At 38.9% G+C, this 288358-nt stretch overlaps 6 protein-coding genes across 6 annotated transcripts in view; 3 read left to right on the top strand and 3 right to left on the bottom strand.

The window, feature by feature from the left end:
• LOC308327698 (G protein-activated inward rectifier potassium channel 2-like) overlaps positions 1-15637 on the top strand; it is a gene marked incomplete at its 3' end in the record, with an annotated part of 22021 nt that extends 6384 nt beyond the window's left edge. The window contains exons 2-3 of the mRNA XM_080781223.1: positions 4823-5752; positions 15219-15637. Of these exons, the coding sequence (XP_080637349.1) occupies positions 4846-5752; positions 15219-15637 (1326 nt within the window). The 5' untranslated portion in view covers positions 4823-4845. The remainder of the gene's footprint in view (positions 1-4822; positions 5753-15218) is intronic.
• Positions 15638-26293: 10656 nt separating this feature from the next.
• On the top strand, positions 26294-41851 carry tbl2 (transducin beta like 2). The gene is made up of 7 exons (XM_080780115.1): positions 26294-26624; positions 31111-31232; positions 33078-33262; positions 35157-35305; positions 36497-36623; positions 40648-40800; positions 41173-41851. The coding sequence occupies exons 1-7, from the start codon at positions 26462-26464 to the stop codon at positions 41663-41665; spliced, it is 1392 nt and encodes a 463-aa protein (XP_080636241.1). The 5' UTR covers positions 26294-26461; the 3' UTR covers positions 41666-41851.
• A 58630-nt stretch (positions 41852-100481) lies between these two features.
• Positions 100482-101900, bottom strand: LOC308327697 (ruvB-like 2; the record flags this gene model as incomplete). The annotated part of the gene is made up of 1 exon (XM_080781222.1): positions 100482-101900. One exon carries the CDS (start codon positions 101898-101900, stop codon positions 100482-100484), a length of 1419 nt encoding a protein of 472 aa, XP_080637348.1.
• Positions 101901-102382: 482 nt separating this feature from the next.
• On the top strand, positions 102383-105712 carry LOC308327696 (transport and Golgi organization protein 6 homolog; the record flags this gene model as incomplete). Its single annotated transcript, XM_080781221.1, has 1 exon — positions 102383-105712. The coding sequence occupies one exon, from the start codon at positions 102383-102385 to the stop codon at positions 105710-105712; it is 3330 nt and encodes a 1109-aa protein (XP_080637347.1).
• Positions 105713-112472: 6760 nt separating this feature from the next.
• LOC308327695 (uncharacterized protein) lies at positions 112473-239152 on the bottom strand (the record flags this gene model as incomplete). The annotated part of the gene is made up of 25 exons (XM_080781220.1): positions 112473-113105; positions 114752-114839; positions 115895-115989; positions 116932-117019; positions 117674-117759; positions 121221-121308; positions 121734-121828; positions 122886-122927; positions 123165-123246; positions 123386-123412; positions 123552-123578; positions 125202-125290; positions 125451-125538; positions 125627-125721; positions 126354-126441; positions 129541-129635; positions 131385-131499; positions 132982-133076; positions 135166-135253; positions 230262-230359; positions 231915-232005; positions 233546-233643; positions 235675-235789; positions 238069-238163; positions 239117-239152. 25 exons carry the CDS (start codon positions 239150-239152, stop codon positions 112473-112475), a joined length of 2637 nt encoding a protein of 878 aa, XP_080637346.1.
• A 24750-nt stretch (positions 239153-263902) lies between these two features.
• Positions 263903-288358, bottom strand: part of LOC308327694 (glutamate receptor 1-like) — a gene marked incomplete at its 3' end in the record, with an annotated part of 58792 nt that continues 34336 nt past the window's right edge. The window contains exons 9-18 of the mRNA XM_080781219.1: positions 287038-287253; positions 285902-285973; positions 285336-285541; positions 280116-280314; positions 279576-279686; positions 278063-278199; positions 270183-270297; positions 264855-264989; positions 264524-264623; positions 263903-264048 (exon numbers count right to left, since the gene is read on the bottom strand). Coding sequence (XP_080637345.1) covers positions 263903-264048; positions 264524-264623; positions 264855-264989; positions 270183-270297; positions 278063-278199; positions 279576-279686; positions 280116-280314; positions 285336-285541; positions 285902-285973; positions 287038-287253 — 1437 coding nt within the window. The remainder of the gene's footprint in view (positions 264049-264523; positions 264624-264854; positions 264990-270182; positions 270298-278062; positions 278200-279575; positions 279687-280115; positions 280315-285335; positions 285542-285901; positions 285974-287037; positions 287254-288358) is intronic.

The following is a 288358-nucleotide window of genomic DNA, read 5'->3' as shown; positions in this document are numbered from 1 at the left end:
TCTGTCTGTCTGTCTGTCTGTCTGTCTGTCTGTCTGTCTGTCTGTCTGTCTGTCTGTCTGTCTGTCCGTCCGTCTGTCCGTCCGTCCGTCATATTTTATTCATGACTATTCTATTTTAGGTTTACAAGGTCTACTCTACACTCCTCTCTCTGTCTCTCTGTCTCTCTCTCTCTCTCTCTCTCTGTCTCTCTATCGATCTCTCTCTCTGTCTCTCTGTCTCTCTCTCTCTCTCTCTGTCTCTCTCTCTGTCTCTCTGTCTCTCTCTCTCTCTGTCTCTCTCTCTCTGTCTCTCTGTCTCTGTCTCTCTATCTCTGTCTCTCTCTCTGTCTCTCTCTCTCTGTCTCTCTCTCTCTCTCTCTCTCTCTCTATCTCTGTCTCTCTCTCTCTGTCTGTCTCTCTCTCTCTCTCTCTCTGTCTGTCCCGACAGCAGAGAAGAGTTAGCAGAGCCATGGCATCCAAACCTGAACCTTGTGACTCACAGAGGAACGCCACTCACACCATTTCCTTTTCCTTTATAGCTGATGTAAAGAAGCCTCAGAGTGCTATTATTATCCTCGTAGTTTTTCTCTTGACCTAATTTACAATGTCAATCAAGCTTGGTTGTTAAATGTAGGCTGTTCTTGTACATAATGCGGTAGACTATACTTTGATTGAGCGTTTTAACCTATTTAGTCCTGACGTCGAAATAAATAAAAAAGTCTTCTGAAAGAATATATATTCAAAGATTTGTGCCACATTTTCACGGGTTTTTCAAAAATAGCAGACCTACAAGCTCATAGCGCGCCACTCGGTGGCGCTCTATGAGCTTGTAGGTCTGCTATTTTTCAATAGCTAAATAATGCTTATAGTTAAAAACACCAAAACGGGTTCCGGTCAGCCTGGTCATGTCATCATTAGTGTCATGATGTCATTATCATGGCAGTGACCTGACCTGCCCTGGAGGTCAGCATCGGACCACAAAGATCACTCTTATACTGCATCGATGGTCAGCAACTGACCTCTCTCTCTACCATCTATTCTATCAGCAACTGACCTCTCTCTCTACCATCTATTCTATCAGCAACTGACCTCTCTCTCTACCATCTATTCTATCAGCAACTGACCTCTCTCTCTACCATCTATTCTATCAGCAACTGACCTCTCTCTCTACCATCTATTCTATCAGCAACTGACCTCTCTCTCTACCATCTATTCTATCAGCAACTGACCTCTCTCTCTACCATCTATTCTATCAGCAACTGACCTCTCTCTCTACCATCTATTCTATCAGCAACTGACCTCTCTCTCTACCATCTATTCTATCAGCAACTGACCTCTCTCTCTACCATCTATTCTATCAGCAACTGACCTCTCTCTCTACCATCTATTCTATCAGCAACTGACCTCTCTCTCTACCATCTATTCTATCAGCAACTGACCTCTCTCTCTACCATCTATTCTATCAGCAACTGACCTCTCTCTCTACCATCTATTCTATCAGCAACTGACCTCTCTCTCTACCATCTATTCTATCAGCAACTGACCTCTCTCTCTACCATCTATTCTATCAGCAACTGACCTCTCTCTCTACCATCTATTCTATCAGCAACTGACCTCTCTCTGGTACCATCTATTCTATCAGCAACTGACCTCTCTCTGGTACCATCTATTCTATCAGCAACTGACCTCTCTCTGGTACCATCTATTCTATCAGCAACTGACCTCTCTCTCTACCATCTATTCTATCAGCAACTGACCTCTCTCTCTGGTACCATCTATTCTATCAGCAACTGACCTCTCTCTCTACCATCTATTCTATCAGCAACTGACCTCTCTCTCTACCATCTATTCTATCAGCAACTGACCTCTCTCTCTACCATCTATTCTATCAGCAACTGACCTCTCTCTCTACCATCTATTCTATCAGCAACTGACCTCTCTCTCTGGTACCATCTATTCTATCAGCAACTGACCTCTCTCTCTGGTACCATCTATTCTATCAGCAACTGACCTCTCTCTCTGGTACCATCTATTAGCACAGTATAAAAACAACACAGTGAACATATAAATATGAGAAGGGTAAGGTGCTAGGCTGAGGCAAAAAATCCCAAGGGGCTTATACGAGGCCTCTACCTATATAAATTAAAATGAAACATTGTACATGAGATATAGAATATCCAGAAAACATGATTGCAGTATATAAAACATAACCAAAACAACAAAACAAAAACACAACAAGAACATGATTAGAATTTTCGGTTATTTACATGATTAGTAGAGAAAAGAATAGATGATACAAAGAAATATAATTAGGTGATCTGGTCAATTAAGTGGGTCCTAAACTTATGTTTGAATTTTTTTAATGAAGTAGAATTTGATGATCAGCAACTGACCTCTCTCTGGTACCATCCATTCTAATACTACAGCATACGGAATCTTAATTAGCTCTGTGTGGAAGATGGACGGGTCGGTGTCATGTCATTAGTTTCACCTCCTGTCTCTAACGAGATTAGACGGTGAAGCATTCGTTCCTTCATTAAGTCTCTTCTCTGCCTGCATGTCTGTCTGCGTGCTGCATGCTGCTCTGACATGTACGGCTTGCTTCGTTCCCTTAACCCATTCTGACCTGAGATCAGATTCATACGAGGTTTCCACTGGACACACACTGGTCTGATTAACCCATTCTGACCTGAGATCAGATTCTAAAAATGTCAGTTGTTCTTCGATTCTTCAAAAATAGCAGACCTACAAGCTCGTAGCGCGCCACTCGGTGGCGCGCTATGAGCTTGTAGATCTGCTATTTTTCAATAGCTAAAGCATAACGTAATGCTATAACACCAAAATGGGTTCCCGTACAAAATGGGATAAGGAGAAAGGTTTCCTTTCCTTGAACGCTTCAGCGTCGCCGCTGCAGGGATCACATCAAAGGAAGGAAGGACAGACGACATTAACGTTCTTTGATAATAATATAGTTCTTTATTTCCATAAGGGAGAGAGGCTGCTTGCCCCGCCTTAACTGGGTTCATATTTAGCCCATTCTGGGCGGGAACCCCCTTTTGGTGTTTTAAGCTGTTATACTTTAAGCTTTTCAAAAATAGCAGATCTACAAATCTCATAGCGCTTGTAGTTGTAGGTCTGCTATTTTTGAAAAATCGTGAAAATGTGGTGCAAATCTTTTTTTTATTTTTTAACTCAAATCTTTGCTTCTGGGGGGGGTCCCTGGAACAACATATTTTCAGATGGGGCTCGGCGGCCAATTACAGATAATTCTGGGGGTCCTTGGCGTGAAAAAGGTTGAGCACCACTGACATAGAAACATGAGGTTTAACCCTGTGAGAACCACTGATATAGAAACATGAGGTTTTAACCCTGTGAGAACCACTGACATAGAAACATGAGGTTTTAACCCTGTGAGAACCACTGACATAGAAACATGAGGTTTTAACCCTGTGAGAACCACTGACATAGAAACATGAGGTTTTAACCCTGAGAGAACCACTGACACAGAAACATGAGGTTTTAACCCTGTGAGAACCACTGACATAGAAACATGAGGTTTTAACCCTGAGAGAACCACTGACACAGAAACATGAGGTTTTAACCCTGTGAGAACCACTGACATAGAAACATGAGGTTTTAACCCTGTGAGAACCACTGACGTAGAAACATGAGGTTTTAACCCTGTGAGAACCACTGACGTAGAAACATGAGGTTTTAACCCTGTGAGAACCACTGACATAGAAACAGAGATTTTTCAGAAAACTGTCATGGTTTAGAAGACATTTGTAGAATCAGGTCTAAATGGGTTAGTATCTATTTTAACAAGATAAAAAAAAAGCTTATAAAGCTGAACAGGCTGATATCCAGCCTGATACGTCCTGGCATTACACAGCGAATTGGCCCGAAAATAGCAGACTTACAAGCCCACAGTTTTTGCACACTAGAGCGGTGCCCGTTCACTGCGGCACGGGTCTACTTGGAACGATACAAGTTGGAAATGAATGCCCCGCCCAGTTATGACGTCTGTGTCCCATGCAATTCAATTCAATTCAAAGGGCTTTATTGGCATGAGAAAACATACGTTTACATTGCCAAAGCAGAAAGAACAATACAACAATACAGCAATACAATCAAAATTATGTACTTTGAAGGTCAGAATCTTCAATATATCAACTTCTGTGTACCAAGGTCACTCAATGCAGGTATAGTGCAGGAATATACACAATGATTAGTCTTTAAGGTGGTTGTGTTCCATTTGATATCCTTCTCCTATCACAGCAACTCACAAATCTTGCTGCTGTGTTTGCACATTGTTGTACTTCGCCCAGCAGATATGGGAGTTTTTTGTCATTGGTCATGTTTTCAAAGTCTCCGTGTGTGGTTTTAATCTGTGGGAAGTATGTGTCTCTGATGTCTTGGTACAATGGACAGATGGTTAGGAAGTGTAGCTCGGTTTCCACTTCGTTTAGTGTGCAGTGGGTGCATAGTCTGTCTTCTCTCGGGATACAGGTCTGCCTATGACGGCCTTTCTCCATCGCGAGACTGTGCTCACTGAGTCTGTACCTATTTAAGATTTTTCTTTGTTTTGGGTCGGTCACGGTGCTCAGGTATTCTGCCACTGTGTATTCTCTGTTTAGGGCCAGATAGCATTCTAGTTTACTCTGCTTTTGTGTTGCTTCTTTCCAATGTGTCAGATAGTTTCCCCTTTGCTGTTTGCTGTTGGTGTTCTCCCATGCACTACAACATGCACCCCATGCACTACAACATGCACCCCATACACTACAACATGCACACACTGAACTGAGTCACTTTAACAGACTATACTCTTCTTGTCTCCCGGCAGGCTTGCCTTCGTCCAGGAACCCCATGGATCGGGATGTGGAGAGCACAGCCATCTTCAGAACGGCCAAGCTGTCCAAACAGTTCGACCACCCGGACCCCAAGCATGAGCTGGCGGCGGCGGCGGAGAGGAAGCCGCGCAAGGTTCAGCGCTACGTCCGCAAGGACGGCAAGTGCAACGTCCACCACGGCAACGTGCAGGAGCTGTACCGCTACCTGACGGACATCTTCACCACGCTGGTGGACCTGAAGTGGCGCTTCAACCTGTTCATCTTCGTGCTGGTCTACACCATCACGTGGCTCCTGTTCGGCTTCGCCTGGTGGCTCATCGCCTACGCGCGCGGGGACTTCGACCACGCGGCGGACGACACGTGGACGCCGTGCGTCAACAACCTCAACGGCTTCGTCTCGGCCTTCCTCTTCTCCATCGAGACGGAGACCACCATCGGCTACGGCTACCGCGTGATCACGGACCAGTGCCCCGAGGGCATCCTGCTGCTGCTCATCCAGTCGGTGCTGGGCTCCATCGTCAACGCCTTCATGGTGGGCTGCATGTTCGTCAAGATCTCGCAGCCCAAGAAGCGCGCCGAGACGCTGGTGTTCTCCACCAACGCCGTCATCTCCATGCGCGACGGCCGCCTCTGCCTGATGTTCCGCGTGGGCGACCTGCGGAACTCGCACATCGTGGAGGCCAACATCCGCGCCAAGATGATCAAGTCGAAGCAGACCAAGGAGGGCGAGTTCATCCCGCTCAACCAGACGGACATCAACGTGGGATACGACACCGGGGACGACCGGCTGTTCCTGGTGTCGCCGCTCATCATCTGCCACGAGATCAACCACAAGAGCCCCTTCTGGGAGATCTCGCAGGCCCACCTGGGGAAGGAGGACATCGAGATCGTGGTCATCCTGGAGGGGATGGTGGAAGCTACAGGTACGTACATGTATACAGTTACAGTAGAGTACAGTTTCTAGGACACTGTATATTGGGGGCATTTGTGGACATTGTGTGAGATTGTTCCTGGTTTTAATAGATGTTCTTGGCTTTCTTGTCCAGTAGCTATAGCTAGTAGCTAGTATTTAGTTGGCCTAAATAATATATTAGAAGCTTTTTTATCAAGAATTGATCAATGTCACCATGGTCCATAAGTGTACACTACAAAAAAAAAGCAAAGATCTGAGTTAAAAACTTTCGCTCTGAAAGAATATATATTCAAAGCTTTGCACTACGTTTTCATGATTCTTTTTTTCAAAAATAGCAGATCTACAAGCTCATAGCGCGGCACTCGGTGCCGCGCTATGAGCTTGTAGGTCTGCTATTTTTCAATAGCTATAATGTATAACATAATGCTTAAAACACCAAAAGGGGTTCCCGCCCAGAATGGCATAATAAAAGAAAACAAAATGCTGAAATGTATTCGGTGAATGTGGACGGAGGCAGTGTTATACACTACACACCATGGGCGTTGTATTATTATTATAATATATTGTATTATTGTATTAGTATTATACACTACACACCATGGGCGTGGTTGCCACACAGCCGGCATTTTGTCCAAACCATCAGCTGCCCAATACAGGCATACTGTGTGTGAACGACATGCAAATACGATCACATTTTATTATCAATAGATGAGGGCAGGTGTGTTGCCTATATAACCTAACCACTGTTGTCCAAAAAAAAGACATCATTGAAATAAAAAACACTGTGGTGAATTTACAATTTAAGCGTTTAGCAGATGCTCTTATCCATGAACCCAACAAATATAAGTCATTCATTCATCAGCTCAGATGGTATTCAGTGTTAAAGGAGAATTCCATTCTAGAAGGCTTTCTTACCTATATTTGTAGTCCCCACCAAAGAGGTCCAGGTGTTATTTTGTGCAAAAGCTCCTTATTGGCTATTTCCCCTACCATAAGCCCTAAATGAATTGCATTGAATTGAATGGGAATTGAATGGGGGCTATGGGGTGTTGTGCTAATTCGCTTATTTCCATCGCTCAAAATTATATTTTCTTTCTATATATCCTCTCTTCATAATGTAAATAATATCCCAAGCGGCACACTTTACTACTTATTTAGATGGAAATAAGCGAATTAGCACAACACCCCATAGCCCCATTCAATTCCCATTCAATTCAATGCAATTCATTGAGCGCTTATGGTAGGGGAAATAGCCAATAAGGAGCTTTTGCACAAAACAACACCTGGACCTCTTTGGTGGGGACGTAACGACTACAAAGACAGGTAATAAAGGTAAGAAATCCTTCTAGCATGGAATTCTCCTTTAAGAAAACGAAGTAATTGCCAGTAAAGTAACTAGGATACCAGATATACATCAAACCTATATTATAGCATCTGTTCTAAAGCAAACAAAATGCTATAATATAATGTGGCACGAGCAAACAGCACAGTATCTGAATAATGTACACGGGGGGCCCGATAATCTGTTCCGGATCAACTTTATGGTTCGTGGAAAGCGTCCAGCGAAAGCTTTCACAATGAATGTAAACACTGGAGTCGACGTACATGCACACAGGGGCGGAGAGCTGAGACAACATTTAACCCGTTTTGGTGTTTTAAACATTATGTTATAATTTAGCTATTGAAAAATAGCAGATCTACAAGCTTATAGCGCGCTACGAGCTTGTATATGTCTGCTATTTTTTTAAATAATTGTAAAGCAGCAACTTGGACACTCAGGCATGAAGGAAGCATGAGTTCAAGTCCGTTGCTCTCCCCTTGTCCCCCATATATGGGGACTAGGTTGGTCTCCCCTTGTCCCCCATATATGGGGACTAGGTTGCTCTCCCCTTGTCCCCCATATATGGGGACTAGGTTGGTCTCCCCTTGTCCCCCATATATGGGGACTAGGTTGGTCTCCCCTTGTCCCCCATATATGGGGACTAGGTTGGTCTCCCCTTGTCCCCCATATATGGGGACTAGGTTGCTCTCCCCTTGTCCCCCATATATGGGGACTAGGTTGGTCTCCCCTTGTCCCCCATATATGGGGACTAGGTTGGTCTCCCCTTGTCCCCCATATATGGGGACTAGGTTGGTGGAGGGTGTATAGAGCCCAGGATCACATTAGATGATTGACACAGGGGTGAAAAATGGGTTACAAAATCGTGGGATAAAGAATATATTAAAAAAAATATTTACATCTGGGGGGGTCCCTGGCTGGAACGACATATTTTGAGATGGGGGTCCGTTGACCAATAGATATAATTCTGGGGGTCCTTGACTTGAAAAAGGTTGAGCACCGCTGACATAATAGAAACATGGGGTTTTTCAGAAAAGAATTCGGATTTAGAAGCCTTTTCTTTTTTTAATCTACCTCAGTCCAAAATGGGTTAAACACTGGAGTCAACGTGCGTGCACACACAAGGGGGTGGAGGGCTGAAACAACACTCACCTTGACTTCATAAAGTTACATTATACGGTCCGTCCGTCTTCAGCCGCTTATCCGGAGTCGGGTCGCGGGGGCAACAGTTCTGTGCAGAACTTCATGAAGTTGTTTGTTGCAAAAATGATGGATTAAGTTACGCTCATACCAAAGCCACATTCGGGGGGGGGGGGGGGGGGGGGGTCGTGGACGGGAAGGTGTTGAAAACCAGCACTCGTGCTGCTAATACGCTGTAAGCAATGCATCTGCAATGCAATGTGATTGAGACGTCCACTCCATGTCAAATAAATACACATGAACCCATTAGGGACTTAGTGATAGTGAGTGAGGGGTCCATATAGTGTTAGTTCCGACGTCACAATAATCCAACATAACTAATCCTGCCCCGCACCCCAACGGTGTCTGCCCATAGATCCCCAAGTCCCGCTAGTACGAACATGCGTTAAGGTTGGCGAACATGTGTTAAGGTTGGCGATGCACTGCTCCTGTGCTTGTGGTTATGTTTAGGTTAGGGTTAGAGACGGGGTTAGTAATTGATTTCGGAAACAATGGGAGGTCGGAACAATGGGAGGTCAGAACAATGAGAGGTCACTCAGGTCAGAATAATGACATGGAACCAACCGCAACCGCACACGGAAAGCCCCAGGCGAGTCTTAGCGGCCACGTATGTGGGACTAGCAGGACGTCAGGCTAACACGTGCATTGTGAGGGTTATTGGAAAAGACTTCCCTGAATAAATAAAGGTTAAAGAAAGAAAGAAAGACAGACAATAGCCAAACTACCAGGATTTTGACAGGTCATTTTCATTCAACATTAAACAAAAAAGAAATATCCACTTTTTTTACAATTATTTGACAACCTTAGTTGCTAGTTTGCTTTCCAGATATTATTACAAAACATATTCACCGACACCTATAGATACTTTGGCTATTTGAGTGACGCGTTGTGAGCTTGTAGATTTGCTATTTTCAAAAGTGCCGAACTTGTGGAAAATATTAGCAGGCAACAGTGCAGTACTACAGCGCCCCCTACTGGTACATACTGGTGCTCATTAACGTCACATGGGTGCATGACCAACACATAGTCACGGACATCGCTGTTCCTTGGAGTGGTTGCACCACTCAAACACATAAAGAAAAGATGAACCAGCAATGCATTATTGAACGCATCAAAGGAAGTCATTGACCTAAGAGACAAGGACATGCAGGTTGTTCCAGTCAGTCAGACTTAAAAGCACGCCTATCCATCTCTCTCTAGAGATCCTGAGCACAATGACAGAAAGATGTTGAGTATGTCTTGACTTGGAGAATAAGCCGATGTGAATTGGATCAAAAACTGTTTTGTAGGATAGTAGGATAATTAAAATTTGAACACAAAAAGTAACCAATGAAATTGTCTCCTGGCTTGGGGTGAAGACCGGTTCAAGGAATCATACATGGCACAATGACGCTGTCTGATAATGACACCTCAAAACAAACCTATACACATGTTATTAAAGACAACAGAGAATGAGAATGAAGGTGATGTGGTCCATGTTAGATTGGCTTTTTTAACTATTTAAAAATGATTTTATAAATAGTAAAAAAAGGCAAAGTAGTTTAGGGATAAGGCCATGGACGAAAATAGAGCCTTTAAGTTCTTAACCCATTCGACCTGAGGCCAATTCTACAAATGACTTCTAAAATCACTAGGACCCCCAAATTCATATACGTATCCAGGCGTGTCGACATCTTCTCCAAAGTGGGATTTATTGTCTCTTTTCTGCACTAATATAAGTACACTTAGTAACTATAATATTACACTCACTGACGGAGACGCTTTTTAGGTTGTGCGAACGGTGCGGCCGCAGTCGCGCCTGAGGCCTCGCACTAGCGGCATTTTTTAATTATTTGAGATGGAACGGCTTTACGTCTCTCTCTCTCTCTCTCTCTCTCTCTCTCTCTCTCTCTCTCTCTCTCTCTCTCTCTCTCTCTCTCTCTCTATCCTTTTAATTGAGATATTAACTACCGGTATTTACTTACATATTTCCATTTTGCACCAATATTATACTGCCATGTCTTAATACAGTGTTGCTTTCTACAAATAAAATAAGCAAATTAGGAAAGGTTGATCACAAAGTTAGTGTGGTATTATAGGCTACTTTATTTAATTATTAAAGCACAGAGAGCCACCGAGCCACCGAGTGGCGCGCTACGAGCTCGTAGGTCTGCTATTTTTTGAAAAATCGAAGGACGACTGACATAGAAACATAGCTTTTTCAGAAAACTGTATAGATTTTTTTAGAATCCGATCTCAGGTCAGAATGGGTTAAGAATTGTTGATTTGTTACTGCGTGATGTCGGATGTTTCACTGTTTTTATTAGAGGCTGCTTAATTCATTGTGCGTCACTGCTTTCATAAAGCCTGCTACTTAATTTTTAACCCTTTGTTAAACAATCCTGGAATGTGGTTATATACAAGTTTATGAAAGGGACAGGGGACCGGTTTACTGCATCTATAGACTACTGTACTACATATAAAGACCACTGTACTGTATCCAGCTCTGTACGAGACCACTGTACTACATATAAAGACCACCCCATGGGACATTATCTCAGCTTGATACCTGGCAGAATCTTAAAATATACACACTTTGTAATCGGAACGTTTTCAGCTAATCCTTTGGCAGTGTTTGTCCTGTAATAAGAGTCAAGATGTGCTTGAATCTTAATAATTAAGCATGTATATGTATTAATTAGGGATGCACCGAAAGGGAAACGCTTGGCCGAAACCGAATACCGAATATAGGAAAGAGTTGGCCGAAAACCAAAAACCCGAAACATGATTAATATTATATATCATGTTCCTACCATTGCTGTCATGGCCGTACCTTAAAGCTACCTGATTTATGGCAAAATAAATGGTTATGGCAAAACTTAACTTAAATAATAATCACTATTATGGGTCCATAAAACATTTATTCAGCTCATTTGAATGCATTAATTGCATACACTATTCGGTTATATATTTTCTGCCTATATCCGGGCCGAAACCGAATAGGCCGAAAATGCTTTTTTAGCCATTTTCTGCCGAATATTTTCTGCGGCCGAATATTCGGTGCGTCACTATTAATGGATCCTAATTGTATCGAAACATGTGTAAATTTGTCCCTGTAGGTTGTTTAATTCAATAGTTATGCTGTTTTCTCCATTTTCGGATTTGGGTATAGGATTGAGTAACAAAGGGTTAAAAATAAACACCATGGGACCATTTTTAGCCTGTTACCTGACAGAATCTAAAAATAGACGCTTCAAGGATTAAGAAAAAACAGCTGATGTCAAAAAGAATCCACTCCAAAAAGTGTAGATGTGATCTGAACGTTTTCAGCAATATTTCTGCAGTTTTTTGTCAAGATGTGCTTGAATCTTATAATAATAACCACTTTGCGGGTTTTGGGTATAGGATTGTGTAAGAAAAATGTTAAAAATGAACCCCATCATGGGACATTTTTCTTGCCCTTCAAGGATTCAGAAAATAACTGTTGGAACATAAATATCCACCTAAGAATTTAGTAAACAGAGAAATATTTTTGTGCAGTCTTTGCCCCGAAATAGAGTCAAGATGTGCTTGAATCTTCATAATATATATATTTTTAATTCCTTGGGTCCTAATTGTGTGGAAACATGTGTTAATTTGTCCCTGTAGGTTGTTTATGTCAATAGTTATGCTTCATTTGCATATTTAGGTAGGGTATGTGTAAGAAAGGGTTCAAAATGAACCCCTTGGGGCATCTTGTTAAAATTTAATTTAATGTGGTGTTAAAAAATCCACCCTATGCGTGTGAACCCTCCGTTCCATCTAGAGTACTATCTGAAAGCCTATTGGGCTTTTTAAGATTGATTGAACCGGCGACTGTGCCATTTCTGCCTAGCCGAAGCATGCCATGTCTATACCTGGGAACCGACTTTGGCAGGGACTCGGCTAAAATAGAACAAATACATAAATAAAACGCCAACTTTGGCGCGCAGGGGATGTGTGTAACCCAACTTTAACGCACTCCGAGGAGAAATACTCTGAAATCTCCCCATTGGCTATAATAGTCATGTGAGGATGGTTAGGCATATTTCATATTTATATGGTGCGGTTCACCTGTTTCACCAAAGTCACTCTCACCATACATATACCGGTGGCTTACGCATTTAAGATCCGAAGCAGATTAAAAAACAATCTTCATATCAAGGACCCCCAAAATGATATGAATTTGATTGTGGAACCCCATCTCAAAAGATGTTGTAGCAGGGACCCACAGAAGCAAAGGTTTGAGTAAAAAACAACAAATATACAGGTATTCAGAATCAAGATTTGCACACATTTTCCAACGTTAAATAACGGCTCCACACAGGGTCATTGAGCTTGTAGATCTGTTGTTATTTTTTTTACTAGCCAAAGAAATCTAAAATGACACAGAATATGATTTCACGGTTTTAATGGGTTAACTCTCGCATGCACCAAAATTACATAACCCACATCTTACAGTCATAAATATGGCATCTATCTTGACAAGCGCATTGTGTTGGCGGAGGTACTGCAGTCCTGCCCATTCTGGGCCAGAACCCCTTTTGGTGTTTTAAGCATTATGTTATACGCTTTAGCTATTGAAAAATAGCAGATTTACAATCTTGTAGCGCGGCACCGAGTGCCGCGCTACAAGCTTGTAGATCTGCTATTTTTGAAATAATGTGACGCAAATCTTTGAATATATATATATATATATATATATATATATATTCTTTCAGAGCGAACATTTTTTAACTCAAATCTTTCCTTCTGGGGGGTCCCCCTGGAACAGCATATTTTCAGATGGGGTTCGGCGGCCAATTACAGTATATTCTTGGGGGTCCTTGACGTGAAAATGTTTTGAGAATGACTGAAATAGAATGATCAGAAAACTGTCAGAATTGAGAAGACATTTTTGTAGAATGGAGCTCATGGTTCTAAACGGTTCTAACAACAGAGGCCAGTCCTTTCAGTGTCAGGTTGAGTTTTCATCTCGTGACGTTCCTGTGAGTGACTCAGCACCACGAACAGAGGATATGAGAGGCTGCTTGACGCCAGTTACGCTGTAGGTCGGCAGGTTGGCCATGAGGACACGCTGTTGTTATTATTATTATTGCATGTACGATTTCACAACAAATGGATTATGACGAGAAGAATGGAATGCAAAGAGAGCACTTTAAAACAATGAGCGAGAGTCAAGAGGATAATTGGGTTGGTGTGTGTGTGTGTGTGTGTGTGTGTGTGTGTGTGTGTGTGTGTGTGTGTGTGTGTGTGTGTGTGTGTGTGTGTGTGTGTGTGTGTGTGTGTGTGTGTGTGTGTGTGTGTGTGTGTGTGTGTGTGTGTGTGTGTGTGTGTGTGTGTGTGTGTGTGTGTGTGTGTGTGTGTGTGTGTGTGTGTGTGTGTGTGTGTGTGTGTGTGTGTGTGTACGCTGATTTTATGCTGAAATCGTTCAAATATTGCCCCGATTGACTTCAGAATGTTTTATCGACGTTCAATCAATTCGCTCTAATCACTCTGTGAGATTAAATGGACATTGCGGTCGGTTGCAGACGAGGCTGTCTGGTTCCTGCTGCTCACTTTCTGCTCATTGTGAGTCAACTCCAACCGCTTATTCGGCAGATTAAAATCACTTGTCTTTTTAACCCATTAAGGCCAATTCTACAAAATGTCTTTGTCTATTTTGGGGGTCAAAATGATACGTATTTGGCCACCGACCCCCACCTCAAAATATTTAGTTCCAGTTCCAGGGAACCCCCAGAAGCAAGCAGTGTTAAAAATGTATATACTTTTACAGTATAATACAGTTTACAGTACTTTTACAGTACTTGCGCGCTCTGCTTGCGCAAGTAATGGAAGCGCTCTCTAGTGCAGGTGTTCTCAACCCGTGGGTCGCGACCCCTCGGGGGAGGGGGTCGCCAAATTATTTTGGGGGGGTCCCCAAATTATTAAAAATAAATAAAACATTTTTTTCCCCCTTTTTTCTTAATGGCTATAGTACTCATAGTATATGCATACACCTTCCCCAATGATTATATCTGGTTTCAGTATTTATTCATGGTGTATTGTCTCTATTATTAAGGTTATTGTAGCAGTCAATTTATATTGGGGGTCGGGAGGAAGGGGGCGGGGCATCCAGAGACATTGCCAAAGCATTTACGGGGGTCCCCGGCCAAAAACGTTGAAAGAACCCCTGCTCTAGTATATAGTTTTGACTTTGTGTGTACCTTTTGTGTGATGTGTTGGTGTTGTGGTGTATGTCATTATGCAGGCATGACGTGCAGTGTTGTTTTTGTCAGAACTTTTCTATTTTAGTTTTAGTCATAGTCTCTTTTCACTTAGTTTTACGATTTTAGTCGACTAAATCAACTGTTGATTTAGTCGACTAAAATGTGTTTTGACAGGCCTTGATGATGACGTTGTCATGACATATTTTACACTTTGGTTGCATGCTGAAAATAGCACATATACAATCAGAGATTGTATATCTGCTATTTTCAGCATGCAACCCAGCATAAAACTGGATCTCTTGGCCACTAGAGTCCCTCCCTAACATTTTAGTCTAGTTTTTATTTGTTGACGAAATTGTCAGTATATTTAGTCTTAGTTTTAGTCATCATAGATTCGTTTTTATTTAGTTTTTTATTTCGTTTTAGTCAGTGAAAAAAGGTAGTCGACGAACATTTTTCGTCTTAGTTTTAGTCGACGAAAACGACACTGATGACGTGCCAGGCCAGGAGCTCCTACTGTACGTGTATAACTATACAGTATATAGTAACATTATGTAATAATGTCATTATGCAGGCATGACGTGCCAGGCCCGGAGCTCCTACGTGTATAACTATACAGTATATAGTAACATTATGTAATAATATCATTATGCAGGAATGACGTGCCAGGCCCGGAGCTCCTACGTGTATAACTGTATATAGTAACATTATGTAATAATGTCATTATGCAGGAATGACCTGCCAGGCCCGGAGCTCCTACGTGACCAGCGAGATCAAGTGGGGCCACCGCTTCACGCCGGTGCTCACGCTGGAGGACGGCTTCTACGAGGTGGACTACAACAGCTTCCACGACGTCTACCAGACCAACACGCCCAGCTGCAGCGCCCGCGAGCTCCACGACATGACCCACCGCGCCCGCCTGCCCCTCACCTGGTCGCTGGCCAGCCGGCTGAGCCAGCAGGGCCTCCCGCCGGAGAAGGAGAAGATGAAGAAGAAGGAGGAGGAGGAGCTAAAGGAGGAAACGAAGGTCCCGCCCCCCGCCGCCGCCGTCGAAGAGGTCGCCCCCCGCCCCCCCGTCGTGGTCATCGCTGAGGAGCAGAGCGAGAGGAACGGAGACATCGCCAACATAGAGAGCGAGTCCAAAGTGTAGGATCAGGAGCGGTGGTTCTCAAGCTTCTACATGTCAAGGACCCCCAACCCTCAAATGATACTTAATAATACTAGGTGTTTATATGCATAAAGTAGGTAGGTAGCAAATAGTTACACCTAATAATTATACATTTCAAACGTTCCTTCACAGAGATACTGAGATTTGACAGTTTACAGCGGTCGAAAGTACTTGCGCGCTCTGCTTGCGCACTAGTTGGCCATTTATGGCCTACTAGTGTGCAACAAGCAAGTATGCACTCGACAGAGTGCAGTTCTAGTTTTTAAATAAATTGATGACAGTGAAGTGACAATTTAAGGGCTTTTGAGACCAGGTCAACCATTGGCCAAGTTGTCAAATTGCATAAGAAATATGCACAACATCTTGAAAATACTGAATCTTACAAGCTCTTACAACGCCTCACACGGCGAGGCGTTGTGAGCTTGTCGATCTGCTATTCTCACATTTAAATTGAAACTAAATTGACTGCCTCAACTCCTTGTCAGGTGGTTCAAATATAATCATTTTCTTTTGGGGTCTGAAAAGGTTGAGAATGAGAACCACTGAGCGAAGGCAAGGTTTCGTGGAACATTGCGAGACACAGAAGTTTACGTCTCTTCTTCAGGGATGCTGAGCCCAGTTTTTCGGGTCCCACGGTCCGTGTGAGGACGCAGGTCCCACGGTCCGTGAGGACACAGGTCCCACGGTTCATGTGAGGACGCAGGTCCCACGGTCCGTGAGGACACGGGTACAGTACAGGTTCATTCTGAGACTCGGAGTACAGTCCAAGTCCAAGATGGCCTGCAACAACAACATAGAAAAACAAATAAAAATAATAAATAAATCACCACTTATAGATAGACATGTACAGTACGATGTACAACTGCACGTTCCAAAATAATCCTCTTGATGATTTCAAATCCATATCGTTGTTTTTTTAAATTCAAGATAAAAACTGTATACAGTGTCTGTATATTGTGTGCGATACATACAAACACGTCACACGCACGCACGCATGCATGCGCACACACACAGGCACGCACACACACACACACACACACACACACACACACACACACACACACACACACACACACACACACACACACACACACACACACACAGTACATAATGTATGTACTATCTATAATGACGACTGCCATTTGTATTTTTGTACATATCTAGAACCAAATGTGTTGCAGGAGTGTGAATGTTTGACAGCTATTTGATACTTAGATCTGCCGTATTGTACATAACGTTCTCATATTCTAATCTAGGCCTTATGTTTGGCAGCCGTCTTTGTTAGGACTTTTCACAAATGTGTAAGCTTTGTATATGAACACAATATATATATAGGCTGCGTTTTATTCGTTCAGTATTGTTGTATAGACAAAAAACAACCGTCGACACTATAGTTAGTTATAACTTAAGACAACAGTAACTGATATTATAACGGAAGTCAAACATGAACCAAATGGCGTTTTTTTTAGATTCTGCACTTGTATATAAAACCGTTTCCCTGGAAAGAGATGAGCTGCTGCTCTCCTGTTAGCCTTACGGTGTCATACGTACGTTGTTGGTCGCCAAGTCGTCGGTGAACATATCTTATATTCTCGTGTGATAAACACTATACTGCCACAACAACAAGTACAACAACAACAGGAGCTGTGTAAACAAAGTCGTTTAGGAGAATTTAATTTACACAACGAATACAATGACAATGATGTCATCATAGCCACTTTTCATTGCTATTGATTTCAGGGGAAGGAAGCCCTTTAACCCATTCTGAACGGGAACCCATTTTGGTGTCGGCATCATGTCATGCTTTAGCTATTGAAAAATAGCAGATCTACAAGCTCGTAGCGCGCCACCGAGTGGCGCGCTACGAGCTTGTAGGTCTGCTATTTTTTGAAAAAATCGAAGAACGACTTGACATTTTTTAGAATCTGATCTCAGGTCAGAATGGGTTCATCAGACCAGTGTGTGTCCAGTGGAAACCTCGTATGAATCTGATCTCAGGTCAGAATGGGTTACGTGTGCACGTGTTGGTTGCCTAATATGCAAGGAAACTGTATACTGTAGCTGCATGCTCTGCCATGTAGCTGTTCTTGTATTAACCCATTCTGACCTGAGATCAGATTCATACGAGGTTTCCACTGGACACACACTGGTCTGATTAACCCATTCTGACCTGAGATCAGATTCTAAAAATGTCAAGTCGTTCTTCGATTTTTCAAAAATAGCAGATCTACAAGCTCGTAGCGCGCCACTCGGTGGCGCGCTACGAGCTTGTAGGTCTGCTATTTTTCAATAGCTAAAGCATGACATGATGCCCACCAAAACGGGTTCTCGTACAGAATGGGTTAATTAGAGGTCAATTCAGCTCGATGTTGAAGACGCAACTTGCAATGTGAAGGAACTACAGATGTTGCATGAGCAGGATGTGGTCAGAGCAGGATGTGGGCAGACAGAAAAGGGCCCTTAAAAGGAAGTTTTCAGCGATAAAATCTTTTTTTTTTTTTTTATGGAAAAGAAAAGAAAACAAACATTTGGGGCCATTGTTTTCATCCACCAGGGCAAAGATACACATCATCACGGCACCATATCTGTGATCGTTAAACTTAGCATATTTATAGTATAATAATTTTAATTATGTAATCGGATTAACATGAGGAAAACATTGAGGCCATTTCTTTATGGTGTTATATTGATTTACACACTCTTGGCTCATGTTTCAGAGAGAGAGAGAGAGAGAGAGAGAGACATAGTTAGAGAGAGACATAGTTAGAGAGACATAGAGACATAGATAGAGAGGTTGACAACTGATTTACTAGTTACTGACCGAATGTTAAAAAGTGGATGTTTCCAGTGAGGTGTCCGTTGGCCAACTGCAAACCAATTCTTCTTATCATGATTCAAATCGAGAGGCAAAGTAAGCTTAACATTGTTTAATACAATCAGATAGGACTTTTCTGTGTGGATGTATATGGGCTGTCGAGGCCAGAAAGTAGTTATTTTTCTTTTTTGCCACTCAGAAGGCGTTCCTGCATTACTTCCGGTTATGATGATGATGATAATGATGATGTCACACGCGTACAGTAGCCTCTAGCGATCTCAGATGCTGAATATTGGTGCGCTAACAAACTGTAACTCCAACCCAAATGGAACACTGGCTCACACCTAACTTATTTAACTTCTTTATTTTCTTATATTTAACTTTGTTTTTGTTTTGTTTTTTAACTTATGGTTTTATGACTCTATTGATAGTGTTTAATTCCGTGTTTGCATATAGTATGTGTGCCTTTTGTAAATCTCTACTTTTGAGAATATATCGGTGAGTATAATTATAGAAAAAAGGGGAAAAAAAGTATGTGTAATGAAAATCCCAATCAACCCATTAATAATCAATGCGTTATTTGAGTACTTATAAGTGTTAAGAATGACCAAATGGAACTTTCAGGGAGTAGGAAAACAACTCAAGGTATCTTGCGTTATTAATATTATTAACCACTCTGGGCCCAAAGTCACAGCGTTCCATTACTGGATACACTCCCTGTTTCTCAACGCTCGTCCCGGGGTCCGCCAGAGGTACAAATGGACCCCTTGACGGGTCTGTGACCCAAATGGAACAATGTTCTTATCTGTGGGATCCCAACCTAATAAACGCCATAACTATTATCTGTGAGAATTGAACTCTGTAGACGGTATACAGACCTGTAAGGGTCCATTTGGGTTCTGTGTAGACGGTCTACAGACCCGTAAGGGTCCATTTGGGTTCTGTAGACGGTATACAGACCCGTAAGGGTCCATTTGGGTTCTGTAGACGGTCTACGGACCCGTAAGGGTCCATTTGGGTTCCCTGGCGGGCATGCGTTCAGTTGGAACAGATAGCTGTATCTCTGCCAGGAACTGTATATGACTGACAAACAAACAAACAAACAAACAGACACACACACACACACACACACACACACACAACAGGGATGAAAACATTATCTGGTCGGTTTGCCTTCAACCTGGCTGAGACAATGTCTTCACGGTGTTCATGTTTCTGTGCAGCTGTAGAAGTACATGCAAGGCCTGATGTTTTTTTTCTTTTTAACCTGCCTTTTGAAATGTGTCTCATATCGGCATCAGTAATGTTGTCCAGGGAGGGTCATCATCGCCATGTTGGCTCGTTGTGGTGGACATTTTTTGTCAACATTCTATTTTTGCCCTGCACGGACGTACAAAATGAGAGGACGATAATATTACCAGAAACACATGAAAAGAGAGCCCTGTATGACCACAACAGGTCTGTAACTCTGAGAGTGTTCAGATAAGGGTCCGTTTGGTTCCATTTGAACACTCTCAGAGTTAAGGGGGATCTCTTCAAATTAAACCTTTGATAACCACTAGTACTACTAGTTGGACTCCTAATCTGCCATACTGTATGTGTCATAATAAATAAGTGTCATGCTATATTCTGGAGAAGCCCTGGAGACTTTTGGCATTCAGTAAAGTGGGTGTAATGGAGTGTGAAACAGAAAATCTGAAAGATTTCCCACACGGACATGCCAGCTGGTCTTTGCCTCCGTGTTCGGACATGCTGCTGGTGTCAGCTGGTTAATTAATGTCTGCATAATATTATTACATAATCGGACATGTTGGTGTCAGCTGGTACTGTCTGTATAATATTATTACATAGCGTCGCTGTCGGTTATGGTGGAAACCTCGTATGTCCAAAAACTCTTGACCTTTCAGGCAATGGAGAAAAACTAAAGGGAAAACCCGCTGTGTTCCAAATTGATCTAATGCGGTGGTTCCCCCCAAAGTGGGCTCCACGGGGACTCCCATGGGGGTCCTTGAGGGAGTTCCAGGGGGTCCCCGGCTAGATGATGATTAGGAAACCAAATGGACCCTTATGGGTCTGTAACTCTGAGTGTATTTGTGCACTGCAAACGGAGAACTTAGAAGACATTTCTTTAGAATCGGCCTCAGGTCCAAATGGGTTAAGTTTGACATACTAACCCTTTGAACCCATTTAGACCTGAGGACGATTCTACAAATGTCTTCTAAATCCTGACAGTTTTCTGAAAAACGCTATGTCGTTCTCATATACATTTTCATGTCAAGGACCCCCAAAGAATATATGTAATTGGCCGCCGACCCCCACCTGAAAATATGTAGTTCCAGGGACCCTCCAGAAGCAAAGATTTGAGTTAAAAACGTTCGCTGTGAAATAATTCAGATTTTTCAGAAATAGCAGACCTACAAGCTCATAGCGCGCCACTCGGTGCCGCGCTATGAGCTTGTAGATCTGCTATTTTTCAATAGCTATGAAGTATAACATAATGCTTATATGCAATATAGTAAAAAAAAAAAGAAAGATAGTTACTGCATCAACAAACTATACTATAAAAACTGTCAAACATTGGCCAAATTGTAAAATAATATAAGAAAGGGGAAAAAATATGGCAAAATATGAAATGAAAATAGGCGATCCAATAGCTTGTATGCTTTGTGTGGGATTGGGATAGCTATTTTCACAATATTTATTTGTCGAACCAAAATGTAATTCATCAACTCCTACAATTCCAACTGCTTATCAGCAGTTGGCCGATATATCGATATCCGATATAATTAATTGCTGTTATGGCCGATAACCGATATTACCGATGTCGATATGATCTCATTCTGTATTAAAAAACTATAATGATTCTGTCCATTCTGAAACATGCATTCATGTAACAGCCAGAGTATCTGCACTGCAGGCTTATAGGCAAGTCAGATTTAACTTTAATACCTTTTTTATATTTAATATTGTGAGCTTGTAGATCTGTTCAAGCTGTTACTTTAGGCTTGTTTATCAGTAAAGACAGACCGATTAATTAATCGGAATCAAACCGATGCTGATTCATCTAAAAACAACTAGAATCGACTAGTCCGATACGGATGTGTTTGCCGATGAATCTCTCATCACGATAAAATGACACACATTGTTCCTTGCATTGCATCACACAATTCCACAAGGTTTACACATGTTTTTCTTTGTTCCTGCTTTTATAACACGCACCTGAGAGACATACTGCTATTACTCTGGGCTTTAATGATTCTTTGCACTCTCTGACCCCGCAAGCACACTGTCGCGTGCAGACACGTCAGAAGAACCTTCTTCTTCGTGGGGTTTTTAAGTCAGCCGTGGGGGTGGAGCTTCTTTTCCATCCACCAGCTGTCTAAAAACCCCACGAAGAAGAAGAAGGGCTTCAGGTTCTTCTTCTTCTGACGCGTCTGCGCGCGACAGTGTGCCTGTACTGTGAGAAAGCTTTGGTTTTGTTTTTAACATACAAACTAAAGCTGTTTAGTGTGTTTACATTCGGTTACTAAATACTAAAACAACAGTCCCTTCAACTATTATTATTATTATTATTATTATTATTATTATTATTATTGTTATCGTTATCGTTGTTATTATTGTTATTATTGTTATTATTATACCCCAACCCACAGTGTTTTATTTGGGGTGCTACAGTATCAGGATTAATAAAAAGGAAGGAAAAAAATCATAATCTGTTTTCTGATCATAATTTGATTTCTTATTTTTTATTATGATCAAGGAGAAAAGGCTGTGCAATTTACGCTCACATCCCTTGAGTGAGAGAGGGATTCATTCATCTGTACATTCCCACTAGCCTGCGGGTTCCAGCCTGAATCGCTGTGTTCCGTCAATCAGAATTGAAATGTTCAGATTCCCAGTTTCAGGGCGGACACTATAGATCTAACCACAAGGCCACTGTCTGGTCACAGAACGCAACCATTCATAGGATGGAACCCATGAGGCTATACGTTCCCACATGAATATATACAGAGTATACCCCTTTTGGTGTCAGCATTACGTTGTGCTTTAGCTATTGAAAAATAGCAGATCTACAAGCTCGTAGCGCGCCACCGAGTGGTGCGCTACGAGCTTGTAGATCTGCTGTTTTTTTTTTTAAATCGAAGAGCGACTGACATAGAAGACATTTTTAGAATCTGATCTCAGGTCAGAATGGAAAACTGTCCGGATGTATAGAAGACATTTTTAGAATCTGATCTCAGGTCAGAATGGGTTAAGCATTAAGCAACTATAGTCGACTAGTAAATCCACTAATCCACTTTTTTGTTGGTACTAGTTGATAAGAAAAAATAATAATTATATATATTATTTATTTCCCCCCGATTTTGTAGGCCTCAAGATCAGGTAGATTATAGTTATAGACTAGTACACAGTTTTTAAATGTACAAATGTTTATTTTTACTGAGAACGATCTGGCTTCCATTTTCGCATTGCAACTTTTCAGGACTAGAAAGCCTGCGGTTTATATTTGTTAACAGGCCGACGGTAGGCCTCAATGAAGTTGCATGGGATCAGGTCAAAAGGGGCGGGCGGCAGGACACCAGAGATAAAGGAAGGCGCGAAAATCAAGCGCTGGTTACAGAGCAGGGGCGGGTGAGTGTTCAGGACAGCTCACAGTTGAGGAAAGGGTCACCGCGCCGGCTAGTGGCACAGCCTTCCGGTTATGAGGAAAGCTTTCCCAGGTTGTTTACTGGGAGACCCCAGACTGATAAAAGCACACAACAACAGTGGGGTCACGGGGCTTACAATAAGTACACCAGGGCGGAGGAGTTATCTCCCACCTTTCATGTGCAGGAGGCACGTTCTTGCCAGGATGGCAGGGCCCGTAAATCTTCTCCTCCAGCTATGGATGGTTACAATGGAGAAGTCGGGGCAAGGGACCGGGATATGAGAACCGAGCAGAGAGGTCCGGGGCTGCCCCAGGGGAGAAGGGTCGACGGTGTCAGAGTTGAAGCAGGATTCAGGGCAGGACGTGTGAGGGGCCGAGGCGGAGCCAGTGTGAGACCTTACCGCAGGGCTGAGGATTTTTAATAGATCCACAAAGCAGGCCCACAAAGAAGGGATTGTTTTTAGTGATGAATAAACTAAAGTAAATGAGATCTTTAGTATATTTCAGTTAAATGATTGTTTGGTATGGAACCATATTTACTTTTAAGTGCGTATAAAGATGCCTTGGTTTTTTGTTTGAATTTGTTTTGGTTTTGCTGTATTTGAGTCTAGAGATAAGAGGGAAAGATGGAAAGATAACAGGTTGTGTGTGTGTGACAGATCTAGTTGTTAACTGTCCCCCTCTCTGCCCCCCCCCCCCCTTCCCTGACGGTCAGAGGATTAAGGGAAGGGTCCCCTCTCAAGGAAGAGAACAGGATAATTATGTGTTTTTATTTTCATTTATTGTGTCGCTTTTTAGGATATAGTTCGATTAATGGGATAGAAGTATGATGTTCCGTTAAACAAAGTTTTAGCGTAACATACCCACTAAGAGTCTTACTCATGGAACGGTTTATTATTTTGTTTTTGTATTTTAATGTTTTAAAAGTGTGATTACAAAAGAAAAGGGGAAGATTTTTCACCTCCCTGCCAAAAATAAAGAGAAAAGGATAGAGTAGTGAGTTTTTTAATATAGATTGTGCATGCCTTTGGTAGGATTAAGCTTCCAGATGTGCATGTTAAGAGTAGTGTTTAAATGTGTGTACTAAGGGTATCTGAGTCATAATTTTGAAGGAGGGATTAACATTTTGAAGTGTTTGTAATAACAAAGTCATGAAACAGGCCAGGGCCTGATGGTCAAAGAAGATAAGGATTTGGGAGGAGGGTATTTGAGGAAGGAGGCTAGAGGAGAGAGGGACCTTTTTTCCCCCATTGCTAGCAGTGTCCTCAGGAGAGAACAGTCCTCTGTTTTTTGTGCTCCCGGTGAACATTGAATTTTTTCCCTATAGTTTTAGATAAGTTTTTTTTCCAGTCATTTCCTTTTTACCTATTTGATATTCTCTTTTCAACGGATATTTTTCCTATATCCTATAGCTTTTTCTAACTTTTTTTGGTTGTATTTTTGACTATTTTGCCATTTAACCATTTTTCTTTGCTGTAAACCGTATATCTGCAAATTATCTGGAGAAATAAACACATTTTGGATTAACAAACAACTTCCGCTTGCCGTTCATCTATGCTGGTGAGTAATATTGATGTGTTTGTATGAGTGTATGTTTATATGATGTTATGAGGCGGATTTTAATCCCTGCCTCATTTTATGTACTATCTGCTGTTATCTTATCATAGTTGGTATATTTTGGACAGATGCAAAGTGAACAGGTAATCTGAAGAATTACACCGGAATTGTGCAGCAAGCAGTGTCCACGGGCGAGTCACTGGGAACTCTTGCTGTTTTTCCTGTCAAAGAGGTGCTATCCCGCTCTATATGAGAGCCGGTTTGTACCCTCTCAGGACACCTGAACAGTGGTATTTCCTGGGTCCTATTGCCAAGGGCGGTAGGGGCCTGGGATCTGACTGCATCAGAGCGTATACCTGGATTTATCACTATAACCGACAAGGGGTGTGATCGTCGGAAATCGAATCTACAACAGGGAAAGATTTGTTGCGGTGACACGCTCAACTGGTCGACAATATTACCTTGGATTCCCCATCGATGATGTCACTGGTGGACGGGTTTCTGAACTGCCCACTGCCCTCCTATGAGACACAGACTCAGGAGTAGAAAAAAACGTGTGGTATTTTATTATTATGAACGTTTAATAGTGAGGACCAATTATATGAAGATAGGTTGAAAAGTGGTGAAGTGGTCCTTTAATATAGCATAAAAATGTTTTCTGTTGTTCTGTTGTTTATCAACAGTCTGGGGCTCATTCTGTTGTTTATCAACGGTCTGGGGGCTCATTCTGTTGTTTATCAACGGTCTGGGGCTCATTCTGTTGTTTATCAACGGTCTGGGGCTCATTCTGTTGTTTATCAACGGTCTGGGGGCTCATTCTGTTGTTTATCAACGGTCTGGGGGCTCATTCTGTTGTTTATCAACGGTCTGGGGGCTCATTCTGTTGTTTATCAACGGTCTGGGGGCTCATTCTGTTGTTTATCAACGGTCTGGGGGCTCATTCTGTTGTTTATCAACGGTCTGGGGCTCATTCTGTTGTTTATCAACGGTCTGGGGGCTCATTCTGTTGTTTATCAACGGTCTGGGGGCTCATTCTGTTGTTTATCAACGGTCTGGGGGCTCATTCTGTTGTTTATCAACGGTCTGGGGCTCATTCTGTTGTTTATCAACGGTCTGGGGCTCAATCGTAGATAAATATTCTGTGACTGTGACTACCTAAACGTATGGAAAATCGCTGGCAGGGACTGCATTATGTATTAATTTACTCTGGCAGAAAATGAGCTAATTGTCCTTTCTTTTTTTTTGTAATGAAACTCTTCACCAATAGGCGGCAGTGTTCCCACAACAACTATTGCAAGGCAGCGTTGTCTTCTGGGTAGTGTAGTTTATTCTAGCCGCTACACGACGGGGCCAATCACAACACGGCTTCCTTTCCCCCACACACACCAGAGTAAATCTAGTAAGAGAGTGACGACACACTAGCGTTGTCGTAACAACGGAACGCGGAAGTGCTCGTTCTATCTCAATGGGGGATAGATAGTTCCAAACGTTTGGAACTATAGTAGCCCTTAGTAGCTCTACTAGATTCCTCTGCCACACACACACACGCGCACGCGCAACACCATGAGCATGCGCAGTCGTTCACTTTTCTACATTTTTACATTCCATGGGAGCTAAGGTAGTGCTGCTAGCCGGCTATAGCGGCTACAGAGAGGGGCTATAGAGTACTAGTAGTAGTTAGCAGGTGTTAGCATCGAGCCTTTCTCAAACAGCACCGACGTGGCACTAAAATACTCCCCCCGGTGCGTGTGTGAAGAAGTGAATAAGTGAACCGAACAGAACCAACATGGAGATAGTGGCCCTCATCACGCTGACGGTCATCATAGGAGCCCTGGTGGTGCTGGTGGCCAGCACGGTGGTCGCCAGCCGGACCATGAAGGAGACGGACCAGGAGACACAGACACAACACAGCGGCAACGTGACAGCAGCTGACAGTACGGCGACCAAGGGTGAGGATTCATTCAAGACCTGTTTTGGATGAATTGAACAAGGTGGACCCTCTTGTAAACAAAGTGTAATGCTTATATTGGGTCGTCCACTCCACTCACTCACAGTTAACTTAAGTCTTTGTATTGAGTTTGTGCTTGGGATGTACTGTAATTCTGCAGACTGTTGATACATATTTCAATCAATCACTCAATGGATGAATGAATGAATGAATGAATGAATGAATGAATGATGATACCTCCTCCATCATGGGTAGCCTATCATGTATGTATACAGTCCATAGGCTCCGTTCCAGGGGGTCCCCAGCTTAATGATGGTTCTAGGAACCAAATGAATGGACCCTGAGAGAGTAGGCTACACATTGAACCAAATGGAACTTGGACCCTGGTGTCAGAATGAATGATGATACCAGCTGCATCATGGGTATCATTTATTTATTTATTTATACACTCCATATATACTCCGTAGACTCTCTAGTCTAGGGGGTCCTTGAGGGAGTTCCAGGGGGTCCCCACCACCAGCCAAACGGACCCTTAGTTATGGGTCTGTAACTCTGAGGGTGTACAAATGGAACCAGACGGAAAGAACTGAATGAATGAATGAATGAATGATGATGCCATGCACCTCCATGGGTATAATTTATTTATATGTACTCCATAGTTACTACTATACACACTCTATGGCAGTCAGTGGGTTTACAAACTATTTCATGTCAAGACAAGGACCCCCTAATTGACACCAATTAGCCTGTGGACCCCCCCCCCCCCTCCCCCCCATTTGAAAAGATATGCCAGGGACCTTCCCCCATAAGAGAAGATTTTTTACGGCTCTAGCAGAAAGATTCTCAACCCGTTTGATTTCAAGGACCCCCCCAGTTTGACATGCATCAGTCTATAGGGCGGCTGTGGCTCAGGAGGTAGAGCAGGTCGTCCAATGATCCCTGGGTCGGCGGTTCGAATCCCGGCTCCTCCTCCTGTCCTACATGTCAAAGTGTCCTTGGGCAAGACACTGAACCCTATACATTGCCTCCAGTGAGTCGGTTGGTGTGAGATCGCCACCATCGGTGTGTGTGAATGTGGGAAGTGAGGACGCTGGCGTCGACTGTTCGCCGCTTCACCTCCCAATGTAATGACTGAACCGTTGTTAAGCGCTTTGAGCACTTGGAAAAGCAGCTATAAAAATGCAATTCATTATTATGGACCCCCCATTTAATGGCATTGCGGCTATCTCCGAGACCCTAATTTATATTGTAAAATCAATGCTAATAATTTAACTCTGAGAGCTTTAATATACACATGGAACCAAAATGGACCCATTAGAGGGTCCATTTGGTTCCATTTGTACACACGCTGAGTTACAGACCCATATTATGGATCCATTTGGTTCCAAACTATCATTTAGCTGGGGGGACCCCCCATGGAACTCTCTCAAGGACCCCTGGGGGTCCCCGGACCCCACTTTGGGAACCACTGTACACTATGGAGTGTTAACATGGTGTCATTCTGTGACCTGCTTCTTTATATTAACCCATTCTGAACGGGAACCCATTTTAGTGTTAGCATCATGTTATGCTTTAGCTATTGAAAAATAGCAGATCTACAAGCTCATAGCGCGCCACCGAGTGGCGCGCTACGAGCTTGTAGGTCTGCTATTTTTGAAAAATCGAAGAACGACTGACATTTTTAGAATCTGATCTCAGGTCAGAATGGGTTAATCAGAACCAGTGTGTGTGTCCAGTGGAAACCTCGTATGAATCTGATCTCAGGTCAGAATGGGTTAATCAGACCAGTGTGTGTCCAGTGGAAACCTCGTATGAATCTGATCTCAGGTCAGAATGGGTTAAGAACAAGTAATGTGAGGATGTGGTGATACTGCATATGACGGGCGGTGGTGTACTGTACTCCCTGGTATTTATTTTTACACTTCCTCTGACATTATACTTTACTGTATATAGCAGAGCCTCAGATATAGACAGAGTTACGCAAACTGCGTTCACTTCATTTGGGTTTCAGTCCAATGGCGGCTGGCTCTCCTTCATCATAGACTTCTATTGAGCGTTGGGACAACCAACTGGGACCAAGTCCTGGACCGGAAGTATAGGCAGAAATATGCACTGGACTCAGGCCAGGCAACAGCCCAGCTTTAATGATCTTAAATCCCTTTATTTTAGATTGTTTTGTAGTAATAGTACAACGTAAACATTGAAGAGACTTTAAGTTGTTACTGTACAATACTTTAAAACAGTTGTCATGTTGCACAACATGCTTAAAATAGCTCTTATTTGCGCCGCCCCTCGTTGAAAACAATGCATTTCCAACTCCAGTTTGGCTCAGTTCAGGCTGCATGAACAGCGCTCGGTTTCTGCCCCCTATGGTAACTCTTCTATTAGATGGCTCTGGGTTTCTGCCCCCTCAATGTCCTAACTCTTCTATTAGATGGTTTTGCTGTATACCAGTTTACGCTGGTGGTAACTGGTGTCCTGTTGCACTGGTTCTCAACCTCTGAGAATGTTCTAACTAACTAACTAACTATGCCCCCAAATAATCCCTCAAGAGTCCCTCTTGATCTGCACTATGATTATGTGAGTGTAGTTTGGATAACAAACGTGTGATTTCAAACGTGGCTGTGTGCATGCATGGGTCCATGTTAGGTTTCATTCCTGAGGCGTGAACTTGAATGTGTGCAAACTGCATATTCTTCAACTGTTGTCAGTTTCACGATGGGCATCGCTGCATAATTGATGGTGTGTGTGATGGGTGTCTTCATGTCATGGGTGTGTGTGATGGGTGTCATGTCATCATGGGTGCCAGCTGGGCTGCTGCTGGTCAGCTGACATGCGCTCCATTGTCTGAGGAGGAGCCGGTAAGTGTTGTGTGTCGTGAAATGTCACGTCCGGTCAAATGTTGTAAAACGGGGGTCTTCAACGGGCGGGGGGGGTCCTCAGCAGTGTTGTTTTCGTCGACTAAAACTAAGACGAAAAATGACAAACTAAATGGAAACTACATGAAAACTAAGCTATGATGACTACATTTAAGACTAAATATACTGACAATTTCGTCAACAAATACAAACTAGACTAAATGTTAGGAAGGGACTAGTGGACAAGAGATCCAGTATAAGTAATTTTACACTCGGTCGCATGCTGAAAATAGCCGATCTACAAGCTCACACCACGTCGCGCTGCGACACGTTGTGAGCTTGTAGATCTGCTTTTGTCATTTAGCTGACCGCTTTTGTCATTCAGCTGACCGTCAGTCGACAGCAGTGTTCCATGGCTCTGTATTGTGGATTACTTGCACTTGTATCCATCAGAGACATTCTAGGGCTAGCCTTGGCCTGAACAATGTTGAAGACCCCTGGTGTAAACAAAGGAAGTTAAGAACTAATACATTTGAAACTTTGGAGCATGTGCATTACATTCACACACATTCACACACACATTCACACACCGATGGTGGAGGAAACCATGCAAGGCACCAACCTGCACATCGGGAGCAATTAGGGGTTCAGAGCCTTGCTCAATGACCCTTCGACACTAAGGCCCAATCCCAATTGCCTCCCTCAAGCCCTGAGCCCTGGACCCTCATTGACTTTAATGACGTCAGCTGTAAGTGCTTGAGGGTGAGAGGCTGCAAAGGGCTCCACATTGTTGTGAAAGAAATGGGACAGCACTTTGAAGATGAGTCCGCCATGCATGAGTCCATGACACTTTGCATCACTTTATAAAACCTGTCCTTATTCACAGCCAGTGCCTACACCTACATGCTTGGCCTATTTATACATGTCTATCATTTCTATTTTAGTATTTAAGCTGATCGTTTTATTATTAGTTTCATAAATACACTTTCCTGTGTGATATGGGTTGTAATATTCATATATAATAATATTCATTATACATTTCATTTCCATATTCTTTTACTTTGCTCATTAGTCATTTCTTATTATTGTTATTAAATATATAGCCTATATCCATCCATTCCGTCTCCTTTTGAGAACAGTGAGAAAGCAATATTGTGTTTGTTGACATTCTAATCGCGATACATAACTAATTTGCATATTTAAATGATTGACGTTTGGAGGATCCCCCTCATTCCCCTGGTAACGCTATGAACTGTGGGTAATTTATTTGCTAAAGTCAGCATCGACGCTGACTTTGGCAAAGGGCACATAAAGGGGCGGGGCTGAGCCCTCACTGACTTACCCATTTCAAATGGGACGTCCCTCAAGCCCTCACAGACTTCACATGAACGCGCAGCTAAGTCAGTGAGGGCTCATTGAGTCAGCAGGGGAGTGGATTGGGATTGGGCCTAACTCTGGGGGAGCCCACAGGGATCGAACTGGGAACCCGTCCGGCCACTCTATCCCTGAGCCGACAGCCGCTCCGCTCCGTGTTTTCTCCCGTGTCACACTGACACAACCTACTGTACTTACTGCTGCCAGGCATCGTTTGTTTGTTTACCGGCATGTTGTTGTGTTTTCCCTTTACAGCTGAAGACGGCGTCACCAAGTCCCCCGCCTCCAAGAAAGGGAAACAGGAAAAGCAGAGGCCGCGTAAAGAAAGAGCCCAGCAACACACCTTCAGCCACCCGCTGCTGGCCGCAGCCTTGAAGGTAACACACCGTTAGCCTCCCGCTGATCGCCGCAGCCTTGAAGGTAACACACCGTTAGCCTCCCGCTGCTCGCCGCAGCCTTGAAGGTAACACACCGTTAGCCTCCCGCTGCTCGCCGCAGCCTTGAAGGTAACACACCTTTAGCCTCCCGCTGTTAGCCGCAGCCTTGAAGGTAACACACCGTTAGCCTCCCGCTGCTCGCCGCAGCCTTGAAGGTAACACACCGTTAGCCTCCCGCTGCTCGCCGCAGCCTTGAAGGTAACACACCGTTAGCCTCCCGCTGCTCGCCGCAGCCTTGAAGGTAACACACCGTTAGCCTCCCGCTGCTCGCCGCAGCCTTGAAGGTAACACACCTTTAGCCTCCCGCTGTACTGTTGGCTGCAGCCTTGAAGGTAGTCCTGAGGAATACAACATTGCACCTTGACTATGGATGCACCGAAAGGGAAATTATTGGCCGAAACCGAATATAAGAAACAAATAGCCGATTACCGAATATCCGAATGATTAATATTATATATCTTTTTTCCTACCATTGCCGTCATGGCCGTACCTTTAAAGCTACCTGATTTATGGCAAAATAAAGGTTTATGGCAAAAACACTATTATGGGTCCATAAAACATTTATTCAGCTCTTTTGAATGCATTCATTGCGTACACTATTCGGTGATATATTTTCGGCCTGTTCGGGCCGAAACCGAAAATAGGCCGAAAATGTATTTTTTTTTAGCCATTTTCTGCCGAATATTTTCTTCAGCCGAATATTCGGTGCATCACTATAGCCTTGACCTTTATTACAGAATAGAAGAAACCCTTATCGAACTATGCTGATGCTGTGTTCACACTGTCTATGATAAAAGCGCTGCGTGCATGCGTGCGTGCATGTGTGTGTGGCGTGCGACCGTGCATGTGTGTGTGTGTTACATTTCAATAGATGTGCTGTTTTCGGTTATTATTTTAAACATTTTGTACGGGTCAAACTCGCATTATATTTCATTCATACTTTTTTGTATAAATTAAGCAATGGTTAATGAAGCCTCATTCTGTGACCCCATAACAATTAACACAATATGTAAGAAACATTATGATTTAGTAATATTGTTCCTGCTGCTGTTCTTCTAACCGGGTGAAGAAGTCACATTTTGCCACATATTTGTGTTCATTATTGTTTAGGAATCCGCACTAGTGTGTCTGCCATTTTTGAGAAATCGTGACAATATTATGCCTCAAATATTATTACAGAGTGAACATTTTAACTCAAATCTTTGCTTCTGGAGGAGGGTCCCTGGAACAATATATTTTCAGATGGGGGGAGGGACGGAGGCATATTACATAATTATAATTTCTTGGGGTCCTTGACATGAAATATTGAGCACCACTGATACAGAAACATAAGGTTTTTCAGAAAACTGTCAGGCCTAAATGGGTTAATCCTGGGCTCCCCAATACATTTTCCTCAAGGGCCATATTTTGACTAAGGTACCAGGCTGGGGGCCGAGTCGGCACGCGCGAGGTCGAGGTCTTGCCCAGAAAATACATTTTCATTTACATTTCATTTGAAAAGGACCCCCAGTTTGACATGCAGAGGCTACTGACCCCTATTCCATTTTTATTTTTGTGGCTCCGCGGCCCACAGATGTCCCGCGGGCCGCTAATTGGGGAACCCTGGGTTAATGTGTGTGTGTGTGTGTGTGTGTGTGTGTGTGTGTGTGTGTGTGTGTGTGTGTGTGTGTGTGTGTGTGTGTGTGTGTGTGTGTGTGTGTGTGTGTGTGTGTGTGTGTGTGTGTGTGTGTGTGTGTGTGTGTGTGTGTGTGTGTGTGTGTGTGTGTGTGTGTGTTTGTTTCCTAGGGCCACAGTGGTAACGTGACGTGCCTGGACTTCAGCAGCAACGGGAAGTATCTGGCCACGTGTTCTGACGACCGCACGATACGGATCTGGAGCACCAAGGACTTCCTGGACCGAGAACACAAGTGTCTCCGGGCCAACGTGGAGCTGGACCACGCCACCATGGTCCGCTTCAGCCCCGACTCAAGGTTCTCCTCCTCCTCGTCCTCGCCAACACGCCTACAACCATTTTACGCACCTTTTATAGTTCTACTCGACGTGCCAATGACAACAAACACTAGCTAGCATGGTTTACAAAAGTATAGAGAGTCTGTTTGTGCGTGACATCATGATCATACCCGGAGGTTATGCGGGAACGCCTACTGAGTGGCATATTACAATGTAGGCATTTAGCAGACGCTCTTAGTCCATTCTGACCTGAGATCAGATTCTAAAAACGTCTTCTACATCCTGACAGTTTTCTGAAAAAGCCATGTTTACTATGTCAGTCGTTCTTTGATTTTTCAAAAATGGCAGACCTACAAGCTCGTAGCGCGCCACCGAGTGGCGCGCTACGAGCTTGTAGATCTGCTATTTTTCAATAGCTAAAGCATAACATAGTGCTAACACCAAAAGGGGTTCCCGCCCAGAATGGATTAATCCAGAGTGATTTACAATAAGAAACAAAACAAAAACATGGCAATACATCACATACATAAAAAGTAGTTATCATGAAACATGTGTAAGCTAAGGACGTAACAGTGGAATATCTATATAATGAAACTATACATATATACAGTACTCTAAAGTGCTATATGAGCAAGTCTGTATAAGTCTGTATAAAATGCTATCTAAGTCTATATAAAGTTCTATCTAAGGGCTAGGGTAAGTTATCTCTATTCAAGGTTAACCCAACTCCACACATAGTTATGTATAAAGTAAACTCGATTCACACATTGGAGATAATGTGTTTGGCCCATTATGTCACACTGAACTCACAACACACACACACACACACACACACAACCAAAGACAAGAGATAACGAGGCTTTTTTCCCCCTGTGGAGCCTTGAATGTTGGCTGTGCGTCGCATTGCTTCACAGAGTGAACAATCCAAAAGCAAAGTAGAGAATATTTGCATTGAGGAAAACGGGTCCCAAGATTAACGGCGACAAAACCGTATCATTAATGTGTTTATATATATATATACCGGCAGCAGCTTTCAGAGTTTAATGTTTTATCCAGTACACAAATCTTCATAATTATGTGACCAGATTTGACTGGTCGCACACATTCAAGGTTTTCACCAGAGGAGAAACACTTTTTTTTTAAATTTTTTTTTATGATTTAATGGCACAGGCAGACTCTTCACATACTAGAGCATGTCTGAAATAAGTGTCAGAGCTGAAATCGACATGTAAATATGAAATAAATGCTCAAACTAGGTGTAATGTTAGAGACCACAGAAGTTAACCTTTCAGGGCTGTTTTCTCAACTCGCTGTTTCTCTGCAAGACATTACTCTATAAGCCACATCTCCAAAACTGGGGTGGGTCAAACTGAACAACCAATATGTCAATTTGAAGCTATATGATTCCCTGCTTTCATATGACATGAAAAAAAAAAAATCAAAAAAATCCAATGGCAGTCCCTCAGTCAAATGTAGTCACATATAACTCTAGTAGACCCACACAGTGACACATCAGATTAACCCAATTTAGGCATTTGGTGTTAGCATTACGTTATGCTTTAGCTATTTAAAAATAGCAGATCTACAAGCTCATAGCGCGCCACCGAGTGGCGCGCTACGAGCTTGTAGGTCTGCTATTTTTGAAAAATCGGAAGAGCGACTTGACATAGAAGACATTTTTAGAATCTGATCTCGGGTCAGAATGGAAAACTGTCAGGATGTAGAATACATTTTTTTAATCTGACCCCAGGTCAGAATGGGTTAAAACAGATGCTACTCTAGTTACAGTTGGGTCACCACCAGTGACTGACTGACTGACCAACAGCAAAATGCGATAATTTTTCACCTAGTTTCGGTCACTCCTGGGTTTATCTTGCGGTTACTGATGATGGCTCTCCTTATCTCTGGACGCAGGGCCTTCATTACGTGGCTGGCCAACGCCGACACCATTCGAGTCTTCAAGATGGTGAAGAAGGACGATTCCTTCTCCTTCAGAGCTGCTCCCGACGACTTCCCCCTGAAGCACAAGGCGCCCATCCTCAACATCGGCATCGCTGAAACGGGTACGGAATAATCTACCGAAGGAGAGAGTCCAGTTTGAGTCTATAGGCCTAACGTCTGAAAGAAGGGGAAAGGAACTGGTTGGAATAACGTGTTCCTTCCACGCGCTATACGTCCAACCAGGGAAACTCCCCCCCTGTCAGGTTGTAAAGGAGCAACTTGGACACTCAGGCATGAAGGAAGCATGAGTTCAAGTCCGTTGCTCTCCCCTTGTCCCCCATATATGGGGACTAGGTTGGTCTCCCCTTGTCCCCCATATATGGGGACTAGGTTGGTCTCCCCTTGTCCCCCATATATGGGGACTAGGTTGGTCTCCCCTTGTCCCCCATATATGGGGACTAGGTTGGTGGAGGGTGTGTAGAGCCCAGGATCACATTAGATGATTGACACAGGGGTGAAAAATGGGTTACAAAATTGTGGGATAAAAAAATTTAAAAGTGAAAGAATATATATTCAAAGATTTGTTGCCGCATTTTTACGATTTTTTTCAAAAAATAGCAGACCTACAAGCTCGTAGCGCGCCACTCGGTGGCGCGCTACGAGCTTGTAGATCTGCTATTTTTCAATAGCTAAAGTATAACATGATGCTCCTTGTGAGTCCTTGTGAGATTATTTGACATTTGACAGTAACCCATTCAGGACGGGAACCCCTTTTGGTATTTTACGTGTTCTGTTATACTTTAGCTGTTGGAAAAATGGCAGATCTACAAGCTCATAGCGCGGCACTCAAGCTTGTAGATCTGCTATTCTTTAAAGGGAAAGTGTCGCAAATCTTCGAATATATATTCATTCAGAGGGAATGTTTTTAACTCAAATCTTTGCTTCTGGGGGGGGGGGGGGGGTTTCCTGGAACAACATATTTTCAGATGGGGGTCACAGATAATTCTGGGAGTCCTTGACATGAAAAGGTTGAGCGCCACTGACATAAAAACATTGTTTTTTTTCCCAGAAAACTGTCAGGATTTAGAAGCCTTTTTTTCTTTTTTACACAAATTTAGAATTCATGTTTTTTAACTCAAATCTTTGCCTCCGGTGAGGTCCCTGGAACAACATATTTTCAGATGGGGGGCCGCAGGCATATTACATATAATTGTTGGGGTCCATGACATAAAAAAATACATTTTAAAAAGACGTCAGGCGTAAATGGGTTAATAATTGAAATGGCTGTAAACCGTTTGTCTCCTGTCCCTCAGGCAAGTTCATCATGAGCGCCTCCACTGACACAACCATCTACATCTGGGACCTTAAAGGAGATGTTCTGGCCACCATCAACACCAACCAGATGAACAACTCCTACGCTGCCATCTCCCCATGTGGAAGGTCTGTTCGCTGTGTTTCAGCATATAATAATATATTACTGTAATACGCTGCTATGTCCCCATGTGGAAGGTCTGTTCGCTGTGCTGCAGCATGTAATATATTACCTTAATACGCTACTATCTCCCCATGTGGAAGGTCTGTTCGCTGTGCTGCAGCATGTAATATATTACCTTAATACGCTACTATCTCCCCATGTGGAAGGTCTGTTCGCTGTGCTGCAGCATGTAATAATATATTACTGTAATACGCTGCTATCTCCCCATGTGGAAGGTCTGTTCGCTGTGCTGCAGCATGTAATAATATATTACTGTAATACGCTGCTATGTCCCCATGTGGAAGGTCTGTTCGCTGTGCTTCAGCATATAATAATATATTACTGTAATACGCTGCCATCTCCCCATGTGGAAGGTCTGTTCGCTGTGCTGCAGCATGTAATATATTACTGTAATACGCTACTATCTCCCCATGTGGAAGGTCTGTTCGCTGTGCTGCAGCATGTAATATATTACTTTAATACGCTGCTATCTCCCCATGTGGAAGGTCTGTTCGCTGTGCTTCAGCATATAGAGCGTCGCAGTCCCGCCCCCTTTCATGACGACGCTAGGCCCAAGGAAGCTCTGAGAAGGAAGTGAAGTGGTCACGTGACTGGGTGCAATGAATACATGGCAGTGAATGGAGCCGGCTGGACCAGCTCATAACAAACATTATTCATGAACAATTGAGACCTAATCACTTCTGGAAAATAATAGAAGAGACATATCACAGGTTGTTTTCTAATCACTTACTTTTCGTTGTGCACAGAGTGCACAGTATATAATTTTATCCGAGGATCTAAACAGCAGCAGGTATCGTTTCTGGCTCCGAAGTATCGCGGTATTTGGCTGCCAGACAGGAAACGGTGGGAAGTCTCGCGATACTTGGTGCGTTCAGAAATGTACTTTGTACTTTATGGTATCTCTATTTTTATAGAGATACCATACCTCTATAAAAATTACAGTGTACACATCGAATAACAACACAGCAGACAATAATGTGTTACATGTCTTCTGTTATTTTCCAGAAGTGATTACTTTACAAAAGGTCTCAATTGTTCATGAATAATGTTTGTTCATGAGCTGGTCACTGAGCTCTCATTGACTCCAGTGTTCATGAGCTGGTCACTGAGCTCTCATTGACTCCAGTGTTCATGAGCTGGTCACTGAGCTCTCATTGACTCCAGTGTTCATGAGCTGGTCACTGAGCTCTCATTGACTCCAGTGTTCATGAGCTGGTCACTGAGCTCTCATTGACTCCAGTGTTCATGAGCTGGTCACTGAGCTCTCATTGACTCCAGTGTTCATGAGCTGGTCACTGAGCTCTCATTGACTCCAGTGTTCATGAGCTGGTCACTGAGCTCTCATTGACTCCAGTGCATTCTGCCAAACTTCCGGGTAGTTTGGCTCCCATGAAAGTGTCCATGAAAGTGTCATGGCGCAGCCCAGTCACGTGACCACTTCACTTCCTTCTCAGAGCTTCCTTGGCCAGTCCCCGGAAATGAATCCCAATGCATTTTTCCTCATAGACGTTTCAAAAAGTATTTTTTTAAAGACCTTTTTAAGCGTCGTACGAAGCCAACTCGAGTTGTGACAAATCATGACAATAACAAACACAATATTTTGGACGAAACGAATAATTACAAAGAAGAAAAACAACAAAAAAAGTGTTCTACTTTCTAATTCTGTGTTTGGCCCAAAACATTGTGCTTATTGCCATGATTATTCACGACAAGAGTTGGCTTTGTCCGCGACGTAAACGTCTTTAAATAAATACTTTTTGAAAAGTCTATGAGGAAAATTAACGTGGATTTTAACGTTACATTTTTTTGGGGGGGGGGGGTTATATACTGTTGTTGCTGAATCATGATACTAGTAAAAAGCACAAAATGGTGGTATGAATGCTCATCTAGACTGAGTGGCAAAACATTGAGCAGCATGTTGGAGTGTTGGAGTTTGGAAGCGCTCGTTGTAAATCACTCAACCGTCCTGCCGTACCACCTGTTTCTAAATGTCACATAATGCAGGAGGCAGCAAAATGTTGTGTTATTGAAAACAAGCACTTCCAAACTCTGACACTTAGACACATAATCAAATGCAGGGCATTTCTTGACAGAAAGTAGCTCATAACGTTTCTATGGTGGATTTTTATGAAACAAAAACTTTGCAGATAGAAAGAGGATAATTCAAGCTTTTCGTACAGCTGCAATGTTGGTGAGTTTAACATTGTTTAATGCAATCAGACAGGACTTTTCTGTTTGGATGAAAGTAGTTTTTTGCCACTCAGTGGGCGTTCCCGCATAACTTCCAGGTACGATGATGTCACGCGCATAGCCTCTATTGATAGGAATTTGAAGGTAGTAACTTTTGATATTATGCACAATATAGTACCATTGGGGACACTGTATAGTGACTGTACCCAACATAAGAACAGTAAACAGGAGCCCATCAGCTCTGTGTCAGTGATGGAAGCTATTGATATGATATAGCACTTTGTGTAGGGCCGGGACTTTAACGCGTTAATCGAGATTAATTAACTACAGATAAATTAATCGCACCTTTTTGTTTCCCCCATAATAAAGTTGTTTTTATTTGTTTTCTCATGCCCAGCCATGTAAAGCACATTTGAGTATTCATAGACACACTGAAGACACTTTATATAGGCACTTTATATATCACCTGCCTATATATCACTGTTGGGATAAAACGCATCTTTCTATGGAGTTGTGTGCACTGGAAATATTAAAAAGTCCCCCCATTCTGTGTTGCCTGGAGAACTGGAGGTCTGAAAAAAAACAGTAACATTATGAAGTACATTTTTGTGATGTCACTGAGATGTACTTCATAATGTTTTTTTCAGACCTCCAGTTCTAGGCAACACAGAATGGGGGGAGGGGGGGGGGACTTTCTTATTATATCCACACAAAAACTCTAAGGTATATTAATGACAGTAAAATGTTGACAATGAGTGGAATCCTGTATAGTCACTATTCACTGGGATACCAAAAACATTTGAAAAAAAAAGGTTTCTCACTGTTCTCGGGTTAAATATTGATATGCGATTAAAATGCGATTAATCGAGATTAATTAACTACAAAGCCTCTGATTAATTAGATTTCTTTTTTTAATCGAGTCCCAGCTCTAGTAGTTTATTGTCAGTTCACACTGAAAAAAGTCTTGCGACCCAGCAGCCAAGTAAACAGAACACATATACACACATTTGACATAACACAAAGAACAAGACAATTTACATACATAAAGACATGAAGACAAGAGCAATATCCACCGCTTAGATTACCCCATGGCTACTACAACTCCTGATTAAGCCTCAAGGTCGACTGGTGGACAAAGGACCTCTTTAGTCTGACCTTATTGTATGCTGGTACACCATATCTCCTTCCTGAAGGCAGCAACCTATATTCTCCATACAACACATGCTTAGTATTAGAGGTGATATTCCTTGCGTTTGACCAGATGAAGAGCCTTGGCTCGAAACGTTGTCAATAAAAGTTATTTTCTGGAGCATACGAGTGTGCAGGTTCCCTTCTCTTTTCAGATATTCCTTGCTAACCTTAGGATACTGTTATCATACGTGCATGTATAAAGTTTCTGAAGTGGTTTGAACAAATGTTCAAAGATTGCGTGGTCGCTGTTTGGTGCTTCATCAGCTCTGTGTCAGTGATTGAAGCTCCTGTCTGTGTCTCTGTTTGGTGCTTCATCAGCTCTGTGTCAGTGATTGAAGCTATCATCTGTGTCTCTGTTTGGGTCGTCCTCAGCTCTGTGTCAGTGATTGAAGCTCCTGTCTGTGTCTCTGTTTGGTGCTTCATCAGCTCTGTGTCAGTGATTGAAGCTATCATCTGTGTCTCTGTTTGGGTCGTCCTCAGCTCTGTGTCAGTGATTGAAGCTCTTGTCTGTGTCTCTGTTTGGTGCGTCCTCAGCTCTGTGTCAGTGATTGAAGCTATCATCTGTGTCTCTGTTTGGGTCGTCCTCAGGTTCGTGGCGTCCTGTGGCTTCACCCCCGACGTGAAGGTGTGGGAGGTGTGCTTCGGGAAGAGCGGCGAGTTCAAAGAGGTGACGAGAGCCTTCGACCTGAAGGGCCACCAGGCCGGAGTCCACAGCTTCGCCTTCTCCAACGACTCACACAGGTAGGGCCCGGTCCACTAGGTACGGTCCGGTCCACAGCTTCGCCTTGTGTGTGTGTGTGTGTGTGTGTGTGTGTGTGTGTGTGTGTGAGAGTCCGAGTATGTCTGAGTATACACAATAAGGCTACATTACGTTAGAATCAATTGAAGAGGGTTGCTTCAAGAGGCTGGCCCTCAATCTATGTTTAAAGTTACAGAGTGAAGATGAGGAGTTGGCAATAATAAGTACGTGTTAATTCCAGAGTAAAGAACCTCTGACTTTAATGGAGAACTGGCTAAGAGTGGTACGGCTGAAGGGAGGATGAAGATTGTCAGATTGTCTAGTATTATAATCATGAACTTGAGCTTTCCATTGCCCCTCCCTCCCCCTCCCAGAATGGCCACCATCTCCAAGGACGGGACGTGGAAGCTGTGGAACACGGACGTGGAGTACAAGAAGCAGCAGGACCCCTACGTGCTCACCACGGCGCCCTGCGCCTCCGCGGAGGGCAGCCGGGTGGCGCTGTCGCCCGACGGCCGCGTGGTGGCCGTGAGCCGCGGCCGCGGCGTCGACCTGTACGACGGCGCCACGGGCCGCCTGGAGGAGGCGCTAACGGGCGTGCACGCCGCCGAGGAGGTCGCCGACATGGCCTTCGACACCACGGGCCGCTTCCTGGCGGTCACGGGCGACCGCGCCGTGCGGCTGCTGCACAACGCGCCGGGCTACCGCGCGTGCATCCGGGACATGCAGGACATGCTGCGGAAGGCGGCGGCGCAGGGGAACGAGGGGCTGAAGGAGAGGCTGCGCAGGCAGGTGGAAGACGCGCAGAACGCACTGGACGCCGTGCTGACGGCGGCTGGAGCCGCCGGCGTGGACGACCAGTGTTAACCCGTTCTGACCTGAGATCAGATTCATTATACGAGGTTTCCACTGGACATACACTACTGGTCTGATGAACCCATTCTGACCTGAGATCAGATTCATTATACGAGGTTTCCACTGGGACACACACTGGGTCTGATTAACCCCTTCTGACCTGAGATCAGATTCATTATACGAGGTTTCCACTGGACAAACACTATTGGTCTGATGAACCCCTTCTGACCTGAGATCAGATTCATTATACGAGGTTTCCACTGGGACACACACTGGGTCTGATTAACCCCTTCTGACCTGAGATCAGATTCTAAAAAAAATTCAGTCGTTATCTTCGATTTTTTTCAAAAATAGCAGATCTACAAGCTTGTAGCGCGCCACTCGGTGGCGCGCTATGAGCTTGTAGATCTGCTATTTTTTCAATAGCTAAAGCATAACATGATGCTAACACCAAAATGGGTTAAACTATTCATAGTCTGGTTTTTCGGTGGTGAGGTGACCACCGCTCCGGTGGTGAGGTGACCACCGCTCCGGTGGTGAGGTGACCACCGCTCCGGTGGTGAGGTGACCGGTGACCACCGGAGCTGAAATAATGGTTGGTTTGCTCTTCACCGCGGCTCAGTGACGTCATCTTGTAGTTCGGTGGTCACCTCAGTGACGTCATGTTGTAGTTCGGTGGTCACCTCAGTGACGTCATGTTGTAGTTCGGTGGTCACCTCAGTGACGTCATGTTGTAGTTCGGTGGTCACCTCAGTGACGTCATCTTGTAGTTCGGTGGTCACCTCAGTGACGTCATGTTGTAGTTCGGTGGTCACCTCAGTGACGTCATGTTGTAGTTCGGTGGTCACCTCACCACCGATAAATCCAGACTATGTATGAGCCTTAAGAGTATATATTAATAGAGACACCAAGCTCGTAGCGCGCCACTCCGAGTGCCGCGCTACGAGCTTGTAGGTCTGCTGTTTTCTGGAGCCACAGTCGCTTTAACACGTTGGTTCTGGAACATTTGAATTAGGACTTTACGCCCCGGTCAGGGCTTAACGCTTCTCAGTCCTTTACGCCCCGGTCAGGGCTTAACGCTTCTCAGTCCTTTACGCCCAGGTCAGGGCTTAACGCTTCTCAGTCCTTTACGCCCCGGTCAGGGCTTAACGCTTCTCAGTCCTTTACGCCCCGGGTCAGGGCTTAACGCTTCTCAGTCCTGAGGATTTCATTTCGTATACGTATGGGTCATCTAATGAGATCAGTGACAGTTTTCTGAAAAAAGCTATGTTTCTATGTCGGTCGGTCGTTCTTCGATTTTTCAAAAAAACAGCAGACCCTACAAGCTCGTAGCGCGGCACGCTACGAGCTTGTAGATCTGCTATTTTTCAATAGCTAAAGCATAGCATAATTTTAACAACAAAAGGGGTTCCCTCCCAGAATGGGTTAAAAGCCCTGCAAGCCCCCCCCACAGCTCTGAGAGTGTACCAAATGGAACCAAATGCATGGATTAAAATTCTCGGTCGACCACGGCGAGTCATTTGATGTCCATAGAAGCCCAGCGTGTCTTCTGTGAAAGCATGTTGTTGCTTAGAGAAAACAGCCGATCTACAAGCTCTCATTGCGACGCATTGAGAGCTTTGAGATCTAGGCTATTTTCGGTTTAATTATTATTTTTAAGATTGTAGCATTTGAAGTGGTCAAACTAGTAATCTTCAGAAGCGTCTTCCATAAAATCTTAATTTTCTATTTCACATAAAAAGCAAATCAATTTGCCATTTCGTCACCTCGTTGGCAGTATGTATTGTAGAATAGCAGGAACAGTCATTTTACATGTTGTGTAAAAGATTTGACACAGCGGCTGGTCATAGTTGTCGGCCCCAACGGCATCGCCATCTAATAATAATACAACTGTATTTGTATAATAATAATAATAATCTTTATTTGTATAGCACCTTTCATGACAATTTAAAGTAAAATTAGAGAAAATACACAATAGAGAAAAAAGCAAATAAAACAACATTAAAATAATACAGTGAGGTTACATGAATAACAACAAGGATTTTAAACGCTCGACTAAAAGCAAGAGTGTAGTTGAGCCGTGCTTTAAAGATGTCTACAGAGGCTGCCTGTCGAAGGTACAGTGGGAGTTTGTTAAACTACAGAGGCTGCCTGTCGAAGGTACAGTGGGAGTTTGTTAAACTACAGAGGCTGCCTGTCGAAGGTACAGTGGGAGTTTGTTAAACTACAGAGGCTGCCTGTCGAAGGTACAGTGGGAGTTTGTTAAACTACAGAGGCTGCCTGTCGAAGGTACAGTGGGAGTTTGTTAAACTACAGAGGCTGCCTGTCGAAGGTACAGTGGGAGTTTGTTAAACTACAGAGGCTGCCTGTCGAAGGTACAGTGGGAGTTTGTTAAACTACAGAGGCTGCCTGTCGAAGGTACAGTGGGAGTTTGTTAAACTACAGAGGCTGCCTGTCAAAGGTATAGTGGGAGTTTGTTAAACTACAGAGGCTGCCTGTCGAAGGCATAGTGGGAGTTTGTTAAACTACAGAGGCTGCCTGTCGAAGTCATAGTGGGAGTTTGTTAAACTTTGTTCCATGCCGTCGGCCCCTAGAAGCAGAAAGCTGCTTCAACGTGTTTTTTTTTTTTAGTTGCCTTTTTTTTAGCCACATCGAGCAGGCCAGCAGTGGAGGACCCCAAGGGGAGGTTTGGGGACATATTTAGGCCGGTAGTCATGTAGGTCATGTAGGCCGATTCATACTGCTATTTTAGAGCCGAATAAAAGTCGGTTCGGCTCTGTAGAGCCTACAATGTGACGTCATTTGAGGTTCGGGGGGGGTACCGTCCTAAAGTCCTCTCTTCAGGAAAGGAAAGGTACTATGTTTACCCTGCAGAGTAACTGGACTATAAGCTCAAGAACTTGTTTACATGTGGCCCGCGGCCCCTCAGGGGGTCCCCAAATTATTTTTTTTATTTTTTTTTGTTGCAACTGAATGGGTGGAAAATGTAAATGAAGAGTTTACATATAGTACTCATAGTATATGCATACACCTTCCCTAATGATTTTAATATCTGGTTTCAGTATTTATTCATGGTGTATTGTCTCTATTATTAAGGTTATTGTAGCAGTCAATTTATATTGAGTGTCGGACGGGGGTCCCGAGACATTGCCAAAGCATTTTCCGGTTGAGAACCCCCATGGTTCTAAACCAGGGTTAAATAGGAGGAAAAGGCTGTGCAATGTATGACTCAATGGGCTGCTGGGACCGCCTCAGCCGGTCCAGCCTGTATGCTTCCAGGCATAGATATTAACCCATTTATAAGCCTGACGTCGACAATTTAAAAATGTCTTCTAAATAATGACACTTTTCTGAAAAACCTCCTGTTTCTGCTCAATATATCAAAGGCACCCCAAAAATGATATGTAATTGGCCACCGACCCCATGTTGTTCCTGGGACCCCACAGAAGCAAATATTTGAGCTAAAAGGTTCGCTCTGAAAGAATATATATATTCAAACATGTACGGCACATTTTCGCCGATTTTTCAAAAAATAGCAGACCTACAAGCTCATAGCGCGCCACTCGGTGGCGCGCTATGAGCTTGTAGATCTGCTATTTTTCAATAGCTAAAGTATAAAGTAACGCTTGAAACACCAAAGGGGTTTAAAAAGAAAATGGATGCTTCATCGGGTGTTGCCAGGTTGGAGCCATGTGTGTCCAAGAGGGGGCGGAAGTGCCCAGGAAGGCACGTTAACGTTTCACGCCTGTCACTCAAGTGATTACTGGCCCAATCACAGCGCATCTTTTCCGGGACTTATCAGCACGCGAACAACATGCGCTCCGTGAGTGACGCACGCTCATGCTGCCTTCCTTCCGCGCGGGGCGTCGAAAAAGGAATCTCGGGAATGTTTTTTTGCCCATCCCTTGAAGCACATACTGTACGCTCCAGAGACCACGGAAAAGGCGTCTATACCGTAACGTTTACATGTCTATGCTTCCGGGGTAGACTGCGCCTTGCTCTCTGAGTCTGTACTGTACTGTACTGTGATGACTGTAAGACCATCTCTTTCATCAGTGAAAAAATGTCTTCCATGTTGCATAACCTTTCCCTGACTTTTAAAAACCCATTTAGAGCTGAGGACGATTCTGCAAAATGTCTTTGTTGACATGTTTTTTTTTTTGTCGTTCTCAAACATTTTCATGTCAAGGACCCCCCCCCCCCCCAAAAAAAAATATATGTAATTGGCCGTCGACCTCCTCCATCTGAAAATATGTTGTTTCAGGGACCGTGTGTGTGTGTGTGTGTGTGTGTGTGTGTGTCCGCCCGCGCTAGTGTTTGAATCAAATTGCACATTAGGACTTTAGGCCGATTCATACTTCATATTTTTATCACTGTAGTGCCGAAATGATTTCGGCTCGTCAGACATTTTCAGATGCACCGAAGAGCCGACTTCAGGACGGTACACCCCCCCCCCCCCCCCCCCCCCCGAACTTAAATGACGTCACATTGTAGGAACCGACTTTTATTGGGCTCTAAAATAGGAGTATGAATCGGCCCTTTTTTAGGTCATGCAGTACAAACCTTTTCCGTGGTGAATGTTTGCCTTAATAATCCACGCAGATGGAACCCAACACGTATACATGTCACTTTGGTTCCATGTATATTTTGTACACACTCAGAGTTACAGACCTGACCAGAGTGACCTCTCTCCCTCTCCCTCTGAGAACCCACTGCTTTGACTGACCAGAGTGACCTCTCTCCTCCGTCTCCCTCTGAGAACCCACTGCTTTGACTGACCAGAGTGACCTCTCTCCTCCGTCTCCCTCCCTCTGAGAACCCACTGCTTTGACTGACCAGAGTGACCTCTCTCCTCCGTCTCCCTCCCTCTGAGAACCCACTGCTTTGACTGACCAGAGTGACCTCTCTCCTCCGTCTCCCTCCCTCTGAGAACCCACTGCTTTGACTGACCAGAGTGACCTCTCTCCCTCTCCCTCTGAGAACCCACTGCTTTGACTGACCAGAGTGACCTCTCTCCCTCTCCCTCTGAGAACCCACTGCTTTGACTGACCAGAGTGACCTCTCTCCTCCGTCTCCCTCCCTCTGAGAACCCACTGCTTTGACTGACCAGAGTGACCTCTCTCCTCCGTCTCCCTCCCTCTGAGAACCCACTGCTTTGACTGACCAGAGTGACCTCTCTCCTCCGTCTCCCTCCCTCTGAGAACGCACTGCTTTGACTGACCAGAGTGACCTCTCTCCTCCGTCTCCCTCCCTCTGAGAACCCACTGCTTTGACTGACCAGAGTGACCTCTCTCCCTCTCCCTCTGAGAACCCACTGCTTTGACTGACCAGAGTGACCTCTCTCCCTCTCCCTCTGAGAACCCACTGCTTTGACTGACCAGAGTGACCTCTCTCCTCCGTCTCCCTCTCCCTCTGAGAACCCACTGCTTTGACTGACCAGAGTGACCTCTCTCCTCCGTCTCCCTCTCCCTCTGAGAACCCACTGCTTTGACTGACCAGAGTGACCTCTCTCCTCCGTCTCCCTCCCTCTGAGAACCCACTGCTTTGACTGACCAGAGTGACCTCTCTCCTCCGTCTCCCTCCCTCTGAGAACCCACTGCTTTGACTGACCAGAGTGACCTCTCTCCTCCGTCTCCCTCCCTCTGAGAACGCACTGCTTTGACTGACCAGAGTGACCCCTCTCTCTCTCTCTCTCTCTCTCTCTCTCTCTCGAATACCGGATGACTCGCCCCGGTGCTTGCCCGTTTTTCCTCCCGGAATTGTCACCAGTGAGGGGGATAACTTTGTAATATGCTATTATTGGCTGTTTGTATTCTTTTTGGAAAAATATAAAAAAAGATACTCCTGTAGAAAGGCTATATTATTTTACTTATATTGACCCTATAAACAATTTAGTATTATTTAGTATATGTAAGGTTTTGGCCCCTCAAATGGTACCTCGTCAGATAATCCCCACATTATCCTACAACAACTTCTGTGAACAGACTTCACTGTAGTATCTTTTCATAAATTATATTTGTACTTAAGGCTGTTCTGCTGTCATGAAAGTTTATAGTTATAGAGAAATTCAAAGTCCAGCCGTCTGCTGTCCAGCCTCTCCCACCCCTCACTGGGGAAGATTCTGGGAGGAAAACAGAAACGGGGCGAGTGGTCTTGTTACCCTCTCCCTCTCTCTATCTCTCTCTCTCTCTCTCTCTCGACATCTGTGAATTTTTGCTTCCCACGATCCTCCTCATTGAGTGACCTGGTTTTGACTCTTTTTTTTGGGGGGTCAGAGATTCAAAACGGTTTCAATTAATAAAATTGTTTTTATGGAACAACACAGCTGGTTTATTTTCAATTGTTTGAAATTAATTAAGATACAGTTGAGTTGTATTGTATGCATCCACTTATATATTGCAGTACATGTCCACGTTAAACTACAATGATGACATTGACAAACACAAAAATTGCCATGAAAAGTGAAAGTGTGAAAGATTTTTTTTGGTGCCAATATCTGCCATTGAGCCCCATTATACATTTATCATATTAGGTTTCGGACGGTATGTTGTTTTTTGTGATTTTGGAGGATTTCAACAAAACAAAAAAGATGAAAATCACGAAACAGGCCTAAGACTGACAGGAACGCCCAAAAACGTCACATCCGGTTTTTTTTACCCTGGGCAGAATTTTCTTTGGCCGCCAATGCAACTTATTCCAATCCTTGATCACATACGGACAAACATCTATGCCAATAATATCTAACTTGCGGAGGTAACGTGCCTTGTCCACGGGGCAACAGATCTTTCAACGTATGGCATTGCAAATAAGTTTGGGCACGCCGTTTTTCATCATTTTTGAGGATTTAAAAAGAATGCCGCAATTTCCGCAATTTCCATTTCCGCAATTACCATTTCCGCAATTTCCGCAATTCCGCAATTTAACAAAAACGATGGGTTATAGCCCATGTTTTTTGAAATTTTGAAATATACGTACGATGGGATATAGCCCATATCGTACGGCATACTATAGTGCGCCGTTTTTATATGGGCTAAAAAGTTTTTGTCATTTCGTCATTTTTTTCAAATCTTCAAAAATGATGAAAAACGGCGCGCTATAGTATGCCGTACGATATGGGCTATAGCCCACGGTCCAAAATGATGAGAAACGAGGCTAACTTTTTTTTTCAAAATTTCAAAAAACATGGGCTATAACCCATCGTTTTTGTCATTTCGTCATTTTTTTCAAATCTTCAAAAATGATGAAAAACGGCGCGCTATAGTATGCCGTACGATATGGGCTATAGCCCACGGTCCAAAATGATGAGAAACGAGGCTAACTTTTTTTTTTCAAAATTTCAAAAAACATGGGCTATAACCCATCGTTTTTGTAATTTCGTCATTTTTTTCAAATCCTCAAAAATGATGAAAAACGGCGCGCTATAGTATGCCGTACGATATGGGCTATAGCCCATGGTCCAAAATGATGAGAAACGAGGCTAACTATTTTTTTCAAAATTTCAAAAAACATGGGCTATAACCCATCGTTTTTGTAATTTCGTCATTTTTTTCAAATCTTCAAAAATGATGAAAAACGGTGCGCTATAGTATGCCGTACGATATGGGCTATAGCCCAAGGTCCAAAATGATGAGAAACGAGGCTAACTTTTTTTTTCAAATTTTCAAAAAACATGGGCTATAACCCATCGTTTTTGTAATTTCGTCATTTTTTTCAAATCTTCAAAAATGATGAAAAACGGCGCGCTATAGTATGCCGTATGATATGGGCTATAGCCCACGGTCCAAAATGATGAGAAACGAGGCTAACTTTTTTTTTCAAAATTTCAAAAAACATGGGCTATAACCCATCGTTTTTGTCATTTCGTCATTTTTTTCAAATCCTCAAAAATGATGAAAAACGGCGCGCTATAGTATGCCGTACGATATGGGCTATAGCCCACGGTCCAAAATGATGAGAAACGAGGCTAACTTTTTTTTTCAAAATTTCAAAAAACATGGGCTATAACCCATCGTTTTTGTCATTTCGTCATTTTTTTCAAATCTTCAAAAATGATGAAAAACGGCGCGTTATAGTATGCCGTACGATATGGGCTATAGCCCACGGTCCAAAATGATGAGAAACGAGGCTAACTTTTTTTTTCATAATTTCAAAAAACATGGGCTATAACCCATCGTTTTTGTAATTTCGTCATTTTTTTCAAATCTTCAAAAATGATGAAAAACGGCGCGCTATAGTATGCCGTACGATATGGGCTATAGCCCACGGTCCAAAATGATGAGAAACGAGGCTAACTTTTTTTTTTCAAAATTTCAAAAAACATGGGCTATAACCCATCGTTTTTGTAATTTCGTCATTTTTTTCAAATCTTCAAAAATGATGAAAAACGGTGCGCTATAGTATGCCGTACGATATGGGCTATAGCCCAAGGTCCAAAATGATGAGAAACGAGGCTAACTTTTTTTTTCAAAATTTCAAAAAACATGGGCTATAACCCATCGTTTTTGTCATTTCGTCATTTTTTTCAAATCTTCAAAAATGATGAAAAATTGCGCGCTATAGTATGCCGTACGATATGGGCTATAGCCCACGGTCCAAAATGATGAGAAACGAGGCTAACTTTTTTTTTCAAAATTTCAAAAAACATGGGCTATAACCCATCGTTTTTGTAATTTCGTCAGTTTTTTCAAATCCTCAAAAATGATGAAAAACGGCGCGCTATAGTATGCCGTACGATATGGGCTGTAGCCCATGGTCCAAAATGATGAGAAACGAGGCTAACTATTTTTTTCAAAATTTCAAAAAACATGGGCTATAACCCATAGTTTTTGTCATTTCGTCATTTTTTTCAAATCTTCAAAAATTATGAAAAACGGCGCGCTATAGTATGCCTTACGATATGGGCTATAGCCCACGGTCCAAAATGATGAGAAACGAGGCTAACTTTTTTTTTCAAAATTTCAAAAAACATGGGCTATAACCCATCGTTTTTGTAATTTCGTCATTTTTTTCAAATCCTCAAAAATGATGAAAAACGGCGCGCTATAGTATGCCGTACGATATGGGCTATAGCCCACGGTCCAAAATGATGAGAAACGAGGCTAACTTTTTTTTTCAAAATTTCAAAAAACATGGGCTATAACCCATCGTTTTTGTAATTTCGTCATTTTTTTCAAATCCTCAAAAATGATGAAAAACGGCGCGCTATAGTATGCCGTACGATATGGGCCCACGGTCCAAAATGATGAGAAACGAGGCTAACTTTTTTTTTCAAAATTTCAAAAAACATGGGCTATAACCCATCGTTTTTGTAATTTCGTCATTTTTTTCAAATCCTCAAAAATGATGAAAAACGGCGCGCTATAGTATGCCGTACGATATGGGCTATAGCCCACGGTCCAAAATGATGAGAAACGAGGCTAACTTTTTTTTTCAAAATTTCAAAAAACATGGGCTATAACCCATCGTTTTTGTAATTTCGTCATTTTTTTCAAATCCTCAAAAATGATGAAAAACGGCGCGCTATAGTATGCCGTACGATATGGGCTATAGCCCACGGTCCAAAATGATGAGAAACTAGGCTAACTTTTTTTTTCAAAATTTCAAAAAACATGGGCTATAACCCATCGTTTTTGTAATTTCGTCATTTTTTTCAAATCCTCAAAAATGATGAAAACGGCGCGCTATAGTATGCCGTACGATATGGGCTATAGCCCACGGTCCAAAATGATGAGAAACGAGGCTAACTTTTTTTTTCAAAATTTCAAAAAACATGGGCTATAACCCATCGTTTTTGTCATTTCGTCATTTTTTTCAAATCTTCAAAAATGATGAAAAATTGCGCGCTATAGTATGCCGTACGATATGGGCTATAGCCCACGGTCCAAAATGATGAGAAACGAGGCTAACTTTTTTTTTCAAAATTTCAAAAAACATGGGCTATAACCCATCGTTTTTGTAATTTCGTCAGTTTTTTCAAATCCTCAAAAATGATGAAAAACGGCGCGCTATAGTATGCCGTACGATATGGGCTGTAGCCCATGGTCCAAAATGATGAGAAACGAGGCTAACTATTTTTTTCAAAATTTCAAAAAACATGGGCTATAACCCATAGTTTTTGTCATTTCGTCATTTTTTTCAAATCTTCAAAAATTATGAAAAACGGCGCGCTATAGTATGCCTTACGATATGGGCTATAGCCCACGGTCCAAAATGATGAGAAACGAGGCTAACTTTTTTTTTCAAAATTTCAAAAAACATGGGCTATAACCCATCGTTTTTGTAATTTCGTCATTTTTTTCAAATCCTCAAAAATGATGAAAAACGGCGCGCTATAGTATGCCGTACGATATGGGCTATAGCCCACGGTCCAAAATGATGAGAAACGAGGCTAACTTTTTTTTTCAAAATTTCAAAAAACATGGGCTATAACCCATCGTTTTTGTAATTTCGTCATTTTTTTCAAATCCTCAAAAATGATGAAAAACGGCGCGCTATAGTATGCCGTACGATATGGGCTATAGCCCACGGTCCAAAATGATGAGAAACGAGGCTAACTTTTTTTTTCAAAATTTCAAAAAACATGGGCTATAACCCATCGTTTTTGTAATTTCGTCATTTTTTTTAAATCCTCAAAAATGATGAAAAACGGCGCGCTATAGTATGCCGTACGATATGGGCTATAGCCCACGGTCCAAAATGATGAGAAACGAGGCTAACTTTTTTTTTCAAAATTTCAAAAAACATGGGCTATAACCCATCGTTTTTGTAATTTCGTCATTTTTTTCAAATCTTCAAAAATGATGAAAAACGGCGCGCTATAGTATGCCGTACGATATGGGCTATAGCCCACGGTCCAAAATGATGAGAAACGAGGCTAACTTTGTTTTTCAAAATTTCAAAAAACATGGGCTATAACCCATCGTTTTTGTCATTTCGTCATTTTTTTCAAATCTTCAAAAATGATGAAAAACGGCGCGCTATAGTATGCCGTACGATATGGGCTATAGCCCACGGTCCAAAATGATGAGAAACGAGGCTAACTTTTTTTTTTCAAAATTTCAAAAAACATGGGCTATAACCCATCGTTTTTGTAATTTCGTCATTTTTTTCAAATCCTCAAAAATGATGAAAAACGGCGCGCTATAGTATGCCGTACGATATGGGCTATAGCCCATGGTCCAAAATGATGAGAAACGAGGCTAACTATTTTTTTCAAAATTTCAAAAACATGGGCTATAACCCATCGTTTTTGTAATTTCGTCATTTTTTTCAAATCTTCAAAAATGATGAAAAACGGTGCGCTATAGTATGCCGTACGATATGGGCTATAGCCCAAGGTCCAAAATGATGAGAAACGAGGCTAACTTTTTTTTTCAAATTTTCAAAAAACATGGGCTATAACCCATCGTTTTTGTCATTTCGTCATTTTTTTCAAATCCTCAAAAATGATGAAAACGGCGCGCTATAGTATGCCGTACGATATGGGCTATAGCCCACGGTCCAAAATGATGAGAAACGAGGCTAACTTTTTTTTTCAAAATTTCAAAAAACATGGGCTATAACCCATCGTTTTTGTCATTTCGTCATTTTTTTTAAATCCTCAAAAATGATGAAAAACGGCGCGCTATAGTATGCCGTACGATATGGGCTATAGCCCACGGTCCAAAATGATGAGAAACGAGGCTAACTTTTTTTTTCAAAATTTCAAAAAACATGGGCTATAACCCATCGTTTTTGTAATTTCGTCATTTTTTTCAAATCCTCAAAAATGATGAAAAACGGCGCGCTATAGTATGCCGTACGATATGGGCTATAGCCCACGGTCCAAAATGATGAGAAACTAGGCTAACTTTTTTTTTCAAAATTTCAAAAAACATGGGCTATAACCCATCGTTTTTGTAATTTCGTCATTTTTTTCAAATCCTCAAAAATGATGAAAACGGCGCGCTATAGTATGCCGTACGATATGGGCTATAGCCCACGGTCCAAAATGATGAGAAACGAGGCTAACTTTTTTTTTCAAAATTTCAAAAAACATGGGCTATAACCCATCGTTTTTGTCATTTCGTCATTTTTTTCAAATCTTCAAAAATGATGAAAAATTGCGCGCTATAGTATGCCGTACGATATGGGCTATAGCCCACGGTCCAAAATGATGAGAAACGAGGCTAACTTTTTTTTTCAAAATTTCAAAAAACATGGGCTATAACCCATCGTTTTTGTAATTTCGTCAGTTTTTTCAAATCCTCAAAAATGATGAAAAACGGCGCGCTATAGTATGCCGTACGATATGGGCTGTAGCCCATGGTCCAAAATGATGAGAAACGAGGCTAACTATTTTTTTCAAAATTTCAAAAAACATGGGCTATAACCCATAGTTTTTGTCATTTCGTCATTTTTTTCAAATCTTCAAAAATTATGAAAAACGGCGCGCTATAGTATGCCTTACGATATGGGCTATAGCCCACGGTCCAAAATGATGAGAAACGAGGCTAACTTTTTTTTTCAAAATTTCAAAAAACATGGGCTATAACCCATCGTTTTTGTAATTTCGTCATTTTTTTCAAATCCTCAAAAATGATGAAAAACGGCGCGCTATAGTATGCCGTACGATATGGGCTATAGCCCACGGTCCAAAATGATGAGAAACGAGGCTAACTTTTTTTTTCAAAATTTCAAAAAACATGGGCTATAACCCATCGTTTTTGTAATTTCGTCATTTTTTTCAAATCCTCAAAAATGATGAAAAACGGCGCGCTATAGTATGCCGTACGATATGGGCTATAGCCCACGGTCCAAAATGATGAGAAACGAGGCTAACTTTTTTTTTCAAAATTTCAAAAAACATGGGCTATAACCCATCGTTTTTGTAATTTCGTCATTTTTTTCAAATCCTCAAAAATGATGAAAAACGGCGCGCTATAGTATGCCGTACGATATGGGCTATAGCCCACGGTCCAAAATGATGAGAAACGAGGCTAACTTTTTTTTTCAAAATTTCAAAAAACATGGGCTATAACCCATCGTTTTTGTAATTTCGTCATTTTTTTTAAATCCTCAAAAATGATGAAAAACGGCGCGCTATAGTATGCCGTACGATATGGGCTATAGCCCACGGTCCAAAATGATGAGAAACGAGGCTAACTTTTTTTTTCAAAATTTCAAAAAACATGGGCTATAACCCATCGTTTTTGTAATTTCGTCATTTTTTTCAAATCTTCAAAAATGATGAAAAACGGCGCGCTATAGTATGCCGTACGATATGGGCTATAGCCCACGGTCCAAAATGATGAGAAACGAGGCTAACTTTGTTTTTCAAAATTTCAAAAAACATGGGCTATAACCCATCGTTTTTGTCATTTCGTCATTTTTTTCAAATCTTCAAAAATGATGAAAAACGGCGCGCTATAGTATGCCGTACGATATGGGCGATAGCCCACGGTCCAAAATGATGAGAAACGAGGCTAACTTTTTTTTTTTCAAAATTTCAAAAAACATGGGCTATAACCCATCGTTTTTGTAATTTCGTCATTTTTTTCAAATCCTCAAAAATGATGAAAAACGGCGCGCGGTATGCCGTACGATATGGGCTATAGCCCATGGTCCAAAATGATGAGAAACGAGGCTAACTATTTTTTTCAAAATTTCAAAAACATGGGCTATAACCCATCGTTTTTGTAATTTCGTCATTTTTTTCAAATCTTCAAAAATGATGAAAAACGGTGCGCTATAGTATGCCGTACGATATGGGCTATAGCCCAAGGTCCAAAATGATGAGAAACGAGGCTAACTTTTTTTTTCAAATTTTCAAAAAACATGGGCTATAACCCATCGTTTTTGTCATTTCGTCATTTTTTTCAAATCCTCAAAAATGATGAAAACGGCGCGCTATAGTATGCCGTACGATATGGGCTATAGCCCACGGTCCAAAATGATGAGAAACGAGGCTAACTTTTTTTTTCAAAATTTCAAAAAACATGGGCTATAACCCATCGTTTTTGTCATTTCGTCATTTTTTTCAAATCTTCAAAAATGATGAAAAATTGCGCGCTATAGTATGCCGTACGATATGGGCTATAGCCCACGGTCCAAAATGATGAGAAACGAGGCTAACTTTTTTTTTCAAAATTTCAAAAAACATGGGCTATAACCCATCGTTTTTGTAATTTCGTCAGTTTTTTCAAATCCTCAAAAATGATGAAAAACGGCGCGCTATAGTATGCCGTACGATATGGGCTATAGCCCACGGTCCAAAATGATGAGAAACGAGGCTAACTTTTTTTTTCAAAATTTCAAAAAACATGGGCTATAACCCATCGTTTTTGTAATTTCGTCATTTTTTTCAAATCCTCAAAAATGATGAAAAACGGCGCGCTATAGTATGCCGTACGATATGGGCTATAGCCCACGGTCCAAAATGATGAGAAACGAGGCTAACTTTTTTTTTCAAAATTTCAAAAAACATGGGCTATAACCCATCGTTTTTGTAATTTCGTCATTTTTTTCAAATCCTCAAAAATGATGAAAAACGGCGCGCTATAGTATGCCGTACGATATGGGCTATAGCCCACGGTCCAAAATGATGAGAAACGAGGCTAACTTTTTTTTCAAAATTTCAAAAAACATGGGCTATAACCCATCGTTTTTGTAATTTCGTCATTTTTTTCAAATCCTCAAAAATGATGAAAAACGGCGCGCTATAGTATGCCGTACGATATGGGCTATAGCCCACGGTCCAAAATGATGAGAAACTAGGCTAACTTTTTTTTTCAAAATTTCAAAAAACATGGGCTATAACCCATCGTTTTTGTAATTTCGTCATTTTTTTCAAATCCTCAAAAATGATGAAAACGGCGCGCTATAGTATGCCGTACGATATGGGCTATAGCCCACGGTCCAAAATGATGAGAAACGAGGCTAACTTTTTTTTTCAAAATTTCAAAAAACATGGGCTATAACCCATCGTTTTTGTCATTTCGTCATTTTTTTCAAATCTTCAAAAATGATGAAAAATTGCGCGCTATAGTATGCCGTACGATATGGGCTATAGCCCACGGTCCAAAATGATGAGAAACGAGGCTAACTTTTTTTTTCAAAATTTCAAAAAACATGGGCTATAACCCATCGTTTTTGTAATTTCGTCAGTTTTTTCAAATCCTCAAAAATGATGAAAAACGGCGCGCTATAGTATGCCGTACGATATGGGCTGTAGCCCATGGTCCAAAATGATGAGAAACGAGGCTAACTATTTTTTTCAAAATTTCAAAAAACATGGGCTATAACCCATAGTTTTTGTCATTTCGTCATTTTTTTCAAATCTTCAAAAATTATGAAAAACGGCGCGCTATAGTATGCCTTACGATATGGGCTATAGCCCACGGTCCAAAATGATGAGAAACGAGGCTAACTTTTTTTTTCAAAATTTCAAAAAACATGGGCTATAACCCATCGTTTTTGTAATTTCGTCATTTTTTTCAAATCCTCAAAAATGATGAAAAACGGCGCGCTATAGTATGCCGTACGATATGGGCTATAGCCCACGGTCCAAAATGATGAGAAACGAGGCTAACTTTTTTTTTCAAAATTTCAAAAAACATGGGCTATAACCCATCGTTTTTGTAATTTCGTCATTTTTTTCAAATCCTCAAAAATGATGAAAAACGGCGCGCTATAGTATGCCGTACGATATGGGCTATAGCCCACGGTCCAAAATGATGAGAAACGAGGCTAACTTTTTTTTTCAAAATTTCAAAAAACATGGGCTATAACCCATCGTTTTTGTAATTTCGTCATTTTTTTCAAATCCTCAAAAATGATGAAAAACGGCGCGCTATAGTATGCCGTACGATATGGGCTATAGCCCACGGTCCAAAATGATGAGAAACGAGGCTAACTTTTTTTTTCAAAATTTCAAAAAACATGGGCTATAACCCATCGTTTTTGTAATTTCGTCATTTTTTTCAAATCCTCAAAAATGATGAAAAACGGCGCGCTATAGTATGCCGTACGATATGGGCTATAGCCCACGGTCCAAAATGATGAGAAACGAGGCTAACTGTTTTTTTCAAAATTTCAAAAAACATGGGCTATAACCCATCGTTTTTGTAATTTCGTCATTTTTTTCAAATCTTCAAAAATGATGAAAAACGGCGCGCTATAGTATGCCGTACGATATGGGCTATAGCCCACGGTCCAAAATGATGAGAAACGAGGCTAACTTTGTTTTTCAAAATTTCAAAAAACATGGGCTATAACCCATCGTTTTTGTCATTTCGTCATTTTTTTCAAATCTTCAAAAATGATGAAAAACGGCGCGCTATAGTATGCCGTACGATATGGGCTATAGCCCACGGTCCAAAATGATGAGAAACGAGGCTAACTTTTTTTTTTCAAAATTTCAAAAAACATGGGCTATAACCCATCGTTTTTGTAATTTCGTCATTTTTTTCAAATCCTCAAAAATGATGAAAAACGGCGCGCTATAGTATGCCGTACGATATGGGCTATAGCCCATGGTCCAAAATGATGAGAAACGAGGCTAACTATTTTTTTCAAAATTTCAAAAAACATGGGCTATAACCCATCGTTTTTGTAATTTCGTCATTTTTTTCAAATCTTCAAAAATGATGAAAAACGGTGCGCTATAGTATGCCGTACGATATGGGCTATAGCCCAAGGTCCAAAATGATGAGAAACGAGGCTAACTTTTTTTTTCAAAATTTCAAAAAACATGGGCTATAACCCATCGTTTTTGTCATTTCGTCATTTTTTTCAAATCTTCAAAAATGATGAAAAACGGCGCGCTATAGTATGCCGTACGATATGGGCTATAGCCCACGGTCCAAAATGATGAGAAACGAGGCTAACTTTTTTTTTCATAATTTCAAAAAACATGGGCTATAACCCATCGTTTTTGTAATTTCGTCATTTTTTTCAAATCCTCAAAAATGATGAAAAACGGCGCGCTATAGTATGCCGTACGATATGGGCTATAGCCCACGGTCCAAAATGATGAGAAACGAGGCTAACTTTTTTTTCCAAAATTTCAAAAAACATGGGCTATAACCCATCGTTTTTGTAATTTCGTCATTTTTTTCAAATCTTCAAAAATGATGAAAAACTTTGCGCTATAGTATGCCGTACGATATGGGCTATAGCCCACGGTACAAAATGATGAGAAACGAGGCTAACTTTTTTTTTCAAATTTTCAAAAAACATGGGCTATAACCCATCGTTTTTGTAATTTCGTCATTTTTTTCAAATCTTCAAAAATGATGAAAAACGGCGCGCTATAGTATGCCGTACGATATGGGCTATAGCCCACGGTCCAAAATGATGAGAAACGAGGCTAACTTTTTTTTTTTAAATTTCAAAAAACATGGGCTATAACCCATCGTTTTTGTAATTTCGTCATTTTTTAAAAATCCTCAAAAATGATGAAAAACGGCGCGCTATAGTATGCCGTACGATATGGGCTATAGCCCACGGTCCAAAATGATGAGAAACGAGGCTAACTTTTTTTTTCAAAATTTGAAAAAACATGGGCTATAACCCATCGTTTTTGTCATTTCGTCATTTTTTTCAAATCTTCAAAAATGATGAAAAACGGCGCGCTATAGTATGCCGTACGATATGGGCTGTAGCCCACGGTCCAAAATAATGAGAAACGAGGCTAACTTTTTTTTTCAAAATTTCAAAAAACATGGGCTATAACCCATCGTTTTTGTCATTTCGTCATTTTTTTCAAATCTTCAAAAATGATGAAAAACGGCACGCTATAGTATGCCGTACGATATGGGCTATAGCCCATGGTCCAAAATGATGAGAAACGAGGCTAACTATTTTTTTCAAAATTTCAAAAAACATGGGCTATAACCCATCGTTTTTGTAATTTCGTCATTTTTTTCAAATCTTCAAAAATGATGAAAAACGGTGCGCTATAGTATGCCGTACGATATGGGCTATAGCCCAAGGTCCAAAATGATGAGAAACGAGGCTAACTTTTTTTTTCAAATTTTCAAAAAACATGGGCTATAACCCATCGTTTTTGTAATTTCGTCATTTTTTCAAATCTTCAAAAATGATGAAAAACGGCGCGCTATAGTATGCCGTATGATATGGGCTATAGCCCACGGTCCAAAATGATGAGAAACGAGGCTAACTTTTTTTTTCAAAATTTCAAAAAACATGGGCTATAACCCATCGTTTTTGTCATTTCGTCATTTTTTTCAAATCTTCAAAAATGATGAAAAACGGCGCGCTATAGTATGCCGTACGATATGGGCTATAGCCCACGGTCCAAAATGATGAGAAACGAGGCTAACTTTTTTTTTCAAAATTTCAAAAAACATGGGATATAACCCATCGTTTTTGTCATTTCGTCATTTTTTTCAAATCTTCAAAAATGATGAAAAACGGCGCGCTATAGTATGCCGTACGATATGGGCTATAGCCCACGGTCCAAAATGATGAGAAACGAGGCTAACTTTTTTTTTCATAATTTCAAAAAACATGGGCTATAACCCATCGTTTTTGTAATTTCGTCATTTTTTTCAAATCTTCAAAAATGATGAAAAACGGCGCGCTATAGTATGCCGTACGATATGGTCTATAGCCCACGGTCCAAAATGATGAGAAACGAGGCTAACTTTTTTTTTTTCAAAATTTCAAAAAACATGGGCTATAACCCATCGTTTTTGTAATTTCGTCATTTTTTTCAAATCCTCAAAAATGATGAAAAACGGTGCGCTATAGTATGCCGTACGATATGGGCTATAGCCCAAGGTCCAAAATGATGAGAAACGAGGCTAACTTTTTTTTTCAAATTTTCAAAAAACATGGGCTATAACCCATCGTTTTTGTCATTTCGTCATTTTTTTCAAATCCTCAAAAATGATGAAAACGGCGCGCTATAGTATGCCGTACGATATGGGCTATAGCCCATGGTCCAAAATGATGAGAAACGAGGCTAACTATTTTTTTCAAAATTTCAAAAAACATGGGCTATAACCCATCGTTTTTGTAATTTCGTCATTTTTTTCAAATCTTCAAAAATGATGAAAAACGGTGCGCTATAGTATGCCGTACGATATGGGCTATAGCCCACGGTCCAAAATGATGAGAAACGAGGCTAACTTTTTTTTTCAAATTTTCAAAAAACATGGGATATAACCCATCGTTTTTGTCATTTCGTCATTTTTTTCAAATCTTCAAAAATGATGAAAAACGGCGCGCTATAGTATGCCGTACGATATGGGCTATAGCCCACGGTCCAAAATGATGAGAAACGAGGCTAACTTTTTTTTTCATAATTTCAAAAAACATGGGCTATAACCCATCGTTTTTGTAATTTCGTCATTTTTTTCAAATCTTCAAAAATGATGAAAAACGGCGCGCTATAGTATGCCGTACGATATGGTCTATAGCCCACGGTCCAAAATGATGAGAAACGAGGCTAACTTTTTTTTTTTCAAAATTTCAAAAAACATGGGCTATAACCCATCGTTTTTGTAATTTCGTCATTTTTTTCAAATCCTCAAAAATGATGAAAAACGGTGCGCTATAGTATGCCGTACGATATGGGCTATAGCCCAAGGTCCAAAATGATGAGAAACGAGGCTAACTTTTTTTTTCAAATTTTCAAAAAACATGGGCTATAACCCATCGTTTTTGTCATTTCGTCATTTTTTTCAAATCCTCAAAAATGATGAAAACGGCGCGCTATAGTATGCCGTACGATATGGGCTATAGCCCATGGTCCAAAATGATGAGAAACGAGGCTAACTATTTTTTTCAAAATTTCAAAAAACATGGGCTATAACCCATCGTTTTTGTAATTTCGTCATTTTTTTCAAATCTTCAAAAATGATGAAAAACGGTGCGCTATAGTATGCCGTACGATATGGGCTATAGCCCAAGGTCCAAAATGATGAGAAACGAGGCTAACTTTTTTTTTCAAATTTTCAAAAAACATGGGCTATAACCCATCGTTTTTGTAATTTCGTCATTTTTTCAAATCTTCAAAAATGATGAAAAACGGCGCGCTATAGTATGCCGTATGATATGGGCTATAGCCCACGGTCCAAAATGATGAGAAACGAGGCTAACTTTTTTTTTCAAAATTTCAAAAAACATGGGCTATAACCCATCGTTTTTGTCATTTCGTCATTTTTTTCAAATCTTCAAAAATGATGAAAAACGGCGCGCTATAGTATGCCGTACGATATGGGCTATAGCCCACGGTCCAAAATGATGAGAAACGAGGCTAACTTTTTTTTTCAAAATTTCAAAAAACATGGGATATAACCCATCGTTTTTGTCATTTCGTCATTTTTTTCAAATCTTCAAAAATGATGAAAAACGGCGCGCTATAGTATGCCGTACGATATGGGCTATAGCCCACGGTCCAAAATGATGAGAAACGAGGCTAACTTTTTTTTTCATAATTTCAAAAAACATGGGCTATAACCCATCGTTTTTGTAATTTCGTCATTTTTTTCAAATCTTCAAAAATGATGAAAAACGGCGCGCTATAGTATGCCGTACGATATGGTCTATAGCCCACGGTCCAAAATGATGAGAAACGAGGCTAACTTTTTTTTTTTCAAAATTTCAAAAAACATGGGCTATAACCCATCGTTTTTGTAATTTCGTCATTTTTTTCAAATCCTCAAAAATGATGAAAAACGGTGCGCTATAGTATGCCGTATGATATGGGCTATAGCCCAAGGTCCAAAATGATGAGAAACGAGGCTAACTTTTTTTTTCAAATTTTCAAAAAACATGGGCTATAACCCATCGTTTTTGTCATTTCGTCATTTTTTTCAAATCTTCAAAAATGATGAAAAATTGCGCGCTATAGTATGCCGTACGATATGGGCTATAGCCCACGGTCCAAAATGATGAGTAACGAGGCTAACTTTTTTTTTCAAAATTTCAAAAAACATGGGCTATAACCCATCGTTTTTGTAATTTCGTCAGTTTTTTCAAATCCTCAAAAATGATGAAAAACGGCGCGCTATAGTATGCCGTACGATATGGGCTATAGCCCATGGTCCAAAATGATGAGAAACGAGGCTAACTATTTTTTTCAAAATTTCAAAAAACATGGGCTATAACCCATAGTTTTTGTCATTTCGTCATTTTTTTCAAATCTTCAAAAATTATGAAAAACGGCGCGCTATAGTATGCCTTACGATATGGGCTATAGCCCACGGTCCAAAATGATGAGAAACGAGGCTAACTTTTTTTTTCAAAATTTCAAAAAACATGGGCTATAACCCATCGTTTTTGTCATTTCGTCATTTTTTTCAAATCTTCAAAAATGATGAAAAACGGCGCGCTATAGTATGCCGTACGATATGGGCTATAGCCCACGGTCCAAAATGATGAGAAACGAGGCTAACTTTTTTTTTTTCAAAATTTCAAAAAACATGGGCTATAACCCATCGTTTTTGTAATTTTGTCATTTTTTTCAAATCCTCAAAAATGATGAAAAACGGTGCGCTATAGTATGCCGTACGATATGGGCTATAGCCCAAGGTCCAAAATGATGAGAAACGAGGCTAACTTTTTTTTTCAAATTTTCAAAAAACATGGGCTATAACCCATCGTTTTTGTCATTTCGTCATTTTTTTCAAATCTTCAAAAATGATGAAAAATTGCGCGCTATAGTATGCCGTACGATATGGGCTATAGCCCACGGTCCAAAATGATGAGAAACGAGGCTAACTTTTTTTTTCAAAATTTCAAAAAACATGGGCTATAACCCATCGTTTTTGTAATTTCGTCAGTTTTTTCAAATCCTCAAAAATGATGAAAAACGGCGCGCTATAGTATGCCGTACGATATGGGCTATAGCCCATGGTCCAAAATGATGAGAAACGAGGCTAACTATTTTTTTCAAAATTTCAAAAAACATGGGCTATAACCCATAGTTTTTGTCATTTCGTCATTTTTTTCAAATCTTCAAAAATTATGAAAAACGGCGCGCTATAGTATGCCTTATGATATGGGCTATAGCCCACGGTCCAAAATGATGAGAAACGAGGCTAACTTTTTTTTTCAAAATTTCAAAAAACATGGGCTATAACCCATCGTTTTTGTCATTTCGTCATTTTTTTCAAATCTTCAAAAATGATGAAAAACGGCGCGCTATAGTATGCCGTACGATATGGGCTATAGCCCACGGTCCAAAATGATGAGAAACGAGGCTAACTTTTTTTTTCAAAATTTCAAAAAACATGGGCTATAACCCATCGTTTTTGTCATTTCGTCATTTTTTTCAAATCTTCAAAAATGATGAAAAACGGCGCGCTATAGTATGCCGTACGATATGGGCTATAGCCCACGGTCCAAAATGATGAGAAACGAGGCTAACTTTTTTTTTCATAATTTCAAAAAACATGGGCTATAACCCATCGTTTTTGTAATTTCGTCATTTTTTTCAAATCTTCAAAAATGATGAAAAACGGCGCGCTATAGTATGCCGTACGATATGGGCTATAGCCCACGGTCCAAAATGATGAGAAACGAGGCTAACTTTTTTTTTTTCAAAATTTCAAAAAACATGGGCTATAACCCATCGTTTTTGTAATTTCGTCATTTTTTTCAAATCCTCAAAAATGATGAAAAACGGTGCGCTATAGTATGCCGTACGATATGGGCTATAGCCCAAGGTCCAAAATGATGAGAAACGAGGCTAACTTTTTTTTTCAAATTTTCAAAAAACATGGGCTATAACCCATCGTTTTTGTCATTTCGTCATTTTTTTCAAATCCTCAAAAATGATGAAAACGGCGCGCTATAGTATGCTGTACGATATGGGCTATAGCCCACGGTCCAAAATGATGAGAAACGAGGCTAACTTTTTTTTTCATAATTTCAAAAAACATGGGCTATAACCCATCGTTTTTGTAATTTCGTCATTTTTTTCAAATCTTCAAAAATGATGAAAAACGGCGCGCTATAGTATGCCGTACGATATGGGCTATAGCCCACGGTCCAAAATGATGAGAAACGAGGCTAACTTTTTTTTTTTCAAAATTTCAAAAAACATGGGCTATAACCCATCGTTTTTGTAATTTCGTCATTTTTTTCAAATCCTCAAAAATGATGAAAAACGGTGCGCTATAGTATGCCGTACGATATGGGCTATAGCCCAAGGTCCAAAATGATGAGAAACGAGGCTAACTTTTTTTTTCAAATTTTCAAAAAACATGGGCTATAACCCATCGTTTTTGTCATTTCGTCATTTTTTTCAAATCCTCAAAAATGATGAAAACGGCGCGCTATAGTATGCTGTACGATATGGGCTATAGCCCACGGTCCAAAATGATGAGAAACGAGGCTAACTTTTTTTTTCAAAATTTCAAAAAACATGGGCTATAACCCATCGTTTTTGTCATTTCGTCATTTTTTTCAAATCTTCAAAAATGATGAAAAATTGCGCGCTATAGTATGCCGTACGATATGGGCTATAGCCCACGGTCCAAAATGATGAGAAACGAGGCTAACTTTTTTTTTCAAAATTTCAAAAAACATGGGCTATAACCCATCGTTTTTGTAATTTCGTCAGTTTTTTCAAATCCTCAAAAATGATGAAAAACGGCGCGCTATAGTATGCCGTACGATATGGGCTATAGCCCATGGTCCAAAATGATGAGAAACGAGGCTAACTATTTTTTTCAAATTTTCAAAAAACATGGGCTATAACCCATAGTTTTTGTCATTTCGTCATTTTTTTCAAATCTTCAAAAATGATGAAAAACGGCGCGCTATAGTATGCCGTACGATATGGGCTATAGCCCACGGTCCAAAATGATGAGAAACGAGGCTAACTTTTTTTTTCAAAATTTCAAAAAACATGGGCTATAACCCATCGTTTTTGTCATTTCGTCATTTTTTTCAAATCTTCAAAAATGATGAAAAACGGCGCGCTATAGTATGCCGTACGATATGGGCTATAGCCCACGGTCCAAAATGATGAGAAACGAGGCTAACTTTTTTTTTCATAATTTCAAAAAACATGGGCTATAACCCATCGTTTTTGTAATTTCGTCATTTTTTTCAAATCTTCAAAAATGATGAAAAACGGCGCGCTATAGTATGCCGTACGATATGGGCTATAGCCCACGGTCCAAAATGATGAGAAACGAGGCTAACTTTTTTTTTTTCAAAATTTCAAAAAACATGGGCTATAACCCATCGTTTTTGTAATTTCGTCATTTTTTTCAAATCCTCAAAAATGATGAAAAACGGTGCGCTATAGTATGCCGTACGATATGGGCTATAGCCCAAGGTCCAAAATGATGAGAAACGAGGCTAACTTTTTTTTTCAAATTTTCAAAAAACATGGGCTATAACCCATCGTTTTTGTCATTTCGTCATTTTTTTCAAATCCTCAAAAATGATGAAAACGGCGCGCTATAGTATGCCGTACGATATGGGCTATAGCCCACGGTCCAAAATGATGAGAAACGAGGCTAACTTTTTTTTTCAAAATTTCAAAAAACATGGGCTATAACCCATCGTTTTTGTCATTTCGTCATTTTTTTCAAATCTTCAAAAATGATGAAAAATTGCGCGCTATAGTATGCCGTACGATATGGGCTATAGCCCACGGTCCAAAATGATGAGAAACGAGGCTAACTTTTTTTTTCAAAATTTCAAAAAACATGGGCTATAACCCATCGTTTTTGTAATTTCGTCAGTTTTTTCAAATCCTCAAAAATGATGAAAAACGGCGCGCTATAGTATGCCGTACGATATGGGCTATAGCCCATGGTCCAAAATGATGAGAAACGAGGCTAACTATTTTTTTCAAATTTTCAAAAAACATGGGCTATAACCCATAGTTTTTGTCATTTCGTCATTTTTTTCAAATCTTCAAAAATTATGAAAAACGGCGCGCTATAGTATGCCTTACGATATGGGCTATAGCCCACGGTCCAAAATGATGAGAAACGAGGCTAACTTTTTTTTTCAAAATTTCAAAAAACATGGGCTATAACCCATCGTTTTGTCATTTCGTCATTTTTTTCAAATCTTCAAAAATGATGAAAAACGGCGCGCTATAGTATGCCGTACGATATGGGCTATAGCCCACGGTCCAAAATGATGAGAAACGAGGCTAACTTTTTTTTTTTCAAAATTTCAAAAAACATGGGCTATAACCCATCGTTTTTGTAATTTCGTCATTTTTTTCAAATCCTCAAAAATGATGAAAAACGGTGCGCTATAGTATGCCGTACGATATGGGCTATAGCCCAAGGTCCAAAATGATGAGAAACGAGGCTAACTTTTTTTTTCAAATTTTCAAAAAACATGGGCTATAACCCATCGTTTTTGTCATTTCGTCATTTTTTTCAAATCCTCAAAAATGATGAAAACGGCGCGCTATAGTATGCCGTACGATATGGGCTATAGCCCACGGTCCAAAATGATGAGAAACGAGGCTAACTTTTTTTTTCAAAATTTCAAAAAACATGGGCTATAACCCATCGTTTTTGTCATTTCGTCATTTTTTTCAAATCTTCAAAAATGATGAAAAATTGCGCGCTATAGTATGCCGTACGATATGGGCTATAGCCCACGGTCCAAAATGATGAGAAACGAGGCTAACTTTTTTTTTCAAAATTTCAAAAAACATGGGCTATAACCCATAGTTTTTGTCATTTCGTCATTTTTTTCAAATCCTCAAAAATGATGAAAAACGGCGCGCTATAGTATGCCGTACGATATGGGCTATAGCCCATGGTCCAAAATGATGAGAAACGAGGCTAACTATTTTTTTCAAATTTTCAAAAAACATGGGCTATAACCCATAGTTTTTGTCATTTCGTCATTTTTTTCAAATCTTCAAAAATTATGAAAAACGGCGCGCTATAGTATGCCTTACGATATGGGCTATAGCCCACGGTCCAAAATGATGAGAAACGAGGCTAACTTTTTTTTTCAAAATTTCAAAAAACATGGGCTATAACCCATCGTTTTGTCATTTCGTCATTTTTTTCAAATCTTCAAAAATGATGAAAAACGGCGCGCTATAGTATGCCGTACGATATGGGCTATAGCCCACGGTCCAAAATGATGAGAAACGAGGCTAACTTTTTTTTTTTCAAAATTTCAAAAAACATGGGCTATAACCCATCGTTTTTGTAATTTCGTCATTTTTTTCAAATCCTCAAAAATGATGAAAAACGGTGCGCTATAGTATGCCGTACGATATGGGCTATAGCCCAAGGTCCAAAATGATGAGAAACGAGGCTAACTTTTTTTTTCAAATTTTCAAAAAACATGGGCTATAACCCATCGTTTTTGTCATTTCGTCATTTTTTTCAAATCCTCAAAAATGATGAAAACGGCGCGCTATAGTATGCCGTACGATATGGGCTATAGCCCACGGTCCAAAATGATGAGAAACGAGGCTAACTTTTTTTTTCAAAATTTCAAAAAACATGGGCTATAACCCATCGTTTTTGTCATTTCGTCATTTTTTTCAAATCTTCAAAAATGATGAAAAATTGCGCGCTATAGTATGCCGTACGATATGGGCTATAGCCCACGGTCCAAAATGATGAGAAACGAGGCTAACTTTTTTTTTCAAAATTTCAAAAAACATGGGCTATAACCCATCGTTTTTGTAATTTCGTCAGTTTTTTCAAATCCTCAAAAATGATGAAAAACGGCGCGCTATAGTATGCCGTACGATATGGGCTATAGCCCATGGTCCAAAATGATGAGAAACGAGGCTAACTATTTTTTTCAAATTTTCAAAAAACATGGGCTATAACCCATAGTTTTTGTCATTTCGTCATTTTTTTCAAATCTTCAAAAATTATGAAAAACGGCGCGCTATAGTATGCCTTACGATATGGGCTATAGCCCATGGTCCAAAATGATGAGAAACGAGGCTAACTTTATTTTTCAAAATTTCAAAAAACATGGGCTATAACCCATCGTTTTTGTCATTTCGTCATTTTTTTCAAATCTTCAAAAATGATGAAAAACGGCGCGCTATAGTATGCCGTACGATATGGGCTATAGCCCACGGTCCAAAATGATGAGAAACGAGGCTAACTTTTTTTTTCAAAATTTCAAAAAACATGGGCTATAACCCATCGTTTTTGTCATTTCGTCATTTTTTTCAAATCTTCAAAAATGATGAAAAACGGCGCGCTATAGTATGCCGTACGATATGGGCTATAGCCCACGGTCCAAAATGATGAGAAACGAGGCTAACTTTTTTTTTCATAATTTCAAAAAACATGGGCTATAACCCATCGTTTTTGTAATTTCGTCATTTTTTTCAAATCTTCAAAAATGATGAAAAACGGCGCGCTATAGTATGCCGTACGATATGGGCTATAGCCCACGGTCCAAAATGATGAGAAACGAGGCTAACTTTTTTTTTTTCAAAATTTCAAAAAACATGGGCTATAACCCATCGTTTTTGTCATTTCGTCATTTTTTTCAAATCCTCAAAAATGATGAAAACGGCGCGCTATAGTATGCCGTACGATATGGGCTATAGCCCACGGTCCAAAATGATGAGAAACGAGGCTAACTTTTTTTTTCAAAATTTCAAAAAACATGGGCTATAACCCATCGTTTTTGTAATTTCGTCATTTTTTTCAAATCCTCAAAAATGATGAAAAACGGCGCGCTATAGTATGCCGTACGATATGGGCTATAGCCCACGGTCCAAAATGATGAGAAACGAGGCTAACTTTTTTTTCCAAAATTTCAAAAAACATGGGCTATAACCCATCGTTTTTGTCATTTCGTCATTTTTTTCAAATCTTCAAAAATGATGAAAAATTGCGCGCTATAGTATGCCGTACGATATGGGCTATAGCCCACGGTCCAAAATGATGAGAAACGAGGCTAACTTTTTTTTTCAAAATTTCAAAAAACATGGGCTATAACCCATCGTTTTTGTAATTTCGTCAGTTTTTTCAAATCCTCAAAAATGATGAAAAACGGCGCGCTATAGTATGCCGTACGATATGGGCTATAGCCCATGGTCCAAAATGATGAGAAACGAGGCTAACTATTTTTTTCAAATTTTCAAAAAACATGGGCTATAACCCATCGTTTTTGTCATTTCGTCATTTTTTCAAATCTTCAAAAATGATGAAAAACGGCGCGCTATAGTATGCCGTACGATATGGGCTATAGCCCACGGTCCAAAATGATGAGAAACGAGGCTAACTTTTTTTCCAAAATTTCAAAAAACATGGGCTATAACCCATCGTTTTTGTAATTTCGTCATTTTTTTCAAATCCTCAAAAATGATGAAAAACGGCGCGCTATAGTATGCCGTACGATATGGGCTATAGCCCATGGTCCAAAATGATGAGAAACGAGGCTAACTTTTTTTTTCAAAATTTCAAAAAACATGGGCTATAACCCATCGTTTTTGTCATTTCGTCATTTTTTTCAAATCTTCAAAAATGATGAAAAACGGCGCGCTATAGTATGCCGTACGATATGGGCTATAGCCCACGGTCCAAAATGATGAGAAACGAGGCTAACTTTTTTTTTCAAAATTTCAAAAAACATGGGCTATAACCCATCGTTTTTGTCATTTCGTCATTTTTTTCAAATCTTCAAAAATGATGAAAAACGGCGCGCTATAGTATGCCGTACGATATGGGCTATAGCCCACGGTCCAAAATGATGAGAAACGAGGCTAACTTTTTTTTTCAAAATTTCAAAAAACATGGGCTATAACCCATCGTTTTTGTCATTTCGTCATTTTTTTCAAATCTTCAAAAATGATGAAAAATTGCGCGCTATAGTATGCCGTACGATATGGGCTATAGCCCACGGTCCAAAATGATGAGAAACGAGGCTAACTTTTTTTTTCAAAATTTCAAAAAACATGGGCTATAACCCATCGTTTTTGTAATTTCGTCATTTTTTTCAAATCCTCAAAAATGATGAAAAACGGCGCGCTATAGTATGCCGTACGATATGGGCTATAGCCCATGGTCCAAAATGATGAGAAACGAGGCTAACTTTTTTTTTCAAAATTTCAAAAAACATGGGCTATAACCCATCGTTTTTGTCATTTCGTCATTTTTTTCAAATCTTCAAAAATGATGAAAAACGGCGCGCTATAGTATGCCGTACGATATGGGCTATAGCCCACGGTCCAAAATGATGAGAAACGAGGCTAACTTTTTTTTCCAAAATTTCAAAAAACATGGGCTATAACCCATCGTTTTTGTCATTTCGTCATTTTTTTCAAATCTTCAAAAATTATGAAAAACGGCGCGCTATAGTATGCCGTACGATATGGGCTATAGCCCACGGTCCAAAATGATGAGAAACGAGGCTAACTTTTTTTTTCAAAATTTCAAAAAACATGGGCTATAACCCATCGTTTTTGTCATTTCGTCATTTTTTTCAAATCTTCAAAAATGATGAAAAACGGCGCGCTATAGTATGCCGTACGATATGGGCTATAGCCCACGGTCCAAAATGATGAGAAACGAGGCTAACTTTTTTTTTCATAATTTCAAAAAACATGGGCTATAACCCATCGTTTTTGTAATTTCGTCATTTTTTTCAAATCTTCAAAAATGATGAAAAACGGCGCGCTATAGTATGCCGTACGATATGGGCTATAGCCCACGGTCCAAAATGATGAGAAACGAGGCTAACTTTTTTTTTTTCAAAATTTCAAAAAACATGGGCTATAACCCATCGTTTTTGTCATTTCGTCATTTTTTTCAAATCCTCAAAAATGATGAAAACGGCGCGCTATAGTATGCCGTACGATATGGGCTATAGCCCACGGTCCAAAATGATGAGAAACGAGGCTAACTTTTTTTTTCAAAATTTCAAAAAACATGGGCTATAACCCATCGTTTTTGTAATTTCGTCATTTTTTTCAAATCCTCAAAAATGATGAAAAACGGCGCGCTATAGTATGCCGTACGATATGGGCTATAGCCCACGGTCCAAAATGATGAGAAACGAGGCTAACTTTTTTTTCCAAAATTTCAAAAAACATGGGCTATAACCCATCGTTTTTGTCATTTCGTCATTTTTTTCAAATCTTCAAAAATGATGAAAAATTGCGCGCTATAGTATGCCGTACGATATGGGCTATAGCCCACGGTCCAAAATGATGAGAAACGAGGCTAACTTTTTTTTTCATAATTTCAAAAAACATGGGCTATAACCCATCGTTTTTGTAATTTCGTCATTTTTTTCAAATCTTCAAAAATGATGAAAAACGGCGCGCTATAGTATGCCGTACGATATGGGCTATAGCCCACGGTCCAAAATGATGAGAAACGAGGCTAACTTTTTTTTTTCCAAAATTTCAAAAAACATGGGCTATAACCCATCGTTTTTGTCATTTCGTCATTTTTTTCAAATCCTCAAAAATGATGAAAACGGCGCGCTATAGTATGCCGTACGATATGGGCTATAGCCCACGGTCCAAAATGATGAGAAACGAGGCTAACTTTTTTTTCCAAAATTTCAAAAAACATGGGCTATAACCCATCGTTTTTGTAATTTCGTCATTTTTTTCAAATCCTCAAAAATGATGAAAAACGGCGCGCTATAGTATGCCGTACGATATGGGCTATAGCCCACGGTCCAAAATGATGAGAAACGAGGCTAACTTTTTTTTCCAAAATTTCAAAAAACATGGGCTATAACCCATCGTTTTTGTCATTTCGTCATTTTTTTCAAATCTTCAAAAATGATGAAAAATTGCGCGCTATAGTATGCCGTACGATATGGGCTATAGCCCACGGTCCAAAATGATGAGAAACGAGGCTAACTTTTTTTTTCAAAATTTCAAAAAACATGGGCTATAACCCATCGTTTTTGTAATTTCGTCAGTTTTTTCAAATCCTCAAAAATGATGAAAAACGGCGCGCTATAGTATGCCGTACGATATGGGCTATAGCCCATGGTCCAAAATGATGAGAAACGAGGCTAACTATTTTTTTCAAATTTTCAAAAAACATGGGCTATAACCCATCGTTTTTGTCATTTCGTCATTTTTTCAAATCTTCAAAAATGATGAAAAACGGCGCGCTATAGTATGCCGTACGATATGGGCTATAGCCCACGGTCCAAAATGATGAGAAACGAGGCTAACTTTTTTTCCAAAATTTCAAAAAACATGGGCTATAACCCATCGTTTTTGTAATTTCGTCATTTTTTTCAAATCCTCAAAAATGATGAAAAACGGCGCGCTATAGTATGCCGTACGATATGGGCTATAGCCCATGGTCCAAAATGATGAGAAACGAGGCTAACTTTTTTTTCCAAAATTTCAAAAAACATGGGCTATAACCCATCGTTTTTGTCATTTCGTCATTTTTTTCAAATCTTCAAAAATGATGAAAAACGGCGCGCTATAGTATGCCGTACGATATGGGCTATAGCCCACGGTCCAAAATGATGAGAAACGAGGCTAACTTTTTTTTTCAAAATTTCAAAAAACATGGGCTATAACCCATCGTTTTTGTCATTTCGTCATTTTTTTCAAATCTTCAAAAATGATGAAAAACGGCGCGCTATAGTATGCCGTACGATATGGGCTATAGCCCACGGTCCAAAATGATGAGAAACGAGGCTAACTTTTTTTTTCAAAATTTCAAAAAACATGGGCTATAACCCATCGTTTTTGTCATTTCGTCATTTTTTTCAAATCTTCAAAAATGATGAAAAATTGCGCGCTATAGTATGCCGTACGATATGGGCTATAGCCCACGGTCCAAAATGATGAGAAACGAGGCTAACTTTTTTTTTCAAAATTTCAAAAAACATGGGCTATAACCCATCGTTTTTGTAATTTCGTCATTTTTTTCAAATCCTCAAAAATGATGAAAAACGGCGCGCTATAGTATGCCGTACGATATGGGCTATAGCCCATGGTCCAAAATGATGAGAAACGAGGCTAACTTTTTTTTTCAAAATTTCAAAAAACATGGGCTATAACCCATCGTTTTTGTCATTTCGTCATTTTTTTCAAATCTTCAAAAATGATGAAAAATGGCGCGCTATAGTATGCCGTACGATATGGGCTATAGCCCACGGTCCAAAATGATGAGAAACGAGGCTAACTTTTTTTTCCAAAATTTCAAAAAACATGGGCTATAACCCATCGTTTTTGTCATTTCGTCATTTTTTTCAAATCTTCAAAAATTATGAAAAACGGCGCGCTATAGTATGCCTTACGATATGGGCTATAGCCCACGGTCCAAAATGATGAGAAACGAGGCTAACTTTTTTTTTCAAAATTTCAAAAAACATGGGCTATAACCCATCGTTTTTGTAATTTCGTCATTTTTTTCAAATCCTCAAAAATGATGAAAAACGGCGCGCTATAGTATGCCGTACGATATGGGCTATAGCCCACGGTCCAAAATGATGAGAAACGAGGCTAACTTTTTTTTCCAAAATTTCAAAAAACATGGGCTATAACCCATCGTTTTTGTCATTTCGTCATTTTTTTCAAATCTTCAAAAATGATGAAAAATTGCGCGCTATAGTATGCCGTACGATATGGGCTATAGCCCACGGTCCAAAATGATGAGAAACGAGGCTAACTTTTTTTTTCAAAATTTCAAAAAACATGGGCTATAACCCATCGTTTTTGTAATTTCGTCAGTTTTTTCAAATCCTCAAAAATGATGAAAAACGGCGCGCTATAGTATGCCGTACGATATGGGCTATAGCCCATGGTCCAAAATGATGAGAAACGAGGCTAACTATTTTTTTCAAATTTTCAAAAAACATGGGCTATAACCCATCGTTTTTGTCATTTCGTCATTTTTTCAAATCTTCAAAAATGATGAAAAACGGCGCGCTATAGTATGCCGTACGATATGGGCTATAGCCCACGGTCCAAAATGATGAGAAACGAGGCTAACTTTTTTTCCAAAATTTCAAAAAACATGGGCTATAACCCATCGTTTTTGTAATTTCGTCATTTTTTTCAAATCCTCAAAAATGATGAAAACCGGCGCGCTATAGTATGCCGTACGATATGGGCTATAGCCCATGGTCCAAAATGATGAGAAACGAGGCTAACTTTTTTTTTCAAAATTTCAAAAAACATGGGCTATAACCCATCGTTTTTGTCATTTCGTCATTTTTTTCAAATCTTCAAAAATGATGAAAAACGGCGCGCTATAGTATGCCGTACGATATGGGCTATAGCCCACGGTCCAAAATGATGAGAAACGAGGCTAACTTTTTTTTTCAAAATTTCAAAAAACATGGGCTATAACCCATCGTTTTTGTCATTTCGTCATTTTTTTCAAATCTTCAAAAATGATGAAAAACGGCGCGCTATAGTATGCCGTACGATATGGGCTATAGCCCACGGTCCAAAATGATGAGAAACGAGGCTAACTTTTTTTTTCATAATTTCAAAAAACATGGGCTATAACCCATCGTTTTTGTAATTTCGTCATTTTTTTCAAATCTTCAAAAATGATGAAAAACGGCGCGCTATAGTATGCCGTACGATATGGGCTATAGCCCACGGTCCAAAATGATGAGAAACGAGGCTAACTTTTTTTTTTTCAAAATTTCAAAAAACATTGGCTATAACCCATCGTTTTTGTAATTTCGTCATTTTTTTCAAATCCTCAAAAATGATGAAAAACGGTGCGCTATAGTATGCCGTACGATATGGGCTATAGCCCAAGGTCCAAAATGATGAGAAACGAGGCTAACTTTTTTTTTCAAATTTTCAAAAAACATGGGCTATAACCCATCGTTTTTGTCATTTCGTCATTTTTTTCAAATCTTCAAAAATGATGAAAACGGCGCGCTATAGTATGCCGTACGATATGGGCTATAGCCCACGGTCCAAAATGATGAGAAACGAGGCTAACTTTTTTTTTCAAAATTTCAAAAAACATGGGCTATAACCCATCGTTTTTGTAATTTCGTCAGTTTTTTCAAATCCTCAAAAATGATGAAAAACGGCGCGCTATAGTATGCCGTACGATATGGGCTATAGCCCACGGTCCAAAATGATGAGAAACGAGGCTAACTTTTTTTCCAAAATTTCAAAAAACATGGGCTATAACCCATCGTTTTTGTAATTTCGTCATTTTTTTCAAATCCTCAAAAATGATGAAAAACGGCGCGCTATAGTATGCCGTACGATATGGGCTATAGCCCATGGTCCAAAATGATGAGAAACGAGGCTAACTTTTTTTTTCAAAATTTCAAAAAACATGGGCTATAACCCATCGTTTTTGTCATTTCGTCATTTTTTTCAAATCTTCAAAAATGATGAAAAACGGCGCGCTATAGTATGCCGTACGATATGGGCTATAGCCCACGGTCCAAAATGATGAGAAACGAGGCTAACTTTTTTTTCCAAAATTTCAAAAAACATGGGCTATAACCCATCGTTTTTGTCATTTCGTCATTTTTTTCAAATCTTCAAAAATTATGAAAAACGGCGCGCTATAGTATGCCTTACGATATGGGCTATAGCCCACGGTCCAAAATGATGAGAAACGAGGCTAACTTTTTTTTTCAAAATTTCAAAAAACATGGGCTATAACCCATCGTTTTTGTAATTTCGTCATTTTTTTCAAATCCTCAAAAATGATGAAAAACGGCGCGCTATAGTATGCCGTACGATATGGGCTATAGCCCACGGTCCAAAATGATGAGAAACGAGGCTAACTTTTTTTTTCAAAATTTCAAAAAACATGGGCTATAACCCATCGTTTTTGTAATTTCGTCATTTTTTTCAAATCTTCAAAAATGATGAAAAACGGCGCGCTATAGTATGCCGTACGATATGGGCTATATAGCCCACGGTCCAAAATGATGAGAAACGAGGCTAACTTTTTTTTTCAAAATTTCAAAAAACATGGGCTATAACCCATCGTTTTTGTCATTTCGTCATTTTTTTCAAATCTTCAAAAATGATGAAAAACGGCGCGCTATAGTATGCCGTACGATATGGGCTATAGCCCACGGTCCAAAATGATGAGAAACGAGGCTAACTTTTTTTTTTCAAAATTTCAAAAAACATGGGCTATAACCCATCGTTTTTGTAATTTCTTCATTTTTTTCAAATCCTCAAAAATGATGAAAAACGGCGCGCTATAGTATGCCGTACGATATGGGCTATAGCCCATGGTCCAAAATGATGAGAAACGAGGCTAACTTTTTTTTTCAAAATTTCAAAAAACATGGGCTATAACCCATCGTTTTTGTCATTTCGTCATTTTTTTCAAATCTTCAAAAATGATGAAAAACGGCGCGCTATAGTATGCCGTACGATATGGGCTATAGCCCACGGTCCAAAATGATGAGAAACGAGGCTAACTTTTTTTTCCAAAATTTCAAGAAACATGGGCTATAACCCATCGTTTTTGTCATTTCGTCATTTTTTTCAAATCTTCAAAAATTATGAAAAACGGCGCGCTATAGTATGCCTTACGATATGGGCTATAGCCCACGGTCCAAAATGATGAGAAACGAGGCTAACTTTTTTTTCCAAAATTTCAAGAAACATGGGCTATAACCCATCGTTTTTGTCATTTCGTCATTTTTTTCAAATCTTCAAAAATTATGAAAAACGGCGCGCTATAGTATGCCTTACGATATGGGCTATAGCCCACGGTCCAAAATGATGAGAAACGAGGCTAACTTTTTTTTTCAAAATTTCAAAAAACATGGGCTATAACCCATCGTTTTTGTAATTTCGTCATTTTTTTCAAATCTTCAAAAATGATGAAAAACGGTGCGCTATAGTATGCCGTACGATATGGGCTATAGCCCAAGGTCCAAAATGATGAGAAACGAGGCTAACTTTTTTTTTCAAATTTTCAAAAAACATGGGCTATAACCCATCGTTTTTGTAATTTCGTCATTTTTTTCAAATCTTCAAAAATGATGAAAAACGGCGCGCTATAGTATGCCGTATGATATGGGCTATAGCCCACGGTCCAAAATGATGAGAAACGAGGCTAACTTTTTTTTTTCAAAATTTCAAAAAACATGGGCTATAACCCATCGTTTTTGTCATTTCGTCATTTTTTTCAAATCTTCAAAAATGATGAAAAACGGCGCGCTATAGTATGCCGTACGATATGGGCTATAGCCCACGGTCCAAAATGATGAGAAACGAGGCTAACTTTTTTTTCCAAAATTTCAAGAAACATGGGCTATAACCCATCGTTTTTGTCATTTCGTCATTTTTTTCAAATCTTCAAAAATTATGAAAAACGGCGCGCTATAGTATGCCTTACGATATGGGCTATAGCCCACGGTCCAAAATGATGAGAAACGAGGCTAACTTTTTTTTCCAAAATTTCAAGAAACATGGGCTATAACCCATCGTTTTTGTCATTTCGTCATTTTTTTCAAATCTTCAAAAATTATGAAAAACGGCGCGCTATAGTATGCCTTACGATATGGGCTATAGCCCACGGTCCAAAATGATGAGAAACGAGGCTAACTTTTTTTTTCAAAATTTCAAAAAACATGGGCTATAACCCATCGTTTTTGTAATTTCGTCATTTTTTTCAAATCTTCAAAAATGATGAAAAACGGTGCGCTATAGTATGCCGTACGATATGGGCTATAGCCCAAGGTCCAAAATGATGAGAAACGAGGCTAACTTTTTTTTTCAAATTTTCAAAAAACATGGGCTATAACCCATCGTTTTTGTAATTTCGTCATTTTTTTCAAATCTTCAAAAATGATGAAAAACGGCGCGCTATAGTATGCCGTATGATATGGGCTATAGCCCACGGTCCAAAATGATGAGAAACGAGGCTAACTTTTTTTTTTCAAAATTTCAAAAAACATGGGCTATAACCCATCGTTTTTGTCATTTCGTCATTTTTTTCAAATCTTCAAAAATGATGAAAAACGGCGCGCTATAGTATGCCGTACGATATGGGCTATAGCCCACGGTCCAAAATGATGAGAAACGAGGCTAACTTTTTTTTTCAAAATTTCAAAAAACATGGGCTATAACCCATCGTTTTTGTCATTTCGTCATTTTTTTCAAATCTTCAAAAATGATGAAAAACGGCGCGCTATAGTATGCCGTACGATATGGGCTATAGCCCACGGTCCAAAATGATGAGAAACGAGGCTAACTTTTTTTTTCATAATTTCAAAAAACATGGGCTATAACCCATCGTTTTTGTCATTTCGTCATTTTTTTCAAATCCTCAAAAATGATGAAAAACGGCGCGCTATAGTATGCCGTACGATATGGGCTATAGCCCACGGTCCAAAATGATGAGAAACGAGGCTAACTTTTTTTTTCAAAATTTCAAAAAACATGGGCTATAACCCATCGTTTTTGTAATTTCGTCATTTTTTTCAAATCTTCAAAAATGATGAAAAACTTTGCGTTATAGTATGCCGTACGATATGGGCTATAGCCCACGGTCCAAAATGATGAGAAACGAGGCTAACTTTTTTTTCCAAATTTTCAAAAAACATGGGCTATAACCCATCGTTTTTGTAATTTCGTCATTTTTTTCAAATCTTCAAAAATGATGAAAAACGGCGCCCTATAGTATGCCGTACGATATGGGCTATAGCCCACGGTCCAAAATAATGAGAAACGAGGCTAACTTTTTTTTTCAAAATTTCAAAAAACATGGGCTATAACCCATCGTTTTTGTAATTTCGTCATTTTTTTCAAATCCTCAAAAATGATGAAAAACGGCGCGCTATAGTATGCCGTACGATATGGGCTATAGCCCACGGTCCAAAATGATGAGAAACGAGGCTAACTTTTTTTTTCAAAATTTGAAAAAACATGGGCTATAACCCATCGTTTTTGTCATTTCGTCATTTTTTTCAAATCTTCAAAAATGATGAAAAACGGCGCGCTATAGTATGCCGTACGATATGGGCTATAGCCCACGGTCCAAAATGATGAGAAACGAGGCTAACTTTTTTTTCCAAAATTTCAAAAAACATGGGCTATAACCCATCGTTTATGTCATTTCGTCATTTTTTTCAAATCTTCAAAAATGATGAAAAACGGCGCGCTATAGTATGCCGTACGATATGGGCTATAGCCCACGGTCCAAAATGATGAGAAACGAGGCTAACTTTTTTTTTCAAAATTTGAAAAAACATGGGCTATAACCCATCGTTTTTGTCATTTCGTCATTTTTTTCAAATCTTCAAAAATGATGAAAAACGGCGCGCTATAGTATGCCGTACGATATGGGCTATAGCCCACGGTCCAAAATGATGAGAAACGAGGCTAACTTTTTTTTCCAAAATTTCAAAAAACATGGGCTATAACCCATCGTTTATGTCATTTCGTCATTTTTTTCAAATCTTCAAAAATGATGAAAAACGGCGCGCTATAGTATGCCGTACGATATGGGCTATAGCCCACGGTCCAAAATGATGAGAAACGAGGCTAACTATTTTTTTCAAAATTTCAGAAAACATGGGCTATAACCCATCGTTTTTGTCATTTCGTCATTTTTTTCAAATCTTCAAAAATGATGAAAAACGGCGCGCTATAGTATGCCGTACGATATGGGCTATAGCCACGGTCCAAAATGATGAGAAACGAGGCTAACTTTTTTTTCCAAAATTTCAAAAAACATGGGCTATAACCCATCGTTTTTGTAATTTCGTCATTTTTTTCAAATCTTCAAAAATGATGAAAAACGGCGCGCTATAGTATGCCGTACGATATGGGCTATAGCCCACGGTCCAAAATGATGAGAAACGAGGCTAACTTTTTTTTTCAAAATTTCAAAAAACATGGGCTATAACCCATTGTTTTTGTAATTTCGTCATTTTTTTCAAATCCTCAAAAATGATGAAAAACGGCGCGCTATAGTATGCCGTACGATATGGGCTATAGCCCATGGTCCAAAATGATGAGAAACGAGGCTAACTTTTTTTTTCAAAATTTCAAAAAACATGGGCTATAACCCATCGTTTTTGTCATTTCGTCATTTTTTTCAAATCTTCAAAAATGATGAAAAACGGCGCGCTATAGTATGCCGTACGATATGGGCTATAGCCCACGGTCCAAAATGATGAGAAACGAGGCTAACTTTTTTTTTCAAAATTTCAAAAAACATGGGCTATAACCCATCGTTTTTGTAATTTCGTCATTTTTTTCAAATCCTCAAAAATGATGAAAACGGCGCGCTATAGTATGCCGTACGATATGGGCTATAGCCCACGGTCCAAAATGATGAGAAACGAGGCTAACTTTTTTTTCCAAAATTTCAAAAAACATGGGCTATAACCCATCGTTTATGTCATTTCGTCATTTTTTTCAAATCTTCAAAAATGATGAAAAACGGCGCGCTATAGTATGCCGTACGATATGGGCTATAGCCCACGGTCCAAAATGATGAGAAACGAGGCTAACTTTTTTTTCCAAAATTTCAAAAAACATGGGCTATAACCCATCGTTTATGTCATTTCGTCATTTTTTTCAAATCTTCAAAAATGATGAAAAACGGCGCGCTATAGTATGCCGTACGATATGGGCTATAGCCCACGGTCCAAAATGATGAGAAACGAGGCTAACTTTTTTTTCCAAAATTTCAAAAAACATGGGCTATAACCCATCGTTTTTGTCATTTCGTCATTTTTTTCAAATCTTCATAAATGATGAAAAACTGCGCGCTATAGTATGCCGTACGATATGGGCTATAGCCCACGGTCCAAAATGATGAGAAACGAGGCTAACTTTTTTTTTCAAATTTTCAAAAAACATGGGCTATAACCCATCGTTTTTGTAATTTCGTCATTTTTTTCAAATCTTCAAAAATGATGAAAAACGGCGCGCTATAGTATGCCGTATGATATGGGCTATAGCCCACGGTCCAAAATGATGAGAAACGAGGCTAACTTTTTTTTTTCAAAATTTCAAAAAACATGGGCTATAACCCATCGTTTTTGTCATTTCGTCATTTTTTTCAAATCTTCAAAAATGATGAAAAACGGCGCGCTATAGTATGCCGTACGATATGGGCTATAGCCCACGGTCCAAAATGATGAGAAACGAGGCTAACTTTTTTTTTCAAAATTTCAAAAAACATGGGCTATAACCCATCGTTTTTGTCATTTCGTCATTTTTTTCAAATCTTCAAAAATGATGAAAAACGGCGCGCTATAGTATGCCGTACGATATGGGCTATAGCCCACGGTCCAAAATGATGAGAAACGAGGCTAACTTTTTTTTTCATAATTTCAAAAAACATGGGCTATAACCCATCGTTTTTGTCATTTCGTCATTTTTTTCAAATCCTCAAAAATGATGAAAAACGGCGCCCTATAGTATGCCGTACGATATGGGCTATAGCCCACGGTCCAAAATGATGAGAAACGAGGCTAACTTTTTTTTTCAAAATTTCAAAAAACATGGGCTATAACCCATCGTTTTTGTAATTTCGTCATTTTTTTCAAATCCTCAAAAATGATGAAAAACGGCGCGCTATAGTATGCCGTACGATATGGGCTATAGCCCACGGTCCAAAATGATGAGAAACGAGGCTAACTTTTTTTTTCAAAATTTGAAAAAACATGGGCTATAACCCATCGTTTTTGTCATTTCGTCATTTTTTTCAAATCTTCAAAAATGATGAAAAACGGCGCGCTATAGTATGCCGTACGATATGGGCTATAGCCCACGGTCCAAAATGATGAGAAACGAGGCTAACTTTTTTTTCCAAAATTTCAAAAAACATGGGCTATAACCCATCGTTTATGTCATTTCGTCATTTTTTTCAAATCTTCAAAAATGATGAAAAACGGCGCGCTATAGTATGCCGTACGATATGGGCTATAGCACACGGTCCAAAATGATGAGAAACGAGGCTAACTTTTTTTTCCAAAATTTCAAAAAACATGGGCTATAACCCATCGTTTATGTCATTTCGTAATTTTTTTCAAATCTTCAAAAATTATGAAAAACGGCGCGCTATAGTATGCCTTACGATATGGGCTATAGCCCACGGTCCAAAATGATGAGAAACGAGGCTAACTATTTTTTTCAAAATTTCAAAAAACATGGGCTATAACCCATCGTTTTTGTCATTTCGTCATTTTTTTCAAATCTTCAAAAATGATGAAAAACGGCGCGCTATAGTATGCCGTACGATATGGGCTATAGCCCACGGTCCAAAATGATGAGAAACGAGGCTAACTTTTTTTTCCAAAATTTCAAAAAACATGGGCTATAACCCATCGTTTTTGTAATTTCGTCATTTTTTTCAAATCTTCAAAAATGATGAAAAACGGCGCGCTATAGTATGCCGTACGATATGGGCTATAGCCCACGGTCCAAAATGATGAGAAACGAGGCTAACTTTTTTTTTCAAAATTTCAAAAAACATGGGCTATAACCCATCGTTTTTGTAATTTCGTCATTTTTTTCAAATCCTCAAAAATGATGAAAAACGGCGCGCTATAGTATGCCGTACGATATGGGCTATAGCCCATGGTCCAAAATGATGAGAAACGAGGCTAACTTTTTTTTTCAAAATTTCAAAAAACATGGGCTATAACCCATCGTTTTTGTCATTTCGTCATTTTTTTCAAATCTTCAAAAATGATGAAAAACGGCGCGCTATAGTATGCCGTACGATATGGGCTATAGCCCACGGTCCAAAATGATGAGAAACGAGGCTAACTTTTTTTTCCAAAATTTCAAAAAACATGGGCTATAACCCATCGTTTATGTCATTTCGTCATTTTTTTCAAATCTTCAAAAATGATGAAAAACGGCGCGCTATAGTATGCCGTACGATATGGGCTATAGCCCACGGTCCAAAATGATGAGAAACGAGGCTAACTTTTTTTTCCAAAATTTCAAAAAACATGGGCTATAACCCATCGTTTATGTCATTTCGTAATTTTTTTCAAATCTTCAAAAATTATGAAAAACGGCGCGCTATAGTATGCCTTACGATATGGGCTATAGCCCACGGTCCAAAATGATGAGAAACGAGGCTAACTATTTTTTTCAAAATTTCAAAAAACATGGGCTATAACCCATCGTTTTTGTCATTTCGTCATTTTTTTCAAATCTTCAAAAATGATGAAAAACGGCGCGCTATAGTATGCCGTACGATATGGGCTATAGCCCACGGTCCAAAATGATGAGAAACGAGGCTAACTTTTTTTTCCAAAATTTCAAAAAACATGGGCTATAACCCATCGTTTTTGTAATTTCGTCATTTTTTTCAAATCCTCAAAAATGATGAAAAACGGCGCGCTATAGTATGCCGTACGATATGGGCTATAGCCCATGGTCCAAAATGATGAGAAACGAGGCTAACTTTTTTTTTCAAAATTTCAAAAAACATGGGTATAACCCATCGTTTTTGTCATTTCGTCATTTTTTTCAAATCTTCAAAAATGATGAAAAACGGCGCGCTATAGTATGCCGTACGATATGGGCTATAGCCCACGGTCCAAAATGATGAGAAACGAGGCTAACTTTTTTTTTCAAAATTTCAAAAAACATGGGCTATAACCCATCGTTTTTGTCATTTCGTCATTTTTTTCAAATCCTCAAAAATGATGAAAAACGGCGCGCTATAGTATGCCTTACGATATGGGCTATAGCCCACGGTCCAAAATGATGAGAAACGAGGCTAACTTTTTTTTTCAAAATTTCAAAAAACATGGGCTATAACCCATCGTTTTTGTCATTTCGTCATTTTTTTCAAATCTTCAAAAATGATGAAAAACGGCGCGCTATAGTATGCCGTACGATATGGGCTATAGCCCACGGTCCAAAATGATGAGAAACGAGGCTAACTTTTATTTTCAAAATTTCAAAAAACATGGGCTATAACCCATCGTTTTTGTAATTTCGTCATTTTTTTCAAATCTTCAAAAATGATGAAAAACGGCGCGCTATAGTATGCCGTACGATATGGGCTATAGCCCACGGTCCAAAATGATGAGAAACGAGGCTAACTTTTTTTGAACATTTTTGAAGATTTGAAAAAATGACGAAATGACAAAAACGATGGGTTATAGCCCATGTTTTTTGAAATTTTGAAAAAAAAAGTTATCCTCGTTTCTCATCATTTTGGACCATGGGCTATAGCCTATATCGTACGGCATACTATAGCGCGCCGTTTTTCATCATTTTTGAACATTTGAAAAAAATGACGAAATGACAAAAACGATGGGTTATAGCCCATGTTTTTTGGAATTTTGAAAAAAAAAAGTTAGCCTCGTTTCTCATCATTTTGGACCGTGGGCTATAGCCCATATCGTACGGCATACTATAGCGCGCAGTTTTTCATCATTTTTGAAGATTTGAAAAAAATGACGAAATGACAAAAACGATGGGTTATAGCCCATGTTTTTTGAAATTTTGAAAAAAAAAGTTATCCTCGTTTCTCATCATTTTGGACCATGTGCTATAGCCTATATCGTACGGCATACTATAGCGCGCCGTTTTTCATCATTTTTGATGATTTGACAAAAATGACGAAATGACAAAAACGATGGGTTATAGCCCATGTTTTTTGAAATGTTGAAAAAAAAAGTTAGCCTCGTTTCTCATCATTTTGGACCGTGGGCTATAGCCCATATCGTACGGCATACTATAGCGCGCAGTTTTTCATCATTTTTGAGGATTTTAAAAAAAATGACGAAATGACAAAAACGATGGGTTATAGCCCATGTTTTTTGAAATTTTGAAAAAAAAGGTTATCCTCGTTTCTCATCATTTTGGACCATGGGCTATAGCCTATATCGTACGGCATACTATAGCGCGCCGTTTTTCATCATTTTTGATGATTTGACAAAAATGAAAAAATGACAAAAACGATGGGTTATAGCCCATGTTTTTTGAAATGTTGAAAAAGAAAGTTAGCCTCGTTTCTCATCATTTTGGACCGTGGGCTATAGCCCATATCGTACGGCATACTATAGCGCGCAGTTTTTCATCATTTTTGAAGATTTGAAAAAAATGACGAAATGACAAAAACGATGGGTTATAGCCCATGTTTTTTGAAATTTTGAAAAAAAAAGTTATCCTCGTTTCTCATCATTTTGGACCATGGGCTATAGCCTATATCGTACGGCATACTATAGCGCGCCGTTTTTCATCATTTTTGATGATTTGACAAAAATGAAAAAATGACAAAAACGATGGGTTATAGCCCATGTTTTTTGAAATTTTGAAAAAAAAAGTTAGCCTCGTTTCTCATCATTTTGGACCGTGGGCTATAGCCCATATCGTACGGCATACTATAGCGCGCAGTTTTTCATCATTTTTGAGGATTTGAAAAAAATTACGAAATGACAAAAACGATGGGTTATAGCCCATGTTTTTTGAAATTTTGAAAAAAAAAGTTATCCTCGTTTCTCATAATTTTGGACCATGTGCTATAGCCTATATCGTACGGCATACTATAGCGCGCCGTTTTTCATCATTTTTGATGATTTGACAAAAATGAAAAAATGACAAAAACGATGGGTTATAGCCCATGTTTTTTGAAATTTTGAAAAAAAAAGTTAGCCTCGTTTCTCATCATTTTGGACCGTGGGCTATAGCCCATATCGTACGGCATACTATAGCGCGCAGTTTTTCATCATTTTTGAAGATTTGAAAAAAATGACGAAATGACAAAAACGATGGGTTATAGCCCATGTTTTTTGAAATTTTGAAAAAAAAAGTTATCCTCGTTTCTCATCATTTTGGACCATGGGCTATAGCCTATATCGTACGGCATACTATAGCGCGCCGTTTTTCATCATTTTTGATGATTTGACAAAAATGAAAAAATGACAAAAACGATGGGTTATAGCCCATGTTTTTTTAAATTTTGAAAAAAAACGTTAGCCTCGTTTCTCATCATTTTGGACCGTGGGCTATAGCCCATATCGTACGGCATACTATAGCGTGCAGTTTTTCATCATTTTTGAGCATTTGAAAAAAATGACGAAATGACAAAAACGATGGGTTATAGCCCATGTTTGAAAAAAAAAGTTAGCCTCGTTTCTCATCATTTTGGACTGTGGGCTATAGCCCATATCGTACGGCATACTATAGCGCGCAGTTTTTCATCATTTTTGAGGATTTGAAAAAAATGACGAAATGACAAAAATGATGGGTTATAGCCCATGTTTTTTGAAATGTTGAAAAAAAAGTTAGCCTCGTTTCTCATCATTTTGGACCGTGGGCTATAGCCCATATCGTACGGCATACTATAGCGCGCAGTTTTTCATCATTTTTGAAGATTTGAAAAAAATGACGAAATGACAAAAACGATGGGTTATAGCCCATGTTTTTTGAAATTTTGGAAAAAAAAAGTTATCCTCGTTTCTCATCATTTTGGACCATGGGCTATAGCCTATATCGTACGGCATACTATAGCGCGCAGTTTTTCATCATTTTTGAGGATTTGAAAAAAATGACGAAATGACAAAAACGATGGGTTATAGCCCATGTTTTTTGAAATGTTGAAAAAAAAGTTAGCCTCGTTTCTCATCATTTTGGACCGTGGGCTATAGCCCATATCGTACGGCATACTATAGCGCGCAGTTTTTCATCATTTTTGAAGATTTGAAAAAAATGACGAAATGACAAAAACGATGGGTTATAGCCCATGTTTTTTGAAATTTTGAAAAAAAAAGTTATCCTCGTTTCTCATCATTTTGGACCATGGGCTATAGCCTATATCGTACGGCATACTATAGCGCGCCGTTTTTCATCATTTTTGATGATTTGACAAAAATGACGAAATGACAAAAACGATGGGTTATAGCCCATGTTTTTTGAAAATTTGAAAAAAAAAGTTAGCCTCGTTTCTCATCATTTTGGACCGTGGGCTATAGCCCATATCGTACGGCATACTATAGCGCGCCGTTTTTCATCATTTTTGAAGATTTGAAAAAAAATGACGAAATTACAAAAACGATGGGTTATAGCCCATGTTTTTTGAAATTTTGAAAAAAAAAGTTAGCCTCGTTTCTCATCATTTTGGACCGTGGGCTATAGCCCATATCGTACGGCATACTATAGCGCGCCGTTTTTCATCATTTTTGAAGATTTGAAAAAAATGACGAAATGACAAAAACGATGGGTTATAGCCCATGTTTTTTGAAATTTTGAAAAAAAAAGTTAGCCTCGTTTCTCATCATTTTGGACCGTGGGCTATAGCCCATATCGTACGGCATACTATAGCGCGCCGTTTTTCATCATTTTTGAAGATTTGAAAAAAATGACGAAATGACAAAAACGATGGGTTATAGCCCATGTTTTTTGAAATTTTGAAAAAACAAGTTAGCCTCGTTTCTCATCATTTTGGACCGTGGGCTATAGCCCATATCGTAAGGCATACTATAGCGCGCCGTTTTTCATAATTTTTGAAGATTTGAAAAAAATGACGAAATGACAAAAACGATGGGTTATAGCCCATGTTTTTTGAAATTTTGAAAAAAATAGTTAGCCTCGTTTCTCATCATTTTGGACCGTGGGCTATAGCCCATATCGTACGGCATACTATAGCGCGCCGTTTTTCATCATTTTTGAAGATTTGAAAAAAATGACGAAATGACAAAAACGATGGGTTATAGCCCATGTTTTTTGAAATTTTGAAAAAAAAAGTTAGCCTCGTTTCTCATCATTTTGGACCGTGGGCTATAGCCCATATCGTACGGCATACTATAGCGCGCCGTTTTTCATCATTTTTGAAGATTTGAAAAAAATGACGAAATGACAAAAACGATGGGTTATAGCCCATGTTTTTTGAAATTTTGAAAAAATAAGTTAGCCTCGTTTCTCATCATTTTGGACCGTGGGCTATAGCCCATATCGTACGGCATACTATAGCGCGCCGTTTTTCATCATTTTTGAAGATTTGAAAAAAATGACAAAGTGACAAAAACGATGGGTTATAGCCCATGTTTTTTGAAATTTTGAAAAAAAAAGTTAGCCTCGTTTCTCATCATTTTGGACCATGGGCTATAGCCCATATCGTACGGCATACTATAGCGCGCCGTTTTTCATCATTTTTGAGGATTTGAAAAAAATGACGAAATTACAAAAACGATGGGTTATAGCCCATGTTTTTTGAAATTTTGAAAAAAAAAGTTAGCCTCGTTTCTCATCATTTTGGACCGTGGGCTATAGCCCATATCGTACGGCATACTATAGCGCGCCGTTTTTCATCATTTTTGAAGATTTGAAAAAAATGACGAAATGACAAAAACGATGGGTTATAGCCCATGTTTTTTGAAATTTTGAAAAAAAAAGTTAGCCTCGTTTCTCATCATTTTGGACCGTGGGCTATAGCCCATATCGTACGGCATACTATAGCGCGCCGTTTTTCATCATTTTTGAAGATTTGAAAAAAATGACAAAATGACAAAAACGATGGGTTATAGCCCATGTTTTTTTAAATTAAAAAAAAAAAAGTTAGCCTCGTTTCTCATCATTTTGGACCGTGGGCTATAGCCCATATCGTACGGCATAATATAGCGCGCCGTTTTTCATCATTTTTGAAGATTTGAAAAAAATGACGAAATGACAAAAACGATGGGTTATAGCCCATGTTTTTTGAAATTTTGAAAAAAAAAGTTAGCCTCGTTTCTCATCATTTTGGACCATGGGCTATAGCCCATATCGTACGGCATACTATAGCGCGCCGTTTTTTATCATTTTTGAGGATTTGAAAAAAATGACGAAATTACAAAAACGATGGGTTATAGCCCATGTTTTTTGAAATTTTGAAAAAAAAGGTTATCCTCGTTTCTCATCATTTTGGACCGTGGGCTATAGCCCATATCGTACGGCATACTATAGCGCGCCGTTTTTCATCATTTTTGAAGATTTGAAAAAAAATGACGAAATTACAAACACGATGGGTTATAGCCCATGTTTTTTGAAATTTTGAAAAAAAAAGTTAGCCTCGTTTCTCATCATTTTGGACCGTGGGCTATAGCCCATATCGTACGGCATACTATAGCGCGCCGTTTTTCATCATTTTTGAAGATTTGAAAAAAATGACGAAATGACAAAAACGATGGGTTATAGCCCATGTTTTTTGAAAATTTGAAAAAAAAAGTTAGCCTCGTTTCTCATCATTTTGGACCGTGGGCTATAGCCCATATCGTACGGCATACTATAGCGCGCCGTTTTTCATCATTTTTGAAGTTTTGAAAAAAATGACGAAATTACAAAAACGATGGGTTATAGCCCATGTTTTTTGAAATTTTGAAAAAAAAAGTTAGCCTCGTTTCTCATCATTTTGGACCGTGGGCTATAGGCCATATCGTACGGCATACTATAGCGCGCCGTTTTTCATCATTTTTGAGGATTTGAAAAAAATGACGAAATTACAAAAACGATGGGTTATAGCCCATGTTTTTTGAAATTTTGAAAAAAAAAGTTAGCCTCGTTTCTCATCATTTTGGACCGTGGGCTATAGCCCATATCGTACGGCATACTATAGCGCGCCGTTTTTCATCATTTTTGAAGATTTGAAAAAAATGACGAAATGACAAAAACGATGGGTTATAGCCCATGTTTTTTGAAATTTTGAAAAAAAAAGTTAGCCTCGTTTCTCATCATTTTGGACCGTGGGCTATAGCCCATATCGTACGGCATACTATAGCGCGCCGTTTTTCATCATTTTTGAAGATTTGAAAAAAATGACGAAATGACAAAAACGATGGGTTATAGCCCATGTTTTTTGAAATTTTGAAAAAGAAAGTTAGCCTCGTTTCTCATCATTTTGGACCGTGGGCTATAGCCCATATCGTACGGCATACTATAGCGCGCCGTTTTTCATCATTTTTGAAGATTTGAAAAAAATGACGAAATGACAAAAACGATGGGTTATAGCCCATGTTTTTTGAAATTAAAAAAAAAAAAGTTAGCCTCGTTTCTCATCATTTTGGACCGTGGGCTATAGCCCATATCGTACGGCATACTATAGCGCGCCGTTTTTCATCATTTTTGAAGATTTGAAAAAAATGACGAAATGACAAAAACGATGGGTTATAGCCCATGTTTTTTGAAATTTTGAAAAAAAAAGTTAGCCTCGTTTCTCATCATTTTGGACCATGGGCTATAGCCCATATCGTACGGCATACTATAGCGCGCCGTTTTTCATAATTTTTGAGGATTTGAAAAAAATGACGAAATTACAAAAACGATGGGTTATAGCCCATGTTTTTTGAAAATTTGAAAAAAAAAGTTAGCCTCGTTTCTCATCATTTTGGACCGTGGGCTATAGCCCATATCGTACGGCATACTATAGCGCGCCGTTTTTCATCATTTTTGAAGATTTGAAAAAAATGACGAAATGACAAAAACGATGGGTTATAGCCCATGTTTGTTGAAATTTTGAAAAAAAAAGTTAGCCTCGTTTCTCATCATTTTGGACCGTGGGCTATAGCCCATATCGTACGGCATACTATAGCGCGCCGTTTTTCATCATTTTTGAAGATTTGAAAAAAATGACGAAATGACAAAAACGATGGGTTATAGCCCATGTTTTTTGAAATTTTGAAAATAAAAGTTAGCCTCGTTTCTCATCATTTTGGACCATGGGCTATAGCCCATATCGTACGGCATACTATAGCGCGCCGTTTTTCATCATTTTTGAGGATTTGAAAAAAATGACGAAATGACAAAAACGATGGGTTATAGCCCATGTTTTTTGAAATTTTGAAAAAAATAGTTAGCCTCGTTTCTCATCATTTTGGACCATGGGCTATAGCCCATATCGTACGGCATACTATAGCGCGCCGTTTTTCATCATTTTTGAGGATTTGAAAAAAATGACGAAATTACAAAAACGATGGGTTATAGCCCATGTTTTTTGAAATTTTGGAAAAAAAAGTTAGCCTCGTTTCTCATCATTTTGGACCGTGGGCTATAGCCCATATCGTACGGCATACTATAGCGCGCCGTTTTTCATCATTTTTGAAAAAAATGACGAAATGACAAAAACGATGGGTTATAGCCCATGTTTTTTTAAATTAAAAAAAAAAAAGTTAGCCTCGTTTCTCATCATTTTGGACCGTGGGCTATAGCCCATATCGTACGGCATACTATAGCGCGCACAATGAGCAGAAAATGAACCATGTAAATGCAACAAATTGAGGGCACCGCAGGGAGTTGAACCCCATTCTGGTAAACCAGGAGTACCACACCAGTGCCATAGTTTTTTGTTTTATAATTTACAGGTCCAAAATCAGTCATTAGTTTAAATTTTGCTAAATATGTTTAACTTACTCTTGCCGACCTCCTGCGGCAAGATAATAAAAAGATAGCCTAAACACTCAATTTGAATGATAGCCATGATTATGTCTTTATACAATTGAAAGAAGACTCACACCACAAATACATTAAGGAAAACTCCTCAGACATAAACTAAGACATTTATTTTGTCATGCTCATAAAGTGCTGCAAAGTGCTACAAGTGAAAAGTGCAGCAGAAAACGTTTGGGTCATAGGCCCATCGTCGATGCCTCGCCTACTGACCGGCATGGATGATGAAGTTTTAGCTGTGCAAATGGAAGCATAAATAAATCACATCAATACACACCACATAATCTGATGTTAACTGACGCGATGAAGCTTCACTCGCACATTATAAAAGACATACATCACATCAACCAACATCACATACCTAGCCCTAACCCTACCCTATGTACATTATGTGATGTAGGAGGACATGATGAAGCCTTACTCACAAATGTGAAATGAGACAAGACATAAACACACATCACATACCGGGCCTGTGTTCATAGGTGATGTGGGCTTACATAATGAAGCTTTACTCACAAATTAGATCTGATAATATAGCACCAACAATGGTCTTATGACCTAGATGTTTGCTGCTGCACTTTTCACTTTAAGAACTTTGAGCACTTTATGAACATGAACAAAATAGATTTTCTTGGTCTCTGCCCAAGCAGTTGGCCTTAAGTTTCCGTGGCACAAGTTTGTCTATCTAGTTGTCCCATGTAGGAAACATGGGACAAAATGTACAATTTATGCCATTTGTGGACGATTGACATAAATTATACGAGGTAGAAGCATTCTTTGCGCCCCAGTATTTGTCAGCAATACTACGAACATTAGTACACAACATACAACAGCAATAAACACAATTCGTATGGCGCAATGCCAACAGACGTGAATAACAAGCTATCCGCAAGTGCTGTGAAATATCACCTTTAAAAAACACATGAATGCACATCACATATCGGCCTGTGTTCATATCTGATGTGAACTGACGTGTTGACGCTTTACTGGTAAATTACATGAAACAGCTTCAAGTGAGAAACTGTACACGAGACATGACCCGACTCACACATACACTAGTGAAGAACTAGTGTCATAGATAGGAAAGAAAGAAATTAGAAATTACAATACAATAAAGGAAAATGCGATTAAAAACTCTGACCACAAAAAAATAACTTTATTAAAGCAAAGAATAGAAGAGAGAAAAGATGAAGGTTGGGTAGAAACCTTGTACATCCAAAACAGTTACTTTTCTGGACTAAAAAACTACTGTGATCCAATATTATTAATATAATAATCTGTGTTCCAATGTTATTATTTAGTCACAAGCTCTAGCTGATACTTCACTGGTTCAATATATTAGAAAAACAGAATACTACATATGTTAAATATTCAATAATGCATTTGCCTCGTGAGATTGGCCATTTGCTACTTTTGTGTGACACTGTAGCATGACCAAGTAAGGAAATTTATTTACTAAAGATTGAACTATGGCGATACAAGGTTTCTGCCCAACAGTCAAGGATAATAAACTACGCTCACTTACCTTCAATATCAGCACTAAACAAAACACACACACACACCAACCAAGGAAACAAATGACACAGCGGCCATCATTTGCTTCCTCTTGTTAGTTTGCACAGACCTACAGCATAGTAAGCTGTAAACACAGTGTTAAGGGGCTACATGCTACCATAATGACGCAAGACATAAATCACATACCTCCACATCACATTTGTACACACATAAAACACTAGTGAAGAACTAGGGCAATAGATAGGCAAGAAGAAATAAATAACCTAAATAAAGCAAAATGCGATTAAAAACTATGACAACAAAAAAGAAATAACTTTATTAAATCCAAAGAATAGAGAAGAGAAAGGAGACACAAGAGAACATACATGTGTGATGTGGATGTGGACAGACTTTACCCGTAAATTATGTTAAACGATAAATAAATCACATGCCTCAACAAACATCACATAACGGTGATGTGGACTGGCATTATACACACAAATTAAGTGAAACTATACATGGCGCGAAAGACAACCTACGGTATGGTAGCATGTAGCCCACTTAAACAAGCAGCAGGAATCAGACGGTTAACTAACCTTCACTGCTAACAGCAGCCAGCAGTGGCAACAGCATAGAGTTCACCCAGCAGTGGCAACAGCATAGAGTTCACACCTCCAGTCAGCTTCACTTTCTGAAATGGCAGGGGGAAAGAAAATTAGTTGTCGGCCTACAGGATGACATTTTGGAAGTCATAAAAGTCACTGACAGGGCTGTGTCACCTTTATTACACACAGTCTAGGGCTATAATCTGCCTTGTGCAACCATTTATTTTATGAAGACAGCCCTAGTTTCTACTACAGCCACATGTAATCCAGGTACATACCATGTGGGGCCTTCCGTCGCTCGGTTGAAGATGGCCGGTATTAATAGAGCCGCGTAGGTTGTATGGCACAATACGTCCCGAGCACCGTACGCCTCGTAATCTCAGGGAGCGTTCGTTGACACCGTTATTCGTTTCAGCCCAGCCGAGTAGACACTCTATTACCAATACCAGCCATCTCCTGATGACTGCAGCCAAGGTCACCGCATGACACCAAGGTCACATGATCAACCTGTAAGACACAAACATACACCAACATTACTCTTTATCCAGATTTTATACATTGTAGAAAATATGTCTTTAGGAAATTCTTGCATTTTTCTTTTGCAACCAGATCTTATTTTAATGATGTTTGGGAGACAAAAAACACTTTCCTGGGGTTTTTATGCGTTTAGATATTTTAGTATTTCAAAGAGTCCATGATATCATGGACACTGGGCTCACTTCCTTCCTGGACTGTTGTCTCAGCAAGACAGCCCTCCCCTATCCACAAGGAGGAGCAGTGGACCAAAGCATTGTGGGAATTGTAGTTCAGGAAGGAAGTGAGCCCGGTGTCCATGACATCATGGAGTCCATAGACACTTTGAAATACTAAAATAACTAAAAACACATAAAAACCCCAGGAAAGTGTTTGTCTCAAAAATCATTCAAATAAGATCTGGCTGCAAAAGGGGTGAAGTGGCCCTTTAAAGTTGCTCTGTATGGTAGAAATTGGCATGTAGATCTGCTACTTTTGTATGCATGTGTACGTTTGTACATTTGAGTTTTCCATCCAGCAGAGACATTTAGTTTAGCTTAATCTTATGAATGTGTCTGAGCCACAGTTACAACTTGTGTTACCATGATGTACTAAAGTAAAAGGGTATGGCATCAAAATGCACTAACAAAATGCCAAATGTAGCTCATTATGCAGATATGTCCCATTTCAAATGTTTGAAAGAAAACAAATCTGAAAATAGCAGATCTACAATCTCACAATGCATTGCGAGCTTGTAGATAAGTCCTAGATAGACAACAGTCCTTCTAACAACTCTAATGTTTACACAATAGAGTTAATGGTGGATAAAAACCTTACCTTGCCGCAGCTACGCCCCAAACACACTGCCACTGCACCGCATGCGTCCATTTTAAACCTAGAGTATCCGGATCTGTTGAAACACGTCATTGGAAAGTCCATCGGTCATTGGTTGGTTGGTTCCGTCAGAGTGAATGGACTCATCTCATCCGCTGCAGCTGTGTGTGGATTTACAAGCAGCACGCGCACACAAACACACACACACACACACACACACACACGCATCGGCGAGTGTTAGTAGGCAGCCTGCATGCACTCACAAACGTGTTATATTAAATTAATTTAACATCATGAATGTTGTGTTCTTATATCCTTACTGAATTGAATCATATACATAAGATTGTCTTTCTGGTTTCTTTATTATCATGACCGCTCCTGTCGACTTGCCGGTCTCAATCATAACATCCTGTTACATCACCTTTGGTGTCCCTATACATTTATGTTACCTGTCGTTACCTGCTTGCTTCCTGGTCATGTGACTTCAGTAACCAATACACGACAATGAATATAAATTATAAACGGTTTATTGATTAAAAAACCCTGAAAGAAGAGATATATAAACATAGCCTACTCGGTTGTAAAGTATAGGAAGTAAAGTATAGGAAGTATACATGAATAGATAAATAGACAGACAGACAGACAGACAGACAGACAGATCTAGAACGGTTTGGACATACAGCAAATTAATGATACATGTGATTGTTCTTTATAGCAATTTTATGTTTAATGCATTTTTATTTTATTTATTCATTCATAATTATTTGAATAAATTGTCACCTTTTACTTTGAAATTATTTGTAGTTTTTGAGCATTTTAACTTAAACGCCCAATGCATATATTTTGCCAATGGCAATAGCGCAAACTTCGGCACGCTACTAGTCCTATACATACTTACACCTATAGAAATATGTTCATCTTACGGTGGACTGCATGTTTGCCTGAAAACGAATCTCTGAAATGTTCCCTAGATTTAGAAATATTATAGTGCTTTAACATTTGAGGATTTACAATGGGGGTCATCCCAGTCATGCTTGCAAAATATATGTAAATAATTCAAATAAAATATACACAATATACAAAACATGGGGTCAGTTTCCTTCAGCCCATGAAGGCCTCGGAGTGATTTTCGTCTTTTTTTCAAATCCTCAAAAATGATTAAAAAAAACCGTCATGCATAGTATATGCCGTCCGAGACCATGGGCTGTTTATCTCTAGACGTTTGAATGCTTATAATAATACATTTTATTTATATGGCGCCTTTCAGGTCACTCAAGGTCGCCTAACAAGCAGGAAAGAAATACAATACAATAAAGCAAGTTTAAAATACACACAAAGGCCTGCAGCAGACTTTTACTCAAGGTGGGAGTAAGCGTGTCTGAATAGGTGAGTTTTGAGGTGGGATTTGAAGGCGGGGAGTGAGTCCATGTTTCGAATGTCGGTGGGAAGGCTGTTCCAGAGGCGAGGGGCATTGTTTCCACAATGGAAACGAGTCTCTGGCTCTTCCATCATTATTTATTTTAGCTTTCCGTATACACAGCGAGCACAGTGGCTCACTGGGTACTGTGGTACAGAGCCTGCCTGGGAATCAGGAGGCCACAGGTTCAAGTCCTGGCTCTGACATAGTGTCCCAAAATCATGAAAAAATGACATACTATGCTGTCTGAAACCATGAACTATATAGGCCTGTTTTGTGATTTTCATATTTTTTTTCAAATCCTCCAAAAAAACGACATATACTATAGTATGCCGACCGAAACCATGGACTATATTATGTAGTTTTTTCGTGATTTTCATCTTTCTTTCAAATCCTCCAAAAATCAACGGACATTTTTGTTTTAGACACTGCCTGCCTGCCTGCCTGCGTCTCCCCAAACTGCTCATCTTGGTGGAGGTTTCCCTGCGCGGTCCTGGTCCCGCCGCACGCCTGCCGCTCCGCTAGGCTCCGCGCGCTCTGGGGGGGATTTACGGCCAGGTGATTGGTGCTGACAGAGAAGACTTAAACGGTCTTTAGCCAAAAACATTTGTGCGAATGTGGTGAGTGACGCGCCATGTTTCTCCTCCTGCTCGTCTGGTTATACATTTGGTAATGTCTGTGACATACAGTAGGCCTACATAAGGCTGAAAAAAAGGCTGAGTTCATTTATATTAAATATTGAAGATGATGATATAGTCAAATAGAATCGTTTAAATCCGAAGGTAGATTACGTAGTTGGCCCTTAGGGTGTTTTAATATTTTCTAATATGAAAAAAAGTTTGGACACCCCTGGCCTCGACTAAAGAGTCTCTGGCAGGGACGTGCAGAGTGTGTTCCAGGTGCACTTTTTAGACAAAAATATAGTGAAAATGGCAGATCTACAAGCTCACAATGTGTCACACAGCCTGCGACGCGTTGAGAGCTTGTAGATCAGCTATTTTCGGGGCGCAACCCAGCACTCTGCTATAGTGGAGATGCGGTGTGTAACGACATGGATTTATAAACACATTTGTTCAAGGCAAAATATTGTGTTCAAGTTCAGGAGAAAAATGAATTCTCCTGAATGCTGCCTTCCTTCCGGCATGGCATTGAAACGAGAGGAGGGCATTTTGCATTTCTTTCACAATACTAAACGCTGCATTCGTTGGTCTGGAAGAGGGCAGTTGTTTTACAGACGGGTAAAAGGGCACTGGCTGAAGCCCCCTTTGATGTCAGTAGGTAGTGGAAGCTTCAGCGTTGGATAGCCTTTATTATTACTGGCTGCTTGTCTCCAACTCCCTCATCAGCTCACCTGTGAATCACCTGTGTCTGCATTCAATAGCCAATTAGTGACAAACTGTACATGGGATCAATGTGTATTTGTTTTCCTCCTAAAAGTAGACATTCAGGGCTTTCATTCAGTGTATAGTATGTATATGATATTATTTGTGTCTGTCTGTCAATGTCTGTCAACTTCAAGCCTCCATATCTCTGTTGTTTTTTTTCACGAGCAGCGTGCAGGCAAAAGCAGGTGTTAGAAAAAGGTCAATATCTCCAGAATGGAAGATGGTAGAATCTTTTTTTTTTAAATTGAAGTGGACAAGTTAGGCTTTCTTTTGATTTATGCGGTGTGATTCTCGCTATTAGAGGCCCCTCGCTGTGGGCCCCTAAAAAGTTCAAAAGTCCAATGTTAATCGCTTAGCACCAGAAATCCTCAGTTCGCTAGAAACTGTAGCACACAAAGTGTTAACCAATCAAAACCAAACCAAAATATTTTTGAATGGGGTTTCTAGGTGTAAGTATGTAGGACTAGTAGCATGCCAAAGTTTGTATACTATTGCCATTGAGAAATGAGAATGCATTGGGCGTTTAAGTTAAATAACTGCAAAACATGTCAAATCCAGCTTGTGTGTCCACAGTAGAAAGAAGTAATTTGTAATTATTTGTTCGGCCCAAAATATTGTGTTTGTTGTCACGGCTTTGTATGAGGCTTACAGATCTTTAAATTCATTAATTTTTGCTTGTCTATAGGCTACATAATGACGTAAATTCTCCCTTCATTTTCAATGGCATTTAATGTTTTAATGTCTAATTTACTTAATATTGGGCAGACATTTGAGCTAATTTCTCCTTTTATTGTCAATGGAAAATATTGAGACATGTGTGGACAAAAGCTGTAGGAGAGGCTATAGCGCCCCTCAAAAAAATAAAATACATTTACAGTATTTGATATAAATGAAAGTATACTAGCAGGTCAAAATAAAAAATAAAAGACATTTAGAGTATATTGATATAAATGAAAGTATAGCTATAGCAGGTCAAATACCTGCACAAATAGCCATATTGACAGTTTAATATCCAAAATAAAAAATACTTATATATATTATTTTAAACACCATTAAAATATTTGAATTATGAAGTATTACAAATCCTTGAGAACCGAGACAAAGAGGCTTAACCTGCTAAGCCTGGAGCCTCATCTCCTGTGCTATCTGGTCTTCTCACCAGCGTATAGGACTGACTGCAAGTGCATGTCCTGTCCTCACATTGTTCCCCAATTAGTAGATAGATTTCACTTGATTATTCATAGACGGGAAGCAAACAATGAATACAAAATAAAATAAAAACACAAAACAAAACAAAAATTGCTTTACTACATTTTACCGAACGAGTCGTCAGGACAACCTATAGTGGTCATGGGATCACTGGTTGAAAACTGTATTTCAAAGACGTAAGGATCCTTGGGGTTTAACTCCTCATAGCAGACCTTGGGTCGATTCATACTCCTATTTTAGAGCCGAATAAAAGTCGGTTCGGCGCTGTAGAGCCTACAATGTGACGTCATTTGAGGTTCGGGGGGGCGGGTACCGTCCTAAAGTCGGCTCTTCGGTGCTACTGAAATTGACTACTGACGAGCCGAAATCATTTCGGCACTACAGCGCCGAAACAGGAGTATGAATCGGCCCCTTGTATTGAAATGTACTTTCCTGTGCTCTTTCTTTGCAGAATATTAATAAAGTATTCAATCAATCTCTGAACCCATTGTGAGAACCTGTGTTAGGGATAAGGGGGTCTCCGTTAAAAGATGAATCACCTTTTCCAGCCACACGGCCTCAAAGATAGATTACCGTACTAGTAATTAAGTCCAACAACGCTTAAATGAATGAAACAGAGCTTTTGAAAGTAAGAAAGCAGCAAATCAACATCACCAGATATACAGTAGCCTACATACCAGTAAGACGCGCAAACGCGGGAAGCGAACGCAGCTCGTACATATTTAAGTTAAGTTATTTTTAAGTTACGTTTTTAACTTGGCCATAACCATATAAGGAGTCCCCAAAGCAGCTATACGTCCAAATATGGAGTGTGTTGCATCAATCACAAACAAATCACTCAGCTCCATATATGGGCACAAAGGGGGGACACACACAGACAGACACACACACACACACAGACAGACAGACATGATCTGCTATGGTCTCATAGTAAGTGCTCACTGCGTTCGCAATAAATATACATGATTCAAACTAAATGGAAGAATTACTGAATTGAAAATTTGAGACAAATTCACAGTCGAGTTTTGGAACAGATTCTCAGCCATGAAAGAAGAACCAGTCAGTGGCACCAAAACAAACGCCGCCAACGACTTTTTCAAAGACACTGTTGTGAAGAAGAAGACGCGTGCAGTTCCGGCGGCGGCGCGCGCGTTTCATTGAAGAGGAAGTGGTTCTCGTACTCCCTCATGTACTCGGAGGACCGGGCCTCGTCCAGGAACAGGTGCTTGACCCGCTGCACGTCCTCCAGCTGCACCCGCGTCCCCCGGCGCTTGCGACACACCAGCCCCGCGGTGCTGATCAGCTGGATGGCGTAGCGCAGCGACGTCCGCCGCCCCGTGGCCGTCAGCTCCGCCAGGGCCTCGTCGCTCAGCTCCACGTCCTCCTCCTCGCAGCGGATCTTGAGGATCTCCCGGGTCTCGCCCTCCGTGTACGGCGAGGTGGCGACGATGAGCAGGCGGTCCAGCAGGTCCGCGGGGATGCCGTGGGCGCTCCGGTAGTTGGTGCCGCGGATGCGCGTGATGCCGCGGTTGGTGGCCACGATGAGCACGGGCGAGAGGTCGCTCTCCAGCGCGCGGTTCAGGAAGGAGAAGCACTCCATGTCCAGCATGTGGACCTCGTCGATGAACAGCACGCCGGGGATGATCTCCGCCTTGCCCTCCTCGCGCCACTGGGACACCTTGGCGTTGATCTGCTCGCGCACCTCGGCCTTGATCTCGCCGGTGTCTCCGGAGAAGAGGGCGAGGAAGCCCTGCGAGCGGCTGTTGACCACGTCCACCTCGTGGAGGGTCACCGTGTGCACCACCTCCTTCCTCTTCTGGAGCTCCCCCTGTGGACACTGGACGAACTGCGTGCGGGCGCCCACGGCGTCGTAGTCCAGGGAGCGGGTGAAGGAGCGCCCCAGGCGGCTGACCTTCCCGGTGGCCTTGTCGATGGTGACGACGTCTCCGGCCTGGATCTTCTCCCTGCTGAGGCTCTCCATCATCTTGCTGCCCAGGTCGTAGACGGTCTCCATGTCGGTCGTCTTCAGGGTCAGCTTGCCCAACGTGGCGCCCGTTCCTCCGGTGGCCGGCCGGTCCACCTGGACCTCCACGACCTCTCCTTCGATGATCTCCGTCTCCTCCTTTATCCTCACGCCGATGGACTTCCGGAACGCCTGGCTGAGCGCCTCCGTCTTGCTCATCTCCAGGGAGAAGATCTCGCTTCCGGCCATGGCCGTGAACGGGGTGTCGGGGCCGAGCGACTGGGCCATGCCCATGGCGATGGCGGTCTTCCCCGTGCCGGGCTGGCCGGCGATCAGCACGGCCCGGCCGGCGATGTGGCCGTCTTTGATCATCTCCAGGATGATGCCGGCGGCCCGCCGGGCGGCCCGCTGGCCGACCATCCCCTGAGACACCGGCCTCGCCTCCAGGGCGTCGTCCAGGCCCAGGCCGCGGATGTGAGAATGGGCGCCGATTCTCTCGATCCGCGTGATGTCGCGGACCTCCGGAACCTTTGTTGTTGTTGTCGTTGCCATCTGCGCGGGAATATAACCGGTGACACGGTAGTGCACAAACGACACAGAAGTGATTTCAGTCAGATTATATAAATGACCTGATGTGTGAACTATGTTGAAGTAGAAAGCTGCACAAGCTTTTGTATATCGGCCACGTGACATCAGCGTTATTTCCCAATGTCACTGGATGAGAGGCAAATATGGAGATACAGAACTCGGCATGCATAAATAATACCACAGCTGTATCCAAGCCGCTGTTAGTGAGGCTAATACTGTAAGTGAGGCTAATACTGTTCTACCAGATGAATCTTTCGGCTGGTGTAGCCGATGACGCAGGATGACGTATACGTTGGCGTACGTCGAGATAACAGTTGCAGCGACGTGCAGTGCAGTTATTATTACCATGCTTGGTTGGCGTTAAAATGGACTTTTACATTTTCCAGCAATTCTCATTGAATCGTCTAAATAATTCCCCCCGGTTTCACATCTAAAGTACATGCAAGATGACTTCGGCTATTCTCTCCGGACTGAGTGTCCTGATAAAGCCTCTCGAGGCCTCGGCGTGCGACGCCACGGCCTCACAGCAGGAGGCGCTGGCGGCGGCGCTGCGGGCCAACCGAGCTCTGCTGTTGGACCGGCTGAGACGACGCGAGACGGGCCTCGAAGAGTTGAGGAGGCTGAGGGAGGAGGTGGTGGCCGAGGCCAAGTGGTTCTCCAGCGACACGGGAGACGCCGTATGGAGCTTTGTCCAGGAGTGTCTCCTCCTGCTCCTCACGTTAGCCAGACACCTCTCGGTGCAGCTGGCGCTCTTCGACGGGAACGCGGCGGCCTCGGCAGCGGGGCGGCCGCGCACCGCGGAGATGGCTCCGCCCTTACCGCCGGACGTTCTGGGCGTGACCCAACAGAGGACTCTCGGCGCGGCGCTCCAGTTCGTGGTCTCGCTGGGGCTCCGCCCCTACTTGGCCTCGGGGGTGGGCGTGGCCTCGGGGGTGGGCGTGGCCTCGGGGGTGGGCGTGCCGCTCGGCAGCAGAAGTGCTTTCGGGGCGACGGTGGAAACGTTAGTCCACGGAGGAGACGTGTTGCCCGCGATGGAACGCCGCCTCTTGACCACCACGAGTGTCCTGCTGCGGTTGGCCGATCTGTCCTCTCTCGCCACGGCGGTTTTCACACGGCACCTCGGGGACGTCCTGGCGGCTCTGTGTCAGCTGGGCCACCGCCCGCCGCACGGGTCGGATGACGGAGGAGGCGGCGACAGTGAAAAGGAGAGTAGTGCGCTCAGTGTGGAAGAACGCGAGACGTGCAGGGAGGCCCTCCGGAGCCTACTGGGTAAAGTCTACCAGCCTATCGTCGTCAGGGAACTACTGCACCTCCAGGGCGGGCGGAAAGAACCGGTCGGCGCCGGTGGCACTGGTCGCGGCGGGGCCGGTACGGGGGGAGTAGCGCCGCCTTGGCTGAGACGTCTGTGCGGTCAGCTGCTGTCGGACCGGCTGATGCAGCCCGACGGGGTCCGGGCTGTGGTCGGGGCCGTCCTGGAGGGAGGCCCGGGCGGCGGCGACTCCTCGGACTGGAGGAGGTGTGACGGCGTGGCCGGGGTCTTGGCGGCGTGCCCTCAGCAGCAGTCCGCGTCGCCGGACGGCTACTACGGACAGATCTGCCCTCAGATCCTAGAGCTGCTCCACTCCAAGGACAAGCTCGCCGGCTTGCAGTTCCAGCGGGTGGCCACCAGGGTGGTGGACATCATGGTGGAGGACAAGCCGCGGTTGGCCCAGCGGCACCTCCTGACGCCTCTCCTCGGTGCTCTCCGGCGCTGCGCCGCCGACCACGTCGTCGGCGAGCCTCGGCGTGCCGTCGACGAAGCGGAGCTGACGCTCTGCGTGGAGGCTGCCTACAAGGTCTGGGTGGTGGGGAACAGTCCGTCGCGTCCGATGGTGAAGGCGTTGGAGGAGGTGCTTCCCGTGGTCTTCACGCTGTTCTGCTTCACCAAGCGGAACGTGTCCCACCTCCGCGGCCCCTGTCGAGAGATCCTGCTCTGGTACGCGGCTCACGCCGAGCACTCCGAAGCGCTGTCCGCCGTGAGGCGGCTCTCCGGCCTGGCAGGGCAGGAGACGTGCCGCGTGGCCCCGGGGTTCCACTTCACCGCCGGGAGCGAGGGAGGGGCCAGGCTGACCCCCAGAGAGGAGGCTGCCACCGGCCGCGATGAGGAGGACGCGCTGTTCGAGCGTCTGTCGGAGGAACAGTGGAGGCTGGACTGTCTGACGCAGATACTGGCCGAGCTCACGGACAGTGACCTGCCCGGAGACTTCTTCCTGGAGCTTCTGCGGGAACTGACCAGCTGGACGGCGGAGGAGGAGGAGACGGACGAGCAGCAGGTCCAGGAGGTGGACGACGTGTCGCCCGCGACACTGCTGGAGGCGGAGCGGCGGCTGTCACGCCGCGACGCGGTCAGCGGTCAGAGGCTGGCCCTGCTGCAGGTGTTGGCCGTGGTCTGTGACACGCTGCCACGCGCCCTGCTGCTGAGGAAAACCACACAGACGGTGGACTTCATCGTCTCCCTGCTCCAGAGGGGCTGCGTTGGTCTGGACCGACGGTCCCCTCGTTGTGCCGCCACGGAGAACACGGTAGAGAGCCAGACTCTCAGCATGGCCATGGGTCTGGTGGCCACGCTGCTCTCTGGACCGCGGCTCGGCACCGAGGACTACGCCTCCATGAAGAGGCTCCTCCCGCCGCTGGAGGAGCTGTCCCAGAAACACCCCGACGTCGTGGTTCGGGAGCTGGCGTCCGGCCTGCGACCCGTCATCGCCACGCACGGCGCCTACACGCCGGAGAGCGTCCAACGGGCCGCGCAGCGCCCCGGCGGAAACCCCGTCGTCAGAAGAGCTCGAGGCAGCTGTGCCGCTGAAGCGCCGACCCAGATGGGCCCATTCGGTCCTGGGCGGGTAAGACACAACAATCCCCCTGAAGGGTCTTCGACAGAAGGACGTCAGCCGGGAGTTGAGATGATGAACGGCACCGGTGACCCCGCCGCGTCCGCCAGCGCCGTCTCAGATTTGTTGCGGGAGGCGTGTGACCCCGACGTGCCGACCAGAGCGCTGGCCCTCAGGACGCTGACGCGGATGGTGCAGGAGGGGGACCGGGATGCCGTCCAGGCCCAGGAGAACGTCCTCGCCGTCTATCTGGAAAACCTGGAGCACGAGGACTCGTTCGTGTACCTGTCGGCCATTCAAGGCCTGGCCGTGCTGGCCGACTCCTTTCCCGAGAGGATCCTGCAGAAGCTTCTGGAAGCCTTCCGGCGTGGCCCGCCGGCGTCCTCCTCCTCCGACCACACGGAGCGCTCTCTGGCGACGCGTCTCAAGGTAGGAGAGGTCCTCATGAGGGCCAGCAGGGCCATGGGGGAGCTGGCGCCGCACCTGGGGCGTCCGCTGATCGGAGCCTTCCTGCAGGGCACCGCGGACGCGGACCCGACGGTCCGGGCCAGCTGTCTGTCCAACCTGGGAGAGCTGTGCCAGAGGCTGAACTACGCCCTGGGCCCGCTGGTCCAGGAGCTGAGCGGCCGTCTGACCGCGCTGATGAAGACCGACGAGGAGGCGGAGGTGAGGAGGGCCGCCGTCCACGTGGTGGCGCTGCTCGTCCGAGGCCTCGGCGACAGAACCACGCGGGTTCTGGGCGACGTTCTCCTGGACCTGTACCGGGCGCTGAAGTGGGCGGCGCGCTCGGACCGCGACGACGTCACGGTTCTCCACGCTCAGCTGGCCCTGGAGGAGCTCCATGAGGTCATGAAGAGGTTCCTCTTCCCGCAGCAGAGGTTGGAAAAGAAGATTATTGTTCTGCCGTAAAGAGTTCATGATTAACGTATGTTCAGGGTTCAGAGTTCAGGCTGTTAACCCATTCTGAACAGGAACACATTTTGGTGTTAGCATCATGTTATGCTTTAGCTATTGAAAAATAGCAGATCTACAAGCTCGTAGCGCGCCACCGAGTGGCGCGCTACGAGCTTGTAGGTCTGCTATTTTTGAAAAATCTAAGAACGACATTTTTAGAATCTGATCTCAGGTCAGAATGGGTTAATCAGAACAGTGTGTGTCCAGTGGAAACCTCGTATGAATCTGATCTCAGGTCAGAATGGGTTAAAGGGGAAAGAAAACATCACCACACCCGTGTGAAGTGAGGGGCGCTCTTGTCATTGTACACATTTACGTCATATTTGGCAGACAATTGACCCAACTTCTCCTTTCATTGTCAATGGCTGCCGTGTTAAGTGGTCAGATGAGCGGGCCGCAAATGGTCTTGGGGACGACATCACTACAGTAGAGTTGAGCAGAGCAGGTACCCTGCAGTGGCTCATCTTTTACCATCATTAACAAATGTAGTGATACGTTTAATGCATGTGAACCTTCATTGCAAACCAAAAATGTACAATTGCTGATTATTAGTTAGTTAGGCTACTGTAAAGACTAAATGAGTATCTTCTGTCCATGATTTTAGCAGCACAACTTTCGGTTCACATAATAATCCTTTGTTAACCTTTTTGGAATATATTTTCAAAATATTTAAAATGTAAATCTGACATTTTTCAAAAGAATTACAGAACAAAAAATATACAAATTTAAGATTTAAACCTTCAGACATAATAACAAAAATTATATTCATTCATAATATATATACTTCAGTCAGTACGTTTGGGTCGCGGAGAGACAGACAGAAAAGCCAGTGTTGTAGCGGCACTTTTAGAAGTGGCGGGAACGGGGTTTACAATGCTTAATCGTATCCATGAAAGTAAGTCATAAAACATATTTATGCCCCAAAAATATTTTTAGATCAAAATTTAAATTTAAAATTTAAATTTTAAATTGCAGTCAAGGCGCCTGTTCAGGGGAGGGAGGAGGTAGGGGGGGGGGGGGGGGGGGTAGCGTATACCTCCACATGCGTTACGCCCCCCTTGACACCCATACTGTTATAAAAACCAGAATAAAAAGATTTTGAAAAAGAAAAGAAAACAAATAAAGATTCACTCTTTTGGGTCACAGGCTAAAAGGTTTGGGAACCACTGATGTAACCACCTCTCCGGCGTGGAGACTCCGGTGTCTCTTCAGAGTGTGAAGGCAGCTGAAACTCTCGTCACACCGCTGGCAACGGAAGGGTCTTCCTCCCGCGTGGACCCGAGTCTTTAGGCGACCCAAATCGGTGACACTCTTGTCACATGGTTTGCAGTGGAAAGGTTTTTCTCCGGCGCGGTTCAGACACTGGTGTTTCTTCAGAGTATCGAGCCAGCTGAAGCTCTTGTCACACCGTCTGCAGTGGTATGGCTTCTCTCCCGTGTGGACGCGTCGGTGCCTCTTCAGACTGCCCAACTCGCTGAAGCTCCTGTCGCACTGTTTGCACTGGTACGGTTTCTCTCCGGTGTGCGTGCGCAGGTGATTCTTGAGGTGACTGGACACGCTGAAGCGCTTGTCGCACCGTGTGCACGGGTAAGGCTTCTCTCCCGTGTGGACGCGCTGGTGAGTCTTCAGGTGACTGAGCTCGGTGAAGCGCTTGTCACACTGTTGACAGCGGAAGGGCTTTTCCCCGGTGTGGAGACGCTGGTGTCTTTTCAGGGTGTCCGACGAGCTGAAGCTCTTGCCGCACTGTCTGCAGTGGTGGGGCTTCTCTCCGGTGTGCATGCGCTGGTGTCTCTTGAGACTGCGCGACTCGGCGAAGCCCTTGAGGCACTGCTCGCACCGGAAAGGGGTTTCCCCCGTGTGGAGACGGCGGTGCTTGTTCAGGTTGCTCAGCCGAGTGAAGCCCTTGTCACACTGCTCACAGACGTGGGTTTTCTTCCCGGCGAAGGTAGCCAGCGGTAGTCCTCCTCTCGCTGGCCGAGTTAAAGTCTCGGCGCGCTGACGACAGCTGCAGGCCGTCGTTGTTCCGTCCGCGTCTGTCGGTCTCTGTCCGGTCGCAGAGCCGGTGATCTGCCGACAGGCTGCCGAGGGGATCTGATGCCCGTTCCTCTGCATCTGGCAGTAGAGGGCGCTGTGGCTCCTCCTGGTGTGCTTCTGGAGGAAGACCTGAGACGTGAAGGCATACGAACACTCTGGACAGGAAAACACCTGAGTCTGGGAAATCTGGGATATCATCGTCTGCCTGTCTGTCTGCCTGCCTGTCTGTCGTCTGTCTGTCTACCTGTCGTCTGTCTGTCTGCCTGCCTGTCGTCTGTCTGTCTACCTGATTGTCGTCTGTCTAACTGTCTGTCGTCTATCTGTCTGTCTGTCTGCCGGTCGTCCGTCTGTCTGTCTGTCTGTCTGTGTGCCGGTCGTCCGTCTGTCTGTCTGTCGTCTGCCTGCCTGTCGTCTGTCTGTCTGTCTGCCTGTCGTCTGTCTGTCTGCCGGTCGTCTGTCTGCCTGTCTTCTGTCTGCCTGCCTGTCTGTCTATCTGCCTGTCTATCTGCCTGTCTGTCTGTCTGTGTCCTGTCTGTCTGTCTTCTCAGTCTCACAACAGTGTCTGAATAATGCTTTAGAGATCAACTTTGTTGCTCTTTATATCTAGGCCGTCCAGACTCGTGTCTGACGTCTTACGCTCAACACAAATGGTTGCCATGTCAACAGTCAGCTTGATGACACGTGCCGTTGTCAGGGATCATGGAGGTCAGTCTATGACGTCACTATGATGCCAGTCTATGACGTCACTATGATGCCAGTCTATGACGTCACTATGATGCCAGTCTATGACGTCACTATGATGCCAGTCTATGACGTCACTATGATGTCAGTCTATGACGTCACTATGATGCCAGTCTATGACGTCACTATGATGCCAGTCTATGACGTCACTATGATGCCAGTCTATGACGTCACTATGATGCCAGTCTATGACGTCACTATGATGCCAGTCTATGACGTCACTATGATGCCAGTCTATGACGTCACTATGATGCCAGTCTATGACGTCACTATGACGCCAGTCTATGACGTCACTATGATGCCAGTCTATGACGTCACTATGACGCCAGTCTATGACATCACTATATGATGCCAGTCAGCTCCATATTTAGGCAAATACAGATCACGAGATTAACGGGATCTATTCTGTAGATACATTAGTGTGTTCTTGGTCTATCTATAGCTATCGGTCTGACTGTGCCGGGGCGGCAGTGGATCAGAGAGTAGAGTGGCCGGTAGAGCGGCCGGATGGGAACCGTGAGATTCCCGGTTCGACCCCCGTGGGCTCTCCCAGAGGTTTGTGTCCAAGTGTCCTTGAGCAAGACTCAGGTTTAGACCTCGATTCTACAAATGTCTTCTAAATCCTGACAGTTTTCTGAAAAACCCATGTTTCTATATGTCAGTCATTTTCATGTCAAGGACCACCCAAAAATATATGTAATTGGCCGCCGACCCCCATCTGAAAATATGTTAGTTCCAGGGACCTCCCTGCAGAAGCAAAGACTTGAGTTAAAAACGTTCGCTGTGAAAGAATATATATTCAAAGATTTGCGCCACATTTTTACGATTTTTCAAAAATAGCAGATCTACGAGCTCGTAGCGTGTCACTCGGTGGCACGCTACGAGCTTGTAGATCTGCTATTTTTCAACAGCTAAAGCATAACATAATGCTTACATCACCAAAAGGGGTTCCCGTTCAGATTAATTGCATGGTTTCCTCTGCCATCGGTGTGAATGGGTGTGAATGTAATGCACAATTCTATTATATGCTTTAGATAAAAGCGCTTTGAATATAAATACACGATTTACCATTTTACAAGCTCTGGAGACGGGTGAGTGTATCTGACTACCCATAACTTAGTAAGAATGATCATTCAATAATTCAAGAGGATGTATTTGTTTCTCACTCATACATATATATATACAGCAGCAACATACATCTGCAGAGTGTGCCAACAGCAACTACAATATCACAACAAGACAATGATGATGATGATAAAATAAAAATAAGAAACAAAGTTTGGCAATAGTACAGGTAAGGTAAGGCGTGGTTTTAAAAATAAAATAAATAGTCTGGCAGCAATGGGGAGTAGCCTATGCACTGGAATAATTCAGTAGCTGCATAGAGACAATGAGCTCCATTTCCGTCACCTTTAACCCATTCTGACCTGAGATCAGATTCATACGAGGTTTCCACTGGACACACAACTGGTCTGATGAACCCATTCTGACCTGAGATCAGATTCTAAAAATGTCAGTCGTTCTTCGAATTTTTCAAAAATAGCAGACCTACAAGCTCGTATCGCGCCACTCGGTGGCGCGATATGAGCTTGTAGATCTGCTATTTTTCAATAGCTAAAGCATAACATGATGCTAACACCAAAATGTGTTCCCGGTCAGAATGGGTTAAACCCCTTATCCCTAAACTTCTTCTTTTTAACCCATTCTGACCTGAGATCAGATTCTAAAAATATCTTCTACATCCTGACAGTTTTCTGAAAAAGCTATGTTTCTATATGTCAGTCGTTCTTCGATTTTTCAAAAATAGCAGACCTACAAGCTCGTAGCGCGCCACTCGCTACGAGCTTGTAGATCTGCTATTTTTTCAATAGCTAAAGCACGACATGATGCCAACACCAAAAGGGGTTCCCGCCCCAAAATGGGTTAATAGTTCAACTAGCCAATCTCTACATTGACACGTTGTGAGCTTATTGTAGACTGGCCATTTTAACCATTTAAAAATGTTTTGCAAAAAAATAGTGAAAACTAAAAAATGGCAAAGAACTTTAGTGATAAGGGGTTTAGCGGTGATGAAAATGGAGCCCATTGTATACATTTGATTGGTTCAAAAGCGTTTGGATTTCAGGAACACCCACAACTCTGAACAGTTACAGAGAATAACAGACGAGTCACCCCTTTACCAACTCCCCCCCCCCCCCGGGCGTACAGCCCAGTGGAACTGCTCAGCCTGGTATTCCTAAAGTCCCCCGAGTAAATTATGCTTAAACGGTTCATTCTAACCTTATTCCTATAACCTTAACCTCAGTAAAACTACGCTTAAATCTGAACCCTATACCTAAACTTAACCCCAGTAAAACTATGCCTAAACCTAAACCCTATACCTAAACTTAAAGGACCACTTCACCACTTTTCTCAACCTATCTTCATATAATAGGTCCTCACTAATAATCATGAAAAAGAATGGCACGGTTTTTTTCTACTCAGTCTGTGTCTCATAGGAGGGCTGTGGGCAGTTTAGAAACTGTCTTCCAGTGACATCATCATTAGGCAGATTATTTTTTAAACAAGATTTATTTTACCGTGAGAACGATGGCTTCCACTTTCGCTTTGCAACCTTTCAGGACTAGAAAGCCTGCAGTTTCTATTAGCTTGTATTCCCCATCGATGATGTCACTGGAAGACGGTTTCTGAACTGCCCACAGCCCTCCTATGAGACACAGACTGAGTAGGGGAAAAAATGCGACATTTTTTCATGATTATTTGTGAGGACCTATTATATGAAGAGAGGTTTTAAAAGTGGTGGACCTTAACCCTATACCTAAACTTAACCCCAGTAAAACTATGCCCTAAACCCTAAACTTAATTATAACCTTATTCACAGTAAAACAAAATAAAGATTACAAGAACAAGAGCGGTCGGCAGGAAAAATAAATCAAGGGCGAGATAGTTTAGGGGCGACCGTACCCGACTCCGCTACAGACCTAGGTTTAAGGGTCCATTTAGAACCTGTACCCGACACCGCTACAGACCTAGGTTTAAGGGTCCATTTAGAACCTGTACCCGACACCGCTACAGACCTAGGTTTAAGGGTCCATTTAGAACCTGTACCCGACACCGCTACAGACCTAGGTTTAAGGGTCCATTTAGAACCCGTACCCGACTCCGCTACAGACCTAGGTTTAAGGGTCCATTTAGAACCCGTACCCGACTCCGCTACAGACCTAGGTTTAAGGGTCCATTTAGAACCCGTACCCGACTCCGCTACAGACCTAGGTTTAAGGGTCCATTTAGAACCCGTACCAGACACCGCTACAGACCTAGGTTTAAGGGTCCATTTAGAACCCCGAGGGTCCCTGGACCCCACCTTGAGAACCACGGATATGGTCACATTATTCACATATACGGTACGTGTGTCAACTTATTCTCTATAGAGACGTTCGGTAGCATCCAGGTCACTTTCACAAAGAAGTGGTCAAAATAAAATATGTACAAAACTGTAGCTGAAATAGGCCAATATTTACCCATACAATATTCATCTGAAACTATGCTGTTCCATAGTAAAAAAGAAGTTTAGGCATAGGGCCGATTCATACTCCTATTTTAGAGCCGAATAAAAGTCGGTTCGGCGCTGTAGAGCCTACAATGTGACGTCATTTGAGGTTCGGGGGGGGGGGGGGGGGGGGCGGGTACCGTCCTAAAGTCGTCTCTTCGGTGCTACTGAAAATTTCTGACGAGCCGAAATCATTTCGGCGCTACAGCGCCGAAACAGCGGTAGAATAGGAGTATGAATCGGCCCATATGGGGTTTAGCGGTGATGAGAATGGAGCCCATGATGCTTCAAACACCAAAGGGGGTTCCCTTCCCTTCCAGTTCAGTCCAGAATGGGTTCATGGGTCCATGCCCTGCAGCGCCCCCAGCAGGTTCTCCTGGGTACTATTAACTAATCCATGGCCTGCAGCACCCCCAGCAGGTTGTCCTGGGCTCCCTGCAGCCTCTCCACCTGCTGCAGCAGCAGCGCCCCGAGCCCCTCCAGGTCCTGCAGCAGCAGCCCCTGGCAGTGGCGCAGCTGCCTGCCGAACGAGCGCATGAGCCCCTGCACGCCCCCCACGGCCCCCAGCGCCCCGTCCATGCCCTGCAGCGGGCTCCGCAGTATCCGCAGCTGCGCCCGTATGGCGGGTATGGCCTCCTGCCCCTGGAGGCCCATCACGCCCTGCACTCGCTCCAGCAGCGCCTCCAGGCCCTCCAGCACCCGCGGCAGCCCCTGGAGTCCCTGGATGCGCTCGCACGTCGTCTCCCGCGGCGTTCCCTGCAGCTCCGCCAGGTCGCGCAGCAGGCCCTGCAGGCCCTGCAGGCCCAGGAGCAGCTCCACTATCTCCCGCAGGCCCTGCAGCCCTCCCTGCAGCTCCTGCAGCAGCGGCTGTATCCCCTGGACCGCCGCGTGCGCCTGCTGCTGCAGCAGCCGCCGCAGCCTCTGGAAGCCCCGGATCCCCCGCAGCCCGCCCTGCAGCCCGCCCTGTAGCCTCTGCAGGAGCTGCGCCTGCACTCCCTGGTACCCGTACAGTAGCTGCAGCGCCTGTAAAAGGAGAGGTGGAAATATGGGAATCATGTTATATTCACAAGAGAAGTTCAGTGAGAGACTCGGGAGTAGAGCCGCTGCTCCTTCGCCTGGAAAGGAGCCAGCTTAGGTGGGCGGTTTGGGACATATTTAGGCAGGCAGTCATGTAGGTAGGAAGGTGCGAGGCCATTGAGAGCTTTATAGACAAGTAAAATAATTTTAAAATCAATCCTAAAAACAACCGGAAGCCAGTGCAGTGATGCCAAAACTGGAGTAATATGTTCTCTCATCCTAGTTCTAGTTAAAACTCTGGCTGCTGCATTTTGGACGAGTTGTAATCTGTCAGTTGTTTTCTTAGGCAGTCCTGAATAAAGTGCATTGCAGTAATCAAGCCGAGAGAAAACAAAGGCGTGGATTAGCGTTTTTGCATCGTCCAAGGACATGCAAACTCCACACAATATATATAGGACGACCCGCTGTTGACCTGTCTGTCTAGCATCAAATGTTGGATGAGTGAGAACTTTCTCAAGCTAAATGAGGATAAGACAGAAGTTCTCATAATCGGTTCTAGTGAGCAGAAATAATCAATAATAAGCAGACTTGGTAACCTGACTGTAGAAAGTAACAGTAAAGTAAAGAACCTGGGGGTTATTATTGATTCTGAATTGAATTTTAATTCACACATTAATCATGTTACCAAGATTGCTTTTTTTCACCTTAGAAATATTGCACGAATCAGAGCCTATTTGTCCTTGGACGACGCAAAAACGCTAATCAACGCTTTTGTTTTTTCTCGGCTTGACTACTGCAATGCACTTTTTTCAGGACTGTCTAAAAAAACAACTGACAGATTACAACTTGTCCAAAATGCAGCAGCCAGAGTTTTAACTAGAACTAAGATGAGAGAACATATTACTCCAGTTTTGGCATCACTGCACTGGCTTCCGGTTGTTTTTAGGATTGATTTTAAAATTATTTTACTTGTCTATAAAGCTCTCAATGGTCTCGCACCTGCCTACCTACATGACTGCCTGCCTAAATATGTCCCAAACCGCCCCCTAAGGTCTTCCACTGCTGGCCTGCTCGCTTTGCCAAAAAAAATGGCAACTAAAAAATACGGGGAAGCAGCTTTTTGCTTCTACGGGCCGACGGCATGGAACAAGCTCCCACTGTACCTTCGTCAGGCAGCCTCTGTAGACATTTTTAAAGCTCAGCTCAAGACCCACTTCTATAACATTGCTTTTAATTGATCTTTTATTTTTTATTTTTGTTATTCATGTCCTCACTGTATTGCATTACTGCTTGTTTTTAATGTTGTTGCCTTGCTTTTCTTTTATTCTCCATTTTTCTGTAAAGCACTTTGAGCTGCATTTCATGTCATGAAAGGTGCTATACAAATAAAGTTTTATTATTATTATTATTATTATCATCATTGGGCCTTCTCCAAACAGCACAGACACTCATTTGCATTAGTTGTAACTGGAGATGCACGATATAATCGGCAGCGTATCGAAATCGCCATATTTCATAGATTTTGGTGAGCACCTGGTTGACTCTCTCTTTGTCACTAGCACTCTGAGATTCCTTGTGAATGAAAAGTGCAATATAAATAAAATTCATTATTATTATTATTATTATTATTATTATTGTCATTGTCACATTACCTCGAGCAGGGTCTCTGTGGACATGTAGTGTTCCATGTCCATGGTGTCCACGATGTGTCCCTCCTTCCTCAGGAACACCACTGCTTGCCTGTCAAGAGGACAGTTTCAGTGTTGATTTAGTCACATTTTAGTCTCCTGAAATGTTTGCGTTAGTCTAGTTTAGTTGACTGAATATCGTAAGATCTTAGTCGATAAAAACCTACATATTTCGGCGGGCCTTGATGTCGTCGTAATGGCTGATTTTACACAAAATAGCCGATCTACAAGCTCACAATGTGTCTCAGCGCGACGCGTTGTGAGCTTGTAGCTCGGCTATTTTCAGCATGGAACCAACTGTAAAATGACTGTAAAGTGTCTTTTACTTATACTGGATTTCTTGTCCACTACTCCCTTCCTAACATTTTAGTCAAGTTTTTATTTGTTGACAAAATTGTCAGTATATTTAGTCTTAGTTTTTAGTCATCATATCTTAGTTTTCGTCAGTGAAAAAAGGGAGTCGACGAGCATTTTTCGCCATAGTTTTAGTCGACAAAATCAACACTGGGATTGTGGACATGTGAGACAAACAGAAACGCCACTGCTTGCCTGTCAAGAGGACACATGGCATGAAGCAAATTAAAATCTCAAGACGTAGAATGTAACTATGATGTTTTAGGCCGACCAGCTGAAGAAATCAAAGATTTGAGACATTAAGGTTGCTTTCATGACATTTCTGAGACCATTCATGTTTCTGGAAGATGATTCTCAACTTGTATTCTACTGCTAGTTTGATCACTTCGAATACTCTGTCATCTGAAAAGAACAAATTACCGAAAATAGCCGATCTACAAGCTCACTCGCAACACGTCGCGCTGCGACATGTTCACTGCGACAGTGGACATGTGAGACAAACAGAAAATGGTTCAGTGCTTTGACAGAAAACAAAAAACAACAACCACAATCAACTTAACCAAAGTAGTAAAAGTCTTGTACTGCTGGCTCCGTTAGGGACCAAACGTATTGCTCTAGCATTGTCCGATACAGAGACAGTATGACATTCCTGTTTGTTTACAGGGCTCCTGTGAGCCGAGCCGACTCATGTAAAAGAAAAGAAAAAGTAAGACAGAAGGTAAATAAGTGTCGGAGAGAAGAGGGGGGTCTTACCAGATGGCAGGCATACTGAAGCCATCTAGTCCCTGTTTCAGCTCCTGGAGGCTGATGCCCTCTACGTCTCCACAACTCTTTATCGTTCTCAGGACCTTAAGAGAGATAAAAAAATAATCACAATTATCTGTACGGCATTGGTTTTGTACTCAACGCATTTCCAGGGGTCCCCAGCCAAAAACTGTTGAGAACCCCTGCACTAAATCATCACAATCTAAAGGTATAATAATGGCTCAGGGGTAGAGCGGCCGGGATGGAACCACAAGGTTCCCAGTTCGAAACCCTGTGGGCTCCCCCAGAGTTAGTGTTGAAGTCTCCTTGAGCAAGACTCTGAACCCTTAATTGCTCCCGATGTGCAGCTTGGTGCCTTGCATGGTTCCCCCCCCCCCCCCGTTGGTTTATGAATGGGTGAATGAATGTAATGCACAATCTATGTAAAGCGTCATGGCGCTACATAAATGCACCATTTACCATTTGAACAATGGCGAAAAACCAGCCTCTGGGACGGTCATCAGTCTTTGGCATGATTTATTTTAGCGACAGTTCAGTAACTATACCAGTATATATAACATAGTATGTAGTTATAGTGCCTGGAGATGAGATGTATAGTTACGTGTACAGGAGGAAGAAAAAACAAAGTACGTTTCAATATTACGAGAGGGCCTTTCTGTGTGGAGTTTTCATGTTCTCCCCGTGTCCCCTAGGGTAGGTACCCTCACAAAAACATGCAGTAATCCTGGTCTCTAAACTGCCTCCCACTGGCCAGCCGGGGCGCCTGATGGAGGGGAAAGAAACTGGTTGGAATAACGTGTTCCTTCCACGCGCTACGTCCAACCAGGGAAACTCCCCCCTGTCAGGTGTAAAGGAGCAACTTGGACACTCAGGCATGAAGGAAGCATGAGTTCAAGTCCGTTGCTCTCCCCAGGTTGGTGGAGGGTGTGTAGAGCCCAGGATCACAGTAGATGATTGACACAGGGGTGAAAAATGGGTTACAAAATCGTGGGATAAAAAATATATTAATAAATATATATTATTACTATGGTGATGGTGTCTGTCAGTCTGTAGAGCCAGCCGTCGTCGACGGAGATGACGAGTCCATCGTCCACCAGGGACTCCACCGCCTGCCTGTCGGAGGACAGCGGAACGGAAGGTTTTACATAAACCAAACTCTCATATTAACACCCCAACGCCCAGGGTTATTTCATCCATTAAATCATATTAAAGGAACCAAAATCTACCACAATCATCTTTACTAAAAGTCTTGTACTGCTGATATCTTCCTCTAGCATTGTCCTTATAGAGCGTCGCAGTCCCTCCCCCTTTCAGAACAACGAGTGGCCCAGGAAATTAATCGCAATGCATTTGTCCTCATAGGCATTTCTTAAATTATTTATTTAAAGACCTTTTAAGCGTCGTACGAAGCCAACTCTTGTCGTGACAAATCATGACAATAAACACAATTCTTCGGGCCAAAACAATAATTAGAAAGTAGAAAAAAACTGCACTTTTTTTGTTGTTTTTCTTCTTTGTAATTATTTGTTTGGTCCAAAATATTGTGTGTGTTGTCATGATTTGTCACGACAAGAGTTGGCTTCGTACGACGCTTAAGGTCTTTAAATAAATAATTTAAGAAATGCCTATGGTCAAAATGCATTGGGATTCATTTCCTGGGCCACTCGTTGTTCTGAAAGGGGGAGGGACTGCGACGCTCTATAGAGACAGCTGTATGACATTCCTGTGAGCTGACATGACTTAATGTGTTAAAAGAAAAAGTCTTACTTGGTGACAGCCAAACTCCTGCCACAGATTGTCGCCAGGTCCCGAATACAGACGCCATCCTTCCAGAACTGTATATACACCAGAACCTGAGGACAGAACCAGAATACGTTTTATCACCAGAACCTTAGGACAGAACCAGAATATGTTTTATCACCAGAACCTGAGGACAGAACCAGAATACCTTTTATCACCAGAACCTGAGGACAGAACCAGAATACCTTTTATCACCAGAACCTGAGGACAGAACCAGAATACCTTTTATCACCAGAACCTTAGGACAGAACCAGAATACCTTTTATCACCAGAACCTGAGGACAGAACCAGAATACCTTTTATCACCAGAACCTGAGGACAGAACCAGAACACGTTTTATCACCAGAACCTTAGGACAGAACCAGAATACCTTTTATCACCAGAACCTTAGGACAGAACCAGAACACGTTTTATCACCAGAACCTTAGGACAGAACCAGAACACCTTTTATCACCAGAACCTGAGGACAGAACCAGAATACCTTTTATCACCAGAACCTGAGGACAGAACCAGAATACCTTTTATCACCAGAACCTTAGGACAGAACCAGAACACCTTTTATCACCAGAACCTGAGGACAGAACCAGAATACCTTTTATCACCAGAACCTGAGGACAGAACCAGAATACCTTTTATCACCAGAACCTTAGGACAGAACCAGAACACCTTTTATCACCAGAACCTGAGGACAGAACCAGAATACCTTTTATCACCAGAACCTGAGGACAGAACCAGAATACCTTTTATCACCAGAACCTGAGGACAGAACCAGAATACCTTTTATCACCAGAACCTGAGGACAGAACCAGAATACCTTTTATCACCAGAACCTTAGGACAGAACCAGAACACGTTTTATCACCAGAACCTTAGGACAGAACCAGAATACCTTTTATCACCAGAACCTTAGGACAGAACCAGAATACCTTTTATCACCAGAACCTTAGGACAGAACCAGAACACGTTTTATCACCAGAACCTGAGGACAGAACCAGAATACCTTTTATCACCAGAACCTGAGGACAGAACCAGAATACCTTTTATCACCAGAACCTTAGGACAGAACCAGAATACCTTTTATCACCAGAACCTGAGGACAGAACCAGAATACCTTTTATCACCAGAACCTGAGGACAGAACCAGAATACCTTTTATCACCAGAACCTGAGGACAGAACCAGAATACCTTTTATCACCAGAACCTTAGGACAGAACCAGAATACCTTTTATCACCAGAACCTGAGGACAGAACCAGAATACCTTTTATCACCAGAACCTGAGGACAGAACCAGAATACCTTTTATCACCAGAACCTTAGGACAGAACCAGAATACCTTTTATCACCAGAACCTTAGGACAGAACCAGAATACCTTTTATCACCAGAACCTTAGGACAGAACCAGAATACCTTTTATCACCAGAACCTTAGGACAGAACCAGAATACGTTTTATCACTAGAACCTTAGGACAGAACCAGAATACCTTTTATCACCAGAACCTGAGGACAGAACCAGAATACGTTTTATCACTAGAACCTTAGGACAGAACCAGAACACCTTTTATCACCAGAACCTTAGGACAGAACCAGAATACCTTTTATCACCAGAACCTTAGGACAGAACCAGAATACCTTTTATCACCAGAACCTTAGGACAGAACCAGAATACCTTTTATCACCAGAACCTGAGGACAGAACCAGAATACGTTTTATCACCAGAACCTGAGGACAGAACCAGAATACCTTTTATCACCAGAACCTTAGGACAGAACCAGAATACCTTTTATCACCAGAACCTTAGGACAGAACCAGAATATGTTTTATCACCAGGTATGTTTTTCATATGTAATTTGTGCAAATTTGTTTGCGGTCCAGAACCGCCTCAAAGAGGGCCCCTGCCCGGGCTCTGGACCAGTGCCCGGCTTTGCAGTCCCGTCCCCTCGAGAGACCCGGGAAAAGAATCCCCCGTTCATTTTCCTCATAGACTTTTCAGAAAGTATTTATTTAAAGACGTTTATACGCCGCTGGACAAAGCCAACTCTTGTCGTGACAAATCATGACAATAAACACAATGTTTTGGGCCGAACAAAGAATTAGAAAGAAGAAAAAATAAACAGGCAGGTTACAACACTTTTTTTGTTGTTTTTCTTCTTTGTAATTATTTGTTTGGTCCAGAATATTGTGTTTGTTGTCATGATTTGTCACGACCAGAGTTGTCTTCGTACGACGCTTAAAAAGGTCTTTAAATAAATATGTTTTAAAGGGACATAGACATGATATCTGGGTGGGGGCATGCATTCCCAACTTGCATCGTACCAAGTAGGCCAGTGTGCAGAGGCTCCAACAGGCAACTAAATTGTATCCGCAGTCCCAGAACACAATGCTTAAAACACAGAAACGGACGTGTAGTGAAACTGGTCTAAGGAACATTACTTTGTTGATGGTGTCTGTGGACGTGTAGTGAAACTGGTCTAAAGGACATTACTTTGTTGATGGTGTCTGTGGACGTGTAGTGAAACTGGTCTAAAGGACATTACTTTGTTGATGGTCTCTGTGGACGTGTAGTGAAACTGGTCTAAGGAACATTACTTTGTTGATGGTGTCTGTGGACGTGTAGTGAAACTGGTCTAAAGGACATTACTTTGTTGATGGTCTCTGTGGACGTGTAGTGAAACTGGTCTAAAGGACATTACTTTGTTGATGGTCTCTGTGGACGTGTAGTGAAACTGGTCTAAAGGACATTACTTTGTTGATGGTCTCTGTGGACGTGTAGTGAAACTGGTCTAAAGAACATTACTTTGTTGATGGTCTCTGTGGACGTGTAGTGAAACTGGTCTAAAGAACATTACTTTGTTGATGGTCTCTGTGGACGTGTAGTGAAACTGGTCTAGAGAACATTACTTTGTTGATGGTCTCCCCCATATCTTGCAAGTATGATTGAACCCTACAAACCCTCCCGCTCACTCAGATCAGCCAACGCAGGGAAGCTGGAAGTACCCTCACTAAAAACGCCGGGACAACACTCCACACGTCCCAAACACTTCTCCCTTCTGGCTCCAAAACTGTGGAATGCACTTCCCATTGCAGTCAGAACTGCAGCATCACTCCCAATCTTCCGCCGTAGTCTGAAAACCCACCTTTTCAGACTCCATCATGGCCCATAGCACTTACCCCACCCCCTTAGATAACAATTCTGTAGACTTAGCATTTGATACAGACTTATAGCATGTTATGTAGACAGCATAAGTGCATTGTATGTAGTCATAGCACGTCATAGTACATATGTATGTATAGCATAGTAGTATAGATGTATAGTTTATATGTATAGTTTCATTATATAGATATTCCACTGTTACTTTCTTAGCTTACGCATGTTTCATGATAAATGCTTTTTATGTGATGTATTCCCATGCTTTTTTGTTCTTGCTTAATGTAAGTCGCTCTGGATTAAGAGCGTCTGCTAAATGCCTAAATTGTAAATTGTGGACGTGTAGTGAAACTGGTCTACGGAACATTACTTTGTTGATGGTCTCTGTGGACGTGTAGTGAAACTGGTCGATGGTGGAATAGATGTATCCCTCGTTGCTCAGGAACTCCACTGCTTGCCTGTCACGGGAAGGTGGAAAAGGCGATGCATAATATTTAGATACCGTGTACTGTGTGTGTACCTAAACTATTCAGATACTGTGTACTCTGTGTGTATACCTAAACTATTTAGATACTGGGTACACACTTGACTAAACAAAGCTGCTAAGTGCTCTCAAATTAACAATTTTTTTTGCTAAGGACATGTAATGTAAAGACGTCCTTTCAAATCAAACTCGCTCGTAACTCCTAATCTAGGGAGCTCTCCATGGTTTTGTCTTCATTTCCAGCATGCATCTCGTTTTGGAATATAAACGCTTCCAGCGTCGTGCTCAGAACATATCAGCTCTTACCAGATGACCGTCAGAACATATCAGCTCTTACCAGATGACCGTCAGAACATATCAGCTCTTACCAGATGACCGTCAGAACATATCAGCTCTTACCAGATGACCGGCAGACTCATGTAACCAATGTGTTCCTCCAGGTCTTGGAGGCTGATGCCCTCGGCATCTTCACAGCTCTTTATCACGCTCAGAACCTTAGGAGAGAGAACCACAATATTACACTCAGCACCTTAGGAGAGAGAACCACAATATTACACTCAGAACCTTAGGAGAGAGAACCACAGTTGGTTTTATTGACAGATTGTGTATTTGCACAAACAAGGAATTCTGTGAGGGGGACACGTTATATGCAGCATGGGATTGTGGACAAAATACTATCCAAACGACAACAAAATATTCTTTAGTTTTGGGTCTGAGAGGCTAAATGTCATCAAATGGTCTGTGGCTAAAATGGCGAATAAATAATGGGCCTCAATTAGGGCTGCGAATCTTTAGGTGTCCCACGATTCGTTTCCGATTCTTGGGGTGACGATTCGATTCAAAATCGATCTTTTCAATTTTTCCGATTCTCGATTCAAAAAAGATTTTTTTTCGATTCTAAAGAAGTTTTATTTATATTTTATTAAAAACAATTAAATAGAATTTTAGCATGATCTACTCCAGTCTTCTGGCATGAAAGCAGAGTACATTTAGTAAAAAGCTTGTATAATTGTAAAGGTTTTATCAACTGAATGATTTAAACACACAAAGGTTAAATCCAAGAGTAAGAACATGTCTCATGTATTTAGCTTGCACAAATTTGAACCAGTACAAAAGTTACAAAATCTCTTCTCACTCAATACCAGAACAATACATTAGTATTAAAACAGGTGTAAAATAATTACAATTGGCAGGCTTAGCTTAGCTGGTAGTAAACGCACTATGCAGAAACCCAGGCCATAATGCATTGCATGCACAGGTACATTTATGCAAGAAAATATTGGATTTTTTTTGGAAAATGAGAATCAATTCTGAATCGGACGGCATTAGAATCGCGATTCTAACTCGAATCGATTCTTTTTGACAGGCCTAGCCTCAAAATGAAAAGGGTTAAAAACCACTGTGTTGCACTGAATTAAGATAATTATCTCCGCCAGGCAGATGAAATTCTTCTATGTAAATCAAATTTCATTAGCCCCCGCTCTAAATAGCTAGCCCCCTCCCAATGCTCCCATTTCACAATTTTCCTAACGCTGATGTTTCCTGACTCACCTTCTCATTTGGCCGCAGAGTGAGAGCAGCCATGTCGTTGTCCTGCATAACAACAGTAAGAAACATCACAAGAACAATTAGTTGCAAAAATACTCAAAATATGAATATCGTTGAACATTAAGAAACCGGCTGTTGTGGGTCCGTGATGGGGGCAACGTACAATGCACTTTACATTCCTTCATTCATTCATTCAAGTTTTGTAGATTCTCAAAATGACCCGATCTGGGCAACATTTCAACCAAAATGACGACTTGTTTGTGTAACAAAAGATGACTTTACTTGTAGCATAGAATACTTGTAGCGGTCCATGTTGATGGTGGCGTAGATGCATCCCTCCTTCTTCAGAAACACCACCGACTGCCTGTCGAGAGGAGAGTGGGAAGGTGATGCATTCATATGTTTAATATCTAGTATTACTCCTTCTTCAGAAACACCACCGACTGCCTGTCGAGAGGAGAGTGGGAAGGTGATGCATTCATATGTTTAATATCTAGTATTACTCCTTCTTCAGAAACACCACCGACTGCCTGGCGAGAGGAGAGTGGGAAGGTGATGCATTCATATGTTTAATATCTAGTATTACTCCTTCTTCAGAAACACCACCGACTGCCTGTCGAGAGGAGAGTGGGAAGGTGATGCATTCATATGTTTAATATCTAGTATTACTCCTTCTTCAGAAACACCACCGACTGCCTGGCGAGAGGAGAGTGGGAAGGTGATGCATTCATATGTTTAATATCTAGTATTACTCCTTCTTCAGAAACACCACCGACTGCCTGTCGAGAGGAGAGCGGGAAGGTGATGCATTCATATGTTTAATATCTAGTATTACTCCTTCTTCAGAAACACCACGACTGCCTGGCGAGAGGAGAGTGGGAAGGTGATGCATTCATATGTTTGCATAGTGTGTGTTGTGTACCTAATATCTAGTATTACTGGCTGTGTTAGAAAGACATCAGACATCTTACTACGGCAGAGATTAAAATAGGGTGCATTTTGCATCCCAAAACGCAGTTTATAGTTAAGGGACGCAATAAAACAACGACCTCTGCATCCACGGGATGCACTACTGTACTACTGTACTGTTTTTTAATTCTAGTTTATTTTGCTAGCTTTAGTTATAATAATCATTTCTTCTTCTGTTTTCTACATGAATACATTTCTGATTAACCCATTCAGACCTGGGGAAGCATCTGACTTTTAACCACTTTAACCATTATTTTAAACTTGAACTATTGAAAAATAGCAGCTCTACAAGCTCATAGCGCGGCACCGAGTGCCGCGCTATGAGCTTGTAGGTCTGCTATTTTTGAGAAATCGTGAAAATGAGTGGAAATCTTTGAATATATATTCGTTCACAGCAAACTTTATTTTTATTTTTAACTCAAATCTTTGCTTCTGTGGGGTCCCTGGAACAAATGAGTCTCAGATGGGGGTCGGCGCCCCATTTCGTATAGTATTTGGGGTCCTTGACATGAAATAGTTTGAGAACCACTGACATAAAAAACATGTCCTGGTTTAGAATACATTTGTAGAATCTGTTCGCAGGTCTCAATGGGTTAAAGGGGCCCGACTAATTATTATTACCATAATAATATTAAGGGACAATATGCATAGTGTACAACCAGGGTGCCCAAAAGGTAGATGGTGATCTACCAGTAGATCACACAGGCTGTGCAGGTAGACCACATGACATGCCCCTAAAAAATATAATTTAAACAAAAAACAAAACTATTTTTGTCATCTCCCACTTGAACGTTTTCCTCTATTTCCCATTCCAAGTGTGTTTGCCTAATATGTAACTATTTTCAGCAATGGGGATAATAGGCCTATATATTTTTTTTGGTAGGTAGATCTGGTCATTTTGAAAGTAGCTCTCAAGTCTAAAAATCACACCTGTGTGAACCGAGTATTGCAACTCCCCTCTCTCCCCCACTCCCCTCTCTCTCTCTCTCTCTCTCTCTCTCTCTCTCTGCTTCGTCAGATTAGCTTTATTATGGATATCAATCCGCATCGCTGAGAACTATTTTTTCATTATTATTTTGGCTGGGCCTTTCCTTCTTTAGCGAACCTAGACAGTTCATTATTATTTTGGCTCGGCCTTTCCTTCTTTAGCGAACCTAGACAGTCAGAAGTTGGATTTTGCGTCCAGCAGGTGGCAGCCATGTCACATGCTTCTCTCGTTCCAATTTCAGGCATGCGCACACGCCGCACACCACTCGTGATGACTGATACATACGGACATTGCTGGATGTAGGAGTGGTTGCACCACTCAGAAAGTGTGGGCGCCCCTGGTGTACAAGAAGAGGGTCTTACCAGATGGCAGGCATGCTCATGCCATCCAGTCCTTTCTTCAGCTCCTGGAGGCTGCTGCCCTCTACAGCTGTAATGATCAGGCTCAGGACCTTAAGAAACAACCAAAAAAACAAAATGGTATGTTTTGCACATGCATACAACAACTGCTCCAATGTTAGTCGGAAATCTGTAGTCTCTGGATAAAAGAGGACTTATAGCACTTCCAGTCACGTGAAAGAGTGCATTTAAAATAGAAACACCAGACGTTACTTTGCTGATGGTGTCGGTCAGTGTGTAGTGACTCCCGTCAACGGAGGAGAAGATCAGTCCATCCTCAACCAGGGACTTCACCGCTTGCCTGTCAGAGGACAGTCGGACGTTGATGTTTAGTTTAGATACATTAATATTTAATAATTAATAAAATGTAGACGAGGAGCGGGTCTTACGTGATGAAAGGCATGCTGCTATAAACCAGACTCTGGTCCAGGTCTTGAAGGCTGACGCCCAGAGGACACGGATGGTTCTTTATCAAGCTCAGCACCTTGGGAGAGATTCACAATTACTTTTATTGCCAGGAATGTTACTTTTTCCCACAAAGGATTTGCTTTTTATTTATTTCCCGTGAGGTTGATGCGTTACACTGGCAATGACAAGCTTTAAGAAGGTTTTTTTTTTTTTTACAGTTATGTACAGATATTCTAGATCGGTAGCATTTAGTCTATGCAGCTCCATATATGGACACTGGGCAGGGGGCCCTGACCAGAGCCTGGGCAGAGGCTTTTTTAAAACCGGTAGCATTCCAACGATTAAACCAATTGTGGAACTTATTTAGCTATCACCTTGTAAAAGTAGCATTGGCAAGTTTACACTTTACACAGCCATGTTAAAAATAAAAAATAGCACATTTTCATATGATAAAGGTTTCATCTGACGAAGTGTAGTGAAACTGGTCTAAAGGACATTACTTTGTTGATGGTCTCTGTGGACGTGTAGTGAAACTGGTCTAAGGAACATTACTTTGTTGATGGTCTCTGTGGACGTGTAGTGAAACTGGTCTAAAGAACATTACTTTGTTGATGGTCTCTGTGGACGTGTAGTGAAACTGGTCTAAAGAACATTACTTTGTTGATGGTGTCTGATGGTGTGTAGTGAAACTGGTCTAAAGGACATTACTTTGTTGATGGTGTCTGATGGTGTGTAGTGAAACTGGTCGATGGTGGAATAGATGAGGCCCTCGTTGCTCAGGAACTCCACTGCTTTCCTGTCAGAGTTCAGTGGAGAGATATTACTTTAATGATAAGGATAAAGATACGCCCGCACACCCATGATCTGCTCGGTACACGAGTTTATCTTTAATAAAAGCAAAGCTTCCGTTGCTCCAGACTGTATGACGGAAGCATTTATATTTGACTCATGATCAGAGCTTCCGTTGCTCCAGACTGTATGACGGAAGCATTTATATTTTACTCATGATCAGAGCTTCCGTTGCTCCAGACTGTATGACGGAAGCATTTATATTTGACTCATGGCAGCTCTTCCGTTGCTCCAGACTGTACGACGGAAGCATTTATATTTTACTCATGATCAGAGCTTCCGTTGCTCCAGACTGTATGACGGAAGCATTTATATTTGACTCATGATCAGAGCTTCCGTTGCTCCAGACTATATGACGGAAGCATTTATATTTGACTCATGATCAGAGCTTCCGTTGCTCCAGACTGTATGACGGAAGCATTTATATTTTACTCATGATCAGAGCTTCCGTTGCTCCAGACTGTATGACGGAAGCATTTATATTTTACTCATGATCAGAGCTTCCGTTGCTCCAGACTGTACGACGGAAGCATTTATATTTTACTCATGATCAGAGCTTCTGTTGCTCCAGACTGTACGACGGAAGCATTTATATTTGACTCATGATCAGAGCTTCCGTTGCTCCAGACTGTACGACGGAAGCATTTATATTTGACTCATGATCAGAGCTTCCGTTGCTCCAGACTGTACGACGGAAGCATTTATATTTGACTCATGATCAGAGCTTCCGTTGCTCCAGACTGTATGACGGAAGCATTTATATTTTACTCATGATCAGAGCTTCCGTTGCTCCAGACTGTATGACGGAAGCATTTATATTTGACTCATGATCAGAGCTTCCGTTGCTCCAGACTGTATGACGGAAGCATTTATATTTTACTCATGATCAGAGCTTCCGTTGCTCCAGACTGTACGACGGAAGCATTTATATTTGACTCATGATCAGAGCTTCCGTTGCTCCAGACTGTACGACGGAAGCATTTATATTTGACTCATGGCAGCTCTTCCGTTGCTCCAGACTGTACGACGGAAGCATTAATATTTGACTCATGATCAGAGCTTCCGTTGCTCCAGACTGTACGACGGAAGCATTTATATTTGACTCATGATCAGAGCTTCCGTTGCTTCAGACTGTATGACGGAAGCATTTATATTTGACTCATGATCAGAGCTTCCGTCGCTTCAGACTGTATGACGGAAGCATTTATATTTGACTCATGATCAGAGCTTCTGTTGCTCCAGACTGTATGACGGAAGCATTTATATTTTACTCATGATCAGAGCTTCCGTTGCTCCAGACTGTATGACGGAAGCATTTATATTTTACTCATGATCAGCTCTTCCGTTGCTCCAGACTGTATGACGGAAGCATTTATATTTTACTCATGATCAGAGCTTCCGTTGCTCCAGACTGTATGACGGAAGCATTTATATTTTACTCATGATCAGAGCTTCCGTTGCTCCAGACTGTACGACGGAAGCATTTATATTTTACTCATGATCAGAGCTTCCGTCGCTTCAGACTGTATGACGGAAGCATTTATATTTGACTCATGATCAGAGCTTCCGTTGCTCCAGACTGTACGACGGAAGCATTTATATTTTACTCATGATCAGAGCTTCCGTCGCTTCAGACTGTATGACGGAAGCATTTATATTTGACTCATGATCAGAGCTTCTGTTGCTCCAGACTGTATGACGGAAGCATTTATATTTTACTCATGATCAGAGCTTCCGTTGCTCCAGACTGTATGACGGAAGCATTTATATTTTACTCATGATCAGCTCTTCCGTTGCTCCAGACTGTATGACGGAAGCATTTATATTTTACTCATGATCAGAGCTTCCGTTGCTCCAGACTGTACGACGGAAGCATTTATATTTGACTCATGATCAGAGCTTCCGTTGCTCCAGACTGTACGACGGAAGCATTTATATTTGACTCATGATCAGAGCTTCCGTTGCTCCAGACTGTACGACGGAAGCATTTATATTTGACTCATGATCAGAGCTTCCGTTGCTCCAGACTGTACGACGGAAGCATTTATATTTGACTCATGATCAGAGCTTCCGTTGCTCCAGACTGTATGACGGAAGCATTTATATTTGACTCATGATCAGAGCTTCCGTTGCTCCAGACTGTATGACGGAAGCATTTATATTTGACTCATGATCAGAGCTTCCGTTGCTCCAGACTGTATGACGGAAGCATTTGGATACTGCGAGAGGCAACAGTCTGGTAACGCTCACAGACGTAAGGCCTGGTGGTCGATGATAATGTGTGAGAGGAAAGGCGTCTTACCAGATGGCGGGCTGACTCACTAGACTACATTATGATAACGTAGGAGAGGAAAGGCGTCTTACCAGATGGCAGGCTGACTCACTAGACTACATTATGATAACGTAGGAGAGGAAAGGAGTCTTACCAGATGGCGGGCTGACTCACTAGACTACATTATGATAACGTAGGAGAGGAAAGGCTTCTTACCAGATGTCGGGCTGACTCACTAGACTACATTATGATAACGTAGGAGAGGAAAGGAGTCTTACCAGATGGCAGGCTGACTCACTAGACTACATTATGATAACGTAGGAGAGGAAAGGAGTCTTACCAGATGGCAGGCTGACTCACTAGACTACATTATGATAACGTAGGAGAGGAAAGGAGTCTTACCAGATGGCGGGCTGACTCACTAGACTACATTATGATAACGTAGGAGAGGAAAGGAGTCTTACCAGATGGCAGGCTGACTCACTAGACTACATTATGATAACGTAGGAGAGGAAAGGCTTCTTACCAGATGTCGGGCTGACTCACTAGACTACATTATGATAACGTAGGAGAGGAAAGGAGTCTTACCAGATGGCAGGCTGACTCACTAGACTACATTATGATAACGTAGGAGAGGAAAGGAGTCTTACCAGATGGCAGGCTGACTCACTAGACTACATTATGATAACGTAGGAGAGGAAAGGAGTCTTACCAGATGGCAGGCTGACTCACTAGACTACATTATGATAACGTAGGAGAGGAAAGGAGTCTTACCAGATGTCGGGCTGACTCACTAGACTACATTCCTCGTCCAGCTCTTCGAGGCTGATGCCCTCAACTTCATGACAGACCCTTATCGCCATCAGCACCTTAGGGAGACAATCAGAATCATTATAGTTTGGTGGAAGTCGACAAGAAGGAGATGGGTACAGCAACAACAGTGCTGCACAATACATCGAAAAGAAATATCGAGATCTAGATTCAGACTAGCCTGGCTAATAAGCCAGACCAAATCAGCCGTTGGCAAAAAAAAAAATACCTGCCTCCAATTCAATGAGAGTTACACTTACACTCGTTTATATATTTTTTAAATACGTATTTTCATGGGGGAAAACAATTACAATCGTGTGAGAATCGCGATCTCAATTCTCGCAGAGGAAAATCGAGATTGACATTTGAGCAAGAATCATTCAGCACTAGCAGACAACCGAGTTTACGGTCATGTGAAAAATAGAAAGAACATGGGTCCAAAATATGGAATGCCCTGCCTGTAGGCTTGCATCTAAAGGGAGTTGTCATATCATCAATTCAAGAACGGCCTAAAATGACTTCTCTTTAGACCTGAGGACGATTCTTAAAAAATGGCGTCTAAATCCTAACATTTTTCTGTCAGTGGTGCTCAACCTTTTTCATGTTACCTGTATGAACATTACCAGTACATGTTGAAAATATGTTGTTCCAGGGACACCCCCCCCCAGAAGCTAAGATTTGAGTTAAAAACGTTCGCTCTGAAAGAATATATATTGAAAGATTTGCTCCACATTTTCGCGTTTTTTCTAAAATAGCAGATCTAGAAGCTCGTAGCGCGGCACTCTACGAGCTTGTAGATCTGCTATTTTTTAAATAGCTATAACATAATGCATAAAACACCAACTGGGGTTCCCGTCCAGAATGGGTTAAATACCACAGGACGGTCTGTCAATTTAACCCGTTTTGTGACTTAGATTTTCTACTGCCGTTTTCTTGTCATTTTGTCATTTTGTAGTGATGCACCGAATATTCGGCCGCAGAAAATATTCGGCAGAAAATGGCTAAAGATGCATTTTCGGCCTATTCGGTTTCGGCACCGAATAGGCAGAAAATATATCACCGAATAGTGTATGCAATTAATGCATTCAAAAGAGCTGAATAAATGTTTTATGGACCCATAATAGTGATTATTATTCAAGTTAAATTTTGCCATAAGCATTTATTTTGCCATAAATCAGGTAGCTTTAAGGTACGGCCAAGACAGCAATGGTAGGAAAAAAGATATATAATATTAATCATATTCGGATATTCGGTATTCGGTTTCGGCCAAGAATTTACCTTTCGGTGCATCCCTAATTATTTGATTTCCTGTACTGTGTTTTATTTTATTATTTGTAACAGATCTGCACTTCCAATGTTGACGTAATCTTGATGTTCTTGGAGAATGCCACTTCTTAACCCATTTTGGCGCGCTACGAGCTTGTAGGTCTGCTATTTTTTTTAAACCGAAGAACGACTGACATAGAAACATAGGCTTTTTCAGAAAACTGTCAGGATGTAGGAGCGTTTTTAGAGAATCTGATCTCGGGTCAAAATGGGTTAAGCTCCCTGGAGGGTTTTTGGGGCTTTCTCCTTCACATGTTTTAAAGGTATATTTAGTGATTTCACTCAAAAAACCGTAGGTTTCGTTTTTGCCTTGGGACCCAAGCTTTCATCCAATCAGGATAGAGAACCAAAAACGAAACCTACGGTTTTTTTGACCCCCAGGGGTTAACTGGGGACAGGGAGGAACTCCTTATATGGTCAGCACACTATTTTGTTAAGTGAAAATAAAAACCAACAAACAAACGAACGAGGTGACGACGTACCGAGACGGCGTCGGTGGACATGTGGCGATATGTCATGGGGTCGCTCAGTCTGAAGGCGTTCTGGTAACCCTCTGAAAACACCAGCCCCTCGTGGCTGAGGAACTCCACCGCTTGTCTGTCAGGAGGAGAAAGGAGATATATACATAATATTTAACCCATTTGTCTGTCAGGAGGCCAGTGGAAAGGAGAGGCATGACATTTAACACATTTTGTCTGTCAGGAGGCCGGTGGAAAGGAGAGGCATAATATTTAACACATTTTGTCTGTCAGGAGGCCGGTGGAAAGGAGAGGCATAATATTTAACACATTTTGTCTGTCGGGAGGCCGGTGGAAAGGAGAGGCATAATATTTAACACATTTTGTCTGTCAGGAGGCCGGTGGAAAGGAGAGGCATAATATTTAACACATTTTGTCTGTCGGGAGGCCGGTGGAAAGGAGAGGCATAATATTTAACACATTTTGTCTGTCAGGAGGCCGGTGGAAAGGAGAGGCATAATATTTAACCCATTTCGATAAAAAAAAGGCTTCTAAATCCTAACATTTTTCTGAAAAACCCATGTTTCTATGTCAATTTAGGCATTTAGCAGACGCAAGAACAAAAAAGCATGGGAATACATCACATAAAAAGCATTTATCATGAAACATGCGTAAGCTATAAGAACGTAACAGTGGAATATCTATATAATGAAACTTTACATATAAACTATACTATACTATGCTATACATATGTACCATGACGTGCTGGGGGGGCAGCGGACTGACCTCATGCCTCCTTCTATGCATGAGGAGTCCAAGCTGCTTCTTTTCACCTGACAAGAGGTGAATTTCCCCGGCCGGACGTAGCGCGTGGAAGGGACACGTTATTCCGACCAGTTCCTTTCCCCTCCATCAGGCGCCCCGGCTGGCCAGGGGGAGGTAGTTTTAGAGACCAGGATTACGGCATGTTTTTGTGAGGGTATCTACCCTAGGGGACACAGGGAGAACATGCAAACTCCACACAGAAAGGCCCTATCGCCAACCCCCGCCTCGGGTATGGGCACTGATGACGCGGAGGAGGGAACACGCCGCCAGTGCCCACAGCGTCCCCAGCGGGAATCGAACCCAGGACCTTCTAGCGGTGAGGCGACAGCACTACCAACTGTGCCACCGTGCCCCTAAGACCTGGTACTTACAAGACACGCAAAATACAGCCCATGATGTTTACTGTGATTAGGGTGAGCTTACATTTCATATCACAAACACCATGTAGTGAAAACTCCTGTAACCAGGGAAAAAAAAGCTGACCTGACCAAGTTCAGCGTAAAATGTTTAACCCATTCTGACCTGAGATCAGATTCATACGAGGTTTCCACTGGACACACACTGGTCTGATTAACCCATTCTGACCTGAGATCAGATTAAAAAAATGTCAGTCGTTCTTTGATTTTTCTAAAATAGCAGACCTACAAGCTCGTAGCGCGCCACTCGGTGGCGCGCTATGAGCTTGTAGGTCTGCTATTTTTCAATAGCTAAAGCATAACATGATGCTAACACCAACATGGGTTCCCGTTCAGAATGGGTTAAATAAATAAAGTAGTGGAGGGAACGGCCTTAATACCTGATGACAGGCAGACTGATGCCGTTCAGTCTTTTCTTCAGGTCCAGGAGGCTGATGTCCCACTCCACATCCCGACTCTTTATCAGACTCAGCACCTTTAGGAGAGAATCACAATCATTTTCATTTTTCTTCCTCCCAACACATATTAGATATTGGTTTTGTGAGGCTGATCATTGCACTGGATGACATTTACGCTCCTTCAAAATATAATGATCCATCTCATCATTCCCAGTTTTTTAAAAGTGCATTGTCTCTTAGGGCCTTTCTGTGTGGAGTTTGCATGTTCTCCCCGTGTCCCCTAGGGTAGATACCCTCACAAAAACATGCTGTAATCCTGGTCTCTAAAACTACCTCCCCCTGGCCAGCCGGGGCGCCTGATGGAGGGGAAAGGAACTGGTCGGAATAACGTGTCCCTTCCACGCGCTACGTCCGGCCGGGGAAATTCCCCTCTGTCAGGTGAAAAGAAGCAGCTTGGACTCCTCATGCATAGAAGGAGGCATGAGGTCAGTCCGCTGCCCCCCCAGGTTGGCAGAGGAAGTGTAGCGCCCAGGATTACATTAGATAATTGGCACTGGGCGATAAGAAAAACTGGGTTACAAAATCGTGGGATAAAAATTTAAGAAAAAGTGCATTGTCTTCCTACTTCAAAGTCTTATGTTCTTGCTTTCAGTAAATATGCCATTATATCACCATGTTTATTCCTTTATTTAATTATTTTATTTTGTATTACTTATTATCATTATTTAATTATATTTTAAAAAAATGCACTCACTGTATAGGACATAGAATCTTCATATTGTGCTACATTATATTATGGGATTCAAAGCCGTAATGAGGTTGTAAGGTTTTCAAGGTTTCAATGTTTAATGTTTTGTCCTGTCCATGTTAGGTGTATGTAATTAGTTTTGTTTTACCGTTTACATGTACAATAAAGTTGTGACATGTATCTGTGTTGGGAGCCCCTCGAAAACGAGATGGTATACATCTCAAGGGGTCTTTTTCCTAATAAAGAAACTTTAACCCATTCTGAACGGGAACTCATTTTGGTATTAGCATCATGTTATGCTTTAGCTATCGAAAAATAGCAGATCTACAAGCTCATAGCGCGCCACCGAGTGGCGCGCTATGAGCTTGTAGGTCTGCTAAAAAAAACGTAATCGAAGAACGACTGACATTTTTTGAATCTGATCTCAGGTCAGAATGGGTTAATCAGACCAGTGTGTGTCCAGTGGAAACCTCGTATGAATCTGATCTCAGGTCAGAATGGGTTAAAACTAAGACGAAAAATGTGCTGTCGTCGACTACCTTTTTTCACCGACGAAAACTAAATGAAAACTAAAAGGAAAACTATGCTATGATGATTAAGACTAAATGTATTGACAATTTCATCAACAGATAAAAACTAGACTAAATGCTAGGAAGGGGAGTATAGTGGACAAGAGATCCAGTATAAGTCATTTGACACGCTGTATTTTGCGTGTCTTAAGTAGTAGTACCAGGTCTTATTCCCTAACTTGAGTAAACTAAAGACCTGGAGGTGTGATCAATGCCATTTGGCTATTCTGAGTGGCCAAAGAGCATTGATCACGCCTCCAGGTCTTTAGTTTACTCAAGTTATAGGGAATAAGACCTGGTACTTGACCCATTTAGGCCTAAGGCCGATTCTAAAAACGCCTCTAAATCCTGACCTAAGGTTTCTGGAAAAACTTCAAATATTTATTTAGCAGCATCAAAAAAATTATATGGGTTCCCGGCCTGAGGGGGTAAGATACCAATATGGACACGCAAAATACAGTCCAGGTTGCATACTGAAAATAGCTCTACAAGCTCACAACTATTTTCAGCAAGTGTAAAATCAGCCATTATATGACGGCATCAAGGCCCGCCGCCGTGCCAAAACACATTTTGTTCGACTAAAATCTTATGACATTTAGTCGACTAAAACTAGACTAACACTAAAACATTCCAGGTGACTAAAACTAAGTGAAAACTATTAAAGAGACTAAATGGCTAAAACTAAAATGGAAATGTCCTGCCAAAAAAACAAACAACACTGGACTGAATGGTGACACATTATCTGTCATGCCGTGAGGTGGTTTATGGTCATAAATGAACATAGACAGTCACGTACAGTATATATACAGCCATATGAAAATGCAGAAGTACATTTCAATGAGATTATACTTTGCCGATGGTGTCTGTCAGTTTGTAGTGATTCCCCTCCATGGAGGGAGAGACGAGTCCCTTGTAGGTCAGGTACACCAGCGCCTGCCTGTTGGAGGGAGAGTGAAGATGTGATGCAGAGAACATGTGGATGGTGTGTGTGTGTGTGTGTGTGTGTGTGTGTGTGTGTATTGTGATGTGTTGAGCAGGGAGTATATAATAGGTGTTTCACACAGACACAGATGAATGTCACTATAAGCTGGTTTATTTGGCAGCCTACTAAAAAGAGCATGGATCGAGTATTGACCATAATAATTTGCCTCCCAAAATAATTTGCCAAAATAATTTGCCTCCCAAAATAATTTGCCAAAATAATTTGCCTCCCAAAATAATTTGCCAAAATAATTTGCCTCCCAAATTATTTTGGCAGGCAAATTATTTTGGCAAATTATTTTGGGAGGCAAATTATTTTGGCAAATTATTTTGGGAGGCAAATTATTTTGGCAAATTATTTTGGGAGGAAAATTATTTTGGGAGGCAAATTATTTTGGGAGGCAAATTATTTTGGCAAATTATTTTGGGAGGAATAATTTGGGAGGCAAATTATTTTGGGAGGCAAATTATTTTGGGAGGCAAATTATTTTGGCAAATTATTTTGGGAGGCAAATTATTTTGGGAGGCAAATTATTTTGGGAGGCAAATTATTTTGGGAGGCAAATAATTTTGGGAGGCAAATTATTTTGGCAAATTATTTTGGGAGGCAAATTATTTTGGCAAATTATTTTGGGAGGCAAATTATTTTGAAAGGCAAATTATTTTGGCAAATTATTTTGGGAGGCAAATAATTTTGGGAGGCAAAATATTTTGGGAGGCAAATTATTTTGGGAGGCAAATTATTTTGGGAGACAAATTATTTTGGCAAATTATTTTGGGAGGCAAATTATTTTGGGAGGCAATTTTTTTTGGCAAATTATTTTGGGAGGCAAATTATTTTGGCAAATTATTTTGAGAGGCAAATTATTTTGGGAGGCAAATTATTTTGGGAGGCAAATTATTTTGGCAAATTATTTTACACTTTTGGTTATTGAGAAACAGCTCCTAAAACATTATTTGACACTTTTGGTTGTTGAAAAACAGCTTCTAACCATTATTTGACACTTTGGTTGTTGAGAAACAGCTCCTAAAACATTATTTTACACTTTTGGTTATTGAGAAACAGCTCCTAAAACATTATTTGACACTTGGTTGTTGAAAAACAGCTTCTAACCATTATTTGACAATTTGGTTGTTGAGAAACAGCTCCTAAAACATTATTTTACACTTTTGGTTATTGAGAAACAGCTCCTAAAACATTATTTGACACTTTTGGTTGTTGAAAAACAGCTTCTAACCATTATTTGACACTTTGGTTGTTGAGAAACAGCTCCTAAAACATTATTTTACACTTTTGGTTATTGAGAAACAGCTCCTAAAAAATTATTTGACACTTTTGGTTGTTGAAAAACAGCTTCTAACCATTATTTGACACTTTGGTTGTTGAGAAACAGCTCCTAAAACATTATTTTACACTTTTGGTTGTTGAGAAACAGATCCTAAAACATTATTTGACACTTTTGGTTGTTGAAAAACAGCTTCTAACCATTATTTGACACTTTGGTTGTTGAGAAACAGCTCCTAAAACATTATTTTACACTTTTGGTTATTGAGAAACAGCTCCTAAAACATTATTTGACACTTTTGGTTGTTGAAAAACAGCTTCTAACCATTATTTGACACTTTGGTTGTTGAGAAACAGCTCCTAAAACATTATTTTACACTTTTGGTTGTTGAGAAACAGCTCCTAAAACATTATTTGACACTTTTGGTTGTTGAAAAACAGCGTCTAACCATTATTTGACACTTTGGTTGTTGAGAAACAGCTCCTAAAACATTATTTTACACTTTTGGTTATTGAGAAACAGCTCCTAAAACATTATTTGACACTTTTGGTTGTTGAAAAACAGCTTCTAACCATTATTTGACACTTTGGTTGTTGAGAAACAGCTCCTAAAACATTATTTTACACTTTTGGTTGTTGAGAAACAGCTCCTAAAACATTATTTGACACTTGTGGTTGTTGAAAAACAGCTTCTAACCATTATTTGACACTTTGGTTGTTGAGAAACAGCTCCTAAAACATTATTTTACACTTTTGGTTATTGAGAAACAGCTCCTAAAACATTATTTGACACTTTTGGTTGTTGAAAAACAGCTTTTAACCATTATTTGACACTTTGGTTGTTGAGAAACAGCTCATAAAACATTATTTGACACTTTTGGTTGTTGAGAAACAGCTCCTAAAACATTATTTGACAATTTTGGTTGTTGAAAAACAGCTTCTAACCATTATTTGACACTTTGGTTGTTGAGAAACAGCTCCTAAAACATTATTTTACACTTTTGGTTATTGAGAAACAGCTCCTAAAACATTATTTGACACTTTTGGTTGTTGAAAAACAGCTTCTAACCATTATTTGACACTTTTGGTTGTTGAGAAACAGCTCCTAAAACATTATTTTACACTTTTGGTTGTTGAGAAACAGCTCCTAAAACATTATTTGACACTTTTGGTTGTTGAAAAACAGCTTCTAACCATTATTTGACACTTTGGTTGTTGAGAAACAGCTCCTAAAACATTATTTGACACTTTTGGTTATTGAGAAACAGCTCCTAAAACATTATTTGACACTTTTGGTTGTTGAAAAACAGCTTCTAACCATTATTTGACACTTTGGTTGTTGAGAAACAGCTCCTAAAACATTATTTGACACTTTTGGTTGTTGAAAGACAGCTTCTAACCATTATTTGACACTTTGGTTGTTGAGAAACAGCTCCTAAAACATTATTTTACACTTTTGGTTATTGAGAAACAGCTCCTAAAACATTATTTTACACTTTTGGTTATTGAGAAACAGCTCCTAAAACATTATTTGACACTTTTGGTTATTATTATTGGTGATTATTATTATTTTGGGAGGCAAATTATTTTGGGAGGCAAATTATTTTGGCAAATTATTTTGGGAGGCAAATTATTTTGGGAGGCAAATTATTTTGGGAGGCAAATTATTTTGGCAAATTATTTTGGGAGGCAAATTATTTTGGGAGGCAAATTATTTTGGCAAATAATTTTGGGAGGCAAAATATTTTGGGAGGCAAAATATTTTGGGAGGCAAATTATTTTGGGAGGCAAATTATTTTGGCAAATTATTTTGGGAGGCAAATTATTTTGGCAAATTATTTTGGGAGGCAAATTATTTTGGCAAATTATTTTACACTTTTGGTTATTGAGAAACAGCTTCTAACCATTATTTGACACTTTGGTTGTTGAGAAACAGCTCCTAAAACATTATTTTACACTTTTGGTTATTGAGAAACAGCTCCTAAAACATTATTTTACACTTTTGGTTATTGAGAAACAGCTCCTAAAACATTATTTGACACTTTTGGTTATTATTATTGGTGATTATTATTATTTTGGGAGGCAAATTATTTTGGGAGGCAAATTATTTTGGCAAATTATTTTGGGAGGCAAATTATTTTGGGAGGCAAATTATTTTGGGAGGCAAATTATTTTGGCAAATTATTTTGGGAGGCAAATTATTTTGGGAGGCAAATTATTTTGGCAAATAATTTTGGGAGGCAAAATATTTTGGGAGGCAAAATATTTTGGGAGGCAAATTATTTTGGGAGGCAAATTATTTTGGCAAATTATTTTGGGAGGCAAATTATTTTGGCAAATTATTTTGGGAGGCAAATTATTTTGGCAAATTATTTTACACTTTTGGTTATTGAGAAACAGCTTCTAACCATTATTTGACACTTTGGTTGTTGAGAAACAGCTCCTAAAACATTATTTTACACTTTTGGTTATTGAGAAACAGCTCCTAAAACATTATTTGACACTTTTGGTTGTTGAAAAACAGCTTCTAACCATTATTTGACACTTTGGTTGTTGAGAAACAGCTCCTAAAACATTATTTTACACTTTTGGTTATTGAGAAACAGCTCCTAAAACATTATTTGACACTTTTGGTTGTTGAAAAACAGCTTCTAACCATTATTTGACACTTTGGTTGTTGAGAAACAGCTCCTAAAACATTATTTGACACTTTTGGTTGTTGAAAAACAGCTTCTAACCATTATTTGACACTTTGGTTGTTGAGAAACAGCTCCTAAAACATTATTTTACACTTTTGGTTATTGAGAAACAGCTCCTAAAACATTATTTTACACTTTTGGTTATTGAGAAACAGCTCCTAAAACATTATTTGACACTTTTGGTTATTATTATTGGTGATTATTATTATTTTGGGAGGCAAATTATTTTGGCAAATTATTTTGGGAGGCAAATTATTTTGGCAAATTATTTTGGGAGGCAAATTATTTTGGGAGGCAAATTATTTTGGGAGGCAAATTATTTTGGCAAATTATTTTGGGAGGAATAATTTGGGAGGCAAATTATTTTGGGAGGCAAATTATTTTGGGAGGCAAATTATTTTGGGAGGCAAATTATTTTGGCAAATTATTTTGGGAGGAATAATTTGGGAGGCAAATTATTTTGGGAGGCAAATTATTTTGGGAGGCAAATTATTTTGGCAAATTATTTTGGGAGGCAAATTATTTTGGGAGGCAAATTATTTTGGGAGGCAAATTATTTTGGGAGGCAAATAATTTTGGGAGGCAAATTATTTTGGCAAATTATTTTGGGAGGCAAATTATTTTGGCAAATTATTTTGGGAGGCAAATTATTTTGAAAGGCAAATTATTTTGGCAAATTATTTTGGGAGGCAAATAATTTTGGGAGGCAAAATATTTTGGGAGGCAAATTATTTTGGGAGGCAAATTATTTTGGGAGACAAATTATTTTGGCAAATTATTTTGGGAGGCAAATTATTTTGGGAGGCAATTTTTTTTGGCAAATTATTTTGGGAGGCAAATTATTTTGGCAAATTATTTTGAGAGGCAAATTATTTTGGGAGGCAAATTATTTTGGGAGGCAAATTATTTTGGCAAATTATTTTACACTTTTGGTTATTGAGAAACAGCTCCTAAAACATTATTTGACACTTTTGGTTGTTGAAAAACAGCTTCTAACCATTATTTGACACTTTGGTTGTTGAGAAACAGCTCCTAAAACATTATTTTACACTTTTGGTTATTGAGAAACAGCTCCTAAAACATTATTTGACACTTGGTTGTTGAAAAACAGCTTCTAACCATTATTTGACAATTTGGTTGTTGAGAAACAGCTCCTAAAACATTATTTTACACTTTTGGTTATTGAGAAACAGCTCCTAAAACATTATTTGACACTTTTGGTTGTTGAAAAACAGCTTCTAACCATTATTTGACACTTTGGTTGTTGAGAAACAGCTCCTAAAACATTATTTTACACTTTTGGTTATTGAGAAACAGCTCCTAAAAAATTATTTGACACTTTTGGTTGTTGAAAAACAGCTTCTAACCATTATTTGACACTTTGGTTGTTGAGAAACAGCTCCTAAAACATTATTTTACACTTTTGGTTGTTGAGAAACAGATCCTAAAACATTATTTGACACTTTTGGTTGTTGAAAAACAGCTTCTAACCATTATTTGACACTTTGGTTGTTGAGAAACAGCTCCTAAAACATTATTTTACACTTTTGGTTATTGAGAAACAGCTCCTAAAACATTATTTGACACTTTTGGTTGTTGAAAAACAGCTTCTAACCATTATTTGACACTTTGGTTGTTGAGAAACAGCTCCTAAAACATTATTTTACACTTTTGGTTGTTGAGAAACAGCTCCTAAAACATTATTTGACACTTTTGGTTGTTGAAAAACAGCGTCTAACCATTATTTGACACTTTGGTTGTTGAGAAACAGCTCCTAAAACATTATTTTACACTTTTGGTTATTGAGAAACAGCTCCTAAAACATTATTTGACACTTTTGGTTGTTGAAAAACAGCTTCTAACCATTATTTGACACTTTGGTTGTTGAGAAACAGCTCCTAAAACATTATTTTACACTTTTGGTTGTTGAGAAACAGCTCCTAAAACATTATTTGACACTTGTGGTTGTTGAAAAACAGCTTCTAACCATTATTTGACACTTTGGTTGTTGAGAAACAGCTCCTAAAACATTATTTTACACTTTTGGTTATTGAGAAACAGCTCCTAAAACATTATTTGACACTTTTGGTTGTTGAAAAACAGCTTTTAACCATTATTTGACACTTTGGTTGTTGAGAAACAGCTCATAAAACATTATTTGACACTTTTGGTTGTTGAGAAACAGCTCCTAAAACATTATTTGACAATTTTGGTTGTTGAAAAACAGCTTCTAACCATTATTTGACACTTTGGTTGTTGAGAAACAGCTCCTAAAACATTATTTTACACTTTTGGTTATTGAGAAACAGCTCCTAAAACATTATTTGACACTTTTGGTTGTTGAAAAACAGCTTCTAACCATTATTTGACACTTTTGGTTGTTGAGAAACAGCTCCTAAAACATTATTTTACACTTTTGGTTGTTGAGAAACAGCTCCTAAAACATTATTTGACACTTTTGGTTGTTGAAAAACAGCTTCTAACCATTATTTGACACTTTGGTTGTTGAGAAACAGCTCCTAAAACATTATTTGACACTTTTGGTTATTGAGAAACAGCTCCTAAAACATTATTTGACACTTTTGGTTGTTGAAAAACAGCTTCTAACCATTATTTGACACTTTGGTTGTTGAGAAACAGCTCCTAAAACATTATTTGACACTTTTGGTTGTTGAAAGACAGCTTCTAACCATTATTTGACACTTTGGTTGTTGAGAAACAGCTCCTAAAACATTATTTTACACTTTTGGTTATTGAGAAACAGCTCCTAAAACATTATTTTACACTTTTGGTTATTGAGAAACAGCTCCTAAAACATTATTTGACACTTTTGGTTATTATTATTGGTGATTATTATTATTTTGGGAGGCAAATTATTTTGGGAGGCAAATTATTTTGGCAAATTATTTTGGGAGGCAAATTATTTTGGGAGGCAAATTATTTTGGGAGGCAAATTATTTTGGGAGGCAAATTATTTTGGCAAATTATTTTGGGAGGCAAATTATTTTGGGAGGCAAATTATTTTGGCAAATAATTTTGGGAGGCAAAATATTTTGGGAGGCAAAATATTTTGGGAGGCAAATTATTTTGGGAGGCAAATTATTTTGGCAAATTATTTTGGGAGGCAAATTATTTTGGCAAATTATTTTGGGAGGCAAATTATTTTGGCAAATTATTTTACACTTTTGGTTATTGAGAAACAGCTTCTAACCATTATTTGACACTTTGGTTGTTGAGAAACAGCTCCTAAAACATTATTTTACACTTTTGGTTATTGAGAAACAGCTCCTAAAACATTATTTTACACTTTTGGTTATTGAGAAACAGCTCCTAAAACATTATTTGACACTTTTGGTTATTATTATTGGTGATTATTATTATTTTGGGAGGCAAATTATTTTGGGAGGCAAATTATTTTGGCAAATTATTTTGGGAGGCAAATTATTTTGGGAGGCAAATTATTTTGGGAGGCAAATTATTTTGGCAAATTATTTTGGGAGGCAAATTATTTTGGGAGGCAAATTATTTTGGCAAATAATTTTGGGAGGCAAAATATTTTGGGAGGCAAAATATTTTGGGAGGCAAATTATTTTGGGAGGCAAATTATTTTGGCAAATTATTTTGGGAGGCAAATTATTTTGGCAAATTATTTTGGGAGGCAAATTATTTTGGCAAATTATTTTACACTTTTGGTTATTGAGAAACAGCTTCTAACCATTATTTGACACTTTGGTTGTTGAGAAACAGCTCCTAAAACATTATTTTACACTTTTGGTTATTGAGAAACAGCTCCTAAAACATTATTTGACACTTTTGGTTGTTGAAAAACAGCTTCTAACCATTATTTGACACTTTGGTTGTTGAGAAACAGCTCCTAAAACATTATTTTACACTTTTGGTTATTGAGAAACAGCTCCTAAAACATTATTTGACACTTTTGGTTGTTGAAAAACAGCTTCTAACCATTATTTGACACTTTGGTTGTTGAGAAACAGCTCCTAAAACATTATTTGACACTTTTGGTTGTTGAAAAACAGCTTCTAACCATTATTTGACACTTTGGTTGTTGAGAAACAGCTCCTAAAACATTATTTTACACTTTTGGTTATTGAGAAACAGCTCCTAAAACATTATTTTACACTTTTGGTTATTGAGAAACAGCTCCTAAAACATTATTTGACACTTTTGGTTATTATTATTGGTGATTATTATTATTTTGGGAGGCAAATTATTTTGGCAAATTATTTTGGGAGGCAAATTATTTTGGCAAATTATTTTGGGAGGCAAATTATTTTGGGAGGCAAATTATTTTGGCAAATTATTTTGGGAGGCAAATTATTTTGGGAGGCAAATTATTTTGGCAAATTATTTTGGGAGGCAAATTATTTTGGCAAATTATTTTGGGAGGCAAATTATTTTGGGAGGCAAATTATTTTGGCAAATAATTTTGGTTGGCAAAATATTTTGGGAGGCAAAATATTTTGGGAGGCAAATTATTTTGGGAGGCAAATTATTTTGGGAGGCAAATTATTTTGGGAGGCAAATTATTTTGGCAAATTATTTTGGGAGGCAAATTATTTTGGCAAATTATTTTGGGAGGCAAATTATTTTGGCAAATTATTTTGGGAGGCAAATTATTTTGGCAAATTATTTTGGGAGGCAAATTATTTTGGCAAATTATTTTACACTTTTGGTTATTGAGAAACAGCTCCTAAAACATTATTTGACACTTTTGGTTGTTGAAAAACAGCTTCTAACCATTATTTGACACTTTGGTTGTTGAGAAACAGCTCCTAAAACATTATTTTACACTTTTGGTTATTGAGAAACAGCTCCTAAAACATTATTTGACACTTTTGGTTGTTGAAAAACAGCTTCTAACCATTATTTGACACTTTGGTTGTTGAGAAACAGCTCCTAAAACATTATTTTACACTTTTGGTTATTGAGAAACAGCTCCTAAAACATTATTTGACACTTTTGGTTGTTGAAAAACAGCTTCTAACCATTATTTGACACTTTGGTTGTTGAGAAACAGCTCCTAAAACATTATTTTACACTTTTGGTTATTGAGAAACAGCTCCTAAAACATTATTTGACACTTTTGGTTGTTGAAAAACAGCTTCTAACCATTATTTGACACTTTGGTTGTTGAGAAACAGCTCCTAAAACATTATTTTACACTTTTGGTTGTTGAGAAACAGATCCTAAAACATTATTTGACACTTTTGGTTGTTGAAAAACAGCTTCTAACCATTATTTGACACTTTGGTTGTTGAGAAACAGCTCCTAAAACATTATTTTACACTTTTGGTTATTGAGAAACAGCTCCTAAAACATTATTTGACACTTTTGGTTGTTGAAAAACAGCTTCTAACCTTTATTTGACACTTTGGTTGTTGAGAAACAGCTCCTAAAACATTATTTTACACTTTTGGTTGTTGAGAAACAGCTCCTAAAACATTATTTGACACTTTTGGTTGTTGAAAAACAGCTTCTAACCATTATTTGACACTTTGGTTGTTGAGAAACAGCTCCTAAAACATTATTTTACACTTTTGGTTATTGAGAAACAGCTCCTAAAACATTATTTGACACTTTTGGTTGTTGAAGAACAGCTTCTAACCATTATTTGACACTTTGGTTGTTGAGAAACAGCTCTTAAAACATTATTTTACACTTTTGGTTGTTGAGAAACAGCTCCTAAAACATTATTTGACACTTTTGGTTGTTGAAAAACAGCGTCTAACCATTATTTGACACTTTGGTTGTTGAGAAACAGCTCCTAAAACATTATTTTACACTTTTGGTTATTGAGAAACAGCTCCTAAAACATTATTTGACACTTTTGGTTGTTGAAAAACAGCTTCTAACCATTATTTGACACTTTGGTTGTTGAGAAACAGCTCCTAAAACATTATTTTACACTTTTGGTTGTTGAGAAACAGCTCCTAAAACATTATTTGACACTTTTGGTTGTTGAAAAAAAGCGTCTAACCATTATTTGACACTTTGGTTGTTGAGAAACAGCTCCTAAAACATTATTTTACACTTTTGGTTATTGAGAAACAGCTCCTAAAACATTATTTGACACTTTTGGTTGTTGAAAAACAGCTTCTAACCATTATTTGACACTTTGGTTGTTGAGAAACAGCTCCTAAAACATTATTTTACACTTTTGGTTGTTGAGAAACAGCTCCTAAAACATTATTTGACACTTTTGGTTGTTGAAAAACAGCGTCTAACCATTATTTGACACTTTGGTTGTTGAGAAACAGCTCCTAAAACATTATTTTACACTTTTGGTTATTGAGAAACAGCTCCTAAAACATTATTTGACACTTTTGGTTGTTGAAAAACAGCTTCTAACCATTATTTGACACTTTGGTTGTTGAGAAACAGCTCCTAAAACATTATTTTACACTTTTGGTTATTGAGAAACAGCTCCTAAAACATTATTTGACACTTTTGGTTGTTGAAAAACAGCTTCTAACCATTATTTGACACTTTGGTTGTTGAGAAACAGCTCCTAAAACATTATTTTACACTTTTGGTTATTGAGAAACAGCTCCTAAAACATTATTTGACACTTTTGGTTGTTGAAAAACAGCTTCTAACCATTATTTGACACTTTGGTTGTTGAGAAACAGCTCCTAAAACATTATTTTACACTTTTGGTTGTTGAGAAACAGCTCATAAAACATTATTTGACACTTTTGGTTGTTGAAAAACAGCTTCTAACCATTATTTGACACTTTTGGTTGTTGAAAAACAGCTTCTAACCATTATTTGACACTTTGGTTGTTGAGAAACAGCTCATAAAACATTATTTGACACTTTTGGTTGTTGAAAAACAGCTTCTAACCATTATTTGACACTTTGGTTGTTGAGAAACAGCTCATAAAACATTATTTGACACTTTTGGTTGTTGAGAAACAGCTCCTAAAACATTATTTGACAATTTTGGTTGTTGAAAAACAGCTTCTAACCATTATTTGACACTTTGGTTGTTGAGAAACAGCTCCTAAAACATTATTTTACACTTTTGGTTATTGAGAAACAGCTCCTAAAACATTATTTGACACTTTTGGTTGTTGAAAAACAGCTTCTAACCATTATTTGACACTTTGGTTGTTGAGAAACAGCTCCTAAAACATTATTTTACACTTTTGGTTGTTGAGAAACAGCTCCTAAAACATTATTTGACACTTTTGGTTGTTGAAAAACAGCTTCTAACCATTATTTGACACTTTGGTTGTTGAGAAACAGCTCCTAAAACATTATTTGACACTTTTGGTTATTGAGAAACAGCTCCTAAAACATTATTTGACACTTTTGGTTGTTGAAAAACAGCTTCTAACCATTATTTGACACTTTGGTTGTTGAGAAACAGCTCCTAAAACATTATTTTACACTTTTGGTTGTTGAGAAACAGCTCCTAAAACATTATTTGACACTTTTGGTTGTTGAAAAACAGCTTCAAACCATTATTTGACACTTTGGTTGTTGAGAAACAGCTCCTAAAACATTATTTTACACTTTTGGTTATTGAGAAACAGCTCCTAAAACATTATTTGACACTTTTGGTGATTATTATTATTTTGGGAGGCAAATTATTTTGGGAGGCAAATTATTTTGGCAAATTATTTTGGGAGGCAAATTATTTTGGGAGGCAAATTATTTTGGCAAATTATTTTGGGAGGCAAATTATTTTGGGAGGCAAATTATTTTGGCATATTATTTTGGCAAATTATTTTGGCAGGCAAATTATTTTGGCAGGCAAATTATTTTGGCAAATTATTTTGGGAGACAAATTATTTTGGGAGGCAAATTATTTTGGCAAATTATTTTGGGAGGCAAATTATTTTGGCAAATTATTTTGGGAGGCAAATTATTTTGGCAGGCAAATTATTTTGGCAAATTATTTTGGGAGACAAATTATTTTGGGAGGCAAATTATTTTGGGAGGCAAATTATTTTGGGAGGCAAATTATTTTGGCAGGCAAATTATTTTGGCAAATTATTTTGGGAGACAAATTATTTTGGGAGGCAAATTATTTTGGCAAATTATTTTGGGAGGCAAATTATTTTGGCAAATTATTTTGGGAGGCAAATTATTTTGGCAAATTATTTTGTGAGGCAAATTATTTTGTGAGGCAAATTATTTTGGCAAATTATTTTGGGAGTCAAATTATTTTGGCAAATAATTTTGGGAGGCAAATAATTTTGGGAGGCAAAATATTTTGGGAGGCAAATTATTTTGGGAGGCAAATTATTTTGGGAGGCAAATTATTTTGGGAGACAAATTATTTTGGCAAATTATTTTGGGAGGCAAATTATTTTGGGAGGCAAATTATTTTGGCAAATTATTTTGGGAGGCAAATTATTTTGGCAAATTATTTTGGGAGGCAAATTATTTTGGCAAATTATTTTACACTTTTGGTTATTGAGAAACAGCTTCTAACCATTATTTGACACTTTGGTTGTTGAGAAACAGCTCCTAAAACATTATTTTACACTTTTGGTTATTGAGAAACAGCTCCTAAAACATTATTTGACACTTTTGGTTGTTGAAAAACAGCTTCTAACCATTATTTGACACTTTGGTTGTTGAGAAACAGCTCCTAAAACATTATTTTACACTTTTGGTTATTGAGAAACAGCTCCTAAAACATTATTTGACACTTTTGGTTGTTGAAAAACAGCTTCTAACCATTATTTGACACTTTGGTTGTTGAGAAACAGCTCCTAAAACATTATTTGACACTTTTGGTTGTTGAAAAACAGCTTCTAACCATTATTTGACACTTTGGTTGTTGAGAAACAGCTCCTAAAACATTATTTTACACTTTTGGTTATTGAGAAACAGCTCCTAAAACATTATTTTACACTTTTGGTTATTGAGAAACAGCTCCTAAAACATTATTTGACACTTTTGGTTATTATTATTGGTGATTATTATTATTTTGGGAGGCAAATTATTTTGGCAAATTATTTTGGGAGGCAAATTATTTTGGCAAATTATTTTGGGAGGCAAATTATTTTGGGAGGCAAATTATTTTGGCAAATTATTTTGGGAGGCAAATTATTTTGGGAGGCAAATTATTTTGGCAAATTATTTTGGGAGGCAAATTATTTTGGCAAATTATTTTGGGAGGCAAATTATTTTGGGAGGCAAATTATTTTGGCAAATAATTTTGGTTGGCAAAATATTTTGGGAGGCAAAATATTTTGGGAGGCAAATTATTTTGGGAGGCAAATTATTTTGGCAAATTATTTTGGGAGGCAAATTATTTTGGCAAATTATTTTGGGAGGCAAATTATTTTGGCAAATTATTTTGGGAGGCAAATTATTTTGGCAAATTATTTTACACTTTTGGTTATTGAGAAACAGCTCCTAAAACATTATTTGACACTTTTGGTTGTTGAAAAACAGCTTCTAACCATTATTTGACACTTTGGTTGTTGAGAAACAGCTCCTAAAACATTATTTTACACTTTTGGTTATTGAGAAACAGCTCCTAAAACATTATTTGACACTTTTGGTTGTTGAAAAACAGCTTCTAACCATTATTTGACACTTTGGTTGTTGAGAAACAGCTCCTAAAACATTATTTTACACTTTTGGTTATTGAGAAACAGCTCCTAAAACATTATTTGACACTTTTGGTTGTTGAAAAACAGCTTCTAACCATTATTTGACACTTTGGTTGTTGAGAAACAGCTCCTAAAACATTATTTTACACTTTTGGTTATTGAGAAACAGCTCCTAAAACATTATTTGACACTTTTGGTTGTTGAAAAACAGCTTCTAACCATTATTTGACACTTTGGTTGTTGAGAAACAGCTCTTAAAACATTATTTTACACTTTTGGTTGTTGAGAAACAGATCCTAAAACATTATTTGACACTTTTGGTTGTTGAAAAACAGCTTCTAACCATTATTTGACACTTTGGTTGTTGAGAAACAGCTCCTAAAACATTATTTTACACTTTTGGTTATTGAGAAACAGCTCCTAAAACATTATTTGACACTTTTGGTTGTTGAAAAACAGCTTCTAACCATTATTTGACACTTTGGTTGTTGAGAAACAGCTCCTAAAACATTATTTGACACTTTTGGTTATTGAGAAACAGCTCCTAAAACATTATTTGACACTTTTGGTTGTTGAAAAACAGCTTCTAACCTTTATTTGACACTTTGGTTGTTGAGAAACAGCTCCTAAAACATTATTTTACACTTTTGGTTGTTGAGAAACAGCTCCTAAAACATTATTTGACACTTTTGGTTGTTGAAAAACAGCTTCTAACCATTATTTGACACTTTGGTTGTTGAGAAACAGCTCCTAAAACATTATTTTACACTTTTGGTTATTGAGAAACAGCTCCTAAAACATTATTTGACACTTTTGGTTGTTGAAAAACAGCTTCTAACCTTTATTTGACACTTTGGTTGTTGAGAAACAGCTCCTAAAACATTATTTTACACTTTTGGTTGTTGAGAAACAGCTCCTAAAACATTATTTGACACTTTTGGTTGTTGAAAAACAGCTTCTAACCATTATTTGACACTTTGGTTGTTGAGAAACAGCTCCTAAAACATTATTTTACACTTTTGGTTATTGAGAAACAGCTCCTAAAACATTATTTGACACTTTTGGTTGTTGAAGAACAGCTTCTAACCATTATTTGACACTTTGGTTGTTGAGAAACAGCTCTTAAAACATTATTTTACACTTTTGGTTGTTGAGAAACAGCTCCTAAAACATTATTTGACACTTTTGGTTGTTGAAAAACAGCGTCTAACCATTATTTGACACTTTGGTTGTTGAGAAACAGCTCCTAAAACATTATTTTACACTTTTGGTTATTGAGAAACAGCTCCTAAAACATTATTTGACACTTTTGGTTGTTGAAAAACAGCTTCTAACCATTATTTGACACTTTGGTTGTTGAGAAACAGCTCCTAAAACATTATTTTACACTTTTGGTTATTGAGAAACAGCTCCTAAAACATTATTTGACACTTTTGGTTGTTGAAGAACAGCTTCTAACCATTATTTGACACTTTGGTTGTTGAGAAACAGCTCTTAAAACATTATTTTACACTTTTGGTTGTTGAGAAACAGCTCCTAAAACATTATTTGACACTTTTGGTTGTTGAAAAACAGCGTCTAACCATTATTTGACACTTTGGTTGTTGAGAAACAGCTCCTAAAACATTATTTTACACTTTTGGTTATTGAGAAACAGCTCCTAAAACATTATTTGACACTTTTGGTTGTTGAAAAACAGCTTCTAACCATTATTTGACACTTTGGTTGTTGAGAAACAGCTCCTAAAACATTATTTTACACTTTTGGTTGTTGAGAAACAGCTCCTAAAACATTATTTGACACTTGTGGTTGTTGAAAAACAGCTTCTAACCATTATTTGACACTTTGGTTGTTGAGAAACAGCTCCTAAAACATTATTTTACACTTTTGGTTATTGAGAAACAGCTCCTAAAACATTATTTGACACTTTTGGTTGTTGAAAAACAGCTTTTAACCATTATTTGACACTTTGGTTGTTGAGAAACAGCTCATAAAACATTATTTGACACTTTTGGTTGTTGAGAAACAGCTCCTAAAACATTATTTGACAATTTTGGTTGTTGAAAAACAGCTTCTAACCATTATTTGACACTTTGGTTGTTGAGAAACAGCTCCTAAAACATTATTTTACACTTTTGGTTATTGAGAAACAGCTCCTAAAACATTATTTGACACTTTTGGTTGTTGAAAAACAGCTTCTAACCATTATTTGACACTTTTGGTTGTTGAGAAACAGCTCCTAAAACATTATTTTACACTTTTGGTTGTTGAGAAACAGCTCCTAAAACATTATTTGACACTTTTGGTTGTTGAAAAACAGCTTCTAACCATTATTTGACACTTTGGTTGTTGAGAAACAGCTCCTAAAACATTATTTGACACTTTTGGTTATTGAGAAACAGCTCCTAAAACATTATTTGACACTTTTGGTTGTTGAAAAACAGCTTCTAACCATTATTTGACACTTTGGTTGTTGAGAAACAGCTCCTAAAACATTATTTGACACTTTTGGTTGTTGAAAGACAGCTTCTAACCATTATTTGACACTTTGGTTGTTGAGAAACAGCTCCTAAAACATTATTTTACACTTTTGGTTATTGAGAAACAGCTCCTAAAACATTATTTTACACTTTTGGTTATTGAGAAACAGCTCCTAAAACATTATTTGACACTTTTGGTTATTATTATTGGTGATTATTATTATTTTGGGAGGCAAATTATTTTGGGAGGCAAATTATTTTGGCAAATTATTTTGGGAGGCAAATTATTTTGGGAGGCAAATTATTTTGGGAGGCAAATTATTTTGGCAAATTATTTTGGGAGGCAAATTATTTTGGGAGGCAAATTATTTTGGCAAATAATTTTGGGAGGCAAAATATTTTGGGAGGCAAAATATTTTGGGAGGCAAATTATTTTGGGAGGCAAATTATTTTGGCAAATTATTTTGGGAGGCAAATTATTTTGGCAAATTATTTTGGGAGGCAAATTATTTTGGCAAATTATTTTACACTTTTGGTTATTGAGAAACAGCTTCTAACCATTATTTGACACTTTGGTTGTTGAGAAACAGCTCCTAAAACATTATTTTACACTTTTGGTTATTGAGAAACAGCTCCTAAAACATTATTTTACACTTTTGGTTATTGAGAAACAGCTCCTAAAACATTATTTGACACTTTTGGTTATTATTATTGGTGATTATTATTATTTTGGGAGGCAAATTATTTTGGGAGGCAAATTATTTTGGCAAATTATTTTGGGAGGCAAATTATTTTGGGAGGCAAATTATTTTGGGAGGCAAATTATTTTGGCAAATTATTTTGGGAGGCAAATTATTTTGGGAGGCAAATTATTTTGGCAAATAATTTTGGGAGGCAAAATATTTTGGGAGGCAAAATATTTTGGGAGGCAAATTATTTTGGGAGGCAAATTATTTTGGCAAATTATTTTGGGAGGCAAATTATTTTGGCAAATTATTTTGGGAGGCAAATTATTTTGGCAAATTATTTTACACTTTTGGTTATTGAGAAACAGCTTCTAACCATTATTTGACACTTTGGTTGTTGAGAAACAGCTCCTAAAACATTATTTTACACTTTTGGTTATTGAGAAACAGCTCCTAAAACATTATTTGACACTTTTGGTTGTTGAAAAACAGCTTCTAACCATTATTTGACACTTTGGTTGTTGAGAAACAGCTCCTAAAACATTATTTTACACTTTTGGTTATTGAGAAACAGCTCCTAAAACATTATTTGACACTTTTGGTTGTTGAAAAACAGCTTCTAACCATTATTTGACACTTTGGTTGTTGAGAAACAGCTCCTAAAACATTATTTGACACTTTTGGTTGTTGAAAAACAGCTTCTAACCATTATTTGACACTTTGGTTGTTGAGAAACAGCTCCTAAAACATTATTTTACACTTTTGGTTATTGAGAAACAGCTCCTAAAACATTATTTTACACTTTTGGTTATTGAGAAACAGCTCCTAAAACATTATTTGACACTTTTGGTTATTATTATTGGTGATTATTATTATTTTGGGAGGCAAATTATTTTGGCAAATTATTTTGGGAGGCAAATTATTTTGGCAAATTATTTTGGGAGGCAAATTATTTTGGGAGGCAAATTATTTTGGGAGGCAAATTATTTTGGCAAATTATTTTGGGAGGAATAATTTGGGAGGCAAATTATTTTGGGAGGCAAATTATTTTGGGAGGCAAATTATTTTGGGAGGCAAATTATTTTGGCAAATTATTTTGGGAGGAATAATTTGGGAGGCAAATTATTTTGGGAGGCAAATTATTTTGGGAGGCAAATTATTTTGGCAAATTATTTTGGGAGGCAAATTATTTTGGGAGGCAAATTATTTTGGGAGGCAAATTATTTTGGGAGGCAAATAATTTTGGGAGGCAAATTATTTTGGCAAATTATTTTGGGAGGCAAATTATTTTGGCAAATTATTTTGGGAGGCAAATTATTTTGAAAGGCAAATTATTTTGGCAAATTATTTTGGGAGGCAAATAATTTTGGGAGGCAAAATATTTTGGGAGGCAAATTATTTTGGGAGGCAAATTATTTTGGGAGACAAATTATTTTGGCAAATTATTTTGGGAGGCAAATTATTTTGGGAGGCAATTTTTTTTGGCAAATTATTTTGGGAGGCAAATTATTTTGGCAAATTATTTTGAGAGGCAAATTATTTTGGGAGGCAAATTATTTTGGGAGGCAAATTATTTTGGCAAATTATTTTACACTTTTGGTTATTGAGAAACAGCTCCTAAAACATTATTTGACACTTTTGGTTGTTGAAAAACAGCTTCTAACCATTATTTGACACTTTGGTTGTTGAGAAACAGCTCCTAAAACATTATTTTACACTTTTGGTTATTGAGAAACAGCTCCTAAAACATTATTTGACACTTGGTTGTTGAAAAACAGCTTCTAACCATTATTTGACAATTTGGTTGTTGAGAAACAGCTCCTAAAACATTATTTTACACTTTTGGTTATTGAGAAACAGCTCCTAAAACATTATTTGACACTTTTGGTTGTTGAAAAACAGCTTCTAACCATTATTTGACACTTTGGTTGTTGAGAAACAGCTCCTAAAACATTATTTTACACTTTTGGTTATTGAGAAACAGCTCCTAAAAAATTATTTGACACTTTTGGTTGTTGAAAAACAGCTTCTAACCATTATTTGACACTTTGGTTGTTGAGAAACAGCTCCTAAAACATTATTTTACACTTTTGGTTGTTGAGAAACAGATCCTAAAACATTATTTGACACTTTTGGTTGTTGAAAAACAGCTTCTAACCATTATTTGACACTTTGGTTGTTGAGAAACAGCTCCTAAAACATTATTTTACACTTTTGGTTATTGAGAAACAGCTCCTAAAACATTATTTGACACTTTTGGTTGTTGAAAAACAGCTTCTAACCATTATTTGACACTTTGGTTGTTGAGAAACAGCTCCTAAAACATTATTTTACACTTTTGGTTGTTGAGAAACAGCTCCTAAAACATTATTTGACACTTTTGGTTGTTGAAAAACAGCGTCTAACCATTATTTGACACTTTGGTTGTTGAGAAACAGCTCCTAAAACATTATTTTACACTTTTGGTTATTGAGAAACAGCTCCTAAAACATTATTTGACACTTTTGGTTGTTGAAAAACAGCTTCTAACCATTATTTGACACTTTGGTTGTTGAGAAACAGCTCCTAAAACATTATTTTACACTTTTGGTTGTTGAGAAACAGCTCCTAAAACATTATTTGACACTTGTGGTTGTTGAAAAACAGCTTCTAACCATTATTTGACACTTTGGTTGTTGAGAAACAGCTCCTAAAACATTATTTTACACTTTTGGTTATTGAGAAACAGCTCCTAAAACATTATTTGACACTTTTGGTTGTTGAAAAACAGCTTTTAACCATTATTTGACACTTTGGTTGTTGAGAAACAGCTCATAAAACATTATTTGACACTTTTGGTTGTTGAGAAACAGCTCCTAAAACATTATTTGACAATTTTGGTTGTTGAAAAACAGCTTCTAACCATTATTTGACACTTTGGTTGTTGAGAAACAGCTCCTAAAACATTATTTTACACTTTTGGTTATTGAGAAACAGCTCCTAAAACATTATTTGACACTTTTGGTTGTTGAAAAACAGCTTCTAACCATTATTTGACACTTTTGGTTGTTGAGAAACAGCTCCTAAAACATTATTTTACACTTTTGGTTGTTGAGAAACAGCTCCTAAAACATTATTTGACACTTTTGGTTGTTGAAAAACAGCTTCTAACCATTATTTGACACTTTGGTTGTTGAGAAACAGCTCCTAAAACATTATTTGACACTTTTGGTTATTGAGAAACAGCTCCTAAAACATTATTTGACACTTTTGGTTGTTGAAAAACAGCTTCTAACCATTATTTGACACTTTGGTTGTTGAGAAACAGCTCCTAAAACATTATTTGACACTTTTGGTTGTTGAAAGACAGCTTCTAACCATTATTTGACACTTTGGTTGTTGAGAAACAGCTCCTAAAACATTATTTTACACTTTTGGTTATTGAGAAACAGCTCCTAAAACATTATTTTACACTTTTGGTTATTGAGAAACAGCTCCTAAAACATTATTTGACACTTTTGGTTATTATTATTGGTGATTATTATTATTTTGGGAGGCAAATTATTTTGGGAGGCAAATTATTTTGGCAAATTATTTTGGGAGGCAAATTATTTTGGGAGGCAAATTATTTTGGGAGGCAAATTATTTTGGGAGGCAAATTATTTTGGCAAATTATTTTGGGAGGCAAATTATTTTGGGAGGCAAATTATTTTGGCAAATAATTTTGGGAGGCAAAATATTTTGGGAGGCAAAATATTTTGGGAGGCAAATTATTTTGGGAGGCAAATTATTTTGGCAAATTATTTTGGGAGGCAAATTATTTTGGCAAATTATTTTGGGAGGCAAATTATTTTGGCAAATTATTTTACACTTTTGGTTATTGAGAAACAGCTTCTAACCATTATTTGACACTTTGGTTGTTGAGAAACAGCTCCTAAAACATTATTTTACACTTTTGGTTATTGAGAAACAGCTCCTAAAACATTATTTTACACTTTTGGTTATTGAGAAACAGCTCCTAAAACATTATTTGACACTTTTGGTTATTATTATTGGTGATTATTATTATTTTGGGAGGCAAATTATTTTGGGAGGCAAATTATTTTGGCAAATTATTTTGGGAGGCAAATTATTTTGGGAGGCAAATTATTTTGGGAGGCAAATTATTTTGGCAAATTATTTTGGGAGGCAAATTATTTTGGGAGGCAAATTATTTTGGCAAATAATTTTGGGAGGCAAAATATTTTGGGAGGCAAAATATTTTGGGAGGCAAATTATTTTGGGAGGCAAATTATTTTGGCAAATTATTTTGGGAGGCAAATTATTTTGGCAAATTATTTTGGGAGGCAAATTATTTTGGCAAATTATTTTACACTTTTGGTTATTGAGAAACAGCTTCTAACCATTATTTGACACTTTGGTTGTTGAGAAACAGCTCCTAAAACATTATTTTACACTTTTGGTTATTGAGAAACAGCTCCTAAAACATTATTTGACACTTTTGGTTGTTGAAAAACAGCTTCTAACCATTATTTGACACTTTGGTTGTTGAGAAACAGCTCCTAAAACATTATTTTACACTTTTGGTTATTGAGAAACAGCTCCTAAAACATTATTTGACACTTTTGGTTGTTGAAAAACAGCTTCTAACCATTATTTGACACTTTGGTTGTTGAGAAACAGCTCCTAAAACATTATTTGACACTTTTGGTTGTTGAAAAACAGCTTCTAACCATTATTTGACACTTTGGTTGTTGAGAAACAGCTCCTAAAACATTATTTTACACTTTTGGTTATTGAGAAACAGCTCCTAAAACATTATTTTACACTTTTGGTTATTGAGAAACAGCTCCTAAAACATTATTTGACACTTTTGGTTATTATTATTGGTGATTATTATTATTTTGGGAGGCAAATTATTTTGGCAAATTATTTTGGGAGGCAAATTATTTTGGCAAATTATTTTGGGAGGCAAATTATTTTGGGAGGCAAATTATTTTGGCAAATTATTTTGGGAGGCAAATTATTTTGGGAGGCAAATTATTTTGGCAAATTATTTTGGGAGGCAAATTATTTTGGCAAATTATTTTGGGAGGCAAATTATTTTGGGAGGCAAATTATTTTGGCAAATAATTTTGGTTGGCAAAATATTTTGGGAGGCAAAATATTTTGGGAGGCAAATTATTTTGGGAGGCAAATTATTTTGGGAGGCAAATTATTTTGGGAGGCAAATTATTTTGGCAAATTATTTTGGGAGGCAAATTATTTTGGCAAATTATTTTGGGAGGCAAATTATTTTGGCAAATTATTTTGGGAGGCAAATTATTTTGGCAAATTATTTTGGGAGGCAAATTATTTTGGCAAATTATTTTACACTTTTGGTTATTGAGAAACAGCTCCTAAAACATTATTTGACACTTTTGGTTGTTGAAAAACAGCTTCTAACCATTATTTGACACTTTGGTTGTTGAGAAACAGCTCCTAAAACATTATTTTACACTTTTGGTTATTGAGAAACAGCTCCTAAAACATTATTTGACACTTTTGGTTGTTGAAAAACAGCTTCTAACCATTATTTGACACTTTGGTTGTTGAGAAACAGCTCCTAAAACATTATTTTACACTTTTGGTTATTGAGAAACAGCTCCTAAAACATTATTTGACACTTTTGGTTGTTGAAAAACAGCTTCTAACCATTATTTGACACTTTGGTTGTTGAGAAACAGCTCCTAAAACATTATTTTACACTTTTGGTTATTGAGAAACAGCTCCTAAAACATTATTTGACACTTTTGGTTGTTGAAAAACAGCTTCTAACCATTATTTGACACTTTGGTTGTTGAGAAACAGCTCCTAAAACATTATTTTACACTTTTGGTTGTTGAGAAACAGATCCTAAAACATTATTTGACACTTTTGGTTGTTGAAAAACAGCTTCTAACCATTATTTGACACTTTGGTTGTTGAGAAACAGCTCCTAAAACATTATTTTACACTTTTGGTTATTGAGAAACAGCTCCTAAAACATTATTTGACACTTTTGGTTGTTGAAAAACAGCTTCTAACCTTTATTTGACACTTTGGTTGTTGAGAAACAGCTCCTAAAACATTATTTTACACTTTTGGTTGTTGAGAAACAGCTCCTAAAACATTATTTGACACTTTTGGTTGTTGAAAAACAGCTTCTAACCATTATTTGACACTTTGGTTGTTGAGAAACAGCTCCTAAAACATTATTTTACACTTTTGGTTATTGAGAAACAGCTCCTAAAACATTATTTGACACTTTTGGTTGTTGAAGAACAGCTTCTAACCATTATTTGACACTTTGGTTGTTGAGAAACAGCTCTTAAAACATTATTTTACACTTTTGGTTGTTGAGAAACAGCTCCTAAAACATTATTTGACACTTTTGGTTGTTGAAAAACAGCGTCTAACCATTATTTGACACTTTGGTTGTTGAGAAACAGCTCCTAAAACATTATTTTACACTTTTGGTTATTGAGAAACAGCTCCTAAAACATTATTTGACACTTTTGGTTGTTGAAAAACAGCTTCTAACCATTATTTGACACTTTGGTTGTTGAGAAACAGCTCCTAAAACATTATTTTACACTTTTGGTTGTTGAGAAACAGCTCCTAAAACATTATTTGACACTTTTGGTTGTTGAAAAAAAGCGTCTAACCATTATTTGACACTTTGGTTGTTGAGAAACAGCTCCTAAAACATTATTTTACACTTTTGGTTATTGAGAAACAGCTCCTAAAACATTATTTGACACTTTTGGTTGTTGAAAAACAGCTTCTAACCATTATTTGACACTTTGGTTGTTGAGAAACAGCTCCTAAAACATTATTTTACACTTTTGGTTGTTGAGAAACAGCTCCTAAAACATTATTTGACACTTTTGGTTGTTGAAAAACAGCGTCTAACCATTATTTGACACTTTGGTTGTTGAGAAACAGCTCCTAAAACATTATTTTACACTTTTGGTTATTGAGAAACAGCTCCTAAAACATTATTTGACACTTTTGGTTGTTGAAAAACAGCTTCTAACCATTATTTGACACTTTGGTTGTTGAGAAACAGCTCCTAAAACATTATTTTACACTTTTGGTTATTGAGAAACAGCTCCTAAAACATTATTTGACACTTTTGGTTGTTGAAAAACAGCTTCTAACCATTATTTGACACTTTGGTTGTTGAGAAACAGCTCCTAAAACATTATTTTACACTTTTGGTTATTGAGAAACAGCTCCTAAAACATTATTTGACACTTTTGGTTGTTGAAAAACAGCTTCTAACCATTATTTGACACTTTGGTTGTTGAGAAACAGCTCCTAAAACATTATTTTACACTTTTGGTTGTTGAGAAACAGCTCATAAAACATTATTTGACACTTTTGGTTGTTGAAAAACAGCTTCTAACCATTATTTGACACTTTTGGTTGTTGAAAAACAGCTTCTAACCATTATTTGACACTTTGGTTGTTGAGAAACAGCTCATAAAACATTATTTGACACTTTTGGTTGTTGAAAAACAGCTTCTAACCATTATTTGACACTTTGGTTGTTGAGAAACAGCTCATAAAACATTATTTGACACTTTTGGTTGTTGAGAAACAGCTCCTAAAACATTATTTGACAATTTTGGTTGTTGAAAAACAGCTTCTAACCATTATTTGACACTTTGGTTGTTGAGAAACAGCTCCTAAAACATTATTTTACACTTTTGGTTATTGAGAAACAGCTCCTAAAACATTATTTGACACTTTTGGTTGTTGAAAAACAGCTTCTAACCATTATTTGACACTTTGGTTGTTGAGAAACAGCTCCTAAAACATTATTTTACACTTTTGGTTGTTGAGAAACAGCTCCTAAAACATTATTTGACACTTTTGGTTGTTGAAAAACAGCTTCTAACCATTATTTGACACTTTGGTTGTTGAGAAACAGCTCCTAAAACATTATTTGACACTTTTGGTTATTGAGAAACAGCTCCTAAAACATTATTTGACACTTTTGGTTGTTGAAAAACAGCTTCTAACCATTATTTGACACTTTGGTTGTTGAGAAACAGCTCCTAAAACATTATTTTACACTTTTGGTTGTTGAGAAACAGCTCCTAAAACATTATTTGACACTTTTGGTTGTTGAAAAACAGCTTCAAACCATTATTTGACACTTTGGTTGTTGAGAAACAGCTCCTAAAACATTATTTTACACTTTTGGTTATTGAGAAACAGCTCCTAAAACATTATTTGACACTTTTGGTGATTATTATTATTTTGGGAGGCAAATTATTTTGGGAGGCAAATTATTTTGGCAAATTATTTTGGGAGGCAAATTATTTTGGGAGGCAAATTATTTTGGCAAATTATTTTGGGAGGCAAATTATTTTGGGAGGCAAATTATTTTGGCATATTATTTTGGCAAATTATTTTGGCAGGCAAATTATTTTGGCAGGCAAATTATTTTGGCAAATTATTTTGGGAGACAAATTATTTTGGGAGGCAAATTATTTTGGCAAATTATTTTGGGAGGCAAATTATTTTGGCAAATTATTTTGGGAGGCAAATTATTTTGGCAGGCAAATTATTTTGGCAAATTATTTTGGGAGACAAATTATTTTGGGAGGCAAATTATTTTGGGAGGCAAATTATTTTGGGAGGCAAATTATTTTGGCAGGCAAATTATTTTGGCAAATTATTTTGGGAGACAAATTATTTTGGGAGGCAAATTATTTTGGCAAATTATTTTGGGAGGCAAATTATTTTGGCAAATTATTTTGGGAGGCAAATTATTTTGGCAAATTATTTTGTGAGGCAAATTATTTTGTGAGGCAAATTATTTTGGCAAATTATTTTGGGAGTCAAATTATTTTGGCAAATAATTTTGGGAGGCAAATAATTTTGGGAGGCAAAATATTTTGGGAGGCAAATTATTTTGGGAGGCAAATTATTTTGGGAGGCAAATTATTTTGGGAGACAAATTATTTTGGCAAATTATTTTGGGAGGCAAATTATTTTGGGAGGCAAATTATTTTGGCAAATTATTTTGGGAGGCAAATTATTTTGGCAAATTATTTTGGGAGGCAAATTATTTTGGCAAATTATTTTACACTTTTGGTTATTGAGAAACAGCTTCTAACCATTATTTGACACTTTGGTTGTTGAGAAACAGCTCCTAAAACATTATTTTACACTTTTGGTTATTGAGAAACAGCTCCTAAAACATTATTTGACACTTTTGGTTGTTGAAAAACAGCTTCTAACCATTATTTGACACTTTGGTTGTTGAGAAACAGCTCCTAAAACATTATTTTACACTTTTGGTTATTGAGAAACAGCTCCTAAAACATTATTTGACACTTTTGGTTGTTGAAAAACAGCTTCTAACCATTATTTGACACTTTGGTTGTTGAGAAACAGCTCCTAAAACATTATTTGACACTTTTGGTTGTTGAAAAACAGCTTCTAACCATTATTTGACACTTTGGTTGTTGAGAAACAGCTCCTAAAACATTATTTTACACTTTTGGTTATTGAGAAACAGCTCCTAAAACATTATTTTACACTTTTGGTTATTGAGAAACAGCTCCTAAAACATTATTTGACACTTTTGGTTATTATTATTGGTGATTATTATTATTTTGGGAGGCAAATTATTTTGGCAAATTATTTTGGGAGGCAAATTATTTTGGCAAATTATTTTGGGAGGCAAATTATTTTGGGAGGCAAATTATTTTGGCAAATTATTTTGGGAGGCAAATTATTTTGGGAGGCAAATTATTTTGGCAAATTATTTTGGGAGGCAAATTATTTTGGCAAATTATTTTGGGAGGCAAATTATTTTGGGAGGCAAATTATTTTGGCAAATAATTTTGGTTGGCAAAATATTTTGGGAGGCAAAATATTTTGGGAGGCAAATTATTTTGGGAGGCAAATTATTTTGGCAAATTATTTTGGGAGGCAAATTATTTTGGCAAATTATTTTGGGAGGCAAATTATTTTGGCAAATTATTTTGGGAGGCAAATTATTTTGGCAAATTATTTTACACTTTTGGTTATTGAGAAACAGCTCCTAAAACATTATTTGACACTTTTGGTTGTTGAAAAACAGCTTCTAACCATTATTTGACACTTTGGTTGTTGAGAAACAGCTCCTAAAACATTATTTTACACTTTTGGTTATTGAGAAACAGCTCCTAAAACATTATTTGACACTTTTGGTTGTTGAAAAACAGCTTCTAACCATTATTTGACACTTTGGTTGTTGAGAAACAGCTCCTAAAACATTATTTTACACTTTTGGTTATTGAGAAACAGCTCCTAAAACATTATTTGACACTTTTGGTTGTTGAAAAACAGCTTCTAACCATTATTTGACACTTTGGTTGTTGAGAAACAGCTCCTAAAACATTATTTTACACTTTTGGTTATTGAGAAACAGCTCCTAAAACATTATTTGACACTTTTGGTTGTTGAAAAACAGCTTCTAACCATTATTTGACACTTTGGTTGTTGAGAAACAGCTCTTAAAACATTATTTTACACTTTTGGTTGTTGAGAAACAGATCCTAAAACATTATTTGACACTTTTGGTTGTTGAAAAACAGCTTCTAACCATTATTTGACACTTTGGTTGTTGAGAAACAGCTCCTAAAACATTATTTTACACTTTTGGTTATTGAGAAACAGCTCCTAAAACATTATTTGACACTTTTGGTTGTTGAAAAACAGCTTCTAACCATTATTTGACACTTTGGTTGTTGAGAAACAGCTCCTAAAACATTATTTGACACTTTTGGTTATTGAGAAACAGCTCCTAAAACATTATTTGACACTTTTGGTTGTTGAAAAACAGCTTCTAACCTTTATTTGACACTTTGGTTGTTGAGAAACAGCTCCTAAAACATTATTTTACACTTTTGGTTGTTGAGAAACAGCTCCTAAAACATTATTTGACACTTTTGGTTGTTGAAAAACAGCTTCTAACCATTATTTGACACTTTGGTTGTTGAGAAACAGCTCCTAAAACATTATTTTACACTTTTGGTTATTGAGAAACAGCTCCTAAAACATTATTTGACACTTTTGGTTGTTGAAAAACAGCTTCTAACCTTTATTTGACACTTTGGTTGTTGAGAAACAGCTCCTAAAACATTATTTTACACTTTTGGTTGTTGAGAAACAGCTCCTAAAACATTATTTGACACTTTTGGTTGTTGAAAAACAGCTTCTAACCATTATTTGACACTTTGGTTGTTGAGAAACAGCTCCTAAAACATTATTTTACACTTTTGGTTATTGAGAAACAGCTCCTAAAACATTATTTGACACTTTTGGTTGTTGAAGAACAGCTTCTAACCATTATTTGACACTTTGGTTGTTGAGAAACAGCTCTTAAAACATTATTTTACACTTTTGGTTGTTGAGAAACAGCTCCTAAAACATTATTTGACACTTTTGGTTGTTGAAAAACAGCGTCTAACCATTATTTGACACTTTGGTTGTTGAGAAACAGCTCCTAAAACATTATTTTACACTTTTGGTTATTGAGAAACAGCTCCTAAAACATTATTTGACACTTTTGGTTGTTGAAAAACAGCTTCTAACCATTATTTGACACTTTGGTTGTTGAGAAACAGCTCCTAAAACATTATTTTACACTTTTGGTTATTGAGAAACAGCTCCTAAAACATTATTTGACACTTTTGGTTGTTGAAGAACAGCTTCTAACCATTATTTGACACTTTGGTTGTTGAGAAACAGCTCTTAAAACATTATTTTACACTTTTGGTTGTTGAGAAACAGCTCCTAAAACATTATTTGACACTTTTGGTTGTTGAAAAACAGCGTCTAACCATTATTTGACACTTTGGTTGTTGAGAAACAGCTCCTAAAACATTATTTTACACTTTTGGTTGTTGAGAAACAGCTCCTAAAACATTATTTGACACTTTTGGTTGTTGAAAAACAGCTTCTAACCATTATTTGACACTTTGGTTGTTGAGAAACAGCTCCTAAAACATTATTTTACACTTTTGGTTATTGAGAAACAGCTCCTAAAACATTATTTGACACTTTTGGTTGTTGAAGAACAGCTTCTAACCATTATTTGACACTTTGGTTGTTGAGAAACAGCTCTTAAAACATTATTTTACACTTTTGGTTGTTGAGAAACAGCTCCTAAAACATTATTTGACACTTTTGGTTGTTGAAAAACAGCGTCTAACCATTATTTGACACTTTGGTTGTTGAGAAACAGCTCCTAAAACATTATTTTACACTTTTGGTTATTGAGAAACAGCTCCTAAAACATTATTTGACACTTTTGGTTGTTGAAAAACAGCTTCTAACCATTATTTGACACTTTGGTTGTTGAGAAACAGCTCCTAAAACATTATTTTACACTTTTGGTTGTTGAGAAACAGCTCCTAAAACATTATTTGACACTTTTGGTTGTTGAAAAAAAGCGTCTAACCATTATTTGACACTTTGGTTGTTGAGAAACAGCTCCTAAAACATTATTTTACACTTTTGGTTATTGAGAAACAGCTCCTAAAACATTATTTGACACTTTTGGTTGTTGAAAAACAGCTTCTAACCATTATTTGACACTTTGGTTGTTGAGAAACAGCTCCTAAAACATTATTTTACACTTTTGGTTGTTGAGAAACAGCTCCTAAAACATTATTTGACACTTTTGGTTGTTGAAAAACAGCGTCTAACCATTATTTGACACTTTGGTTGTTGAGAAACAGCTCCTAAAACATTATTTTACACTTTTGGTTATTGAGAAACAGCTCCTAAAACATTATTTGACACTTTTGGTTGTTGAAAAACAGCTTCTAACCATTATTTGACACTTTGGTTGTTGAGAAACAGCTCCTAAAACATTATTTTACACTTTTGGTTATTGAGAAACAGCTCCTAAAACATTATTTGACACTTTTGGTTGTTGAAAAACAGCTTCTAACCATTATTTGACACTTTGGTTGTTGAGAAACAGCTCCTAAAACATTATTTTACACTTTTGGTTATTGAGAAACAGCTCCTAAAACATTATTTGACACTTTTGGTTGTTGAAAAACAGCTTCTAACCATTATTTGACACTTTGGTTGTTGAGAAACAGCTCCTAAAACATTATTTTACACTTTTGGTTGTTGAGAAACAGCTCATAAAACATTATTTGACACTTTTGGTTGTTGAAAAACAGCTTCTAACCATTATTTGACACTTTTGGTTGTTGAAAAACAGCTTCTAACCATTATTTGACACTTTGGTTGTTGAGAAACAGCTCATAAAACATTATTTGACACTTTTGGTTGTTGAAAAACAGCTTCTAACCATTATTTGACACTTTGGTTGTTGAGAAACAGCTCATAAAACATTATTTGACACTTTTGGTTGTTGAGAAACAGCTCCTAAAACATTATTTGACAATTTTGGTTGTTGAAAAACAGCTTCTAACCATTATTTGACACTTTGGTTGTTGAGAAACAGCTCCTAAAACATTATTTTACACTTTTGGTTATTGAGAAACAGCTCCTAAAACATTATTTGACACTTTTGGTTGTTGAAAAACAGCTTCTAACCATTATTTGACACTTTGGTTGTTGAGAAACAGCTCCTAAAACATTATTTTACACTTTTGGTTGTTGAGAAACAGCTCCTAAAACATTATTTGACACTTTTGGTTGTTGAAAAACAGCTTCTAACCATTATTTGACACTTTGGTTGTTGAGAAACAGCTCCTAAAACATTATTTGACACTTTTGGTTATTGAGAAACAGCTCCTAAAACATTATTTGACACTTTTGGTTGTTGAAAAACAGCTTCTAACCATTATTTGACACTTTGGTTGTTGAGAAACAGCTCCTAAAACATTATTTTACACTTTTGGTTGTTGAGAAACAGCTCCTAAAACATTATTTGACACTTTTGGTTGTTGAAAAACAGCTTCAAACCATTATTTGACACTTTGGTTGTTGAGAAACAGCTCCTAAAACATTATTTTACACTTTTGGTTATTGAGAAACAGCTCCTAAAACATTATTTGACACTTTTGGTGATTATTATTATTTTGGGAGGCAAATTATTTTGGGAGGCAAATTATTTTGGCAAATTATTTTGGGAGGCAAATTATTTTGGGAGGCAAATTATTTTGGGAGGCAAATTATTTTGGCAAATTATTTTGGGAGGCAAATTATTTTGGGAGGCAAATTATTTTGGCAAATTATTTTGGCAAATTATTTTGGCAGGCAAATTATTTTGGCAGGCAAATTATTTTGGCAAATTATTTTGGGAGACAAATTATTTTGGGAGGCAAATTATTTTGGCAAATTATTTTGGGAGGCAAATTATTTTGGCAAATTATTTTGGGAGGCAAATTATTTTGGCAGGCAAATTATTTTGGCAAATTATTTTGGGAGACAAATTATTTTGGGAGGCAAATTATTTTGGCAAATTATTTTGGGAGGCAAATTATTTTGGGAGGCAAATTATTTTGGCAGGCAAATTATTTTGGCAAATTATTTTGGGAGACAAATTATTTTGGGAGGCAAATTATTTTGGCAAATTATTTTGGGAGGCAAATTATTTTGGCAAATTATTTTGGGAGGCAAATTATTTTGGCAAATTATTTTGTGAGGCAAATTATTTTGTGAGGCAAATTATTTTGGCAAATTATTTTGGGAGTCAAATTATTTTGGCAAATAATTTTGGGAGGCAAATAATTTTGGGAGGCAAAATATTTTGGGAGGCAAATTATTTTGGGAGGCAAATTATTTTGGGAGGCAAATTATTTTGGGAGACAAATTATTTTGGCAAATTATTTTGGGAGGCAAATTATTTTGGGAGGCAAATTATTTTGGCAAATTATTTTGGGAGGCAAATTATTTTGGCAAATTATTTTGGGAGGCAAATTATTTTGGCAAATTATTTTACACTTTTGGTTATTGAGAAACAGCTTCTAACCATTATTTGACACTTTGGTTGTTGAGAAACAGCTCCTAAAACATTATTTTACACTTTTGGTTATTGAGAAACAGCTCCTAAAACATTATTTGACACTTTTGGTTGTTGAAAAACAGCTTCTAACCATTATTTGACACTTTGGTTGTTGAGAAACAGCTCCTAAAACATTATTTTACACTTTTGGTTATTGAGAAACAGCTCCTAAAACATTATTTGAAACTTTTGGTTGTTGAAAAACAGCTTCTAACCATTATTTGACACTTTGGTTGTTGAGAAACAGCTCCTAAAACATTATTTGACACTTTTGGTTGTTGAAAAACAGCTTCTAACCATTATTTGACACTTTGGTTGTTGAGAAACAGCTCCTAAAACATTATTTTACACTTTTGGTTATTGAGAAACAGCTCCTAAAACATTATTTTACACTTTTGGTTATTGAGAAACAGCTCCTAAAACATTATTTGACACTTTTGGTTATTATTATTGGTGATTATTATTATTTTGGGAGGCAAATTATTTTGGCAAATTATTTTGGGAGGCAAATTATTTTGGCAAATTATTTTGGGAGGCAAATTATTTTGGGAGGCAAATTATTTTGGCAAATTATTTTGGGAGGCAAATTATTTTGGCAAATTATTTTGGGAGGCAAATTATTTTGGCAAATTATTTTGGGAGGCAAATTATTTTGGGAGGCAAATTATTTTGGCAAATAATTTTGGTTGGCAAAATATTTTGGGAGGCAAAATATTTTGGGAGGCAAATTATTTTGGGAGGCAAATTATTTTGGCAAATTATTTTGGGAGGCAAATTATTTTGGCAAATTATTTTGGGAGGCAAATTATTTTGGCAAATTATTTTGGGAGGCAAATTATTTTGGCAAATTATTTTACACTTTTGGTTATTGAGAAACAGCTCCTAAAACATTATTTGACACTTTTGGTTGTTGAAAAACAGCTTCTAACCATTATTTGACACTTTGGTTGTTGAGAAACAGCTCCTAAAACATTATTTTACACTTTTGGTTATTGAGAAACAGCTCCTAAAACATTATTTGACACTTTTGGTTGTTGAAAAACAGCTTCTAACCATTATTTGACACTTTGGTTGTTGAGAAACAGCTCCTAAAACATTATTTTACACTTTTGGTTATTGAGAAACAGCTCCTAAAACATTATTTGACACTTTTGGTTGTTGAAAAACAGCTTCTAACCATTATTTGACACTTTGGTTGTTGAGAAACAGCTCCTAAAACATTATTTTACACTTTTGGTTATTGAGAAACAGCTCCTAAAACATTATTTGACACTTTTGGTTGTTGAAAAACAGCTTCTAACCATTATTTGACACTTTGGTTGTTGAGAAACAGCTCTTAAAACATTATTTTACACTTTTGGTTGTTGAGAAACAGATCCTAAAACATTATTTGACACTTTTGGTTGTTGAAAAACAGCTTCTAACCATTATTTGACACTTTGGTTGTTGAGAAACAGCTCCTAAAACATTATTTTACACTTTTGGTTATTGAGAAACAGCTCCTAAAACATTATTTGACACTTTTGGTTGTTGAAAAACAGCTTCTAACCATTATTTGACACTTTGGTTGTTGAGAAACAGCTCCTAAAACATTATTTGACACTTTTGGTTGTTGAAAAACAGCTTCTAACCATTATTTGACACTTTGGTTGTTGAGAAACAGCTCCTAAAACATTATTTTACACTTTTGGTTATTGAGAAACAGCTCCTAAAACATTATTTGACACTTTTGGTTGTTGAAAAACAGCTTCTAACCATTATTTGACACTTTGGTTGTTGAGAAACAGCTCTTAAAACATTATTTTACACTTTTGGTTGTTGAGAAACAGCTCCTAAAACATTATTTGACACTTTTGGTTGTTGAAAAACAGCGTCTAACCATTATTTGACACTTTGGTTGTTGAGAAACAGCTCCTAAAACATTATTTTACACTTTTGGTTATTGAGAAACAGCTCCTAAAACATTATTTGACACTTTTGGTTGTTGAAAAACAGCTTCTAACCATTATTTGACACTTTGGTTGTTGAGAAACAGCTCCTAAAACATTATTTTACACTTTTGGTTGTTGAGAAACAGCTCCTAAAACATTATTTGACACTTTTGGTTGTTGAAAAAAAGCGTCTAACCATTATTTGACACTTTGGTTGTTGAGAAACAGCTCCTAAAACATTATTTTACACTTTTGGTTATTGAGAAACAGCTCCTAAAACATTATTTGACACTTTTGGTTGTTGAAAAACAGCTTCTAACCATTATTTGACACTTTGGTTGTTGAGAAACAGCTCCTAAAACATTATTTTACACTTTTGGTTGTTGAGAAACAGCTCCTAAAACATTATTTGACACTTTTGGTTGTTGAAAAACAGCGTCTAACCATTATTTGACACTTTGGTTGTTGAGAAACAGCTCCTAAAACATTATTTTACACTTTTGGTTATTGAGAAACAGCTCCTAAAACATTATTTGACACTTTTGGTTGTTGAAAAACAGCTTCTAACCATTATTTGACACTTTGGTTGTTGAGAAACAGCTCCTAAAACATTATTTTACACTTTTGGTTATTGAGAAACAGCTCCTAAAACATTATTTGACACTTTTGGTTGTTGAAAAACAGCTTCTAACCATTATTTGACACTTTGGTTGTTGAGAAACAGCTCCTAAAACATTATTTTACACTTTTGGTTATTGAGAAACAGCTCCTAAAACATTATTTGACACTTTTGGTTGTTGAAAAACAGCTTCTAACCATTATTTGACACTTTGGTTGTTGAGAAACAGCTCCTAAAACATTATTTTACACTTTTGGTTGTTGAGAAACAGCTCATAAAACATTATTTGACACTTTTGGTTGTTGAAAAACAGCTTCTAACCATTATTTGACACTTTTGGTTGTTGAAAAACAGCTTCTAACCATTATTTGACACTTTGGTTGTTGAGAAACAGCTCATAAAACATTATTTGACACTTTTGGTTGTTGAAAAACAGCTTCTAACCATTATTTGACACTTTGGTTGTTGAGAAACAGCTCATAAAACATTATTTGACACTTTTGGTTGTTGAGAAACAGCTCCTAAAACATTATTTGACAATTTTGGTTGTTGAAAAACAGCTTCTAACCATTATTTGACACTTTGGTTGTTGAGAAACAGCTCCTAAAACATTATTTTACACTTTTGGTTATTGAGAAACAGCTCCTAAAACATTATTTGACACTTTTGGTTGTTGAAAAACAGCTTCTAACCATTATTTGACACTTTGGTTGTTGAGAAACAGCTCCTAAAACATTATTTTACACTTTTGGTTGTTGAGAAACAGCTCCTAAAACATTATTTGACACTTTTGGTTGTTGAAAAACAGCTTCTAACCATTATTTGACACTTTGGTTGTTGAGAAACAGCTCCTAAAACATTATTTGACACTTTTGGTTATTGAGAAACAGCTCCTAAAACATTATTTGACACTTTTGGTTGTTGAAAAACAGCTTCTAACCATTATTTGACACTTTGGTTGTTGAGAAACAGCTCCTAAAACATTATTTTACACTTTTGGTTATTGAGAAACAGCTCCTAAAACATTATTTGACACTTTTGGTTGTTGAAAAACAGCTTCTAACCATTATTTGACACTTTGGTTGTTGAGAAACAGCTCCTAAAACATTATTTTACACTTTTGGTTGTTGAGAAACAGCTCCTAAAACATTATTTGACACTTTTGGTTGTTGAAAAACAGCTTCTAACCATTATTTGACACTTTGGTTGTTGAGAAACAGCTCCTAAAACATTATTTGACACTTTTGGTTATTGAGAAACAGCTCCTAAAACATTATTTGACACTTTTGGTTGTTGAAAAACAGCTTCTAACCATTATTTGACACTTTGGTTGTTGAGAAACAGCTCCTAAAACATTATTTTACACTTTTGGTTGTTGAGAAACAGCTCCTAAAACATTATTTGACACTTTTGGTTGTTGAAAAACAGCTTCAAACCATTATTTGACACTTTGGTTGTTGAGAAACAGCTCCTAAAACATTATTTTACACTTTTGGTTATTGAGAAACAGCTCCTAAAACATTATTTGACACTTTTGGTGATTATTATTATTTTGGGAGGCAAATTATTTTGGGAGGCAAATTATTTTGGCAAATTATTTTGGGAGGCAAATTATTTTGGGAGGCAAATTATTTTGGCAAATTATTTTGGGAGGCAAATTATTTTGGGAGGCAAATTATTTTGGCAAATTATTTTGGCAGGCAAATTATTTTGGCAGGCAAATTATTTTGGCAAATTATTTTGGGAGACAAATTATTTTGGGAGGCAAATTATTTTGGCAAATTATTTTGGGAGGCAAATTATTTTGGGAGGCAAATTATTTTGGCAAATTATTTTGGGAGGCAAATTATTTTGGCAGGCAAATTATTTTGGCAAATTATTTTGGGAGACAAATTATTTTGGGAGGCAAATTATTTTGGCAAATTATTTTGGGAGGCAAATTATTTTGGGAGGCAAATTATTTTGGCAGGCAAATTATTTTGGCAAATTATTTTGGGAGACAAATTATTTTGGGAGGCAAATTATTTTGGCAAATTATTTTGGGAGGCAAATTATTTTGGCAAATTATTTTGGGAGGCAAATTATTTTGGCAAATTATTTTGTGAGGCAAATTATTTTGTGAGGCAAATTATTTTGGGAGGCAAATTATTTTGGCAAATTATTTTGGGAGTCAAATTATTTTGGCAAATAATTTTGGGAGGCAAATAATTTTGGGAGGCAAAATATTTTGGGAGGCAAATTATTTTGGGAGGCAAATTATTTTGGGAGGCAAATTATTTTGGGAGACAAATTATTTTGGCAAATTATTTTGGGAGGCAAATTATTTTGGCAAATTATTTTGGGAGGCAAATTATTTTGGCAAATTATTTTACACTTTTGGTTATTGAGAAACAGCTTCTAACCATTATTTGACACTTTGGTTGTTGAGAAACAGCTCCTAAAACATTATTTTACACTTTTGGTTATTGAGAAACAGCTCCTAAAACATTATTTGACACTTTTGGTTGTTGAAAAACAGCTTCTAACCATTATTTGACACTTTGGTTGTTGAGAAACAGCTCCTAAAACATTATTTTACACTTTTGGTTATTGAGAAACAGCTCCTAAAACATTATTTGACACTTTTGGTTGTTGAAAAACAGCTTCTAACCATTATTTGACACTTTGGTTGTTGAGAAACAGCTCCTAAAACATTATTTGACACTTTTGGTTGTTGAAAAACAGCTTCTAACCATTATTTGACACTTTGGTTGTTGAGAAACAGCTCCTAAAACATTATTTTACACTTTTGGTTATTGAGAAACAGCTCCTAAAACATTATTTTACACTTTTGGTTATTGAGAAACAGCTCCTAAAACATTATTTGACACTTTTGGTTATTATTATTGGTGATTATTATTATTTTGGGAGGCAAATTATTTTGGCAAATTATTTTGGGAGGCAAATTATTTTGGGAGGCAAATTATTTTGGGAGGCAAATTATTTTGGCAAATTATTTTGGGAGGCAAATTATTTTGGGAGGCAAATTATTTTGGCAAATTATTTTGGGAGGCAAATTATTTTGGCAAATTATTTTGGGAGGCAAATTATTTTGGGAGGCAAATTATTTTGGCAAATAATTTTGGTTGGCAAAATATTTTGGGAGGCAAAATATTTTGGGAGGCAAATTATTTTGGGAGGCAAATTATTTTGGCAAATTATTTTGGGAGGCAAATTATTTTGGCAAATTATTTTGGGAGGCAAATTATTTTGGCAAATTATTTTACACTTTTGGTTATTGAGAAACAGCTCCTAAAACATTATTTGACACTTTTGGTTGTTGAAAAACAGCTTCTAACCATTATTTGACACTTTGGTTGTTGAGAAACAGCTCCTAAAACATTATTTTACACTTTTGGTTATTGAGAAACAGCTCCTAAAACATTATTTGACACTTTTGGTTGTTGAAAAACAGCTTCTAACCATTATTTGACACTTTGGTTGTTGAGAAACAGCTCCTAAAACATTATTTTACACTTTTGGTTATTGAGAAACAGCTCCTAAAACATTATTTGACACTTTTGGTTGTTGAAAAACAGCTTCTAACCATTATTTGACACTTTGGTTGTTGAGAAACAGCTCCTAAAACATTATTTTACACTTTTGGTTATTGAGAAACAGCTCCTAAAACATTATTTGACACTTTTGGTTGTTGAAAAACAGCTTCTAACCATTATTTGACACTTTGGTTGTTGAGAAACAGCTCTTAAAACATTATTTTACACTTTTGGTTGTTGAGAAACAGATCCTAAAACATTATTTGACACTTTTGGTTGTTGAAAAACAGCTTCTAACCATTATTTGACACTTTGGTTGTTGAGAAACAGCTCCTAAAACATTATTTTACACTTTTGGTTATTGAGAAACAGCTCCTAAAACATTATTTGACACTTTTGGTTGTTGAAAAACAGCTTCTAACCATTATTTGACACTTTGGTTGTTGAGAAACAGCTCCTAAAACATTATTTGACACTTTTGGTTGTTGAAAAACAGCTTCTAACCATTATTTGACACTTTGGTTGTTGAGAAACAGCTCCTAAAACATTATTTTACACTTTTGGTTATTGAGAAACAGCTCCTAAAACATTATTTGACACTTTTGGTTGTTGAAAAACAGCTTCTAACCATTATTTGACACTTTGGTTGTTGAGAAACAGCTCTTAAAACATTATTTTACACTTTTGGTTGTTGAGAAACAGCTCCTAAAACATTATTTGACACTTTTGGTTGTTGAAAAACAGCGTCTAACCATTATTTGACACTTTGGTTGTTGAGAAACAGCTCCTAAAACATTATTTTACACTTTTGGTTATTGAGAAACAGCTCCTAAAACATTATTTGACACTTTTGGTTGTTGAAAAACAGCTTCTAACCATTATTTGACACTTTGGTTGTTGAGAAACAGCTCCTAAAACATTATTTTACACTTTTGGTTGTTGAGAAACAGCTCCTAAAACATTATTTGACACTTTTGGTTGTTGAAAAAAAGCGTCTAACCATTATTTGACACTTTGGTTGTTGAGAAACAGCTCCTAAAACATTATTTTACACTTTTGGTTATTGAGAAACAGCTCCTAAAACATTATTTGACACTTTTGGTTGTTGAAAAACAGCTTCTAACCATTATTTGACACTTTGGTTGTTGAGAAACAGCTCCTAAAACATTATTTTACACTTTTGGTTGTTGAGAAACAGCTCCTAAAACATTATTTGACACTTTTGGTTGTTGAAAAACAGCGTCTAACCATTATTTGACACTTTGGTTGTTGAGAAACAGCTCCTAAAACATTATTTTACACTTTTGGTTATTGAGAAACAGCTCCTAAAACATTATTTGACACTTTTGGTTGTTGAAAAACAGCTTCTAACCATTATTTGACACTTTGGTTGTTGAGAAACAGCTCCTAAAACATTATTTTACACTTTTGGTTATTGAGAAACAGCTCCTAAAACATTATTTGACACTTTTGGTTGTTGAAAAACAGCTTCTAACCATTATTTGACACTTTGGTTGTTGAGAAACAGCTCCTAAAACATTATTTTACACTTTTGGTTATTGAGAAACAGCTCCTAAAACATTATTTGACACTTTTGGTTGTTGAAAAACAGCTTCTAACCATTATTTGACACTTTGGTTGTTGAGAAACAGCTCCTAAAACATTATTTTACACTTTTGGTTGTTGAGAAACAGCTCATAAAACATTATTTGACACTTTTGGTTGTTGAAAAACAGCTTCTAACCATTATTTGACACTTTTGGTTGTTGAAAAACAGCTTCTAACCATTATTTGACACTTTGGTTGTTGAGAAACAGCTCATAAAACATTATTTGACACTTTTGGTTGTTGAAAAACAGCTTCTAACCATTATTTGACACTTTGGTTGTTGAGAAACAGCTCATAAAACATTATTTGACACTTTTGGTTGTTGAGAAACAGCTCCTAAAACATTATTTGACAATTTTGGTTGTTGAAAAACAGCTTCTAACCATTATTTGACACTTTGGTTGTTGAGAAACAGCTCCTAAAACATTATTTTACACTTTTGGTTATTGAGAAACAGCTCCTAAAACATTATTTGACACTTTTGGTTGTTGAAAAACAGCTTCTAACCATTATTTGACACTTTGGTTGTTGAGAAACAGCTCCTAAAACATTATTTTACACTTTTGGTTGTTGAGAAACAGCTCCTAAAACATTATTTGACACTTTTGGTTGTTGAAAAACAGCTTCTAACCATTATTTGACACTTTGGTTGTTGAGAAACAGCTCCTAAAACATTATTTGACACTTTTGGTTATTGAGAAACAGCTCCTAAAACATTATTTGACACTTTTGGTTGTTGAAAAACAGCTTCTAACCATTATTTGACACTTTGGTTGTTGAGAAACAGCTCCTAAAACATTATTTTACACTTTTGGTTGTTGAGAAACAGCTCCTAAAACATTATTTGACACTTTTGGTTGTTGAAAAACAGCTTCAAACCATTATTTGACACTTTGGTTGTTGAGAAACAGCTCCTAAAACATTATTTTACACTTTTGGTTATTGAGAAACAGCTCCTAAAACATTATTTGACACTTTTGGTGATTATTATTATTTTGGGAGGCAAATTATTTTGGGAGGCAAATTATTTTGGCAAATTATTTTGGGAGGCAAATTATTTTGGGAGGCAAATTATTTTGGGAGGCAAATTATTTTGGGAGGCAAATTATTTTGGGAGGCAAATTATTTTGGGAGGCAAATTATTTTGGCAAATTATTTTGGGAGGCAAATTATTTTGGCAGGCAAATTATTTTGGCAGGCAAATTATTTTGGCAAATTATTTTGGGAGACAAATTATTTTGGGAGGCAAATTATTTTGGCAAATTATTTTGGGAGGCAAATTATTTTGGGAGGCAAATTATTTTGGCAAATTATTTTGGGAGGCAAATTATTTTGGCAGGCAAATTATTTTGGCAAATTATTTTGGGAGACAAATTATTTTGGGAGGCAAATTATTTTGGCAAATTATTTTGGGAGGCAAATTATTTTGGGAGGCAAATTATTTTGGCAGGCAAATTATTTTGGCAAATTATTTTGGGAGACAAATTATTTTGGGAGGCAAATTATTTTGGCAAATTATTTTGGGAGGCAAATTATTTTGGCAAATTATTTTGGGAGGCAAATTATTTTGGCAAATTATTTTGTGAGGCAAATTATTTTGTGAGGCAAATTATTTTGGGAGGCAAATTATTTTGGCAAATTATTTTGGGAGTCAAATTATTTTGGCAAATAATTTTGGGAGGCAAATAATTTTGGGAGGCAAAATATTTTGGGAGGCAAATTATTTTGGGAGGCAAATTATTTTGGGAGGCAAATTATTTTGGGAGACAAATTATTTTGGCAAATTATTTTGGGAGGCAAATTATTTTGGGAGGCAAATTATTTTTGCAAATTATTTTGGGAGGCAAATTATTTTGGGAGGCAAATTATTTTGGCAAATTATTTTGGCAAATTATTTTACACTTTTGGTTGTTGAAAAACAGCTTCTAACCATTATTTGACACTTTGGTTGTTGAGAAACAGCTCCTAAAACATTATTTTACACTTTTGGTTGTTGAGAAACAGCTCCTAAAACATTATTTGACACTTTTGGTTGTTGAAAAACAGCGTCTAACCATTATTTGACACTTTGGTTGTTGAGAAACAGCTCCTAAAACATTATTTTACACTTTTGGTTATTGAGAAACAGCTCCTAAAACATTATTTGACACTTTTGGTTGTTGAAAAACAGCTTCTAACCATTATTTGACACTTTGGTTGTTGAGAAACAGCTCCTAAAACATTATTTTACACTTTTGGTTATTGAGAAACAGCTCCTAAAACATTATTTGACACTTTTGGTTGTTGAAAAACAGCTTCTAACCATTATTTGACACTTTGGTTGTTGAGAAACAGCTCATAAAACATTATTTTACACTTTTGGTTATTGAGAAACAGCTCCTAAAACATTATTTGACACTTTTGGTTGTTGAAAAACAGCTTCTAACCATTATTTGACACTTTGGTTGTTGAGAAACAGCTCCTAAAACATTATTTTACACTTTTGGTTGTTGAGAAACAGCTCATAAAACATTATTTGACACTTTTGGTTGTTGAAAAACAGCTTCTAACCATTATTTGACACTTTTGGTTGTTGAAAAACAGCTTCTAACCATTATTTGACACTTTGGTTGTTGAGAAACAGCTCATAAAACATTATTTGACACTTTTGGTTGTTGAAAAACAGCTTCTAACCATTATTTGACACTTTGGTTGTTGAGAAACAGCTCATAAAACATTATTTGACACTTTTGGTTGTTGAGAAACAGCTCATAAAACATTATTTGACAATTTTTTGGGAGGCAAATTATTTTGGCAAATTATTTTGGGAGGCAAATTATTTTGGGAAGCAAATTATTTTGTGAGGCAAATTATTTTGTGAGGCAAATTATTTTGGGAGGCAAATTATTTTGGGAGGCAAATTATTTTGGCAAATAATTTTGGGAGGCAAAATATTTTGGGAGGCAAATTATTTTGGGAGGCAAATTATTTTGGGAGGCAAATTATTTTGGCAAATTATTTTGGGAGGCAAATTATTTTGGCAAATTATTTTGGGAGGCAAATTATTTTGGCAAATTATTTTACACTTTTGGTTATTGAGAAACAGCTCCTAAAACATTATTACATTATTTGACACTTTTGGTTATTATTATTGGTGATTATTATTATTTTGGGAGGCAAATTATTTTGGCAAATTATTTTGGCAAATTATTCTGGGAGGCAAATTATTTTGGGAGGCAAATTATTTTGGGAGGCAAATTATTTTGGCAAATTATTTTGGGAGGCAAATTATTTTGGCAGGCAAATTATTTTGGCAGGCAAATTATTTTGGCAAATTATTTTGGGAGACAAATTATTTTGGGAGGCAAATTATTTTGGCAAATTATTTTGGGAGGCAAATTATTTTGGGAGGCAAATTATTTTGGCAAATTATTTTGGGAGGCAAATTATTTTGGCAGGCAAATTATTTTGGCAAATTATTTTGGGAGACAAATTATTTTGGGAGGCAAATTATTTTGGCAAATTATTTTGGGAGGCAAATTATTTTGGCAGGCAAATTATTTTGGCAAATTATTTTGGGAGACAAATTATTTTGGGAGGCAAATTATTTTGGCAAATTATTTTGGGAGGCAAATTATTTTGGCAAATTATTTTGGGAGGCAAATTATTTTGGCAAATTATTTTGTGAGGCAAATTATTTTGGGAGGCAATTATTTTGGGAGGCAAATTATTTTGGCAAATTATTTTGGGAGTCAAATTATTTTGGCAAATAATTTTGGGAGGCAAATAATTTTGGGAGGCAAAATATTTTGGGAGGCAAATTATTTTGGGAGGCAAATTATTTTGGGAGGCAAATTATTTTGGGAGACAAATTATTTTGGCAAATTATTTTGGGAGGCAAATTATTTTGGGAGGCAAATTATTTTGGCAAATTATTTTGGGAGGCAAATTATTTTGGCAAATTATTTTGGGAGGCAAATTATTTTGGCAAATTATTTTACACTTTTGGTTGTTGAAAAAAAGCGTCTAACCATTATTTGACACTTTGGTTGTTGAGAAACAGCTCCTAAAACATTATTTTACACTTTTGGTTATTGAGAAACAGCTCCTAAAACATTATTTGACACTTTTGGTTGTTGAAAAACAGCTTCTAACCATTATTTGACACTTTGGTTGTTGAGAAACAGCTCCTAAAACATTATTTTACACTTTTGGTTGTTGAGAAACAGCTCCTAAAACATTATTTGACACTTTTGGTTGTTGAAAAACAGCGTCTAACCATTATTTGACACTTTGGTTGTTGAGAAACAGCTCCTAAAACATTATTTTACACTTTTGGTTATTGAGAAACAGCTCCTAAAACATTATTTGACACTTTTGGTTGTTGAAAAACAGCTTCTAACCATTATTTGACACTTTGGTTGTTGAGAAACAGCTCCTAAAACATTATTTTACACTTTTGGTTATTGAGAAACAGCTCCTAAAACATTATTTGACACTTTTGGTTGTTGAAAAACAGCTTCTAACCATTATTTGACACTTTGGTTGTTGAGAAACAGCTCCTAAAACATTATTTTACACTTTTGGTTATTGAGAAACAGCTCCTAAAACATTATTTGACACTTTTGGTTGTTGAAAAACAGCTTCTAACCATTATTTGACACTTTGGTTGTTGAGAAACAGCTCCTAAAACATTATTTTACACTTTTGGTTGTTGAGAAACAGCTCATAAAACATTATTTGACACTTTTGGTTGTTGAAAAACAGCTTCTAACCATTATTTGACACTTTTGGTTGTTGAAAAACAGCTTCTAACCATTATTTGACACTTTGGTTGTTGAGAAACAGCTCATAAAACATTATTTGACACTTTTGGTTGTTGAAAAACAGCTTCTAACCATTATTTGACACTTTGGTTGTTGAGAAACAGCTCCTAAAACATTATTTTACACTTTTGGTTATTGAGAAACAGCTCCTAAAACATTATTTGACACTTTTGGTTGTTGAAAAACAGCTTCTAACCATTATTTGACACTTTGGTTGTTGAGAAACAGCTCCTAAAACATTATTTTACACTTTTGGTTGTTGAGAAACAGCTCATAAAACATTATTTGACACTTTTGGTTGTTGAAAAACAGCTTCTAACCATTATTTGACACTTTTGGTTGTTGAAAAACAGCTTCTAACCATTATTTGACACTTTGGTTGTTGAGAAACAGCTCATAAAACATTATTTGACACTTTTGGTTGTTGAAAAACAGCTTCTAACCATTATTTGACACTTTGGTTGTTGAGAAACAGCTCATAAAACATTATTTGACACTTTTGGTTGTTGAGAAACAGCTCATAAAACATTATTTGACAATTTTTTGGGAGGCAAATTATTTTGGCAAATTATTTTGGGAGGCAAATTATTTTGGGAGGCAAATTATTTTGTGAGGCAAATTATTTTGTGAGGCAAATTATTTTGGGAGGCAAATTATTTTGGGAGGCAAATTATTTTGGCAAATAATTTTGGGAGGCAAAATATTTTGGGAGGCAAATTATTTTGGGAGGCAAATTATTTTGGCAAATTATTTTGGGAGGCAAATTATTTTGGCAAATTATTTTGGGAGGCAAATTATTTTGGCAAATTATTTTACACTTTTGGTTATTGAGAAACAGCTCCTAAAACATTATTACATTATTTGACACTTTTGGTTATTATTATTGGTGATTATTATTATTTTGGGAGGCAAATTATTTTGGCAAATTATTTTGGCAAATTATTTTGGGAGGCAAATTATTTTGGGAGGCAAATTATTTTGGCAAATTATTTTGGGAGGCAAATTATTTTGGCAGGCAAATTATTTTGGCAGGCAAATTATTTTGGCAAATTATTTTGGGAGACAAATTATTTTGGGAGACGAATTATTTTGGGAGGCAAATTATTTTGGCAAATTATTTTGGGAGGCAAATTATTTTGGGAGGCAAATTATTTTGGCAAATTATTTTGGGAGGCAAATTATTTTGGCAGGCAAATTATTTTGGCAAATTATTTTGGGAGACAAATTATTTTGGGAGGCAAATTATTTTGGCAAATTATTTTGGGAGGCAAATTATTTTGGGAGGCAAATTATTTTGGCAGGCAAATTATTTTGGCAAATTATTTTGGGAGACAAATTATTTTGGGAGGCAAATTATTTTGGCAAATTATTTTGGGAGGCAAATTATTTTGGGAGGCAAATTATTTTGGCAAATTATTTTGTGAGGCAAATTATTTTGTGAGGCAAATTATTTTGGGAGGCAAATTATTTTGGGAGGCAAATTATTTTGGCAAATTATTTTGGGAGTCAAATTATTTTGGCAAATAATTTTGGGAGGCAAATAATTTTGGGAGGCAAAATATTTTGGGAGGCAAATTATTTTGGGAGGCAAATTATTTTGGGAGGCAAATTATTTTGGGAGACAAATTATTTTGGCAAATTATTTTGGGAGGCAAATTATTTTGGGAGGCAAATTATTTTGGCAAATTATTTTGGGAGGCAAATTATTTTGGCAAATTATTTTGGGAGGCAAATTATTTTGGCAAATTATTTTACACTTTTGGTTGTTGAAAAAAAGCGTCTAACCATTATTTGACACTTTGGTTGTTGAGAAACAGCTCCTAAAACATTATTTTACACTTTTGGTTATTGAGAAACAGCTCCTAAAACATTATTTGACACTTTTGGTTGTTGAAAAACAGCTTCTAACCATTATTTGACACTTTGGTTGTTGAGAAACAGCTCCTAAAACATTATTTTACACTTTTGGTTGTTGAGAAACAGCTCCTAAAACATTATTTGACACTTTTGGTTGTTGAAAAACAGCGTCTAACCATTATTTGACACTTTGGTTGTTGAGAAACAGCTCCTAAAACATTATTTTACACTTTTGGTTATTGAGAAACAGCTCCTAAAACATTATTTGACACTTTTGGTTGTTGAAAAACAGCTTCTAACCATTATTTGACACTTTGGTTGTTGAGAAACAGCTCCTAAAACATTATTTTACACTTTTGGTTATTGAGAAACAGCTCCTAAAACATTATTTGACACTTTTGGTTGTTGAAAAACAGCTTCTAACCATTATTTGACACTTTGGTTGTTGAGAAACAGCTCCTAAAACATTATTTTACACTTTTGGTTATTGAGAAACAGCTCCTAAAACATTATTTGACACTTTTGGTTGTTGAAAAACAGCTTCTAACCATTATTTGACACTTTGGTTGTTGAGAAACAGCTCCTAAAACATTATTTTACACTTTTGGTTGTTGAGAAACAGCTCATAAAACATTATTTGACACTTTTGGTTGTTGAAAAACAGCTTCTAACCATTATTTGACACTTTGGTTGTTGAGAAACAGCTCATAAAACATTATTTGACACTTTTGGTTGTTGAAAAACAGCTTCTAACCATTATTTGACACTTTGGTTGTTGAGAAACAGCTCATAAAACATTATTTGACACTTTTGGTTGTTGAGAAACAGCTCATAAAACATTATTTGACAATTTTTTGGGAGGCAAATTATTTTGGCAAATTATTTTGGGAGGCAAATTATTTTGGGAGGCAAATTATTTTGTGAGGCAAATTATTTTGTGAGGCAAATTATTTTGGGAGGCAAATTATTTTGGGAGGCAAATTATTTTGGCAAATAATTTTGGGAGGCAAAATATTTTGGGAGGCAAATTATTTTGGGAGGCAAATTATTTTGGCAAATTATTTTGGGAGGCAAATTATTTTGGCAAATTATTTTGGGAGGCAAATTATTTTGGCAAATTATTTTACACTTTTGGTTATTGAGAAACAGCTCCTAAAACATTATTACATTATTTGACACTTTTGGTTATTATTATTGGTGATTATTATTATTTTGGGAGGCAAATTATTTTGGCAAATTATTTTGGCAAATTATTTTGGGAGGCAAATTATTTTGGGAGGCAAATTATTTTGGCAAATTATTTTGGGAGGCAAATTATTTTGGCAGGCAAATTATTTTGGCAAATTATTTTGGGAGACAAATTATTTTGGGAGACAAATTATTTTGGGAGGCAAATTATTTTGGCAAATTATTTTGGTAGGCAAATTATTTTGGGAGGCAAATTATTTTGGCAAATTATTTTGGGAGGCAAATTATTTTGGCAGGCAAATTATTTTGGCAAATTATTTTGGGAGACAAATTATTTTGGGAGGCAAATTATTTTGGCAAATTATTTTGGGAGGCAAATTATTTTGGGAGGCAAATTATTTTGGCAGGCAAATTATTTTGGCAAATTATTTTGGGAGACAAATTATTTTGGGAGGCAAATTATTTTGGCAAATTATTTTGGGAGGCAAATTATTTTGGCAAATTATTTTGGGAGGCAAATTATTTTGGCAAATTATTTTGTGAGGCAAATTATTTTGTGAGGCAAATTATTTTGGGAGGCAAATTATTTTGGGAGGCAAATTATTTTGGCAAATTATTTTGGGAGTCAAATTATTTTGGCAAATAATTTTGGGAGGCAAATAATTTTGGGAGGCAAAATATTTTGGGAGGCAAATTATTTTGGGAGGCAAATTTTGGGAGGCAAATTATTTTGGGAGACAAATTATTTTGGCAAATTATTTTGGGAGGCAAATTATTTTGGGAGGCAAATTATTTTGGCAAATTATTTTGGGAGGCAAATTATTTTGGCAAATTATTTTGGGAGGCAAATTATTTTGGCAAATTATTTTACACTTTTGGTTGTTGAAAAAAAGCGTCTAACCATTATTTGACACTTTGGTTGTTGAGAAACAGCTCCTAAAACATTATTTTACACTTTTGGTTATTGAGAAACAGCTCCTAAAACATTATTTGACACTTTTGGTTGTTGAAAAACAGCTTCTAACCATTATTTGACACTTTGGTTGTTGAGAAACAGCTCCTAAAACATTATTTTACACTTTTGGTTGTTGAGAAACAGCTCCTAAAACATTATTTGACACTTTTGGTTGTTGAAAAACAGCGTCTAACCATTATTTGACACTTTGGTTGTTGAGAAACAGCTCCTAAAACATTATTTTACACTTTTGGTTATTGAGAAACAGCTCCTAAAACATTATTTGACACTTTTGGTTGTTGAAAAACAGCTTCTAACCATTATTTGACACTTTGGTTGTTGAGAAACAGCTCCTAAAACATTATTTTACACTTTTCGTTATTGAGAAACAGCTCCTAAAACATTATTTGACACTTTTGGTTGTTGAAAAACAGCTTCTAACCATTATTTGACACTTTGGTTGTTGAGAAACAGCTCCTAAAACATTATTTTACACTTTTGGTTATTGAGAAACAGCTCCTAAAACATTATTTGACACTTTTGGTTGTTGAAAAACAGCTTCTAACCATTATTTGACACTTTGGTTGTTGAGAAACAGCTCCTAAAACATTATTTTACACTTTTGGTTGTTGAGAAACAGCTCATAAAACATTATTTGACACTTTTGGTTGTTGAAAAACAGCTTCTAACCATTATTTGACACTTTTGGTTGTTGAAAAACAGCTTCTAACCATTATTTGACACTTTGGTTGTTGAGAAACAGCTCATAAAACATTATTTGACACTTTTGGTTGTTGAAAAACAGCTTCTAACCATTATTTGACACTTTGGTTGTTGAGAAACAGCTCATAAAACATTATTTGACACTTTTGGTTGTTGAGAAACAGCTCCTAAAACATTATTTGACAATTTTGGTTGTTGAAAAACAGCTTCTAACCATTATTTGACACTTTGGTTGTTGAGAAACAGCTCCTAAAACATTATTTTACACTTTTGGTTATTGAGAAACAGCTCCTAAAACATTATTTGACACTTTTGGTTGTTGAAAAACAGCTTCTAACCATTATTTGACACTTTGGTTGTTGAGAAACAGCTCCTAAAACATTATTTTACACTTTTGGTTGTTGAGAAACAGCTCCTAAAACATTATTTGACACTTTTGGTTGTTGAAAAACAGCTTCTAACCATCATTTGACACTTTGGTTGTTGAGAAACAGCTCCTAAAACATTATTTGACACTTTTGGTTATTGAGAAACAGCTCCTAAAACATTATTTGACACTTTTGGTTGTTGAAAAACAGCTTCTAACCATTATTTGACACTTTGGTTGTTGAGAAACAGCTCCTAAAACATTATTTTACACTTTTGGTTGTTGAGAAACAGCTCCTAAAACATTATTTGACACTTTTGGTTGTTGAAAAACAGCTTCAAACCATTATTTGACACTTTGGTTGTTGAGAAACAGCTCCTAAAACATTATTTTACACTTTTGGTTATTGAGAAACAGCTCCTAAAACATTATTTGACACTTTTGGTTATTATTATTGGTGATTATTATTATTTTGGGAGGCAAATTATTTTGGGAGGCAAATTATTTTGGCAAATTATTTTGGGAGGCAAATTATTTTGGGAGGCAAATTATTTTGGGAGGCAAATTATTTTGGCAGGCAAATTATTTTGGGAGGCAAATTATTTTGGGAGGCAAATTATTTTGGCAAATTATTTTGGGAGGCAAATTATTTTGGCAAATTATTTTGGGAGGCAAATTATTTTGGCAAATTATTTTGTGAGGCAAATTATTTTGTGAGGCAAATTATTTTGGGAGGCAAATTATTTTGGGAGGCAAATTATTTTGGCAAATTATTTTGGGAGTCAAATTATTTTGGCAAATAATTTTGGGAGGCAAATAATTTTGGGAGGCAAAATATTTTGGGAGGCAAATTATTTTGGGAGGCAAATTATTTTGGGAGGCAAATTATTTTGGGAGACAAATTATTTTGGCAAATTATTTTGGGAGGCAAATTATTTTGGGAGGCAAATTATTTTGGCAAATTATTTTGGGAGGCAAATTATTTTGGCAAATTATTTTGGGAGGCAAATTATTTTACACTTTTGGTTGTTGAAAAAAAGCGTCTAACCATTATTTGACACTTTGGTTGTTGAGAAACAGCTCCTAAAACATTATTTTACACTTTTGGTTATTGAGAAACAGCTCCTAAAACATTATTTGACACTTTTGGTTGTTGAAAAACAGCTTCTAACCATTATTTGACACTTTGGTTGTTGAGAAACAGCTCCTAAAACATTATTTTACACTTTTGGTTGTTGAGAAACAGCTCCTAAAACATTATTTGACACTTTTGGTTGTTGAAAAACAGCGTCTAACCATTATTTGACACTTTGGTTGTTGAGAAACAGCTCCTAAAACATTATTTTACACTTTTGGTTATTGAGAAACAGCTCCTAAAACATTATTTGACACTTTTGGTTGTTGAAAAACAGCTTCTAACCATTATTTGACACTTTGGTTGTTGAGAAACAGCTCCTAAAACATTATTTTACACTTTTGGTTATTGAGAAACAGCTCCTAAAACATTATTTGACACTTTTGGTTGTTGAAAAACAGCTTCTAACCATTATTTGACACTTTGGTTGTTGAGAAACAGCTCCTAAAACATTATTTTACACTTTTGGTTATTGAGAAACAGCTCCTAAAACATTATTTGACACTTTTGGTTGTTGAAAAACAGCTTCTAACCATTATTTGACACTTTGGTTGTTGAGAAACAGCTCCTAAAACATTATTTTACACTTTTGGTTGTTGAGAAACAGCTCATAAAACATTATTTGACACTTTTGGTTGTTGAAAAACAGCTTCTAACCATTATTTGACACTTTTGGTTGTTGAAAAACAGCTTCTAACCATTATTTGACACTTTGGTTGTTGAGAAACAGCTCATAAAACATTATTTGACACTTTTGGTTGTTGAAAAACAGCTTCTAACCATTATTTGACACTTTGGTTGTTGAGAAACAGCTCATAAAACATTATTTGACACTTTTGGTTGTTGAGAAACAGCTCCTAAAACATTATTTGACAATTTTGGTTGTTGAAAAACAGCTTCTAACCATTATTTGACACTTTGGTTGTTGAGAAACAGCTCCTAAAACATTATTTTACACTTTTGGTTATTGAGAAACAGCTCCTAAAACATTATTTGACACTTTTGGTTGTTGAAAAACAGCTTCTAACCATTATTTGACACTTTGGTTGTTGAGAAACAGCTCCTAAAACATTATTTTACACTTTTGGTTGTTGAGAAACAGCTCCTAAAACATTATTTGACACTTTTGGTTGTTGAAAAACAGCTTCTAACCATCATTTGACACTTTGGTTGTTGAGAAACAGCTCCTAAAACATTATTTGACACTTTTGGTTATTGAGAAACAGCTCCTAAAACATTATTTGACACTTTTGGTTGTTGAAAAACAGCTTCTAACCATTATTTGACACTTTGGTTGTTGAGAAACAGCTCCTAAAACATTATTTTACACTTTTGGTTGTTGAGAAACAGCTCCTAAAACATTATTTGACACTTTTGGTTGTTGAAAAACAGCTTCAAACCATTATTTGACACTTTGGTTGTTGAGAAACAGCTCCTAAAACATTATTTTACACTTTTGGTTATTGAGAAACAGCTCCTAAAACATTATTTGACACTTTTGGTTATTATTATTGGTGATTATTATTATTTTGGGAGGCAAATTATTTTGGGAGGCAAATTATTTTGGCAAATTATTTTGGGAGGCAAATTATTTTGGGAGGCAAATTATTTTGGGAGGCAAATTATTTTGGGAGGCAAATTATTTTGGCAAATTATTTTGGGAGGCAAATTATTTTGGCAGGCAAATTATTTTGGCAGGCAAATTATTTTGGCAAATTATTTTGGGAGACAAATTATTTTGGGAGGCAAATTATTTTGGGAGGCAAATTATTTTGGCAAATTATTTTGGGAGGCAAATTATTTTGGCAGGCAAATTATTTTGGCAAATTATTTTGGGAGACAAATTATTTTGGGAGGCAAATTATTTTGGCAAATTATTTTGGGAGGCAAATTATTTTGGGAGGCAAATTATTTTGGGAGGCAAATTATTTTGGCAGGCAAATTATTTTGGCAAATTATTTTGGGAGACAAATTATTTTGGGAGGCAAATTATTTTGGCAAATTATTTTGGGAGGCAAATTATTTTGGCAAATTATTTTGGGAGGCAAATTATTTTGGCAAATTATTTTGGCAGGCAAATTATTTTGGCAAATTATTTTGGGAGACAAATTATTTTGGGAGGCAAATTATTTTGGCAAATTATTTTGGGAGGCAAATTATTTTGGGAGGCAAATTATTTTGGCAGGCAAATTATTTTGGCAAATTATTTTGGGAGACAAATTATTTTGGGAGGCAAATTATTTTGGCAAATTATTTTGGGAGGCAAATTATTTTGGCAAATTATTTTGGGAGGCAAATTATTTTGGCAAATTATTTTGTGAGGCAAATTATTTTGTGAGGCAAATTATTTTGGGAGGCAAATTATTTTGGGAGGCAAATTATTTTGGCAAATTATTTTGGGAGTCAAATTATTTTGGCAAATAATTTTGGGAGGCAAATAATTTTGGGAGGCAAAATATTTTGGGAGGCAAATTATTTTGGGAGGCAAATTATTTTGGGAGGCAAATTATTTTGGGAGACAAATTATTTTGGCAAATTATTTTGGGAGGCAAATTATTTTGGGAGGCAAATTATTTTGGCAAATTATTTTGGGAGGCAAATTATTTTGGCAAATTATTTTGGGAGGCAAATTATTTTGGCAAATTATTTTACACTTTTGGTTGTTGAAAAAAAGCGTCTAACCATTATTTGACACTTTGGTTGTTGAGAAACAGCTCCTAAAACATTATTTTACACTTTTGGTTATTGAGAAACAGCTCCTAAAACATTATTTGACACTTTTGGTTGTTGAAAAACAGCTTCTAACCATTATTTGACACTTTGGTTGTTGAGAAACAGCTCCTAAAACATTATTTTACACTTTTGGTTGTTGAGAAACAGCTCCTAAAACATTATTTGACACTTTTGGTTGTTGAAAAACAGCGTCTAACCATTATTTGACACTTTGGTTGTTGAGAAACAGCTCCTAAAACATTATTTTACACTTTTGGTTATTGAGAAACAGCTCCTAAAACATTATTTGACACTTTTGGTTGTTGAAAAACAGCTTCTAACCATTATTTGACACTTTGGTTGTTGAGAAACAGCTCCTAAAACATTATTTTACACTTTTGGTTATTGAGAAACAGCTCCTAAAACATTATTTGACACTTTTGGTTGTTGAAAAACAGCTTCTAACCATTATTTGACACTTTGGTTGTTGAGAAACAGCTCCTAAAACATTATTTTACACTTTTGGTTATTGAGAAACAGCTCCTAAAACATTATTTGACACTTTTGGTTGTTGAAAAACAGCTTCTAACCATTATTTGACACTTTGGTTGTTGAGAAACAGCTCCTAAAACATTATTTTACACTTTTGGTTGTTGAGAAACAGCTCATAAAACATTATTTGACACTTTTGGTTGTTGAAAAACAGCTTCTAACCATTATTTGACACTTTTGGTTGTTGAAAAACAGCTTCTAACCATTATTTGACACTTTGGTTGTTGAGAAACAGCTCATAAAACATTATTTGACACTTTTGGTTGTTGAAAAACAGCTTCTAACCATTATTTGACACTTTGGTTGTTGAGAAACAGCTCATAAAACATTATTTGACACTTTTGGTTGTTGAGAAACAGCTCCTAAAACATTATTTGACCATTTTGGTTGTTGAAAAACAGCTTCTAACCATTATTTGACACTTTGGTTGTTGAGAAACAGCTCCTAAAACATTATTTTACACTTTTGGTTATTGAGAAACAGCTCCTAAAACATTATTTGACACTTTTGGTTGTTGAAAAACAGCTTCTAACCATTATTTGACACTTTGGTTGTTGAGAAACAGCTCCTAAAACATTATTTTACACTTTTGGTTGTTGAGAAACAGCTCCTAAAACATTATTTGACACTTTTGGTTGTTGAAAAACAGCTTCTAACCATCATTTGACACTTTGGTTGTTGAGAAACAGCTCCTAAAACATTATTTGACACTTTTGGTTATTGAGAAACAGCTCCTAAAACATTATTTGACACTTTTGGTTGTTGAAAAACAGCTTCTAACCATTATTTGACACTTTGGTTGTTGAGAAACAGCTCCTAAAACATTATTTTACACTTTTGGTTGTTGAGAAACAGCTCCTAAAACATTATTTGACACTTTTGGTTGTTGAAAAACAGCTTCAAACCATTATTTGACACTTTGGTTGTTGAGAAACAGCTCCTAAAACATTATTTTACACTTTTGGTTATTGAGAAACAGCTCCTAAAACATTATTTGACACTTTTGGTTATTATTATTGGTGATTATTATTATTTTGGGAGGCAAATTATTTTGGGAGGCAAATTATTTTGGCAAATTATTTTGGGAGGCAAATTATTTTGGGAGGCAAATTATTTTGGGAGGCAAATTATTTTGGCAGGCAAATTATTTTGGCAAATTATTTTGGGAGACAAATTATTTTGGGAGGCAAATTATTTTGGCAAATTATTTTGGGAGGCAAATTATTTTGGCAAATTATTTTGGGAGGCAAATTATTTTGGCAAATTATTTTGTGAGGCAAATTATTTTGTGAGGCAAATTATTTTGGGAGGCAAATTATTTTGGGAGGCAAATTATTTTGGCAAATTATTTTGGGAGTCAAATTATTTTGGCAAATAATTTTGGGAGGCAAATAATTTTGGGAGGCAAAATATTTTGGGAGGCAAATTATTTTGGGAGGCAAATTATTTTGGGAGGCAAATTATTTTGGGAGACAAATTATTTTGGCAAATTATTTTGGGAGGCAAATTATTTTGGGAGGCAAATTATTTTGGCAAATTATTTTGGGAGGCAAATTATTTTGGCAAATTATTTTGGGAGGCAAATTATTTTACACTTTTGGTTGTTGAAAAAAAGCGTCTAACCATTATTTGACACTTTGGTTGTTGAGAAACAGCTCCTAAAACATTATTTTACACTTTTGGTTATTGAGAAACAGCTCCTAAAACATTATTTGACACTTTTGGTTGTTGAAAAACAGCTTCTAACCATTATTTGACACTTTGGTTGTTGAGAAACAGCTCCTAAAACATTATTTTACACTTTTGGTTGTTGAGAAACAGCTCCTAAAACATTATTTGACACTTTTGGTTGTTGAAAAACAGCGTCTAACCATTATTTGACACTTTGGTTGTTGAGAAACAGCTCCTAAAACATTATTTTACACTTTTGGTTATTGAGAAACAGCTCCTAAAACATTATTTGACACTTTTGGTTGTTGAAAAACAGCTTCTAACCATTATTTGACACTTTGGTTGTTGAGAAACAGCTCCTAAAACATTATTTTACACTTTTGGTTATTGAGAAACAGCTCCTAAAACATTATTTGACACTTTTGGTTGTTGAAAAACAGCTTCTAACCATTATTTGACACTTTGGTTGTTGAGAAACAGCTCCTAAAACATTATTTTACACTTTTGGTTATTGAGAAACAGCTCCTAAAACATTATTTGACACTTTTGGTTGTTGAAAAACAGCTTCTAACCATTATTTGACACTTTGGTTGTTGAGAAACAGCTCCTAAAACATTATTTTACACTTTTGGTTGTTGAGAAACAGCTCATAAAACATTATTTGACACTTTTGGTTGTTGAAAAACAGCTTCTAACCATTATTTGACACTTTTGGTTGTTGAAAAACAGCTTCTAACCATTATTTGACACTTTGGTTGTTGAGAAACAGCTCATAAAACATTATTTGACACTTTTGGTTGTTGAAAAACAGCTTCTAACCATTATTTGACACTTTGGTTGTTGAGAAACAGCTCATAAAACATTATTTGACACTTTTGGTTGTTGAGAAACAGCTCCTAAAACATTATTTGACAATTTTGGTTGTTGAAAAACAGCTTCTAACCATTATTTGACACTTTGGTTGTTGAGAAACAGCTCCTAAAACATTATTTTACACTTTTGGTTATTGAGAAACAGCTCCTAAAACATTATTTGACACTTTTGGTTGTTGAAAAACAGCTTCTAACCATTATTTGACACTTTGGTTGTTGAGAAACAGCTCCTAAAACATTATTTTACACTTTTGGTTGTTGAGAAACAGCTCCTAAAACATTATTTGACACTTTTGGTTGTTGAAAAACAGCTTCTAACCATCATTTGACACTTTGGTTGTTGAGAAACAGCTCCTAAAACATTATTTGACACTTTTGGTTATTGAGAAACAGCTCCTAAAACATTATTTGACACTTTTGGTTGTTGAAAAACAGCTTCTAACCATTATTTGACACTTTGGTTGTTGAGAAACAGCTCCTAAAACATTATTTTACACTTTTGGTTGTTGAGAAACAGCTCCTAAAACATTATTTGACACTTTTGGTTGTTGAAAAACAGCTTCAAACCATTATTTGACACTTTGGTTGTTGAGAAACAGCTCCTAAAACATTATTTTACACTTTTGGTTATTGAGAAACAGCTCCTAAAACATTATTTGACACTTTTGGTTATTATTATTGGTGATTATTATTATTTTGGGAGGCAAATTATTTTGGGAGGCAAATTATTTTGGCAAATTATTTTGGGAGGCAAATTATTTTGGGAGGCAAATTATTTTGGGAGGCAAATTATTTTGGGAGGCAAATTATTTTGGGAGGCAAATTATTTTGGCAAATTATTTTGGGAGGCAAATTATTTTGGCAGGCAAATTATTTTGGCAGGCAAATTATTTTGGCAAATTATTTTGGGAGACAAATTATTTTGGGAGGCAAATTATTTTGGGAGGCAAATTATTTTGGCAAATTATTTTGGGAGGCAAATTATTTTGGCAGGCAAATTATTTTGGCAAATTATTTTGGGAGACAAATTATTTTGGGAGGCAAATTATTTTGGCAAATTATTTTGGGAGGCAAATTATTTTGGGAGGCAAATTATTTTGGGAGGCAAATTATTTTGGCAGGCAAATTATTTTGGCAAATTATTTTGGGAGACAAATTATTTTGGGAGGCAAATTATTTTGGCAAATTATTTTGGGAGGCAAATTATTTTGGCAAATTATTTTGGGAGGCAAATTATTTTGGCAAATTATTTTGGCAGGCAAATTATTTTGGCAAATTATTTTGGGAGACAAATTATTTTGGGAGGCAAATTATTTTGGCAAATTATTTTGGGAGGCAAATTATTTTGGGAGGCAAATTATTTTGGCAGGCAAATTATTTTGGCAAATTATTTTGGGAGACAAATTATTTTGGGAGGCAAATTATTTTGGCAAATTATTTTGGGAGGCAAATTATTTTGGCAAATTATTTTGGGAGGCAAATTATTTTGGCAAATTATTTTGTGAGGCAAATTATTTTGTGAGGCAAATTATTTTGGGAGGCAAATTATTTTGGGAGGCAAATTATTTTGGCAAATTATTTTGGGAGTCAAATTATTTTGGCAAATAATTTTGGGAGGCAAATAATTTTGGGAGGCAAAATATTTTGGGAGGCAAATTATTTTGGGAGGCAAATTATTTTGGGAGGCAAATTATTTTGGGAGACAAATTATTTTGGCAAATTATTTTGGGAGGCAAATTATTTTGGGAGGCAAATTATTTTGGCAAATTATTTTGGGAGGCAAATTATTTTGGCAAATTATTTTGGGAGGCAAATTATTTTGGCAAATTATTTTACACTTTTGGTTGTTGAAAAAAAGCGTCTAACCATTATTTGACACTTTGGTTGTTGAGAAACAGCTCCTAAAACATTATTTTACACTTTTGGTTATTGAGAAACAGCTCCTAAAACATTATTTGACACTTTTGGTTGTTGAAAAACAGCTTCTAACCATTATTTGACACTTTGGTTGTTGAGAAACAGCTCCTAAAACATTATTTTACACTTTTGGTTGTTGAGAAACAGCTCCTAAAACATTATTTGACACTTTTGGTTGTTGAAAAACAGCGTCTAACCATTATTTGACACTTTGGTTGTTGAGAAACAGCTCCTAAAACATTATTTTACACTTTTGGTTATTGAGAAACAGCTCCTAAAACATTATTTGACACTTTTGGTTGTTGAAAAACAGCTTCTAACCATTATTTGACACTTTGGTTGTTGAGAAACAGCTCCTAAAACATTATTTTACACTTTTGGTTATTGAGAAACAGCTCCTAAAACATTATTTGACACTTTTGGTTGTTGAAAAACAGCTTCTAACCATTATTTGACACTTTGGTTGTTGAGAAACAGCTCCTAAAACATTATTTTACACTTTTGGTTATTGAGAAACAGCTCCTAAAACATTATTTGACACTTTTGGTTGTTGAAAAACAGCTTCTAACCATTATTTGACACTTTGGTTGTTGAGAAACAGCTCCTAAAACATTATTTTACACTTTTGGTTGTTGAGAAACAGCTCATAAAACATTATTTGACACTTTTGGTTGTTGAAAAACAGCTTCTAACCATTATTTGACACTTTTGGTTGTTGAAAAACAGCTTCTAACCATTATTTGACACTTTGGTTGTTGAGAAACAGCTCATAAAACATTATTTGACACTTTTGGTTGTTGAAAAACAGCTTCTAACCATTATTTGACACTTTGGTTGTTGAGAAACAGCTCATAAAACATTATTTGACACTTTTGGTTGTTGAGAAACAGCTCCTAAAACATTATTTGACCATTTTGGTTGTTGAAAAACAGCTTCTAACCATTATTTGACACTTTGGTTGTTGAGAAACAGCTCCTAAAACATTATTTTACACTTTTGGTTATTGAGAAACAGCTCCTAAAACATTATTTGACACTTTTGGTTGTTGAAAAACAGCTTCTAACCATTATTTGACACTTTGGTTGTTGAGAAACAGCTCCTAAAACATTATTTTACACTTTTGGTTGTTGAGAAACAGCTCCTAAAACATTATTTGACACTTTTGGTTGTTGAAAAACAGCTTCTAACCATCATTTGACACTTTGGTTGTTGAGAAACAGCTCCTAAAACATTATTTGACACTTTTGGTTATTGAGAAACAGCTCCTAAAACATTATTTGACACTTTTGGTTGTTGAAAAACAGCTTCTAACCATTATTTGACACTTTGGTTGTTGAGAAACAGCTCCTAAAACATTATTTTACACTTTTGGTTGTTGAGAAACAGCTCCTAAAACATTATTTGACACTTTTGGTTGTTGAAAAACAGCTTCAAACCATTATTTGACACTTTGGTTGTTGAGAAACAGCTCCTAAAACATTATTTTACACTTTTGGTTATTGAGAAACAGCTCCTAAAACATTATTTGACACTTTTGGTTATTATTATTGGTGATTATTATTATTTTGGGAGGCAAATTATTTTGGGAGGCAAATTATTTTGGCAAATTATTTTGGGAGGCAAATTATTTTGGGAGGCAAATTATTTTGGGAGGCAAATTATTTTGGCAGGCAAATTATTTTGGCAAATTATTTTGGGAGACAAATTATTTTGGGAGGCAAATTATTTTGGCAAATTATTTTGGGAGGCAAATTATTTTGGCAAATTATTTTGGGAGGCAAATTATTTTGGCAAATTATTTTGTGAGGCAAATTATTTTGTGAGGCAAATTATTTTGGGAGGCAAATTATTTTGGGAGGCAAATTATTTTGGCAAATTATTTTGGGAGTCAAATTATTTTGGCAAATAATTTTGGGAGGCAAATAATTTTGGGAGGCAAAATATTTTGGGAGGCAAATTATTTTGGGAGGCAAATTATTTTGGGAGGCAAATTATTTTGGGAGACAAATTATTTTGGCAAATTATTTTGGGAGGCAAATTATTTTGGGAGGCAAATTATTTTGGCAAATTATTTTGGGAGGCAAATTATTTTGGCAAATTATTTTGGGAGGCAAATTATTTTACACTTTTGGTTGTTGAAAAAAAGCGTCTAACCATTATTTGACACTTTGGTTGTTGAGAAACAGCTCCTAAAACATTATTTTACACTTTTGGTTATTGAGAAACAGCTCCTAAAACATTATTTGACACTTTTGGTTGTTGAAAAACAGCTTCTAACCATTATTTGACACTTTGGTTGTTGAGAAACAGCTCCTAAAACATTATTTTACACTTTTGGTTGTTGAGAAACAGCTCCTAAAACATTATTTGACACTTTTGGTTGTTGAAAAACAGCGTCTAACCATTATTTGACACTTTGGTTGTTGAGAAACAGCTCCTAAAACATTATTTTACACTTTTGGTTATTGAGAAACAGCTCCTAAAACATTATTTGACACTTTTGGTTGTTGAAAAACAGCTTCTAACCATTATTTGACACTTTGGTTGTTGAGAAACAGCTCCTAAAACATTATTTTACACTTTTGGTTATTGAGAAACAGCTCCTAAAACATTATTTGACACTTTTGGTTGTTGAAAAACAGCTTCTAACCATTATTTGACACTTTGGTTGTTGAGAAACAGCTCCTAAAACATTATTTTACACTTTTGGTTATTGAGAAACAGCTCCTAAAACATTATTTGACACTTTTGGTTGTTGAAAAACAGCTTCTAACCATTATTTGACACTTTGGTTGTTGAGAAACAGCTCCTAAAACATTATTTTACACTTTTGGTTGTTGAGAAACAGCTCATAAAACATTATTTGACACTTTTGGTTGTTGAAAAACAGCTTCTAACCATTATTTGACACTTTTGGTTGTTGAAAAACAGCTTCTAACCATTATTTGACACTTTGGTTGTTGAGAAACAGCTCATAAAACATTATTTGACACTTTTGGTTGTTGAAAAACAGCTTCTAACCATTATTTGACACTTTGGTTGTTGAGAAACAGCTCATAAAACATTATTTGACACTTTTGGTTGTTGAGAAACAGCTCCTAAAACATTATTTGACAATTTTGGTTGTTGAAAAACAGCTTCTAACCATTATTTGACACTTTGGTTGTTGAGAAACAGCTCCTAAAACATTATTTTACACTTTTGGTTATTGAGAAACAGCTCCTAAAACATTATTTGACACTTTTGGTTGTTGAAAAACAGCTTCTAACCATTATTTGACACTTTGGTTGTTGAGAAACAGCTCCTAAAACATTATTTTACACTTTTGGTTGTTGAGAAACAGCTCCTAAAACATTATTTGACACTTTTGGTTGTTGAAAAACAGCTTCTAACCATCATTTGACACTTTGGTTGTTGAGAAACAGCTCCTAAAACATTATTTGACACTTTTGGTTATTGAGAAACAGCTCCTAAAACATTATTTGACACTTTTGGTTGTTGAAAAACAGCTTCTAACCATTATTTGACACTTTGGTTGTTGAGAAACAGCTCCTAAAACATTATTTTACACTTTTGGTTGTTGAGAAACAGCTCCTAAAACATTATTTGACACTTTTGGTTGTTGAAAAACAGCTTCAAACCATTATTTGACACTTTGGTTGTTGAGAAACAGCTCCTAAAACATTATTTTACACTTTTGGTTATTGAGAAACAGCTCCTAAAACATTATTTGACACTTTTGGTTATTATTATTGGTGATTATTATTATTTTGGGAGGCAAATTATTTTGGGAGGCAAATTATTTTGGCAAATTATTTTGGGAGGCAAATTATTTTGGGAGGCAAATTATTTTGGGAGGCAAATTATTTTGGGAGGCAAATTATTTTGGGAGGCAAATTATTTTGGCAAATTATTTTGGGAGGCAAATTATTTTGGCAGGCAAATTATTTTGGCAGGCAAATTATTTTGGCAAATTATTTTGGGAGACAAATTATTTTGGGAGGCAAATTATTTTGGGAGGCAAATTATTTTGGCAAATTATTTTGGGAGGCAAATTATTTTGGCAGGCAAATTATTTTGGCAAATTATTTTGGGAGACAAATTATTTTGGGAGGCAAATTATTTTGGCAAATTATTTTGGGAGGCAAATTATTTTGGGAGGCAAATTATTTTGGCAGGCAAATTATTTTGGCAAATTATTTTGGGAGACAAATTATTTTGGGAGGCAAATTATTTTGGCAAATTATTTTGGGAGGCAAATTATTTTGGCAAATTATTTTGGGAGGCAAATTATTTTGGCAAATTATTTTGTGAGGCAAATTATTTTGTGAGGCAAATTATTTTGGGAGGCAAATTATTTTGGGAGGCAAATTATTTTGGGAGTCAAATTATTTTGGCAAATAATTTTGGGAGGCAAATAATTTTGGGAGGCAAAATATTTTGGGAGGCAAATTATTTTGGGAGGCAAATTATTTTGGGAGACAAATTATTTTGGCAAATTATTTTGGGAGGCAAATTATTTTGGGAGGCAAATTATTTTGGCAAATTATTTTGGGAGGCAAATTATTTTGGGAGGCAAATTATTTTGGCAAATTATTTTACACTTTTGGTTATTGAGAAACAGCTCCTAAAACATTATTTGACACTTTTGGTTGTTGAAAAACAGCTTCTAACCATTATTTGACACTTTGGTTGTTGAGAAACAGCTCCTAAAACATTATTTTACACTTTTGGTTATTGAGAAACAGCTCCTAAAACATTATTTGACACTTTTGGTTGTTGAAAAACAGCTTCTAACCATTATTTGACACTTTGGTTGTTGAGAAACAGCTCCTAAAACATTATTTGACACTTTTGGTTCTTGAGAAACAGCTCCTAAAACATTATTTGACACTTTTGGTTGTTGAAAAACAGCTTCTAACCATTATTTGACACTTTGGTTGTTGAGAAACAGCTCCTAAAACATTATTTTACACTTTTGGTTATTGAGAAACAGCTCCTAAAACATTATTTGACACTTTTGGTTGTTGAAAAACAGCTTCTAACCATTATTTGACACTTTGGTTGTTGAGAAACAGCTCCTAAAACATTATTTTACACATTTGGTTATTGAAAAACAGCTTCTAACCATTATTTGACACTTTGGTTGTTGAGAAACAGCTCCTAAAACATTATTTTACACTTTTGGTTATTGAGAAACAGCTCCTAAAACATTATTTTACACTTTTGGTTGTTGAAAAACAGCTTCTAACCATTATTTGACACTTTGGTTGTTGAGAAACAGCTCATAAAACATTATTTTACACTTTTGGTTATTGAGAAACAGCTCCTAAAACATTATTTGATACTTTTGGTTGTTGAAAAACAGCTTCTAACCATTATTTGACACTTTGGTTGTTGAGAAACAGCTCCTAAAACATTATTTTACACTTTTGGTTGTTGAGAAACAGCTCCTAAAACATTATTTGACACTTTTGGTTGTTGAAAAACAGCTTCTAACCATTATTTGACACTTTGGTTGTTGAGAAACAGCTCCTAAAACATTATTTGACACTTTTGGTTATTGAGAAACAGGTCCTAAAACATTATTTGACACTTTTGGTTGTTGAAAAACAGCTTCTAACCATTATTTGACACTTTGGTTGTTGAGAAACAGCTCCTAAAACATTATTTGACACTTTTGGTTGTTGAAAAACAGCTTCTAACCATTATTTGACACTTTGGTTGTTGAGAAACAGCTCCTAAAACATTATTTTACACTTTTGGTTATTGAGAAACAGCTCCTGAAACATTATTTTACACTTTTGGTTATTGAGAAACAGCTCCTAAAACATTATTTGACACTTTTGGTTATTATTATTGGTGATTATTATTATTTTGGGAGGCAAATTATTTTGGCAAATTATTTTGGGAGGCAAATTATTTTGGCAAATTATTTTGGGAGGCAAATTATTTTGGGAGGCAAATTATTTTGGCAAATTATTTTGGGAGGCAAATTATTTTGGGAGGCAAATTATTTTGGGAGGCAAATTATTTTGGGAGGCAAATTATTTTGGCAAATTATTTTGTGAGGCAAATTATTTTGGGAGGCAAATTATTTTGGGAGGCAAATTATTTTGGGAGGCAAATTATTTTGGGAGGCAAATTATTTTGGGAGGCAAATTATTTTGGGAGGCAAATTATTTTGGCAGGCAAATTATTTTGGCAGGCAAATTATTTTGGCAGGCAAATTATTTTGGCAGGCAAATTATTTTGGCAAATTATTTTGGGAGACAAATTATTTTGGGAGGCAAATTATTTTGGGAGGCAAATTATTTTGGGAGGCAAATTATTTTGGCAAATTATTTTGGGAGGCAAATTATTTTGGCAGGCAAATTATTTTGGCAAATTATTTTGGGAGACAAATTATTTTGGGAGGCAAATTATTTTGGCAAATTATTTTGGGAGGCAAATTATTTTGGGAGGCAAATTATTTTGGCAGGCAAATTATTTTGGCAAATTATTTTGGGAGACAAATTATTTTGGGAGGCAAATTATTTTGGCAAATTATTTTGGGAGGCAAATTATTTTGGCAAATTATTTTGGGAGGCAAATTATTTTGGCAAATTATTTTGTGAGGCAAATTATTTTGTGAGGCAAATTATTTTGGGAGGCAAATTATTTTGGCAAATTATTTTGGCAAATTATTTTGGGAGTCAAATTATTTTGGCAAATAATTTTGGGAGGCAAATAATTTTGGGAGGCAAATTATTTTGGGAGACAAATTATTTTGGGAGGCAAATTATTTTGGCAAATTATTTTACACTTTTGGTTATTGAGAAACAGCTCCTAAAACATTATTTGACACTTTTGGTTGTTGAAAAACAGCTTCTAACCATTATTTGACACTTTGGTTGTTGAGAAACAGCTCCTAAAACATTATTTTACACTTTTGGTTATTGAGAAACAGCTCCTAAAACATTATTTGACACTTTTGGTTGTTGAAAAACAGCTTCTAACCATTATTTGACACTTTGGTTGTTGAGAAACAGCTCCTAAAACATTATTTGACACTTTTGGTTGTTGAGAAACAGCTCCTAAAACATTATTTGACACTTTTGGTTGTTGAAAAACAGCTTCTAACCATTATTTGACACTTTGGTTGTTGAGAAACAGCTCCTAAAACATTATTTTACACTTTTGGTTATTGAGAAACAGCTCCTAAAACATTATTTGACACTTTTGGTTGTTGAAAAACAGCTTCTAACCATTATTTGACACTTTGGTTGTTGAGAAACAGCTCCTAAAACATTATTTTACACTTTTGGTTGTTGAGAAACAGCTCCTAAAACATTATTTGACACTTTTGGTTGTTGAAAAACAGCGTCTAACCATTATTTGACACGTTGGTTGTTGAGAAACAGCTCCTAAAACATTATTTTACACTTTTGGTTATTGAGAAACAGCTCCTAAAACATTATTTGACACTTTTGGTTGTTGAAAAACAGCTTCTAACCATTATTTGACACTTTGGTTGTTGAGAAACAGCTCCTAAAACATTATTTTACACTTTTGGTTATTGAGAAACAGCTCCTAAAACATTATTTGACACTTTTGGTTGTTGAAAAACAGCTTCTAACCATTATTTGACACTTTGGTTGTTGAGAAACAGCTCCTAAAACATTATTTTACACTTTTGGTTATTGAGAAACAGCTCCTAAAACATTATTTGACACTTTTGGTTGTTGAAAAACAGCTTCTAACCATTATTTGACACTTTGGTTGTTGAGAAACAGCTCCTAAAACATTATTTTACACTTTTGGTTGTTGAGAAACAGCTCATAAAACATTATTTGACACTTTTGGTTGTTGAAAAACAGCTTCTAACCATTATTTGACACTTTTGGTTGTTGAAAAACAGCTTCTAACCATTATTTGACACTTTGGTTGTTGAGAAACAGCTCATAAAACATTATTTGACACTTTTGGTTGTTGAAAAACAGCTTCTAACCATTATTTGACACTTTGGTTGTTGAGAAACAGCTCATAAAACATTATTTGACACTTTTGGTTGTTGAGAAACAGCTCCTAAAACATTATTTGACAATTTTGGTTGTTGAAAAACAGCTTCTAACCATTATTTGACACTTTGGTTGTTGAGAAACAGCTCCTAAAACATTATTTTACACTTTTGGTTATTGAGAAACAGCTCCTAAAACATTATTTGACACTTTTGGTTGTTGAAAAACAGCTTCTAACCATTATTTGACACTTTGGTTGTTGAGAAACAGCTCCTAAAACATTATTTTACACTTTTGGTTGTTGAGAAACAGCTCCTAAAACATTATTTGACACTTTTGGTTGTTGAAAAACAGCTTCTAACCATTATTTGACACTTTGGTTGTTGAGAAACAGCTCCTAAAACATTATTTGACACTTTTGGTTATTGAGAAACAGCTCCTAAAACATTATTTGACACTTTTGGTTGTTGAAAAACAGCTTCTAACCATTATTTGACACTTTGGTTGTTGAGAAACAGCTCCTAAAACATTATTTTACACTTTTGGTTGTTGAGAAACAGCTCCTAAAACATTATTTGACACTTTTGGTTGTTGAAAAACAGCTTCAAACCATTATTTGACACTTTGGTTGTTGAGAAACAGCTCCTAAAACATTATTTTACACTTTTGGTTATTGAGAAACAGCTCCTAAAACATTATTTGACACTTTTGGTGATTATTATTATTTTGGGAGGCAAATTATTTTGGGAGGCAAATTATTTTGGCAAATTATTTTGGGAGGCAAATTATTTTGGGAGGCAAATTATTTTGGCAAATTATTTTGGGAGGCAAATTATTTTGGGAGGCAAATTATTTTGGGAGGCAAATTATTTTGGGAGGCAAATTATTTTGGCAAATTATTTTGGGAGGCAAATTATTTTGGCAGGCAAATTATTTTGGCAGGCAAATTATTTTGGCAAATTATTTTGGGAGACAAATTATTTTGGGAGGCAAATTATTTTGGCAAATTATTTTGGGAGGCAAATTATTTTGGGAGGCAAATTATTTTGGCAAATTATTTTGGGAGGCAAATTATTTTGGCAGGCAAATTATTTTGGCAAATTATTTTGGGAGACAAATTATTTTGGGAGGCAAATTATTTTGGCAAATTATTTTGGGAGGCAAATTATTTTGGGAGGCAAATTATTTTGGCAGGCAAATTATTTTGGCAAATTATTTTGGGAGACAAATTATTTTGGGAGGCAAATTATTTTGGCAAATTATTTTGGGAGGCAAATTATTTTGGCAAATTATTTTGGGAGGCAAATTATTTTGGCAAATTATTTTGTGAGGCAAATTATTTTGTGAGGCAAATTATTTTGGGAGGCAAATTATTTTGGCAAATTATTTTGGGAGTCAAATTATTTTGGCAAATAATTTTGGGAGGCAAATAATTTTGGGAGGCAAAATATTTTGGGAGGCAAATTATTTTGGGAGGCAAATTATTTTGGGAGGCAAATTATTTTGGGAGACAAATTATTTTGGCAAATTATTTTGGGAGGCAAATTATTTTGGGAGGCAAATTATTTTGGGAGGCAAATTATTTTTGCAAATTATTTTGGGAGGCAAATTATTTTGGGAGGCAAATTATTTTGGCAAATTATTTTACACTTTTGGTTGTTGAAAAACAGCTTCTAACCATTATTTGACACTTTGGTTGTTGAGAAACAGCTCCTAAAACATTATTTTACACTTTTGGTTGTTGAGAAACAGCTCCTAAAACATTATTTGACACTTTTGGTTGTTGAAAAACAGCGTCTAACCATTATTTGACACTTTGGTTGTTGAGAAACAGCTCCTAAAACATTATTTTACACTTTTGGTTATTGAGAAACAGCTCCTAAAACATTATTTGACACTTTTGGTTGTTGAAAAACAGCTTCTAACCATTATTTGACACTTTGGTTGTTGAGAAACAGCTCCTAAAACATTATTTTACACTTTTGGTTATTGAGAAACAGCTCCTAAAACATTATTTGACACTTTTGGTTGTTGAAAAACAGCTTCTAACCATTATTTGACACTTTGGTTGTTGAGAAACAGCTCATAAAACATTATTTTACACTTTTGGTTATTGAGAAACAGCTCCTAAAACATTATTTGACACTTTTGGTTGTTGAAAAACAGCTTCTAACCATTATTTGACACTTTGGTTGTTGAGAAACAGCTCCTAAAACATTATTTTACACTTTTGGTTGTTGAGAAACAGCTCATAAAACATTATTTGACACTTTTGGTTGTTGAAAAACAGCTTCTAACCATTATTTGACACTTTTGGTTGTTGAAAAACAGCTTCTAACCATTATTTGACACTTTGGTTGTTGAGAAACAGCTCATAAAACATTATTTGACACTTTTGGTTGTTGAAAAACAGCTTCTAACCATTATTTGACACTTTGGTTGTTGAGAAACAGCTCATAAAACATTATTTGACACTTTTGGTTGTTGAGAAACAGCTCATAAAACATTATTTGACAATTTTTTGGGAGGCAAATTATTTTGGCAAATTATTTTGGGAGGCAAATTATTTTGGGAGGCAAATTATTTTGTGAGGCAAATTATTTTGTGAGGCAAATTATTTTGGGAGGCAAATTATTTTGGGAGGCAAATTATTTTGGCAAATAATTTTGGGAGGCAAAATATTTTGGGAGGCAAATTATTTTGGGAGGCAAATTATTTTGGCAAATTATTTTGGGAGGCAAATTATTTTGGCAAATTATTTTGGGAGGCAAATTATTTTGGCAAATTATTTTACACTTTTGGTTATTGAGAAACAGCTCCTAAAACATTATTACATTATTTGACACTTTTGGTTATTATTATTGGTGATTATTATTATTTTGGGAGGCAAATTATTTTGGCAAATTATTTTGGCAAATTATTTTGGCAAATTATTTTGGGAGGCAAATTATTTTGGGAGGCAAATTATTTTGGGAGGCAAATTATTTTGGCAAATTATTTTGGGAGGCAAATTATTTTGGCAGGCAAATTATTTTGGCAGGCAAATTATTTTGGCAAATTATTTTGGGAGGCAAATTATTTTGGCAAATTATTTTGGGAGGCAAATTATTTTGGGAGGCAAATTATTTTGGCAAATTATTTTGGGAGGCAAATTATTTTGGCAGGCAAATTATTTTGGCAAATTATTTTGGGAGACAAATTATTTTGGGAGGCAAATTATTTTGGCAAATTATTTTGGGAGGCAAATTATTTTGGGAGGCAAATTATTTTGGCAGGCAAATTATTTTGGCAAATTATTTTGGGAGACAAATTATTTTGGGAGGCAAATTATTTTGGCAAATTATTTTGGGAGGCAAATTATTTTGGCAAATTATTTTGGGAGGCAAATTATTTTGGCAAATTATTTTGTGAGGCAAATTATTTTGTGAGGCAAATTATTTTGGGAGGCAAATTATTTTGGGAGGCAAATTATTTTGGCAAATTATTTTGGGAGTCAAATTATTTTGGCAAATAATTTTGGGAGGCAAATAATTTTGGGAGGCAAAATATTTTGGGAGGCAAATTATTTTGGGAGGCAAATTATTTTGGGAGGCAAATTATTTTGGGAGACAAATTATTTTGGCAAATTATTTTGGGAGGCAAATTATTTTGGGAGGCAAATTATTTTGGCAAATTATTTTGGGAGGCAAATTATTTTGGCAAATTATTTTGGGAGGCAAATTATTTTGGCAAATTATTTTACACTTTTGGTTGTTGAAAAAAAGCGTCTAACCATTATTTGACACTTTGGTTGTTGAGAAACAGCTCCTAAAACATTATTTTACACTTTTGGTTATTGAGAAACAGCTCCTAAAACATTATTTGACACTTTTGGTTGTTGAAAAACAGCTTCTAACCATTATTTGACACTTTGGTTGTTGAGAAACAGCTCCTAAAACATTATTTTACACTTTTGGTTGTTGAGAAACAGCTCCTAAAACATTATTTGACACTTTTGGTTGTTGAAAAACAGCGTCTAACCATTATTTGACACTTTGGTTGTTGAGAAACAGCTCCTAAAACATTATTTTACACTTTTGGTTATTGAGAAACAGCTCCTAAAACATTATTTGACACTTTTGGTTGTTGAAAAACAGCTTCTAACCATTATTTGACACTTTGGTTGTTGAGAAACAGCTCCTAAAACATTATTTTACACTTTTGGTTATTGAGAAACAGCTCCTAAAACATTATTTGACACTTTTGGTTGTTGAAAAACAGCTTCTAACCATTATTTGACACTTTGGTTGTTGAGAAACAGCTCCTAAAACATTATTTTACACTTTTGGTTATTGAGAAACAGCTCCTAAAACATTATTTGACACTTTTGGTTGTTGAAAAACAGCTTCTAACCATTATTTGACACTTTGGTTGTTGAGAAACAGCTCTTAAAACATTATTTTACACTTTTGGTTGTTGAGAAACAGATCCTAAAACATTATTTGACACTTTTGGTTGTTGAAAAACAGCTTCTAACCATTATTTGACACTTTGGTTGTTGAGAAACAGCTCCTAAAACATTATTTTACACTTTTGGTTATTGAGAAACAGCTCCTAAAACATTATTTGACACTTTTGGTTGTTGAAAAACAGCTTCTAACCATTATTTGACACTTTGGTTGTTGAGAAACAGCTCCTAAAACATTATTTGACACTTTTGGTTGTTGAAAAACAGCTTCTAACCATTATTTGACACTTTGGTTGTTGAGAAACAGCTCCTAAAACATTATTTTACACTTTTGGTTATTGAGAAACAGCTCCTAAAACATTATTTGACACTTTTGGTTGTTGAAAAACAGCTTCTAACCATTATTTGACACTTTGGTTGTTGAGAAACAGCTCTTAAAACATTATTTTACACTTTTGGTTGTTGAGAAACAGCTCCTAAAACATTATTTGACACTTTTGGTTGTTGAAAAACAGCGTCTAACCATTATTTGACACTTTGGTTGTTGAGAAACAGCTCCTAAAACATTATTTTACACTTTTGGTTATTGAGAAACAGCTCCTAAAACATTATTTGACACTTTTGGTTGTTGAAAAACAGCTTCTAACCATTATTTGACACTTTGGTTGTTGAGAAACAGCTCCTAAAACATTATTTTACACTTTTGGTTGTTGAGAAACAGCTCCTAAAACATTATTTGACACTTTTGGTTGTTGAAAAAAAGCGTCTAACCATTATTTGACACTTTGGTTGTTGAGAAACAGCTCCTAAAACATTATTTTACACTTTTGGTTATTGAGAAACAGCTCCTAAAACATTATTTGACACTTTTGGTTGTTGAAAAACAGCTTCTAACCATTATTTGACACTTTGGTTGTTGAGAAACAGCTCCTAAAACATTATTTTACACTTTTGGTTGTTGAGAAACAGCTCCTAAAACATTATTTGACACTTTTGGTTGTTGAAAAACAGCTTCTAACCATTATTTGACACTTTGGTTGTTGAGAAACAGCTCCTAAAACATTATTTTACACTTTTGGTTGTTGAGAAACAGCTCCTAAAACATTATTTGACACTTTTGGTTGTTGAAAAACAGCGTCTAACCATTATTTGACACTTTGGTTGTTGAGAAACAGCTCCTAAAACATTATTTTACACTTTTGGTTATTGAGAAACAGCTCCTAAAACATTATTTGACACTTTTGGTTGTTGAAAAACAGCTTCTAACCATTATTTGACACTTTGGTTGTTGAGAAACAGCTCCTAAAACATTATTTTACACTTTTGGTTATTGAGAAACAGCTCCTAAAACATTATTTGACACTTTTGGTTGTTGAAAAACAGCTTCTAACCATTATTTGACACTTTGGTTGTTGAGAAACAGCTCATAAAACATTATTTTACACTTTTGGTTATTGAGAAACAGCTCCTAAAACATTATTTGACACTTTTGGTTGTTGAAAAACAGCTTCTAACCATTATTTGACACTTTGGTTGTTGAGAAACAGCTCCTAAAACATTATTTTACACTTTTGGTTGTTGAGAAACAGCTCATAAAACATTATTTGACACTTTTGGTTGTTGAAAAACAGCTTCTAACCATTATTTGACACTTTTGGTTGTTGAAAAACAGCTTCTAACCATTATTTGACACTTTGGTTGTTGAGAAACAGCTCATAAAACATTATTTGACACTTTTGGTTGTTGAAAAACAGCTTCTAACCATTATTTGACACTTTGGTTGTTGAGAAACAGCTCATAAAACATTATTTGACACTTTTGGTTGTTGAGAAACAGCTCATAAAACATTATTTGACAATTTTTTGGGAGGCAAATTATTTTGGCAAATTATTTTGGGAGGCAAATTATTTTGGGAGGCAAATTATTTTGTGAGGCAAATTATTTTGTGAGGCAAATTATTTTGGGAGGCAAATTATTTTGGGAGGCAAATTATTTTGGCAAATAATTTTGGGAGGCAAATTATTTTGGGAGGCAAATTATTTTGGCAAATTATTTTGGGAGGCAAATTATTTTGGCAAATTATTTTGGGAGGCAAATTATTTTGGCAAATTATTTTACACTTTTTGTTATTGAGAAACAGCTCCTAAAACATTATTACATTATTTGACACTTTTGGTTATTATTATTGGTGATTATTATTATTTTGGGAGGCAAATTATTTTGGCAAATTATTTTGGCAAATTATTTTGGGAGGCAAATTATTTTGGGAGGCAAATTATTTTGGGAGGCAAATTATTTTGGCAAATTATTTTGGGAGGCAAATTATTTTGGCAGGCAAATTATTTTGGCAGGCAAATTATTTTGGCAAATTATTTTGGGAGGCAAATTATTTTGGCAAATTATTTTGGGAGGCAAATTATTTTGGGAGGCAAATTATTTTGGCAAATTATTTTGGGAGGCAAATTATTTTGGCAGGCAAATTATTTTGGCAAATTATTTTGGGAGACAAATTATTTTGGGAGGCAAATTATTTTGGCAAATTATTTTGGGAGGCAAATTATTTTGGGAGGCAAATTATTTTGGCAGGCAAATTATTTTGGCAAATTATTTTGGGAGACAAATTATTTTGGGAGGCAAATTATTTTGGCAAATTATTTTGGGAGGCAAATTATTTTGGCAAATTATTTTGGGAGGCAAATTATTTTGGCAAATTATTTTGTGAGGCAAATTATTTTGTGAGGCAAATTATTTTGGGAGGCAAATTATTTTGGGAGGCAAATTATTTTGGCAAATTATTTTGGGAGTCAAATTATTTTGGCAAATAATTTTGGGAGGCAAATAATTTTGGGAGGCAAAATATTTTGGGAGGCAAATTATTTTGGGAGGCAAATTATTTTGGGAGGCAAATTATTTTGGGAGACAAATTATTTTGGCAAATTATTTTGGGAGGCAAATTATTTTGGGAGGCAAATTATTTTGGCAAATTATTTTGGGAGGCAAATTATTTTGGCAAATTATTTTGGGAGGCAAATTATTTTGGCAAATTATTTTACACTTTTGGTTGTTGAAAAAAAGCGTCTAACCATTATTTGACACTTTGGTTGTTGAGAAACAGCTCCTAAAACATTATTTTACACTTTTGGTTATTGAGAAACAGCTCCTAAAACATTATTTGACACTTTTGGTTGTTGAAAAACAGCTTCTAACCATTATTTGACACTTTGGTTGTTGAGAAACAGCTCCTAAAACATTATTTTACACTTTTGGTTGTTGAGAAACAGCTCCTAAAACATTATTTGACACTTTTGGTTGTTGAAAAACAGCGTCTAACCATTATTTGACACTTTGGTTGTTGAGAAACAGCTCCTAAAACATTATTTTACACTTTTGGTTATTGAGAAACAGCTCCTAAAACATTATTTGACACTTTTGGTTGTTGAAAAACAGCTTCTAACCATTATTTGACACTTTGGTTGTTGAGAAACAGCTCCTAAAACATTATTTTACACTTTTGGTTATTGAGAAACAGCTCCTAAAACATTATTTGACACTTTTGGTTGTTGAAAAACAGCTTCTAACCATTATTTGACACTTTGGTTGTTGAGAAACAGCTCCTAAAACATTATTTTACACTTTTGGTTATTGAGAAACAGCTCCTAAAACATTATTTGACACTTTTGGTTGTTGAAAAACAGCTTCTAACCATTATTTGACACTTTGGTTGTTGAGAAACAGCTCCTAAAACATTATTTTACACTTTTGGTTGTTGAGAAACAGCTCATAAAACATTATTTGACACTTTTGGTTGTTGAAAAACAGCTTCTAACCATTATTTGACACTTTTGGTTGTTGAAAAACAGCTTCTAACCATTATTTGACACTTTGGTTGTTGAGAAACAGCTCATAAAACATTATTTGACACTTTTGGTTGTTGAAAAACAGCTTCTAACCATTATTTGACACTTTGGTTGTTGAGAAACAGCTCCTAAAACATTATTTTACACTTTTGGTTATTGAGAAACAGCTCCTAAAACATTATTTGACACTTTTGGTTGTTGAAAAACAGCTTCTAACCATTATTTGACACTTTGGTTGTTGAGAAACAGCTCCTAAAACATTATTTTACACTTTTGGTTGTTGAGAAACAGCTCATAAAACATTATTTGACACTTTTGGTTGTTGAAAAACAGCTTCTAACCATTATTTGACACTTTTGGTTGTTGAAAAACAGCTTCTAACCATTATTTGACACTTTGGTTGTTGAGAAACAGCTCATAAAACATTATTTGACACTTTTGGTTGTTGAAAAACAGCTTCTAACCATTATTTGACACTTTGGTTGTTGAGAAACAGCTCATAAAACATTATTTGACACTTTTGGTTGTTGAGAAACAGCTCATAAAACATTATTTGACAATTTTTTGGGAGGCAAATTATTTTGGCAAATTATTTTGGGAGGCAAATTATTTTGGGAGGCAAATTATTTTGTGAGGCAAATTATTTTGTGAGGCAAATTATTTTGGGAGGCAAATTATTTTGGGAGGCAAATTATTTTGGCAAATAATTTTGGGAGGCAAAATATTTTGGGAGGCAAATTATTTTGGGAGGCAAATTATTTTGGGAGGCAAATTATTTTGGCAAATTATTTTGGGAGGCAAATTATTTTGGCAAATTATTTTGGCAAATTATTTTGGGAGGCAAATTATTTTGGCAAATTATTTTACACTTTTGGTTATTGAGAAACAGCTCCTAAAACATTATTACATTATTTGACACTTTTGGTTATTATTATTGGTGATTATTATTATTTTGGGAGGCAAATTATTTTGGCAAATTATTTTGGCAAATTATTTTGGGAGGCAAATTATTTTGGCAAATTATTTTGGGAGGCAAATTATTTTGGCAGGCAAATTATTTTGGCAGGCAAATTATTTTGGCAAATTATTTTGGGAGACAAATTATTTTGGGAGACAAATTATTTTGGGAGGCAAATTATTTTGGCAAATTATTTTGGGAGGCAAATTATTTTGGGAGGCAAATTATTTTGGCAAATTATTTTGGGAGGCAAATTATTTTGGCAGGCAAATTATTTTGGCAAATTATTTTGGGAGACAAATTATTTTGGGAGGCAAATTATTTTGGGAGGCAAATTATTTTGGGAGGCAAATTATTTTGGCAAATTATTTTGGGAGGCAAATTATTTTGGCAAATTATTTTGGGAGGCAAATTATTTTGGCAAATTATTTTGGGAGGCAAATTAATTTTGGGAGGCAAATTATTTTGGCAAATTATTTTGGGAGGCAAATTATTTTGGCAAATTATTTTAGGAGGCAAATTATTTTGGCAAATTATTTTGGGAAGCAAATTATTTTGGCAAATTATTTTAGGAGGCAAATTATTTTGGCAAATTATTTAGGGAGGCAAATTATTTTGGCAAATTATTTTAGGAGGCAAATTATTTTGGCAAATTATTTTGGGAGGCAAATTATTTTGGGAGGCAAATTATTTTGGGAGGCAAATTATTTTGGGAGGCAAATTATTTTGGCAAATTATTTTGGGAGGCAAATTATTTTGGCAAATTATTTTGGGAGGCAAAATAATTTGGCAAATTATTTTGGCAGGCAAATTATTTTGGCAAATTATTTTGGCAGGCAAATTATTTTGGGAGGCAAATTATTTTGGGAGGCAAATTATTTTGGCAAATTATTTTGGGAGGCAAATTATTTTGGCAGGCAAATTATTTTGGGAGGCAAATTATTTTGGCAAATTATTTTGGGAGGCAAATTATTTTGGCAGGCAAATTATTTTGGGAGGCAAATAATTTTGGGAGGCAAATTATTTTGGGAGGCAAATTATTTTGGCAAATTATTTTGGGAGGCAAATTATTTTGGCAAATTATTTTGGGAGGCAAATTATTTTGGGAGGCAAATTATATTGGCAAATTATTTTGGGAGGCAAATTATATTGGCAAATTATTTTGGGAGGCAAATTATTTTGGGAGGCAAATTATTTTGGGAGGCAAATTATATTGGCAAATTATTTTGGGAGGCAAATTATTTTGGGAGGCAAATTATTTTGGGAGGCAAATTATTTTGGCAAATTATTTTGGGAGGCAAATTATTTTGGGAGGCAAATTATTTTGGGAGGCAAATTATTTTGGCAAATTATTTTGGGAGGCAAATTATTTTGGGAGGCAAATTATTTTGGGAGTCAATTTATTTTGGGAGTCAAATTATTTTGGGAGGCAAATTATTTTGGGAGGCAAATTATTTTGGGAGGCAAATTATTTTGGCAGGCAAATTATTTTGGGAGGCAAATTATTTTGGCAAATTATTTTGGCAGGCAAATTATTTTGGCAAATTATTTTGGGAGGCAAATTATTTTGGGAGGCAAATTATTTTGGGAGGCAAATAATTTTGGGAGTCAAATTATTTTGGGAGTCAAATTATTTTGGGAGGCAAATTATTTTGGCAAATTATTTTGGGAGGCAAATTATTTTGGCAAATTATTTTGGGAGGCAAATTATTTTGGAAAATTATTTTGGGAGGCAAATTAATTTTGGAAGGCAAATTATTTTGGCAAATTATTTTGGGAGTCAAATTATTTTGGGAGGCAAATTATTTTGGGAGTCAAATTATTTTGGGAGGCAAATTATTTTGGCAAATTATTTTGGCAGGCAAATTATTTTGGGAGGCAAATTATTTTGGGAGGCAAATTATTTTGGGAGGCAATTTATATTGGCAAATTATTTTGGGAGGCAAATTATTTTGGGAGGCAAATTATTTTGGCAAATTATTTTGGGAGGCAAATTATTTTGGGAGGCAAATTATTTTGGCAAATTATTTTGGGAGGCAAATTATATTGGCAAATTATTTTGGGAGGCAAATTATTTTGGGAGGCAAATTATTTTGGGAGGCAAATTATTTTGGCAAATTATTTTGGGAGGCAAATTATTTTGGGAGTCAAATTATTTTGGGAGTCAAATTATTTTGGGAGTCAAATTATTTTGGGAGTCAAATTATTTTGGGAGGCAAATTATTTTGGCAAATTATTTTGGGAGGCAAATTATATTGGCAAATTATTTTGGGAGGCAAATTATTTTGGCAGGCAAATTATTTTGGCAGGCAAATTATTTTGGGAGGCAAATTATTTTGGGAGGCAATTTATATTGGCAAATTATTTTGGGAGGCAAATTATTTTGGGAGGCAAATTATTTTGGGAGGCAAATTATTTTGGCAAATTATTTTGGCAGGCAAATTATTTTGGGAGGCAAATTATTTTGGGAGGCAAATTATATTGGCAAATTATTTTGGGAGGCAAATTATTTTGGGAGGCAAATTATTTTGGCAAATTATTTTGGGAGGCAAATTATTTTGGCAAATTATTTTGGGAGGCAAATTATTTTGGGAAAATTATTTTGGGAGGCAAATTATTTTGGCAAATTATTTTGGGAGGCAAATTATTTTGGCAAATTATTTTGGGAGGCAAATTATTTTGGCAAATTATTTTGGGAGGCAAATTATTTTGGGAGGCAAATTATTTTGGCAGGCAAATTATTTTGGGAGGCAAATTATTTTGGCAAATTATTTTGGGAGGCAAATTATTTTGGGAGGCAAATTATATTGGCAAATTATTTTGGGAGGCAAATTATTTTGGGAGGCAAATTATATTGGCAAATTATTTTGGGAGGCAAATTATTTTGGCAAATTATTTTGGGAGTCAAATTATTTTGGGAGTCAAATTATTTTGGGAGGCAAATTATTTTGGCAAATTATTTTGGCAGGCAAATTATTTTGGGAGGCAAATTATTTTGGGAGGCAATTTATATTGGCAAATTATTTTGGGAGGCAAATTATTTTGGGAGGCAAATTATTTTGGGAGGCAAATTATTTTGGGAGGCAAATTATTTTGGCGAATTCTTTTGGGAGGCAAATTATTTTGGCAAATTATTTTGGGAGGCAAATTATTTTGGGAGGCAAATTATATTGGCAAATTATTTTGGGAGGCAAATTATTTTGGGAGGCAAATTATATTGGCAAATTATTTTGGGAGGCAAATTATTTTGGGAGTCAAATTATTTTGGGAGTCAAATTATTTTGGGAGGCAAATTATTTTGGGAGGCAAATTATTTTGGGAGGCAAATTATATTGGCAAATTATTTTGGGAGGCAAATTATTTTGGCAAATTATTTTGGGAGTCAAATTATTTTGGGAGTCAAATTATTTTGGGAGGCAAATTATTTGGGGAGGCAAATTATTTTGGGAGGCAAATTATTTTGGGAGGCAAATTATTTTAGGAGGCAAATTTTTTTGACAAATTATTTTGGGAGGGAAATTATTTTGGCAAATTATTTTGGGAGGCAAATTATTTTGGCAAATTATTTTGGGAGGCAAATTATTTTGGCAAATTATTTTGGCAAATTATTTTGGCAAATTATTTTGGGAGGCAAATTATTTTGGCAAATTATTTTGGGAGGCAAATTATTTTGGCAAATTATTTTGGGAGTCAAATTATTTTGGGAGTCAAATTATTTTGGGAGTCAAAATATTTTGGGAGGCAAATTATTTTGGGAGGCAAATTATTTTGGGAGGCAAATTATTTTGGCAGGCAAATTATTTTGGGAGGCAAATTATTTTGGGAGGCAAATTATTTTGGGAGGCAAATTATATTGGCAAATTATTTTGGGAGGCAAATTATTTTGGGAGGCAAATTATTTTGGGAGGCAAATTATTTTGGCAAATTATTTTTGGAGGCAAATTATTTTGGGAGGCAAATTATTTTGGCAAATTATTTTGGGAGGCAAATTATTTTGGGAGGCAAATTATTTTGGGAGGCAAATTATTTTGGGAGGCAAATAATTTTGGGAGTCAAATTATTTTGGGAGTCAAATTATTTTGGGAGGCAAATTATTTGGGGAGGCAAATTATTTTGGGAGGCAAATTATTTGGGGAGGCAAATTATTTTGGGAGGCAAATTATTTTGGGAGGCAAATTATTTTAGGAGGCAAATTTTTTTGACAAATTATTTTGGGAGGGAAATTATTTTGGCAAATTATTTTGGGAGGCAAATTATTTTGGCAAATTATTTTGGGAGGCAAATTATTTTGGCAAATTATTTTGGGAGGCAAATTATTTTGGCAAATTATTTTGGGAGGCAAATTATTTTGGCAAATTATTTTGGGAGTCAAATTATTTTGGGAGTCAAATTATTTTGGGAGTCAAAATATTTTGGGAGGCAAATTATTTTGGGAGGCAAATTATTTTGGGAGGCAAATTATTTTGGCAAATTATTTTGGCAGGCAAATTATTTTGGGAGGCAAATTATTTTGGGAGGCAAATTATTTTGGGGGGCAAATTATATTGGCAAATTATTTTGGGAGGCAAATTATTTTGGGAGGCAAATTATTTTGGCAAATTATTTTGGGAGGCAAATTATTTTGGGAGGCAAATTATTTTGGGAGGCAAATTATTTTGGGAGTCAAATTATTTTGGGAGTCAAATTATTTTGGGAGTCAAATTATTTTCGGAGTCAAATTATTTTGGGAGGCAAATTATTTGGGGAGGCAAATTATTTTGGGAGGCAAATTATTTTGGGAGGCAAATTATTTTGGCAAATTATTTTGGCAGGCAAATTATTTTGGGACGCAAATTATTTTGGGGGGCAAATTATTTTGGGGGGCAAATTATATTGGCAAATTATTTTGGGAGGCAAATTATTTTGGGAGGCAAATTATTTTGGCAAATTATTTTGGGAGGCAAATTATTTTGGGAGGCAAATTATTTTGGCAAATTATTTTGGGAGGCAAATTATTTTGGGAGGCAAATTATTTTGGGAGTCAAATTATTTTGGGAGTCAAATTATTTTGGGAGGCAAATTATTTGGGGAGGCAAATTATTTTGGGAGGCAAATTATTTGGGGAGGCAAATTATTTTGGGAGGCAAATTATTTTGGGAGGCAAATTATTTTGGGAGGCAAATTATTTTAGGAGGCAAATTTTTTTGACAAATTATTTTGGGAGGGAAATTATTTTGGCAAATTATTTTGGGAGGCAAATTATTTTGGCAAATTATTTTGGGAGGCAAATTATTTTGGCAAATTATTTTGGGAGGCAAATTATTTTGGCAAATTATTTTGGGAGGCAAATTATTTTGGGAGTCAAATTATTTTGGGAGTCAAATTATTTTGGGAGTCAAATTATTTTGGGAGTCAAAATATTTTGGGAGGCAAATTATTTTGGGAGGCAAATTATTTTGGGAGGCAAATTATTTTGGGAGGCAAATTATTTTGGGAGGCAAATTATGTTGGGGGGCAAATTATATTGGCAAATTATTTTGGGAGGCAAATTATTTTGGGAGGCAAATTATTTTGGGAGGCAAATTATTTTGGAGGCAAATTATTTTGGCAAATTATTTTGGGAGGCAAATTATTTTGGCAAATTATTTTGGGAGGCAAATTATTTTGGGAGGCAAATTATTTTGGGAGGCAAATTATTTTGGGAGTCAAATTATTTTGGGAGTCAAATTATTTTGGGAGTCAAATTATTTTGGGAGGCAAATTATTTGGGGAGGCAAATTATTTTGGGAGGCAAATTATTTTGGGAGGCAAATTATTTTGGCAAATTATTTTGGCAGGCAAATTATTTTGGGAGGCAAATTATTTTGGGAGGCAAATTATTTTGGGGGGCAAATTATATTGGCAAATTATTTTGGGAGGCAAATTATTTTGGGAGGCAAATTATTTTGGCAAATTATTTTGGGAGGCAAATTATTTTGGGAGGCAAATTATTTTGGGAGGCAAATAATTTTGGGAGTCAAATTATTTTGGGAGGCAAATTATTTTGGGAGGCAAATTATTTGGGGAGGCAAATTATTTGGGGAGGCAAATTATTTTGGGAGGCAAATTATTTTGGGAGGCAAATTATTTTGACAAATTATTTTGGGAGGCAAATTATTTTGGCAATTTATTTTGGGAGGCAAATTATTTTGGCAAATTATTTTGGGAGGCAAATTATTTTGGCAAATTATTTTGGGAGTCAAATTATTTTGGGAGTCAAATTATTTTGGGAGTCAAAATATTTTGGGAGTCAAATTATTTTGGGAGTCAAAATATTTTGGGAGGCAAATTATTTTGGGAGGCAAATTATTTTGGCAAATTATTTTGGGAGGCAAATTATTTTGGGAGGCAAATTATTTTGGCAGGCAAATTATTTTGGGAGGCAAATTATTTTGGCAAATTATTTTGGGAGGCAAATTATTTTGGCAAATTATTTTGGGAGGCAAATTATTTTGGCAAATTATTTTGGGAAGCAAATTATTTTGGGAGGCAAATTATTTTGGCAAATTATTTGGGGAGGCAAATTATTTTGGGAGGCAAATTATTTTGGGAGGCAAATTATTTTAGGAGGCAAATTTTTTTGACAAATTTTTTTGGGAGGCAAATTATTTTGGCAAATTATTTTGGGAGGCAAATTATTTTGGCAAATTATTTTGGGAGGCAAATTATTTTGGCAAATTATTTTGGGAGGCAAATTATTTTGGAAATTTATTTTGGGAGGCAAATTAATTTTGGGAGGCAAATTAATTTTGGGAGGCAAATTATTTTGGCAAATTATTTTGGGAGTAAAATTATTTTGGGAGGCAAATTATTTTGGGAGTCAAAATATTTTGGGAGTCAAATTATTTTGGGAGGCAAATTATTTTGGGAGGCAAATTATTTTGGCAAATTATTTTGGCAGGCAAATTATTTTGGGAGGCAAATTATTTTGGGAGGCAAATTATATTGGCAAATTATTTTGGGAGGCAAATTATTTTGGGAGGCAAATTATTTTGGGAGGCAAATTATTTTGGCAAATTATTTTGGGAGGCAAATTATTTTGGGAGGCAAATTATTTTGGGAGGCAAATTATTTTGGCAAATTATTTTGGGAGGCAAATTATTTTGGGAGTCAAATTATTTTGGGAGTCAAATTATTTTGGGAGGCAAATTATTTTGGGAGTCAAATTATTTTGGGAGGCAAATTATTTTGGGAGGCAAATTATTTTGGCAAATTATTTTGGGAGGCAAATTATTTTGGCATATTATTTTGGGAGGCAAATTATTTTGGCAAATTATTTTGGGAGGCAAATTATTTTGGCAAATTATTTTGGGAAGCAAATTATTTTGGGAGGCAAATTATTTTGGCAAATTATTTGGGGAGGCAAATTATTTTGGGAGGCAAATTATTTTGGGAGGCAAATTATTTTGGCAAATTATTTTGGGAGGCAAATTTTTTTGACAAATTATTTTGGGAGGCAAATTATTTTGGCAAATTATTTTGGGAGGCAAATTATTTTGGCAAATTATTTTGGGAGGCAAATTATTTTGGAAAATTATTTTGGGAGGCAAATTATTTTGGCAAATTAATTTTGGGAGGCAAATTATTTTGGCAAATTATTTTGGGAGGCAAATTATTTTGGGAGGCAAATTATTTTGGCAAATTATTTTGGGAGGCAAATTATTTTGGGAGGCAAATTATTTTGGCAGGCAAATTATTTTGGGAGGCAAATTATTTTGGCAAATTATTTTGGGAGGCAAATTATTTTGGGAGTCAAATTATTTTGGGAGTCAAATTATTTTGGGAGTCAAAATATTTTGGGAGGCAAATTATTTTGGGAGGCTAATTATTTTGGGAGGCAAATTATTTTGGCAGGCAAATTATTTTGGGAGGCAAATTATTTTGGGAGGCAAATTATTTTGGGAGGCAAATTATTTTGGCAAGCAAATTATTTTGGGAGGCAAATTATTTTGGGAGGCAAATTATTTTGGCAAATTATTTTGGGAGGCAAATTATTTTGGGAGGCAAATTATTTTGGCAAATTATTTTGGGAGGCAAATTATTTTGGCAAATTATTTTGGGAGGCAAATTATTTTGGCAAATTATTTTGGGAAGCAAATTATTTTGGGAGGCAAATTATTTTGGCAAATTATTTGGGGAGGCAAATTATTTTGGGAGGCAAATTATTTTGGGAGGCAAATTATTTTGCGAGGCAAATTATTTTAGGAGGCAAATTTTTTTGACAAATTATTTTGGGAGGCAAATTATTTTGGGAGGCAAATTATTTTGGCAAATTATTTTGGGAGGCAAATTATTTTGGCAAATTATTTTGGGAGGCAAATTATTTTGGAAAATTATTTTGGGAGGCAAATTAATTTTGGGAGGCAAATTATTTTGGGAGTCAAATTATTTTGGGAGTCAAATTATTTTGGGAGTCAAATTATTTTGGGAGGCAAATTATTTTGGGAGGCAAATTATTTTGGCAAATTATTTTGGGAGGCAAATTATTTTGGGAGGCAAATTATTTTGGCAAATTATTTTGGGAGGCAAATTATTTTGGCAAATTATTTTGGGAGGCAAATTATTTTGGCAAATTATTTTGGGAAGCAAATTATTTTGGGAGGCAAATTATTTTGGCAAATTATTTGGGGAGGCAAATTATTTTGGGAGGCAAATTATTTTGGGAGGCAAATTATTTTGCGAGGCAAATTATTTTGGCAAATTATTTTGGGAGTCAAATTATTTTGGGAGTCAAATTATTTTGGGAGTCAAAATATTTTGGGAGGCAAATTATTTTGGGAGGCAAATTATTTTGGGAGGCAAATTATTTTGGCAAATTATTTTGGCAGGCAAATTATTTTGGGAGGCAAATTATATTGGCAAATTATTTTGGGAGGCAAATTATTTTGGCAAATTATTTTGGGAGGCAAATTATTTTGGGAGGCAAATTATTTTGGCAAATTATTTTGGGAGGCAAATTATTTTGGCAAATTATTTTGGGAGGCAAATTATTTTGGGAGGCAAATTATTTTGGCAGGCAAATTATTTTGGGAGGCAAATTATTTTGGCAAATTATTTTGGGAGGCAAATTATTTTGGGAGGCAAATTATTTTGGGAGGCAAATTATTTTGGGAGTCAAATTATTTTGGGAGTCCAATTATTTTGGGAGGCAAATTATTTTGGGAGGCAAATTATTTTGGGAGGCAAATTATTTTGGCAAATTATTTTGGGAGGCAAATTATTTTGGCAAATTATTTTGGGAAGCAAATTATTTTGGGAGGCAAATTATTTTGGCAAATTATTTGGGGAGGCAAATTATTTTGGGAGGCAAATTATTTTGGGAGGCAAATTATTTTGGGAGGCAAATTATTTTAGGAGGCAAATTTTTTTGACAAATTATTTTGGGAGGCAAATTATTTTGGGAGGCAAATTATTTTGGCAAATTATTTTGGGAGGCAAATTATTTTTGGGAGGCAAATTATTTTGGGAGTCAAATTATTTTGGGAGTCAAATTATTTTGGGAGTCAAAATATTTTGGGAGGCAAATTATTTTGGGAGGCAAATTATTTTGGCAAATTATTTTGGCAGGCAAATTATTTTGGGAGGCAAATTATTTTGGGAGGCAAATTATATTGGCAAATTATTTTGGGAGGCAAATTATTTTGGGAGGCAAATTATTTTGGGAGGCAAATTATTTTGGGAGGCAAATTATTTTGGCAAATTATTTTGGGAGGCAAATTATTTTGGGAGTCAAATTATTTTGGGAGGCAAATTATTTTGGGAGGCAAATTATTTTGGCAAATTATTTTGGGAGGCAAATTATTTTGGCATATTATTTTGGGAGGCAAATTATTTTGGAAAATTATTTTGGAAAATTATTTTGGGAGGCAAATTATTTTGGCAAATTAATTTTGGGAGGCAAATTATTTTGGCAAATTATTTTGGGAGGCAAATTATTTTGGGAGGCAAATTATTTTGGGAGGCAAATTATTTTGGCAAATTATTTTGGGAGGCAAATTATTTTGGGAGGCAAATTATATTGGCAAATTATTTTGGGAGGCAAATTATTTTGGGAGGCAAATTATTTTGGGAGGCAAATTATATTGGCAAATTATTTTGGGAGGCAAATTATTTTGGCAAATTATTTTGGGAGTCAAATTATTTTGGGAGGCAAATTATTTTGGGAGGCAAATTATTTTGGGAGGCAAATTATTTTGGGAGGCAAATTATTTTGGCAGGCAAATTATTTTGGGAGGCAAATTATTTTGGGAGGCAAATTATTTTGGGAGGCAAATTATTTTGGGAGTCAAATTATTTTGGGAGTCAAATTATTTTGGGAGGCAAATTATTTTGGGAGGCAAATTATTTTGGGAGGCAAATTATTTTGGCAAATTATTTTGGGAGGCAAATTATTTTGGGAGTCAAATTATTTTGGGAGGCAAATTATTTTGGGAGTCAAATTATTTTGGGAGGCAAATTATTTTGGGAGTCAAATTATTTTGGGAGTCAAATTATTTTGGGAGTCAAATTATTTTGGGAGGCAAATTATTTTGGGAGGCAAATTATTTTGGGAGGCAAATTATTTTGGCAAATTATTTTGGGAGGCAAATTATTTTGGCAAATTATTTTGGCAAATTATTTTGGGAAGCAAATTATTTTGGGAGGCAAATTATTTTGGCAAATTATTTGGGGAGGCAAATTATTTTGGGAGGCAAATTATTTTGGGAGGCAAATTATTTTGGGAGGCAAATTATTTTGGAAAATTATTTTGGGAGGCAAATTATTTTGGAAAATTATTTTGGGAGGCAAATTATTTTGGGAGGCAAATTATTTTGGGAGGCAAATTATTTTGGGAGGCAAATTATTTTGGGAGGCAAATTATTTTGGGAGGCAAATTATTTTGGCAAATTATTTTGGTAGGCAAATTATTTTGGCAAATTATTTTGGGAGGCAAATTATTTTGGCAAATTATTTTGGCAAATTATTTTGGAACAAGCTCCCACTGTACCTTCGTCAGGCAGCCTCTGTAGACATTTATAAAGCTCAGCTCAAGACCCACTTCTACAACATTGCTTTTAATTGATCTTTTATTTTTTATTTTTGTTATTCATGTCCTCACTGTATTGCATTACTGCTTGTTTTTAATGTTGTTGCCTTGCTTTTCTTTTATCCTCCATTTCTCTGTAAAGCACTTTGAGCTGCATTTCATGTCATGAAAGGTGCTATACAAATAAAGTTGTATTATTATTATATTACGCCAGGTCTCACGGCAGAACTAATATCATAAACAAAAGGTGAACGGAGCCTCTAGTCATACTGCCCGCTACGCATATAGTGGAAGTGAAGTCAGATCTTCCACACACACACACAACAAAACGAAAGGGTGCAGTGCACCACCCCGTGGCACCAACTGGCACTGCATACTTACTGTTACAGTATTCTGTACAGCTTCTAACCATTATTTGACACTTTTGGTTGTTGAGAAACAGCTTCTAACCATTATTTGACACTTTTGGTTGTTGAAAAACAGCTCCTAAAACATTATTTGACACTTTTGGTTGTTGAGAAACAGCTCCTGAAACATTATTTGACACTTTTGGTTGTTGAGAAACAGCTCCTAACCATTATTTGACACTTTTGGTTGTTGAGAAACAGCTTCTAACCATTATTTGACCCACATTATTTTGGGAGGCAAATTATTTTGGCAAATTATTTTGGGAGGCAAATTATTTTGGGAGGCAAATTATTTTGGCAAATTATTTTGGGAGGCAAATTATTTTGGCAAATTATTTAGGGAGGCAAATTATTTTGGCAAATTATTTTAGGAGGCAAATTATTTTGGCAAATGAGGGTCTTACCTGATGGAAGACGCGTTCATCCCACACAGTCCCTGGGGGTCTTACCTGATGGAAGACGCGTTCATCCCACACAGTCCCTGAGGGTCTTACCTGATGGAAGACGCGTTCATCCCACACAGTCCCTGAGGGTCTTACCTGATGGAAGACGCGTTCATCCATATTTTGGGAGGCAAATTAATTTTGGGAGGCAAATTATTTTGGGAGTCAAATTATTTTGGGAGTCAAAATATTTTGGGAGGCAAATTATTTTGGGAGGCAAATTATTTTGGGAGGCAAATTATTTTGGCAAATTATTTTGGCAGGCAAATTATTTTGGGAGGCAAATTATTTTGGGAGGCAAATTATATTGGCAAATTATTTTGGGAGGCAAATTATTTTGGGAGGCAAATTATTTTGGGAGGCAAATTATTTTGGGAGGCAAATTATTTTGGCAAATTATTTTGGGAGTCAAATTATTTTGGGAGTCAAATTATTTTGGGAGGCAAATTATTTTGGGAGGCAAATTATTTTGGGAGGCAAATTATTTTGGGAGGCAAATTATTTTGGCATATTATTTTGGGAGGCAAATTATTTTGGAAAATTATTTTGGAAAATTATTTTGGGAGGCAAATTATTTTGGCAAATTAATTTTGGGAGGCAAATTATTTTGGCAAATTATTTTGGGAGGCAAATTATTTTGGGAGGCAAATTATTTTGGGAGGCAAATTATTTTGGCAAATTATTTTGGGAGGCAAATTATTTTGGGAGGCAAATTATATTGGCAAATTATTTTGGGAGGCAAATTATTTTGGGAGGCAAATTATATTGGCAAATTATTTTGGGAGGCAAATTATTTTGGCAAATTATTTTGGGAGTCAAATTATTTTGGGAGGCAAATTATTTTGGGAGGCAAATTATTTTGGGAGGCAAATTATTTTGGCAGGCAAATTATTTTGGGAGGCAAATTATTTTGGGAGGCAAATTATTTTGGGAGGCAAATTATTTTGGGAGGCAAATTATTTTGGGAGGCAAATTATTTTGGGAGGCAAATTATTTTGGCAAATTATTTTGGGAGGCAAATTATTTTGGCATATTATTTTGGGAGGCAAATTATTTTGGAAAATTATTTTGGAAAATTATTTTGGGAGGCAAATTATTTTGGGAGGCAAATTATTTTGGCAAATTAATTTTGGGAGGCAAATTATTTTGGCAAATTATTTTGGGAGGCAAATTATTTTGGGAGGCAAATTATTTTGGGAGGCAAATTATTTTGGCAAATTATTTTGGGAGGCAAATTATTTTGGGAGGCAAATTATATTGGCAAATTATTTTGGGAGGCAAATTATTTTGGGAGGCAAATTATTTTGGGAGGCAAATTATATTGGCAAATTATTTTGGGAGGCAAATTATTTTGGGAGTCAAATTATTTTGGGAGTCAAATTATTTTGGGAGGCAAATTATTTTGGGAGGCAAATTATTTTGGGAGGCAAATTATTTTGGCAGGCAAATTATTTTGGGAGGCAAATTATTTTGGGAGGCAAATTATTTTGGGAGGCAAATTATTTTGGGAGGCAAATTATTTTGGGAGTCAAATTATTTTGGGAGGCAAATTATTTTGGGAGGCAAATTATTTTGGGAGGCAAATTATTTTGGGAGGCAAATTATTTTGGCAAATTATTTTGGGAGGCAAATTATTTTGGGAGTCAAATTATTTTGGGAGGCAAATTATTTTGGGAGTCAAATTATTTTGGGAGGCAAATTATTTTGGGAGTCAAATTATTTTGGGAGTCAAATTATTTTGGGAGTCAAATTATTTTGGGAGGCAAATTATTTTGGGAGGCAAATTATTTTGGGAGGCAAATTATTTTGGCAAATTATTTTGGGAGGCAAATTATTTTGGCAAATTATTTTGGCAAATTATTTTGGGAAGCAAATTATTTTGGGAGGCAAATTATTTTGGCAAATTATTTGGGGAGGCAAATTATTTTGGGAGGCAAATTATTTTGGGAGGCAAATTATTTTGGGAGGCAAATTATTTTGGAAAATTATTTTGGGAGGCAAATTATTTTGGAAAATTATTTTGGAAAATTATTTTGGGAGGCAAATTATTTTGGGAGGCAAATTATTTTGGGAGGCAAATTATTTTGGGAGGCAAATTATTTTGGGAGGCAAATTATTTTGGGAGGCAAATTATTTTGGCAAATTATTTTGGTAGGCAAATTATTTTGGCAAATTATTTTGGGAGGCAAATTATTTTGGCAAATTATTTTGGGAGGCAAATTATTTTGGCAAATTATTTTGGAACAAGCTCCCACTGTACCTTCGTCAGGCAGCCTCTGTAGACATTTATAAAGCTCAGCTCAAGACCCACTTCTACAACATTGCTTTTAATTGATCTTTTATTTTTTATTTTTGTTATTCATGTCCTCACTGTATTGCATTACTGCTTGTTTTTAATGTTGTTGCCTTGCTTTTCTTTTATCCTCCATTTCTCTGTAAAGCACTTTGAGCTGCATTTCATGTCATGAAAGGTGCTATACAAATAAAGTTGTATTATTATTATATTACGCCAGGTCTCACGGCAGAACTAATATCATAAACAAAAGGTGAACGGAGCCTCTAGTCATACTGCCCGCTACGCATATAGTGGAAGTGAAGTCAGATCTTCCACACACACACACAACAAAACGAAAGGGTGCAGTGCACCACCCCGTGGCACCAACTGGCACTGCATACTTACTGTTACAGTATTCTGTACAGCTTCTAACCATTATTTGACACTTTTGGTTGTTGAGAAACAGCTTCTAACCATTATTTGACACTTTTGGTTGTTGAAAAACAGCTCCTAAAACATTATTTGACACTTTTGGTTGTTGAGAAACAGCTCCTGAAACATTATTTGACACTTTTGGTTGTTGAGAAACAGCTCCTAACCATTATTTGACACTTTTGGTTGTTGAGAAACAGCTTCTAACCATTATTTGACCCACATTATTTTGGGAGGCAAATTATTTTGGCAAATTATTTTGGGAGGCAAATTATTTTGGGAGGCAAATTATTTTGGCAAATTATTTTGGGAGGCAAATTATTTTGGCAAATTATTTAGGGAGGCAAATTATTTTGGCAAATTATTTTAGGAGGCAAATTATTTTGGCAAATGAGGGTCTTACCTGATGGAAGACGCGTTCATCCCACACAGTCCCTGGGGGTCTTACCTGATGGAAGACGCGTTCATCCCACACAGTCCCTGAGGGTCTTACCTGATGGAAGACGCGTTCATCCCACACAGTCCCTGAGGGTCTTACCTGATGGAAGACGCGTTCATCCATATTTTGGGAGGCAAATTAATTTTGGGAGGCAAATTATTTTGGGAGTCAAATTATTTTGGGAGTCAAAATATTTTGGGAGGCAAATTATTTTGGGAGGCAAATTATTTTGGGAGGCAAATTATTTTGGCAAATTATTTTGGCAGGCAAATTATTTTGGGAGGCAAATTATTTTGGGAGGCAAATTATATTGGCAAATTATTTTGGGAGGCAAATTATTTTGGGAGGCAAATTATTTTGGGAGGCAAATTATTTTGGGAGGCAAATTATTTTGGGAGGCAAATTATTTTGGGAGTCAAATTATTTTGGGAGTCAAATTATTTTGGGAGGCAAATTATTTTGGGAGGCAAATTATTTTGGGAGGCAAATTATTTTGGGAGGCAAATTATTTTGGGAGGCAAATTATTTTGGGAGGCAAATTATTTTGGCATATTATTTTGGGAGGCAAATTATTTTGGAAAATTATTTTGGGAGGCAAATTATTTTGGCAAATTAATTTTGGGAGGCAAATTATTTTGGCAAATTATTTTGGGAGGCAAATTATTTTGGGAGGCAAATTATTTTGGGAGGCAAATTATTTTGGGAGGCAAATTATTTTGGCAAATTATTTTGGGAGGCAAATTATTTTGGGAGGCAAATTATATTGGCAAATTATTTTGGGAGGCAAATTATTTTGGGAGGCAAATTATTTTGGGAGGCAAATTATATTGGCAAATTATTTTGGGAGGCAAATTATTTTGGGAGTCAAATTATTTTGGGAGTCAAATTATTTTGGGAGGCAAATTATTTTGGGAGGCAAATTATTTTGGGAGGCAAATTATTTTGGCAGGCAAATTATTTTGGGAGGCAAATTATTTTGGGAGGCAAATTATTTTGGGAGGCAAATTATTTTGGGAGTCAAATTATTTTGGGAGTCAAATTATTTTGGGAGTCAAATTATTTTGGGAGGCAAATTATTTTGGGAGGCAAATTATTTTGGGAGGCAAATTATTTTGGCAAATTATTTTGGGAGGCAAATTATTTTGGCAAATTATTTTGGGAGGCAAATTATTTTGGCAAATTATTTTGGGAGGCAAATTATTTTGGGAGTCAAATTATTTTGGGAGGCAAATTATTTTGGGAGTCAAATTATTTTGGGAGTCAAATTATTTTGGGAGTCAAATTATTTTGGGAGGCAAATTATTTTGGGAGGCAAATTATTTTGGCAAATTATTTTGGGAGGCAAATTATTTTGGGAGGCAAATTATTTTGGCAAATTATTTTGGCAAATTATTTTGGGAAACAAATTATTTTGGGAGGCAAATTATTTTGGCAAATTATTTGGGGAGGCAAATTATTTTGGGAGGCAAATTATTTTGGGAGGCAAATTATTTTGGGAGGCAAATTATTTTGGCAAATTATTTTGGGAGGCAAATTATTTTGGAAAATTATTTTGGGAGGCAAATTATTTTGGAAAATTATTTTGGAAAATTATTTTGGGAGGCAAATTATTTTGGGAGGCAAATTATTTTGGGAGGCAAATTATTTTGGGAGGCAAATTATTTTGGGAGGCAAATTATTTTGGCAAATTATTTTGGTTGGCAAATTATTTTGGTAGGCAAATTATTTTGGCAAATTATTTTGGGAGGCAAATTATTTTGGCAAATTATTTTGGGAGGCAAATTATTTTGGCAAATTATTTTGGAACAAGCTCCCACTGTACCTTCGTCAGGCAGCCTCTGTAGACATTTTTAAAGCTCAGCTCAAGACCCACTTCTACAACATTTCTTTTAATTGATCTTTTATTTTTTATTTTTGTTATTCATGTCCTCACTGTATTGCATTACTGCTTGTTTTTAATGTTGTTGCCTTGCTTTTCTTTTATCCTCCATTTCTCTGTAAAGCACTTTGAGCTGCATTTCATGTCATGAAAGGTGCTATACAAATAAAGTTGTATTATTATTATATTACGCCAGGTCTCACGGCAGAACTAATATCATAAACAAAAGGTGAACGGAGCCTCTAGTCATACTGCCCGCTACGCATATAGTGGAAGTGAAGTCAGATCTTCCACACACACACACAACAAAACGAAAGGGTGCAGTGCACCACCCCGTGGCACCAACTGGCACTGCATACTTACTGTTACAGTATTCTGTACAGCTTCTAACCATTATTTGACACTTTTGGTTGTTGAGAAACAGCTTCTAACCATTATTTGACACTTTTGGTTGTTGAAAAACAGCTCCTAAAACATTATTTGACACTTTTGGTTGTTGAGAAACAGCTCCTGAAACATTATTTGACACTTTTGGTTGTTGAGAAACAGCTCCTAACCATTATTTGACACTTTTGGTTGAGAAACAGCTTCTAACTAGTGATCGACCGATAATCGGCCGTGGCCGATTATCGGCTTCGATATTCATGTTTTGTATTAATATCGGTATCGGTGGTAAAAATTAATAATCGAAGCCGATTATTATATTTTGTCATAAATGCGCAAAAAAGTACAACAACCACTCCACTCTCATTGAAAATCCGGTAGAGTACGGTTGTAAGGAGATGTATATAGCTTAGCTGCGTGTCTGTAACACCGAGGAGTAGACTAGACACACACAGAGCACAGCACGCTCTGCCTGTGCTCCTCCCTCCCTCCCAGTTCCACACACACGGAGTAAAAAGAGAGAGGACCAGGGCTAGAAGGAGTAATACTAACCTTGTAACCATAAGCATTGCTGTTTTCATCTTGCATTAACAAAAATAAAATCCACACTGAGAGGGACAGAAGGTGTAACAGTGGTAGACCTACATTAGCCAACGCTAGCTGCTATGCTAACGCTGCAAACTTACAGCAGATGTAAACGGTTCTTTGATTGTGTGTGTGTGTGTGTGTGTGTGTGTGTGTGTGCGCGCGCGCGCGCGCGTAACCACATGCTGTGTGCGTGCGTGCGTGTGTGTGTGTGTGCGTGCATGCATGCATGCGAGCCAACTGAATGTTTTCTAAAAGGACAACTTTTCCCCCCCATCCTGACCAGCCTATTATTATTATTATTGCATTTTGGCTATGTGCAATAACTAACTGCAAGCCAATGAAGAATGAACCAATCAGTAGCATTGTCAATATTTGTCTTAATTTCTAATTCATATTTATTTAGTTGACAATAATTTAACGGTAGGCCAGTGTTTTGAGACATACAAGGCTATTGTCTTGTATTGCTATAAAATTATGATCTTGAAAGTGACAAATTTCAGTGGTGGAGTAAAAACAACAAGGTCAATGGCTTTGGGGAGTTTGGGCAGCAGAACTACAAGCTCTCAACATGTCATGCTGCAATGTGCTGTGGGCTTGTAGATCACCAATTTGGATAAATAAACTGATTTTTTTTTCCCTGATTTTTTTTTTAAATAAATGTTTTAAGCCTGTGCCTGCACTTCATACAGCACTATGTTCCATATTCTGCTACAGTACATGTTTGCACTTTAATTCAATTAAAGCTGCATTTGATGGGGGGGGGGGTTGTTACTGAAAACAATGTTGGTGCTTCTTGCTTGCACTAACTTTTTATAAGAAATAAATGTTCTCCAATGCATTTAAAGGAATTATTGTGTTAGAATTTATGTTACTGTAAAAAAATTTTTTTTACTTAAATTAATATCGGTCATAATATCGGCTATCGGGCTTTTTGATTCTCCACTAATCGGTAATCGTAAATATCGGCCAAAAACCATATCGGTCGATCACTACTTCTAACCATTATTTGACACTTTTGGCTGTTGAAAAACAGGACAGAAAAGGACCGCTTTTCAACCTATCTTCATATAGCAGGATAATATGTCTATACAGCTCATTATTGTGCGGAAATATACATAAATCTTCGTGTTTGAGCACAAAAAGCATTTTGAGAACCCACAAATGTCAGCGCTTGGCGCGCACACTGTGCGGCCCCCCACACACACAATCATTCTACAGTTGTTCCCGGCCAAATCTGTTTGAATACCCCTGGTTTAACCCATTTAGACCTGACGTCAAATTTTTGAAATACCTCATGTTTCTATATCAATGTTTCATGACAAGGACCCCAAAAATGATACGTAATAATTGGCCACCGACCCCCATCTCAAAAAATATGTGTGTCTTGCCTGATGGAAGGAGAAGGAGAGGAGAGGAGAGGAGAGGAGAGGAGAGGGTCTTACCTGATGGAAGACGCGTTCATCCCACACAGTCCCTGAGGGTCTTACCTGATGGAAGACGCGTTCATCCCACACAGTCCCTGAGGGTCTTACCTGATGGAAGACGCGTTCATCCCACACAGTCCCTGAGGGTCTTACCTGATGGAAGACGCGTTCATCCCACACAGTCCCTGAGGGTCTTACCTGATGGAAGACGCGTTCATCCCACACAGTCCCTGGTTCAGGTCCTGAAGGCAGAGGCCCGTCGTGGCATCTGGACAACTCCTTATCAAACGCAGCACCTGAGGAGAATATTAGAATTCAACCTTTATATTCTGCACATAAAAATACACTGACACGAAAACGCGTATTCAGGGCGGAGTCACCATCCCCAGGGGAAGTTGTGATTTGCTCTCGTTCACTGCAATGCAATTTGCGGCATTTCCAAAACAATATTGCGCAGAGCATAGCGATTATCAAACGTATTTGCAATGCCATACGTTGAAAGATCTGTTGCCCGTGTGGACAAGGCACGTTACCTCCGCAAGTTAGATATTAACGGCATAGATGTTTGTCCGTATGTGATTAAGGATTGGAATAAGTTGCATTGACAGCCATAGAACATTCTGCCCAGGGTAAAAAAAAACGGATGTGACGTTTTTGGGCGTTCCCGTCTTGTTTCGTGTCAGTGTATACAATGAAATGTGTCTGTAAGGTTGGTGCATTACACAGGATAATAATAATATTAAGAAGCATACACAAGAATATATGGTTTGTTAAAGTTTCTCAGTGGATTTATCTTCTATGAAGGTTGAGCAGTGCACCCATGGCCCCAAACACTCCTTGGGCTAGAAACGGCCATAGCCGTCATCACTAATGTGATGAGGACATTTGGGCTAGTGGCTATATGGCCGAATTGGCCATATAGCCAATGGCCGAGTGTTTTTTGTGCAAAACTTGGAATGGATTCAGAATCATTAAAAAAAGGCCCTAGTTTAACATGTCACAGCATAATGACCTTTAGGCCTGACAGATTTCTGAAAAACCCATGTTTCTATGTCAGTCGTTCTCAAACATATTCATGTCAAGGACCCCAGAAATATGAAATTGGCCGCCGACCCCCATCTGGAAACATGTTGTTCCTGCAGTGCAGATGCCCTGTTACATGTATTTTTCAGAATGGACAAAAATTATTATAACTTTTTAATACAGAATGAGATCATTATCGACATCGGTAATATCGGTTATCGGCCATAAGGGCAATTAATTATATCGGATATTGGCCAAAATGTCTCATCGGCACATCCCTAATTTGAAATATCGGTAAATACTAGTTGGGTAAGTAATACAAATATGTGCAGCAGGAACTAGGTTTACAGCCATGAGAAAATACTATACATAGTGTATTTAACCCATTTTGACCTGAAATCAGATTCTAAAAAATGTCTTCTACATCCTGACAGTTTTCTGAAAAAGCTGTTTCTATGATTATTTTTTTTCCCCAAAAATAGCAGACCTACAAGCTCATAGCGCGCCACTCATAAAGCTAATACCAAAAGGGGTTCCCGCCCCAGAATAGGTTAACCCATTCTGACCGGGAACCCATTGTGGTGTTAGCATCATGTTATGCTTTAGCTATTGAAAAATAGCAGATCTACAAGCTCATAGCGCGCCACCGAGTGGCGCGCTACGAGCTTGTAGGTCTGCTATTTTTGAAAAATCGATGAACGACTGACATTTTTAGAATCTGATCTCAGGTCAGAATGGGTTAATCAGACCAGTGGAAATCAGTCCAGTGGAAACCTCGTATGAATCTGATCTCAGGTCAGAATAGGTTAAATGAAATAAAACCATTACGCTGTTGATGATGTCCGTGGACATGTAGCGATGCTGGTCGGTGGTGTGACGGACGTATCCCTCGTTGACCAGGAACGCCACGGCTTCGTCGCTGGAACAAGACATGACAGAAAGGTCACTTTTTAATCCTGGTCACTATACTGCCTCCCCCTGGCCAGCCGGTGGCGCCTGATGGAGGGGAAAGGAACGGGTTGGAATAACGTGTTCCTTCCACGCGCTACGTCCAACCAGGGAAACTCCCCCCTGTCAGGTGTAAAAGGAGCAACTTGGACACTCAGGCATGAAGGAAGCATGAGTTCAAGTCCGTTGCTCTCCCCTTGTCCCCCATATATGGGGACTAGGTTGGTCTCCCCTTGTCCCCCATATATGGGGACTAGGTTGGTCTCACCTTGTCCCCCATATATGGGGACTAGGTTGGTCTCCCCTTGTCCCCCATATATGGGGACTAGGTTGCTCTCCCCTTGTCCCCCATATATGGGGACTAGGTTGGTCTCCCCTTGTCCCCCATATATGGGGACTAGGTTGCTCTCCCCTTGTCCCCCATATATGGGGACTAGGTTGGTCTCCCCTTGTCCCCCATATATGGGGACTAGGTTGGTGGAGGGTGTGTAGAGCCCAGGATCACATTAGATGATTGACACAGGGGTGAAAAATATATAAAAAAAAGAAAGGTCACTTTTTTTTAGGTACGTAAATCAATGCTATTAACCCATTTAGACCTGGGAACGATTCTACAAATGTCTTCTAAATTAGTCCTGACAGTTTTCTGGAAAATAACCTATGTTTCTATATCAGTGGTGCTCAACCTTTTAAAATAACCTATGTTTCTATATCAGTGGTGCTCAACCTTTTAAAATAACCTATGTTTCTATATCGGTGGTGCTCAACCTTTTAAAATAACCTATGTTTCTATATCAGCGGTGCTTAACCTTTTAAAATAACCAATGTTTCTATATCAGCGGTGCTCAACCTTTTAAAATAACCTATGTTTCTATATCAGCGGTGCTCAACCTTTTAAAATAACCTATGTTTCTATATCAGCGGTGCGCAACCTTTTAAAATAACCTATGTTTCTATATCAGCGGTGCTCAACCTTTTAAAATAACCTATGTTTCTATATCAGCGGTGCGCAACCTTTTAAAATAACCTATGTTTCTATATCAGCGGTGCGCAACCTTTTAAAATAACCTATGTTTCTATATCAGCGGTGCGCAACCTTTTAAAATAACCTATGTTTCTATATCAGTGGTGGTCAACCTTTTTCATTTCTCGTCAAGTATCCCTAAAATTATCTGAATTTGGCCATTGACCCCCCTCTAGAAATAAGTTGTGTCCCCCCCACCCCCCCAGAAGATTTGAGTTAAAAACGTTCACTGTGAAAGAATATACATTCAAAGATTTGCACCACATTTTCAAGATTAAAGATTTAAAAAAAAATAGCAGACCTAAAAGCTCGTAGCGCAGCACTCGGTGCCGTGCTACGAGCTTGTAGATCTGATATTTTTGTCAATAGCTACAGCATAACACAATGCTTGAAACACCAAAAGGGGTTCCTGCCCAGAATGTGCTCTCACAGAAAAAGGGAGCAAATAAAATCCAATAAAAACTAAAGAAGAAGGGGGGGGTCTTACCATTTGGCGGCGGGCACCGCCATGCCTCCCAGTCCCTGCTTCAGGGCCTGAAGGCTGACGCCCTCAGCACCTTGGAAACACTGAATCCAACTCAGCACCTTGAGGAGACAGAGAATCTGATTTATTCTTGGAAGCACTGAATCCAACTCAGCACCTTGAGGAGACAGAGAATCTGATTTATTCTTGGAAGCACTGAATCCAACTCAGCACCTTGAGGAGACAGAGAATCAGATTTATTCTTGGAAACACTGAATCCAACTCAGCACCTTGAGGAGACAGAGAATCTGATTTATTCTTGGAAGCACTGAATCCAACTCAGCACCTTGAGGAGACAGAGAATCTGATTTATTCTTGGAAGCACTGAATCCAACTCAGCACCTTGAGGAGACAGAGAATCAGATTTATTCTTGGAAACACTGAATCCAACTCAGCACCTTGAGGAGACAGAGAATCTGATTTATTCTTGGAAGCACTGAATCCAACTCAGCACCTTGAGGAGACAGAATCAGAATAATTTTTGTATTGCCAGTTGTTGTTGTTTTGCACTTTCAAGGAATTAGTCTCATATCAGTGGAGTTGGTACATTACACCGGGGGGAAAAAATCGGTATTGAGAAACATTTGCAAATAATTTCATCAGAATAAAAAGGATGCAAGCAGGTTGGAAAGGGGCGGAGAAAAGTGTGACGTGTGATAGGAAAGTATCAGCGAGAATGAAAGGTAAGGTGTAACAAGACAGTGTTGAGACCAGCTATGTTGTATGGTTTAGAAACTTTAGATTCTAGAGACAGTCGCACTGAGGAAAAGACAGGAAGCAGAGCTGGAGTTAGCAAAGACTCAAATGTTGAGGTTCTCTCTGGGAGAAACAAGGATGGATAGGATCAGATACGAGTATATCAGAGGGACAGCACATGTCAGATGTTTTGGAGATAAAGCCAGAGAGGCCTAAACTGAGATGGTTTGGACACGCAGGTGTTGATGTTGAGGTTGGAAGTGCCAGGCAGGAGGCCTATAGAGCGCCGCAGTCCCCGCCCCCTTTCAGAAAAGCGAGTGGCCCAGGAAGTGAAAGCCCCATGCATTCTGCCATCGACACTTTTAATATAATTTATTTAAAGACGGTTACGCTGCGGACAAAGCCAATTCGGATCGTGACGAATCATGACAATGAACACAATATTTTGGGACGATCAAATCATTAGAAAGAAGAAAAGAAAGTCAGGAGACAACACTATTTGTTTTATTTTTCGTCTTATAAATTATTTGATCGGCCCAAAATATTGTGTTCATTGTCATGATTCGTCACGATCCGAATTGGCTTTGTCCGCGGCGTAACCGTCTTTAAATAAATTATATTAAAAGTGCTGATGGCAGAATGCATGGGGCTTTCACTTCCTGGGCCACTCGCTTTCTGAAAGGGGGCGGGGACTGCGGCGCTCTATAGAGGAAGAACAGAGAGAAGGTTTATGGATGTAGTGAAAGAGGACATGAAGTTAGTTGGTGTGAGAGAAGAGGAGGCAGATTGGCTGTGGGGACAGAGGACAGGGTGAGATGGAGGCAGATGATTTGCTGTGGCGACCGACTGACCTCTGAAGGGAAAAACCGAAAGGAAAAGAAGAAGAAGTGCGAGTATCGATGAAGGAACCAGCTTACCCGTTACTGTATCCGTCGTTGGTAATATTTTACTTGGGGGAAATGGACACGCTTAAAGTCCAGAGGCGACCGAGCCTTCTCTGTTGTAGCCCCCAAATTATGGAACGCACTCCCCTCCCACGTCAAACTGGCCCCTTTCCATCGAGACCTTTAAATCTCGCCTCAAGACTTTATACCTTGTATCACTGTCTGACGCTGTTGCGTCTTGTACTTTTCAATGATGTCTCTCAGTCGTTTCACTGTTTGTAGTACTTTGTATTCTTGCTGTAGTTTGTTCTGTGTGGTTACGTAGCTATAGTGAATTTGATTTAATTTTCTCCTGTACAGAACTTTGTAAACCCTGAGTTTTGAAACGTGCTATATAAATAAAGTGGATTGGATTGGACAGTTCCGTTACTGTCCCAGAGTCCGTTACAAAGCTAAACTGTATCAATGCAGACGAGGTTACAGCCATGTGAAAATAAGTAAAGACATCATTACCTTGGTGGCGTCTGTGGACATGTTGATGTGATGCTTGAAGTGTGTGGACAGGTAGTGCATCTTGTCCACGGTGGAGCGGATGTGTCCCTCGTTGACCAGGAACTTCACTGCTTTCCTGTCGGGAGTTCAGAAGGAAAGGTGACGCAGATTATATTTAATGTGCGACAAAACAAAGCTGTTAAGTTCCTCTCGCAGAAAAGGGGAAAAAAAACTGCTTACTGGCTCCGTTAGGACACATGGCTCCCTGAGGGACCAAAGACCTGTCACCAGTGTTGACCATAGAGTAGCCTCGGTACCCAGTAGGGGTACGATTAATCGACGTTCAATCGATACGCACGTGTTACGGCCGCAGGCCTATATATGTCTTTGTCTGCGTGGTGCGCACAGTGCCCGCCCCGTTGCCTAACCCAGCCCTGTAGGTCCGTCAGCACCGCCATTGGTGGGGAGCATTGCCGCCGCTCCGCTGTTGGTCGCCCGCTCCGCATCTCGCTCCTCCAACCAGCTTCTACACCTGCGCCCACCTGACGGCATAAAGGCGTTCTGAAGCCTTCACTCCGGGCCGCTGTCCAAACAGTCACTCCAGAGTGGAGCCGGCTAGGGGCAGCGCGCCCTCCGTGCAGAGAGAATATGCACGGAGTAATATAGCGCAACATCAGTATGGCAAGAGTTGCTAATGCTATGTTTGATCAGTCTGTTGTCTGTTGTTAATCATTCATGTTAAAATCCCTTATGAGGTCATGATCAGGAGCAGTAGTATGGTAACAGGTAGTATGTCATAGTATTTCATGTCAGTTCACTTAGCTAGACCAGCAGGCTCCTCACCATGTATTTCTGTTTGAGTTAGGATAAAGTGTAGAGTAGCCAGTTAGGTTCTTTTGTTTCCGTTTAGTAGTTATTCAGATTTGGGAGGGGTTTTCTGATTATAGGATTGAGAGTTAGGATGTTTGATTGTTTCTTTGATTTAGGACCTGCTCAGCCCTGCTCGCCCTGTAAATAGCCCTTCTGTAATTCATATTGAATACATGTATATATATTGTTACTATAATTTGTGTGCCACAGAATAAGAAATAAAACAACTTTGGCATTTCTACAACCTTGCCTTATTAATGACCGTCCTAGACTCGGTGAGTCGTAACAGCACGGGAATCAATTTTGAAATTTTGAATCGAATAGTAATTTTAAACAAAACGCTTTTGGTCCACGAGACGGCCCATTTTGGTCCGCGAGCCATGCTCACGCTTCGCAGCACCTCGCAACGCCGCCTCCCCTCTCCCCCTCACTCGTGGTAACAACAACGCCGCCTCCCCGCTCCCCCTCACTCAACGCCGCCTCCCCTCTCCCCCTCACTCGTGGTAACAACAAGGAAGTCAACAGAACAGCTGCGGCCTGCAGTCATGCCGCCACAAAAGAAATCTAAAGTGTGGTTGCATTTTAGAATATGCCAAGACAACAAAGTAGTGTGTCAAATATGTGACAAGAAATTGTCCGTATCACAAGTTGCACTGATACAATAGTATCAGTGCAACACTATAAAGAAAATATGAACAGAGGCATCGCTTCTCTTAACATAAGTAAACGAAAACAAAACTCACAGCAGCAATTGCAAGGAATTGAGGAATTAAACACAATATATTGTGTTTAATTCCTCAATTCCTCCTTTGCTCCGCGAGCCGCATGCGTGCGCCTCGCAATTGCTGCTGTGAGTTTTGTTTTCGTTTACTTATGTTAAGAAAAGTAATGCCTCTGTTCATATTTTCTGTATAGTGTTGCACTGATACTATTGTGTTTAATTCCTCCTTTGCTCCGCGAGCCGCATGCGTGCGCCTCGCAATTGCTGCTGTGAGTTTGATTGATTGAAATATGTATTAACAGTTTGCAGAATTACAGTACATTTCAAGCACAAACTCCATACAAAGACTGTTAACTGTGAGTGGACGACCCAATTAAGCATCACACTGGTTTACATTACAAGAGGGTCCCCTGCATGTTCAATTCATCAAAAGTAATAAGGCCTCAAATAAAGAAAGCAACAATTGTTGCTTATCATTTAAAATAAATGAGAAAAATCCAAGCATGCGTTTCTCTCTGCTATATCGTTGTTTAAGCCAAATACATTGTGAGTCACTGCTCTGCTCGCCTCGCCTCGCATCGCGCATCGCACCCCCCCCCCCCCCCCCCCCAAAAAAAAAAGATCACCGATCGGTGAACCAATATGTTTCCAACGCTTGCTCCAAGCGTGCGCCCCTCTGGACCAGAAAGCACGCTGGCTAGCCAATGGAGACAGTTGTATTATTATTATTATTATTATTATTCTAGTTACATGAGGTGAACTGACTAATTCAGAGCCGAACATACAGAGAAAAACGATATGTTGTAATAATAATAATCTCTTACCAGATGACGCGAATACTCATGTTATTAAGTCTCTGCTTCAGGTCTTGAACGCTGATGCCCTCAGCGTCTTTGTAAGTCATTATCCAACACAGCACCTGCAGAGCAGAGAAGCAGAATAATTTACAGAATATTCAATGGTTTGAAATTCGCACTATAATACGCTATAAAGCGCTGCAGTCCCGCCACCCCTGCGAGGACACCAGGAAGAGAATTTCCAATTCATTTTTCCCCATAGACGTTTCAAAAAGTATTTATTTAAAGACAGTTAAAGCCTCTGACCAAAGCCAACAGCCGAGTTGACAAATCATGACAATAAACCCATTTTGGGGGGGGCTGAACAAATAATTAGAAAATGATTTGTTCGGCCCCGAAATAAAATGTGTTTATTCAATATTGTCAACTCGGCTGTTGGCTTTAAGTCCGAGACAGACTGCCCACTTCGTGTCACCATTTAACCCATTCTGACCGGGCACCCATTTTGGTGTTGGCATCATGTTATGCTTTAGCTATTGAAAAATAGCAGATCTACAAGCTCATATGGCGCCACCGAGTGGCGCGATACGAGCTTGTAGGTCTGCTATTTTTGAAAAATTCGAAGAACGACTGACATTTTTAGAATCTGATCTCAGGTCAGAAGTGGGTTAATCAGACCAGTGTGTGTCCAGTGGAAACCTCGTATGAATCTGATCTCAGGTCAGAATGGGTTAAGACCTTTAACAACTTTTGAATATATCTAAAATGAAAAGAAAAAAAAATCAATAAGACCATTACTGTGTCAAAAGTTTAAGTAATGATGCTTGGAGGAGGAGGGGTCTCCAATTCAAATACCGTATGATTATTTTAGGGGTCAGGACCTGAAAAAGTCTGAGAACCACTGCGCTACCATACAGATGTTGACTACACCAGTGGTTCCCAAAGGTGGGGTCCGGGGACCCCCAGGTGTCCTTGAGGGAGTTCCAGGGGATCCCCAGCTGAGCGTCTAGCGTTTTCAATTCATCATAACATTTAGAGACATACAAATTATAATATACAATGATTCTATACTCACTTTCTTCTCATTTTCCTTCAGCCGGTAAGCAGCCATGATGTGACGCTGTCGCTGAGACACTCAGACCTGTGGTTCTGAAAATAACATAGAAAATCCATTGATTGATTTGAAGTATTTTTTAACAGATTGGAGAGTTACAGTACATTTCAAGCACAACTCAATACAAAGACTGTGAAACTGTGGACGACGCCATAAAGGACTACACTCGTGTACAAGAGGGTCCACCATGTTCAATTCATCATAACATTTAGAGACGTACAAATAGACACTTCTATAAAGCCATAAACAGGAAATCATCGAGGAAATAGAGGGAAAAAAGGGGGGGAAATATTTACGGGAGGGGGGGGGGGGCAGTTTCAAATTGCAGTGTTTTGAAGGAGTCAAGGGATTCACATCTTAATGACCGTTGGAAGGTTGTTCCACTTTTTGGTGGCATAGGAGGAAGTTGAGAGCAACATAGCTCTAGTCTAAATGCACCATTTCAAACGGCAGGTAATCCAATGATGTTAACGCCAGCAGCATTGTGTTGTGATCATGTTAACAGTACAACAATGTACCGCCACTAAACTATGCTTAGATTCAACCAAAAGACTATGGCCGTCTTGATCCCAACCTTATAGATGTATTTATCGATTCGGACATTGTCAGAATCGATATATACATACAACTAAGAGAGTCTAAATCTTAGGCTATCTTGATCCCATGCAGGCGGAATGACTGTAACCTACTATTTATTTACTGAAATACGTGTAATTTCTTATAGTAGGCTACATTGTGCCTTTACAGTTAACATGTTTATGAAATGGCTGCTGTAGCATTATAGCATATACCTTTTATTATGTTTTTTATCAAACAGAAACACTGCTGCCTGTCCAGCTACTAGCCTACAAACAGCGACACAAACACAAACAAACACATTTACCGTTGGCTTCTCAGCGTCCCGAAGAGAGATTATTGTGCCGTTTGTTTTGTTTACTACTTCCAGCGGGCTGTATTAAGTGACATAATATAAACTGCCGTTAGTAGAGAATAGATATGTAATATTAAAAAAGACTAAGTTCTTCCTTCCTTGTAAATAAACCACTGGGCTCCTCAGTGGAGGCGACCATGCTGGAGAGAATTTGCATTCGGCATTGTTCATCTGCCACGCCATTGGTCGGTTTGACCGAGGTCTGCTAGCTGATTGCCGATTGGTCAAGATCAGACACACGCACGCGCGCTCACTCACTCACACAAAGTATACTACACGCACACACTCATTGTATGTCCAGCCCTTGGCTTGGTCCACGCAAAGTGAGTTTGAAACTATGACTAAACGACAAGACAAGATACTATAGTTTAGTCATTATAATTAGTAGCCTACTATCAAATAATACAACCATTTGCTAACACAGCAGCAAGCTTTGTGAACTGTCTGTCGCGACATGTTTTCCATATCATATCATATATATCATATCTCATATATCATAATTATGAACTTTGCTGTTGAAGGGGTTTAATAGCCAGCCTCGGTACCCAGGCTTTTCTTCGTTCGGGTTCGTGGGGGTTGAATCAGTGGTGTGTGGACCGGGAAACAATTAAGCCCTTTAGTTTTTGTGTTGCCCTTTTGGTATATAATTGTACCACTGTACTATTTTACAGTACTGTTATAATGGTATTCAATCAATCAAAAGGTGAAATAGGCTCTCCCTCCCTCCCTCTCTCTCCTTCCTGTGTGTGTGTGTGTGTGTGTGTGTGTGTGTGTGTGTGTGTGTGTGTGTGTGTGTGTGTGTGTGTGTAGTGTGGTGTGTAAGCTCATGCTGTAGTTTCTGTGAGAGTTGCATCACAAATTGAATTCTGGCATGAGCCTCAGTTTCAGTTTCAGCCCAACAGTATAGTTGGTTGGGCCTTTTCACCATGTGTGGACTGTGGAGGGTCAAGGGTCATGCAAAACTAATCATGGAGTTGGAGGTGTGGATGTTTAAAAACCGCTAAAGATAGCAGTAATTTGTCAACTCTCAGAGTTAAATGCATTTTACAATTTAGTCATTTAGCAGTTTAGAGTGACTGACTTACAGTAAAGCAAGAACAATACATCAAATACATAGAAATAGTCACCAAGGAATACTTTATGGATAAATGGTATATAGCACCTTTATCCAAAGCGTTTTACATAAGATTGTTGCATTACATTCACGCACCGATGGCGGGGGAAACCATGCAAGGCACCAACAACCTGCACATTCAGGGGCAATTAGGGGTTCAGAGTCTTGCTCAAGGACACTTCGACACCAACTCTGGGGGAGCCCACAGGGTTCGAACTGGCAACTTTGCGGTTACCATCCGGCCACTCTACGCCTGAGCCACACCGAACACCGTAGTGTTATCGGACTACCACGCTATTAGTAACAATGATCACTCAATCGTTTCATACAAATTCATACAGTATACACAGCAACATGTGGCACTCTCTGAAAAGTGTACGTGTTCTATAAAACAATGACCATAACAATTCAATTACATTACTTACTTTATTGGCACGAGAAAACATACATTTACATTGCCAAAGTATGCAAGTGTCAAAATATATTATCAATATATATAAAAACAGTTGTAAATGGGGAAAGTATGTACAGTTGGGAGGATTGTGCAGCATTGTGTAAACAGAGCTATGTCACATTGCACCGTTTAATACATTACAGGTATAATGCTTTTTTTAAACAACTATAGCAGCACTCCTTTGTATAGTCCCTTTTGGACAAATAGCAGCATTTGTTTATCAAGAGTATTTTAAATAGTTTACAAAAATCACACCCGTGTGAAGTGAGGGGCGCTCTTATCATCGCACATCATCATGTCATAAAATAAACACTGTCTATTAGCTCAGACGCTATCTCGTGTAATGTTGCATTCATTGTCAACGTCGAAATTAAAAAAAATGTCCTGACAGTTTTCTGAAAGACCTCATGTTTCTATGCTCAATATTTCATGTCAAGGACCCCACAAATGATATGTATTTGGCCACCGACCCCCATCTGAAAATATGTTGTTCCAGGGACCCCCCCCCCCCCCGAAGCAATATGAGTTAAAAACGTCCGCTGTGAAAGAATTCAAAGATTTGCGCCACATTTTTCACGATTTTTCAACAATAGCAGACCCACAAGTTCATAGCGCGGCACAGAGTGCCGTGCTATGAGCTTGTAGATCTGCCATTTTTCATCAGCTAAAGCATAACATATACGGTAATGCTTAAAACACCAAAAGGGTCAGAATGGGTTAGTGTTTGTGTATAGGACAAAGTTTGTGAACATAGTGTACACTAAAAACTGGATAGTATAGGATATTTTTGTTGCCGTATATGCAGTATATTGTGTGGTATTTGGGACGTGTGACTTGTGTCTTGTGAGACACCACGCGCAATGGGACACTGTCTGTGACAATCGACATCCTATGTACATTGTTAACTCACTGACATGACCATAGAGTGATGCCATTATGTCGGACTAATCACCCGCACACACCCACACCCACACACACACACACACACACGCACACACACACACACACACACACACACCCGTTATATTCAGAACTATATAAGGACTATGCACACAGCCATCTGGAGTCATACTGAGAGTTATACTGAGAGTCATACTCGAATTGTCATCTCATCTCAGTAAACTGTCCAACTCTGTTTACTTTTGTTGAACTCAAATGTGACTCCTTAGCAACTAATAAAGATTCTTGCTGAGTAATATACAACGCATCCTGAGGACTTCTTCTTTTCAAACGATTCTACAATAGCACCCCTAAAAAAAAGCCTCACATTTAAGATGTGTTTAAAAGGTAGCAGCTGTTTGTCTGTAATGTGCAGTGACTTTAGCGGTCTCTACTTGGTACAGATAGAAGTCCTTAGGGTGGTTGTATTCCATCCGCTAACCTTCTTTTGTCGGCACAGTTCACAAATGTTGCTGCTGTGTTTTTTTGCATATTGCTGTATTTCTCTGTGTTGGTATGAGAGTTGGGTGTGCATGTAATCTGTGGGAAGTATGTGTTGGTATATGACAAGAAAATAATAAAGTAAATAAACTATTAATAATAACAACAATAATAATAATAATAATAATAAAGTTAAAATAAAGTTGGCAGTAGTACAGGTAAAATAAGGCAGGTTAAAATGAAAAATAAACAATCCAGAGTGTACAGAGTATGGAGGAGAATAGATTAGTAGCTGGATAAATACAATGTGTGCATTGCATTGGTTATTAAACTTGTTAATTTCAAGATGATAGATGATAACTCTCAAGAGTTACACACCTGTAAGAGTCCATTTAGAACCACCTCCAGGCAGGAAACACTGCATGATACATAATATGATCACTTATATTAACGTATTCTCTATAGATGTTTGGTAGCATCAGTTCAGACAACTCATACAGTAGGTAAGAGAGTTAAGAAGTGGTCCAAATATGTGTACAAACTTTAAAACGAAACCACAAAATCACATATAGAGCAACAATATCTGAAGTTAGGATTAGTATGGTGAGACTCAGTATATATACCCAATTACCCATATATACCCACACATTCGATTTGTTGGTTGCACAGTGCGTCTCGCATCGCAGTGTGTCTTGCATTGCAGTTGCTTGACGCTGGAGTCAGCATCTGTATAGAGAGAGATTGAAATCATATAGTTATGATGGTCAGACCTATAGGCTGGTGAAACCACTCCCCCTGCTGGACAACTGGTGAACTCAATACTGCCGCAATCTGGCGTCAGTCAGGTTAGGTCAGACTGCAGGGCTTCATTGAATGTGATTTAGTTTTCTCAAATCACTAACCCTACGCTATCCTATATGATTATAAAGCTAAAGCTTCGATGAATATGATTTTATAATGTAAATAATTATCGTGGCAATAACATTGCTGAATGAAGTAGGCCAGTCGGGTTAAAGGCTCATACATGGTCTGGATTTTCGGTGGTGAGGTGACCACCGAACTACAACATGACATACCGGTAGGCTACAAACATATTGTTTTGTAGTCATCAATCTGCCAGAACTTCCTTTTCCCTCAAACCGACTTTTCTCAATATAAAAGCACTAGAGGTTACGAGAGCTTTTATTGTTATATTCTTCCGGTTGGAGGGAAAAGGAAGTTCCGATTGATTGTTCCTGCCTGATGACTACAAAACAACACAACAACATGATGACGGAAATTTTGTAACACAGACCAGGCTTTTCTCCGAGGTGGAAAGCCTGGTGACGTGAGGTCAGTGCGTTACTGCATAAAGTCTGGTGACGTGAGGTCAGTGTGTTACTGCATAAAGCCTGGTGACGTGAGGTTAGTGTGTTACTGCATAAAGTCTGGTGACGTGAGGTTAGTGCGTTACTGTATAAAGTCTGGTGACGTGAGGTCAGTGTGTTACTGCATAAAGTCTGGTGACGTGAGGTCAGTGTGTTACTGCATAAAGTCTGGTGACGTGAGGTCAGTGCGTTACTGTATAAAGTCTGGTGACGTGAGGTCAGTGTGTTACTGTATAAAGTCTGGTGACGTGAGGTCAGTGCGTTACTGTATAAAGTCTGGTGACGTGAGGTCAGTGTGTTACTGTATAAAGTCTGGTGACGTGAGGTCAGTGTGTTACTGCATAAAGTCTGGTGACGTGAGGTCAGTGCGTTACTGTATAAAGTCTGGTGACGTGAGGTCAGTGCGTTACTGCATAAAGTCTGGTGACGTGAGGTCAGTGTGTTACTGTATAAAGTCTGGTGACGTGAGGTCAGTGTGTTACTGCATAAAGTCTGGTGACGTGAGGTCAGTGTGTTACTGCATAAAGCCTGGTGACGTGAGGTCAGTGTGTTACTGTATAAAGCCTGGTGACGTGAGGTCAGTGTGTTACTGCATAAAGTCTGGTGACGTGAGGTTAGTGTGTTACTGCATAAAGTCTGGTGACGTGAGGTTAGTGCGTTACTGTATAAAGTCTGGTGACGTGAGGTCAGTGTGTTACTGCATAAAGTCTGGTGACGTGAGGTCAGTGTGTTACTGCATAAAGTCTGGTGACGTGAGGTCAGTGCGTTACTGTATAAAGTCTGGTGACGTGAGGTCAGTGTGTTACTGTATAAAGTCTGGTGACGTGAGGTCAGTGCGTTACTGTATAAAGTCTGGTGACGTGAGGTCAGTGTGTTACAAGTCTGGTGACGTGAGGTCAGTGCGTTACTGTATAAAGTCTGGTGACGTGAGGTCAGTGCGTTACTGCATAAAGTCTGGTGACGTGAGGTCAGTGTGTTACTGTATAAAGTCTGGTGACGTGAGGTCAGTGTGTTACTGCATAAAGTCTGGTGACGTGAGGTCAGTGCGTTACTGTATAAAGCCTGGTGACGTGAGGTCAGTGCGTTACTGCATGAAGTCCAAACAGGTCTCTCATATTTGCCCTCTCCCTGTGCTTCTGGAAAAGGACTGTTTCCTGAATACAGTCATATTTTGCCTCTCATTACCTCGTTGGTGTTGTCTATCGACCTGTAGTGTTCCATGTCAATGGTGGCGAAGATGAACCGAGCCTCCGTCAGAAACACCACCGTCTGCCTGTCGGAGGACAGAGGACAGGAGACGCATTTTAGTCCCTTGAATAGGTTTCATTTAGTTGTAGTCACCTGGAATGTTTTAGTGTTTTAGTCTAGTTTTAGTCGACTAAATCCACAATTGATTTAGTAAACTAAAATGTATTTTGGCGGGCCTTGATGCCGTCGTAATGACTGATTTTTTTACACTTGCTGAAAATAGCAGATCTACAAGCTCACAACGCATCGCGGTGCGACGTGTCGTGAGCTTGTAGATCTGCTATTTTCATCATGCAACCAAGTATGACTCACATATGACTTGTTACTGGATCTCTTGTCCACTAGTCTCTTCCTAACATTTTAGTCTAGTTTTGTTGACGACATTTAGTCTTATTTTCAGTCATCATAGCTTAGTTTTCATTTAGTTTTCGTCAGTGAAAAAAGGTAGTCGACGAACATTTTCCGTCAAAATATTAGTTGACGAAATCAACACTGAAGGACAGGGGCTCCTGGGAGGAGCTGACACGACATATTCAGAGCTAAAGATGTAAACAAAAAGAAAACATGTGAGAGAAGAGAGGGGGGTCTTACCAGATGGCAGGCATACTCATGCCATTTAGTCCCCGCTTCAGCTCCTGGAGGCTGATGCCCTCTACGTCTCCACAACTCTTTATCAAACTCAGCACCTTAGGGGACGAATCAGAATGGGTTTTTTTTATTGCCAGGTACGTATGTTTTGTTGCAGTTCTTGCATTACACTGGATAACAAACAGACAAGATTTTTTTACAATTATCTTAAAATATGAAGATAAAAATAATTAACATGTTGTATATTATTTCATATGAAGAAACTAGCTTCATTTTTAAATTCAGTAGGTTTTCTGTGGTCTGGGGTTTTCTGAGGTATTTCAGAAAACTGTCAGAAGAATTTCGACGTCAGGTCTAAATGGGTTAAATTCCATACTTATTTATTATTAGGGACCATGGACAGTTCAATAACTGACTTATTTATTATTAGGGACCATGGACAGTTCAATAACTGACTTATTTATTATTAGGGACCATGGACAGTTCAATAACTGACTCTACTGTAAATTAGCTGCACAGCTTTAGTATCTGTAGCCCCGGCCTGGACAGGAGATGGCCACGACAGCAGCTAGGCAACCAAGATTACACAGCCACGTGAAATATACAAAAATACATTTCTTTTCAACATAACACAAAGCATTATTATTTTACTTTGTTGATGTCCTTGGTCACTTTGTAGTGATAGCCGTCAATGGGAGAGAAGACCAGACCGTCGTCAACCAGGGACTCCACTGCTTGCCTGTCGGAGCACCGTGGATCAAATGATGCATAATATTTAGATAGAACATCTCACAGAAAACTGAACAAAACCAACTGAACAAAACAAAACAAACGATTTTGTAACTCATTTTTCACCCCTGTGTCAATCATCTAATGTGATCCTGGGCTCTACACACCCTCCGCCAACCTAGTCCCCATATATGGGGGACAAGGGGAGACCAACCTAGTCCCCATATATGGGGGACAAGGGGAGAGCAACGGACTTGAACTCATGCTTCCTTCATGCCTGAGTGTCCAAGTTGCTCCTTTACACCTGACAGGGAGGGGTTTCCCTGGTTGGACGTATAGCGCGTGGAAGGAACACGTTATTCCAACCAGTTCCTTTCCCCTCCATCAGGCGCCCCGGCTGGCCAGGGGGAGGCAGTATAGAGACCGGTTCCTTTCCCCTCCATCAGGCGCCCCGGCTGGCCAGGGGGAATCTTTACTAATGGCTCTTATAGGACACATAGCTCCCTAAAGGGACCACACATAATTATTGCTCCAGCATTGTCCATATAGAGAGCATTCATGGGCAACTGGCGGCCTGGGGGCCCTCACCTTATTAATGTGGTCCTCAGGTGAATATCGGCTAATTACTAGTATTAAAATGTTATTGTCTTTTTTTTATGTCCAATGTAATTTGCATTTGGTCCATAAAGTTAACATAAATGCATTTGCAAATTAAATACGAATTTTACTTTTCAGGATTCCAATTGAAAAAGACCAAAAATAAATCAGGATTTCATTTCAAATATAGCAAAAATAAATAGCTGATCTACAAGCTCAAAACACGTCGCACTGCGACGTTTTGAGCTTGTAGATCAGCTATTTTTACCTACGACAGTAATGCAATGTGGCCCTTCTGGAGTGAGTGTGTAACTGTAGTGGCTCTCTCTCCGCATCGTTAAAGTTGCCCACCCCCCTGATATAGAGACAGCTGTACGACAATCCTGATTACAATGTTTCAGTCAGCTGACACGACTAATTTAGATGGAATAAAATAAAGTATGACAGCCGAGCCGGATCTTACCTGATAACAGGTAAACTCATGCGACTATATCTCTTCAGGTCCAGAAGACAGATTCCCTCAGAATCTTGAAAGTACATGATCAAACCCAGCACCTTTGGAGAAAGATGAAATAAAAAATGTTATTGCCTTGTTGTACAGACAAGGAATTTGTCTCTGTGAGATTAAATGAAGTTGGTATTATTATATATATTATTTATATTGTATCCTGAGTGCATTATTTATTTAGTAGGGACAATTTGGACAGTTCAATAGCTGTCCTAGAATGTGTAGTTAAATTGTATCTGCAGTCCCGGGAGGGTGGTTGGGTACACAGCAGAAAAACAAGTTCACGGCCATGTGAAAATAAACAAAAGTACACACTTAATTCAATAAGATGCCAAACATTACTTTGTTGATGGTCTCTGTGGACGTGTAGTGAAACTGGTCGATGGTGGAATAGATGTATCCCTCGTTGCTCAGAAACTCCACTGCTTCCCTGTCACAGGAAGGAGGAAAAAAGGTGATGTAAACTATTTAGATACTGTGTGTACTCTCATATTAAAGGGAACAGGGGTCCTGTGAGCTGACATGACTACGGTATATACAGTAACTCAGATGTCTTACCAGATGACGGGCAAACTCATGTCCCCCAGTCTCTCCTCCAGCCCCTGAAGGCTGACGCCTTCGACAGCTCGACAGCTCTTTATCACACGAAGCACCTTAATTAGGAGAGAATCACAATTTCTATTTTTTATTGCCAGGAATGTTTTTGCAGAGGAATTTGTCTCTGTAAGGCTGGTACATCACACCAAAGGATGAGCTTGTAGGTCTGCTATTTTTGAAGACATGGTGACATGATGTAGTCGTTGATAGAATCTGATCTCAGGTCAGAATGTAATCTAATCTTACATTGATGGTGTCTGGTGACATGATGTAGTCGTTGATAGAATCTGATCTCAGGTCAGAATGTAATATAATCTTACATTGATGGTGTCTGGTGACATGATGTAGTCGTTGATAGAATCTGATCTCAGGTCAGAATGTAATATAATCTTACATTGATGGTGTCTGGTGACATGATGTAGTCGTTGACAGCGTCCGTCCATTTGTAGTGGTACTCGTCTACGGTGGGACGGATCAGTCGCCCCATGCTGAGGAACTCCACGGCGTCTCTGTAGAGAACAGAGGGAAGGCCATGCAGAATATTTAGATTCATTAAAAAATAATAAATAGGCCTTTCTGTGTGTAGTTTGCATGTTCTCCCCGTGTCCCCTAGGGTATAGGTACCCTCACAAAAAACATGCAGTAATCCTGGTCACTAAAATGCCTCGCCCTGGCCAGCCGGGGCGCCTGATGGAGGGGAAAGGAACTGGTTGGAATAACGTGTTCCTTCCACGCGCTACGTCCAACCAGAGAAACTCCCCCCTGTCAGGTGTAAAGGAGCAACTTGGACACTCGGGCATGAAGGAAGCATGAGTTCAAGTCCGTTGCTCTCCCCTTGTCCCCCATATATGGGGACTAGGTTGCTCTCCCCTTGTCCCCCATATATGGGGACTAGGTTGGTGGAGGGTGTGTAGAGCCCAGGATCACATTAGATGATTGACACAGGGGTGAAAAATGGGTTACAAAATCGTGGGATAAAAAATATATTAAAAAATACATAAATGTAATAATAATAATAATGATAATGTAGGAGAGGGTCTTACAGCATGACAACATAATAATAATAATAATAATAATAATAATAATAATAATAATAATAATAATAATGATATTAATGTAGGAGAGGGTCTTACAGCATGACAGCATAACTCATGCCACTAAGTCTCCGCATCAGGTCTCGAAGGCTGATGCCCTCAGCATCTCCACAGCACTTCACCAAGCGGAGCACCTTAAGACAGACAGAAGCACAAAGCATTGTTTTTATTCTCTGTTTTAAGCTCTCAATGGTCTCGCACCTTCCTACCTACATGACTGCCTGCCTAAATATTTCCCAAACCGCCCCCTAAGGTCTTCCACTGCTGGCCTGCTCGCTTTGCCAAAAAAAAAGGCAAATAAAAAATACGGGGAAGCAGCTTTTTGCTTCTAGGGGCCGTCGGCATGGAACAAGCTCCCACTGTACCTTCGTCAGGCCTGTCTGTAGACATTTTTAAAGCACAGCTCAAGACCCACTTCTACAACATTGCTTTTAATTGATCTTTTATTTTTTGTTATTCATGTCCTCACTGTATTGCATTACTGCTTGTTTTTTAATGTCGTTGCCCTTGCTTTTCTTTTTTATTCTCCATTGTTCTGTAAAGCACTTTGAGCTGCATTTCATGTCATGAAAGGTGCTATACAAATAAAGTTTTATTATTGTTATTATTGTTTTTATTAACCCATCTCCACAGCACTTCACCAAGCGGAGCACCTTAAGACAAACAGAAGCACAAACCATTGTTTTTATTGCCAGATACGTTTTGCACCTACAAGGGATTAGGGCCGATTCATACTCCTATTTTACCGCTGTTTCGGCGCTGTAGTGCCGAAATGATTTCGGCTCGTCAGAAATTTTCAGTAGCACCGAAGAGTCGACTTTAGGACGGTACCCGCCCCCCCCCGAACCTCAAATGACGTCACATTGTAGGCTCTACAGAGCCGAACCCACTTTTATTCGGCTCTAAAATAGGAGTATGAATCGGCCCTTAGCCTCTGTGAGGTTGGTGAGTTAGTCTGAATAACAACAGTATTCAGAAACCTCTGCTGCACTTGGGTGGATGTTAAATGCATATTTGACATCATGGATCGGGAATCCAATTAAGGCTTTCTATTCCTGAAAAGTTACAATGGGAAAATGGAAGTCATCGTTCTCATGATGAGAAAAATCTAAATATTGTTTTTCTTTTAATCGTATTTTAAAAAAAAAAAGAATATCTGCCTAACAATGATATCACTGGTGGACGGGTTTCTGAACTTCCCACAGCCCTCCTATGAGACACAGACCGAGTAGAACAAATTATATGAAAGATAAGTTGAAAAGTGCAACTTTAACCCATTAAAACAGGGAAAGAATCTGTGTCATTTTAGATTTTAACCACTTTTTTTTTTTAACCATTATTTTATATTTGCTATTATACTGGCGAAAACAGCAGATCGACAAGATCATAGCGCATCACTTCTTGCCACACCTATGAGGTTGTAGATCTGCTATTTTTTGTAAAAATGTGTGTAAATCATTTGATGTGTCTCTTTCTTCATGTTGCGGTTGATGTCTGTGCTCACCTGCTGCTGCTCTGGACTCAGCCTGTTGGCAGACATGACGCTTTCACACTGACTTGTGATTCTGAGAAGGAAGAAAATACAAGATGGGTTTGGGTTGTTGTTTTATATACCAAATGGTTTGATGGTAACTAATATCTATTAACCCATTCTGACCTGAGATCAGATTCATACGAGGTTTCCACTGGACACACACTGGTCTGATTAACCCATTCTGACCTGAGATCAAATTTCAGTCGTTATGAGCTTGTAGATCTGCTATTTTTCAATAGCTAAAGCATAACATGATGCCAACACCAAAATGGGTTCCCGACCGTTCAGAATGGGTTAAGCAAGTTTTAGAATTCTGCCTTAAATCAATCTATGTATTGATATATTGCCCAATATGGGCACACAGAACACACTATACCATACAGAATGGTTGTATAGGAATCATAGACTATTCTATTATACACATAATGTGTTTACCTGCATTTAATGATACATTTGTGTTAAAATCCAGTCCTTCCTTCCACACACACTAAAGATGGCAGGCAGCCCTTACACCAATCTGTCAATCTGGTTGTTGTTAGTCTATGTTTTCCCAATCTGGCTGCCAAAATGTTAAAACATTTCCCGAATCATGAATACTGTTCTCAATGAGATCACACTGAAAATGTAGCCTAATACAGAAAACATATGATCCTGTATTATAACTGTAAATTATAATGTAATTGTGTGGCATCTATCTGACAGTAAACAGAAACACTTTATTAGGCCTACTCTTGGCAACTTATCTTATGCCTTTATTTACAGCAGTGGTTTGAAACATGCGTAAGCTAAGAACGTAACAGTGGAATATCTATATAATGAAACTATACATATAAACTATACATATATACTATACTATGCTATACATATGTACTATGACGTGCTATGACTACATACAATGCAATTATAGTGCTGTCTACATAACATGCTATAAGTCTGTATCAAATGCTATCCAAGTCTACAGAAATAAAGGGTAAGTGCTATGGGCCATGATGGAGTCTGAAAAGGTGGGTTTTCAGTATCTTACCGTGTGCTTTTCAGTGAAAACAAGGTGATCTCCTGGTTGTTTCAGGCAGAGCAGAGCAGTCACAGTCACACCACCAAGTACTACTCAACTAGTCGAGTCAAAGTCAAGGAGGCCTAAACAGTTCTTAGGAAGGTTAAGCATCACCTCTGGACAATCCTCATTGGTCGGTTCATTCAAAGACTTTAGCTGACCCCCCCCCCCCCCTCCCCCCACACCACTACACACACACACACACACACACACACACACACACGCACACACACACACACACACACACACACACACACACACACAGAGAGAGAGAGAGAGAGAGAGAGAGTACTTGAATGACAGGAAACAACATACATTGAGCTAGCAGTGGTCATGAACCAACTCAGGGATTGCAAAATAAAATCCCTTGTTTTAGATTAGGTCCGGTGGGTTTTAGATTAGGTCCGGTGGGTTTTAGATTAGGGGTGTTTTAGATTATATAGGGGTGGGTATAACTATAACCACCTCCTCTTTTTGATCACTATAGTATTATCCATTATTGTTTCTCTATATAGTCAGCATATAACGTTAATTTCTATTTCATTTCAAATATATATTAGTCTAACATTCATTATGTCAAAATGCTGCCTCTGGCGCATGCCCGTGTCTTAAAACAGCAGCTCTACCAGCTCACAACACACAGCATGCAGCAGCAGGGCCGGATTAACACCTCTGAGGGCCCCTGGGCACTGAAGCTCAAAGGGCCCTTCACGCTCGCACAACAATTTTGCTGTTTTGGGGCAGTTTTATGCCGTATTTCCTGTCAGCTGTTAATTCTGACACTGAACTAGCTGTGGTCGCTTCTTTCCCAGTTTCTCCATGCTTCTAATCTCCATGTATGTAGAGAAGAGGATCGGCGCATAACATGGTCTCTCTCTCTCTCTCTCCTTCAGTCAATATCCATCTCCTTTGTCTGGAGGTGTCGAGGATCAGTGTTAATGCAGACCGACTCCCTCCCACTCAGACAGAAGTTTCACCGGCCGTGTCCTCATCATCTGAAATTAGCCTTCCTATTGTTGTGTCAACTGCTAATTCAATCATGTTGAGTTGGGAGGTGTGATTAGATGTGGGGTTTTTTTTTGTTGTCTTGACCACAAAAGGATAAGAATGTTATTTATACTATTTAGATAGTGGTGTTTTGTCAGATGTGAGTTTCACCTGGTAGTTAGTTACCAAAGTTCCTTTGAGGCACTCAGATTCTCCACTATCTATACTCGCTGCTTGTTAACCCATTCTGACCTGAGATCAGATTATAAAAATGTCTTCCATGTCAGTCGCTCTTCGATTTTTCAAAAAATGCAGATCTACAAGCTCGTAGCGCGCCACTCGGTGGCGCGCTACGAGCTTGTAGATCTGCTATTTTTCAATAGCTAAAGCATAACATGATGCTAACACCAAAATGGATTCCCGTTCAGAATGGGTAAGGATATGGCTCCATGTACAGTACATTGTGTGCAATTCAATTTTGGACGGACAAGAACCTTTTCAAAGCAAAGCGCTTCCCCTGACTAAATGGTATGAATGTACTTTAACCAATTATGTACGGGATCACCCCTTTTGGTGTTTTAACCATTATTCCAAACTTTTATCTATTGGAAAATAGCAGATCTACAAGCTCATAGCGCAGCACTCGAGCTTGTAGATCTGCAATTTTGAGAGTGTACACAGTTACAGACCTCCCTAGAACTATGAGTGTACACAGAGTTACAGACCTCCCTAGAACTATGAGAGAGGACACAGTTACAGACCTCCCTAGAACTATGAGAGAGGACACAGAGTTACAGACCTCCCTAGAACTATGAGAGAGGACACAGAGTTACAGACCTCCCTAGAACTATGAGAGTGGACACAGAGTTACAGACCTCCCTAGAACTATGAGAGAGGACAGAGTTACAGACCTCCCTAGAACTATGAGAGTGGACACAGTTACAGACCTCCCTAGAACTATGAGAGAGGACACAGTTACAGACCTCCCTAGAACTATGAGAGTGAACACAGAGTTACAGACCTGCCTAGAACTATGAGAGAGGACACAGTTACAGACCTCCCTAGAACTATGAGAGAGGACAGAGAGTTACAGACCTCCCTAGAACTATGAGAGAGGACACATAGTTACAGACCTCCCTAGAACTATGAGAGGACACATAGTTACAGACCTCCCTAGAACTATGAGAGTGGACACATAGTTACAGAACTCCCTAGAACTATGAGAGAGGACACAGAGTTACAGACCTCCCTAGAACTATGAGAGTGGACACATAGTTACAGACCTCCCTAGAACTATGAGAGAGGACACAGTTACAGACCTGCCTAGAACTATGAGAGTGGACACAGTTACAGACCTGCCTAGAACTGTGAGAGAGGACAGAGTTACAGACCTGCCTGTAATGGTCATTCTCTGGTCGTCTCCTCATTCTGTACGTCCATCGTGGCAAAACATTGAATTTTGTCCACCACAAGCCATGCAGCATGCCTGAATCGATGACCCCTGGATAATGGAACAGATCTAAAATGTAAACATTATACAGTTATATCTTGTATATTATTATGGTTTGACATTTCATGACTTGTGGCAGTTCCCAGATAGTTAAGACATTGTGTTATTATCGAGGCTATATGGACATGACATCCAGTAGCTGTTTATCCTCACCAAACATGATGTACGGAAGCTGGCTGGCTGGCAGCCTTCCCCCCCCCCCGCACACACACACACACACACACACACACACACACACACACACACACACACACACACACACACACACACACACACACACACACACACACACACACACACACACACACACACACACACACACACACACACACACACACACACACACACACACACACACACACACACACACACACAGGTGTGTATGCAGATGTGAACTGGCACCTGGCCCATGGCTACTCATCTGTCTATGAGTAGCTGTCTGCCTGCCTGCCCAATTGTCTATGAGTAGCTGTCTGTCTGTCTATGAGTAGCTGTCTGCCTTCCTGCCTGTCCAATTGTCCATGAGTAGCTGTCTGTCTGTCTATGAGTAGCTGTCTGCCTTCCTGCCTGTCCAATTGTCTATGAGTAGCTGTCTGTCTGTCTATGAGTAGCTGTATACCTTCCTGCCTGTCCAATTGTCCATGAGTAGCTGTCTGTCTGTCTATGAGTAGCTGTCTGCCTTCCTGCCTGTCCAATTGTCCATGAGTAGCTGTCTGCCTGCCTGTCCAATTCTCCATGAGTAGCTGTCTGTCTGCCTGTCTATGAGTATAGCTGTCTGACTGCCTGCCTGTCCAATTCTCCATGAGTAGCTGTCTGTCTGCCTGTCTATGAGTAGCTGTCTGCCTGCCTGCCAGCCAGCAAGTTGGTTAACAGAAAATAAATTGTTATGGCTGAGTAAAATAAAATACAATAAACACAATTTGCCTGAAAATAGATTACCCAGCTATGACCTTTTTCATGAAAAAAAAGAGTAGTGATATGGCTGACTGAGTAAAATAAAACAATCTACCTGAAAATAGATAGCTATAAGTGAAGAGCAATTTCCGCAATTTCCGCAATTACCATTTATTCTACATACTGCTACGGATAAAACCATAAAAATCACTAAAGAGTTCATCATATATATGTGGCACCAGCTAAAAACACCAATGCACTAAAAAATATACGTATACAATTACCAATAAAATACAAGTGATAAAGTGCAGCTGGTGCTTAGCTTTAAATTACCTACAGAGACACTCAGGTTCGTGGGACAACTTATAAATATTAAAAAGGCAAACTTAAAACAGAGGCAGATTTGAACAAATAGAACGGGTTAACAATAAAATACAAGGGGGCATCTATAAGCCATCATACAATGTAATAGTAATGAAACTATAAAGCCCCAAAAATGACTAAACTAAACCCTAAAACAAAACAATTAACCCAAAATAAAACCAAGCAATCAATGACTTAAAAACATTTCACTGTCACATGTGCAAAGTAGCACGGGGAATTAGTAGTTGTGCTGAGACCATTCACAACAGTGCGTGAAGTTGAACCAAGAATTGAACGCACATAGAGAGTGTTGTATTGTTCGATCTGCTTTGGCAATGTAAAACGAATGTTTTCTCATGCCAATAAAGCCCTTTGAATTGAATTGAATTGAGTGGTGCACATGCGCACTAGCCCTGCTGGAGCCTGGTGTGCACGGTCACTAGGGGGAGCCATGGTGCCGTGTAATACAGTGGGGAGCAGCTATGGCCTATGGAACAGCTATAGAGCTGAAAACTCCCATAGAAATGTACTGAAATGTTAATATCAATTATTCTAACCCTATATCATGACCATAACAGTAACACCTTTGATTCTGTGAGAAAAACAACAAGATTGCATATTTAATTATATGATATAGGCATACTACATTTAATATTAAAGTAAAGGGCACTTCTTGCTTCCGGTGGTTCAGTAGCCTACTGTCCAAATACACAAGTACAATGTCCCACCAATCTGCAGACAGTAAGAGGGAGACTGCAAAACTGTATTGCATACATGTGCACACACATGGGACTGCAGAGGAGTCCCATGTGGTCCCATGGTGCACTGTGACTCATTTAGGTGTTCATTCGGATGCATGTACAGTACCAGAAGAAAGCAATAAGTGTTACTGTGCCACATGTGCCAAAAACAATCCGGTCTGCAAGCCCACACCGCGTCAAATGCAAATAGAGTGAGCTTGTATAGATTGGATGTTTCGGCTCAAAGGCTTTCCTCAGCGTGATTCACACTGAGAAAGGCCTTCGGGCCAAAACGTTGTATGTGTTTGACTTAAATCACCCACCCTCATGGTTTATCCCCCACATGGGGCACTCACCGTGTGTTGGCTCCATCTGACCGTCTGGGACACGAATCAATTGACAGTTGTTGTTATTGTTATTGACAGTGGTGGCCGCAACGTGGTGAATGTTGGAAGCGGTAATTCTTCCCGTTCTCACAGTGTAACCAGTCATTGGGACGAACAATATTGTGCTCTTGTCTTCTCTTCCACCGCAGCCGCCTGTGTTGCTGTTACTGCTACCTTGTCTTTGAGGCCCTCACTGTGCTGTGTTGCTGTTACTGCTGCTGCCTTGTCTTTGAGGCCCTCGCAGTGCTGTGTTGCTGTTACTGCTACCGTGTCTTTGAGGCCCTCGCAGTGCTGTGTTGCTGTTACTGCTACCGTGTCTTTGAGGCCCTCACAGTGCTGTGTTGCTGTTACTGCTATACCGTGTCTTTGAGGTCCTCGCAGTGCTGTGTTGCTGTTACTGCTGCCTTGTCTTTGAGGTCCTCGCAGTGCTGTGTTGCTGTTACTGCTGCCTTGTCTTTGAGGCCCTCGCAGTGCTGTGTTGCTGTTACTGCTGCCTTGTCTTTGAGGCCCTCGCAGTGCTGTGTTGCTGTTACTGCTATACCGTGTCTTTGAGGTCCTCGCAGTGCTGTGTTGCTGTTACTGCTATACCGTGTCTTTGAGGCCCTCGCAGTGCTGTGTTGCTGTTACTGCTATACCGTGTCTTTGAGGCCCTCACAGTGCTGTGTTGCTGTTACTGCTATACTGTGTCTTTGAGGCCCTCGCAGTGCTGTGTTGCTGTTACTGCTATACCGTGTCTTTGAGGTCCTCGCAGTGCTGTGTTGCTGTTACTGCTACCTTGTCTTTGAGGCCCTCACAGTGCTGTGTTGCTGTTACTGCTACCGTGTCTTTGAGGCCCTCACAGTGCTGGCGCAGGAGAGAAAGCTCACAGCCCGACCTGTCTTGCATCGCAAAGGAGCTTTTAGCGACTTTTGGCAAGACACAGGGTTTAACTGCGTCTTCATATTGATCACAGTATAGGACGGAACTGTGTATAGACAGACCAACAGAGCCCTTCGACATCATGACCTGAATTATACCTGTGGTTGTATCCATGAAGGACAAGAGAGGTTCTATGGTAAGCAGAGGGAGAGAACAAGTGCGTGTGCTTAGTTCCCCATCATCGTCAAACATCTTCTTTTTGGCCGCCGCAGAAGTGTAGTCGATGTTAGCGCCTATACTGGCTGTCCTACAACTTGTGCCACCTTAGGAACCAACCGAGTAGTATATGCTGCCTCCTCAGTGACAGTCTTCTTCATGACGTATAGCCTCACCATGTATTCCATTTTGAAGAGGAAAGACAGCTTTCTCCTAGCGCAGCCACATTATGTGCAGTGTGCGCAGAGTCAGACAACACTTCCATCTTTATGGAGGATCACCCGTGCAGTGTTGTTTTTGTCGATGGACTAAAACCAAGACGGAAAATGTTCGTCGACTACCTTTTTTCACTGACGAAAACTAAGTGAAAACTAAGCTATGACGACTAAAACTAAGAATGTTAAAATGTTAGGGACTATAGTGGACAAGAGATCCGGTATAAGTCATTTTACACTTGGTTGCATGCTGAAAATAGCAGATCTACAAGCCCACAACACGTATTTTAAAACATCCCCTCTGCTGTATACCTTTAAAAACCTAAAAAGAAAATATCTCTCCAGACATTCCCCCGCGGCCCGCGGGACTGTCTGGAAGTGCTCTGCGTTGTGGACAAGTGCAGTCACTTATCTCAGCACTGACGCCGACGTTCATTCACGCATGCACACGCGTGTGAGCGCACACACACACACACACACATGCACACACGCGCACACACACAGACAGTATTTCGTCTCCCTAGTGGTGAACACGGAGAGACAGCATCATTATTTACGGTTCTCTGCACTGCTCACAAAACTCTGAACCCCCCCCGCACGCACACGCACACGCACACACACACACACACACACACACACACACACACACACTCCAACTCCATAGACACATACAAAACACCTGGGGGTCTATTAGAGTAATGTTAACTCCATAGACACATAATACAAAACACCTGGGGGTCTATTAGAGTAATGTTAACTCCATAGACACATACAAAACACCTGGGGGTCTATTAGAGTAATGTTAACTCCTTATAGACACATACACAACACCTGGGGGTCTATTAGAGTAATGTTAACTCCATAGACACATACAAAACACCTGGGGGTCTATTAGAGTAATGTTAACTCCATAGACACATACAAAACACCTGGGGGTCTATTGGAGTAATGTTAACTCCATAGACACATACAAAACACCTGGGGGTCTATTAGAGTAATGTTAACTCCATAGACACATACAAAACACCTGGGGGTCTATTAGAGTAATGTTAACTCCATAGACACATACAGAACACCTGGGGGTCTATTAGAGTAATGTTAACTCCATAGACACATACAAAACACCTGGGGGTCTATTAGAGTAATGTTAACTCCATAGACACATACAAAACACCTGGGGGTCTATTAGAGTAATGTTAACTCCATAGACACATACACAACAGCACCTGGGGGTCTATTAGAGTAATGTTAACTCCATAGACACATACACAACACCTGGGGGTCTATTAGAGTAATGTTAACTCCATAGACACATACACAACAGCACCTGGGGGTCTATTAGAGTAATGTTAACTCCATAGACACATACAGAACACCTGGGGGTCTATTAGAGTAATGTTAACTCCATAGACACATACACAACACCTGGGGGTCTATTAGAGTAATGTTAACTCCATAGACACATTCACAACACCTGGGGGTCTATTAGAGTAATGTTAACTCCATAGACACATACAAAACACCTGGGGGTCTATTAGAGTAATGTTAACTCCTTATAGACACATACAAAACAGAAACAAAGTAAAAAAAATGGCACTCCATCTTTAATGTCTGACTGCACCCTGTGCCCAATATTGTATATTCCATAAACCAATCAATAAATTAAATCACCTGCCGGAAGTACGGTATAGAGAGAAGTTGATTAAAGAAAATGACACTTTTTAATGCATTAATTATGGATATAAACCCCATTCATTATCGTCCCACTCTGCATTATGTAAAGATGCAGAGCGGGACAAACTCTTTGTACACTCTCAGAGTTACAGACCTGCTATGGTCATTCAGCTCTTTATGTTTCTGGTGATATTAATGTCCACTCGTTTTGCATGTCAAAAAAATATTTTTTCTTTTTTTTAGGGGGCATGGTGGCACAGTCGGTAGTGCCGTCGCCTCATACAGCTAGAAGGTTCTGGGTTCGATTCCCGCTGGGGATGCTGTGGGCGCTGGGAGTGTGTTCTCTCCTCCGCGTCATCAGTGCCCATATACCCGAGGCGGGGGTTGGCGAAAGGGCCTTTCTGTGTGGAGTTTGCATCCCTAGGGTATAGGTACCCTCACATGTTCTACCCCGTGTCCCCTAGGGTAGGTACCCTCACATGTTCTCCCCGTGTCCCCTAGGGTAGGTACCCTCACATGTTCTCCCCGTGTCCCCTAGGGTAGGTACCCTCACATGTTCTCCCCGTGTCCCCTAGGGTAGCTACCCTCACATGTTCTCCCCGTGTCCCCTAGGGTAGGTACCCTCACATGTTCTCCCCGTGTCCCCTAGGGTAGGTACCCTCACATGTTCTCCCCGTGTCCCCTAGGGTAGGTACCCTCACAAAAAACATGCAGTAATCCTGCTCTCTAAACTGCCTCCAGCCGGGGCGCCTGATGGAGGGGAAAGGAACTGGTCGGAATAACGTGTTCCTTCCATGTAATATGTTTACATTAAAGGACCACTTTTCAACTGATGTTCATGTTAATTGGTCCTCACTATAATGTTCATGACAAAATACCACACTTTTTTCATACTCAGTCTGTGTCTTAAAGGAGGGCTGTGGACAGTTATGAAACCTGTCCACCAGTGACATCATCGTTAGGCAGATAAAAAAAAAAAAAAAAAAACAAGATTAATATATATATATATATATATATATTTAAATTTGTGTTATCGTGAGAACGATGGCTTCCATTATCGCATTGCAACTTCTCAGGAGCAGAAATCCTCCATCCGGTTTCTTGGATTTCCCATCGATGACACTGTGTCACTGGTGGAAGGGTTTCTGAACTGCAGCCTATACAGACCGAGTAGAAAACAATTGTGGCATTTTATCATGAACATTTAGTGAGGACAAATGATAGAAAGGTATGTTGAAAAGCGGCGGAGTGGTCCTTTTTTAAACTATCCAGATTGGAATCAGACCAGTTATTTTTATAAAGTCTCAACAACATAAAAACCTACATGTAATCATGCGTTTGCAAATCAGATCTTAGAGTCAGGCTGTATACGTTTGACTGTGACGACAATATTAACCCATTCTGACCTGAGATCAGATTATACGAGGTTTACACTGGTTTACACACTGGTCTGATGAACCCATTCTGACCTGAGATCAGATTCTAAAAATGTCAGTCGCACTTCGATTCTTCAAAAATAGCAGACCTACAAGCTCGTAGCGCGCCACTCGGTGGCGCGCTATGAGCTTGTAGATCTGCTATTTTTCAATAGCTAAAGCAAACACCAAAAAGGGTTCCCGTTCAGAATGGGTTAAGGAAGTGCGCCAACAGGTTGGGGAACATTAATAGAAAAAAGTGTGCGTCATGTTTTTCTCCAAAGCTAGCATCGTTAACGATGGAGTGCCACGATTCTTTTTCAACCCTAAAACATGATCATCATGGTCTTATTGTTATATAAGGAGGAAGATGTTTTTCAAAAAAAGTGTTAAAATGACGTTTTTATGTGTGCACGCCCACCAGGTCATCAAGTATGCCTGGTTTGCCTGGTGGGTGGCGATGGGTGGTGATCCACCTGAACTGAAGCCACACCCACAGCTGTTGTTGTTGTATGATAAAGGGGGAGGGGTTAGGGGGGGGAGGGGCTGATAGTGTGATGTCACTATATTACTGTTTTTTTTTCATTGGCACGTTTGACTGTCAAGGGTTTCAGCCTCCAGGAAGGAAACCCTAAATACAAAGGGAAGACATCATTGCACATAACAACCACACCAAGGGGTCTAATGAAGTAATGTCACCTCATAAGCACACACATTGGAAAAAGTAAAAAAATCACGGCACTCCATCTTTAAAGTCTCTCTCTTCTCTCTCTCTCTCTCTCTCTCTCTCCAGGACTCTCTATTATTGCAAAAGGAGAAAGAGCATCTATTTAAACAGCACGGTTAGAAAACCAGTAAACCCCCCCCCCCCCCCCCCCACCACCACTTCCAAGTTTGTTTCTATAAAAACAGAAGTCCAGACAGACGTTGTCCGAGTTCACCTCTGTGCTCAGCTTGCGTAGCGCGGTGGGCTCAGCAGAGCCTCCACTTGTGAAGGCCAAAAAGTCATGTCCCCCAAAGTCAAAAAATAATCTCCCCCGTTATAGCCCCAAGATATGCTTGGCTTTTTAGGGTCCCCTGCAGTGTCGCGCGAGTGGAAGACAGCCGACGTTTATGATCTTCCAATAGCGCGTCGTCGTGTTTGTGAAGCTCGCAGGTCGGCTATTTGTCGACGCGTGACAGGCAGCGTACGACGCGACGAAAGTATGATCCGGGGCTTGAGCCTGTTGTTCTGAATCTCCTTTTTTTTGTCCGTTCACAGTTTTCCATTCCAGGTTTTTTGGAGTCTTTTCTCCTTGATTCAGTTCCGTGGTCTTTCCGAGTCTGTCTGGGTTCGAGTATACAGGCCGTGGCCAGTGAGGGGCCGTTACTCTGTGTGTGTGTGTGGGGGGGGGGGGGTCACGTCAAAAGTGCTGAGTCGCTTACTTAAGCTTACTTAAACGTGCGCCGTGTTGTGAGCTTCGTAAACTCAGCAACAACAGTTTGGAAACTTGATTTTGGTCCATTTGGTCCGTTGTCGACGCTGAGGAAGGCCTAGCGCGTACGTTGTCTGCTCGTCAGAGGTAAATAAAATCATGTGGAAAAAAGGACATGCATTTTCTTTATTCTGAGTGTAAAATTATAAAAATTGCCATTATGTGTGTTTTTTTACTTGTGCTACCCACACGTTTAGCGGTGTTGCTCATTCATTCCACATGGTGGCGCTACCCACACGTTTAGCGGTGTTGCTCATTCATTCCACATGGTGGCGCTACCCACACGTTTAGCGGTGTTGCTCATTCATTCCACATGGTGGCGCTACCCACACGTTTAGCGGTGTTGTTCATTCCACGGATGCCTGATCCTCACAAGCTATACCGCGTTTTAAAGATGACTAATCAACGATTCAAATGTTATAAAATACATTATTAAAGTGGAGAAATAATGGACCAAAGATAAGTTTCCAAACTTTTGTTGCTGAGCTTATCGCTGTTATCTTAGAGTTTTCTATTTTGTTACGTTAATACAAAACATATAATAATAAAAAAATCTTTCAAATTGATTTGAATTGATTTAGTAGAGATATTGTTTTTTTTTAATTATTGTACAAAAATATCAGTCAAAAACACGGTTAACGGGTTGGTCTAGGACTCTCCAAAACCAGGACCGGAATCTGCCCCAAAATATCTAGCATCGATCGAACCCCCACCCAACTAACCCCTCCCCTCCCTCCCTCCCACCCTCTCTCTCTCTGGGTGTGTCCAGTGGGCGGGGGCTCCATGCTGATTGGTCCTTCAGTCGGCCGGTGGGCGGGATCACATGCCCATGCCGCCAGCCGCCGATTGGCCCATGCAGGGCATCGTTCCCACCTTGGGGAAGGTGTCGTGTGACATCATCATGTCATGTGACATCATGACGCGTCCGTTCTCCCCCGCTGCTGCCGCCGCCCCTCCGCCACCCCCTAGTGGGCGATATGGAAAAGAAAATAGAATATCACAATATTTTTCATGTTGGTAACCCCATTCAGGACAGAAACCCCTTTTGGTGTTTTAAGCATTTGTTACACTTTAGCTATTGAAACATCTAGAAGCTTTCCCGGCCTGGAGGCCGCCATTCTAACCATCGCCTAATATTAGCATTAGCTCACGCTGTTTAACTTTTCGATACAAAATCTACAAATCACACCCGAACTTCGGACGGATAATCAAGAGTGATTGCCGTTTCACATTTGGTGTAAAGCTTTAGGTACGAACAAATGTTCGTATACTGACCAGATAACGTCCCTAGAGGTAGGTATACAAACATTCACAATTTATACCGGTACATCTTTGAATATCGTTATCACAATACGATATTCATCATGATATACGACATTCATCACCATATGGCCCACCCATACCTCCTCCTCACCATATGGCCCACCCATACCTCCTCACCATATGGCCCACCCATACCTCCTCCTCCTCCTCCACTGCCCGGGATGAAGGCTCCTTCGCTGGCCATCCCCGACAGCCTGGACGCCGCCTCGATCAGCTCCTTAAGGGACAACAACGGCAACAAGAAGGAAATAATTAGAGATGCCACGATATTATCGGCAGCATAATCCAAGTGGGCCGTCCGTGCCGGCCATACAATTGACCGACAATAATGTGACCGTTGATGGCTTTGTACTCGTAGAGCAGCCAGGGCAGGCAGGAAACAGACAGACAGGCAGGCGACAGACAGACAGACAGACAGACAGACAGACAGACAGACAGACAGACAGACCTTCATCCTCCGTGACTCGATGCGTGACTTGTAGCAGAATTCCACCAAAGCCACGAGCATGGCCAGTCCCAGCCCTCCAATCAGAATGTAGAACACGCCCGCCACGTTGCTCAAACTCAGCGCGCTCGTCTTGTCCTATCGTGGTGCACAGAAGGAGGGGGGTGGAGGCGGGGCTGAGACGCCGGCCAATCACCGAATCATCGTCGTCTACATCGTCGTATAACCGGACGACCAATCACGTGGCATTATTGATCAGGTTGCGCTTGTTTAGAGGACGATTGGGCGAGAGGCGGGGGAAGGGAACGAAGTGACGCGCTGGGAGCATTTTTAAATTAGTGATATTCCCCTTTAAATAATAATAATAATACCTGATGATCATGTTTTAGGATGGGGGAAACAATCACGGCACGCTTTAATTTAGCTCAGGGCACATTTTAATGGGCTTTTAAATGAAGTGTGAACCTCCCGCGACCTCCCCACGGGGGCCGTTAAACAAGCGCACCCGATCGGGACAGAAATCTAGCAACTTCTCAAACTTCTTCTCAAACGTGTTCTACACGTCACATGAAAATATAGACTTCCTTCATCATCGCGTTCATTAATACAAATACAAATTAATTAAACATTCGTCTTTCTAAAACAAGTTGCCTTTTCTTCTTATAAAAACGTCATGCAAGGGCAACAGTTTTTGGCACAACAACCATGCAGAAAATATAATAACAGAAATGTAGGAATATTTTTAAATTTGGTTAAAAAAAATTGGCCTTTATAACTTGTCTTATTTGGTCAATATTGTAGTATTTGTTTTGGCTTTGTGTGTCAAAAAAAAGATGCCCTTGTATTTGCACACCGTGGAAAGTCACATGCACAGTCATGCACGTCATTACAGTCACTGTCGGGTGGAAACCTTGCACGTCCAAAAACTGATAAATAAATAAAAACTGTTCCAATGGTCCAATGTACTTGGAGTCCATGTATTTGCATGTAATTGCGAACGCAGTGATTGCGAATGCAGTGAGCAGTTACTATGAGACCTAGCAGATCATGTCTGTCTGTGTGTGTGTGTCTGCAGTCTGTCTGTCTGTCTCGCTTTTGTGCCCATATATGGAGCTGAGTGATTACGTCACCATGACTCAGCCATAACCATATAAGGAGTCCCCAAAGCAGCTATACGTCCAAAACCCAAATATGTACGAGCTGCGTTCGCTTCCCGCGGTTGCGCGTCTTACTGGTGTATACTGTATGCAACCTGACGCTGCCAGATCCAAGAAGCTTTGCTACACACATTTGTTTCAGGGGAACACATGGTTACTCAATACCGCCCCCATCTGGCAGAGTCAGGTTATACTGTATATGTTCAAAACGTTTCGAAATGTTTTCAAAACAACTGAATCCGAATTGGTGAATTAACTCTTGCGCCACATTATGGACCTTGGAATTATAAATTCATAACAAATAGGGCATTCATTTATCATGATAATTAAAAACAAAAAGTATAAAGAAATAGGTCATCAATTTAATGATAACACAAATATATAAAAAATATATGTAAATATGGAGATGCAAGGTTTCCTGAGCGACAGGAAACATACTGAAGGAAGATTAATATTAATATTAAAACATACATTCTAAACATACATGGGCTGTTTATAGAAATTCTTAATGCAAATGTTGTTACAGTTATTCAGTTTAACGACATCATCGATTGATTGATACTATCATTTCCTAAATAATGCATTTATTGTATTATCTTATTCAACTTTTGACAGTGGTTCGTTATCTCATGATGACATCACAGGAGGAGGGGTCTATTCCATTCCATGACATGCACATCACTTTGTCTTTTGTAGGGGGGGGGCGGGGGAAATAGGGGGCGTGTCTTAGCTGTCCCAGCCAATACCATGCAGTCTATTAAAAAAGAAACAGGAGGAAGAAAGGAACGTCTTGAAGGGGACGGGGTCTGTTCGTGGCGTGGGGCGGGGCTAATCGGGAGCGTTGTCACGCAGAGGACAGTAGGGGGCAGTAGTTAGACCCTCAAGAATAATAAAAAAGCAGGAAGAAAATCTTAAAGTCTTTGATTTCGCGATGAAATATACAGGTTTTTAACGTGATTTGAATGCAGTGAAATTGCGTGAAGTTGTGAAATATGTTGAAAGTTGCAAAAATATGCGGAAACTTTTGAAATGCCAAATATGCGAAAATTTGTGAACCTTGGGGAATATGCAAAAAAAATAAAAAGTTGTGACGATTTTATGATGTCAAATATGTGTGGAGTTTGTGCGATTATTATGCGCCCCTTTTTGAAAACGATGCGATCGCATGAACGCATTTTGTCTGGAGGGTCTAAGAGGGAGTGGGCGTGGCAGGGGGTGTGGTTTGCAGTACTACTACAGTCAGGGGACGGGAAATGCGGGGGAGGAGAGACCAGACCAACACATGACCTTTGGGGTTAAAGGGGGACGGACACGAACGGACGGACGGACACGGACGGACAGACGACACGCGTGTCACACGCGGCGCTGTGCCGCCGGTGCCGACGTCCCGTTCGTCTGGAGGAACTGACCTTTCTGCCGGAGTCCTTGCTTCCACACTCGCCCTTGTCATACCACCATTTGTTTTTCAACTTGTCTAAGACGGCCTGTTCATTGAGCTTCAAGACGGCTAGGTTTACCGGTATCCTTCAGGGAGAGCGTCACAGAGACCAACCAGAACCAAAAGCATGGGGGGGGGGGGGGGGAGGGGGGGAGTTGGAGGGGGAAATAACATAAATAACATTATGCACATCCATGTTATCTTATGTTATTGTCGGTTGCCGCCGTCGCCGGTCGTCGTCGACAGCAGCAGTAGTTGAAAATTAAATAAAATAAAATAAAAAGTGACTAAAGTCGCAGTGCGTTAAGGGGGGGGGGGGGCGTGTCCACGGAGAAAGTTTCTTCCATGGTATAAAGACGTGGTTTTACGTCTTTGCCATTTGAAGCCACGAGAACCATCATCGCGTGATGATCGATTTATCCTCGCAGACCCAAGAATGTTTGTTGTCGTTGGATTGATGTTGGTATACCATTTTGGAGAGATAACAGGCACAAACGTTGATCAAAGTAACAATTATTCTACATTCTCTAATTGTGTAGACTTCTTGTGTTGTTGCAGATGTTTAACAATAATTTTACTCTTGAGAGAGTAAAATTTTACTAAATGGACCCATAGTTAAAGATCTATATAGTGGTCCCTTTGGTTACCAACTCTCCATCCTTTAAGCTGGGGTGCACCTGAAACCCCCTCACGGACCACTGATGGTCCCCGGACCACTGGTTGAGAACCACTGGTGTGAAGGGTAAAGACAGACTGGCATGCTCCTCTTTTCCACTTTTCATTCAAAAAGTGCCAGTCATCGACGTCAAGTTTTATCGTCCGGGTTGCTGTCTAAAGAATCCCGCCGATTTACGATTCAAGGGGATACGCTCTTAATCCAGAGCGGTTTAACGGTTAGCAAGGTAACACACGAGGTAATGCATCAAATGCATAGAGATAGTAATCGTCCGAACTTCCTTTCGCCGTTGTCTCAACTCTATGCAGATGACATGACGTTTGAGCATATAATATAGGAAGGTAACTGAGGTTAGACGTAACTTTGCTGGACATCAATAAACGCTCCATATGCGAGCACTCTGGAAAAAGCGCTCATGAAACTCTTTCGGTGAACACACCCCCGCCCCCTAAAGAAAAAATAAAGAAAAATAGTTGCAATAATAATGATGTTCGAAACTAACAGAGAAACATCAAAACTCTAAATGGAATTGTAGAAGAACAGGAATACAATAAGAAAGGAAACTTGTATTTTACAAAAACAAAAGCCGAAAAAACATCAAAAAGACAAACACAATCACACATAAACATCGTACAAGTGTTTTGCAAAACAGTGTTTTTATAAGTGATATGCTTTAATACTCCATCTAGCTTGGCTCGGCCTGACTCCCTACGCGCGAGATGTGTATTACTATATCACTTTGGGTAACCGGCAAGAGCTTTGGGAACCACGCCAGCAAATTAGTTTGTTCTCCCCGGGCGGAATATTTGTTCTATTTTCGGGGATCGAGGCGAAGGAGGTTTTGACTGATTTATATATAGTATATAGTATATATAAGTATATATATATTTTTTTTGTTTGTTTGTTCACGAGATGGAAATTGATCCAATAAGTCGTTTGTCTTTGGAGACGAGGTGTGAGGGAGCTGCTGGTTTTCGCTAGTATGAACAAATCAGGGGAAAATGTGACCCAACTGAGTCTCAGCCGTTTTCATTTTCCACCTCCAGCTATAAACTCTGGGTAGTGCACAAACGTAACCAACTGGGACCCTTAACCCATTCTGACCTGAGATCAGATTCATACGAGGTTTCCACTGACTGGACACACACTGGTCTGATTAACCCATTCTGACCTGAGATCAGATTCTAAAAAATGTCGTTCGATTTTTCAAAAATAGCAGACCTACAAGCTCGTAGCGCGCCACTCGGTGGTGCGCTATGAGCTTGTAGATCTGCTATTTTTCACCAAAATGGGTTCCCGTTCAGAATGGGTTAAAGTCCAATGCAGGGCCCCGATTAGACTATCAACTTTAAATTTAAAAAAAACTAATATTTCTTTATAGAATACTCCACCGCCAAAATGCTAGCGTGGCTAGCGTTCCTTCGCAGAGAATGATACAATAATCAGAAAGCTAAGAGAATACTTGATGAATTGAAGGACATAATGTGTCCAGCATTAATAACAACAAAACTGTATGAAAAGAAGTGAGAAGTTTGACAGTTTGCCACGTTTCCTCTCTTAGTAATTGTTGCTAACATGCCTATATTGGAAAAGGACAGGTTGGGGGAGGGACTTTTTAGCGAAGGACTAATTTTGAGGGCGAGGTATTCCTTCGAGCTATAGTCAATATGTTAATTAGCATTCGCGTCATTGATAGCGGCATCGGTTAACAAGTCAACATTTACCAGCGAAAACATCCCCGTTTTGCATTCGTAAAGATGCGACTTTTGGGACATTTCAAAGGGCTCGCGGTGGGCGCTATTTCATGGGCAAATCAGTGGGATATCCACACCTTCTCAAGGAGAATGTGGGACATTTGGGAGGCGTGAATTCAAATACAGAAAAAATAGCTTTTCAGGGAACTTTCGGGGGAAAGATCGGGGATCAATTGTGAAGGTATAGGATCTGAGTGTCTGTTTTATTGTGTATGGGTTTTTTTTCCTGAAGTTAAACCGTGATCGTTGCCGGTTACCCTTTTCTCCCTTTCGGGTTCTTTTTTTGGGCGGGCGTTGTTTCCTGACCTTGGAGTCCCCTCCCCCGGTGCCGCACTCTCCCTTGTCATACCACCATCTGTTTTTCAATTTGTCCAACAGGCCCTGCTCGTTGAGCTTTAACACGGCCAAGTTTACCGGGTTTCTACAGGAAGGGGAGGGAAGGGGAGGGGGGGAAGAATGAGTTAACATGAGTTGGAAACCATCGTATAAGAATGAGTTAAACAATGACTTAACCTGGGTTACTAGATGAGAGGGAAGGGGAGGGGGGAAGAATGAGTTAACATGAGTTGGAAACCATCGTATAAGAATGAGTTAAACAATGACTTAACCTGGGTTACTAGATGAGAGGGAAGGGGAGGGGAGGGGGGAAGAATGAGTTAACATGAGTTGGAACCATCGTATAAGAATGAGTTAAACAATGACTTAACTGGGTTACTAGATGAGAGGGGAGGGAGCATAGTATAAGAATGAGTTAAACAATGACTTAACCGGGTCACTAGATGAGAGGGAGGGAGCATAGTATAAGAATGAGTTAACAATGATTTAACTGGGTTTGTACGTGAGAGGGGAGGGAAGGGGAGGGGGGGAAGAATGAGTTAACATGAGTTGGAACCATCGTATAAGAATGAGTTAAACAATGACATAACCTGGTTACTAGATGAGAGGGGAGGGGAGGGGAGGGGGGAAGAATGAGTTAACATGAGTTGGAAACCATCGTATAAGAATGAGTTAAACAATGACTTAACCTGGGTTACTAGATGAGAGGGAAGGGGAGGGGAGGGGAGGGGGGAAGAATGAGTTAACATGAGTTGGAACCATCGTATAAGAATGAGTTAAACAATGACTTAACCGGGTCACTAGATGAGAGGGAAGGGAGCATAGTATAAGAATGAGTTAACAATGACTTAACCGGGTTACTAGATGAGAGGGAGGGAGCATAGTAAGAATGAGTTAACAATGATTTAACAGTGAGTTCAATAATGATTTAACTGGGTTCGTACATGAGAGGAAGGGATGGGGGCGGGGCATAATAATAATGAGTTAACAATGACTTAACCGGGTTACTAGATGAAAGGGAAGGGTAAGAGGGGGTATGGAGGGGGCACAGTAAGAATGAGTTAACAATGAGTTGAAAGGAAGGGGGGACCACCATAGTAAGAATGACTTAACAATGACTTATAACCCATGTAGGACTGAGGCTGAAAAATAAGTCTTCTAAATCCTAAAAGTTTTCTGAAAAACCTACAGTATGTTTCTACGTCAGCGGTGCTCAACCTTTTTCATGTCAAGGACCCCCAGAATGATTTGCATTTGGCCGTGGACCCCCATCTGAAAATATGTTGTTACAGGACCCCCTCCCCCCCCCTGACGAACATTGAGGACATAGAGCTTCTGATTGGCCGGAATGAGATGCTGTATGATAATAGGAGAGGCTAGCGCTGTTTGTTTTTTCCCTGGCAGTGATATGTAAAATAAACAACATTATGCAGGGATGGTGGTGGGGGCAACTTAAAGCAGTGGTTCCCAAAGTGGAGTCCGGGGTACTTTACCCTACAGACCCTTATGGGTCTGTTTAACTCTGAGAGTTACTACACATGGAACCAAACAGACTCTTATGGGTCTGTTTAACTCTGAGAGTTACTACACATGGAACCAAACAGACTCTTATGGGTCTGTTTAACTCTGAGAGTTACTACACATGGAACCAAACAGACTCTTATGGGTCTGTTTAACTCTGAGAGTTACTACACATGGAACCAAACAGACTCTTATGGGTCTGTTTAACTCTGAGAGTTACTACACATGGAACCAAACAGACTCTTATGGGTCTGTTTAACTCTGAGAGTTACTACACATGGAACAAACAGACTCTTATGGGTCTGTTTAACTCTGAGAGTTACTACACATGGAACCAAACAGACTCTTATGGGTCTGTTTAACTCTGAGAGTTACTACACATGGAACCAAACAGACTCTTATGGGTCTGTTTAACTCTGAGAGTTACTACACATGGAACCAAACAGACTCTTATGGGTCTGTTTAACTCTGAGAGTTACTACACATGGAACCAAACAGACTCTTATGGGTCTGTTTAACTCTGAGAGTTACTACACATGGAACCAAACAGACTCTTATGGGTCTGTTTAACTCTGAGAGTTACTACACATGGAACCAAACGGACTCTTATGGGTCTGTTTAACTCTGAGAGTTACTACACATGGAACCAAACGGACTCTTATGGGTCTGTTTAACTCTGAGAGTTACTACACATGGAACCAAACAGACTCTTATGGGTCTGTTTAACTCTGAGAGTTACTACACATGGAACCAAACAGACTCTTATGGGTCTGTTTAACTCTGAGAGTTACTACACATGGAACCAAACAGACTCTTATGGGTCTGTTTAACTCTGAGAGTTACTACACATGGAACCAAACAGACTCTTATGGGTCTGTTTAACTCTGAGAGTTACTACACATGGAACCAAACAGACTCTTATGGGTCTGTTTAACTCTGAGAGTTACTACACATGGAACCAAACGGACTCTTATGGGTCTGTTTAACTCTGAGAGTTACTACACATGGAACCAAACAGACTCTTATGGGTCTGTTTAACTCTGAGAGTTACTACACATGGAACCAAACAGACTCTTATGGGTCTGTTTAACTCTGAGAGTTACTACACATGGAACCAAACAGACTCTTATGGGTCTGTTTAACTCTGAGAGTTACTACACATGGAACCAAACAGACTCTTATGGGTCTGTTTAACTCTGAGAGTTACTACACATGGAACCAAACAGACTCTTATGGGTCTGTTTAACTCTGAGAGTTACTACACATGGAACCAAACAGACTCTTATGGGTCTGTTTAACTCTGAGAGTTACTACACATGGAACAAAACAGACTCTTATGGGTCTGTTTAACTCTGAGAGTTACTACACATGGAACCAAACAGACTCTTATGGGTCTGTTTAACTCTGAGAGTTACTACACATGGAACCAAACAGACTCTTATGGGTCTGTTTAACTCTGAGAGTTACTACACATGGAACCAAACAGACTCTTATGGGTCTGTTTAACTCTGAGAGTTACTACACATGGAACCAAACAGACTCTTATGGGTCTGTTTAACTCTGAGAGTTACTACACACGGAACAAACAGACTCTTATGGGTCTGTTTAACTCTGAGAGTTACTACACATGGAACCAAACAGACTCTTATGGGTCTGTTTAACTCTGAGAGTTACTACACATGGAACCAAACAGACTCTTATGGGTCTGTTTAACTCTGAGAGTTACTACACATGGAACCAAACAGACTCTTATGGGTCTGTTTAACTCTGAGAGTTACTACACATGGAACCAAACAGACTCTTATGGGTCTGTTTAACTCTGAGAGTTACTACACATGGAACCAAACAGACTCTTATGGGTCTGTTTAACTCTGAGAGTTACTACACATGGAACCAAACAGACTCTTATGGGTCTGTTTAACTCTGAGAGTTACTACACATGGAACCAAACAGACTCTTATGGGTCTGTATAACTCTGCGAGGGTACACATGGAACCAAACGGACTCTTAACCCATTCCGTACATAGGACGTTGCCACACGTCATAGGGGTCCCAACCCCTGGTGTCATTTTCTGTAAGTTTCTTAAACTGCCAATAAAGTATTCTATCTATCTATCTAACCGACGCGTACATAGGTTAGGACGTCCTAGCGCATCCTCAATGATACCGGGCGAGATAAGAATATTCAGATTTTTTATTTATTTTGTCAGTTCGCCTTTCGGCTACCGTATGCTACGCTCTGCGCTACAATTAGCTTACCATTGATTTAGCTGTTAGCGCGGCGGAAAGAATGACTCGTCTCTCTTAATCCAGGGCGCTCTCTGTGGTTATGAACGGATCGATATGCTGGCGCTTCATTTCTGCTCCTCATCCACGAAATATGAACGCTTTTTGGATCATATATCGTATAAATTAAAACGATCGAAATGTAAGCTATAGCAATGTAAAGTAAACTTTATTTTAGTGGATTGCTTCCGGGTCGTGGGTTTCAGAGTAAAAGCGACCAGACCACTCTGGCACCCCAGCGCTCCTATTTTGAAGAACTGTTTTAACGGGTCCGTTATGGTTCCATTTGTATACTTACAGTGATTTTACGATATGAATCGGGGGTCCCAGAGATATAAATGCCATTAAATGGGGGTCCATATAGACTAATGCATGTCAAACTGGGGGGTTGTTGAAATTTAACGGGTTGAGAAACACTCCTAGACATCCGTAAACATCTTCTCTTATGGCGGTTCCCCCCAGCGTATCTTTAAAAATGGGGGGGTCCACGGGCAAATGGGTGTCAATCTGGGGGTCCTCTGGACATGACAAAGTTTGCGGGAACCACTGACTTAAAGCACGGTCTCATAATGTATATGGTGATTCAAGTATAGGGTCGCACGGTGACATCGTCTAAACTTTACTTATCCTGGAAAGAATGGTAGAAAAGACTTGAGAGAGAGAGAGAGAGAGGGGGGGGGGGGGGGGGGGGAGAGGAGAGAGAGAGACGGATGTAGAGATGAAGGGATGACATGACAGACAGATTCAGGTCAGACTGCGTGTTAAAGGAGAGGTGTGTAATGTGTATAAGGGTTAAAGGAGAGGTGTGTAATGTGTATAAGGGGCGTTACTTGATGTCGGCGGCAGCAGCCTCCGTTTTCTGGTGTTTTAGACGAGACGGACGGACGGGCAGACAGACAGACAGACAGACAGACAGACAGACAGACAGACAGACAGACAGACAGACAGACAGACAGACAGACAGACAGACAGACAGACAGACAGACAGACAGACAGACAGACGGGGAGACATCAGGCAAGCAGACAGGCGGGACAGAGACATACAAAGAGACACGGGGGAGAGGGTGGGAGACAGACACAAAAGAGAGAGAGACAGACAGACAGACAGACAGACAGACAGACAGACAGACAGACAGACAGACAGACAGACAGACAGACAGACAGACAGACAGACAGACAGACAGAAGGACAGACAGAGACAGAGAGACAACACAAGACAGGTTGAGAAACTGACAGACGGACAAACAGACAGACATAGACAAACAGGCACAATGGTGTGGTTCTATATATATATTATAGGATCACAATGCAGATAAACCACAGCTTGGTATATTTATTATAGCCGTGCGCTGGTGGTATAACAGCCGATCTACAAGCTCATGGCGCGTTGCGGCACACAGCGCTTAGTGAGCTTGTAGAGCGGCTGCTTTGTTAAACTTTGTTTTAATGGGGCAGCTTATAACACAGACGTATAAAAACGATGGTGTGCTGAGTCATGGCCTTGTACCCTGTCACATGACCTATTGATATGAATTAATGTACCCTGTTTTTATATTCAGTGATTTCACTAAAAAAAACGTAGGTTTCGTTTTTGGCTGTGGGACCTAAGCCTTTCATCCAATCAGGATAGAGAGCCAAAAACGAAACCTAAGGTTTTTTGACCCCCCCCAGGGGTTAACTGGGGACAGGGAGGAACTCCTTATATGGTCAGCACACTCTATAGTAGAGAGGATTATCACAACAAAATAAGTGATATTTGAATTAAGTGAAATCACTGAATATACCTTTAAAACAGTTGTTATACAGTTGCTAACAATGCTATATTATTTTGGTAATCATTGCTATAGTATAGAGTATGTGTTCAGTAACAGTGTTAAATATTTCTAGATTGTGACAGTATTCATTGCTAGCTAGTGTTTGTCAGTAAACAGTGTTAAATAGCTCTATAGTGTGATAGTAATCATTGCTATAGAGTGTGTTCGGTAACAGTGTTAAATAACTCTATATTGTGACAGTAATCATTGCTATAGTGTGTGTTCGGTAACGGTGTTAAATAGCTCTATAGTGTGACAGTAATCATTGATATAGTGTGTGTTCGGTAACAGTGTTAAATAGCTCTATATTGTGACAGTAATCATTGCTATAGAGTGTGTTCGGTAACAGTGTTAAATAGCTCTATATTGTGACAGTAATCATTGCTATAGTGTGTGTTCGGTAACAGTGTTAAATAGCTCTATATTGTGACAGTAATCATTGCTATAGTGTGTTCAGTAACAGTGTTAAATAGCTCTATAGTGTGACAGTAATCATTGCTATAGAGTGTGTTTCAGTAACAGTGTTAAATAGCTCTATAGTGTGACAGTAATCATTGCTAGAGTGTGTGTTCGGTAACAGTGTTAAATAGCTCTATATTGTGACAGTAATCATTGCTAGAGTGTGTGTTCGGTAACAGTGTTAAATAGCTCTATAGTGTGACAGTAATCATTGCTATAGTGTGTGTTCAGTAACAGTGTTAAATAGCTCTATATTGTGACAGTAATCATTGCTAGAGTGTGTGTTCGGTAACAGTGTTAAATAGCTTTATATTGTAACAGTAATCATTGCTATAGTGTGTGTTCGGTAACAGTGTTAAATAGCTTTATATTGTGACATTAATCATTGCTATAGTGTGTGTTCGGTAAAAGTGTTAAATAGCTCTATAGTGTGACAGTAATGTTTGATTTGATTTGATTTCAGTTTAGTTATAATTAAAAATGGGTAACTATAAATAAATACATATTGTATGTATTTATTAGCATAGTTAGAACACCTGGGGATCCCCCTGAGTGAGCAGCTAATGTGGCTGAAAAATGAAAACACTGTAACTTGAAAATGAAACAATATAGAAACTGCAACTTGAAAATGTAACACTGTAGAACTACTCTTACTTAAAGGACCACTTCACCACTTTCCAACCTATCTTCATATATAGAATTCACCCTTTGTCAAGATATCATCCCGCCCGCGGTTGTGACCCTCCTCTTCACACCCATTGGTTGCCGTTTGGTGGTTGGACAAAAATCCTTTCTCTCTCCGTCCACTACCGTTGAAATGAGGCGTTCGTCATTTGCTTCGTGTTTTGATATTCTGTGCATTCAATTCTTATTTTAACCCATTTTGACCTAAGATCAGATTCTAAATAATGTCTTCTACATCCTGACAGTTTTCTGAAAAAGCTATGTTTCTATGTCAGTCGTTCTTTGATTTTTCAAAAATAGCAGACCTACAAGCTCGTAGCGCGCCACTCGGTGGCGCGCTATGAGCTTGTAGATCTGCTATTTTTCAATAGCTAAAGCATAAGATAACACCAAAAGGGGTTCCCGCTCAAAATGGGTTAAACTTGGTGTCCGTAAATAAAAAGAACATCACAGGTGAAGCCAATAGGTGACTGTTTTGAGTGTTTTTCTCCAAAAAATGATGTTTTAGCATAATTATTCAACATAAACAAGGCGGAACCAGGGGGCGGAACAAGGCAGACAGAATTTAGACACAGCTGCGCGACATGACTAATTAATTAGAGCGACAGAGAGAGAGAGACGAGTGTGTGTGTGTGTGTGTGTGTGTGTGTGTGTGTGTGTCAATTTAACAAAGGTGCAGATGATCAGAAATCATCAGAGAGTGATCAACGTTTGCGCTACGGCTACTCTATGTTGAAATGGAATTGAAGTGGACTCGGTCCCAGACTGGTATTTCATCATGAACATTAGTGAGGACCAATTATATGAAGATGGGTTGACAAGTGGTGAAGTGGCCCTTTAAGTAAAAATAAATAATAATAATAATAATAATAATAATAATTAAAAAGAAAATAATAATATATATATTTTTTTTAAATAAAAAAAGGACAGGGACAAAGCCATGACAGTATAGTGTTTTAGAAAGACACCGACAGCCCCTACCCTCCCCCTGCGGCAAGGTGACAGGTGCGCGTGTGCGTGCATGTGTGTGTGTGTGCGTGTGTGCGTGTGTGTGTGTGTGCGTGCGTGTGCGTGTGTCTCTCATACCTGAGCGGCGAGCCTTTGGGCGTGGCCACGCCGTAGCCCTTGGAGTCGAGGTTCCCGCCCACCTTCATAGTGTCGCAGGGCTTCCGCTGCTCGATGTACTCGTTCATGGTGGACTCCAGCAGGTAGGCATACTTGCCCTGGTTGGACGAGGAGGACATTTTGGTTTAGTTTGATAGTCTTCTAAAGACTATCAACACTTTGACGATGGAGAGCACCATTGTATTTCCACTCACTCCAGAGGGCCACTATAGTTCCACACTCACTCCAGAGGGCCACTATAGTTCCACACTCACTCCAGAGGGCCACTATAGTTCCACACTCACTCCAGAGGGCCACTATAGTTCCACACTCACTCCAGAGGGCCACTATAGTTCCACACTCACTCCAGAGGGCCACTATAGTTCCACACTCACCCCAGAGGGCCACTATAGTTCCACACTCACTCCAGAGGGCAACTATATTTCCACACTCACTCCAGAGGACAACTATATTTCCACACTCACTCCAGAGGGCCACTATAGTTCCACACTCACTACAGAGGGCCACTATAGTTCCACACTCACCCCAGAGGGCCACTATAGTTCCACACTCACTCCAGAGGGCAACTATATTTCCACACTCACTCCAGAGGGCAACTATATTTCCACACTCACTCCAGAGGGCCACTATAGTTCCACACTCACTACAGAGGGCCACTATAGTTCCACACTCACTACAGAGGGCCACTATAGTTCCACACTCACTACAGAGGGCCACTATATTTCCACACTCACTCCAGAGGGCAACTATATTTCCACACTCACTCCAGAGGGCCACTATAGTTCCACACTCACTACAGAGGGCCACTATAGTTCCACACTCACTCCAGAGGGCCACTATAGTTCCACACTCACTCCAGAGGGCAAATATAATAAATTGGCCCTCAGGAGTGAGTGTAGAAATGTTATTTCCAAACTCACTCCAGAGGGCCACATTGCATATTTCTGTCGTAGCAGAAATAGCCGATCTACAAGCTCAAAACGTGTCACACTGCAACGCGCTTTGAGCTTGTAGATCAGCTATTTTTGCTATAGTTTAATTGAAATACTGAATAATAATTGTTTAGCAATTTGTTTTCATTGGAAACCTGGCAAGTAACATTTGTATTTACTTTCAAATGGATTTAGTTAGTTACGTTAACTTTATGAACCAAACACAAATATGTTGGACATTAAAAAAAAGACAATACAATCATTAACCCATTCTGAACGGGAACCCATTTTGGGTGTTAGCATCATGTTACGCTTTAGCTATTGAAAAATAGCAGATCTACAAGCTCGTAGCGCGCCACCGAGTGGCGCGCTACGAGCTTGTATAGGTCTGCTATTTTTGAAAAAAACAAAAGAACGACTGACATAGAAGACATTTTTTAGAATCTGATCTCAGGTCAAAATGTGTTAAAGAAAACCACCATTCTTCTGTGCGTTAGAAATTCTTAGAATCTGATCTCAGGTCAGAATGGGTTAACACTGACCTTGGACTTGCGCACGCGTATCATTCCCTCGTTGGTGTTCTTGACGAACACCGACGGGTCGGCGCTGCGCATGTACGACCACATCTTCTCGAAGACGGCGATCTTCGACCGCTGGGAGGACGAGAGGGGGGGGGTCAAATACCTCAAAATAGTACTTAAAGGGACACTTCACCCTTTTTGCAAAAATATATATGTTAATGACGTTTAGAAGCTTTAGAACACTTTCCTGAGGGTCTTAAAAAAAAACTAAACAAAGAGGGCGGGTCCACATGAACTTGGGTTGTTTTAAAGTGTAAAAAAAAGAAAAAAGAAAAGAAAAAGGAATACGAATGTATTTATGTATGTATGTACTTGTGAATTTTAAATATGTATTTATGTCTGTTGTGAGTCTTGCGTAGAGGATTTCATCCTTTGCTGGAAATCTTTTCAATAAATTTCAATAATAATTTTCAATATATATATATATGAGACAAACAAGGCTGCCCGGGCGGTGCGTGGTCACATGGTGCGTGGTCACATGGTGCGTGGTCACATGGTCACCCTGAAGAACTCCTTGGTGGAGCCTCCGTCCAGGGTCCCGTAGGCGATCTCCGTCTGCTTGGCCAGGTCCTCGGCGCTCTCGATGGGCGACACCATCCTCTCCACCGTCAGGAAGGCGGCCAGGTTGGCGGTGTAGGACGAGATGATGATGAGGGTGAAGAACCACCAGACCCCGCCCACGATACGCCCTGAGAGGGACCTGGAGAGAGAGATAGAGAGACATTATACGGTGTAGGACGAGATGATGATGAGGGTGAAGAACCACCAGACCCCGCCCACGATGCGCCCAGAGAGGGACCTGAGGAGAGAGAGAGAGAGATAGAGAGACATTATAAATATATACAACCACCACACCCCGCCCACTATGCGCCCTGAGAGGGACCTGGAGAGAGAGATAGAGAGACATTATATTAGAACCACCAGACCCCGCCCACAATACGCCCTGAGAGGGACCTGGAGAGAGAGAGATAGAGAGACATTATAGTGTGTAGGACGAGATGATGATGAGGGTGAAGAACCACCAGACCCCGCCCACAATACGCCCTGAGAGGGACCTGGAGAGAGAGAGAGATAGAGAGACATTATAAATATATAGAACCACCAGACCCCGCCCACGATACGCCCTGAGAGGGACCTGGAGAGAGAGAGAGATAGAGAGACATTAGAACCACCAGACCCCGCCCACAATACGCCCTGAGAGGGACCTGGGGGAGAGAGAGATAGAGAGACATTATAATAGAACCACGATACGCCCCGACAGGGACCTGAGGGAGAGAGAGATAGAGAGACATTATAATAGAACCACCAGACCCCGCCCACGATACGCCCCGACAGGGACCTGAGGGAGAGAGAGATAGAGAGACATTATAATAGAACCACCAGACCCCGCCCACGATACGCCCCGACAGGGACCTGGGGGAGAGAGAGAGATAGAGAGACATTATAATAGAACCACCAGACCCCGCCCACGATACGCCCCGACAGGGACCTGAGGGAGAGAGAGAGATAGAGAGACATTATAATAGAACCACCAGACCCCGCCCACGATACGCCCCGACAGGGACCTGGGGGAGAGAGAGAGAGATAGAGAGAGAGAGAGAGAGAGAGAGAGAGATAGAGAGACATTATAAATAAGTGTTTATAACAGGATATTGCTCGCCCTCAGCCAGACTGTTGTGTGACAGAAGTTAAAAACGAACGTACTGCACTTCAAGGTCAACGTAAATACTCGGGTACTTTCAAAGGTTTAGTTTCCAGACAATTTGCAGACTTACATTATACTGTTGAACCGACATTGAGCCTTTGTTGCGAACGCAGAGAGAGAGCACTTACTATGAGACCTAGCAGATCATGTCTGTCTGTCTGTGTGTCTGTCCCGCTTTTGTGCCCATATATGGAGCTGAGTGATTACGTCACCATGACTCAGCCATAACCATATAAGGAGTCCCCAAAGCAGCTATACGTCCAAAACCCAAATATGTACGAGCTGCGTTCGCTTCCCGCGTTTGCGCGTCTTACTGGTACTTTGTAGTGGTACTATACTACAAAGTAGTATGCCTAGTAGTACTTCGTAGTGTACTTCCACATGGTGTCATTGCTAACGGGAGTATATTATACGGTACAGTGAGTTCATTGTGAAAGTGAGAGTCGACCTTTCTTCTCGTCCCCGACCTTCACAGACGTCCCTGGAACATTTTAATAACGGGAGATACAACGCTTTGATCTCCTCTCCTCTCCTCTCCTCTCCTCTCCTCTCCTCTCCTCTCCTCTCCCCTCCTCTCCTAAAAACATGACAGCTGACGTCCTTCAGACGAGTGTTTTGGGATCTGCTCTAAATAAGTTTCTGAGATGAAGCCCCCCCTCCCCCCCCCCTGCTTCTGGGTCATCGTGGTGCGCACGCGCACACACACACACACACACACACACACACACACACACACACACACACACACACACACACACACACACACACTTTACACACTATGACGAAAAATGTTGGTCGACTACCTTCTTTCTCACTGACGAAAATCAAATCAATGAATAGTAAATGAAAACTAAGCTTTGATGATTAAAACTATATGACTACAAATACTGGCAATTCCGTTGGGGGAGGCGTGGGGGGGGGGGCTCGTGGACAGGAGATCCAGTACAACTAAAAGAGTAAAAGTAATTTTATGATTGGTGTCAGTCGGAAAATCTGCCAATTCTGCAAGCTCACCACATGATATTAATCCATTCTGAACGGGAACCCATTTTGGTGTTAGCATCATGTTATGCTTTAGCTATTGAAAAAATAGCAGATCTACAAGCTCATAGCGCGCCACCGAGTGGCGCGCTACGAGCTTGTAGGTCTGCTATTTTTTGAAAAATCGAAGAACGACTGACATTTTTTAAAATCTGATCTCAGGTCAGAATGGGTTCATCAGACCAGTGTGTGTCCTCCAGTGGAAACCTCGTGTGAATCTGATCTCAGGTCAGAATGGGTTAATCAGACCAGTGTGTGTCCTCCAGTGGAAACCTCGTATGAATCTGATCTCAGGTCAGAGTGGGTTAATCATTGCTATGGAGTGTTTTGTTCAGGAACAGGAGTTTCCATGTCTCTCCAGGGGTTGGAATAAAAAAACCAAAATGGAAATGGAGCAGGCCGACTAAATAATTTAAGATGGTAAATGGATGCCAACAACACAACAACAAGGATTACTATCAGAATCTAAAGCCTCCAGCTTTTAGCAACTAAACGGTTTGTAAACGGTTGGCATGCCCTAAAGCACGGTTTGAACTAGAACATGTTCACTGGAATGGTTTGGTTGTTTGTCTGTTTGTTTAGTCGCGCTACAGCACAGTGCCCGCCCCACAAAATGAACCAAGTCAACTGTATGGAGTCATTCGGTCGACTGTGAAAAAACAATTGAGGAATTACAAAGTTGTTTGTTGGGCTGAAAACAACAGGCCTGTTTCGGGCAACTGTATAAATTGCTGTGTGATTGAAATGCCAAATGGCTGAGCAAATATCTTAGTGAAATCAGTTTGTGTTGACGGGAGGCGTTCGACAGGCAGATATAGCAAATATTTAACCAGGAACTCTTGCTTTTGTGTATCGAAACCAAAGTGACACAAGTTGTCACTTAAAATGTAAAAGTAACGGAAATGCCAGCTTGTGTGGAATATAGTCTGGCTACGAGAGAGAGACTGTGTCCTTCGTGATGAGGTCAACCGTTCTACTGTGGCGTGTGCACGCACGCACGCACGCTTGGCACCATGTCCATCAGAATCAGGGCATCTCGTGCTGAAGACCCCCCTGGGGGACGTTAGACAGGCGGTCTTCTAAGGACTCCACGCACGTGCATGAACACGCACGCCCACACACACTCGTGCACACGCATAAACACGCACACACAGAAGCATGTCAGATTAAGGACTGCCGCTATCAAGCAGCCGCGGTCGCCTCAATGACATCATCATCATCCAATAAGATCCCGTGTTGACGCACTGACCCCGTCAGCGCATCGAGGACACCAAATACTATTAATAATCATGTATTCATATCGAGGACACACCGTCCACTATTAATACACACACACACACCACCGCAACGCTACGTTGTGTCAGTGTGTGAATGTCAACGATGGCCTCAGCCGGCCACTATGCTTCCTTTGGAGGTGGCATGCAGTATAACTTAGTTTTCTTCCCGGGGGAAAGTGTTACATCTATGGTTACAAGGTGATGGTCAGTGAATTGTTACATCTATGGTTACAAGGTGATGGTCAGTGAAGTGTAACATCTATGGTTACAAGGTGATGGTCAATGAAGCCCACGGGTGTAATTTCACTGTAAAGTATAGGCTGGTTGAAAGTGTCTGTGAGATGTACAGTCTGTCTAGCCTGGCTGCACTCACCCTGCCACTGCTCACTGTGAGATGTACAATCTGTCTAGCCTGGCTACACTGCACCCTGCCACTGCTCACCTTAACCCAAGTGCACCGTTTGGTGTCGGGGGTGCTTTAGTCTCCATGCGTCGACTATGTCTAGCTGGACGACTGTGTTTAGGGCTCTGGATGACTGGAGGTGTGGCTCCTCACTGTTACGGTCCATATATGGTCCTCTGCCTCCCCCCCCCCCATTATAAACTGCTCATGATTGTATTTCAGCAGCTCATTTCTCAGTGTGCTAAACAGAACTATAGCCTCTGATTGTGTGCATAAATATTAGCAAAACAGTAGGTGTGACTCTCAGTATCTACAGAGCTACAGTCTATCTGTATAACAGTGGCAGTACCGAGCTGGCCATGGAGATCAGCACCATGGACAGCTCTACCTGCATAGTACTGAGATCAGCACCATGGACAGCACTAGAGGCATAGTACTGAGATCAGCACCATGGACAGCGCTACATGCATAGTACTGAGATCAGTACCATGGACAGCACTACAGGCATAGTACTGAGATCAGCACCATGGACAGCGCTACATGCATAGTACTGAGATCAGCACCATGGACAGCTCTACATGCATAGTACTGAGATCAGTACCATGGACAGCGCTACAGGCATAGTACTGAGATCAGCACCATGGACAGCTCTACATGCATATTACTGAGATTAGCACCATGGACAGCTCTACAGGCATAGTACTGAGATCAGCACCATGGACAGCTCTACAGGCATAGTACTGAGATCAGCACCATGGACAGCTCTACAGGCATAGTACTGAGATCAGCACCATGGACAGCTCTACATGCATATTACTGAGATCAGCACCATGGACAGCTCTACATGCATATTACTGAGATCAGCACCATGGACAGCGCTACATGCATAGTACTGAGATCAGCACCATGGACAGCTCTACAGGCATAGTACTGAGATCAGCACCATGGACAGCTCTACATGCATATTACTGAGATCAGCACCATGGACAGCGCTACATGCATAGTACTGAGATCAGCACCATGGACAGCTCTACATGCATATTACTGAGATCAGCACCATGGACAGCGCTACATGCATAGTACTGAGATCAGCACCATGGACAGCTCTACATGCATAGTACTGAGATCAGCACCATGGACAGCACTAGAGGCATACTGCAGTATAGAGCGTCGCAGTCCCTCACACGCACACGCGCACGCACACGCACACACACACACACACACACACACACACACACACACACACACACACACACACACACACACACACACACACACACACCCTCTCTTCCTACCTGGGGGAGATGTCGCAGCCCTGCTGCATGAACGCTCCCAGAGAGAACCACAGGGAGTTGAAGATGCCGAACTCGTTGGTGTGTTCCGGCTGCTCCTTGCTCTCCTTCTGCTGCTGACCTCCGTTCTGCTGACCCCCCCCCGCGGGGTCACCGGAGCAGGGCGGACCCCCCCGCCCCCAGGGGGAGGAGCCAGACGCCGCCGCCATCTGAAAGGTTATACGACAGTTTTTAGTACATTTTTATTTAGTTTCCTTTTTTTTCCAGTTTGTGTGGATCAGGTAGTTTTTTTAAAATAAATATTTATAACAAAACGGTCCAAAAAGTCCAAAAATGCAGAATTGTCGTATTTTATTTACCTAAAAAAATAGAGACTGGTCAAAATATAAATATTTTTATTTTGCAACCCATTTCCTTCACCCAGCGTCAATTGTCTAATGTAATCCTGGGCGCTACACAGATTTGTTTTTTGGGGGGTGTGGGGTTGGTCAGTTAACATATTTTTTGTAGTTTCTTTTTTGTTTCCTTTGTTCTCTCGTTAAGTTTCCGTCAACTGTAATAATGTTCACCTGCTGCTGGTCGTCTTCATCGTCGTCGTCGTCCTCTCCTCCCTGCCACTCGTACGGACTGAAGCGACTCACCTGGAGAAGGACACGCCACGACAACAACCACAGATGTTTAACCCATTCTGACCTGAGATCAGATTCTAATTCTAATGTCTTCTACATCCTGACAGTTTTCTGAAAAAGCCATGTTTTTATGTCAGTCGTTCTTCGAGTTTTCCAAAACAGCAGACCTACAAGCTCATAGCGCGCCACTCGGTGGCGCGCTATGAGCTTGTAGATCTGCTATTTTTCAATAGTTAAAGCATAACATAATGCTAACACCAAAATGGGTTCTATCTCTATTGAGACCCCGATTTGTATTGTTAAATCAATGTTATTTTGACAAATGGACCCCATTTGGTTCCATTTGTACACTCTCTGACCCCTTTTCCACCAGTTGGTTCCCAATGGGAACCGGTTCAGTTCTTTTTGGTTCTTAGGTCCATGAGCCAGAGCTCCTATATTAAATTGTTTATAGGATCAATACAAGTAAATTAATACATGATAACCCTTCCACAGTAGTAGCTTTTTCATATTTTCGATTACTTTGCATATTTTCCTACATAATGCCTCATTTGCATATTTAAAAATGTAAAATGTGTAATACAATAGATCATTGTCTTCGTGTATAAGTACTCAATTGGGGAAGTTTCATGGTGATAACAATCTAATATAGGTATGGTTTTTCCCACTCAATTCATAATTAACGTTCCCATTTTGGAGCTCTGGCTCATGGACTAAGAACCAAAAAGAACTGAACCGGTTCCCACTGGGAACCAACCGGTGGAAAAGGGGCCTCGGTGTTACAGACCCATAAGGGTCCATTTGGTTCCTAATTATCAATCAGCTGGGGACCCCCTGGAACTCTCTCACTGACCCCCTGGGCTTTGGGGACCCCCTGGAACTCTCTCACTGACCCCCTGGGCTTTGGGGACCCCCTGGAACTCTCTCAGGGACCCCCTGGGCTTTGGGGACCCCCTTGAACTCCCTCAGGGACCCCCTGGGCTTTGGGGACCCCCTGGGCTTTGGGAACCCCCTGGATCTCTCTCCAGGACCCCCTGGGCTCTGGGGACCCCCCGGTGCAGAACCCCTCCTCTCACCAGGAACAGCACCACGCTGACTCCGATGTAGGCGAACACGATGCACATCCAGATCTCGTAGGCCAGCGGGTCCAGGAAGGAGAACACGCCGGGCTTGGACTTGGTGGGCTTCTTGATCATGATGGAGATGCCCAGAGACATGAAGGGCTTGGTGAAGTCGATCACCTCCTCGCGCACCAGCGTGATGGTGAGAGGGGCCACCGCCACGTCAGCTTTCTGATGGGGGGAGAGAGAGAGAGGACACCTTTATTCATTACTATTCATATCCAATATTTATTTCCTTGCAGTCCTTGCATCAAACATCAAACAGGACTGACATACAGGACATAGCATACAAATACCTACATTTCAAACGTAAGACAAAAAAAATAAGAAAAGATTAAACTATTATTAGGGTAGGTTTACTCTATTTTGGATTAAACGTCTCAGCGTTGGGAAGCAAGCGGAACCAGCAGGGGGGTCGGGGAGACGGTGGACACACACGTACAGGTCCTGTGGGACCTGTACGTGCCAACGCCATTATCTGAACAACAAGGAGATAGTTGGCTCGTAAAGGAAGACTAAGCGAGGAGGGTTGGTGAGTGGTGACCCATCTTATATACAGTAATGTTACATAGCTTTTAAACTTCCCCCTCCCCCCCCCCGTCCTCTCTCTGACAGGCATCAGATATGCAGCTGTCTTTGATGGTTTCATTGATTAGAGTGAGCACTAACAAGCAGCGAACATCGCTGACACGTCTGTGGCCCATGCAGTCAATTAATCAGTGTGTGTAGTCGGCCTCTGGATTTGAACCTCCGTGTGAACGTCCAACATCTGAACCACTAGACTAGACCAACGAGAGTCTCCGGGGGACATATTATATTATAGCTACAAGTGCACAACCACTTTGAAGACCAAAGGGATCAATACTTGAGATCTCTGGCTATGCACATTTACGTAGGGCTGTGAATCAAAAGTGTTTTTTTTTTCCAGATTTGAAACTATTCTCTATTCAAAATGATTCTCGATTCAATACATAGGATTTCATCACAATCTACTCCAGCCAACTGTAGTGACTGTACTACAGTAACTTGAAAATGACTGAAGACATGATGTTTACTGTGATTAGGATGAGCTTATACATTTCATATCACAAACACCATGTAGTGAAAACTCCTGCAACTGTAATTTACACATTTTGGAAATTATGAATCGATTTTGAATCGTTCATAACGGGAATCGCGATTCTAATTCAAATCGATTTTTGTTTTGACACCCCTACATTTACGTACGTACAATGTTGACAGATGAGTATTTCCATATTTCCAACACTTTAGCTTC

The sequence above is a fragment of the Protomyctophum bolini genome (genome assembly GCF_963924005.1).
Source record: "Protomyctophum bolini genome assembly, chromosome: 13".
Lineage (NCBI taxonomy): Eukaryota > Metazoa > Chordata > Actinopteri > Myctophiformes > Myctophidae > Protomyctophum > Protomyctophum bolini.
The sequence above is the reverse complement of the archived record's forward strand: the minus strand, read 5'-3'. Positions and strand labels throughout refer to the sequence as shown.

What these genes read in the sequence shown, in the direction of transcription:
- tbl2 (XM_080780115.1), top strand. Translation starts at nt 26,462, where the DNA reads ATGGAGATAGTGGCCCTCATCACGCTGACGGTCATCATAGGAGCCCTG. An exon ending in TGACAGTACGGCGACCAAGG is followed by an intron (nt 26,625 to 31,110) that starts GTGAGGATTCAT and finishes TTCCCTTTACAG; the next exon opens with CTGAAGACGGCGTCACCAAG. An exon ending in TGCTGGCCGCAGCCTTGAAG is followed by an intron (nt 31,233 to 33,077) that starts GTAACACACCGT and finishes TTTGTTTCCTAG; the next exon opens with GGCCACAGTGGTAACGTGAC.